This window comes from Mastigoproctus giganteus, chromosome 12, assembly GCF_048544385.1.
Source record: "Mastigoproctus giganteus isolate SK-2022 chromosome 12, ASM4854438v1, whole genome shotgun sequence".
NCBI classification, from domain to species: Eukaryota; Metazoa; Arthropoda; class Arachnida; order Uropygi; family Thelyphonidae; genus Mastigoproctus; species Mastigoproctus giganteus.
The window spans coordinates 104,248,595-104,536,952 of NC_143586.1; the positions used below are offsets into that span (position 1 = coordinate 104,248,595).

The following is a 288,358-nucleotide window of genomic DNA, read 5'->3' on the forward strand; positions in this document are numbered from 1 at the left end:
ATTTACAGTACTGCTGTTTATTAGTTCCACTATGGCACTAATATTTTACAACAGTTTTCTACATGTTACAAATTTCCATCAAAATGACATTACAAAAATCAAAGGATTTGCCTGAATTGTTTTGCTCAGCATGGTATGACAGAGGATGTTGGTTTTTGTGCTGCTGGGTGGTGCTAAATGCAGAGAATTGTGAGAGGCTCTTTATTAATTTCACATTGTGTCAGTAACAGTATACAAATCGTAAAATCACATGATACCAAATATGAATGCTGACAAAATTCAAGAATATGTCAGTGTGACACTAGGAAGTTCTGCCAGAAATATAAAAGGAAGGGAGTGGATGATAAACAATATGGAAAAACTATTAAAAGTGTGGATTAAAGATGACAGCCAGGATAGCAAGTGATTTAATTTCAGGACTGGATAGTTTCATATTTCTCAATGGAATTTTGTGCAAAGAAAAATTTTGGATAACAAAGCTGCACTCTCATTGTGAATAATGCATCTGGATATCCAGTTAACCAAGAGGATGTAGTTGCTAATATATGGGTTGTGTTTTTGCCACCAAACACAATTTCACTATTACAGCTAATGGACTATGGTGCTATGGACTATTCCATGCTCAGTTCTTACTACTACTATTACCACCACCTTAAGCTAGCTAAATACGGGCACAAACCATGGTACAACTATAATTGTCCATAGCAAAAATTTCACGGATGGACTGTCAGGATCATTTGAACACAGGGATGATATTTTACCATTCGCATCTCTCTATTACTACTCACCAGGCACAGATGTTGAGTAGTAATAGAGAAAATAAAATCAACAATATATCAAATTATGGATGAACAGAATCCTAGAGAAATGCAACCTCTGTTTATACCAATTACATATTTCAAAGTAAAAATAGCTGATTTAAGTCATGGTTTCAAAGAATGTATCCCTATTGTAAATAGAGGGCTACCTGTATTATGGCAAAGGTTACAAACAGTTTGTAACTGTAAACAATATATAATATATGAAAAATATCATAAAACTAACAAATTTCTTTATAACTAACAATGAGCACTAAAAACTAGAACTCACTTAAGTATAAAATAGCTGGGGTTCACCAGGTTATATAACATGTGCCAGAAGTTCTTGGCCACCCAAATATATTCCAAAGAATATAAAACAAAGAGTAACTTTTTAAACTAAAACAGATGTGGTGAATTCAGTGAATGTGCACAAAGGCCACACAATATTACTAAAATTGTGCATTTCCCAATTCTGAAAACATTTCAGTTAAGCAAACTGCTATGGCAGTTAGTTCATATTAAGCATTCTGTATAAAATAACAGATTTTACAATGCAGCCATCCCTATAGCCTGGATTAGGCACCACATGACTTACATTTGTTCAACTCAATGAAGAACAATAACCATGGATTATTTGATGACACACATGAAATAACACTGACACCAAAAATTGGAATTCGGCACTGGGTTGAATACTAGTGCAAACGTTCAGTGATGGGTATCTATTTTGAAGAACAGAGTACACACAAATAACAGTTATAATAAGTGCTTTAAAACTTTGTACTTATGCCTTTATATTTTATATAAAGGTGCAAGTTGTTCACTAAGTTATATACCAAGTGGTTTGAACTTTTGGTTTTACCTTTGGTTTGAACTTTGTACATGCAACAAACAAGCTACCCCATGACTATGGTCAGCCACAAAACCAGTATTAACATATCTATTTACAATCCCATACCTTTGCAGCCTGTATCAAACTAAAAAAAAAAAAAAAACTTACTGAGATTAATTCAGCATATGAAATAATTATCCATAAATCATAATTCCTACCAGTAATAAACACTGAAAATTAGTACCAGCAAGTTCAATTATTATAGTTTGCGAAAGTTCATGAAATGCATGCAAGCATTTATTACAAACCACTGTGCTTTGGGGAACTTTATGTTCATTGGAAAACTGCAACTAACTAATGAAAAATTTGAGAATTGTGCTCTGTATTTCTGACAATTTTCACTGATCTTATAGTCTGAAAAACTTTCCTCAAGCACACCAACTATACTTTTTTTACAAACTACACTTGTTGACAATGGCCCTTAATTCCTATTGAATTCAGCTTATGTCATCTTACTATTATTCTATTTTGTTTCTTATGGAATTTATTTGGGATGGACTCAGTTTCTTGACTTAATCCATATCAGGAATGAATTATAATTTGTATCATTTTAAACATTTAGACTTATTGAATATAATATACTTCTGAGACTCAGAGTTGCAAATTGTGTCCACTTTTTTAATTTTTTTTTTTTTTTTTTTGATTTGGTAGTTGTTGGCGCATCGGCTTCTGTGGCCATATTGCACCTCCCAAGGTTTTTGCAGTACTTTGATCCAAGCCCGAGGCGGGAATCGAACCCGCGACCTTTGGGTTGCCGGGCAGGTACTTTACCCACTCGGCTAGCCCGGTCGGCTACTTTTTTAATGTAATATCTCCCTCACACACATTCATGAATTTAATTACTTAATCAGATCACTCAATCAATTTTTGTTTTCTCAGTTCTTGGCAAAATTTCTGATAGATTTATATGAATAAGATTAAAGACAGGACATTACAATAATATTACCATATTGAAAATGCATTTAATTCTGTATAGTCAAGACCATTCAATAAATATGAGTAAAATATTATTACTACTACCATTATACCATAAACAAACAGTCTTAGAGACATTTAACAATAAGATCAAAACCATAACTTACTAATTACATTATTAAAAATAATTTTTTTTAATTATTTTATTTTTTGGCTGATGCTCTATAAGCTTGCTTTCTTGCATCATTTGCCACTACTAATACTAAAAACAAACTTTCTTCAGAATGAAAGGTAGATAGGATAACATAATAGCAACAAACTCATATACCCATCTAACTATTATTTTGTTGCTTATATAAGTAATATTAATACCAATACTTATTTATAATTCAGAATAGAATTAACTATTATTTGCTTATATACTTTGTTTTCAATACAAATTAAAAATAATTCTAAACTTTTGGAGAAGATGATTATTATGTTTCCTGCCAATGGCATAAATACTTAACAAACCATGAAATTAATAATGGCAATAAATTTTAATCATTAGGAATTACAAGGTGATCTACTGAAAGTTGAGAACTATGATCAGAGCTATAAACAGGTAAGGTATCCAAATACAAGGCACTCAAAATTCAATGTGGCATTAATAAAATATCACAATGCTCTATTGCAATTTCCATATTCTCTAGAATATATGTATCATTCTCTTCTTGAAGATACAGTTCCTCCACAATTAAAATTATTAGTGGTTTTATTACTTTATGCATTGTAAATTAAAGCCTATTTTAGTTGCCTCTCTATATAACACAAAGACAATAAATTACAACACTGAGTTAAATTGCTTGCTGCATTAATTACTCTTAAAAGTATCAAGTGGTTAGTCAAATGTAAATTTAAGATCATAGTTATACATACCATACAGAAACCTTAATGATAGTTCGCATCAATATCAAGTTAATAAGTTTCTTAACAGCAGATCACAGCATTGGAGATCCAGCAATAAGATTGGGAACCAAAATAAGTGGCCTGCTGATCTCCAATTACAAGAAAATCTGCTCAGTCCTGAAATAAGGCATACCTGAACTCTACAAAATTTGCCATGTTTTGAACTCAACAAAATCTTACATATTTGATATAATAAAATTTTGAACAAAACCATATATTTTCATATTTCACATGGATGTATGTGAAACTTTGTTTGATAAAAAAAATAAGGTACTTCTTTAATAACTGGTGACTACTAAATATTAAAAATATCTTCCAATTATTACTCTTAAATGAAAAAACTTAATTTTTGATGTACTGCTATTTGAATGAATTAGTATACATAATTAATATTTTAAATCAACTTCAGTACAAAATAAACATAGGATTAATGAATTTTTTTCTACGCCTTTCCAATTTCTTCCTGAAGGAGTTTCTTTGATATTACATAAAATTTCTTAATCATACCAAATTTTTTCTCACTTGGTGCAAAACTTCATCTATCACTTTCTAATAAATAAATAATTTTAATATCTGTTTTAAGAACAAACAGTGACATACACCAAAATGTGTTAAAAGAAGAAATTTCAATGCTATTTATAACACTAGTTATAAATGCAGTGACTTCATTATTAATTTATTAACTTTGTAATATCACTAAAATCATCTTTTCACAAAATCATATCTGACGTGTGTGTGTGTGTGTCCCTTGGTGTTAAGGCTACTTTACTGTTAAGAAAATTACTCAAATGATTTAATGCATATATACTTTTATATGCAGAAAAGTATAGCCATTTAAAGGGCTACTGAAAGATAAACATTTCCTGTAACATGTAATCTTAAGAATTTTCCATTTTGCCAAACTGCAATTTGTAAACATAGCACAATTGTGCAAGGAATGGCAATATATCTAAAACTAGTTGAGATTCTTGTGACAGTTTTACTAAGGTGATATAAAACAAATGCAGAAGCTGTACAAAGAGGAATGGTAATATTGGTCAGCAATTTCATATATCACTTATAAATCACTACATTTATTCAATTTCTACTGTCCATTTATGGGGAACTCTTCCAAACTGAAATAGAAAAAATAAATAAATAAATAAATAACTAAAAAATTGTAATTGCTCCTAAATTAAACCATCATCATTAAAGATTTAATTATAAAACTCAATTCATATAAAATAAATTAACACTAAGATCTTGAATCTTCACAAGTATATACTATTTAAATAACTGTTTAATTAATCATCTTTTAATAAACTATATTATTAGTGAAATTCCTTTCCTGCTTTTGAATTCAAGACTTTTTTTTATGACTTGGGTATCCTTGCTGATGACACGGGTTGGTGACCAACAGTCTCTTGAGAACACACCACTGTTCACAACATTCTCAAGAGAATTCAAAGCAAATACTAACCCTCATCCCTTTACAAATAAAGGGAGGATCACATTCCCAATGTTATAAAATATAAAAATTGTGTTCAGACTAAGAATTGGTAATGTACGTTATTCAAAATATTTTTATAAGTGTTTGTATCATTTAATCAAAGGATATTATGAATACCGTAAGCATGTAATTTGTAATGCAGGGAAACCACTACAAAATGAACACTTGCTTTAACTTTATCCCAGGCTTATTGATATAATAAATAGTTGATTATATACACTGCATCTCTAAGCAATTGCTATTTAATTTATTTAATAATATGGATTAATCATTATATATTAACATTTATATATATATTTAATTTTGGTTTTTTGGAACGAGACTATAAGTGTGAAGTTGTAGACTTTTTGAGCTCCTGCAAACATATAAGTTTTTTGGAAATTTTTATTCTCGATTAATTAACAGGTGGCAAATGAAGTTTAACATTGACAAATGCAAAGTATGGCATTTGGGTAGCAATAACCACAGAGTAATATACCAACTTTGCAGTACTAAACTCAGGGAAGAGGAGAATCAAAAAGATCTGGGTTAATTGTGCAGACAGCCAGCAAGAGTAGCTCATGGTGTCTTGTCAATGATATACAGGAATTTTGCTAGCATGGATAAAGAGGTGATTATCCCTTTGTATAAGGAAATGGTTAGGTCACACCTTGAGTACTGCATACAGGTCTTGAGGCCTCATTTTAGGAAGGATGTTGAGCTGCTGGAATGAGTACACAGGAAGGCAACAAAGATCGGTGAGTGGAACAAAGGGTTTCTCTTACCAAGAAACGCTTAAGTTCTGCAAATTGCAGTGTCAGGAGACAAGGCACCTCCAAGGTGATCTGATTGAGGTGTATAAGGCCTTGAATGGTTTGAGCAAGCTCAATGCTGATGAGATTCTTCCTCTTGCTCAGATCATGCACTTGAGGGGGCCATAAATTCACATCGAGGAAAGACAGTTGTAGAATTGTGCAGAAATATGCCTTTAGCCAGCAGGTGGTTGATTGCTAGAACAAGCTTTCCATCTGTCATTGTGGAAGTTGGCAGCTTAAATAAGTTCAAGGTAGAACTAGATAAACTTCTGAAGTGAATGGGTGGAAGATACGGGAAGGTTTTTTTTTTTTTTTTGGCTGATGCTGTATAAGCTTGCTTTCTTGCATCATATGCCTCTACTAATTCTAATTAATTATTATTATTAATTTATTTAATAATATTATTTTACTTTAATAAACATTTTATGCCAGAGGTCCCCAAACTTTCTCAGCACCCTTAGTGTCTCAGCAATTTTTTCAATGCGTCCCTAGGCCAAAAGAAATAAAAGAAAAGAATTCATAGTATCCAATCAAATTGGTCATACAAGACTTCCCCTTAAAAAAAACCCATGCTGTGTCCGAACTATTACTGCAGTCTTGTCTAGATGATCCTGTATCACCTCTTTAACCAGTGATGCCAGTATTTTCCCAGGAACAGAAGTTAAACTAACAGGTCTATAATTATTTGTGTCACTCTTTGAACTTCCTTTGTGAATTGGCGATACATTTGCACACCTCCAGTCCAGGGAAGCTCTCATAATTATGGCCAAGGGCTTACTTACTTCCTTTAATATAACTGGATAGATACCGTCCACACCAGGTGCCTTCCTTATGTTTAACTTCAACAATTTCTCCTCCACTTTGCTGTCAGTTATTACAAAATCACTTAGCTCCCTGTTAGCGTTTGATAAACTTCTAGCACTCCCCTCATTGAATAACTCCTCATGTGTGAATGCAGATGCAAAATACTCATTCAGTTTATCAGTTACCTCAGCATGATCATCAATAGTCAACACATCTATGTTAAGTGGTTCAATCTGATTCATCCCGTTCCTTCTAGAGTTTACATAAAGAAGTCCTTGCTGTTTTTCTTTGCATCCTTTGCCAAAGATTTCTCATAATCTGCCTAACCTTCTTTGTGACTTGATTACAGACTAGTTTATACCTGCCATAGGCTTCTGAGTCGCCCCATACTTTATATGCATCCCATACATTGTTCTTCTCTACCACTACCCTCATTAATTCATCTGACATCCATTTAGGCCTAAACCTTAAACAGTATTTCTTAGTTGGAATGAAAAGCCTAGTAGCCTCCAAAATTAGGTCACTGAAGGCTTCCCATTTAGAATTCACTGTTGGTAACATCATCAGTTGATCCCATTGTACAGAATTTAAAAACTGCCCGAGACCTCTGTAGTCAATTTTACGAAAGCAAAAGCCCCTCCCTTTAGCCTTGTGGTAGTTACATCTTTAAATAATTCCCACATCAATACATTGTGATCATCGTCACCCAGTGGTTCTTTTATCTGCAGATTCTTACTGCAGGAAGAATCACTACTGATAATTAGATCAAGAGTATTACTCCCTCTGGTTGCCTCTCGAACAATTTGCTGTAGAAAACAGTCATCCAATAAATCCACAAAAGTCTTGCTAGTGTGCGAGTGACCAACCCACAAGTTCCAGTCAATATCTGGAAAGTTATTATTTGTTATTTGGTTTTTTTAGGAGCATTAGCAACTAAGGCAATATTGCTCCGGGATATGCGGTGGTCATTCCCTGACCTTTCCGCATCCTCCGTATTTGATGGTGATGGGCTCGAACCCCGGTCTAATCAAGAAGCGTGTGCTACGCACTGCTGCTCCTTCCCACCTGGCTATGGAGGCGCCATCTGGAAAGTTAAAATCTCCCATTATAACACATTCTGATTTACTGGCCCACTATTTCTCTGCAGAATTGCTCATTATACTCATCAGATTCTTTAGGACTATAACACACGCACACACCTACTCTCATTTTTCCTTTCCAAGTGCTTATTTCACACCAAACAGACTCAACACTGCACTGTCCACCAGCATCAATCGGATGCACTTCCTTAGATTTTATGTGTTTCTTAACTAACAGCATAACCCCCTCCTCTCTTCCTATCCCGTCTATCCTTCCTATACACATTGTACTCCCCAAATTCCAACTCTGCACTGCCTATATCTTTGTGACACCACTTCTCTGATATCCCAACAATATCTGCCTTTGATGTCTTGACTAGCACTTCAAACTCATCAAATTTATTAACTATACTCTTAGCATTGGTGTACATGCAAGTATACAGGCACCTGTTCCTGCTCCTAGCCACCCTAACACAGCCCATGTATTTTCTTGTTCCACTATGACTCCCAGCAGTCCTGGAAATCTCCATTACCTTGCTTTCCTGTCTGCTGCCCATTTTAATAGAAGCAGTTCAAGAATCACTTTTGCCTCTGCCTGCGGCCACTATTAACGTTTTAGTCTGTGTATCCCCCCCACGCTAACAGTTTTCTGACCCACCTAACACTGCCTTGATAGCATCAGCAAATATTCTTGTACCTTTTCTAATTAAGTGTATCCCATCCCTGTAGAAGCAGTCTCTCCTGTCAACAAGCACAGACCAGGCTGAAAAAAATTCTACCCTTGGGCCTTGCACAATCTCTCCAGGGCCGAATTGCAGACACTTTCACATTTAACCCTAACTCGCCACTTTTTTTTCAACATTTACCTGTACTTGGTGAGTAAATCTGCAGATCTCTTACTCTTAATGTTATTAGTTCCAACGTATACAACAATATCAACTTTTGTGCCCTGAAAAGATGATATCTGCTCTACAATGTCATCAACTTTTGCCCCTGACAGACATATCCTTATCATGTTCCACCTATCCTTCTTGCATAGTATATTCTCCATCTCCCTGACAATAGTCACCAACAGTAACTAGTTCCTTTGGGACCAGCGCATTCTGCCTTGGAGATTGCCTCTGTGTTGCCTGATGCACAGGAGTGAGCTCTGTCGTTGAGCTAGGTAGCTGAGAGCCTGATGGGCCCCTCATATTAATTTCTTCGAGGGCATTTACCCTACACTTCAAGCTCTCATAGATGCCCATCAGAACACTGATTTTGCGCCTAATTTCTTGACACTCCAGACACCTAGCACACACACAAAGGCATCCTCCTTGGCTAGATCATGTCCTGTTTTAGAAAAGTCAGCAAACATTTCACATTTCGCACATTTTTTGAGATTGTGACGCGTGGAGAATCGCCCCCTTCGTTTCTCCCCCGAGCCACAGCACTCTCGCTAGTCTGTGATCTTTGCTTCACAGCTCTAGTCTGTGTCATGATTTCCATTTAAATTTCCATTTAAATACAATTTAATTAACCATGAAATTTAATAAGATTAATATTTTTGATTAATTGATAATACTATAATAAGCTAACAAATACAGTGCTTCGTATTATGTTATCTAGTTTTACTTTATACCTTCGCTATCAGTTTGAGATATATATATGTTAAGCTATTTCTTATTGACTGCAATATGACGGCTAGTTCAACAATATTGGGGCCAACACCGGGAGTCATAAATTCCAAAATCACTGGTCAAATTCAAAATAAGAAGCTAACGAACACTACTAAACCTATTTAATATTACCGTAAAACACAATGTACTATGTTAAATAACGAAGAATACGTTAAAAATTAAAAAATACTTATCCCTTTACAGCAGCCAAAAATCCACCGTCTGTACTGTTCTGCGATCCCAGCTGGTAGTTAATTTATATTAACTACCATCACACATTTTGTTTGTAGTTTGCAACACACTGTTTTATTTATTTCCTGCTAAGCCACATCAACCAGGAAATTTTTTCATCCATCAAATGTTTTTCTCTCTCTCTCTCTCTCTCTCTCTCTCTCTCTCTCTCTCTCTCACACACACACACACACACACACACACTTAGGTTTTTCTTATTTTGAGCTTAAACATTCCTAGATTCTTCTAATATATGCAGTAGGCCCTCAAATAATAGAAACCCATCTTCCATGACCAAATTTTATATGGTCTGGGATTCATTTATTACTGTACAGGAATACCTCACATAGCGCGGGTTTCGCTATAGTGTGGTTTACAAATTGAAAAAAAATTAACTGTGTTAACAATACATTTGTTATGTATGTATGTATTATAATGCCAGCATGCAGGCCAATGCGTTATGGATTCAAGACCATGCTGACTGTTGTCGCAACTCCCATTATATACGAACTCTGCTAGTTTTGATAAATTAGTAAACAATAGATTCCGAGTGGTGAGGTCGTTGATTGTGCGTAAGCTGTACAAATATTTTTCGCTGTGTATTTTTATTAAAGATTATTTTTTAAAAACGTTAGACCTTTATATGCAAATATGAGTGGAAAGAAGAAATGTAATGGCGCGAGTGTTCTTCTAGATCCAAACATTGAACGAGGTATGAAAGTAAGGCAGGCGTTGCAAAATGACATTCAATGTTATAAAGAGATGTATGCAGATAAAAAGAAGAAAAAACTGTGCAAACTAAGCTGATCAGTTATTTTTCAAAATAAAAATACAGTACATACTTTACTTGTATATACATACTGCAATAAAAATCATTTGTACTGTATTTACTAGTATTTTTTATTTTTATCATTTTAGTTTCTTTTTTGCAAGAATTTCGTGTGCATCAATTTATAGTAAACAAACACCTATATATCTTTGCAACTCGACCCATATAATCAAATTGTTGGAACGCATTACATTAAAATACATACTAATAATACCTCAATCAGTGCAGTTTCGCATAGCGTGGTATTTTTTTGGCACGAATTAACCATGCTATGCGAGGTATTCCTGTATAGTATTTATTACATGTAATAATTGCTATAAAAAGTATATAAGGCATCATTTCATTTAAAAAAATGTTTTTATTAAAAAATCAGTACAATAGTATATATAAAATGTGCATTGTATGGAACGTGTACTTTACTACAAAGTACCCAATCCAGCTGTCTCACTTTAAAAACAAAGTTCTAAATGCTTACTTTTAAATGGCTGAGAGGCTTACTTTTTTTAATATTAAGCATATAGGACTATTAAGCATGTAATATAACAGAAGAAGATTACGATGGTCATTGTCAGTGTGTAAAATTAGCAAAAAGGTATACTCTATGAATGTTACGAAAAGCAGAGAATATACTATGCATATCAGGCAGGCTTATTAACTGAAGGCGCCTCCGTAGCCAGGTGGGCAGGAGCAACAGTGCATAGCACACGCTACTTGATTAGACCGGGGTTCGAGCCCATGACCACCAAATACAGAGGATGCGGAAAGGTCAGGGAATTACCACCACATATCCCCAGAGCAATATGGCCTTAGTTGCTAATGCTCCTAAAAACCAAATAACAAGCTTATTAATTGAATTCACTTCGGTCGAATAGAAATCGCATAAACTATAAGTATTGCCTAAGAAATTTTTCTAATAAATTTATTTTTTTAATTTTCAGTAAATATATAATATTTGTTTTTTCTAGTCTTTCGAAAACCATAAGGTATATGCCATTCACCTAAAAAAAAATCCAGAGGGGTATACGGCATATACCCTCCACTTCAGCCCTAGTCATTGTTGATTACAAGTTTGAGCAGATACATATTTAATCTTGGAATTCGAATGTTTGAGTTCCCATTGAGCACTAGTTTAGAGTTCGCTGGCTACACAAATGAACATAGACAATTTGTTACAGGTATAGTTTTTGATTGCATCATAGTCTGGGTGCACCAAGTCCAATACACAAGTACTGGACTCCAATACACTAAATCTTCATGAATTAGAGAAGAGCAGTTGACTGCTGTTCTGGGGGCCTGAATCAGGGGTGCATCGCCTGGCAGGTCAGTAGATAATTGAGTTTCTTTTAGTGATTCAAGTTCAACTAATAATCAGGTTTTAATTTGAGATTGGTATACTCCTTATATTGGGAACAAAGAAAAGCATCACCAATTGAGCTGAGATCAACAACTAAATTGACATTTGAATACACGTCACAGGCTATGCAAGTGATGAACCCTTGACTCGAATGGTAATCACCCGTGGCTGTTTCTATTTGAATCTTGTAACAACCATTATTGAGGAAAGAATTAAACAAATATTACAGAATTTAAATCGACAAAATATTAAAGTAATAAAGCAGTTACCAAAATTTTATCTACTACCGAACTTAAAGATTTAAGTTTACATGATGTCGAAAAGATTGTAACTTAGTATAATTAGTTTTAGAAAGGGTGAGAATTAAATTTGCAAAATTTTTCTGGAAATCACTAGAATACACAAATTACCAAAATTAAATTTATAAATTTACAGAAATTTAATTTACAAAAGATTTAAACAAATTAAGGAAAAACAAAAATTTGTATACTGATCTTTTAATCCAATCTTCCTTTAGTGTTCTTAATTATAATCCTACAGAGCTAACACTCCCATGCACATGCGCACGCTCGCTCGCTCTCTCTCTCTCTCTCTCTCTCTCTCTCTCTGTGTGTGTGTGTGTGTGTGTGTGTGTGTGTTACTGTCAAATCTAATTAGGGGTGAGGGTAAATTCTCTCAAAACTTTTAATAAAGCGGTGAACATTGTGTCTATTTAGATATGCCGAAATTGTCATGCCAGACCATTCTTTAGATGATAATTTAATAAATCACCAGCAAGGTTATTGAATTATGAATTATTATTATTAATTGAATCTCTCCTGATTTAATGATGAAATGAATGAGGATGATGATGCTTTATAAACTGCTGCCTATTCTCGGCAATGCACAGGCATATGCACACATCAAGTCACTGTTAACTGATCCAGCTGGCCTGCCAGAGCAGAGAGAAAGAAGAAAAAGATATCACAGTACAAAGGGATTTGAGTATACATACAGTACAATGTATTGTAATAGATATGTGGCTGCCTGACAAATTTTTCTGAATTTAATTTCTTTATTGAAAACGTCATTCCCTGTATTTTGATGGTCACGGGCTCGAACCCCGGTCTAATCAAGAAGCATAATAAAAACTATACAGTTACATATTTCGAGGTGAAACTTGGTAATCAAGATACCCCATGGGACTTAGACAAAGTTTGTCACTTATTCTTCTAATGCTCCTAAAAACCAAATAAGAAACAAACAAACAAACAACAACATTATAATACTATGGTATGCATAATGTATTTAGGAAGGAAAGACAAGATAGAAGGGGAAAGAGTCATTTTTTTTTTATTTTTTATTTATTTATTTTTTTATCTTCTCTAATTCATGGATTTAGGATCAAAGCAAGCTTTGACACTAAATCCATGCATGACATATAATTGGAAGTATAAAGGGAGATAAATACCCAAAGCTTCATGGGGGCTTTTTGCTTATACCACCCTCAAAGGGGAAGCGAAACATTTTAAAGGGCATATTTATATGGCCCAGGCACAGTCCACTGTAGTATTTTAAAAGTATGTGTGTGTGTGTGTGTGTGTGTGGAGGGGTTAAGTAAGCAAAAGGAAGAGGATAGAAGGAAAATTCCCCCTCCCTTGTATCTGATTTGAAATAATAGTAGAGAACTTCTGTTTTGTGATTTGAGTAAAATAATAAAATAAGCTACAAGTGATTTGCTTCAAGGTATCTTTGGCTGTAAAAATACTGCTGCAATCCAGTGTTGGGCAAAATTTATTCTGTTAAGAAGAATAAATTATTAACTTAATCTTTATTCAAACAATTTTTTTTATTCATAGCTTACGAAAAGTTTTATTTATGGTATTATTAAAAATAATTGTTTACTGGTCACGACAAGTGCAAATTAAAAAAGGAAAAAAAAATATATGCCTAGTACAATTTGAGGAAATGCATTTTTTTAAAAATTTTGTTTTATTTATTTTTACAGCTTTGACAGCCAACCTACCTGACTGATGATACTGCCTTCATATTTTATTTATTTTTTTTTCTTTTTTGTACATCAATAACAAGTACATTGATACGTCTAATCCACATTATAAATTCACCTTCAGCACAATCCTTTTCTCAAAAATTTCATCAATAAATTTATATGGTTTAGGCAAATTGGTCATGATGGCAAAGGAGAAAAAGTCTTTCAACAACAGCAGAAGATGGTAATGGTGTATTACAATACACCATTACCATCTTCTGCTGTAGATATACTCAACAAAAAATTTTTGTTATTTCCAGATATTTTTCAAAGTTAGGTAATTCCTGACCTTCATTACAAAAAATAGGCAATGAAGAAAGAGAATAATATTGTACATTCTCTGTAATAAAAGAACATAGTAGACGATTAACTGAAGACCTCTGTTAAACAAAGCAGTATGTACCGAGTATTGCATGGAATACCATGTAATACACAGTACATACTACAGGAACTCCCTGACTTATGTAATACTCGGCTTACAGAATTTTGACTTTATGTAAGTTTTTGCCAGCCAGTGCAAACTTAAAAAAATTGTGGAAACGTATTTTACATCCCGTAGAAATAAATGGAGGTGTTGTGAACATATCGTAATGTAAATCCAATAACACACTGGTTTTTTTTTTTTTTTTTTGTAATTCATTCCAAGTCCTGGGAAGTTGAAAATTTGCTATATTACTAATTTATCTCTCTAAAAGGTCATATTTATAATGGAAATTGCACTACTCTTTCATTGTTATCATATATTCCATTACAAGAATTAATTTTGAACGGCTTTGTGATATTTTTTCTAAAGCACGTTTCTGGATGTCACGACCATAAAACAATAAAAACAATTTTAACTTTCCAGTTTATTGGGCTTTTCTGTTAGTGCATTTAATTATAAACGGGTAGAAAACTCAACGATTACATTTGCAATAATACCAATAACTGCAATTGTGTGAGTTTTTAAGTTATTATGGTGAAATGTGTTCCCTTCACTGAAATCTTCAATCATATAAAAAACAAATTTTCAGAAACTTCTCTTCATTCCTATTTACATATTACAATGATAAAGGGAAAGCAACCAATGAAAGTGCAAGTGGTGGTAGTGCCAGGAAACGAAACAAAATTGATTTAGAAATGAAGATGAAAATGATTAAGTACGAAAGAGGACAAAGTTTGTCATCTAATGCAAGAGAATTAGGTCTCACTGCTTCAATAGTGAATACTATTTTAAAGGACAGTGCAACATGTCAAAGGATCAACACACTTAAGTTCAACAGTGATGACACTAGAGTTCAGGTTCTATATCGAAGATGGAACAGCTGTTAATAATATGGAAGGAAAATCAGATTCAGAAGAGAGTGTCCCTGAGTCTAATGACCATTCAAGAAAAAGCAACAAGTATTTATAAAGGTATTAAGGATAAGTACTGCAAACCCCAACCCAAGTTAGTGGCAAGAAATGGGTGGTTTAAGAGGTTCAAGCATTGTGCTGATTTCCAAAACGTTAAAGTATGTGTGAAGTCGCCAGTGGCGATTCTGCAGCTGCAGAGAAATTTTGTGATGTATTGGAAAAAATTATTGATGAAAGCGGCTCAATGCAGAAAATTTTTAACGTTGATGAGACTGCTCTGTATTGGAAAAAAATGCCGGATCGAACATACATTGCCAAAGAGGAAAAGACAATGCCAGGTTTCAAGGCATCAAAAGATAGGGCCACGTTCTTGCTTAGGGCTAATGCAGGGGGATATTACAGATTAAATCCACTGCTTGTGTACCATTCTGGAAATCTTTGTGCATTTAAGAGCATCAATAAAGCCACCCTACCTGTGCATTTCCGATCGAAACAGAGAGCATCGATAACAATCTCTCTCTTTGAGGATTGGGTTAAATGCTGCTTCATTCCTGAGGTTGAAAAATATTGTAAAGACGATGTTCCTTTCAAGATTTTGCTTCTATCAGATAATGCTCCCAGACATCCTACGCATCTAGATTATTTCAATTTGAACTTGAGTCATTTCTATCACCAAACATGACTTCACTCATCCAACCTATGGATCAGGGTGTTATTTCAAATTTAAAAGTATACTATTTACGCACATTTGCTCAATCATTGTCTGCAGTAGACAGTGAGAAAAATTTTACGTTAAGAGACTTTTGGAAATCTTATAATATTTACCATGCCATCTTAAACAGTAATAAGGCCTATGTGGAAATCACTAAAAGTTTTTTAAATGGCGCATGGAAGAAAATATGCTCACAACACGTAAATGGCTTCGAAGGATTTGAAAAAGATGAATCATATGAAGCGGTTACAGATAAGATTGTAAAGGTTGCAGAGCTACTTCAGTTGGGGGTTGATGCCAAAGACGTGGAGGAGTTAATAGAGGAAGAAGAGAAGGAATTATCTAATGAAGAACTTATTGACTTGCAGGCAGCAATAGTGAAAGAAGAAAATGCTGATGAAGCTCAAGATGAACAAAACGAGGAGCCGAGATGTTCATCACCAGAGAGACGCAATGGCATTTCATGAAATTGCATTGGCAATGGCGAGGTTTGAGAAGATGGATCCTGACGGCGAACGAATCTTAAAAGTCAACAGAGGGGTGAACGATATGCTTGCTTGCTACAAATAAATCTATGATGAAAAGAAAAAAGCCACCGTCCAGTCATCCACTAATATGTTCCTTCGTAAGGTTGAGCAGTTTCTAAATCTACATAGCCCTCAACCTTCGCAGCGGCGTACTATCAGCTGAAGGCGTCAATTCTGGCAATTATGCCTGTCTCCTCTTTTTTGTAATTTTATAATTTTGAAATTTTTTTTAAATTGAACGCTTTTGCAATTTTTTCCTGCGCATGAAATAACAAATTGAATAAATACAATAAATAATTCTATTTACATGTTTGTCGAACATTTTTTTTGATTCAATCAATTCAGTGAGCACAGTTGCAAGTGCTGCACAAGCATGGGGAAATTCCCCGACTTACGTAAGTCGAGGAGTTCCTGAATTAGTAATGGTCACATGGTGCAAGGAAACCTATGATTTATTCTGCACCAGCAAAAAAAAAATAAAAAAATAATAAGAATAAAGGTATGGCCTAACCATTGCCTTATACAAGGGGATAATCACTTCCTTATCCCTGCTATCAAAATTCCTATATATCATTGACAAGACCCCACGAGCTATTCTTGAAGCCTGTCTGCACTGCTCAGAAAATTTCATATCTGACTTCACAATTACCCTGAGGTCGTTTTCATTCTCCACTACCCTGAGCGTAGTACTACACAGTTGGTATGTTATTCTGGAGTTAGTGCTACCCATATGCAGTACTTTGCATTTGTCAATGTTAAACTTCACTTGCCCTCTCAGCCCATCCGCTCAACTTTTCTAGATCTTGTTGCAGTAGCGTACTACTGTGCTTACTGTCATTAACAACCCTACCAACCTTCACACCATCTGCAAATTTGGACATTAAGCCTGGTATACCTTCATCAATATCACTGATAAATACAGAAAACAACAGTCGGCTTAACATGGACCCCTGGGGAACTCCACTATTAACATTAGTCCATGAAGAACAGTAGTCCATTGATTACCACTGCATCTTCTCCCACTCAACCATCCCTTTATCCATTGTAACAACTTGCTCCTTAATGCTATACTACTCCAACTTGTACAGTAGTCTTCTATGTGCAACAGTATCAAAAGCTTTCCTAAAATCCAAGTACAGTGGAGTCCAGTTATTTGGGTCTCCGGTTAATAGGGGCAGCCATTTATTTGGGACAAATCATAAAGAACAGAACCAAATTGAGAAAATACCCAGGGTTTACTTCATGTAATTGGGACAACATGCTATTTAATTGGGGCAGGAGAGCACAGCACTGGAGATTACCCTACGATTGTCTTTGACCAAACTCTCGTGGTTTGGTCAGATTTCTGGAGGTCACAACCATAAAAACAATTAGCAGTCACCTGTTTATTGGGCTTTTCTGTAAGTGCACTCTATCATAAACAGATAGTAAACTATTGAATTTGCAATAATACCGACAGCTGGAATTCTGTGGGTTATTATGGTGAAATGTGTTTACACTTCCATGGAATCTTCAATCATATAAAAAAATTACTTTTCAGAATCTTCTCTTCATTCCTATTTTTAAAGGTTCGTAACTTGTTACTCCATTCTCACTTGTGCGTTTCATGTTACTTTCAATTTGTGCGCCGTGTTCGTCGTTATTGATTGCTTATCTTTTTACTGTTTTAAATTTTAACCCCCACCCACAAATGTCAGTGAACAGAAAGTCAACTAGTCAGTATGTACAATTACAATTCGTATTAATTATTATTAATACGAATTATATCCAATTATCACGTATATTCTTCTGATTATCACATATCATTTAATTTTTTAATTGGTAAGGTAATAAAGGGTAAATTGTGCTTAATATATCTTTACTTTTACAGCCTGTGGATAATATTCCTCCTATTTTTGCTAATTAGAATCGCTGTTTAATAGAATTAAAATTCAATTCACAAACGTGATCACAATGACTGGCGCTTATTACACATCGTATAGTGAATGGTACTTTACTATGGTAAGCCATCAGCCATCAATAACGTGATTTGATTGTAGAGTGAACCAATTATAAAGCGAGGGTGCACTGTATTTTTAACTATTTACGTGAAACTTCTCATAATTGGGGCAGCCGCTTAATCGGGCCAAAATGCACTAGTCCCGATGTGTCCCAAATAACAGGAATCGATTGTGTATGATATAAAAATTAATTTTTGCATCCAGTTCCTTTGTGACCACATCACAATATCCAATCAAATTGGCCAGACAAGACTATCCCTTAACAAACTCATGCTGTGTCTGAACTGTAACTGCAGTCTTGTCTAGATGATCTTGCAGTGCTTCTTTAACCAGTGGCTCCATTATTTTCTCCCAGCAGAAGTTAAACTAACAGGTTTGTAATTACTCATGTCACCTTTTGATCACCCTTTATGAATTGGGGAAACAGCTCCACATCTCCAGTTCATGGGGACCTTCCCCGAGTACAAGGACCTCATAATCATGGCTATAGGCCTGCTTACTTCCTTTTCTGCCTCCTTTAATAACTGGATAGATTCCATCCACCCCAGGTGCCTTCCTTATGTTTAACTTCAGCAATTCCACTTTGCTCTCAGTTATTACAAAATCATTTAGCTTTCTGCCAGTTAGATAAACTTTTGGCATTCCCCTCTCCAAAAAACTCCTCATGTGTGAATGTAGATGCAAAATACTCATTCAGTTTGTCAGCTACCTATGAAGAATCAAACCATTGATTGTTGATGAAAAAATGGATGATGATGATCTTGGCCCAGCAGAGATTGGTTAAAAAATATAACGTAACTTGTAACGTAACGTAACGTAAACCCTGTAACTTGTATGCAGAGTATTAATGGTAAAAATTGCATTCCTCTATTACCAACACTTCCTCTATTTCCTGTAACTGAGTTTTAATTTTTTTCCAGACTTATGGAATGCCTTTATTTTTGGAAACTTGGAATATTGCTGGAATTGATTTCTTTTCTGTGAATACTGCTTTCTAAAAGTGTATCAGGTGTCAGCCACCACTGCAGAGGAGGTAATCCTTCCATATTCTAAGTGGAGCAAGTTTTATTTTTCATTCAAGGCATTCTTTGCCAGCTAATGCCCACCCTGAAAAGTGTTCATTAAATCATACATTATCAGATAATACTTTGTTTTTGGCAATGTTAACAGTTGCATTAACAATAATATTTAAACAGCAGTTGATTTTTGAATGCAAAACGTGACAGCCTGACATTCATTCTTGAAAACAAGAAGAATGTATGTAATTCATTCTAAAACTCAAAATTGTTTCTTTAAAATTCTATAACAGTCAAATTCAAAAATATATCACTTATAAGTCCTCCTTCCCCAAATACTACAGGCAAGCAGCAGTAGCAATTAAATCAATTATATATTACAGAAACCATTCTTGAATATATGTTTGCCTATGATCTCAGTCTTGTTTTGCATCTACAAAGTCAAATCATATATCATTCAAAAGAACGTAATGAGGAGCTGAAAATGATAATAACCAGAATTAAATTTAATTTTTGATGACAAAACTACGCAACTGAATGAGATATATAAATGCATTCAGAGCAGTTTTCATAAGCTAGCCACTTCATTAGTATGGCATGGCAGTAGACTGCAACCAATTTAATATCATTTTCATACAATAAATAGGTAGGTCAATCGGTTCAGAGTGCACATACAGCACTTGTTGAAAGATGGAAAGAAATCCATCTGTAGATTTGGGGGGGGGGGGGGGGAGAACTGAAGATATTATTAATGAATAGCTGATGAATGCTTATAACTGGCAATAAAGTTTAGAATTAAATAAATTAACCACTGAACAGTAAAAGGCAAAAACATTAAAACAAAAAAAATGCAAACAGTTTAAAATTTCAGACTGAGTTGGTCTGAAATATTTCTTATGTTCTAATAACCTGATACAAATGCCAATAAAGTGTGATCTACTTGTTCTGTCTACTTTCAAAATGTCCCTACTGATATAATTAATGCAATTTGACAATTATGCCTAACTTACATTAACACATATTTCACACCTCTCACTATAACATGCTTGTTATTTATTTGGTTTTTTTTTTTAGGAGCATTAGCAACTAAGGCCATATTGCTCTGGGGATATGCAGTGGTTTTTCCCTGACCCTTTCGCATCCTCCATATTTGGTGGTCACGGGCTTGAACCCCGGTCTAACCAAGTAGCGTGTGCTACGCACTGCTGCTCCTGCCCACCTGGCTACGGAGGCGGCACTATAACATGCATTGAGAAAGTATTTAGTGTTAGAAATTCCGATATGTATATATGAAACAGCAAGGCATTGAGAGAGAGAGAGAGAGACCTACCTGAATATCGGTTAACGCTTTTAGAAAACGCATGTTAAGAGGTTCTACATGTTGCATGGTAGGAATGTCAAGTTCTTGACCCAAATAATGTATATGGCTAACAGGACACACTACACAAGCAGTTCCAGAACCAAATATTTCCAGTAACTAATAATAATAATAATAAAAAAAGAATATGTAATTATCACAAAAGAAAGAAAAAACACACACACGCACACATATATATATATATATATAAACTTCATAAGAGCAAATAATAAAATACACACTATCCTGCATATTGGCAAGGGATACTATACTGGGATGATTGCAAATAACAGAATATGTGAATAAGGTCATGGACTTCTATATTTTTAATGAATTACATATGAACTATTAATAAAATTGTTTCAAAAATCAATTTCAAATTCAACTTCAAAGATGTGTTGCTTACAGATATAATTAGAATCCCTACTGATATTCAGGGCCCAAGATGATCCTTCATTAAGTATGAAATTCCACTTCTTGTCACTGCTGCAATCATTGCATTTGCTATTTGTGGGCAAAGTTAGCAACTGATTGATAATTAGTGATAGAAAACTTAAGTTTCTCAGCACTACACCATTATACGATAATATAGCCCTTTTTTTTTATAGCTAATGACAAAAATAATTTTTGTCATTAAGGTGCTATAAAAGCCTGGACACTTGACAGCTTTCATAGCAGACTACTGTTTGTAAACAACAGTAATACAGAAATTTTCATCTACTTCCATGCAGCCAGGAGGATTGCCTTGTCCTTTTGCATGTTTTTATATCTGCCTGGATTTAAACTGTCTAGTTAATGCAATAGTCATTGTAAACAGCAGAACAAACTTTGCTTTCATGAGTTGCCCTGGTACTGCACTATTCGGAAACAAAGGGTATTACCCCCATTTATTTAAAAGATTGTTGTTATTTGGTTTTTAGGAGCATTAGCAACTAAGGCCATATTGCTCCGAGGATATGCGGTGGTCATTCCCTGACCTTTCCGCATCCTCTGTATTTGGTGGCTCATGGGCTCGAACCCTGGTCTAATCAAGAAGTATGTGCTACGCACTGCTGCTCCTGCCCACCTGGCTACAGAGGCGCCATTTTTATTTAAAAGAGACCACTAATATCTGATGAGAGACAAAGGGGCTGCCACAGCAATCTCATCTTTTAAATAAATTGCAAATTAACCTTTTGATGAGACTTGTTTGAAATTGGTACAATCTGATATTGCAACTTGATGTCAAGACAAAATTTTTACTTTTCTGAGCAATAACACCATTGCATTAACTATGCAGTTTAAATCCTTCTGGCCACAAAAACACACAAAAAGGACAAGACAGTGCTCCTAATAAGGGAGAATGTCTTGTCCTTTAATAACACTTCCAAAATATCAAAAAGTAAAATTTATACAGTACTTTGAAAGTATATAGTAATTTGCCACTGCCAAAGCCACATGCTAACATGACAGTATGAGAGTGAGTTACTGCTCAACTGGAAGCTCACAACACCTACACAAATAAAATCTTCAGCAGGTACTGAAGAGTATTCTTTGTAGTAGTAGTAGTAGTGGCATGTGATGCAAGAAAGCAAATGAATGAGCTTATGCAGCATCAGCCAAAAAAAAAAAAAAAAAATCGCACCATTCCCTCCAAATGCCTGTCCAGTTCCTCCTTAAATTTATTTAACCCGTCAACTTCCACAACGACAGATGGAAGTTTGTTCCAGCAATTAACCACCCGATGCCTTAAGGCAAATTTCCGCACATCTATTCTACATCTGTCTTTTCTTAATTTGAATTTATGCCCCCTTAGGTTCGTAATCTGAACAAGTGGAAGGATCCCATCAGAATTCAGCGTTCTCAACCCATTCAAGGCCTTATACACCTCAATCAGATCACCGCGCAGGTGCCTAGTCTCCAGCCACTGCAATTTGCAGAACTTAAGCCTCTCTTGGTAAGAGGATCCCTTCATTCCCCTCACCAATCTTGTTGCCCTTCTCTGTACATGCTCAAGTAAATCTACATCCTTCCTAAAATGAGGCCTCCAGACCTGTACACAGTACTCAAGGCGTGGCCTGACCATTGCCTTATCCAGAGAGACAATCACCTCCTTCTCCCTGCTAGCAAAATTCCTATATATCATTGACAAAACCCCATGACCTGCCCTGGCAGCCTGTCTGCATTGCTAAGAAAACTTCATATCTGATTGCACAATTACTCCCAGGTCTTTTTCATTTTCTACCACCTTAAGTGTAGTACCACATAGTTGGTACGTTTCTCTGGGATTACTTCTACCCATATGCAGTACTTTGCATTTGTCAAGGTTAAACTTCAGTTGCCACTTCGTAGCCTATCTGCCCAAATTATCTAGATCCTGTTGCAGTAGCACACTGCAACAAGATCTAGATAAATATATCATTGATAAATATACAAAACAACAGTGGACCTAACACCGAACCCTGTGAGACTCCATGAATAACATTAGTCCACGAAGAGCAGTACCCATTGATTACCACCCTCTGTCTTCTCCCACTTAACCATCCTTTTATCCATTGTAGAAACTTACCTTTAATACCATTCTGCTCCAATTTGTACAATAATCTTCCATGCGCAACAGTGTAAAAAGCTTTCCTGAAATCCAAATATGATATCAAAATTATTTTTTGCATCCAGTTCCTTTGAAACCACACCATAATATCCTATCAAATCTGTCAGACAAGACTTTCCCTTAACAAACCCATGCTGTGTCTGAATTATTGCTGCAGTCTTGTCTAGATAATCTTGCAATGCATCTTTAACCAGTGACTCCATTATTTTACCCGGAACAGAAGTTAAACTAACTGGTCTGTAATTACTCGTGTCACCCTTCGATCCCCCTTTGTGAACTGGGGATACATTTGCACATCTTCAGTCCGTGGGAACCTCCCCTGAGTCCAAGGATGCTCTCATAATTATGGCTAAAGGTTTGCTTAGTTGCTTTGCCACCTCCTTTAATATAACTGGATAGATCCCATCCACCCCAGGTGCTTTTCTTATGTTTAACTTCAACAATTTCTCCTACACTTTGCTTTCAGTTATTACAAAATCATTAAGTATCCTGCTACAATTTAATAACCTTCTGCTATTTTCAAACCTTAATAATTCCTCAAGTGTGAATGTAGATGCAAAATACTCATTCAGTTTGTTTGCTATCTGAGCAGGATCATCAACAGTCGAACCATCGATGTCAAGTGGACTAATCAGATTCATTCCCTTCCTTTTAGAGTTTATATAAGTAAAGAAATCCTTGCTGTTTTTCTTAGCATCTTTTGCCAAGGATTTCTTGTAATCTGCCTTCGTCTGCCTAACCTCCTTTGTGACCTGATTACAGACTAGCTTATATCTGCCATAGGCTTCTGAGTCGCTTGATAATTTATATGCATCCCATGCATTTTTCTTCCCTGTTACGAGTCTCATTAGTTTATTAGATAACCATTTAGGCCTAAAGCTTGAACAATATTTCTTAATAGCTATGAAACTTTAGTAGCATCCACGATTAATTCCTTGAATGCTTCCCACTAAGAATTTACTGTTGGTAACATCGTCAGTTGATCCCACTGTACAGAATTTAAACTGTCGGAGACCACTGTACTCCCCCTTACGGAAGCAAAAACCCTTTCCTTTACACCTGATGGTAATTAAATCTTTAAGTAAATCCCACATCAGTACATTGTGATCACTGCCACCTAGTGGTTCCTTTATCTGCAAATTCTTAATACACGAATGATCACTGCTGATAACCAGATCTGCAGCAGCATGTTCTAGATGCAACCAGATCTGGTTGCCTCTCGAACATGCTGCTGCAGAAAACAATCATCCAATCAATCCACAAAAGTCTGACTAGTGTGTGAGTGACCAACCCACAAGTTCCAGTCAATATCTGGGAAGTTAAAATCCCCTATTATAAGACATTCCTATTTACTAGCCCACTCTATTTCTCTGTACAATTGTTCATTGTACTCATTCGAGTCATTAGGCCTATAACACACTCCTACTCTTATTTTTGCTTTCGCAGTGCTTATGTCACACCAAACTGACACAACAGTGCACTGTTCATCTATATCAACTGGATGCACTTCTTTTGATTTTATGTTTTTCTTAATTAACAGCATAACACCTCCTTCCTTTCTATCCTGTCTATCCTTTCTGTACACATTGTACTCCCCAAATTCCAGTTCAGCATTCCTTATATCTGTGTGACACCACGTCTCTGGTATCCCAACAATATCCGCCTTTGATGTCTTGACCAACACTTCAAATTCATCAAATTTATTTACTATACTTCTAGCATTGGTATACATGCAAGCATTCATGCTCCTACTCCTATTTCTAGTTTCCCTAACACATCCCATATACCCACCTATTTCAGGATGACTGCCATCCGTCCCTGAAACCCCCAACACCCCACACTCCAGGTCGCTACTTATTCTAATAGAAGTTGTGCAAGAATCACCTTCACCTCTGCCTACGGCTACTGTTAAACTATTAGTCCTTGTATCCCTCTAAGCATTCAGTTTTCCGACCCACCTAACACTGCCTCGATAGCATCAGCAAATATTCTTGCACCCTTTCTATTTAAGTGTATCCAATCCCTATAGAAGCAGTCTCTTCTGTTAACAAGTACAGTCCAGGCTGAAAAAAATTCTACCCCTCGAGCCTAGCACATTCTTTCCAGGGCCAGATTGATTGACAAGGCTCTCATCATATACTCCCTTTTATTGTGTCTGGGCAGAATTGCAGACACTTTCAAATTCAACCCTAACTCTCGGCTTTTGTGATGCGAGAAAGCATGTATATGAGCTTATGCAGCATCAGCCAAAAAAAAAAAAAATCACACCACTTCCTCCAAATGCCTATCCAGTTTCTCCTTAAATTTATTCAACCTGTCAACTTCCACAACGACAGATGGAAGTTTGTTCCAGCAATTAACCACCCGCTGGCTAAAGGCAAATTTCCGCACATCTATTCTACATCTTTCTTTTCTTAATTTGAATTTATGTCCCCTTAGGTTCATAATCTGAACAAGTGGAAGGATCCCATCAGAATTCAGCGTGCTCAACCTATTCAAGGCCTTATACACCTCAATCAGATCAAAGTGCAGGTGCCTGGTCTCCAGCCACTGCAATTTGCAGAACTTAAGCCTCTCTTGGTAAGAGGATCCCTTCATTCCCCTTACCAATCTTGTTGCCCTTCTCTGTACATGCTCAAGTAAATCTACATCCTTCCTAAAACGAGGCCTTGTGATCTGTATAGTATTTCAATCTGCCAAAAAAAAGCCACTTCCATTTGTTTATAACATTATCAACTATTTTACCTTACAAATTTCCATTATAAAAATGCATTAGTATTTGGATCCACAATGCTACCATTTCACTTGGATTATAACAAGACCAATTTCTCATTGCACGATGACCCAAGAAGTTCAAGAAAAAATAAAATAATAAAATTTCAGCAATTGAACTTATCAAATCTTTATTGGAAAATAAAGAAAGTAAAAGGGCTAAGAGACTTAAAAAAAATAGGTATGATGTGGAAATTTTTGGAAAATATTTGGGTGTTTTGTAAATCTGATATTTTTAACAAATATGTTGATTTACGAACAGGAAGAAAAAAAGTAAAGTAATCAATAATGGTAAAGATGACTTTCAAACAGAAAAGAATGATTTTTTGGACACAAAGTAAATACTTTGTTGAACTGCTAAATGAAATAGCTGAAAACATTACTGAAGTGGGAAAAAGTTGAAATGGCCAAAATTTTAGATGTTTTTCTCTGTTACTAAGGCAGAAAAAAAAAACCATGGAAAATATAAAGCATGGGGAAAGTAGACATCATTTACATGATGTGGTTACAAAGGAACTGGATGCAAAAAATAATTTGAAAGATAAATTAAAATGTTTACAGAGAGATTCTATTTCATTTTCTCCAAATCCAAGATCAATTTCAGATGGCCATTCGCTTGGTTCAAGAATTCGCAACTCTTTTATAATGTCTGAAGTTGAAATTCCTTCAGTAAATTCAGTAGAATCTGTACTAACGCTCAGCCTATGCTTTGTGTAATACTGTTTAGAAATTGATTTCTAAGCATTAATGTTACTGAAAATAATTGCATTTTTTCAATAGCATCTAAAACTTCTAACAACGTTTTTCCTTTTTGAGGATCTTTTAAAAATTCCAAGTAACGAATTGTATGACAAATCAATTTGTCTGCATATACTGGTGTTGTATCTCTTTGTTGCTATAACTCTGAAAGAATCAATAGCTCAAACAATACATTGTTAAATTTAGAAACTGTTTGGATGAAATTTGTTTATATAATCCATTGAACATGGATTTTTCAGTTTTGTTTCAGTTGTTATCTTTACTGGCATTTTCAAAATGATGGCATAAAGATGCAAAATTTTGTCAAACTACTGATATGGTCCTAAAGGACCACCCACCTTACAATCAAGTATCCAATCCTTTTAATTTCTTTGTCGATGCTGGTAGTGCATGCTTCTATTACTCTCTGGTTTTTTTGGAGATTGACTGTACAGCCTGTCCATAAATATTTGAAAATGGTTAATTCCATGAACTTCTGATATTGCATCTCTAACTGATAACTCAAGCCAATGGTTTAAACAATGCCATATGAACAAATTTGGATATTTTTCTAATAATTTATTTCGACCTCCGGATTTTCTGCCCAACATAACACTTGCCCCATCACTCGTAAAAGAAATTAAATAGTGTTTTAAATAATTGTCGTCAAATCCGTATTTTTCAAGACATTTTAAGAGACACTCTGTTACTGTGAAAGCTGTTTGATCTGGCAATTCGATTAAATCAAGAAATAAGTAATGTGGATCTTTCATTTTATTGGTTTCACATTTTAAATAAATAATCAGAGTAGTTTTCTTGCTTAGAGTGGTAGACTCATCAATGAGAATTGATAAGTTTCGACATATGTCCACAATTAGTTGGCACAATTTTAATTTCATTTGCCTTGCGACATACTCTTTTATATTAATAGCACTTAATCTTGAAAACAAACCATGAGCAATAACAGTGCCATTCAATTCTTGAAGTTGTAACAACTCAAAATGGTCAGAATATGATCGATCATGTTTCGCAATATAATATGCAGTTCTAAAAACCTTACAGGTGCAAGAAATTTCGGATGTAATTGATCATTCATTTGATCAATTACTGCTTCTAAATGTTGTTCATTTGCAGCTTGTAAGATTTTTTCAATCTGTGTATGTGAAGTACTTTTTGAATGTTTATAAATTTTCTTACGCAAAGATGTGAATTGTGCACTTTTATCTCTGCCATAAGATGATACCCCCCTACCAAACTCCATTCCTTTGAAATGCTAACTCCCTGCGTTTTAGACGGCCCTAATTTTTTTACAGCAGCACAAGTCAAACCTAATTTTCTGGCGTTGCATGTAAGCCAAGGATATGCTTTTTTTCGCCTTCTCAGTCCACATGGCAGCATTCCAAACATGGAGCCAATTAAATTTTAATTCTGTATCACTGTTTCTCTCATCTTTAGATCTTGATGGAAAAGAAGAGGTCATGTCGTTATCATTTCCACATGTTTGTACATTTTTTTTTAATCAAGAAATTTAATGTTGTTTGCTTGCATTTTTCGCTCATTTTGTATTTAATGAAAATCCCTTCTTTTAATTTTTAAATACCGAAATTATGTAAATTTAAATTTATATATTTAATCCCGTAAAAATCAATTACCTTAGAAGAAACAGTAATAAATAAATTCCAGTTCTAGCATTCAGCTCGTGGCGAATCAAAATGCAGCATTCGCATGCATCACAGTATATCTCATTCGTTGGACCTCTTTATCTAATACTTCATACTTTAGTAACAAACGTTCAAGTTTCATCGCAAAATTTATATTTTTGTTTTTAAATAAATTTTTAAAGAAATTATTAATTTTAAAGATTACTATTAATATATATTTTTAGTAGCAATGGGTAAAATAGATATTTTTCTTCCTCCCCTTTGATTATGTCATTGTTTCATAATATTAGGTGTATAAATTTAATGATTTTCTATTATGACATTTAGAAAAAAGTACCGGAACATTGTTCCAGTGCATTCTGGCCTACTGTTATCTCTTTCAAATTTCTACCTCCAATTTATAACGAAACAGGCACTCAAGATAAGCCTAGTGATTTACAGCACCTTTACAAAAATACAGCTCAATAGGATGCTGCTGCTGCCCAAATGATTACATGTGGATGCTCAACTTCCTTTTCAATACATATGAGGTATGGCAATAAAGTTCCAGGACTGGTTCAATAAAAAGAACACAAAGTGAAGGAGTTCAAAAATGGTTTTATTTTTATTTGAAGTAATTACCATCTGACTGAATGCACTTATTACAATGTTCTAAAAGTGTCCGAAAAGAGTCAGTGAAAGCATCCAAAGAGAGGATATTCACTTCAGTGGTTATGTTTTTCTTTATGACTTTAACATCCCGAAATCACTTTCCTTTGAGAACCTTAGGAAAGAGGAAGAAGTCCTCTGGGGGTAGATTGGGAGAGTAGTGTGGATGGTTGATCTTTACAATGCCACATTTCATTGTTATCGCACATTATTGTGCAACAAGAACCAGCTGCCTTTCTCTCCAAATTGTGGCGTTACCCAGGAAATTTAATTCGATAGTCTTTATAACACTTGTAAGCTGAATGAGGCACTGACTCTCTCCCCCTTTCAGGTACAAATTCCTTGTGAACCACAACCTGTTTGTTGAAAAACATGATCAGCATAGTCTTGATTTCTGCCCAAATGATGACATGTGGATGCTCATGATCAGCATCATCTGGACTTCTGTAAAAGAAACATTTTAAGTCTTGGTGATGATTTTGAAGTCCGTGCATGCTCTGATGCATCTTTTCTGGGCCATACTGAAACACCCAACACTCATCTCCACTGAAAATACAGAAAGGAAATTAGGATTGTCTTGACAAGTCTGGATGAATCTTTGCATGATGACACTCTTTGTCGCTTCTGTTCATCTGTGAGGCTGTGCAAAAAAGGCTGAGCACAAATTTTACACAGACCTTCCTTTTCTCTAAATCTTCATGCAGAATTTGACAAATCATTTCCTCTGAGGGTCAAACAAACCTCTTGCTACAATTTCCCCAAACTTTTGTAACTCTGTCCTCATTTTGAGAGGTTGGTAGATGTCCACTTCTTGGGTCATTGTGAACATTGTCATGTCCATTTTTGAATTGTTTATATCATTTATTTATTTTTTATTTCATTTTATTATTTTTATTTATTTATTAATTATTATTATTTATTTATTTATTTAATTTTTGTTTTTATCATTGTTTTGTTCGGATTTTTTTTTTTTTTTTTTTTTTTTGGCTGGTGCAGCATAAGCCATAGGCTTTCTTGCACCATACGGCCGTTACTAATACTAATACTAATTTATACACACTGGTATGACAATGTTTCATCGCCATAATAGTTTTTAAACATGTCATACATTTCTTTCAGGTTTTCCCAGTTAAAAGCAAAATTTAATATTAATTTGTTGCTCCATTGCAAAATTGTGACATGGAACGTTAATGCTACTAATGAAACTGGTTGTTATTTGCAACCTGTCAGCCTAACAGACAGTCTCTGTACCACGTCTGTTGGAGGAAGTTTAAACTAAAACATACAACTTATATGTTTATTTTCAGTCTCTGTGAACATGACTGCAACAGCAAGTTCAGGAACTTTATTGCCACATCTTGTATAGCAGTTTCTCTCATCCAGAAAGAATGATTTCTTCTCTAAAACTCAAAACTGCAAATACTAGAAAGCATGTTTCACTAAGAATGTCAATTGCAGTATCTTCATATCAGTGTTTCACACGATAATTTTTACCTATCCTGATTGCTGTTGGTCAGTCTGTTCACCAAAGACATATTTTTTTATTTTTTTTTTTATTTTGAAAAAGCACAAACACAGTGCCTCACACCTTATAATCAAATCACTGAAAACCTGATCTCTGCATATCCAAAACACTTCCCATTGGAAAAGTCTTCAAGATAATGCTTACAAATTTGGTAGATATTTATTAAAGTAATCTACAAAGTTTTCTCCTAGCCATAATTTCCCAGTTATTTTCCCTTTTCATATACTAATTAAAACACTTGTAACTAATCTCACTTCGATGCTAATCAAATGCATATTCATCTTCAAGCTACAAAAGTTTATTTCGGTCCCATTATTCTGAAGCTGACAAAATACAAATCAGCACAACAACAATAATTAAACAGAAATCAACATAATTAGGGATTTTAAGGCCATCTCAAATTTTTTTTTTCAAAATTGAATAAATTTTAAAATTTTTTTAAGTTGTAAATTTACCCCTTGACACGTTTTTCATATTTAAATGCATCTTGTTTTATCATATTTATGTTCAATTTAAATGATTTAATCTCTCTCATGTTTTTAGCTTTCCATTAGATATCATTCCATTAAGCTATTATATTTATAGTCCTTTAACCTGGCTTTTACATTTTATGTATTCATTATGCTAATATAGTACAGGTGTAACATCCAAAATAGAGCAACCTCAGGACCTGGAGATTACCAGCTTTTGGATAATAAATATATCCAAACATGAAATGAATATCAAAATTCAAACAAGGATAAAAGGGAAAATACATCAGAAGCACAGCCATCTACTTTTTGATAATTTTTTTGTATGATTAACTTATTTTTTATTTGATAAACTGTTGACTGAAACGAGAAACTTGACACCACAGAGTTATCGAAGCAATCACATATAAAACTGTTCCAATAATATTTCCTTTAAATAATAAAATAACAAGGTTAAAAACAAACAAAAACAAAATAATGTATGGGATATTTTTTACGACTTTCATACTTTTTTTTAGGAATAAAAAAATGTTTAGATCTTTCCCCACCTCGTGTGATTGAAACTGAACAACTTCCCACTTTTTTGATGGCAGGAAAGTTTTCTGAAACTAACAAGAACACCTGCAATTGTCTTGATTTCATTGGCTGAGGAAGGTCACTTCAAAGAAGGAACATTATGATATGTTTTATCAGCATACAGAGTCTGTATAATAATATTTGAGTGTAATACAGATACTTTATCCAGTAACCTTGATACAAGTGACAGGCTAGGTTTCAGATTTCATTTCAGTTTTCTGAACAATACACATACTGTATAGTACTGTATAGTCAGTCAACTATTCTTGAACATCGGATAAAGCAGAAATTGTGAACAAAATTCTCCATAGCCACATTCAGATGAATGCCTGTTTTACTTATTAAAATATTAAACAGCTATACAGTATGTAACTGGAGGGTAAGAAAAATAAATACAGCCATAAGAAACATCTGGAAAAAGCTTGAAGCTGGCTTCAAGTTTTGTTCTTCAGGGTTTCCCCACAAGGGCAATACAAATGATACAGCCCAGAGAATACTTTCTTTCACTATAGAAAGCAGTAAAGATTTATATCAAAATTATTAACAATTAATATTAATTGTTAATATCAATAAAGATTAATTTTCAAAGCAAATAAATGCTTGAAATGGCAGCTTACATTGCCAATAGTTGGAAATTCAAAAATATGAACCAAAACATTATTGCTATTGTTTTCAATAGCAATAATGTTTTGTCAATAGCAATTATTAAAGACCAAAGACTACTCATCCAAGGGATGAGTACAGAGATAAGTCACGAATGTCATAGATGTAGCCAGATGAACTGATTGTAGCACATTGCACAGCAAAATTTTAGCCAAAATATTTTTACTTACAGTGAAGGTACAGCTGTGTTTATATGCAATTTAAAAAATAATAATAATAAATAATTGTAGAAGAATAAGAGAAATTTACCTCAATATGACACATAGAACACTTCCTAATGGCACACTCCAGCAAATAAATGAAAATAAAATTAATTAAAAAATTAAAACAAGTTCAATGCAAATTTTGAAAAAAGAAGGGAAGGGAGGAAGGGAAATTTTTTACAAAATTTTCTTGAACTTGTTTTAATTTGTTAATTGTTTTTTAAATTAATTTTATTACTGTAATTAATTTGCATTAATTTTATTTTCATTTATTTGCTGGAGAGTATCATTAGGAAGGAATTGTTCTATGTACCATATTGAGGTAAATTCCTTATTCTTCTTCAAATATTGAAATACAACGTAGAACGCATTTAGCATCGTAGCTCTGTCTTATACTACTAATAATAAATAAATAAATAAATAAATACTAATAATAAATAAATACATAAATTTGATAAATTGTGGACTTTGTGTGGAGGATAGTACACTTTCAAGAGTAAGGCTATACTGGTTTATTTACAAATGGCAGAAGGTTATCAAATTGTAGCAGGATACTTAATGATTTTGTAATAACTGAAAGCAAAGTGGAGGAGAAATTGTTGAAGTTAAACGTAAGAAAAGCACCTGGGGTGGATAGGATCTATCCAGTTATATTAAAGGAGGCGGCAAAGCAACTAAGCAAACCCTTAGCCATAATTATGAGAGCATCCTTAGATTCAGGGGTGGTCCCCACGGACTGGAGATGTGCAAATGTATCCCCAATTCACAAAGGGGGATCAAAGGGTGACACGAGTAATTATAGACCAGTTAGTTTAACTTCTGTTCCGGGTAAAATAATGGAGTCACTGGTTAAAGATGCATTGCAGGATCATCTAGACAAGACTGCAGCAATAATTCAGACACAGCATGGGTTTGTTAAGGGAAAGTCTTGTCTGACAAATTTGATAGGATATTATGATGTGGTTACAAAGGAACTGGATGCAAAAAATAATTTTGATATCATATATTTGGATTTCAGGAAAGCTTTTGACACTGTTGCACATGGAAGACTATTGTACAAATTGGAGAAGAATGGTATTAAGGGTAAGTTGCTACAATGTATAAAAGGATGGTTAAGTGGGAGAAGACAGAGGGTGGTAATCAATGGGTGCTGCTCTTCGTGGACTAATGTTATTAGTGGAGTCCCACAGGGTTCGTTGTTAGGTCCACTGTTGTTTTGTATATTTATCAATGATATTGATGAAGGTATATCAGGCTTAATGTCGAAGTTTGCAGATGATACAAAGGTTGGCAGGGTTGTTAATAACAGTAATGGCAGTGTGCTACTGCAACAGGATCTAGATAATTTGGGCAGATGGGCTACGAAGTGGCAACTGAAGTTTAACCTTGACAAATGCAAAGTACTGCATATGGGTAGAAGTAACCCCCAGAGAAACGTACCAACTGTGTGGTACTACAGTTAAGGTGGTAGAAAATGAAAAAGACCTGGAGTAATTGTGCAGTCAGATATGAAGTTTTCTGAGCAATGCAGACAGGCTGCCAGGGCAGGTCATGGGGTTTTGTCAATGATATATAGGAATTGTGCTAGCAGGGAGAAGGAGGTGATTGTCCCTCTGTATAAGGCAATGGTCAGGCCACGCCTTGAATACTGCATACAGGTCTGGAGGCCTCATTTTAGGAAGGATGTAGATTTACTTGAGCGTGTACAGAGAAGGGCAACCAGATTGGTGAGGGGAATGAATCCTCTTACCAAGAGAGGCTTAAGTTCTGCAAATTGCAGTGGCTGGAGACCAGGCACCTGTGCGGTGATCTGATTGAGGTATATAAAGCCTTGAATGGGTTGAGCACGCTGAATTCTGATGGGATCCTTCACTTGTTCAGATTACGAATCTAAGGGGGCATAAATTCAAATAAGAAAAGACAGATGTAGAATAGATGTGTGGAAATTTGCCTTTAGCCAGCGGGTGGTTAATTGCTGAACAAACTTCCATCTGTCGTTGTGGAAGTTGACAGGTTAAATAAATTTAAGGAGGAACTGGACAGGCATTTGGAGGAATGGTGTGATTTTTTTATTTTATTTTTTATTTTATATTTTTTGGCTGATGCTGCATAAGCTCATACAGTTGCTTTCTTGCATTACATGCCACTACCACTACTACTACTACTACTACTACAAGAGTGGTCGCCACAAATAAACGCATAGTTACAAAGCAACCGATGAGTTTTCGAAAGTGTTAAGCTAAATATTTTTAACTTTAATATAACTGAATTTGGAGAACGAATTCGTCAGTACTATTCAGAGAACAACTTTTGCATTGAATTGAAATCGTCGACTATTCACCTGATTACTGCCAGCACTCATGGCTTGAAGCACTACACATAGCCACCAATAATAGTACTATGAATCTGATGAGGGGAGTACATTTACATCCTATTATAGAATGTACTGTATTGCAGTGCGATGAGCGCTGGCTATCATCACGTGTACGTAATTCTGCTTTACCGACACCAGACCCGTGATATATGATCATGCCCAGCTGACTTGTGCTATTGTAACCATCAATATATACTGAAGTACACCATTCACAGACTAGCTGATGAAGAGGCACTTTGCTTCGAAAGCTACTATATATTGTAATGCTTTTATTATATATATTTTAACTCTTTTATCTTATTGTATTTTAACGCTTTTATTTTATTTCTGTTTTATCTTATGTATATATTATATTTTTATTTTAATAAATTTATTTTAACCAGTTAGTCGGTCGTCACAAGAAACTTTGATGATATAATGCAACCTGACGCACAAGGCCTGTTTTCTAATGAAATAACCCAGTTTCACTCACTCACTCTCTCACATACACACAAAACCTTTAATATTGAGATATTGGACAACAAATTTTGGATGTTCTTCCTGTATTTTATTCTTTAATACTGTGTGCATATGCACCAATTTTATCTTAACAATATGTACAGAAAGGACACCTGAAAGAGGACCACCTACCTAATACAAATTGGGCTCTGTAGGATTACAGAAAGGCATGCACATATCAGACATGGATGTTACAATCTGTAACATCCATGGAATAACACACATGAGTATGTCTGGAGTTATGATTAATATGCAATCAATGTAGCATCCCATAATTGTTCCACACTGGAGGACAATGGATCTACATTGCTTGACAATCCCCTTTAATTTCAATCAACAGATATTCAATGAGTTTCTGGGGAACTGGGGGCTTCTGAAGATGGTCTTCAAAGTGTTCAGCAAACCATTTCTGCACATGCAGAAATGGTTTGAAATGTTTAAACAGAAATGTTCCACTGGGAATAACGTATTGTTCCCAGTGGAACAACACATTATCCTGATGGATGATGCTATCACTATAAAGGAACAGAAGGAACATCAAATGTGTACGTGATCAGCAATGGTGTGATATGCTGCTGCCATCAAACACTTGCCCACAAAACACTTCTCAGACCAGAACATTGCTGCTGCCAATCCACACTGTTCAAACCATGCATGTTATGTCCACTGCATCTTGCTGTCACCATCATGCACACACACATACATACTGTTTTGCCGGTTTGATACAAAAGGAAAGCTGATTCATCTGATTGCCACACTTTCTTCCCATCACCTGCTGTTTAACCAGTGTTCATAGAAACGAGACACTGATGTCTGTGATGTGCAGTCAATAATATAACAAAGATTTAAAATGAAGGGGAAACAGATACATATAGTAAATATAGTTAATACAATCTGAAAGATTATATTAGTAGCTGTCTAAGTATTACTTAAACATATGAATTAATAGTTATTTAATTATTATATTAGTAACACTAGAAAATATAAAAATATATTAATATTAAAAAAATTTATACCTCGGCTTTTTTTTTTTAAATGAATTCAACTATAATTAGTTGAACTCATTTTGTTGTAACAGATTGGATTTATAGAAATTAAGATATAATGCTATATATACAAAATATTGTTTATAATGTATATGCAAACCTATACATATAAAGGCCCACCAATCTTAGCTTTTATTAAGGTTGGAATAACACAAATGCATATTTTAGGTTTATTATTTGCTGGTTGCTTCACCATTAAAACCATTAAAAAATGGGGTATCTAGCAAATCACATCTACGCCACCCCCTCCCACACCTTTGGCATGTATATCAATGCACAATAATATTATAATATGAACATAGCCATAAAATGTGAAATGCTTTGTGACATTTTACAGCATTATTATTGGTCAGAGTTAAGTATCTGTATATGTAAACACACATATACAGACAGAATACAAAAATTTTTCCATGGGTTTAAGGTTTCTAGCAATACCTGTGCCAAAGACATGACAACAGAGAGCACATAATAATTTTCAGAATCTTGTTTAATCTTATTTTTTTGTCAATCATAATCAGACAAGATTAACTATGGAGTAAGGTTTACTACGAAGTAAGGTGGTGTTGCTAGAGGTAATTAGGGATAGAAGGGAACTCCAACATAATATTAAGTTTATATCCTATCCTAGTTAAATAACAGTGGTGCAGTTGAATTACGTTTAAGGTAATAAAAGAAAATGGAGGTGTTAGTTTTAGGCATCACTGAATTTAAGAAAGAAAGTTCTGATTAAAATAATTTCTCAAGGAAACAAATATTTTGTTTTACTTAATTAACCCTCTGATATCATATATAACAGATGATTTTTACTTGAGGTAAACAAGACCAAAAAATGAATGAAAATTAATGACCCTACAAATAGACTGGCTGAGTTAAGATATAAATAAGAGTAGCAAAGATAATACAGTAAAACCCCGCTATTCGCGGGGGTTACGTTCCTGAGAAATGTCGCGAATACCGAAAACGCGAATACTGAGTTATGGCTCCCATAGTAATAAAGGGGTTCTGTTCCAAAGTATGAAATATATAAGAAAAACTAGTCTAAAATTTTGTCTATGTATGTATTATATGTACCTTCATAATATGACTATGTACATAGACAGTACATAGTGAAATGCAAGCATATGGCATCGAAATGAAAATAAGAAACAATTTAATATTAAATGTAATATTTATTAGAAATTTCAAACAAATCTTTCAAACCAGCGCCTTTTCTAGCTAAAAAACGTATCCCGCCAGTGCTATCACCAGTTTCGCTAAAGTGTTGATAAAGGAGTTTTGCCTTTTCATGAATGATGAGTGAACTTAACGGAATATTATTTTGAGTTCGGTCTTCTAGCCACAGATTTAAAGCTTTTTCCATTTTTTCTAATTTAACATCACGAGTAACACAGCAAATTTTTGAAGCAATTAGCGCGTTTTCACGGACACTACGGCAGATGTTTTCTTCCGATTTCTTGATTGATCGTACCGTTGACTCACTGATTTTATAATTTTTTGCCACTAAGGAGACACTTTCACCATTAGAAATTTTATCTAATAACTCAATTTTATTCGCTAATGTCCATCACCTTCTTTGATATTTTCATATTTCTCTTGTTATTCGTAGCCATATTTTTGTAGGGGTTAGAAAGAACTTGTCCACAATAAAGTCACTTTCTTCCATTAACACACTCGAAAATGTCTGTTTTGCACTGCAGAACTGTAGATTTATCACTTTTGTAAGCATATAAATTGATAAATTTATTCAATTTATAAGCATATAAATTAAAAGGAAACGACGAAACCTTCCATGACAAGCGCATAACACATACTGAACAAGGATTAGCGAGAAACATCCACACTCGCGATTTTGTCACCCCTCTCCCCCCACCTACTGAGCGCTGTTTTGACCGGGAAAGATAATTTTAGACATGCCCATGTTTTGTTATGGGTGAAAATATTCACGGCGCTTTAAAATTCACATTTTTTTAGGTTTCATTTTATATTAAATCGGCGATCGTGAATAGTGGGGGTTTACTGTATAGCAAATACACATAAAATTGTACACAAAGCTAAGATTGCTAAAATGTACAATACAAACATATGGCATCTTCATATGGAAACAGTTACACTTTACTGTAAGAATTTGAGGTTGCACAACTGAAACTTACAAGTATGCATAATATAGTAGTAGTAGTGGCACTTGATGCAAGAAAGCAAGTGTAGGAGCTTATGCAGCATCAGCCAAAAAAAAAAAAAATCACACCATACCCTCCAAATGCCTGTCCAGTTCCTCCTTAAATTTATTCAAGCTATCAACTTCCACAACGACAGATGGAAGTTTGTTCCAGCAATTAACCACCCGCTGGCTAAGGGCAAATTTCCGCACATCTATTCTACATCTATGCTTTCTTAATTGGAACTTATGTCCCCGTAGGTTCGTATTCTGAACAAGTGGGAGGATCCCATCAGAATTCAGCGTGCTCAACCCATTCAAGGCCTTATAGACCTCAATAAGATCACCGCGCAGGTGCCTAGTCTCCAGCCACTGCAATTTGCAGAACTTAAGCCTCTCTTGGTAAGAGGATCCCTTCATTCCCCTCACCAATCGTGTTGCTCTTCTCTGTACACGCTCAAGCAAATCTACATCCTTCCTAAAATGAGGCCTCCAGACCTGTACGCAGTACTCAAGGCGTGGCCTGACCATTGCCTTATACAGAGGGACAATCACCTCCTTTTCCCTGCTAGCAAAATTCCTATATATCATTGACAAAACCCCATGACCTGCCCTAGCAGCCTGTCTACATTGCTCAGAAAACTTCATATCTGACTGCACAATTACTCCCAGGTCTTTTTCATTTTCTACCACCTTAACTGTAGTACCACACAGTTGGTACGTTTCTCTGGGGTTACTTCTACCCATATGCAGTACTTTGCATTTGTCAAGGTTAAACTTCAGTTGCCACTTCTTAGCCCATCTGCCCAAATTATCTAGATCCTGTTGCAGTAGCACACTGCCATTACTGTCATTAACAACCCTGCCAACCTTCGTGTCATCTGCAAACTTCGACATTAAGCCTGATATACCTTCATCAATATCATTGATAAATATACAAAACAACAGTGGACCCAACACCGAACCCTGTGGGACTCCACTAATAACATTAGTCCACGAAGAGCAGCACCCATTGATTACCACCCTCTGTCTTCTCCCACTTAACCATCCTTTTATCCATTGTAGCAACTTACCCTTAATACCATTCTGCTCCAATTTGTACAGTAGTCTTCCATGCGCAACAGTGTCAAAAGCTTTCCTGAAATCCAAGTATATGATATCAAAATTATTTTTTGCATCCAGTTCCTTTGTGACCACATCATAATAACCAATCAAATTTGTCAGACAAGACTTTCCCTTAACAAACCCATGCTGTGTCTGAATTATTGCTGCAGTCTTGTCTAGATGATCCTGCAATGCATCTTTAACCAGTGACTCCATTATTTTACCCGGAACAGAAGTTAAACTAACTGGTCTGTAATTACTCGTGTCACCCTTCGAACCTCCTTTGTGAATTGGGGATACATTTGCACATCTCCAGTCCGTGGGAACCTCCCCTGAATCCAAGGATGCTCTCATAATTATGGCTAAGGGTTTGCTCAGTTGCTTTGCCGCCTCCTTTAATATAACTGGATAGATCCCATCCACCCCAGGTGCCTTTCTCATGTTTAACTTCAACAATTTCTCCTCCACTTTGCTCTCAGTTATTACAAAATCATTAAGCACACTGCTACAATTTGATAACCTTCTTCCATTTTCAAACTGTAATAATTCCTCACGTGTGAATGTAGATGCAAAATACTCATTCAGTTTGTTTGCTATCTGAGCAGGATCATCAACAGTCGAACCATCGATGTCAAGTGGACCAATCATATTCAACCCCTTCCTTTTAGAGTTTATATAAGTAAAGAAATCCTTGCTGTTTTTCTTAGCATCTTTTGCCAAAGATTTCTCGTAATCCGCCTTTGCCTGCCGAACCTCCTTTGTGACCTGATTACAGACTAGCTTATATCTGCTACAGGCTTCTGCGTCGCCTGATAATTTATATGCATCCCATGCATTCTTCTTCTCTGTCACGAGTCTCATTAGTTCATTTGATAACCATTTAGGCCTAAACCTTGAACGATATTTCTTCATCGGTATGAAAAGTCTAGTAGCTTCCACGATTAATTCCTTGAATGCTTCCCACTTAGAATTTACTGTTTGTAACATCGTCAGTTGATCCCACTGTACAGAATTTAAAAACTGTCTGAGAACACTGTACTCCCCTTTACGGAAGCAAAAACCCTTTCCTTTACCCCTGACGGTAGTTACCTCTTTGAGTAAATCCCACTTCAGCACACTGTGATCACTGCCACCTAGTGGTTCCTTTATCTGCAAATTCTTAATACACGAATGATCACTGCTGATAACCAGATCAAGAGTATTACTTTCTCTGGTTGCCTCTCGAACATGCTGCTGCAGAAAACAATCATCCAATAAATCCACAAAAGTCTGACTAGTGTGTGAGTGACCAACCCACAAGTTCCAGTCAATATCTGGGAAGTTAAAATCTCCCATTATAAGACATTCTGATTTACTGACCCACTCTATTTCTCTGTACAATTGTTCATTGTACTCATTCGAGTCATTAGGCCTATAACACACTCCTACTCTTATTTTTGCTTTCGCAGTGCTTATGTCACACCAAACTGACTCAACAGTGCACTGTCCATCTATATCAACTGGACGCAACTTCTTTTGATTTTATGTTTTTCTTAATTAACAGCATAACACCTCCTCCCTTTCTGTCCTGTCTATCCTTTCTGTACAAATTGTACTCCCCAAATTCCAGTTCTGCATTCCTTATATCTTTGTGACACCACGTCTCTGCTATCCCAACAATATCCGCCTTTGATGTCTTGACCAACACTTCAAATTCATCAAATTTATTTACTATACTTCTAGCATTGGTATACATGCAAGCATACATGCTCCTATGCCTATTCCTTGTTACCCTAACACATCCAATTCCTTGTTACCCTAACACAACCAAGAAATATTGTTCAAGGTTCAGGCCTAAATGGTTGTCAGATGAACTAATGAGACATATGGCAGAGAAGAAAAATGCATGGGATACATACAAATTAATGGGTGACGTGGAAGCCTATGATAGATATAAGTTGGTCTGTAACCAAGTCACAAAGGAGATTAGGCAGGCAAAGGCAGATTATGAGAAATCCTTGGCAAAGGATGCAAAGAAAAACAGAAAAGAGTTCTTTACCTATTTAAACTCAAGAAGGAAAGGGATGAATCAGATTGGTCCACTGGATGTTGATGGTTCAACAGTTGAGGATCCAGCTCAGGTGGCTAACAATCTAAACGAGTATTTTGCATCTACATTCACACATGAGGAGTTATTCAGGAAGGGGAATGTCGTAGGTGAAGTAAACATTGGCAGTGAGCTAGATGATTTTCTAATAACTGAGAGGAAAGTGGAGGAGAAATTGTTGAGGATAAACATAAAAAAGGCACCCGGGGTGGATGGGATCTATCCAGTTATATTAAAGGAGGCAGCAAAGGAATTAAGCAAACCCCTAGCCATAATTATGAGAGCTTCTTTGGACTCAGGGGAGGTACCCATGGACTGGAGATGTGCAAATGTAACCCCAATTCACAAAGGAGGATCAAAGGCTGACACAAGTAATTATAGACCTGTTAGTTTAACTTCGGTTCCAGGAAAATTAATGGAGGCACTGGTTAAAGAAGCACTGCAGGATCATCTGGACAAGAATTCAGTTATAGCTCAGACACAGCATGGGTTTGTTAAGGGCAGGTCTTGTCTGACCAATTTGATTGGATACTATGATGTAGTCACAAAAGAACTGGATGCAGGGAATAACTTTGATATTATATATTTGGATCTTAGAAAGGCTTTTGATACTGTTGCGCATGGAAGACTGCTGCACAAATTGGAGAAGTGTGGCATTCGAGGCAAATTGCTGCTATGGATAAAGGGATGGTTGAGTGGCAGAAGACAGAGAGTGGTAATCAATGGACACTGCTCAACGTGGACTAATGTTATTAGTGGAGTTCCTCAGGGTACAGTGTTGGGTCCATTGTTGTTTTCTGTATTTATAAATGATATTGACGATGGTGTATCAGGCTTAATGTCCAAGTTTGCAGACGATACAAAGGTTGGCAGGGTTGTTAAGGACACTACTGATACTATGCTGCTGCAACAGGATCTGGAAAGGTTGAGCAGATGGGCTGAGAGGTGGCAAATGAAGTTTAACATTGACAAATGTAAAGTACTACATATGGGAAACAGTAACCCCAGATCAACGTATCAACTCTGAGGTACTACGCTGACAGTGGTAGAGAATGAAAAGGACCTGGGGGTAATTGTGCAGGCAGATATGAAGTTCTCTGAGCAGTGCAGACGAGCTGCAAGAGTAGCTCATGGTGTCTTGTCAATGATATACAGGAATTTTTCTAGCAGGGACAGGGATGTGATTATTCCCTTGTATAAGGCATTGGTCAGGCCACACCTTGAGTACTGTATACAGGTCTGGAGGCCTCATTTCAAGAAGGATGTAGAGCTGCTGGAACGAGTACAGAGAAGGGCAACAAGATTAGTGAATGGAACAAAGGGTTGCTCTTACGAAGAAGTATATATTAAAGTTATATTAAAGGAGGCAGCAAAGGAAGTAAGCAAACCCCTAGCCATAATTATGAGAGCTTCTTTGGACTCAGGGGAGGTACCCATGGACTGGAGATGTGCAAATGTAACCCCAATTCACAAAGGAGGATCAAAGGCTGACACAAGTAATTATAGACCTGTTAGTTTAACTTCGGTTCCAGGAAAATTAATGGAGGCACTGGTTAAAGAAGCACTGCAGGATCATCTGGACAAGAATTCAGTTATAGCTCAGACACAGCATGGGTTTGTTAAGGGCAGGTCTTGTCTGACCAATTTGATTGGATACTATGATGTAGTCACAAAAGAACTGGATGCAGGGAATAACTTTGATATTATATATTTGGATCTTAGAAAGGCTTTTGATACTGTTGCGCATGGAAGACTGCTGCACAAATTGGAGAAGTGTGGCATTCGAGGCAAATTGCTGCTATGGATAAAGGGATGGTTGAGTGGCAGAAGACAGAGAGTGGTAATCAATGGACACTGCTCAACGTGGACTAATGTTATTAGTGGAGTTCCTCAGGGTACAGTGTTGGGTCCATTGTTGTTTTCTGTATTTATAAATGATATTGACGATGGTGTATCAGGCTTAATGTCCAAGTTTGCAGACGATACAAAGGTTGGCAGGGTTGTTAAGGACACTACTGATACTATGCTGCTGCAACAGGATCTGGAAAGGTTGAGCAGATGGGCTGAGAGGTGGCAAATGAAGTTTAACATTGACAAATGTAAAGTACTACATATGGGAAACAGTAACCCCAGATCAACGTATCAACTCTGAGGTACTACGCTGACAGTGGTAGAGAATGAAAAGGACCTGGGGGTAATTGTGCAGGCAGATATGAAGTTCTCTGAGCAGTGCAGACGAGCTGCAAGAGTAGCTCATGGTGTCTTGTCAATGATATACAGGAATTTTTCTAGCAGGGACAGGGATGTGATTATTCCCTTGTATAAGGCATTGGTCAGGCCACACCTTGAGTACTGTATACAGGTCTGGAGGCCTCATTTCAAGAAGGATGTAGAGCTGCTGGAACGAGTACAGAGAAGGGCAACAAGATTAGTGAATGGAACAAAGGGTTGCTCTTACGAAGAAAGGCTTAAGTTTTGCAAATTACAGAGCCTGGAGACTAGGCATCGCCGAGGTGATCTGATAGAGGTGTACAAGGCTTTGAATGGCTTGAGCATGCTCAATGCCGATGGAATTCTTCCTCTTGCTCAGAATAATCACCTGAGAGGGCATAAATTCAAATTGAGGAAGGACGGATGTCGGATAGATGTGCGGAAATTCGCCTTTAGCCAGCGGGCAGTTGGTTTGTGGAATAGACTTCCATCGCTTGTTGTTGAAGTTGATAGCCTAAACAAATTTAAGGCTCAGCTGGACAGGTATTTCGAACGAATTGAGGGGTGAAATGGGAGTAGTGGCTGTTTTTTTTTTTTTTTCTTTTTTTTGGCTGATGCTGAATAAGCTTGCTTTCTTGCATCATATGCCTCTACTAATGCTAATGCTAACATCCCATATACCCAACTATTCCAGGATGACTGTCATCCGTCCCTGAAACCCCCAACACCCCTCGCTCCAGGTCGCTTCTTATTCTAATAGAAGTTGTGCAAGAATCACCTTCACCTCTGCCTGCGGTTACTGTTAAACTATTAGTCTTTGTATCCCCCCAAGCTAGCAGTTTTCCGACCCACCTAACACTGCCTCGATAGCATCAGCAAATATTCTTGCACCCTTTCTATTTAAGTGTATCCCATCCCTGTAGAAGCAGTCTCTCCTGTTAACAAGTACAGTCCAGGCTGAAAAAAATTCTACCCCTTGAGCCTTGCACAATCTTTCCAGGGCCGAATTGATCGACAAGGCTCTCATCATATACTCCCTCCTATCGTGTCTGGGCAGAATTGCAGACACTTTCAAATGCAACCCTAATTCTCGGCTTTTTTTCAACAGTGACCTGTACTTGTTGAGTAATTCTGCCGGTCTCCTACTCTTAATATCATTAGTGCCAACGTGTACAACTATATCACCTTTTGTGCCCTTGAAAGATGATATCCGCTCTACAACGTCATCAACCTTTGCCCCTGGCAGACATACCCTGGTCCTGTTCCACCTATCCTTTTTACATAGCATGTTCCCCGTTTCCCTGACAATAGAGTCACCAACAACTAATAGTTCCTGTGGGACCAGCGCATTCTGCCTTGGGGTTTGCCGCTGTGTTGCGCGATGACCAAGTGCATGCTCTGGCGTTGATGTGGGCAGCTGAGAGCTTGATGGGCCCCTCAATTTATTTCCTTCGAGGGCATCCACCCTGTCCTTCAAACTCTCATATAGGCCCATAACAACGCTGAGTTGTCGCCTGATTTCCTTACACTCCTTACATCGCGCACACACAAAGACATCCCCCATGGCAATATCATGTTCCGTTCCAGAGAGTTCGGCAAACATTTCACAAGCTGCACATTTTTTTAGGCTGTGACGCGTTGGAGAATCGCCCCCCTCAGTTCTCCCCCGAGTCACAACACTCCTGCCACTTTGTGCCCGTTGCTTTGCTGCTCTAGTTCGGGGCATGGTAGTTTAAATTAATAAAATCAATAAATTAAATGTCAGTAGTATTTGAATAGAAACTATGAAATAGAAACAGTGAAGCGTATTACTATATAATTATGCGTTAGAGCTACATAGCTACCTCAATTAAAAAATTTGAATTCCCTACAAAAACTTTGTATTCCCTATATACAAAAACAATGGCTACAAAAATCGAACAAAAATAACGGTTTTACCTATCGTAAGTAAAATCCACAAAAACTCTTTATCTAAATTAAAATAAAAAATAACCAGCGTAACTATAACTATATGACTACGTATTAAGTACAATATAAAACAACAATCATGTAAATAAAAGGCAAACACTTATCGTTTTTGCGGAGCTTGTAACTGACAGCTGTAACTTATATATGTAGAATACATACCTTATTTTCTTTGAGGAGTCTTATAACATCTTTCATTGTAATGTATTTTTCAGATACTTTAAACTCATTCTGAAAAAGAAGGAAAAAATTACTTGCCTCTCAAAATCTTACAAATTAAACTATTAATTTGTAATAGTTTAATCATTAATAGTATTCAGCATATTAATGACATTAATAATAAAGATGGACATTAGCATCTTGCCATTTGTAGAAGTTTTTTTGAAGATATCTGTGAATTGCAAATTGATGATGGCAGAGTTAAGGGCTTAAGGGACAGTTAGGTTAATATCTCAGCTTTCAAGATGTTTTTATAATAAAATATTATTTTATATATACACATTGACTGGTAATTTATTCTTCAAGGTGTGCACAGTGAATAGAATCCTGGAGGTTATTTGATTGCAGAGTATCTGGATAAGTTAACTTAATGCACCCATAAACTCCATGAGGAAGGAGGGGGGGGCCATCTTCATACCTGTGGTATAATGAAGTATATATTAAAGTTGCACTGTATACCCCCCACTGGGAATAAAATTTAAGCCAATTTTATTCTTATATTATTAACCATAGCATTGAAAAAGAATAAAGTAATTCACGTGGAGTTTGATGTCAGACTGCATAATTATCTCCAGGTCCTTTTACCTTGGGTATGGTGCCACCGTAATGATATGCTATTCTAAGACTGCTACCCAAAGGCAGTAATATTACAATGTTAAATCTGAATTGCCATATTTTAGCTCATCAGCCTAGTTTATCTATCTTCTAGTAGTGTGACCTGACTGTCACTAACCACTCAACCCATCTTTGAAACATCATTAAACTTAGAAAATTTGAAATAATTATCAGTATCTTTAATAAATATTAAAAACAGTATGAGGCCCAATACTGAACCATATGGGAGTCCATTAACAGCAGTATCCATTTAGAAGCACCGTCTCCAACCACTTAACCAAGCATGTATCCAGTGCCAGATTAAGGCCAAGTGATGCCCTAAACACAGCCCAACAATGGTGCCCCCTCGGCCTCAGCTTCTCCATTGCTTAACTTACAAGACATTAAGACTCAATAAGTGCTGAACATGAAATAAGAGTTTGAAAATTTATAACCCTTTTTTCAGTTTTCTTCCAGGCAAGACCTCACACAACTATATTAAATAAAAACTTTTGGTTTTTTAAAGTTTTTTTTTTTTTTCATTTAACAAAAACACTAAATAGCAAAAAAACATATAAGTAAGATTTACCTATAGGTTTATATTTATTTACTTTTTAAAACGTTTTCTTCTAGATTTTTTTAATTGCAAAGTCTTTGATCAAGTCCTCAAAACTAATTTGGCATAACAAATCTGCTTCTATACGTAGCAGCGACAAGGCTCCAATCTTGTTGCATAGCTGTTCTCTTGGGATTTTTGATGTGCATTAGTTGAGAAAATGAATGCTCAGCTGTGCAATTTGTAACCATTAATGTTAAAAAAAATATGCAAGGCAATATCTACATTTGGAAACAAAATAAATTTTGTCTTCTACAATTATTTTATAAAGTTTAGCATGACTGAATCTGGTTTTTACACTTTTTATTGCACTGAACTTATGGTGCACATACGTGTGAAACTGCTGAAACTCAGCAGAAAGATTATTGTTCAAGTCTTCTGGGTAAGGATCAATTAGTTTTTGAGAGCAGTGAGAGTACCTTTTAGTCTCAGCAGAATGAAGCGACATTATTTGGCAATCACTTAGAAAGGAAAATCTGTCTGCTATTTCTTTGTACACCTCTCCTCTTCTTCCCATCTCAATTTTTAGTTTGTCAATAATTGGGTATAAGGCAGTGATACGAAATTTATCTCTGGTATTCAGATCTACTTCTGGTGTATCTCCGTCATTGGGCATCTTCTTTCTGATACGTTTATGAGTTTGAACGTCCTTGTAATCAACATCTGGTAGTATTTCCTTTATAAGTGCTTCAGATCTTTCCAAGTTATCCTTAAAGAGCATAGTTGGTCAGCTAATGACTCATACAGATCTTCAGATGGTTTTAAGTTCACATCTTCACTTTGCAGAACTTGACTTGCTCAATGAAACTCTTGCAAAATCTCATCCCAACTCATCTCATCTCATCCCTTTTGGGACTGCAAGTGGCTCGAGAGCCTACGAATTAGTTCTATTGAGAATAATATAAATAGAGATAGGGGTACACGCATTCATCCCCTCTTTGAGGCGGTAATCCTTGGAGGGGATGAATGTTTTTGCCTGGAACGTTCCCGAGCCGCTTCCGGTTCCAACACGTACAGGAACAGTACACGTTTGCGTTAGATGCACTGCGAACCTGCTGGTATTTAATGAGGCACTGCAGAATAGAAGTGCACTGTTGAGGAAGAAGGCAGAAGCCTTTGAAAGCTTCAGTTATTTTAATCCAGTATATTTTATTGTATTTTAATCCAGTATATTTTATTGTATTTTAATTCAGTATTTTATTATCATTTTATTTGTACATTCACTGTAAACTACATTTGTTTTATCCTATCTTAATTCAGTATTTTATTATCAGTAATATTTGTATAATCACACTTATTTTGTTTTGTTTGATCTACTGTAAATTTATTGTAAATTTAAATATAAAGCTTTTTAAGATTTTGGTTTTCGTTTTTACTTCAGTGGTTGGTTAGAAACGCTAAAAATCATAGTATGAATATACCCAACCCCAGAGGCCTATTTGAAGATCTCATCCCACATGATCAACATGAAAACAAATTCTACCACTTGCATCTTATTTGAAATATTGTCTGCTTCTCTTCTAGTGTCTCCCTTTTATGACTGGTCTTCAGCTAAACACTCTAAAGCTTCCAATATCTTAAATAAATACTTCAAAATTGCTGCTGTTGTCATTACATATGCCTCCCATCTGGTGTTAGAGAGAGGGCTTTAATACAGGTTCATTTCCAAGACAAGCTTTAAGTATTTTTCACCGGCTGGTTGAGGTTAAAAAAAAAAATGTAGAGAGCAAATGCACTGTAAAGAAAAAGTTAACTGCCACTTGACAGCAGTCAGCAGTACTTTGGACTACCAGATTTAGTTAATGGGCTGCACAGGGCACATATATGGCAAAGTTATTTTCTTCTAAAATCTTTTGCTGCATCTCCCTGTAACGACCAGACATGTTAGCAGTGTTGTCGTAGGACTGACCCTTACATTTTGAAAAATTTAGTTTGCAAACTTCACCTAGGTACTGCACCTGTTTGCCGTTTCCTCGCTGGTATGGTTTTTCAGTTCCAAAAAGGTTAAAACCATTCAATAGGCTAGGCGGCCCATCTTTTAAGTTTTGAAGTACAATAACTGATCTTAACCGATCTATATGTGATAGATCTGGTGTTGAATCAACTGACATGGTAAAATAACCAGAAGAATTTACTTCATTAACAATGAACGTGTGGACCTTCTGAGCCATTAGTAACAATGAGCTCCTCACAGGTGGTTTTGGATAGATAAGAAGCATCTCCTTTTCCAGAATTTCCATATTTTGAAATACACTTGCTAAAAATGGATCAAACTTGACTTATGAGCTCAAGCAGCCCTAAAAAATTCCCATTCTGCAGCAAAGCAAAATTTTCATCTGTTCCTCGAAAAGCTAGGCCACATTCAGCTAACATATGAATAACAACTATTACACGCTCCAACATGTTCCCAGTAATTGCACTCTTTAATTTGTTTTTTCAACTCTTGTCACAAGCCCCAAACCTTGTCTGCAAGTTAAGTATGTTAGCAAAGTCTCGGTGAGTAGTGCCTCCTCGTGATGAGCAATTACACTAGTATTTCGCCAGTCAACCACTTTCTCTGGTATTGCTCACCATTGGCTTTTATCCCAAAGAAATGTTTTTGTGAAAGGCAAACCTTACTTTTCAGCAAGGTTTGTCGTGTGGCCCATTGTGGTGTTGAGTTACTGGGTCTGCAAGCAATCCAATAAGCCACATCATCAGCAGAAAAATCTTGCTGCAACCCTGGATCTTTTGCTTTTGCAGACTGAATCATTTCACCTTGATCCAGTAGATTTTCATTTTCAGCAATCTTTTAAACCTCAGACAGTCTTGTAGAGCAACTTGCCTCAACATTTATACTAAACATATCAAGAGAATTTACAGGCAAAGCGTGATCAGTAGTGAGACTTGTGCCAGTTAAGCCAGCATGTGGCACCTCAACATCATCATGATTTTCTGATCTTGAAGTTGACTGAGGAGTACTAATAGGTGTGGAGTTTTGTTCATCTTCAATCTTGTCATTGTCAGATACAGTACAAGTAGCTTCTCTGGTAGAGATCTGTTTTGATTTGGAAGATCAGGTTGTGTAACTTTTGTGAAGAAATTAGTCAGCTTTCCAGTCTTGGCCACTAAATCGAAAGCCTTTTGTTGATTCTTTTTAGCCAGTTTTCTCTTTTTTGTACCACTTAATTGAACGCATTTCATCTTGGGTCTGAAAATTACAGAAGAATAAATGTTAAAATATACACATGAAACTCGCGAAAGTTACTATTTTAAATTTGTAATAAATACACTAATTGAGAGTAGATTTTGTTCAACCTTCAGTATCATCATGACAAGAGTGATTTTTTTTTTTGGAAGAAAACTTTTTTTTAACAATGCGGAGAAAAGTCGAACATGGCAGGTAAGAACAATTACAAAAAATCAACTAAAGTAGTGTGTGGGAGTGAAAGAGTTAAGTTGGCATGATAGCTAGGGGGAAAAAATTTTAATGTCCCCTTTCTCTTGGTGCCCTAAGCACGTGCTTATTTTGCTTATTGATTAATCCAGCACTACATGTATCAGCGCCTCCATAGCCAGGTGGGCAGGAGCAGCAGCGAGTAGCACATGCTTCTTGATTAGACCGGGGTTCGAGCCCGTGACCACCAAATATGGAGCATGCGGAAAGGTCAGGGATTAACCACCGCATATCCTCGGAGCAATATGGCCTTAGTTGCTAATGCTCCTAAAAACTAAATAACAACAACTACATGTATCCATTGCAGTAATTTGCCCCAAATGCTACATTGCTGCAATTTATATACAATTGTTCATGTTGAGAGGTATCAAGACCATTCAAAACATAAAGGAACAGTGATAAAGAATCAGACTGTTGTAAAGTAAGTGATATGGCAAGCTTAGAGAAAGAATCAATAGGAAAAACTATTGAAACTGAGTGAAGGTTAATGCTTCAGGAGTGGACAGCATACATACAATTATGTTAAAAAGGATACATGTGAATGTGCTTTCTATTTGGATGTTATAATAAGATTATCATTAGATGATGGGACTACCTTCCCCGTAACTAGGAGTGCTAATGTCTCCCCAATCCACAAAGCAGGTATGAAAGATGATGGGCAACTGCAGATCACTGAGCTTGACTTCAGTGGTGGGTAAGATCATGGAGTTTGCAGTTAAAGATATGACACAAAACCATCCCAATAGGGATAGTATTCTTAGTGGATCACAGCATGAGTTCATGAAGAAGTCTTGCCTGACCAGCACAGTCAATTATTACAACAAAGTCATAAAAAAAGTTGGATGCAAGAAACAACTCTGACATTATTTACCTTGACTTCAGTAAAGCTTTAGAACAGTTCCCCATGATAGGCAACAGAGTTGTCATAAATGGACATTCCTTTGGATGGACCAATGTAGCAAGTGAAGTTCCTCAGGAATTAATATTGAGGTCATTTTTGTCTCTCATCTTCATTACTGACAATGATGAAATGTAGTGGAAATTTTCAAACTCTGCTGATGATTTAAAGAGGAATGGTTAATGACAAGGCCATTTTGCTTCAAAATGGCCTAGATCGGTTGCACAAATCATCTTAAAAATAGCAACTGAATTTTAATGCTTCTAAATGTAAAGTATAAACCTAGGCGAACAGAAATCCAGGAGTTACTTATAAGCTAGGGGGAGTGAAGTTAAAAGTGTTAAAAAAAGACTTGCGGGTTACAATTCAGTCAGATGTGAAAATTTCCAGTGTAAACTAGTGGTTAGTGAGGCACTTGGTGCCCTGTCTATGATAAATGATATACAGCATCTTCACAATAGGAAAAAAAAAAGATGTCATTATCTCCCTTTATATAAGACAACAGTGAGACTGCTTTCAGAATATTGTGTTCAGGTCTTGAGGCCAGATTTGATGAAAGACAAGAGCCGTTAAGAAAGTGATCAAAGGACAAGTAATCAATGTTCGTATAAAGAATGGCTTGGATGTGGACTTCAAAGCTTGGCAACTAAATATCTTGAGTCGGCTGATACAGGTGTATAGGGATCTGAAGGAAATCAATAAAATAAGTGGCAGCATATTTTCACTAGTAGAAGAGAGAAGACTCAAGGACGACAAATAAAATTTTAGGAAGTAACAGAAGGCTACATCTCATGACATTTACTTTCAGCCAGTATGTTAGAGAATTTCTGGAATGAACTGCCTACCAGAGTGGTCAAGGTGGAGAATTTAGTAATTGGATAGCCATGTTTCGGTGATGGAGAAGGTATAAGTGATCAGTTTTTTTTTTTTTTTTTTTTTAACAGAAAAAGCGCACTTCTCACATTATTTTAGTTATTTGTAATACCAATGATAATCCCAGAATAATATCTCCCACCTGGGAGGCACCAACTAAATGAAGCTGATAATGAAATAACTGTACAGCCTCACATGAAGGTCTCTAAGCAGTACAGAGAAGCTGCTAGGACAGCTCACAGGATTCTGACAGAGATATAAAGGAACTTGGATACCAGGGGAGAAAAGTGATTATTCCACTGTATAGATAATGATTAGGTCACATCTTGAATACTGCATACAGGCTTACAAACCTCATTTTAAGAAGGATGCAAATCTGTTGGGAAAGAGTGTAGAGCAACAAGATTAGTTGGGAGGGGCGGGGGTTATGAAAGAAGATGGATTGTGTAAATTGCACCACCTGAAAACTACACATCCGTGGATATCAAACTGAAATATTTGGAAAGGGTAGAGAGTAAACTAAGTGCTGATTCAATCTTTACTCTTCCTCATTAACAATGTAACAATTTTTTTTTTTGTCTGATACTGTACAAGCTCACTTCATTGGATCATTTTACAATAAAATTTGTCAGAAACAAATCTTCATACTCAACTGTTGTAAAATATAAAAGCATTTGCGAAACCAAGGTCACAAATTGGTTCTGACTCCTGTTCTTTTTGCCTGACCAAAGAAGGAAATATTTATGACAAATAAGTTGTCCAAATTACACTATTTTAACTTTAGAAAAATATTGCTTGATTGGTGAAGGCAGAACAAACATTGCTGACAGAACAAACAATGCACAAAGCAATTTTAAAGAAATTATACAATGTTATTTTCCTGTAATAACACGCTGCATTGAAGACACAGTTTTAAACAACAAACTTATTTCATTTATGTTACTGTGCCATCGAAATAGTTTCAATATCATAACATCAAAATATTGTCAAATCATCTGAAGAAATAGTTCCATTAAGCTCTATATACAAGTTGCACATGGTATAGCAGAGAAGTGTACGATTATAAAAACTCAAACACTCACTGGAATATTTTATCGAAGAAATGATAAACACACCAATTTAAAGTACAATAAAAAAGTTTTATTTTTTGAAGACTACATCTTCAAGGTGACCTTCATCTTGACACAATCTTTCCAACTGGTATTGTGATTTCTTCTTGAATTCTCAGTTTAAGCTTGGCAGATCTGTTGGAAAGGGTACAGAGAAGAGCAACAAGATTAGATGGGGGAAGGGGGCAAAGGGTATTCCCCCAACTAATCTGCATTTAATCAAAGGTGATCACACGCTGACTTTGCTTTTCAAATAGCTCCATAAAATCATATGCCATCAAATCAAGTGATATTGCTTGTCAAGGATTGTTTCCATTTCTGGACATGTTATGATAGGAAAATAGCCACTTTGAAGCATTTTTTAAAGATTGTGGCAATAAAAGAAGTTTCCCCACATTGTTGCCATGCGTCACCATTACCTTAAGGAAGCGGTTATAAACATCTCGATGATGTGAACACAGCAGGCAGATGTCTTAGTTGTCACGTTTTCATTGTTGATCTCAAAGAAGAGGACCAACAATGTCAAACAGTAATACTGCACGCACGCACACACACCATATAGTAACCTTGGCACTCTGTAAAGGTTTGTGATGCAGAAGATGAGGATTTTTGTCTGACCAATACCAAAAATTTTGCTTATTATCAAACCTAAAAAGATGAAAGTGTGCTTCACCAGTCATAAACAGATTATGAATAAAGTCTTTGTTATCATGGAGAAGAGCAAGGAATTGATAACAAAAATGTAAGCACTCAATGTAATCATGACCTTTCAAATGCACTACCTAATTCTGTATGGGTGGAAATTTAATCTTCATGCAAAATGCAGCATACTACTATTTGAAATGTTTAATGAAACTGCATAACAATATGCAGAATGCTGTAGGCCCTATTCAAGGATAGTCCTGATAGTTTGTTTTCTGGAGCATGTCCACTTCTTCCTTTACCCAGAGGTTCCTTCTTTAATGCTGAACCAGTTTTCTCAAAGTTCTTAATCCATCTTAATGGGTTGAGTGGATAGCACTGAATTATTATAGTTGATGGCAGTAAAATAAGCACTGAGCACACACAATACTATCATCATATTTACAATATGCTTTAATATTACCATAAGTTCTAGTTATCCAAGTGATAATAACAAAATGTTAGCGACTCCCTTATAAAGATGTCTTTATAATACAATAATGCATTATTGTACTATAATTTTAATGCATTACAGACTTTTTTATAATGCAATAAAACAAAATTTTTATAAAAATGTAGTTTTACTGCATTTTTGAGGTGAATTATCTTTAATAAAAAAAGTCTTAACATTTTGTAACAATATGCTTTAATAATGAATGCACACTGCTTGTTATTTCACTGTACCAAGGTTACTAAATGTTATGGTGTTGACAACAACACAGGTAGCCAAATTACTCCTATTCCAGTGGTGCATGGAAAAACCGGCTTTTTATAATCATCCATTTCTCCACCTCAAGTAAATAAATAAATATCTGTATACATTTAAATTTCAAATACATAAAAAAGAGAAAGGGGTACTAGTTACAAATTTTTCAACTAATAAGTGCTGACAATTTCAAATATCCTTTGAAAGCAGCTACACAGCATGAAGTAGTATGGGTTATTTTCTTACCCATTCACGAGAAAGATCTAATAGGCTCTGCCTTGTGATACCTGGTAATATTGTCCCATCTAAAGGTGGTGTTGCCAATTCTTTTTCTGGAATGTTACAAAGTTCTATCAGTAATTTGCGGCTACACTGTCAATGATTTTATCTATAGTGAAAAATAAATTGTTTGAAGAAAATATCACTTGGTTATTGTTAATAAATACATATTTATGTCATATTTCACTGTTAAGTGAGCTACCTGTATAATAAAGGTGGGCCAAAAATAATGCCTCTTAGTTCATAACCTCAGAGCTGGGTGGTGTAGCAATTTCCAACTAGCTCCTTCACACAGCTAATAGTCTAGCTAGTGCATGTGAAGTAGTTTCTGTGTGGTTCTTCATTTACAAGTTAACTCATTTAAATGTTAGCACTTTTGAACATGTGGTTCCAACCCTCCCTGGCTGTTTTTTGGGACTATGGGTTCTACCCACACTGCATTTTTGGGAAAAGAGACTCCAACCAATTCAGTTCAGTATAAGTACACTGGGACACTGCACAAGCTGAAAAAATTAATCAAATAAGTAAAGGGCTGGCAATACAGCAACACTGGAATTGAAGTTGTTCCTCATTCTCCCTTTAGTCTGAAATTAGTCCCAAATTTTTTTTTTTTTTTTTTGTTCATAAGAGCTTTCCTAGGGCAACAGATATAACTCCAATGAATAAGTTAAAGCAGCTGTGAAACAATGGTTGGCTTCTCAAACCAAAAGAATTTTACTTGCTAAGTGCTGGATGAAATTTATCAAGTTATATCAAATTAAATACAACCTTTTTATCTACAAGCATTTTTTCTTTTTTATTTAAATCTCCATTTATTCAGAAGCTATGAATAGGAAGCATTACTTTTCAATCCACCCTCATATAAATCCCACAACAGTCTTTAACCCTTATATAATGATAAAGGCTAGGCAGCAGCAGCCAGACATTGTATGTAATGGGTTATATTGTTTAGAAATGACCTTTGCCACATTTTTGAAACTAATGCTGTATGGTGTTGAAGTGCACAGATCATCAACTACTGTAGAAAGATTACACCATGTTTCAATACTGCAGCAAACTAGTGTTATCATTACAGCATATAATTTATTTCAGTAATCTTTCCTGGTAAACACATTTAAACACAAAAAAAAAAAAACCCTGATAATGGCAAATCCATTAGCAGAACTAATAATAATAATGTGATAGTGTGTATTTCCAAAGTAGTGTTTCCCAAATGATCAATAGCTAAGTATGCTAATCAAACTATACATCAAACTTTTAAAGTGAGCAGGTTTTTTTTTAAAATAAAAATTCTAAAAGTGCCCAATTCTTTTTAGAACTCCAGATTTATGTAGTTTTATTGCATTTTCATCAAATCCAAATGAACAATTGGTTAAAATCAAAATTATGTACTTATTTCCATACTTTTATTTATTGTACATTAATCAAGCAAACAAAATTAAAGGCAAATTCATATTCCTACTTTGCTCTGCATATATTTATTTGTCAATAATCCTATTTTATTTCTTTTATTACTGTCATTCCTTCCTTATACACACATTTATGTAGAGGCATATTAGTGAATGGGGAAAATAAAACCTATTTCATCAATAAATACACTGTAAAATGAGGCTGTTTGTTGATTATTTGGTGAAAGTAAAGAAAGCCTGCACGAGAAGCATGCAAAAGTTCGATGAAATTTGCCGTAACGGCATTTGTATTGTTGCTCACTCAGTAAACATACAGTGGGTGTTATTGGTCAGGAATAGTAATTGAATCCCATGGGAGATTGAAACCCTCCCAAAGTGGAGGGGGTAACCTGACCTTTTTTCTTTAGAATCACTGGTGGACTAGTGGATAAATTGTTTCTTAAGAAAAAAAAAAAAAAGGTAAAGGAGTAGGATTAAGGAACTGGGGGTGGATATTTGAGCAGTTGTACATGATTCTGCAGAGCCTGATTTGTCAACCTGCAAAGTGGAATGTAGTTATAAGATCAATGGCAAAAAGAAATTGGAAGGATTTTCACTCAACAGAAAATTATTAATACACAAGAGAATAATTTGTTTATATGATTAGTAAGCCCTTAGCCATAGTTATGAGAGCTTCCTTGGATCAGGGGAAGTACCCATGAACTGGAGATGTGCAAATGTGACCACAATTCACAAAGGAGGATCAAAGGGTGACACAAGTAATTACAGACCTGTTAGTTTAACCTCTGTTCCAGGGAAATTAATGGAGGCACTGGTTAAAGAAGCATTGCAGGATCATCTAGACAAGACTTCAGTTATAGCTCGGACACAGCATGGGTTTGTTAAGGGGAAGTCTTGTCTGACAAATTTGATTGGATACTATAATGTAGTCACAAAGGAACTGGATACAAAGAATAACTTTGATATCATATATTTGGATCTTAGAAAGGCCTTTGATACTGTTGCACATGGAAGACTGCTGCACAAATTGGAGCAGTGTGGCATTGGAGGCAAATTGCTGCTATGGATAAAGGGATGGTTGAGTGGGAGAAGACAGAGTGGTAATCAATGGACACTGCTCTTCATAGACTAATGTTATTAGCGGAGTCCACCAGGGTTCAGTGTTGGGTCCGTTGTTGTTTTCTGTATTTATTAATTATACTGATGAAGGTATATCAGGCTTAATGTCTAAGTTGCAGATGATAGAAAGGTTGGCACGGTTGTTAATGACACTAATGACAGTACACTACTGCAACAGGATCAGATGGGCTGAGAGGTGGCAACTGAAATTTAACATTGACAAATGTAAATTATTGCATATGGGCAGCAGTAACCCCAGAGTAACGTATCAACTGTGGGATACTACAGTCGAGGTGGTAGAGAATGAAAAGGACCTGGAGGTAATTGTGCAGTCAGATATGAAGTTTTCTGAGCAGTGCAGATGGTCGGCAAGAGTAGGTCATGGTGTCTTGTCAATGATATACAGGAATTTTTCTAGCAGGGATAAGGAGATGACTATCCCCTTATATAAGGCAATGGTCAGGCCCACCCTGAGTATACCATACTGTATGCAGGTCTGGAAGCCTCATTTTAGGAAAGATGTAGAGCTGCTGGAACGAGTACAGAGAAGGGCAACAAGATTAGTGAATGGAACAAAGGGTTACAGTGTCTGGAGATTAGGCAATAGCGAGGTGATCTGATTGAGGTGTATAAGGCCTTGAATAGTTTGAGCAAGCTCAATGCTGATGGGATTCTTCCTCTTGCCCAGATTAATCGCCTGAGGGGATATAAATTCAAATTGAGGAGAGACAATTGTAAAAGAGATGTGCGGAAACTTGCCTTTAGCCAGCAGGTAGTTGATTTCTGGAACAAACTTCCAACTGTCATTGTAGAGGTGGACAGTTTAAATAAATTCAAGGCAGAACTAGACAAACATTTGGAGCAAATGGATGGGTGAAATGGGAAGTTTTTTTTTTTTTTTGGCTGATGCTGTATAAGCTAGCTTTCTTGCATCATATGCCTCTACTAATGCTAATTGTATAGTTATACAACATGAATCAAAGGTAATGGTTCAACCAAAATTTTAGCAAATTAAGCTAAGCTATATCTACGATCCAGTGTATTTTTAGCTTAAAATATGCTAAAACAGCCACATCACGTGCGTCTGAAGTAGATGTTTGCATTCCTTCTTTCAGTTTCCTTTAATTGATATAAAATGGTTAAGAAATTCTTACTTGCAGTTACTATTGACTACCTTTTATTGTATTAGTTCTTAGGAGATTAGTTGTTTGATGGCAAGTCATTTTTGGAATATCATGTCCTAAGCTCTCTAAAATATCTTCTAATTCATCTCTGGACTGGTTTTGATGTTCCAGAACACCAAAGAAACAGAAAATGAAATGTGATATGCATGAAATGACACCTAGTTAATATTCTTTTGTTCAAAGATCAAAACAAGCTAAGAGGCTTACGTTAAGGAAAAGATTATACACCAATCTAAATTATTTTTATAAAGATTTCCATGTCTTCATAAAGTGTGTAAGATCACCTCTGTTTAGGTAGGAGGCAGGCATTTGTACTGCTTGGGGGGGGGGGGGAATTGCTTTGTTTTTCTTATTTTATTTTGAATATTGGGGTTATCTTAGGTAGCAGAATTTCTCCTTGATAAGTATAACCCTATATTCATCATCATCATCATCATCAGCCATTTTCAATCCACTGCAGGATGAAGGCCTCTCCAGCAACTTTCCAGTTCCTTCTGTTTTGAGCACTGGCCATCCATTTACTACTCGAAAACTCATGAATGTCATCTATCCATCTCCGCCTTTGTCTTCCAGGTTTTCTTCTAGCTCCTCTTGGGTACCATTCTGTTATTTTCTTAGTCCATCTGTCATCATGTCTTCGGGCTATGTGTCCTGCCCAAGACCATTTTAGTTCTTTAGTTTTGATAAGAATGTCCTTTACTTGAGTTTGCTGCCTAATCCATGTGTTTCTCTTCTTATCTAACAGTCTGATTCCCAATATGATTCGTTCCATTCTTCGCTGTGTAGTTCTCAGCTTCTCTTCTATTCTTTTGGTGAGTGCCCAAGTTTCACTTCCATAAGTCATGGTGGGGAGTATACATTGATTCATTATTTTACGTTTCAGACAAACTGGTATATTGCTCTTCAGTATGTGACTATATTTCCTGAATGCTATCCATCCAAAATTTATTCTTCTCTTGACTTCCAGCCATTTATCATTATTACAGCTAATAACTTGTCCCAGATAAGTATATGACTCCACCTTTTCAATTACTGCTCCTTCAATCATTATTTCCCTTTCCGTGGCATACTTGTTCATCATTACTTTTGTTTTAGCCATATTCATCTTTAGTCCAAAATCCTTACTAACTGTGCATAACTGATTAAGATTTTCCTCTAATTCTTTGGGATCGTGACTTATGACCACAATGTCATCTGCAAATCGTAAATGGTTTAGGTACTCTCCGTTCACATTGACTCCTTTCTGCGACCAGTCTAATCTTCTGAAAGCTTCCTCAAGGGCAGCAGTAAACAGCTTCGGAGATATTGTGTCTCCTTGTCGAACTCCTTTCTCGATTTTAAATTTCCTACTGTCTTTGTCTAGTCTAATAAAGGATGTTAGCACTCTCATATATTTTCTTCAAAATCATAATATATGGAGTATCTATGCCTTGTCTTTCCAGTGCCCCAAACATTGCCTTATGCTGTATGGAGTCAAATGCCTTTTCATAATCCACAAATGCCAGGCATAATGGTGTTTTATATTCATTTGCTTTCTCCATTAGCTGTGATATTACGTGAAGGTGATCCATAGTTGAGAATCCTGTCCTAAAGCCAGCTTGCTCTTTCGGTTGATTCTCATCAAGTATTCTTTCTAATCTGTTAGTAATGACCCTTGTGAACAACTTGTAGATATGGGATAACAAGCTAATTGGTCTATAATTTCCAATTTCTGATTTATCTCCTTTCTTATGCAGCAAAACTATGATTGCATTATTCCACTGCTTAGGCATCACACCTTTTCTAATGCACTTTGTGAAGAGCCTTGCCAGTTTTTGTGTTGTCTCTTCCTCCCAATTTTAACAACTCTACGGTAACTTCATCTTACCCCGGGGCTTTCCGATTCTTCATTTTCTTCAATGCATGTTCTACCTCATCAGGAAGAATATCGGGTATGTCGTATGTGTTACTACTTTGCAATCCATCTTCCCCACTGCTGGTATCATTCCCTCGCTCCTTGTATAATTCTCTATAGTAGTCTTCTGCTATTTGAATTATGCCTTCTCTGCTGTTTATAAGTACACCATCGCTATTCTTCAGTTTCAGTATCATTCGTCTTTCTGTATTACTGCTCATGGCTGCTGATTTCAAACCTTTGTTTTCCCTTAATGCTTGTTCTACTTTTCTTGTGTTAAATCTTCTTATGTCCTCTCTGAGTATCTTTCTAATGGCTTTGCATAACTCAGTATACTCAATTTTCTCCCTGTCAGTGTTTTTCTTGCTCTTCATTTGTCGTCTTTGGTTCATCATGACAAGTGTTTCTTGACTAATTTTTTCTTCTTTGGATTTCTGTTTCCCTATAGGTTTCTTGGGCTTTATCACTTTCAGAAAGTTGTAATATCCCTCGTCGATATCTTGGTCCTGAGCAGTCTGCAGAAGCTCAAACTTGTTCTTAAGTTCCAGTACATACTGCTTTTTCTCCTCCTCTGTTATTTCAAAGACCTTTGTATTATTTACTCGAGTCAGTTTTTTCCTTTCCTTTCCTACATCTATATCAAGTGTACATCTTACCATTCTATGATCACTTCCAACATTTACCTTATTCAGGACGGTAACATCATTCACAATATATCTTCTGTTAGTGAGGATGAAGTCGATTTCATTAGTTGTTAATCCATTTGGACTCTTCCATGTCCACTTTCTGTTCACCCTTTTCTTGAAAAAAGTGTTCATTACTGACATTCCTTGAGATTCTGCAAATTCCACAAGTCTTTCACCTCTTTTACTTCTTTCACCAATTCCAAAATTTCCTATAGTTCCTCTTTCTGCGCTGTTTTGCCTTTTTCCAACCTTAGCATTGAAGTCCCCCATAATAATAGTGTAGTGGGTTTTCTGCTCATCTAGAAGACTCTCAATTTCAGTGTACATTTCTTCAACCTCTTCATCATCATGGCTCGATGTTGGTGCATAAATCATTATAATCTTTAGCTTGTACCTCTTAGAAATCTTGAGTATTAGTCTTGACACCCTTGGTGATGTACTTTTGAATTCCAAAATGTTATTTTTAAAATCTTTATGGACCAGAAACCCAACTCCACCTTCACTCCTTTCACTGTTTCCATTGGTGTACAGCAGATTTCCACTTGATAAACTTATAAGTGATTCATTTCTTCTTCTTGTTTCAGCCAAACCGATGATATTCCAATTCACATTTTCTAATTCCTTTTCCAGTTCTAATATCCTGTCTTCACCGATGAGTGATCGTACGTTATAACAGGCCAAGTTCAATTTCCGTGCATGGCAGCCTGGTTGTACCCAGAGATTCTTAGCACCCTCTGCTTCCACTCTGATCCTCTCGCTGCCGTAAGAGGGAGAGTGAAAGCTGCTGGTGAAAGTGAAAACCCTATATTAACATAGCATTAATATACTACGTTATTTTTGTGGTATATTTAGTGTTTCTTTTTAAGCATTATAGCATATATGCATAAGTGCCTACTGTCTGTCCACATGTAACAGAATGACTTCCAGTGGATGATTTTCATGAAGTTTTTTTATATTTGGTTCATATAGAAAGATTTTTCAAGCCAACCCATTTTTCATTAAAATTGATAAAATAGAAATCCAGCAATTATTTTTTTCCCATATAATTTATGGAAAAAAGAAATTTACAGATTAAATGCAATTTTATTGCAGTATTGCTAACTTTAGACAGTCCACAAATGCTTTGCATGTATTGTTATGTAAGAGTTGTGAATGTGGTGTCATCGCTTGTGAACAGATACATATATACAGAGAGAAAACAGACTTAAAAGTATATGGGAAAGAGCAATATATATTATATAGTTATAGTTAAAATGAATCCGAGCCGGCTTAAGGCATGATCGAGCTGTTCCCCCGAACAGGACGGCAAAATACCCTGAAAATTCACTGATTTGCTGAAAATTTCAAGTAGAGAGGGTGCTTGTTGTTTTGTTTGTTTGTTATTTGGTTTTTAGGAGCATTAGCAACTAAGGCCATATTGCTCTGGGGATATGCGGTGGTCATTCCCTGACCTTTCCGCATCCTCTGTATTTGGTGGTCACGGGCTCGAACCCTGGTCTAACAAGAAGTGTGTGCTATGCACTGCTGCTCCTGCCCACCTGGCTACAGAGGCGGTGGAGAGGGTGCATCTAAAAATCTTGCACAGGGCCTGCTTCTGAACAAATGGCTCTATTCTGAGAATTCATTTATTTAAGTATTTTATTTATTTATGAATTTATTTCTTCAAATAAATAATGGCATTGAATCTGATGTAATATATAACTTTAAACCCATAAGCTATCCATTTGCTGCTTTTTGCAGGGCAAAAAGTTTACACTGACCAAGATAAAACATCAGTAAGAAGATGCCGTTTTTAATATAAGTTGTCTACATATTCAATAACTAATATTTGAAATTTCATTCCTGTAGGTGATCTTACACAAGAGGTGGAGCCCGGAATCTGAGGAAGGACACTACGGTTGAAAAAGTGGAGTATAGAGCAGTGATCAAGTTTGTATTTGCAGAGCAAGAATGCTCAGGAAACTGACGAAGAAATGAAAGCTGTGTATGGGCAGAACTGTCCATCAAGTGGAAATGGGAGTTCCAGTGCAGTCGTACAAGTGTCTTTGATGAGCCAAGTGAAGGAAGGCCATCAACATCCATAGACAGTGAGACAATTGCAAACGTTGAGCAGCTGGTGCTGAGTGACAGACGTGTGACAATTCATTTCATCGCAAATGCAGTGGGAATTAGTTATGGGTCTGCCCACAGCGTTTTATATGACCATCTGCACATGTCTAAAATCTCCGCCCAATGGGTTCCAAAACTGCCGATGCCTTTACAGGAAGCAATGTCGAATGCAATGTTCTCGCCAACTGTAGGATTTGTGTAATGCAGATGTTGAGAACTTTTTTGATCGGTTGGTGACAAATGACGAATGCTGGGTGTACCAGTATGATCCAGAGACTAAAGACATGTCAAAGCAGTGGAAGCACGCCTCCTCCCCCACCTCCCAAAAAAAGGCAAAGACCACTCCATTTGCAAAAAAGGTGATGTTGTCCTTGTTTTGGGACAAAAAAGGGGTTGTCCTGACAGATTACCTACCTCGTGGTTCCACACTTACAGGAGAATACTACAGAAATCTTTTGAAAAAGTTATGCGATGCTTTGAAGGTGAAATGCTCAGGAAATGGAATGGAAAGGCCTGGAATGTTAACCAAAGGTGTCCATCTTCTGTCAGACAATGCACCAGCTCACACGATCGTTGCCACCACCAATTTTGTTGCCCAGTGCAGCTTTGAACTACTGCAGCACCCACCCTATTCTCCTGACCTAGCACCGTCAGACTTTTTCTTGTTTCGAGAAATGAAGAAACCATTGCATGGACGCTGATTTGATTGGTCTCAGGAAGTGATCAATGAAGTGGAATAATGCTTTCGGGCAAAAAGTGCAGACTTCTATGATCAAGGCATTAAACAACTGATCCACAGATGGGAGAAATGTGTTACTATACATGGAGAGTACACAGAAAAGGATTAAAAGTTTCAGTGAAGTTTTGCCTTTCTAGAGCTATTATTTCTAGGTAAGGGTACAAACTTTTTTGATACCCCCGTAATTGGAAAACCTAACCCACCAATATATTTTCCTCTCAGTAAAACAACATTTAACGAAAGAGTTATTTCACTAAAAGATGAATGTGGAAGATAAATTAAATTAAATAGATTTTAATTATAATCAATTTAAGTTAATTAACATATATCATTAGCTGCTTTTACAACTGAACAATGTACTAATATCTTATCTACTCCATAAGTAATATTAGGTGTGTACTTACCTTCATTTATTCTATCTTTATATACTCTTTATTCAAACCATAACACAATATATATAACTTCCTTTCTGAAAAGCCAATGATCATTTTAATTTAAAATCATGTTATGTTGAAGTGTTAGGAACAAGATCCATATGAAGAATTTAGCATAAATTATGAAAATGAGTAGGTAAGATTATATACAAGTTCTTTAGCTGCAGGAATAAAGACGTATTGTGACGAAGGTTTAATTGATGATTATTTTCAGTTCAAAAACATATATCAAATAATGCATTTTGACATTAGCAAGAATTCTGATGTCAACATCAAATCTATTGAAGTTTTATTTAAGTGGAAATTAAAAAAATAATTAAAATTATTGAATATAAGGTTTAATTTTATCTGAAAGAAAAATAAAAGGAAGGAAATTTACAATTATTCAATAAAAATACAGTCATTGTTTAATTGAAAAAAATAGTTTATAATTAAATGAAAATTCCTGAAGACTATCCCTTTAAACCTAATACTGTCAAATGGGATGATGTGTATCAAGATCCCACTCTCTCTGATTGGTTAGCTAGACAATTTAAGAATTATCTCAATTGGAATATTATTCCTAAAGAACAAAAACTCAGTTTTATAGAACAATTTCATGAAAAGATTGACTGGAATCTAATATCTAAACATCAATCTATCTTTGAAGAGTTTATTAAAGAACATGCAGATAAGTTAAATGGGGAATTTATTTCAGAGTATATGAAGAGTATTCAGATTATATGAAGAATTTATTCAAGAATTTAACGAAAAATTAAATATGAAAAAAGTAACTCAATTTCAAACATTTAGTAGTACTTTTATTTTTAAATTCGCTGATGAACTAGATATGGAAATTATAACTAAATATCAAGTTATCAGAAGACGTCAAACTATTAGATAAATTAACTAGAAATAGTTAGCTAAATACAAATCTTTAAGTGGACTTTAACAATATACATAAAAAGAAAATAAACTGTGGTGTTGTTTTAAATCATTCATTAAGCAATGAATTCATAAATGAAAATTATAAAAGGTTAGTGTAATGTTATGTAATAAAACAGCTTGAAAAAACAATTATGACAATCAAATGGCAGATATTCTTAATACAAAGTCACTATTCTCTTTACTAAAAAAATAACTGATTTAAGAATGGACTTTGAATATGATGTAAATAAATTCAAAACTATTAAAAAGACACCAGCATTCATCTCATAGCAGAAGTGTTTATGATGAGAAAAGAAATTTATTTAAAATTTATATGCCAGAAAAGTTTAGTCAAACCTTATCTAATATCAAAATTAAAAATTAAAATTTAAAAGATGATTTAAAATTAATTTACTGTGGGTTAAAAAATAATACTGAACATGTATTTGAGTTTAATTATAGAAAATAGTTTTAAAAAAGTCTTTATTCTGATATGTTATTTATTGAAAGTCACATTAAAATTGGATAATTAGTTAGAGTTATAGCAGTTTAAAGTTTAAATGAAGATTCTAATTAATTATCTTGCATTAGCTTGATTAATGTTTCCTACTTAATACTTATCACCTTTATTTACTGATAACAGCATAGATGTATGAAGAGTTTCAAGTGTTTAAGTAGTGATAAGTGTGCTTACAGTTCTTTGGTGAGGCGCCTTCGTAGCCTGGTGGGAAGGAGCAGCAGTGCGTAGCACACGCTTCTTGATTAGACCGGGGTTCGAGCCCGTCACCACCAAATACGGAGGATGCGGAAAGGTCTAAGTGATGACCACCGCATATTCACGGAGCAATATGGCCTTAGTTGCTAATGCTCCTAAAAACCAAATAACAAACAAACAAACAAACAAACAGTTCTTTGGTGGTAAGAGGAGAAGTCTATTTTATCAGCTATATGTGCATGTGTGATGCACATATAGATACAGTTACTGTGTATTAGAGGATTGATCTTATAGCAAGGGACGTATAAAATTTGTGTACATGATTAGAATAGAGTTTTTCTTAATTAAAAATTGAGCTTAAAACGCATTATTTCATTAAAAATGTAAATAATTTTAATTTTTCAATTTTTGTAGTTTAATTTTAGGAAAATGAAAGATTTTAAAGAAAAAATGGCAGGGTGTTTTTAGAGAGTTTTTTTGTATTTGTGAAAGTGTAAAAATGTCCTAGAATCTCAATTTTCTATACTATTCCCAAATCTTCTTGCCTGTTTATCCATTTCTAATTAATCATTTTTGTACTTCCCTCCACTTGTCATTGTCATTTACTACGGACTTGCCTTCCTAGTAAAATGCAGCAAAAAACTCATTAAGAAATTCTGATGTCAGTTCTTTATTTTTCAACAGTTTAATTAGCTACAACTGCTATCTTTTGGGTATGACTCAATGTCCACTTCAGAAGTTAACATAAAACAACAACCTGCATTTTCTGAAATTCCAGGTCTAGTTCCAAAGCTCTATTGTTAAAAATTAAACTTCTTTTTTTCATATGATATCAGATTCGAGTTTAGGAATTTAAATTTTTCATTCGGCATGGAAAATTACACTGTTTTAATTTGTTAGTTGCCCACTAGCATATGCATTTTCAGTTTAAAATGCCTTAACGTGGCCAACATTTACTATTATTTTTTATATTAGTGAATATTACCCAAATTCATTTATCATTTAGGTGTTTTGACAAGTTGACTAAAAAGGCAAAATGTGAAACTCAAGCCCTCACTGACAAATTGTGGTAGATTTATCTTTCATTTCTATGAACAGTTGCATTAGTTTTAGTCATATATCCATTTCAGGACTCTTCTTTTACTTAAATATTGTATTAGTGATAGATCATGTTCCCAATAGTTTGCATCAATATCAATTAAAAGAGCATGAAACTGTTTGTGGCTAAGCACACCTTAATTAACCTTTATACATTGTTCTGTCCATCTGCTCAGAAAGTAAAGCAGTCAATCAGGCTTATTCCTGAGTCAGTTTTTCTTCCTTATCCCTGCAGTTGTGGCACCCCTAAGTGATACAAACACAGTGGTACTACACCTGATAGGTGTAAATTTTCTTTTTAATAGAAAATTTATGGGTTTTTTAAATTCTGCTTGGAATATACCAATATTTCATTTTTTTTAATGGATTGCAATACTTATATTATTCTTTTAGTTCTTAATAAAAAAAAATTAAATAATTAAAAATGCTGTGTTTTGTCTTTTTGAAAAAAAAAAAAATGAATCCAGTTGAAAATTAAAAAAAAAAAAAAAAAAAATTCTACAGGCATAAAATATAAAGATTAAGCTATTAGTCTCTTCCATTTTTCAGCTTAAAAACCATTAAACACAAAATTTAAATGAAATTCATATATTGGATGCTATTATTCACTTCCATTTTCAAATTCTTCCAAAATTTATTTCCAACTTGGCGTGCCATGAAGCATGAGAAATTTGGATATTATGTACGTTGCTATCCATCCCAAGTTCCATTGTTTTTTGCATTTCCACATTTATTATTCAAATATAATAACAAATATTCCAAATGACTCTTTTAAAAGGATAAAAGCCATTAATAACCATTATATCAGATGGGACAGTTTTATGAAAAAAAACTTTATCTGGAACAAACACACACATAATTCTAAGCTTTAGATTAGAATTATGTGTTTGTTTCTATCAGTATTAGTCAGTTTTCCAAGCTAACCTTACTATGAGTTAGAAGTAGAACAAAAGTGGTGAGACCGTATCTTCTTAGTGCACACATGCTACAACTCTGAGAAAACGATAAACAAAAATTCAGAACTCAAACCACGTAAAAACTGATCAGTATTCAGGAAGGTAAAAAAAAAATCAGATTTTTATCTTCAGCCAACAATTAATGTGGGCTTGTTATTTTGTGGTTAAATTTCAAAGATGTAGTGCCAATACTGCAGGGTTAACAAAACTGGAGCCCAATCTATCATGATTTTTTGTACTTTATCCATATTAATTTTTAGTAACTCTCATAGGATGTTCAAATAAATGTACTCTTGTTGCAGACAATTTCATACCTCATAAAAACATTATACCTAGTTATGTGTTTGCATGCTTGATAATTATATCTCACAGGGCTGCAGACTGATGTGCCAGATATATATATACACACGTGTTCAGAGAAAGTGCATCACCTCTTAAAATTGTAATTGTTGTCCGAATAACGTAAGTATATGGCAATATTTCTTGCAGATTGTATCAGATAAGATTGACATGCATAGGTTATGATGTAATATTGCATCACATCAGCTGTTACTTTCAGCTATATAAGCATGATCTGCAAGAGTTGCAGTCCTTCCTTGCTTGTGCCAGGATGGCGAGTTACCTGCAGTTGACATCACAAAGAAAGTGCTATTGTTGCTTTACATGAGGAAGGATGTTCTTCCCTTCATATTGCTTATAGAATGTCTTGTAATCAGTACAGCGAGTAGATTTCTTTCCAAACTCAAGAATACTGGTTCTGCTGAGAGGAAAAAAAAGGAACGGGATGCAAATGAGTCTCTATGCCAAAACAGGACGGCATTTTTAAGCACTCATGCCTTAAAAACGGTAAAGCTGCTTTGTCTGAGCTGAAAAGAGAATGGGAAGAATATACAGGAGTGGTAGCAAGTGAAGTAACAGTCAGAAGACACCTTTTCAAAAATGGACTTGTAGCCCATTGTCCTAAGAAGCCCCTCCTCACACCAATTAATTTGGTGTAAGGAGCATGTGTGAGGAGGGGCTTCTTACACCAATTAATTTGGTGTAAGGTGCATGTCAAGTGGACCCCCGAGCAGTGGAAGTCAGTTATTTTCTCGGATGAGAAGAAATTCAACCTGCATGGCTCTGATGGGAGACAAACAATTCGCTGTAGACATGGTGAAGAATAACATCCAGACTGAATGTTGTCTACAGTGAAATTCCCTACCAGCCAAATGATATGGGGGTGCATTTCGTATCACGGAGTAGGTCACCTGCAGTTTATAGAAGGTTCTGTAAATAGCAATGGATACCTGGCTATATTGGAAGGCAAACTGCTGCCAACCATTTCAACCTGCCAAGTAACTGCATCTTTCAGGACGATTCTGCTCCTTGTCATAAGGCAAAAAGTTACATTTGTTACAGGTGAAAAAATGGTTGGAAGAATGGTCCATTACAACCCTTAGCTGGCCAGGAAACGGCCCAGACCTGAATCCTATAGAGAACTGTTGGCATTGTGTGGAATCTGCAGTTGCCAGAAAGAAACCAAAGACCCTTTGTGAACTTCAGGAAGCCATAATTCGTGTTTGGACCCACGAACTATCAGTTGATTATCTTCTGAAATTAATCTTGTCAATGCCTTGAATGTGTGCTGCTGTCATCAGGGCCAGAGGCGGTTCAACTAAATATTTGTTTGCACCTGGTGAACGTTTCATTTTGTTTTCCATTTAAAATGATAAACTGAAGCAAACTGAGGGTTTCTGATAACATTTCAGCCATAATTGTCGGGTTTACCAAAACTGTTGTATAAAAGTTGCAAATGTTCATTTTGGAATATTTTGAAAGCACCTGTCAAATATTACTTAGCTTTGCCTTAACTATTAATAAATATCTTTTGTTTATATTTCTATTTGTGATGCTAGTCATTAATGTAACATACCATTGCGACAAAGGGTTAGAAATATGAAATTTCTAGGTGATGCACTTTCTTTGAACACCAGTGTATATATAAAAACTCTTTATACGCTGGCACAACCACCAGGTCAGAGGAGCAGGAGTTTACAATAAATCGCAAATACAACAACTGTTAAACATAGTTAACAGTCATGCAGGCCTGAAGGACGGCGTAGTATATAAAATGCTATTTTACACTGTTCTGTGTCAGTAACTAAAAATCACAAAGGGAAATTTTTTAAAATTTTTAAGTTTAAAAGTATGGTATCATCAGTTTAATAGTAATAGTAATTAAGGCACGTGATGCAAGAAAGCAAGCGTATGAGCTTATGTAGCATCAGCCAAAAAAAAAATTTACACGACCATTCCTTGAATTTATTTAAGCTATCAACTTCCACAACGACAGATAGAAGTTTGTTCCAACAATTTACCCCCTTTAGCCAACGAAATTTTTCATTGGCTAAAGGCAAATTTCCACACATCTATTCAACAACTCTCTTTCCTCAATTTTAATTTATGCCCCCCTTAGGTTCGTAATCTGAGTAAGTGGAAGAATCTCATCAGAATTCAACATGTTCAACCCATTCAAGGCCTTATACACATCAATCAGATCACCTTGCAGGTGCCTAGTCTCCAGCAGCTGCAATTTGCAGAACTTAAGCCTCTCTGGGTAAGAGGATCCCTTCATTCCCCTCACCAATCTTGTTGCCCTTCTCTGTAAACAGACTCAAGCAAATCTACATCCTTCCTAAAATGAGGTGCCAAACCTGTACGCAGTACAAGGCGTGGCTTGACCATTGCCTTATACAAAGGGATAATCACCTCCTTTTCCCTGCTAGCAAAACTGACAAAACCCCATGACCTGCTCTTGCAGCCTGTCTGCATCGTTCAGAAAACTTCATATCTGACTGCACAATTACTCCAAAGTCTTTTTCATTTTCTACCACCCTAAGTGTAGTACCACACAGTTGGTACATTCCTCTGGGGTTACATCTACCCATATGCAGTACTTTGCATTTGTCAATGTTAAACTTCAGTTGCCACTTCTCAGCCCACCTGTCCAAATTTTCTAGATCCTGTTGCAGTAGCACACTGCCATTACTGTCATAATAAAATGAAGGTTAAGTGTAAACTGAAGCAGACATTTACATTCACTACTTAATTTGGTTTAACTCATGGCTTAGTGTATTTAGTACTCACCAAAATTATACAGCATCAGTACTCAAATTGTATCAGTACAGCATCAGTACTCAAACTTAAATTGTCTATTTTTGTATAAATGCTTTATTTTGATAAGTGAATTATTATGATTCACTATAATGGTATAATATGTTTTTCTCTGTTTCACTCTTACTCCGCAATATACTCCGAATTAGAAACTAAGAACTGCCAATAGCGATTATCATATCTGATAGAGCAGTGATACTCTTTTTTTTTCAAATGCATTAGAGCGTCAGTTATCTGGAATAATTGATGTCAGACCTCTTCCAAATAACCAAATTTTCCAGATAATCGAAACAGAAAATTATTTGGATAATTTTTCCAGTAAGATTAAGTCAATTTAATCTTACGTTATGACAATTAGATAAGTTATAGAATTTCTTACGTTACAATTAAATAAAATAATTATGATTAATTAAATAAAAAAATTATAAACTAATCCCGGAAAATATAAACATCCATCCAGGCATTTTTATGATTTTTATACAAAACAGGAAAATTAGAAAAATTTAAATGTTCTCGGTTTTTTCAGCTTACCGATAACGAGCATGGATCATCTGTGTGTCCCAATGATATCTGCACACACACAGCAATTGTAACTCGCCTTTTCTCATCTTAAAACCTAGTGCAGGCATTTCTCTTTTAGTGGTCAGGGTTTTTCTCGGTAATGCATTCCATAATAAGCCCATCTAATCAACATTATAAACATTTTCTTTCTCAAAATTTGCTTAACTGAAGTGAACTTACTTTTAAAGGACAACTGCCGATTTGTTTGCATAAAGTTTCTCCCCTTGAATATCTAGTTCACATATACAGTGTCTCTGATAAAAGTTTTTTTTGCCAACCTGTGCTTGCTTTAAAATCTTCATTACCTCTTAATTTTCAATTAAAATCCAATGCTTTTCCACACAACATTGGGCCAGACACTGGTTCACCTAAACTTCACTTCTGAAGAAAACAAAAAAACAAAGTGCACTCTCTAAAGTGGCATTTTCAGGTTTCAACATAGCCTTTTTCCTGCTAGTTCCTCCTTCACTATCCATAATCGACACAAATTCTGTTACAGCATTGAAATTTTTCGTGATGTCATAAATTGTAAAAGTCCTCATATTAAATAAACTCTTTTGAGAGATTTCCTAAGTTTTCACCTTTTCTAATTCTATTAATAATTTCCGTTTTTTTTGTTGCAATATTAAAACTACGGTTTTCATTTTGTTCATATTTTACCATAAAAAATTGAGAAAAATAATAAATCACACAGTTTTGGGCCGATATTATTCTTACAGAATCAAACTAATCTTACTTACAGAGTTAAACTAAAACTTACAGAGTTAAACTAATCTGAAATTCAGTCATGGTTTCCGAGAAAACACAACAGTCTCTGTGATATTTTTCTAAAGCACACTTCTGAAGGTCACATAGAATTCTAGAGGTCAGAACCATAAAACAATAAAAACAATTTGCAGTTTTCAGTTTATTGGGCTTTTTGTTTGTACAATCTGTTATAAATGGGTAGTAAACCCAATCTTTCATTTATTATGATCAAAATTCAATTTGCAAACATGATCACTATAGCCAGTGCTTACTGTACTACTATTAACTTAATAATAAAAAAATAAATAAAAAAAAAAAAAGGAAGAAGAAGATCAGCTTTTCAAATTATTCCGGATAACTGACATTCCAGATAACCGACGTTCTACTGTAATACAAACCACTCTTATATTTGAGGTGGGAACCACGGACCACTTTACTATTTGTGGCAGAGGTCAGAGACATTTATATGAAAAGTTCAAAAAATATTGAATATGCATGTACAATATTTCTTGAGTTATTAAATATAAATAGTTTATTAATAACTATTTTTAAATACAATTATATGCACTCATAACTAACATACACTGAGTGATCACTGAATTATGAAAACTAAATGCGACCTTATGAAAACTAAATGCGACACGTTGACCACGTAAGGTACAAGAGTGCAAAGTTAGTTGACTTACGTAGCATAGATAAGGTGTCAGTGGTTCAGCAGGTAATAAAATTCCGAGGTGATGGGTAAAAGGAAGGATTTATTGGACTTTGATAAAGGACAGATTGTGGGTGCTTGACGAGCTGGTGCCTCGATTTCCCAAACGGCTGAACCGGTGGGGTGTTCGAGAGCCGCTGTAGTTAAAGTGTACCAGGACTGGCATTAAAATGTCAAACAATGACATTTTGCAGTTTTGCCCAATGGCAAAACTGCAAAGGTCAGCAAAATGTTGATGTTAGAGATGAGGGGCCGACAACTCGTACAGGCAAACAGGCGCAGCAATGTTGAAGAGTTGACTACCCAATACAACATGGGCCAACCCGGAACAATATCTGGCACGACCATGCATTGCACACATGGGCTATACCAGCAGACGACCCCTACAGCATCCTCTCCTGGTGCAAAGAGAATGCATGTTGGACGTGAGAAGACTGGAGGGTGTGCTGGTCGGATGAGTCATGTTATTTATTCCACACAATGGATGGTCATACACGGATTTGGCATCAACAACATGAGGCTCTTCATCAATCATGCATGGTATCAAAAGTGCAAGCCGGTGGAGGGTTGTATGGTGTGGGGCATGTTTCACTGGCAGGAACTTGGACCCCTGGTGCACTGGAACAACATATCAGTGGTCTCCGCTATTGTCAACTGCTTGCTGATGTGTACACCCCGCTATGTTACACCTTTTCCCGAATGGCGATGGTGTCTTCCAAGATGACAATGTGCTGAGCCATTGGGCACTTGTGCAGGAATGGTTTGAGGAACACAGTTCTAACATCTTCCAGCATATCGATTGGCTTCTGAACTCCCCCAGATATAAATCCCATAGAGCAATTGTGGAACACAATAATGGAAAAGCATATCAGGCATCTGGATACACTAATCACTTCCATACCTGCATTGCTGACCGCAATTATATTGTTGTTGTTATTATTTGGTTTTTAGGAGCATTAGCAACTAAGGCCATATTGCTCCAGGGATATGTGGTGGTCATTCCCTGACCTTTCCACATCCTCTGTATTTGGTGATCATGGGCTAGAACCCCAGTCTAATCAAGAAACATGTGCTACACACTGCTGCTCCTGCCCACCTGGCTACGGAGGTGCCGACCGCATTATACATAGCTTGGTTGGCCATACCTCCCAACATCTTTTTGAATCAATGCCACATCAGATAGCTGCTGTACTGAAGGCAAAAGGAGGACCTAGGAAGTATTAAGTAGGTGGTCATAATTCAGTGATCACTCAGTGTATGTGGTATACATTAGGTTGTTATAAGCATACCTCTATCTCCCATCACTGTTAATTTCCATTAACAGTGATGGCAGCAATTCCTTGCTGCCTACCATAAAAAAAAAAAATAAAAAATAAATGATATTTTATTCTCAAGTCCTGCAGACTTATATGTGGATCACAATTGGAACCACTGATTAGAACAATTTAAAACTCATTAAAAATTTTTTTTAAAATAATTTCTGGGCAATAATTTTAAATAAGTTTTATTAACCTTATGAATAAAAACCAATCAAATTATTTGCAAATTCAAAGCTACCTACCTCCTTTGTCATTAATAAAGTACACAAATATGTTCATTGTTCCTACTTCTGTTAATTTATGGTCACTCCCAAGAAGCCATAATACTTGTTGTAAGTTCATTCTTTCTGCATGTTTAAGGATATGAATTGTTGGTGCATAGTTTCTGGGAAGGAAAAAAAAAAATCATAAATTAAAAAAAAACAGAAGAGAATAACAGCAGAGCCAGTGGAAGCAGTAACTAAAACAAATTTAATTAGTTTTAATACAACGAGTAGTTTTCAGGGTAACAAACCCCTTCCTCAGCAAGAAAGGTACATACATACAGAAATGCAAACATAACAAAATGTTAAGAATGGAATAAATTATACTAAATATGTAGTGCGTGATCAACATGACTGGGAAAGTGCATACATGAGTGCGAAGGTGTTCAGTCACTCACTGGGCCAGATTAGGCGATTGTTGTTGGTGTGCAGTGTGCATATGGGATTGCTGCCAGCATTTGTCATGTTTCAAAACTACTGACTCCAAAATTGGGTGCCGCGGGGATCTTCCCTTGCGAAAGTGACAGTGTACCTACTGCTTAGATTCCGTATTACCCGGTTGTCTCAGACCAGATTTCTAAGATTCTACATACCGCACGAAATGCATACAACTTCCCGGAAGGAGTCTATGATCTCTGGTCTCGAAATTAAAAATATCCATCGCACCTCTATTATGCAGCGGTATTGTATACCGGATTACTTGCCACGATTGTGGTGCTGCTATGTAGGGAAAAGCTCCAGACATCTTCAGGACTGCCTCGTGGAACATGACAGGTCCATCTGCCCAAGCAACTTTGAGCGCTCTGCAATTGCAGAACATTTTTGGTCAACTCATCATAACCTCAACTCCAGATGCGATAATGAGGTGATCAACCAATCTCGACACTACTATCATCACCTATGGTTAGGGTCCCTAAATATATCCAGCTGTCACAAAGTTTTAAATCACAGTAGAGGTACAAGACTAAACCCAATTTTGGGGTCAGTAGTTTTGAAACACGACAAACACTGGCAGCAATCCCATATGCGTGTTGTGCACCAACAACAATTGCTTGATCTGGCTTAGTGAATGACTGAACACTCTCACGTTCATGTATGCGCACTCCCAGTCATCTGATCATGCACAGCATATTCAGTATAATTTATTCCATTCCTAAGGTTTTATGTTATGTTTGCATTTCTGTATGTATGTACCTTTCTTGCTGAGGAAGGAGTTCGTTACCCTGAAAGCTACTTGTCGTATTAAAACTTATTAAATTTATTTTAATTAAATTTTTCTGTTTATACTCCGGCACAACAACCAAGTCAGTAGAGTTTACAATAAATTATCAATACAAATATTTATCGTATTTAATAGTCACAGACTTGAACCCCGGTCACAAAGTGACCGGGGTTCAAGTCCGTGATAGCACATAGTGCATAGCACACAAGGAATGCGTGCTATGCACTCTCGCTCCTGACCACTCGGCTACGTCAGGCCTGATTACTGTTTCCACTGGCTCTGCTGTATTCTCTTCTTCTAAACCCATTTTTTTTCCAAAAAGAAAAAAAATATATATTTCTGCATAAAATTTCTACAAGTTAAAAAGTAATGCCATCTAATTTTTTCGTGAGAAACAAATCCACATAACAGCATCAACTAAAAGGCACTCGTTCAATTGGTACTTTCCACACATATCTGTGTGCGATTTCATAGTTATGCCACTAGAGGCTTCTACAATGCTTGATGCCAACAATACAGGTAGCACAATGCTTCATTAGAATGTAAACAGTTTTGTTTTGATATTCCATACATGACTCATATTGAATACTGCAATAATGAAATATAAAACTTTACCAAGAATCACGATTAGCTAAGCACAAGCAAACAATGTTTCAGAATGACTGGTATCTGTAGCTAATGAATGAGCACAAATGCAAAAAGAGGAACCAGAAGGAGCAACTGCTGGCATCTGAGATGGAGAGAAATATGAAAAGTACCCAATAACATTAATACTAAAAGAAGAAAGTAAATACAAGAAATTACTATAGCATTAGTAGACTGCTGTATGATATAACAGATGAAAGGTTCTGGAATATACATGAAAGTTAAGTGCTGTTTAAATTGCAGGAATTTTTTTTTTAATGCACTGTTGAAGAAATTGTTGAAGTTTAACATAAAAAAAGGTACCTGAGGTCAATGGAATCTATCCAATTCTATTAAGAGAGGCAGCAAAAGATGTAAGCAAACTCTTAGCCATAATTCTGAGAGCATATTTGGATTTAGGAGAGGTCTCTATGGACTGGAGATGTGCAAATGTATGCCCAGTTCACAAAGGGGGAGATCAATGAGTGATGCAAATAATTACAGAACTGTTAGTTCTGTTCCAGGAAAATAAAGGAATCTCTGGTTAAAGAAGTAATGCAGGATCATCTAGACAGGAAGGCAATTATGCTGCAATCACAGTATGGATTTGTTAAGAGACAATCATGTCTGAGCAATCTGATTGGATACTATGATGCAGTAACAGGAAATAGATGCAAAAAATAATTTTGATATTATATCAAAATTACTTGGATTTCAGAAAAGCTTTTTATACTGTTGTACAAACTGAAGCACAAGAGAATTAGGGACAAGTTACTGCTCTGGATTTAGAGGGGAGCAGGCATTCTGTGTGTTATCAGACACTGATGAATCCAATATCTATTTCAGAAGATTTAGGAGAAGTCCGGTTGACCTGCCTCCCTAAAATCCACTCGTGCAGACCTTCTCGATGGTAAGCCCTGTTACATCACTTAGTGGCAATGAACGTGTAGAGTGGTTCTCTTCAAGATGCCTGGTCACCTTGAAGAGGAAATGACCAAACCCTCCAGCACATGAAAGCACAACGAAACAAATGGCCCTCAGTCCCCAGCAGCTTTCACTCCCACTCTTACGGCAATGAGAGAATCAGAGTGGAAGCAGAGGGTGCTAAGAATCTCTGGGTACAACCAGGCTCCATGCACGGAAATGGAACTTGGCCTGTTACAACATAAGATCATTCATCAGTGAAGATAGGATATTAGAGCTGGAAAAGGAATTAGAAAATGTGAATTGGAATATCATCAGTTTGGCTGAAACAACATCAGTTTGGCTGAAACAACAAGAAGAAATGAATCAATTATAAGTTTATCAAGAGGTGAGAACGAGATTAGCTCGGTGATGGCGAAGTTTTTACGGCTCCAGCAAACAGAGAAGTTTTTCTTAAATTTTTACCATTTTATTGACTAAATTGGCATATTAATTTATTTTCTAGAAGTAGCTTTATATCCCTGGCTACAATACTTAGTTTATTTTGAACTTAGATAGAGATTTTGTGGGTTATTACTTAGTATGGGTAAAACTTGTACCGTTCGAAACCTGCTACCATTGTGTAGTATCAATACAGAATAGCATTACGCATATCTAAAACTTGATAGCGTAAGGCTAATGTAAAACTAGAGAGAATAATACGTAGCACTGTAGTAGGAATCTGTTAGCATAGTATATTATAGGCAATTAATCAATTAAATTTTTAAATCCTTTTAATTTTTACTGTCAACTAAATTGTATTTAAACAGAAATCATGCCCCAGACTAGAGCAGCGAGGCAACTTGCGCAAAGTAGTGGAAGTGCTGTGGTTCGTGGGAGAACTGTAGGGGATGATTCTACAGTGCATCATAGTCTAAAAAAATGTGCAAAATGCGACATGTTTGCGGATCTCTCTTGAACAGGACATGATTTAGCCATGGAGGATGTCTTTGTGTGTGTGCTAGGTGCAGAGAATGTGAAGAAATTAGGTGCCAACTCAGCGTTCTGATGGGTGTCTATGAGAGCTTGAAGAGTTGGGTGGATGCCCTCGAAGGAATTAAAATGGGGAGCTCATCAAGTTCTAAGCTGCCAAATTCAACGGCAGAGCACACTCTTATGAACCAGGCAACACAGCGGCAACCTTCAGGGCAGAATGCACTGGTCCCAGAGGAGCTAGTTATTGTTGGTGACTCAATTGTCAGGGAAACGGGAAATATATTGTGTGCAAAAAGATAGGTGGAATACGACCGGAGTACGTCTGCCAGGGACAAAAGTTGATGATGTAGAGCAGATATCATCTTTTAAGGGCACAAAAGGTGATATTTGTTGTACGTGTTGGCACTAATGACATTAAGTGTAGGAGATCTGCGGATTTACTAAACAAGTACAGGTAAATGCTGAAAAAAAGTTGCGAGTTAGTTAGGGTTAAATTTGAAAGTGTCTGCAATCCTGCCCAGACCCGATAGGAGATAGTATATGTGAAAGCCTTGTCAATCAATTCGGCCTTGAAGAGATTGTGCAGGGCTCATGGGGTAGAAATTTTCTCTGTGTGGTCAGTGCTTGTTAACAGGAGAGATTGCTTCTGCAGGGATGGGATACACTAAAATAGAAAGGGTGCAAGAATATTTGCTGATGCTATCGAGGCAATGTTAGGTGGGTTGGAAAACTGTTAGCTTCGGGGAATTCACAGACTAATAAGGTAACAGTAGCCACAGGCAGAGGTGGAAATGATTCTTGAACTGCTTCTATTGGAATCAGCAGCAGCCCAGAAAGCCAGTTGCTGGGGTCAGGAAACAAGTAAATACGTGGGCTGTGTTAGACTAAATAAAAGTAAGAACAGGTGCATGTATACTTGCATGTACACCAATGCTAGGAGTATAGTCAACAAATTTGATGAATTTTAAGTGCTGGTTAAGACATTCAGATATAAGGGATGCAGAATTGGAATTTGGGGAGTACAATGTGTATAGAAAGTATAGACAGGATTGGAAGGGAGAAGGGGTTATGCTGTTAGTTAAGAAATACAATCTAAGGAAGTGTATCCAGTTGACATAGATAGACAGTGCAACGTTGAGTCAGTTTGGTGTGACATAAGCACTGGGAAAGCAAAAATAATGAGGGTAGGAGTTTGTTATAGGCCTAATGACTCTGATGAGTACAATGAATACAGAGAAATAGAGTGGGCCAGAAAATCAGTGTCTTATAATGGGGGATTTTAACTTCCCAGATATAGATTGGAACTTGTAGTTGGTCACTTGCACATTAGCAAGGCTTTTCTGGATTAATTGGATGATTGTTTTCTACAGCAGCATGTTAGAGAAAGAGGCAACAAGAGGGAGTAACACTCTTGATCAGCAGTGATTATTCATGCATTAAGAATTTACAGATAAAGGAACCACTAGGTAGCAGTGATCACACTGTGCTGATGTGGGATTTACATAAAGATGTAACTACCATCAGGGATAAAGGGAAGGGTTTTTGCTTTCGTAAAGGCAACTACAATAATTTCATAGATTTTTTAGGTTCTATATGGTGGGACCAATTGATGATGACGTTACCAACAGGCTTTTTGTTCCAACTAAGAAATACTGCTCTAGGTTCAAGACCAAATGGATGTCAGATGAACTAATGAGACTTGTGGCACAGAAGAAAATGCATGGGATGCACATAAATTGTCAGGCAACACAGAAGCCTATGGTAGATACAAGCTAGTCTGTAATAAAGTCACAAAGGAGGCTAGGCAAGTGAAGGCAGATTATGAAAAATCTTTGGCAAAGGATGTAAAGAAAAACAAAGATTTTTTTTATTTATATACTCTAAAAGGAAGGAGATGAATCAGATTGGCCCACTTTATATCAATGGTTTGAGTGTAGATGATCATTCTCAGATAGCTGCCAAACTAAATGAGTATTTTGCATCTACATTCACACATGGAGTAATTCAAGGAGGAGAGGGCCAGATGTTTATCAAACTCTAACAGGGAGTTAAATGATTTTGTAATAACTGAGAGCAAAGTGGAGGAGAAATTGTTGAAGTTAAACATAAGAGAGGTATCTGGGGTGGATGGGATATATCCAGTTATATTAAAGGAGATAGCAAAGGAAGTAAGCAAACCCTTAGCAATAATTATGAGAGTATCCTTGGACTCGGGGGAAGTCCCCACGGATTGGAGATGTGCAAATGTATCTCCAATTCACAAAGGGGGATCAAAGGGTAACAAGTAATTACAGACCAATTAGTTTGACTTCTGTTGAAGGGAAAATAATGGAGTCACTATAAGAAGCACTGCAGGATCATTTAGACAAGTCTGCAGTAATAGAGAGGCTTAGAGGGGAACAGGTATTCTGTGTGTTATCAGATACTCAGTCTAAAACACTGATGGATCCAATATCTTTCTATTACAGAAGATTTAGGAGAAGTCTGGTTGACCTGCCTCCCTAAAATCCACTCATGCACACCTTTTCGATGGTAAGCCCTGTTACGTCACTTAGGTGGCAACGAATGGGGGATCAAATAGAGTGGTTCTCTTCAAGACGGCTGGTCAGCATGAAGAGGAAAAGACCAAACCCTCCAGCACATGACAGCATGTGCTGGAGTGAGAGCTCTCACTCTCCCTCTTACGGCATAGAGAATCAGAGTGAAAGCAGAAGGTGCTAAGAATCTCTGGGTATGAACAGGCTGCCATGCACGGAAATTGAACTTCGCCTATTACAACGTAAGATCGCTCATCGGTGAAGACAGATACTAGAGCTGAAAAAGGAATTAGAAAATATGAATTGAAATATCATCAGTTTGGCTGAAACAACAAGAAGAAATGAATCACTTATAAGTTTATCAAGTGGAAATCTGCTGTACACTAATGGAAACAGTGAAAGGAGCAAAGGTGGAGTTGGCTTTCTGGTCCATAAAGATATAAAAAACAACATTTTGGAATTCAAAAGTATATCACCAAGGGTGTCAAGACTAATACTCAGGATTTCTAAGAGTTACAAGCTAAAGTTTATAATGATTTATGCACCAACAGAGTCATGACGATGAAGAGGCTGAATAAATGTACACCGAAATTGAGAGCCTTCTAGATGAGCAGAAAACCCACTACACTATCTTTATGGGGAAAATCAATGCTAAGGTTGGAAAAAGACAAAACAGTGCAGAAAGGGGAACTATAGAAAATTTTGGAATTGGTGAAAGAAATGAAAGAGGTGAAAGACTTGTGGAATTGGCAGAATCTTGAGGATTGTCAGTAATGAACACTTTTTTCAAGAAAAGGGTGAACAGTAAGCGGACATGGCAGAGTGCAAATGGAATAACAACTAATGAAATTGACTTCATCCTCACTAACAGAAGATAGCATTAGCATTAGTAGAGGCATATGATGCAAGAAAGCAAGCTTATTCAGCATCAGCCAAAAAAAAAAAAAAAAAAAAAACCCCTCTCCCATTTCACCCCTCCGTTCGTTCGAAATACCTGTCCAGTTGAGCTTTAAATTTGTTTAGGCGATCAACTTCAACAAGTGATGAAAGTCGGTTCCACCAACCAACCACCCGCTGGCCAAAGGCAAATTTCCGCACATCTATCCGACATCCATCCTTCCTCAATTTGAATTTATGCCCTCTGAGGTGATTATTCTGAGAAAGATGAAGAATCCCATTGGCATTGAGCATGCTCAAACCATTCAAAGCCTTATACACCTCTATCAGATCACCTCGCCGGTGCCTAGTCTCCAGACTCTGTAATTTGCAAAACTTAAGCCTTTCTTCGTAAGAGCAACCCTTTGTTCCATTTACTAATCTTGTTGCCCTTCTCTGTACCCGTTCCAGCAGCTCTACATCCTTCTTGAAATGAGGCCTCCAGACCTGTACACAGTACTCAAGATGTGGCCTAACCATTGCCTTATACAAGGGAATAATCACCTCCTTATCCCTGCTAGAAAAATTCCTGTATATCATTGACAAGACACCATGAGCTACTCTTGCAGCTCGTCTGCACTGCTCAGAGAACTTCATATCTGCCTGCACAATTACCCCCAGGTCCTTTTCATTCTCCACCACTGTCAGTGTAGTACCGCAGAGTTGATACATTGCTCTGGGGTTACTGTTACCTATATGTAGTACTTTACATTTGTCAATGTTAAACTTCATTTGCCACCTCTCAGCCCATCTGTTCAACCTTTCCAGATCCTGTTGCAGCAGCATAGCGTCAGTAGTGTCCTTAACGACCCTGCCAACCTTTGTATCATCTGCAAACTTAGACATTAAACTTGATATCCCATCATCAATATCATTCATAAACACCGAAAACAACAATGGACCCAACACTGAACCTTGAGGAACTCCACTAATAACATTAGTCCACGTTGAGCAGTGTCCATTGATTACCACTCTCTGTCTTCTGCCACTCAACCATCCCCTTATCCATAGCAGCAATTTGCCTCCAATGCCACACTGTTCCAATTTGTGCAGCAGTCTTCCATGTGCAACAGTATCAAAAGCCTTTCTAAGATCCAAATATATAATATCAAAGTTATTCCCTGCATCCAGTTCTTTTGTGACTACATCATAGTATCCAATCAAATTGGTCAGGCAAGACCTGCCCTTAACAAAACCATGCTGCGTCTGAGCTGAATTCTTGTCTAGATGATCCTGCAGTGCTTCTTTAACCAGTGCCTCCATTAATTTACCTGGAACAGAAGTTAAACTAACAGGTCTATAATTACTTGTGTCAGCCTTTGATTCTCCTTTGTGAATTGGGGTTACATTTGCACATCTCCAGTCTATGGGTACCTCCCCTGAGTCCAAAGAAGCTCTCATAATTATGGCTAGGGGTTTGCATACTTCCTTTGCTGCCTCCTTTAATATAACTGGATAGATCCCATCCACCCCAGGTGCCTTTTTTATGTTTATCCTCAACAATCTCTCCTCCACTTTCCTCTCAGTTATTACAAAATCATCCAGCTCACTGCCAATGTTTACTTTACCTACATCATTCTCCTTCCTGAATAACTCCTCATGCGTGAATGTAGATGCAAAATACTCGTTTAGATTGTTAGCCACCTGAGCAGGATCCTCAACTGTTGAACCATCAATATCCAGTGGACCAATCTGATTCATCCCTTTCCTTCTCGAGTTCAAGTATGTAAAGAACTCCTTTCTGTTTTTCTTTGCATCCTTTGCCAAGGATTTTTCGTAGTCTGCCTTTGCCTGCCTAATCTCCTTTGTGACTTGGTTACAGACCAACTTATATCTATCATAGGCTTCCATGTCACTCATTAATTTGTATGTATCCCATGCATTTTTCTTCTCTGCCACATGTCTCATTAGTCCATCTGACAACCATTTAGGCCTAAACCTTGAACAATATTTCTTAGTTGGTATGTAAAGCCTGGTAGCCACCAAGATTAGTTCCTTGAATGCTTCCCATTTTGAGTTTGCTGTTGGTAACATCATCAGTTGGTCCCACTGTATAGAATTTAAATACTGTCTCAGACCATCATAGTCGCCTTTACGAAAACAAAAACCCTTCCCTTTACCTCTGATGGTAGTTACCTCCTTGAGTAAATCCCACTTCAACACATTGTGATCACTGCCACCTAGTGGTTCATTTATTTGCAGGTTCTTAATGCATGAAGAATCACTACTGATAATCAGATCAAGAGTATTGCTCCCTCTTGTTGCCTCACGAACATGCTGATGTAGAAAACAATCATCCAATAAATCCACAAAAGCCTTGCTAGTGTGCGAGTGACCAACCCACAAATTCCAGTCAGTATCTGTGAAATTAAAATCACCCATTATAAGACTCTCTGATTTACTGGCCCACTCTATTTCCCTGTACAATATATTATTATACTCATCAGAGTCATTAGGCCTATAGCACACTCCTACTCTCAATTTTGATTTCCCTATGCTTATGTCACACCAAACTGACTCGACACTGCCCTGTCCATCGATGTCAACTGGCTTCACTTCCTTTGACTTTGTGTTTCTTAATTAATAGCATAACCCCTCCTCCCCTCCTGTCCTGTCTATCCTTTCTATATACATTGTATTCCCCAAATTCCAGTTCCGCATTACTTATATCTGTGTGACACCACGTCTCTGATATCCCAACAATATCTGCCTTTGATGTTTTGAGCAATACCTCAAATTCATCAAATTTATTTACCAAACTCCTAGCATTGGTGTACACGCAGGTATACATGCACCTGTTTCTATTCTTAGCTACCCTAATACAACCCATGTGTTTACTTGTACCGCAATGACTACCAGCAGTCTCTGAAATATCCTGCATCTTGTTTTTCAGACTTCTGCTCATTTGAATAGAAGCAGTGCAAGAATCACTTCCACCTCTGCCAGTGGCTACTGTTAATCTATTAGTCCTTGTATTCCCCCCAACTAGCAGTTTTCCGACCCACCTAACACTGCCTCAACAGCATCAGCAAAAATTCTTGCACCCTTTCTATTTAAGTGTATCCCATCCCTGTAGAAGCAATCTCTCCTGTTAACAAGTACAGTCCAGGCTGAAAAAAATTCTACCCCTTGAGCCTTGCACAATCCCTCCAGGGCCGAATTGATCGACAAGGCTCTCATCATATACTCCCTCCTATCGTGTCTGGGCAGAATTGCAGACACTTTCAAGTTCAACCCTAATTCACGGCTTTTTTTCAACAGTGACCTGTACTTGCTAAGTAATTCCGCCAGTCTCCTACTCTTAATATCATTAGTGCCAACGTGTACAACTATATCACCTTTTGTGCCCTTAAAAGATGATATCCGCTCTACAACATCATCAACCTTTGCCCCTGGCAGACATACCCTGGTCCTATTCCACCTATCCTTTTTACAAAGCATGTTCCCCGTTTCCCTGACAATAGAGTCACCAACAACTACTAGTTCCTGTGGGACCAGCGCATTCTGCCTAGGGGGCTGCCCTTGTGTTGCCTGATGACCAAGTGCAAGCTCTGGCGTTGATGTGGGCAGCTGAGAGCTTGATGGGCCCCTCAATTTATTTCCTTCGAGGGCATCCACCCTGTCCTTCAAGCTCTCATAAAGGCCCATAACAACGCTGAGTTGTCGCCTGATTTCCTTGCACTCCTTACATCGTGCACACACAAAGACATCCCCCTTGGCAGTATCATGTCCCGTACCCGACTGCTCCGCAAACATCAAGCAAACAGTGCATTTTAATAGACTGTGATTCAGAGGGCAACTGCCCCCCTCAGTTCTCCCCTGAACCACAGCACTCCCATTAGCTTGAGCCTTTTGCTTTGCTGCTCTGGTCAGAGTCATGATTCCAATTTAATTCAATAAAATTTAAAACAAAAATTAAATCCTTAAGTTATATCCCAAAACAGTTATGTTATATATATATATATATATATTTTTTTTTTTTTTCGGTATCTAGTGTTCCCTTTATACAACTTCCGTATCACGTGTACCACTATAGTTATGTATTAATTATTTGTTACGATTAAGTCGTTATATATATTTATAGAGTTAAAAATACAATTCAATTGACAATAAAGTTTATCAAGATTAATAGATTTACTGATTAATTGACAATATTATATTATGCAGTATACTACACTAAGCTTATGCTATCGTGTAAAAATGGCGGGAATTCACGAACGGTATTTCTACGGACTCGTAAGTATTGATTAGCTTCGAAATCTCGCTATCTCAATTTAGAATAAACTAAGGATCCTGACTAGGTCTATAATCTACTTATAGAAGATAATTTGATATAACAATTGGTTAATAAATCGACTAAATTTGGTTAAAAGACCTCTCGTTCAATTTGTGACACGTGGATTTGATACCGTTACCGATACTAAGTAATATCTACGAAATCTCTGTCTAAGTTAAACTTTAAACTAAGTATCGTAACTAGGAATATAAAGCTACTCTAGAAAATAAGTTAATATGACAATTTAAACTAATAAAGCAGAAAATAAATCAGGAAAAACTTCTCTGTTTGAAGAGCTTTAAGGAGCAATGTCTGCACAGGCTAACCTCGCACCAGATATATCGTGAATGACGTTACTGTCCTGAACAAGGTAAATGTTGGAAGTGATCGGAGAATGGCAAGGTGCACACTTGATATACATGTAAGAAAAGAAAGGAAAAACTGACTCGAGTAAATATACAAAGGTCTTTGAGATAACAGAAGAGGAGAAAAAGCAGTATATACTGGAAATTAAGAACAAGTTTGAGCTTCTGCAGACTGCTCAGTACCAAGATATCGATGAGGAATATTACAACTTTCTGAAAGTGATAAAGCCCAAGAAACCTATAGGTAAAAAAAAAAATCCAAAGAAGAAAAAATTAGTCAAGAAACACTTGTCATGATGACATGAAGATGACAAATGAAGAGCAAGAAAAACACTGACAAGGAGAAAATTGAGTATATTGAGTTATCCAAAGCCACTAGAAAGAGACTCAGAGAGGACATAAGAAAATTTAACACAAGAAAATTAGAACAAGCATTAAGGGAAAACAAAGGATTCAAATCAGAAGCCATGAGCAGTAATACAGAAAGACAAATGATGCTGAAACGATGGTGTACTTATAAATAGCAGAACACTAATATAAAGAGTTATACAAGGAGCGAGGAAATAATGGCAGCAGTGGCATCATTTCCTCGCTCCTTGAAGACGGATTGCAAATTATTAACACATACAACATACTTGATATCCTTCCTTATGAGGTTGGTTGGTTGTTGGGTTTTATTGCCGCATTAGCAACTAAGGCTATAATGCGCCAACCTGATGAGGTACAACATGCGTTGAAAAAAAATAAAAATAAAATAAAGAACAAGAAAGCCCTGGGGGAAGATGAAGTTACTGTAGAGTTGTTAAAATTGGGAGGAAGAGACATGACACAAAAACTGGCAAGTCTCTTCACAAAATGCATTAGAAAAGGTGTGACGTCTAAGGAGTGGAATAATGCAATCATAGTTTTGCTGCATAAGAAAGGAGATAAATCAGAAATTGGAAATTATAGACCAATTAGCTTGTTAACCCACATCTACAAGTTGTTCACAAGGGTCATTACTAACAGATTAGAAAGAATACTTGATGAGAATTAACCGAAAGAGCAAGCTGGCTTTAGGACAGGATTCTAAACTATGGATCACCTTCACATAATCTCACAGCTAATGGAGAAAGCAAATGAATATAAAACACCATTACGCCTGGCATTTGTGGATTATGAAAAGGCATTTCACTCCAGCAAGCCTAAGGCAATGTTTTGGGCGCTGGAAAGACAAGGCACAGATTATTTACCCGATATATTATGATTTTGAAGAAAATATATGAGAATGCTATCTCCTTTATTAGACTTCACAAAGACAGCAGCAAATTCAAAATTGAGAAAGGGAGTTCGACAAGGAGACACAATATCTCCAAAGTTGTTTACTGCTGCCCTTGAGGAAGCTTTCAGAAGATTAGACTGGTCGCAGAAAGAAGTCAATGTGAATGGAGAGTACCTAAACCATTTACGATTTGCAGATGACATTGTGGTCATAAGCCACGATCCCAAAGAATTAGAGGAAAATCTTAATCAGTTATGCACAGTTAGTAAGGATTTTGGACTAAAGATGAATATGGCTAAAACAAAAGTAATGATGAACAAGTTAGGGACATAATGACTGAAGGAGCAGTAATTGAAAAGGTGGTCATATACTTATCTGGGACAAGTTATTAGCTATAATAATGATAAATGGCTGGAAGTCAAAAGAAGAATAAATTTTGGATAGATAGCATTCAGGAAATATAGTCGCATACTGAGGAGCAATATCCCAGTTTGTCTGAAACATAAAATAATGAACCAATGTGTACTCCCCACGATGACTTATGGAAGTGAAACGTGGGCATTCACACCAAAAGAATGGAAGAGAAGCTGAGAACTACACAGCAAAGAATGGAAAATTATATTGGGTTTGTTTGTTTGTTTCGGGATTTACTGGGCGCATCGGCAACTATGACCATAGTGCGCCATACATATGATAATTATGCATGCCATTTCTTCTCAATTACAGAAAATGGAAAAAAGAAACCAATTTTTTTTTTTTAACTAACTAAAGGAGGTGATATACTTTAATCATCTTGAAAAAGTTATATATGCTTGAGACATTTGTTTCATTGTTTAAAAGTGAGGTAAGTGTAGGATTTTTTGTTGTGGCTGAAGTGCAAAGAATCTGGCATTCTCTTGTATATTTTGTGCATTCAACCAGAATGTGTTTAGGAGGTTAGTAATGACATTGAGGGGGTATTTCTCCTCTTAAAAGATAACCATGAGTGATATTTGTGTGACCTATTCGCAGACGAGCCAATATTATCTCTTGATGTCGGATTGAACTAAAGCTGGAAGGCCATCGCTCAAGGTTTGGCTTAATACTTTGAAGTTTATTATTAGGTTGATTTTCCCATGATAACTGCCATTGGCACATGCATTTTTCCTGGATTATTGGTCGATAGTCTTGATGAGGCACTTTCCACTTTTTCTCGGGTGGTAGGTGAGCTGATTTGGCAGCATTGTCCGCTAGTTCATTTCCAGGAATTCCCATATGTCCTGGGACCCAGCAGAAATGTATGTTTTTTCCAAGTTCTGATAAGCTATGTAAAGAGCTGACTATTCTTTTCACGACTGGGTGGGTGATGTTCATGGTGTTTTTTAGTGCTTGAAGTGCACTTAAAGAATCTGTGAAAATTATACTGTTGTTACTATCAGAGGACTCAATATGATTCAGTGCAACCTGAATTGCTATTAGTTCGGCAGAAAATATACCGAACTCAGGTGATAACTGATAAGCTAATGTGATTAGCATTAGTAGAGGCATTTGATGCAAGAAAGCAAGCTTATGCAGCATCAGCCAAAAAAAAAAAAAAAAACCCACTTCCACTTCAACCCCTCTGTTCGTTCAAAATACCTGTCCAGCTGAGCCTTAAACTTATTTAGGCTATCAACCTCCACCACAAGGGATGGCAGTCTGTTCCACCAACCAACCACCCGCTGGCTAAAGGCAAATTTCCGCACGTCTATACTACATCTGTCTTTCCTCAATTTGAATTTATGCCCTCTCAGGTGATTTTTCTGAGCTAGAGGAAGAATCCCATTGAGCATGCTTAAACCATTCAAGGCTTTATACACCTCTATCAGATCACCTGGCTGGTGCCTAGTCTCCAGACACTGTAATTTGCAAAACTTAAGCCTTTCTTCGTAAGAGCACCCCTGCGGCGATTCCAACGTGGACATCATTCTTTGATCCATCAGTATGCACTATGGAAAAGCTGGGAAACTGGTCCACTACTGCATGGTATAGTTGCAAGAAGTTTTCTCTATGCAAAGTAGATTTATTCCATTCATGCAGATGTAAGTCACATGAGGGTGGAATGATATTCCAAGGAGCAAGAGAGGATGGGAGGCTATGTGCCACATTGTCTAAGGTTAAATTTAGTTCTTCTAAGAGGTGTTTTATTCTCATACCCAAAGGACGATTAGCATTAGGGCGGTTTTGGTATAACCTACTGTGCTGTGATGTGAAAAGTATGGGCCAGTTCGGGTGTTCTGGGGCCAGTTCGGGTGTTCTGGCATAGATCTAATTTTATAGGCGTATCGTAGTATCAGTTGTTGTCGCCTGATTGAGAGAGGGGGTTCGTGTGCTTCAGCATATAAGCTATGTGTTGGAGACGTGCGATATGCCCCTAAAGCAACGCGTATTCCACTATGATGGATAGGGTCAAGCCAGCGAAGGGCACTAGGTCTTGCTGAACTATAGACTAGTGCTCCGTAGTCAAGTTTCGATCTTATTAATGCTCTATATAACCGTAATAAAGTAAGGCGATCAGCTCCCCAATTGGTTGCAGAGAGAACCCGGATGATATTTAGTTTTTGTTGACATGATGTTCTTTGATATGCTCAACGAAAGTGAGTTTATGGTCTAAAGTGATTCCTAAGAACCGTATGCTGGGATGAACTGTTATTGGTTGGCGATTCAGTTGTAGCTCCGGATTGGGATGGAGTTTGCGTTGGCGGCAAAAATGGATGCAAGATGTTTTTTCCGGACAAAATTGAAATCCATTAGTCTGAGCCCATGAACAGATCTTATTTATTGCCACTTGCAACTGTCTCTGAATAGTATTCATATTTTTAGCATGACACCAAATACTAAGATCGTCTACAAACAGTGCTTTATCAATAGTGTTTGGAATTTGTCCGGCAATGGTGTTTATTGCAATTATAAAAAGTGACGCACTGAGTACAGAGCCTTGAGGAACTCCTTCTTCTTGTGAAAATACTTGGGACAGTGAGGTTTTGAATCGAACCTGGAATGTACGCTTGCATAGGAAATTCTGTATGAAAATCGGGAGGTGACCCCGAAGTCCATGGCGATGTAATTCAAGGAGTATTCCATACTTCCACGTGGAATCATAGGCTTTAGTGATATCAAAGCAGACTAACACATGGTGTTCCGATCTGAGGAATGCATTCCGAATGGAATTCTCTAGTCTGACACCGTATTGTGCAGAATGCGGCAGATTGAGATTTTCAAGGTACCAGATCAGTCGGTGGTTCACCATCTTTTCGAGAATTTTGCAAATGCAACTGGTCAAGGCGATTGGTCTATAATGAGTGGGATTTGTAGAATCTTTACCTGGTTTAGGGAAGGCAAGGACCGTAGCATGATGCCATTGATTAGGGAATTTATCTTCCAGGAAGAGTCTATTGAATAGATGAAGAAGTAACTGTAATGATTCGGTACTTAGTTTCTGTATCATGGAATAGTGAATATTATCTGGTCCTACAGCACTGCGTCTAGATGTTGACAAAGCTCTATGTAATTCGTGAATGGTAAAAGGTAAGTTGTATTGTTCATCTCCTTTTGAAGAGAAGTTTAACTTTTGTTTTTCTAAACATGTTTTTAATCTTCTGAAGGTCGGTGTATAACTTTCTATTGCTGATGTTTTTGCAAAGGTTTCACCTAGTATATTGGCAATTCCAACAGGATTATTTACATTCTACCCTCTCCATTCCATGATGGGTAGAGGTATCGTTTTATATTTGCCACTCATTTTTCTGATTGCTTTCCAAATTTTATGGTTAGGCGTTGCTTGATTAATAGTCGAAGTGAAGCGGATCCAAGTAGCCTTTTTATTGCAGTGTCTAACATATCTCGCTATTGCTCTAGCATGCTTATATTGAATGAGATTGGTTGTAGTTGGACTCCTGCGAAAAGAATTCCAAGCTTTGCTTTGCTCTTTTTTAGCCACAAGGCATTCATCACTCCACCAGGTTTTTAGATGAATCGGTAATTTTGATGAGGATTTCGGTACAGTTTGTTCTGCTGCATGTAATATCGTTTTGGTGACAAAGTCAACTGCTTCATCAGTTGTGGAATTTTGGATTATTTTGGGATCGAGCTTGGTTAAATTTTTATAGGACTGCCAATCTGCTTTATCAGTAAGCCAATGAGGAACTTTAGTAGGATGATGAGAGGGCTTATTAAGTAATTCAATTATTATGGGGAAATGATCGCTATGTAGCGGATCGTTGTTTATCGTCCACTTTAGAATAGGATATAAGGTTGCTGAACAGATAGATAAGTCTATTGCAATGCTTGTTCCTGAAGGAAGGTGAACGTATGTAGGTGAACCGTCATTTAGAAGAAGGGGGTTGTTATTGTCTAGACACTGTTCTATTAGTTTTCCTCTTTGGTCGATGCTGTTGTTACCCCATAGAGTGTGATGACCATTTAAGTCTCCCAGAATGAGGAAAGGTGTTGGGAGTTGAGCTATAAGATTGTTGAGATCATTTTGTTGGAAGGTATAGCTTGGTGGGATGTATGAGCAGATTGTCATATGGATGTCAGCAGCTACACGGACTGCTATTGCCTCGAGGGGAGAGTTCAGTGAGACCTGTTTGGTAGCAATATGTGGGTTTGTTAAAATAGCTACACCACCATGTGTAATATTCCCATTGGTTCTGTCTTTTCTAATAATGTTATAACGAGACAGTTTTGGTGTATTTTGGGGTTTTAAATAAGTTTCTTGAAGGCAGATACATATTGGTGAGTATTTACAGGAAAAATCATATAGGTCATCGATATTGGCATGGAATCCACGACAATTCCACTGTATTATTTCGTTCATTGTTTGTCTCTTATTAGACTTTCTGAGCGTTTTCGGGTTGCTGAGGTTTTCTGTTTTTCACTTTTATTTTTATCTTTTTTTGGGAAGGAAGGCCTTTCGGTGTCCATGTCTTCTTCAACAAAAATTTGAAGAACAGGGTCATCTGCTGATTTTTCTTTAGTGTCCATTTGTTGTTGGTGACTAGAAGTTAGGATATGTTTTTCTTTGAGTCCTTGATCTGGAGTGTGGATGTTTTCTTGTGGTAGGGTAATTGGTGTATTGACTGCTTGGGTTTGAGTTGCACTGTATACAAAGATTTTACGTAATTCGAAAAAGACTCTTTTGGGGGTTCTGTTAGTTCAGTTTGCATTCCGGTTGATTGGAATTTTTTGGTGGCTTGGGCATACATAGGTCTGTTTGCATGAGTTGGTGGTGAGATGATTCTTTTTGCTTCTTGGTAAGAAACATTATGCTCAGTTTTATATTTCTGGATAAGTTTCTCACTTTTCCAGCGCTCACATATTCTAGCATAAGCAGGATGATCTTTTTTGCAATTTGGACATACTGATTGAGGAGCATTACAGTTTTCGCAATCATGTTCGACTGAACCACACTTTGCGCAAGTAGGGGTTCCCCGGCAAGCTGTTTGGTAATGTCCATACTTCTGGCATCGGAAACACCGTAGCGGGTTTGGGACATAGGGTCTGACATTACATAGCAGATATCCGGCCTTAATGGATGATGGACGATTCGGGGTATTAAAGGTCAAGATCAGGTTGCGGGTATGGATCAGATTGCCATCTTTTCTGGTGGAGATTCTCTTGACATGAATAATTCCTTGTTCTTTCAGTTCTTCTAGCATTTCTTCTTCAGATACATCTAGTAAGTCCCAGTCTGAGATCACTCCTTTAGAGGTGTTTAGTGATCTGTGGGGCGTTACAGTTACTGGGAGTCCTGCAAAGAAATTAGTTTTCAGAAGTCGCTCAGAATGTTTGGCATTAGATGTCTCAATGAGAATATCTCCTGATCTGAGTCTTTTTACGGATTTCGGAGATCCTGCTCTACTTTCCAATTCCTTTTGAACTTTAAGTGGAGAAAGTTTGCCAACTGCATTCTCACCAGTTGAATGGATGATCAGATAGGTTGGAATTGGATAGGTCTCTGGCTCAGTTTTTTGGCGCTTTGCAGTTCCTGCTGTGGAACTGTCTTTCTTTTTTGATATCTGGGTTGCGTCTGGCAGCCCAGATAAGTCTGAGTTTGATTTACTCATGATATGCTCTTTTTGGCCCCGGGAGATTGTCTTTTTCTCCCAGGTTACCAGCCCCACCATGTGGAGGCAAGAGCGGTGCCACCTAGTGACCCAAGCGAAGAAAAGGGTTAGTATTAACTAAAAATAAAAAGAGGGATTAAAGAAAGGTGGCTTTCCTTTCTAGGTTATAGTATTTGATTATATCTATTTAATTATAATATTCAGGAGTTATCGGACTTTCGAAACTCAGGAGAAACGTATTTACAGTTAAGCGTACTAGATAATCACTCTGGAAAGGCGCTGTGGTCACTAATATCGCTTGGCACTCGGGGCCAATTATATTGGGAATCAGACTGTTAGATAAGAAGAGAAACACATGAATTAGGCAGCAAACTCAAGTAAAGGACATTCTTATCAAAACTAAAGAACTAAAATGGTATTGGGCAGGACACAGCTCGAAGACATGATGACAGATGGACTAAGAAAAGAACAGAATGGTACCCACCAAGAGGAGCAAGAAAGAAAGAAAAAGCTAGAAGAAAACCTGGAAGACAACAACGGAGATGGACAGATGAAATTCATGAGTTTGTGGGTAGTAAATGGATGGCCATTGCACAAAACAGAAGGAACTGGAAAGTTGCTGGAGAGGCCTTCATCCTGCAGTGGATTGAAACTGGCTGATGATGGAAACATTAATGGACTTCATATATATATATATATACTACCACACATACCTCAAATGTACCCCGAAGGTGAGGTATATGTAGGTTGCTATAGTGTAGACCCATTGTAGCCTGTTATACGCCATAACCCATCAAAACATGAAGACCCATGTATGCACCAATGGAAACTGGAAAAAATAATAATATATACACATGCAACATATAAAAATTATTAACATGTTAATTATAGGTATGTAGATACGCTGAAAGGGACTTTATCGAAGGCTAACCCTTTCAACATATCAACTATAATTAACAAGCTATCCGTTTCTGTTATCATCATCCACTCCAACAATTTCCAAATGATAGTAAAAAGTATACATAAGTGTGGTATACAAAAAAGAGAGTTCCAAAAAGTTGATACCCAAGTGGGCATGCCAGAAAATTTAAACTTTATTAGGATGTTAAGGTTATCAATGTATAATAAAGTATGATTAAATTTTGCCGTTGACTGGCATGATGACATTTAGCCCGATGGATAGCTAATTTACAAAATTAATAGTTAGTATTACTAAGAATGAGATCCATCCACTGTTATACTTGTGTGGTAAGAGTTTAGCTTTTTAATTATTAAATCAAAAAGATAGCATGCGCTAACAGAAGGTGAACGGTGGTAGAGTAGAGTATAGCTATAGTACCTCAATCCCCATCGAATTACTCTAATAGTTCATGAGGTATGAAAAGTAAGAGTTTTTTATAGCAAAAAGCAATGCATGAGGTTATTTAGGATTAAACCGGAAGCATAACTTCCCGTCCCTTATAGTAAGGGATCCTTGTTTTTGATTAGGTACGAAAAGCTAGCAAGCATAAGCAGTGTCTAAGATATCTAAAATGATATGAATTACCACGTGTAGTCAGACAGTTAGAAAGACCGAATAAAAGTGCGTATGTGGTATATATGCGGCAATAGCAGACTCAAGCGCCTACTGGTGTTTGTAGTTAAAATCATTAAAATTTCTAAAATGCCACTGTTTATTTCAATTAATTCATTAGTATGTGGTGCCCTCTGTAGTTTTGTTATGTAAACTGATAGATGGTTCTTGAAGTAAAAGTAGAGTATGCTAAGAATATTTTCCTGCCAATGGAGTAAATATAGGTACAGCATTTTCAATGAGTATAAGCTATATGTAACATACTCCATGGGTAGTACCTACTATATACATATGTATACATGCCCAGCCAATTGTAAGGATGTCATCATGATGAGACCACGAAATGTAACCACCAAATTTAAGTGGCATAGGAGTATATCGTGTGTGTGTGTGTGTATATATATATATATATATAGTAGAAAGGACAGAATTTCCCAAGTCTTGCTGGTATTGTCCTCTACCATCCAACTGCCAGCAGATCCTGTAATCATAGTCAAACCACACTGCAGTCACCCAGGAACGGATAAGGGACACTGATCAGATGTTTCCTTCCAATACAGTTGGAATGCTCCACACCTTTGACATGAATGATTTTGTAAGGCAAAGGCTTACCAGATTGAGATAATGTGTACACTACTGCCAGCACCTTTCAGGTAGACATTAGGCATAATAAAGGTGTTACCTATTAAGAAAATATATACATTTTTCTTTTTAATTATAATTAATGTTATTGCTTAATATTTATATTCATTGTTGTACATTATTGAACTGCTTTAAAAAAAAAAAAAAAGAGAATGATTTTGTTAATGTAGAAATAATGAATCAAGACAGCTTGGGGCCAATCATAATAGAGCAAGAGGTAATCACAGCGTTAAAGGCAGATGGTACTGACAGAATTCTGGTGGAGTTTAAGGTTACCAGGGGAAATAAATTAAGGGAACTGTTCAATTTTAAGACTACAGTAAGACACCACCAGAGGAGATAGGTTGTGCAGCAAAGTGTAAAGATTTTAGAACCATAAGTTTGGTACTACATGCAGCAAAGATAAGGCTAAGAATATTATGTAGAAAGATAATAAGAAAAAAGAAAATATGGGAGAACATGAATACTTTCGATTCAGGAGGGATAGGAGAAACTGCATGCAATAGGAATGATGAGGAAGTGACAGAAAGATATCCAATACTGAACAATATATTTTTGGAGAAGGGTTTTTGGTCAAGTAGATAGGGTTAAATAATTGAATATATCAGAAAGGATACGAGGATTGGAAGGACAGAAGAAGAATGATTAGTATATTATATCGGGGAAAAAAGTAGTAGTTGGGGTAAAGCAAGATAACACAGAGCATAGAAATAGGAAGGGTTGTAATGTCTGTGGCCAAATTTATGTAGAAGAAATGGTTAAATGCATTTGATAAAAGAAATTTATATAATAAAGAACAATGAGTGAAGATGAGGAGGTAGGGAGGGAATTATTGAGTGTGTTAGATTTGCAGAGGATATGATAAGGAGGGTTCTGAGGAAGGAGTGCAGAAATTGGTTCAGGATAAAAGGTAAGGTGTGACAGGTTTGTGATGAGAATAAATATTGAAATAGGAGGATAGGGAGAACAAAACAGGTGTGTGAGTATATGCATTTGGGAAGCCGAATGGTGAAAGAAGTAAAGAGTGGCAGAGAAATATGAATAAGAATAGCAATTTGGTAAAAAAAAGCTTTTGATAAGTAAAGAATATTATGTGGGTGATTAGGAATTGGTTTAACACAAAGATTGGAGGGTGTGGTACTTTATGGAGCAGAGACACAGGCATTGAGAATGGAAGATATTAGCATTAGTAGAGGCATACAATGCAAGAAAGCAAGCTTATACAGCATCAGCCCAAAAAAACAAAAAAAAAAAAAAAAAAACCCTCTCCCATTTCACCCCTCCGTTCATTCCAAATACCTGTCCAGATCAGCCTTAAATTTATTTAGGCTAACTTCCACAACAAAAGATGGAAGTCTGTCCCACCAATCAACTACCCGCTTGCTAAATGCAAACTTTGGAACATCTATCCTACAACTGTCTTTCCTCAATTAGAATTTATGCCTTCTCAGGTGATTATTCTGAGCAAGAGGAAAAATCCCATCAGCACTGAGCATGCTCAAACCATTCAAGGCTTTATAAACCTCTATCAGTTCACCTTGCAGTTGCTTAGCCTCCAGACACTGTAATCTGCAAAACTTAAGCCTTTCTCTTTCTTTGTAAGAGCAACCCTTTGTTCCATTCACTAATCTTGTTGCTCTTCTCGGTACTCGTTCCAACAGCTCTATATCCTCCAGATCCGTATACAGTACTCAAGGTGTGGCCTGACCATTGCCTTATACAAGGGGATAATCACTTCCTTATCCCTGCTAGAAAAATTCCTGTATATCATTTACAAGACACCATGAGCTACAATTGCAGACTGTCTGCACTGTTCAGAAAACTTCATATCTGCCTGCACAATTACCCCCAGGTCCTTTTCATTCTCAACCACTGTCAGTGTAGTACCACAGAGTTGATACATTACCCTGGAGTTACTGCTTCACATATGTAGCACTTTAACATTTGTCAAGGTTAAACTTCATTTGTCACCTCTCAGCCCATCTGCTCAACTTTTCTAGATTCTGTTGCAGCAGCATACTTTCATTAGTGTTCTTAACAACCCTGCCAACCTGTGTATCATCTGCAAACTTGTACATTAAGCCTAATATACCATCATCAATATCATTTATAAATACAGAAAACAACAATGGACCCAACATTGAACCCTGAGGGGCTCCACTAATAACATTAGTCCATGAAGTGCAGTGTCCATTGATAACCACTCTCTGTCTTCCCACCCAAACATCCTGTTATCCATTGTAGCAACTTGCCCTTAATCCCACACTGCTCGAATTTGTACAGCAGTCTTCCATGTGCCACAGTATCAAAAGCTTTCCAAAAATCCAAGTATATGATATCAAAATTATTCTTTGCATCCAGTTCCTTTGTGACCACATCATAGTATCCAATCAAATTGGTCAGACAAGACTTCCCCTTAACAAAACCATGCTGTGTCCGAGCTATAACTGAAGTCTTGTCTTGATGATCCTGCAGTGCTTCTTTAATCAGTGCCTCTATTAATTTCTCTGGAACATAAGTTAAACTAACAGGTCTATAATTACCTGTGTCGCCCTTTGATCCTCCTTTGTGAATTGGGGTCACAGTTGCACATCTCCAGTCCATGGGTACCTCCCCTGAGTCCAGGGAAGCTCTCATAATTATGGCTAAGGGTTTGCTTACTTCCTTTGCTGCCTCCTTTAATATAACTGGATAGATCCATCCACCCCAGGTGCCTTTTTTATATTCATCTTCAACAATTTCTCCTCCACTTTCCTCTCAGTTATTACAAAATCATCTAGCTCACTGCCAGAGTTTAATTCACCTCGGGCATTCCCCTCCCCGAATGCCAGAGGTGAATCAAACTCCTCATGTGTGAATGTAGATGCAAAATGCTCATTTTGTTTGTTAGCCAGCTGAGCAGGATCATCAAAAGTTGAACCATCAAAAGTGGACCAATCTGATTCATTCCTTTACTTCTAGAGTTTACACAGGTAAAGAACTCTTTGCTGTTTTTCTTTGCATCTCTTTGCCAAAGAATTCTCATAATCTGCCTTTGCCTGCCTAATCTTCTTTGTGACTTGGTTACAGACCAGCTTATATCTCTCATAGGCTTCCATGTCATCCATTAATTTATATGTATCCCATGCATTTTTCTTCTCTGCCATGTCTCATTAGTTCATCTGACATCCATATAGGCCTAAACCTTGAACAATATTTCTTAGTTGGTATGTAAAGCCTAGTAGTTTCCAAGATTAATTATTTGAATGCTTCCCATTTTGAATTTGCTGTTGGTAACATCATCAGTTGTCCCACCATATAGGATTTAAATATTGTCTCAGACCGTCATAATCACCTTTAAGAAAGCAAAAACCCTTCCCTTTACTCCTGATGGTAGTTACCTCTTTGAGTAAATCCAACTTGAGCACACTGTGATCACTGCCACCTAGTGGTTCCTTTATCTGCAGATTCTTAATGCATGAAGAATCACTACTGATAATCAGATCAAGAGTACTTGATAATCAGATTAGTCCCTCTAGTTGCCTCCCAAAAATGATGATGTAGAAAACAATCATTCAATAAATCCACAAAAGCCTTGCTAGTGTGTGAGTGACCAACCCACAAATTCCAGTCAATATCTGGGAAATTAAAATCCCCCATTATAAGACTCTCTCTGATTTACTGTCTCACTCTATTTCCCTGTAAAGTTTTATTATTATACTCATCAGAGTCATTAGGCCTATAATACACTCCTACTCTCAATTTTGATCTCCCAGTGCTTATGTCACACCAAACTGACTTGACACTGCACTGTCCACCCATATTAACGGCTGCACTTCCTTACATTTTATTTTTCTTTACTAATAGCATAACCCCTCCTCCCTTCTTATCCTATCTATCCTTTCTGTACACATTGTACTCCCCAAATTCCAGTTCTAAATTCCTTATATCTGTGTGACACCACATCTCTGATATCCCAACAATATCTGCTTTTGATGTTTTGACCAACACCTCAATTTCATTTACCAAACTCCTAGCATTGGTGTACATGCACCTGTTCCTATTCTTAGCTACCCTAACACAACCCATGTGTTTACTTGTACCGCAATGACTCTCAGCATCTCTGAAATACCCTGTGTCTTGTTTTCCAGGCTGCTGCTCATTCCAATATAAGAAGAGTGGAAAGTCTGAAATGTGGGTATGGAGGAGGATGGAAAAGATAAGATGAGTTGACAAAAATGAGAACATTTTAAGAAATATTTGAATGAAATAATCAGAAGGTGGAAGAGAAAGTGGATTCAATATAGATTGTGGGCTGATGGATTTATAGAGGGAAAAGTTGTGAGGAAGACGCCCAGAAGAAGACTGAGGAAAACTGATAGAAAAATTGAGAACAGAGGGTGGATATGGGGAGATGAAGAGGGCTAAGGATAGGGAGATATGGAGTAGTTGTTAAGTGCATGTGTGGACCTGCACTTGGCAGAACACTGATAATAACAATAATAACTGTTGACAAGGAAAACTGATAATTATACAGTTTACAAGTTTTAACAGATCTTTTAAATTTTACTTACGAGCCCAACTTCTTATCACCCACACCACCAGGCCAAGATCTAGTAAACTTGGGATCAGCCAAAAGAGACACGGGTTTTACACCAGTAGCAAAATATGGACCTACTGGGCCTGTTATGATGTACAGGATTGCCTTATTTGAACTAGATACACCCAGAGTTGCCTATTAAAATGGATGACAATTGAAAATCTGTAAATTAATTAAAACAAATGTAGTACAAATGTAATTTTAGAGAAACTAAAAGGTATCATTCAGTGTTTTAAAAAAAAAAACTACCAATTATACTAAACTCAAAAGTTTTCATAATTCCTATAAGTTTTGTTATGATGTTGCAATCTCACCTGAAAAGTTTAAAATCTGAGTCAGATAGCTATCTAGCTTCCCAATATCTTATTAGGAATGATACTCTATTTAATAATTTCACTTTGGTTTTTCATTGTTATAAGACCTGAGAGAGGCCTCTCATTTCTTCTTTTACAGTCCATTATCATATCGTATCATACAAAACAAATGGCTCTGTACCCAGCAGCTTTCACTTTCCCTCTTACGGCAGCAAGAGGATGAAAGTGGAAGCAGAGGGTGCTAAGAATCTCTGAGTACGACCAGGCTGACATGCATGGAAACTGAACTTGGCCTGTTATAACGTAAGATCACTCATCGGTGAAGACAGGATATTAGAGCTGGAAAAGGAATTAGAAAATGTGAATTGGAATATCATCGGTTTGGCTGAAACAAGAAGAAGAAATGAATCACTTATAAGTTTATCAAGTGGAAATCTGCTGTACACCAATGGAAACAGTGAAAGGTGTGAAAGTGAGTTGGGTTTCTGGTCCATAAAGATTTAAAAAACAACATTTTGGAATTCAAAAGTACATCACCAAGGGTGTCAAGATTAATACTCAAGATTTCTAAGAGGTACAAGCTAAAGGTTATAATGATTTATGCACCAACATAGAGTCATGATGATGAAGAGATTGAAAAAATGTACACCGAAATTGAGCCTTCTAGATGAGCAGAAAACCCACTACACTATTATTATGGGAGACTTCAATGCTAAGGTCGGAAAAAGACAAAACAGCACAGAAAGGGAAACTATAGGAAATTTTGGAATTGGTAAAAGAAATGAAAGAGGCGAAAGACTTGTAGAATTTGCAGAATCTCCAGGATTGTCAATAATGAACACTTTTTTCAAGAAAAGGGTGAACAGAAAGTGGACATGGAAGAGTGCAAATGGATTAACAACTAATGAAATCGACTTTATCCTCACTAACAGAAGATATATTGTGAATGATGTTACCGTCCTGAATAAGGTAAATGTTGGAAGTAATCACAGAATGGTATGATATACACTTGATATAGATGTAGGAAAGGAAAAAACTGACCTGAGTAAATAATACAAAGGTCTTTGAGATAACAGAAGAGGAGAAAAAGCAGTATGTATTGGAACTTAAGAACAAGTTTGAGCTTCTGCAGACTGCTCAGGACCAAGATATCGACGAGGAATATTACAACTTTCTGAAAGTGATAAAGCCCAAGAAACCTATAGGGAAAAAGAAATCCAAAGAAGAAAAAATTAGTCAAGAAACACTTGTTATGATGAACCGAAGGCGAAAAATGAAGAGCAAGATAAACACTGACAAGGAAAAAATTAAGTATACTGAGTTATGCAAAGCCATTAGAAAGAGATTCAGAGAGGACATAAGAAGATTTAACACAAGAAAAGTAGAACAAGTATTAACGGAAAACAAAGGATTTAAATCAGCAGCCACGAGCAGTAATACAGAAAGACAAAAATGATACTGAAACTGAAGAATAGCAATGGTGTACTTATAAACAGCAGAGAAGGCATAATTCAAATAGCAGAAGACTACTATAGAGAATTATACAAGGAGAGAGGGAATGATGCCAGCGGTGGGGAAGATGGATTGCAAAGTAGCAACACATATGACATACTCGATATTCTTCCTGATGGGGTAGAACATGCATTGAAGAAAATGAAGAATCAAAAAGCCCCGGGGGAAGATGAAGTTACTATAGAGTTGTTAAAATTGGGAGGAAGAGACATAACACAAAAACTGGCAAGGCTCTTAACAAAGTGCATTAGGAAAGGTGTGATGCCTAAGCAGTGGAATAATGCAATCATAGTTTTGCTGCATAAGAAAGGAGATAAATCAGAAATTGGAAATTATAGACCAATTAGCTTGTTATCCCACATCTACAAGTTGTTCACAAGGGTCATTACTAACAGATTAGAAAGAATGCTTGATGAGAATCAACCGAAAGAGCAAGCTGGCTTTAGGACAGGATTCTCAACTATGGATCACCTTCACGTAATATCACAGCTAATGGGGAAAGCAAATGAATATAAAACCCCATTATGCCTGGCATTGGTGGATTACGAAAAGGCATTTGACTCAAATACAGCATAAGGCAATGTTTCGGGCACTGGAAAGACAAGGCATAGATACCCCACATATTATGATTTTGAAGAAAATATATGAGAGTGCTACCTCCTTTACTAGACAGAGCAAATTTAAAATCGAGAAAGGAGTTCAACAAGGAGACACAACATCTCCGAAGCTGTTTACTGCTGCCTTGAGGAAGCTTTCAGAAGATTAGACTGGTCGCAGAAAGGAGTGAATGTGAATGGAGAGTACCTAAACCATTTACGATTTGCAGATGACATTGTGGTCATAAGCCACGATCCCAAAGAATTAGAGGAAAATCTTAATCAGTTATGCACAGTTAGTAAGGATTTTGGATTAAAGATGAATATGGCTAAAACAAAAGTAATGATGAACAAGTATGCCACAGAAAGGAAAATGATTGAAGGAGCAGTAATTGAAAAGGTGGAGTCATATATTTATCTGGGACAAGTTATTAGCTGTAATAATGATAAATTTCTGGAAGTCAAGAGAAGAATAAAATTTGGATGGATAGCATTCAGGAAATATAGTCACATACTGAAGAGCAATATTGCAGTTTGTCTGGAACGTAAAATAATGAACCAATGTATACTCCCCACCATGACTTATGGAGTGAAACTTGGGCACTCACCAAAAGAATGGAAGAGAAGCTGAGAACTACACAGCAAAGAATGGAACGAATTATATTTCGAATCAGACTGTTAGATAAGAAGAGAAACACATGGGTTAGGCAGCAAACTCAAGTAAAGGACATTTTTATCAAAACTAAAGAACTAAAATGGGCTTGGGCAGGACACAGCTCGAAGACATGACAGATAGACTAAGAAAATAACAGAATGGTACCCAAGAGGAGCTAGAAGAAAACCTGGAAGATAAAGGCGGAGATGGATAGATGAAATTCATGAGTTTGTGGGTAGTAAATGGATGGCCAGTGCTCAAAACAGAAGGAAATGGAAAGTTGCTGGAGAGGCCTTCATCCTGCAGTGGATTGAAAATGGCTGATGATGATCATATTAAAGCTCAACTGGACAGGTATTTCGAACGAACGGAGGGGTGAAATGGGAGAGGGTTTTTTTTTTTTTTTTTGGCTGATGCTGAATAAGCTTGCTTTCTTGCATCATATGCCTCTACTAATGCTAATATCATACACATTTTTAAAATTACACAAGGTACATTTTCAGGTTAAGATATCAGGATAAGGTTTCAGTTTCAGGTTACAGAGCTTTATTTAAATGCAGACATTAAAATAATGTAAAAACTGTATTTGTACATTCAGTTCCAGTTTTGGGGAAAAACTTTGGTTCCTCCAGTGACAGAGCATGAAATTTGTCCTTCAAGACTTGGGCTTATTTTAGAGGCTGTCTCAGATATATGAGTAAAACCTAAATTGTTAATATCACTTTAATATAAATATCATCATAAAAAAATTGTGTGTGTGCTGAGCACGCACAGTGGAAGTTAAGTTCTTTAGGTGAACATTTATCAATTGAACGAGGATCCTACATTGACGATATGAATGCTACACACAACGAAACTGCATGAATGGGAGTCTCATAGAAGAGACGATCCATTACCAAATCTAGTTTCGGCAACTGAAGTGGCATCAGATGATATTTAAAACCATTTGATTTCGATACATGGAATCACTTTGTTCTTGAGAGAGAGACAACAGCTGTTATGGGCCGACATTTGACTTATATCCTCATTTGGAAATGCTGTTTGAAGAAGAGAGTGATCTCGAGCTACTACAATCTTCACATCTTTCTTGAACCAAAGCCGACCACACGCGGAACAGACTGAACCGAAATCACTATCCACGAATGTACATTTAAATTATGCGCAGATGCTTCGGTGTTTCTTAAAATCCTGTTGCTGCTCTGGCTGTGTATTATGCCTGCTACGTGTTGAATGATTTGATGGAGTACTTCTGGCAGTCGGTTTTAGCTTTGCTTTTCGTTTACGACTGGGCTTCGAGGACTCCTCATTGTTTTTATTTGCAGTATCAACTTCCATGACTCCTTCCAAATTCACTTCTAACATTTCTGTTCTGAGGAGATGTAAGTCTCTGAAGATGTGGATGAACCATCCCTGGCTTCTTTGTTCAACTCCATCGCACACTGTAATTTCTTCCACTGTCAAAACAGCTTATATCTTTCCCCCTTGTACTCAGTAGAGATGGTTTCTGTGATCGCACTGCATGCATACGTGCTCCATACACCTTACAACGCTAACTATTAGTCTTTGACATGTTAAATTATAAATTTTTTTTCCGTCGAAATTTTTTAAAATATGGTGGAGAATGACAAAAGAAATAGCACGATGCAATCAGTAGGATTACTGATTGGGTCATGCGTCGCTTGTGCCTGGTACGAAGTGGTACAATGGTGGGGTGACTCATTTTGTGTCGCATTTTCTTGGAGATTTTTGTCAATCCATGGATGCATTGCACTATGTGCGCTATACATATGCCTTACAACGCTCACTACAGTGGACCCCCCCCGCTTTATGATTGGTTCACTGTACAATCAAATCACTTTATGATGCACACTCCATAACAAAATATCGTTCACTATACGATATGTAGCAAGTGCCAGTCATTGTGATCATGTTTATGAATTGAATTTTAATTCTATTAACAGCAATTCTAATAAGCAAAAATAGGAGGAATATTATCCACAGGCTATAAAAGTAAACATATAAAGCACCGATTTACACTTTATTACCTTATCAATTAACAAAATTAAATGATACATGAAAATCGGAAGAATATTTTCCACAGGTTAACAGTCTTTGATAATGCAACTGGTTCCCCAATACTGCTGTCCATCTTGAAAGAATGGTCACAGCAACTTTTCTATCTTTCTTGACTTATGCTAGGTATTCCTTGTTTTGTGTTTTCCATCAGGTGTGTCATATTTAGATCTCCTTGAATAATTTTATTTCGAATAAAATTTTTCAGTTGAGCCCATAATAATTCAATAGGGTTTAAATCACAATGTGGCAATCTTAAGGTAATGCGTATGTGCTCATGGAGTATTCTATTCACTGTGTGTTTTTGGAATGTTTAAATAGCTAATAATTTCTAATAATTCACATTTATGCATACTGGCCTAAAATAATACATTGTGTCTCCCCAACCACTCTATAATATCATTTTTTTTGCAAGGAAGTACTCAGAGGATTGTCTTGTTGAATGCAATGATGCGGTGCATTATTGAAAATTATAACAGAACCTGCCTGAATATTTTGCAGTAGTTGCTGTTTTAGCCAAGTTTAAAAATGATGTTGATTCATCTGGTCACGGTAGTCACCTGTTGTGTTTTCAGCTTTATATATAGTAGGGTTTGGAATAAAGCCATTTATATTTCCTGCATTTATTATAATAATTCTTTTACTAGCATGACCACAGTCCATCACCAGATAATCCATTGATCCTCCAACACTTTCAAAAAGTTAAATTACTGTCCACCCAGGTTTCATCTAAAAAAAACCAGGTTCTTCCCAGAATCGCAGTAATCCATAACTGCTGATAAATATTTTGTTCTCCATAGAACAATATCGTCCCTTTCCATTAAGTCTTTCGATTTGGGTTCTGTTTTCTTCCAGTTAAACCCCATTTGTTTCAAAGTTGCATGCAGTACTATTTTCCTGAAAATCACATTTCTGCCTTATAACTGGCAACAATTTATTTAAAGTACCTTTCTATTGACACTATAATATTCTTGACTAGTGCGACGTATAATGCATCTATCAAAATCGTCTACCCGATCAACTGTTTTCCTACTCACTGATTTTTTTTTTTTTTCTTCAGTGGAGATTTTAATCTTCTGGAAACATTTTCTAATCTTTTTAATTGTTATTTCTGACAAACCTGTAGCTAGAACAGCTCTTCTTGTAGGTTGATTTTTAGGTACAATTAATCTAAAACATCTTGCTTCATCTTCAAAAAACTTAAGCACATTATTCACTATATTTTTCCCTTCACAAGAAGTGAAGAACTTCTTGACCCTGCCAAACAGACATATTTGTCACTTATGCAGGTGTCTTGTGATAACTGCTTAGTTGGGTACCTCTTTACCTTACCCTTTTGCAAAATGATTTGGTCCAGTTTCCAAGGCACCAAAGTATCTTCCACTCACAATCAGACAGTACCTCTTCCCAAATATCAAAAAATATTTCATCATCATCAGCCATTTTCAATCCACTGCAGGATGAAGGCCTCTCCAGCAACTTTCCAGTTCCTTCTGTTTTGAGCACTGGCCATCCATTTACCACTCAAAAACTCATGAATTTCATCTATCCATCTCTGCCTTTGTCTTCCAGGTTTTCTTCTAGCTCCTCTTGGGTACCATTCTGTTATTTTCTTAGTCCATCTGTCATCATGTCTTCTAGCTATGTGTCCTGCCCAAGACCATTTTAGTTCTTTAGTTTTGATAAGAATGTCCTTTACTTGAGTTTGCTGCCTAATCCATGTGTTTCTCTTCTTATCTAACAGTCTGATTCCCAATATGATTCGTTCCATTCTTCGCTGTGTAGTTCTCAGCTTCTCTTCCATTCTTTTGGTGAGTGCCCAAGTTTCACTTCCATAAGTCATGGTGGGGAGTATACATTGATTCATTATTTTACGTTTCAGACAAACTGGGATATTGCTCTTCAGTATGTGACTATATTTCCTGAATGCTATCCATCCAAAATTTATTCTTCTCTTGACTTCCAGCCATTTATCATTATTACAGCTAATAACTTGTCCCAGATAAGTATATGACTCCACCTTTTCAATTACTGCTCCTTCAATCATTATTTCCCTTTCCGTGGCATACTTGTTCATCATTACTTTTGTTTTAGCCATATTCATCTTTAGTCCAAAATCCTTACTAACTGTGCATAACTGATTAAGATTTTCCTCTAATTCTTTGGGATCGTGGCTTATGACCACAATGTCATCTGCAAATCGTAAATGGTTTAGGTACTCTCCGTTCACATTGACTCCTTTCTGCGACCAGTCTAATCTTCTGAAAGCTTCCTCAAGGGCAGCAGTAAACAGCTTCGGAGATATTGTGTCTCCTTGTCGAACTCCTTTCTCGATTTTAAATTTCCTACTGTCTTTGTCTAGTCTAATAAAGGATGTTAGCACTCTCATATATTTTCTTCAAAATCATAATATATGGAGTATCTATGCCTTGTCTTTCCAGTGCCCGAAACATTGCCTTATGCTGTATGGAGTCAAATGCCTTTTCATAATCCACAAATGCCAGGCATAATGGTGTTTTATATTCATTTGCTTTCTCCATTAGCTGTGATATTACGTGAAGGTGATCCATAGTTGAGAATCCTGTCCTAAAGCCAGCTTGCTCTTTCGGTTGATTCTCATCAAGTATTCTTTCTAATCTGTTAGTAATGACCCTTGTGAACAACTTGTAGATATGGGATAACAAGCTAATTGGTCTATAATTTCCAATTTCTGATTTATCTCCTTTCTTATGCAGCAAAACTATGATTGCATTATTCCACTGCTTAGGCATCACACCTTTTCTAATGCACTTTGTGAAGAGCCTTGCCAGTTTTTGTGTTATGTCTCTTCCTCCCAATTTTAACAACTCTACAGTAACTTCATCTTCCCCCGGGGCTTTCCGATTCTTCATTTTCTTCAATGCATGTTCTACTTCATCAGGAAGAATATCGGGTATGTCGTGTGTGTTGCTACTTTGCAATCCATCTTCCCCACTGCTGGTATCATTCCCTCGCTCCTTGTATAATTCTCTATAGTAGTCTTCTGCTATTTGAATTATGCCTTCTCTGCTGTTTATAAGTACACCATCGCTATTCTTCAGTTTCAGTATCATTTGTCTTTCTGTATTACTGCTCATGGCTGCTGATTTAAATCCTTTGTTTTCCCTTAATGCTTGTTCTACTTTTCTTGTGTTAAATCTTCTTATGTCCTCTCTGAGTCTCTTTCTAATGGCTTTGCATAACTCAGTATACTCAATTTTCACCCTGTCAGTGTTTTTCTTGCTCTTCATTTGTCGTCTTTGGTTCATCATGACAAGTGTTTCTTGACTAATTTTTTCTTCTTTGGATTTCTGTTTCCCTATAGGTTTCTTGGGCTTTATCACTTTCAGAAAGTTGTAATATTCCTCGTCGATATCTTGGTCCTGAGCAGTCTGCAGAAGCTCAAACTTGTTCTTAAGTTCCAGTACATACTGCTTTTTCTCCTCCTCTGTTATCTCAAAGACCTTTGTATTATTTACTCGAGTCAGTTTTTTCCTTTCCTTTATCTATATCAAGTGTACATCTTACCATTCTGTGATCACTTCCAACATTTACCTTAATCAGGACGGTAACATCATTCACAAGATATCTTCTGTTAGTGAGGATGAAGTCGATTTCATTAGTTGTTAATCCATTTAGACTCTTCCATGTCCACTTTCTGTTCACCCTTTTCTTGAAAAAAGTGTTCATTACTGACATTCCTCGAGATTCTGCAAATTCCACAAGTCTTTCACCAATTCCAAAATTTCCTATAGTTCCTCTTTCTGTGCTGTTTTGCCTTTTTCCAACCTTAGCATTGAAGTCCCCCATAATAATAGTGTAGTGGGTTTTCTGCTCATCTAGAAGACTCTCAATTTCAGTGTACATTTCTTCAACCTCTTCATCATCATGGCTCAATGTTGGTGCATAAATCATTATAATCTTTAGCTTGTACCTCTTAGAAATCTTGAGTATTAGTCTTGACACCCTTGGTGATGTACTTTTGAATTCCAAAATGTTGTTTTTAAAATCTTTATGGACCAGAAACCCAACTCCACCTTCACTCCTTTCACTGTTTCCATTGGTGTACAGCAGATTTCCACTTGATAAACTTATAAGTGATTCATTTCTTCTTCTTGTTTCAGCCAAACCGATGATATTCCAATTCACATTTTCTAATTCCTTTTCCAGCTCTAATATCCTGTCTTCACCGATGAGTGATCGTACGTTATAACAGGCCAAGTTCAGTTTCCGTGCATGTCAGCCTGGTCATACCCAGAGATTCTTAGCACCCTCTGCTTCCACTCTGATCCTCTCGCTGCCGTAAGAGGGAGAGTGAAAGCTGCTGGGGACTGAGGGCCATTTGTATTGTTGTGCTCTCATTGCTGGAGGGTTTGGTCTTTTCCTCTTCACGCTGACCAGGCGTCTTGAAGAGAACCACTCTACACTTTCGTTGCCACCTAAGTGACGTAACAGGGCTTACCATCGAGAAGGTGTGCATGAGTGGATTTTAGGGAGGCAGGCCAACCGGACTTCTCCTAAATCTTCTGTAATAGAGAGATATTGGATCCATCAGTGTTTTAGGCTGAGTGTCTGATAACACACAGGATACCTGTTCCCCTCTAAGCCCAAAAAAAAAAAAAAAAAAAATATTTAAAGGTTATCAAATTTGCATCAAATGATGATATCATATGAGCAACAGAAGCTTGGTTTGGGGAGTTTGAGTTTGTTATTTGAGAGGTTTACATATGCTAGAACATTGTAGAAAGTGTGTGGGGTTGAAAGGTGAATATGTTGAATAATCGAATTATCTTGTTTTTTTTCTATTATAGTCTGAGAATTTCAGTACCCTGCCTCATACAACAAGTCCACAATGAAAGGTTGAAGAGCTGCATTAAGTTCCTCCTTTCTTCAATTTGTCCATAAAACCTGCCATTCAAGGGAATTAGCAGGCACCTCCGTAGCCAGGTGGGCAGGAGCAGCAGCGCGTAGCACACGCTCCTTGATTAGACCAGGGTTCGAACCCGTGACCACCAAATACAGAGGATGCGGAAAGGTCAGGGAATGACTACCACATATCCCCGGAGCAATGTGGCCTTAGTTGCTAATGCTCCTAAAAACCAAATAACAAACAAACAAACAAACAAGGGAATTAGCAGTGGCATCATGATGCAAATGAAGCAAAGTTATACATCATTAGAAAGAGGGGGGAGCCCACTTCTTGACAATCAATTACTCCCTTGCTGAAAACAAATTTCTGCACAACTTGCCTACAAACAACCTTTTCCAATTTAAATTTAAGTGCCCTTGTATGTATGTCATCTGATAAAGAGTAAGGATTGAAATCAGAATTTAGTTCACTCAACCTATTTAAAGCCCTAAACATTTCAATCAGGTCTCCTTACAAGTACCTACTTTCTGGATGATACACTGACAGAACAAGTCTTTTCTGGTAAGAGTGCCTTTTTGTGCCCTTAACTAATCTTGTTGCTCTTCACTGCACCTGTTCCAACCGATCTACGTTCTCCCTAAAACGAGGCTTCCAAACCTGTACGTAGTACTCAAAATGCATTTATGTAATATTTAATAAGATAACTTCCTTGCTCGTGCTGATAAAATTATCCATGTTTAAGTCAGATTTCTGTATGTATAATTCATCATTAAAGTTATAAAATCTAAACTAAATATAAAATGTATAATTCATTATTAAAGTTAAAATCTTTCTCCTAGGGACTCAATTCTAATAATCTGATGAGTTTCTTGTTAGACAATATCAGACTGGTTTTGGTACAGTTACTTCCAAAATTTTTAATGCATTCTTTAACAATGCTTATTGCTCCTTTAACTAGCATGTCAACGAACAGTCTACAACTATAGTGGCCAAAATAAGTTACCGGTTTTAGATGAAGCAGTTCCAACTTTCTCTAAGACCATAAGATACGAAGCATGGCAATAAAATTCTCGGACTGGTGCTGTTCAGTCATGTTTGATGAGTTTTAAAATAAACAGAAGTGATATGCTGTTGTTCACACTTGCTCCAACAGATGGTGGTATAAAGATTGTCCAGTAGGTTGACAAGTTGCAAGTAACAACCAGTTTTGTTAGTAGTGTTAATGTTCTGTGTCACGGTTTTGCAATGGAGCAACAAATGTATATCAAATTTTGCTTTAAACTAGGAAAATCTACAAAAGAAACATATATCAAATGTTAAAAACTGTTTATTACGATGAAACATTACGTTGTACCAGTTGAATATGGAGAGCATAATGTATACAGAAAAGATACAGGACAGGAGGAGTGGGGGTTATGCTCTTAGTTAAGAAGTATAATAAATTTAAGACAGTGCATCCATTCAACGTGGGCGACTAGTACAATGTTGAGTCAGTTTGGTGATATAAGCCTCAGGAAAACAAAACTGAGAGTAGGAGTGTGTTATAGGCCTAATGACTGTGATGAGCATACCAAACAGCTATACAGAGTGAGCCATAAAGCAGAATGTCTTATAATGGGGGATTTTAGCTTTCCAGATGTTGACTGGAATTCATGGGTTGGTCACACACACACACATGGTAGATTTATTGGATCATTGTTTTCTACAGCAGAAGTCAGAGGCAACAATACCCTTGATCTAGTTATCAGCAGTGATTCTTCATGCATTAAGAATCTGCAGGTAAAAAGACCCACTGGATGGCAGAAATCACAATGTACTAATGTGGAATTTAATAAAAGACATAACTACTACGATGGGTAAAGGGAAAAGCTTTTGTAAGAGTAACTACAGTGGGACCAACTGATGGTGTTACCAACAGTAAATTCTAAATGAGAAGCATTCGGGGAATTAATCATAGAAGATACTAGACTTCTCATACCAAGTAAAAAATACTGTTCACTTCTTAGACCTAAATGGATGTCAGATTAACTGTTCAGATATGTGGGAGAGAAGAAAAATGCAAAGGATGCATGTAAATTATCAGGTGCTACAGAAGCCTTTGGTAGATATAAACTAGTCTGCAATCAAGTCACAAAGGAGGTGATTATCCCCTTGTAAATAAAAGTAGCAAAGATTACTATGCTTATATTAACAGTAGAAGGAAGGAATTAATCACATTGGGCCACTTAATGTAAATGGGTTAACTGCTGATGACCCTGCCCAAATAGCTGACAAACTGAATAGGTATTTTGCATCCACATTTACACATGAAGAATTCTTTAGGGGAAGGGATGCCAGAAGTTCATCAAACTATAACAGGGAGCTGTGATAACCAAATGACTGTGATAACCAAAAGGAAAGTGGAATAGAAACGTAGACTTCTGTAGCTGCTGCAAACGGATAAGTCTTCCTTGAAGTTTTATCATTTTTTTTTTATTAGTTAACATATTAATTTGTGTTTTACAAATAGATTAAATAGGCTTAGTAGCGTTTCGTTAGCTTATTTTTAAAATTTAACTAGTGATTTTGTAAGTTACAACTCGCTACTCATACCACAATCAAGCCAGTATATCGTAGGGAATATCGTAGCGTAACCAGTAGCTCAGAAGAATAGTAGGGTTTAAATTGTAATAAATAAGTATTTTGAGGGTTTATCATCTTTTGGGCACATATCTTTTGTATTTTTGATTAGTTAACATATTTTTTAAATTTAGATAGTGACTCTGTAAGTTACAACTTGCTACTCTTACCACTATCGTATTGGTGTTTTGGCTGGAATATCGTAGCATAATCAGTAGCATAGAAGAATAGTGGGATTTTAATTGTAATAAATAAGTATTTTGAAGGTTTTAATCACTTTCTGGGCATATATCTTTTGTATTTAGCTAAGGATATAACTAATTTAGCATTGTGACTTAGCATAACTTGATAACATACATCTTGAACTTGATAGATAAGGTATAACGTAAAACTATATAGTGGAATATGTATTACTGCATTAGCTTAGTATAGTATTGTATAGCCAAGTATAGTATAGTAAATTAATCATTAAATTAATTTTCCTTCTTAATTAATTAAATAGTATTTAAATGGAATCATGCCCCAGACTAGAACAACAAAGCAACATGCACAAAGTAGCGGGAGTGCTGTGGCTAGAGGAAGAACCGAAGGGAGCAATTCTCCAATGCATCACAGCCTAAAGAAATGGGCAACTTGTGAAATGTTTGCAGCCCTTTCTGGGACAGGACATTATGTTGTCAAGGGGGATGTTTTTGTGTGTGCTCTATGTAAGCAGTGTGAAGAAGTTAGGTGCCAACTAGGCATTGTTCATGAGAGCTTGAAGAACAGGGTAGAAGCCCTCAAAGGACTTAAATTGGGGGACCCATCAAGCTCTCAACTGCCAACATCAATGCCAAGGCTTGCACTTGATCATTAGGCAACGCCGACCGGGCTAGCCGAGTGGGTAAAGTGCCTGCCCGGCAACCCAAAGGTCGCGGGTTCGATTCCCGCCTCGGGCTTGGATCAAAGTACCGCAAAAACCTTGGGAGGTATTAGGTATTAGGTATGTTCGGGGTCTGACGGCACCTGGGATTTCTCCCATCTCCGCGTATGTTCTCTGTATCGGACAAGCCAGAGATTTAAAAGTGTGAGGGATATGTACTGTGTAGTTTGTTGTGCCCATTGTTCGTCCGGCCTGTTAGCCGCCGGGCCCCTAGTGAGACCCGACGTTACCAATACCTGCCACAGGGAGGCCGGCCGGGTGTTACCAATATTTGTACTCTGGCTGGTCTTGCCACTTACTTTCCTGGGATTTTAGTGGCTAGGACAAAAAAAAAAAAAAAAAATCGAGGTTGATATTAGTGATACTTTACAAGTTAGTATTAATAGTGCGCGACGTGGGGCTGTGCGGTGAAAGTGAGTTTTAAAAACCAGATAGGTTCGGGCAAGAATTTTGATGTTCTCTTTTGATTTTGACATGTAGGGCTAAACGCTGTGCAAGACAAAAGTTTGGGGGGGATGAAGACTGGGGGGGAAGAAATTGGAAATAAGGGGCCGACAGAGTAGATGGCCCCTGCAGGTAGTGAGGCATGCCCGTGCCCCACCAGAGTGAAAAAATTGGGGAGGCAAGGAGAGGCAAGCCTCTCCTCCCCAGGAGTTTGGAAAGAAAGATCCGCTCAAGAGAGTGCGGATTTGGGTCGCCAATAGGCTGTTCCGGTGGGAGAGTGCCACCGTATGTCGTCTCCATCAGTTTGCAGGCCCTAAAAAACTGGCCGTTGAGTCTCATCTAGGTGGGACACTAATAGGGGGTTAAATCTGGATGTCATCCTTCCAGACTGCATGTGGTCTGGGGCTTATTTTCTGGTCATTATCTTGGGGTCATAATCAAGTCTACTGGCTGTCATTATGGGGTTTTATCCCTTCCGTGATGTTTGCTAGTCCTTACACTACCTTTTGCCATTATGTAGTGGGTCTATGCTGCAAGGTCTTGGGGCAGTGTCCCTTTGTTCTGATGTCACGACTATTTAAAGGTGTTTTTTCGCTTCTATTGGCGGTAATCATGACTCTTGTAGTTCGACAATCTATTGTCCCTTGTCTTTTCCTAGTGCATTTTGTAGTCAGTCCAAGGTCTGTATAGTCGGTTCCTCTGTGTCGTCTCGCTGCTATTTGCAGTTTTGTTTTGTCTCATTCCGTTAAGGTCTTCTGTATATGGCGGCTAGTGTTTGGCGCCTGCTAAATAATCCCTGGGCAAAATCAGTTAAGGCTAAATATTCTTCTTGTATATCTAGTAGATGTGACTCGAGATCCCTCGGTAAATAGTGAACTCTAGTTATTAGTCTGCATCTAAGGTCTTCGTATTGGACACACTCAAACATAATGTGCACCCAGCTTTCTTGTTCCCCGCAAGTACAACGCGGATCCTCCACTATTCCCAATGCTGTAAGCTTTGCATTGAAAGCCCTATGACCCGTAAGGAGGTAGGTCGTGTAAAGTCCGGGTTGCAGCCAGGTTGGAAGAATGGGGTATACTCTGTCTACGTCCGGGATGAACTTTTTGGTGATGTTCCCTTTTGTTGTGTTTGTCCAGCGGTATTGCCAGGTTTCTTTTAGGTATTTCTGCAGCCTGTTCTTTTCAGCCTTGTGGGTTGCATTGTTATCCACTGTGTAGTCTTGGTGGGTGCAAGGCATTCCTTTGGTTATATAATAGGCTATTCCAGTACGTATGATGTCCAGGTCAAGGGGAAGGGCTCCGGCCAAGACCTGTAGGGCAACAGTGCTAGTGGTGCTACAGGCTCTGGTAATGGTTAACAGGATAGTTCTATGGATTGAGTCGATTATGCGTCTATTTACGGCGGTTGATGCCTTGTGATACCAAACCGCAGAGGCGTATGTTATAGCTGGTAGGAATGTCGTTTTATAATATAAGGAGAGCACGCAACGTTTAAGTCCCCAGTCACGACGAACCACACGTGCTAACAGTGCAGAGTACTTCCTTATCTTTGTTCTTAAATGTGTGAGATGCTGCTTGAAGGAAAGATTACAATCTAATATCACCCCCAGGTACTTAAGCTGGCTTTGGAGTTTCACTGTGGTGTTGTTCACCTTTATTTGAGGTGGCCTGTGCAGGTCAAGGGAGCCTTTCAGTAAGATTGAGGATGTCTTAGTTGGTGAGATTTTTAGGCAGTGTAAGATGGTCCAGTCCTGTAGTATCTTGATGGCATGGTTTGCTTTTACCTCCAACTGGGTTCTATTGTCGGCAGCAATTTTCAAGATTAAGTCGTCGGCAAAAGCTTGGGTTTGGACGTCACCAAGGTCCATGGCCAGGAACTCATCCAAGACAATGTTCCACAGAGGTGCAATATGGCCACAGAAGCTGATGCGCCAACAACTACCAAATCAAAAATCAATCAATCATTAGGCAACCTTCAGGACAGAATTCGCTGGTCCCACTGGAGCTAGTTATTGTTAGTGGCTCTAATGTGATGGGATGAGGTTGTAGAGCAGATATCATCTTTTAAGGGTACAAAGGGTGATACTGTTGTATACACATTGGCGCTAATGACATTAAGAGTAGGAGATCTACAGACTTATTTAACAAGTAAAGGTCAATGTTCAAAAAGAGTTGTGAGTTAGGGTGCTCTTATGTAGAATGCAGGTGACATGCTTACCTGGGACCAGCAGCTACAGGTAGCCTAAATGAACGATGTCAATGAGAGTGCATACAATAACAGCGTGTGGACAGAGGCATCACCACCTCAGCTTACCTCAACAAATTAAGCTTGCTGATTCTCAGGGAAGTACAGATATCACTCAACTGGGTACGCGTTGCTGTAAAACGCAAGAATTCGTGGTAACGTAAAGAAAACCTGTAATCTAAAAGTTTTAAGCATGAATACTGAAATTTTGATTTCAGACATTTATGGATTTGTGTAAAATGAGCAATATGGAACAAAAGTGTCAACTGGGTACGCGTTGTATATAAAAAGGAATACCATGGAGAAATGTTATCAAGAAAAAAATATTAATACCATTTATTATTCGAATTTGAAACATAACGTTTCTTGATTTGTTCTGATATATTTAAAAATTCCCTTCTATAACTATCCAATTCGATATATAAATTATGATATTCAAAATTTTGTCTACTGTAATGTCTGGGGATTGGGTATACCCATCAGTTCTCTTGTTTTCAAATCTTGAAAAAAAAAAAAAAAAAAGAGCAAAAATTAATCAGTATGATAAGGAAGAAATGGTTTTGGAATAAGTAAAATTAACTTTTCATTACTTCAGTTTTTAGATTTCTACTAATTCTGTTTGTAAGAAAAATCACATTGAATGTTATTATCATTCATTTTTTACAAATAAATGCCTTTTTTTAAAAGTTTCTTACTGTTTTGCTTTGTACAACAAATTGAAGCCTGCACGGTGCGTAAAATATGCATTACATTTTAAATCATGGCCTAAAAAAAGACTAACTTCTAACACCCATTGGTTTTATATATCCTACCTCCTAATTAATCTAGGTTTGGACCTTGAAGTGGTCACAGACATTCTCTCGGATATGCCAGACAAGCTGTACTTGTTACCGGGAGTCTAAAACCTGATGGAACTTTTTGATATTTGGGTGACATTCAAGTCAAGTGGACCCAATTTTGGCAAAGTCCAGACGGCTGATGACAGCCAAATCCATCGGTCGAGGTGTTGCACCCACACCACATGGAGGAATGCCGCTCCTCTGTGTTACTAGGTGGTAGACGACTCTCATCAACTGGTGGTGGTAGACAACTCTCACCACTTTGCTTATTGGAGGCTTGACGTGGTGGAACCCATATTTAGTCTCCAGAGCTAAGTTCTGGTCAACCCTTCCCCATCTCTTCCATCATGCAGTATGACTGATGACGTTTGAGGTTATGATGAACATCATGGCGAGATCCAATCTTCCATACATTTCAAGGGTACAGATCTAAAACGATGTTGGCAGGCTGGCCGCTAGTTAGTACACTGGACCGAACTTATTGTTACCAATAGGTTCAGTCCTCTTTAGGAGACTTCTGGATCAGCTAGTGTATAATCTTGCTACCTCTACTCTGCCAGATAGTGACTGGAGGGAGTCCGAGTAGTGTCCATTTTTTTCACCTCTAACAAATGTAAACACATTACTGTCGAACTTCTAATGCAGAAATGAAGCTAAAGTAACTACAGAAGTGCCTAATTACATTTTTCACCCGATGAGGGTGAAAAGCGTAATTAGGAAGACACAAGGAGCAGAGGTGTCCTGAAAGATGCAGTTACTTGGCAGGTTGCAATGGTTGCTAATGGGGTAGCAGTTTGCCTTCCAATGTAGCCAGGTATCCACTGGCATTTACGGAACCCTTTATAAACTGCAAGTGACCTACTCCGCGATACGAAATGCACCCCCATATCATTTGGCTGGTAGCAAATTTCATTCTAGACACCATACAGTCTGGATGGTATTCTTCACCACGTCTGTGGCAAATTGTCTTCCATCAAAGCATTGCAGGTTGAATTTCTTCTCATCCAAGAAAATAACTGACTTCCACAACATAGGAGTCCACTTGACATGCTCCTTACACCAAATTAATTGGGCCTTTCATTTTTGTGTGAGGAGGGGCTTCTTCTTAGGACGATGGGCTACAAGTTCATTTTTGAAAAGGATCTTCTGACTATTACTGCACTTGCTACCACTCCTGTATGTTTTTCCCATTCTCTTTTCAGCTCAGACCGAGAAACTTTATACAGTTTTTAAGGCATAAGCACTTCAAAACACGGTCCTGTTTTGGTGTAGAGACTCGTTTGCATCCGGTTCCTTTTTTCCTATCATCTATTATTCCTGAGTTTGGAAAGACATCTACTCACTGTCGACTGATTACAAGACACTCTATAAGTAATATGATGGGAAGAACATCCTTCCTCATGTAAAGCAACAATAGCACTCTTTCTTCGTGGCATCAACTGCACATAACTCGTCATCCTGACACAAGCAAGGAATGACTGCAACCCTTGCAGGGCGTGCTTATATAGCTGAAAGTAACAGCTGATGCAATATTCATCACCATGTGTGTCGATCTTATCTGATGCAATCTGCAAGAAATACTGCCATATACTTACGTTATTCGGACCACAAAAATTACAATTTTAAGGGGTGATGGACTTTCTTTGAACACCAGTGTATATATATATATATTAAGCAATATATATATAAAAAAAGGGAAAATGAAAGCATGGTCATCTTATTCTTCCTTTCTTTTTGTCTTTAAACCATGTTATACATTACTAAGAAAAAGTACAAAATGGGGGAGTTATGTTCCAAAAGGTAACAAAATGTTAAAAAAAATATACCATTATAGATTTTTTTGTATCTTCCTGCTCTCTTCTTTAAAAAAATCAGTAATTTGGGTTTGTTTGCTTTTCTTTGATAAACCTTTGTGAATTTCACTGTATGGAACTAAGCATTTTGACAGCTCCCTTTTGAACTTTGGGCTCCTTTCATTCAAGAATCTGCATTCAAAAAAATAAGATTCTAATTGCTCGGCTAACTTTATGTGCCTTCCTGTATGGTTTTTAGTTAAGATTTGGAAAATTAGAATTTTCATCTGTGCTATCATCCTCTAAATTGATTTGGTTTTACCTCCGATGCCATTTCCATCAAATCCGCTTCGCCAGCAGCCTCTTTTTCTACCAGTAATTCTTGAACGGCTTCAGTAATCATATCTTTTACTTTTTATTTTTTTAGGATCATAGTCGACTAAGGCCATGTTATTCTGTTATATTGTCTATAAATTGCGTGTGTCCTGAGGTCGATTTTCTGTTTTGCTGGATGCGAGTTTGTGGGGGGGGAAAACCATGCTACCATTGCCTGAGCCTGGCCAACTCAGCCATGTTATGAAAAAGACCTATAAAAATTCCTCCCATCATCGACAGGATTCAAACTCAGATCTTTTACACTGGTTTGGGGAGGAGGGTGATTCTATCAACTGTGCTACCCATGAGTAGTCATATCATCAAAACCTGCCCCCCTCCCCTACTGACGTAGCAAGTTCTACAATCGCACCAATTCCATTTTCTGAATGAACTGACTCTGGCCATACAATTTTCCATACTCATTTAACATTGACAGTTTTACTTCTTTCAGCGATAAAGCTATGATTCTGATACAGTCCACAATTGAGAAATGTTTCCATGCCACCATTACACTTCAATAGATTCGGAATCACTTTTTTCCAAAATCCATCGCGTAACGATTTTCTGATGTAATGAGTTAAAGGTGGTTATAATGGCCTGGTCTAATGGCTGAATGAAAGAAGTTGTACTAACCTAGTACAACTGTGGTGGTAGGAACATAATTTTAACGTTTGGATGACTTAAATCTTTTGGATGGCCTGGTGTGCTATCCAATAGTAATAAAACTTTGAAATTTAGATTTTTCCACAAGTTCAATAGCACAGAACCTAACATGGGGATTTCCCAATAAAATACAGGGATTTCTCAATAATTTTTTTGACTAGCAAGTCAACCGCAGGATTCAAAAAGAGTGGAAACATTGAAAAATGACAAATATAACAGCACGGGTTTCCCCACACAAAAGCTCAAAAATACCTTGTTATGTGAGATTTACCGAAATTCTCTAACTGTGTTATATAAGTACTGTGTTGTGCGAGGATTGCCACAATTCATCAATCATGTTAGAATGAAACCATGTTGTAGAAGGACTGTGTTATACAGGTGTTGCCTGTGTGTGTGTGTGTGTGTGTGTACATTGAAACTTCCCTTTAACGGACAGCCATGGGGAACGAGAATTTGTCCGTTAGAGAGAAGTGTCCGCTAACAAGAAGTCTGAGGGAGAAAAAAAAAAGAAAGAAAGAAAGAAAAATCGTTAAACGTTTAATGTAAAATTAAATTATATACAGATTTTGCACAATATTTTTGTAAATAATATACATACAATTGTGCTATGCATATTATGACTTTATCTTAAGAAAAATACATACAGTAATCACTTATTTTCTTCTGCACCTTCTTCCGGCTGATAATTTTGTTTTCAACATTTGTTTGGAGTGAAGAAACCATCGAAAGTCCTTCAGTATCTTCTTCAGTGGCAAAAAACATTTTTAAACGATTGATTTGTATGAGCGCTTCTTCCATTTTCATCGGTGGTTCATTGTTAATATGTTCTTCGACAGAATGACCTCCTTCCATTTCTTCATCCTCATGAGGAACTTCTTGAACAATATCAATGATAATGTCGTTGGTATCTAGAGCACCATCTTCTGTAGTGAGGTTCAAGTCTATATCTTTGTAGCCAGGGTCACTTGTAGCTGAAGTATCGTACATTATCAATAGATGTTGAAGTTCTTGTTCTTCTTGTTGCTCCACATTGCTGTTCACAACTTCAATTTTTGTGTTTGAGAAGCCAGACTCTACAAAACAGTTCACGACAGTTTGTTTTCTAATTGCGTTTACTGAAAAGGAAATCCATTGAATCGCATCTAGGACGCTGATTTTCTTTGCAAGGTCACTCGCACATGTTACATCGTTCATGTTTGCAATGAGATGTCTTAAAACACGTTTTCTGTAGTGAAGTTTAAATTTTTTTATTATCCCTAGATCCAAGGGCTGACACTCTGCAGTTGTGTTTGGTGGCAGAAAAATGATTTGAATGTTGGACAATTCAATGTGCGGGTGAGATGCAGCATTATCCATGAAAAGAATAATTTTTCTGTTTTGACGAATCATGTTTTGGTTAAAGTGACTTATCCATTCGCTCATGATATCTCGTGTCATCCACGCTTTTTTATTAGACTTCCAGTCAACATTCAAAAGATTCAACTTTATGCCCTTGAAACAACGAGGATTTTGTGGTTTTACTATAACAAGAGGTTGTTCAAAGTCTCCCAGCATATTTGTACACAATAATACAGTCAAGCGTTCCTTAGAAATTTTTCCGCCCTGGCACTTTTCGTTTTTTAGACTCATTGTTTTTTCAGGAAGAACTTTAAAAAACAATCCTGTTTCGTCACAGTTGTAAATATCCTTAGCTTCAAAATCACTACATAAATCTTCCAATTTGACGGTCCACTCTGTTACAACCCCAGTATCAACAGATCCACCTTCACTTATGGTTTTCCAAGAAATTTTATGCCAAGTTTTGAACTTGTCTAGCCATCCAACACAAGCTTTGAACTCATTTACTCCCATAGATTTCACAACCTCCTAAGCCTTTTCCCTAATAATAGGCCCATTAATGGGAATTTTTTTAGCACGTGTGCAACAAAACATTCATATGTAACATTGTCAATTTGAAGTCCAACAGTTTTCAGGAATAATTTTTGAACCTGATCATTTCCGTGTTGCCAAAATTGTTTGAGCAGTTAATTTTTTTTCTTTAGGATGTCGCTTACCTGCGTCTTCCCGATTTTGAATTTTGCAGCGAGATTGCGAACACTATTTTTTTGCCGATCATACGCATTAATGAGTTCGACTTTATCTTTTAAAGTTAAATGTTTACGAGAAGACATTGTGCACTTCACACGACACTGAACAAAACTGAAAACTGAAACTCAAAAGACAAAAGGCCGACCAAATTCCACCCCCCCCGCACTCACCGAATTCATCAGAAGTTTTACACGTGCCTTAATTCTTCAAAAAGGGTTTAGAACTACGACATAAACCTTGATAAAATTCAGAGAATCGGAAGAGAATCGGAAGAAATAGAAAATAAACAGACGATTGAGGCAATACGTGGAAGAAAAGTTCCTAGAAAAAGGGCCGTGAGCTCGCCCGCTGTCCGTTATGGGGAGATCAAATTAAGTGCTAATCTAAACGAAACAGTGCAGATTGCCTGTCCGCATCCATTACAGAGAATGTCTGCTAGACAGAAGCTGAAAACACATTAAAACCAATAGAGGAGAGTTTGGTAATTTGAAAATGTCCCTTGTAGAGAGATGTCCGTTAGAAGTTTCACTGTACACACACACACACACACACACACACACACACACACACACACACACACACACACACACACACACACACACACGTTGGAATGGGCACTGAAATAAATAAAAGTGGAAGGGAAAAATGTTTACTGATGGTGAAAAACTCTTTGATATGAGGTACATAGAAGTATACAATGGAGTTAATATTTGTATTACGCTATTTTTTATTAATATTTGTGTATGGTGTTTATAGACTAGTGCCATTTGCTTTGGCAACATATACATTACGACCATAATGTAATATATTATTTGTTAGCATGTATATGATAGGGTTACCAGATTTAAATTTAAAATTTAGGACAAGGGAAAAACTAAGACATTTTAAGTTTTAAAAACGAGAACATTTTAAAAATTATATTTATTACTAAAAATTACAATACAGTATTTATTGTTACCCAAAATCATTTTCAGTAAGTAGTTATAAAATGTTGGGTTCGAGAGAGACGGCAGAGATTTTTGATCTTGTCTGAGTGTCAAGATCAAAAACCTCTAACTGAGTTCGAGAGAGACGTTGTAGCAAAGTCATAATTTTATTTGTGTAATTTTGAGATAATACAGTCCACTTAATGCAACCAGCGTATTGATTTTATTTATTCTTTTGTATTGACTGAAGGTGCAAAAGCACAGAATATTTAATGAAAGTTCATTTTACAATGAGATAGTTTTTTTTAATTTTATTTATAATAAACTAGGACACAAGTGTAAAATCTGCAGAACGTCCAACCACACCCTAAAAACTAGGACACGTCCTCAGAAATGAGGAAGTCTGGTAACCCTGTATACGGCGGAAATTGTTTTTAAAAAAAAGATTGCACAAAAAAATTATATTATCGTTTTTTTTGTGCAATTCTGGTGGTTAACACTGGAAGAGACGCCAGGATTTTTCAGCATGGGACAATATACTTAAGTATATAATTCTATCTTACATTTAAAATTATTATTTTTTTGTCTTTTATTATTATGCTTTTTACTTTTTCGATTTGCTGCTATGCTGCTACTTTTTCGATTTGCTGCTATGCTGCTACTTCTCATCTTTCCAGTTTATTTTCTTTTCCATTCTCCTCAACTGTTATCAATACATAACACTTATTTATATATAGCTTCAGAACACTTCGCAACTTTACCGGGTTTTTTTTTTACCCCTTTGATAAATTTTAAATTCTTCGCCTGCAAAAATATTATCCCCTTCCTCTTTCAATTATTTCAGTGATCATTCCAACTAATATTTTATCAAACTGTCCTGTGATGGCATTAATAAACCACCCGCTCCCTTCCCTCTGTTTTCCTCATAATTATCTTTTGACAAGTTTTCACCTGAAAATTATGGGACACCCGCTGAATTGCAAGAGGGGTTGATCGGTAATTTTACAGTACTAGTTTACTCAAGAGTTAAGGGATTAACATTCCGCAATACAGTGGCACCTGTAAAACCTACACTTTCGCATGGGGAGAAGTTGCACTGGTCACTGCTTTCTGTGTTCATACTCAGTGTGAAGCTTCAGCTGCATGTTGATGCTGCTTCCAAGCAAGCATGCCACCTGCATTCTACGTAAGACCACCCTTAGGGTTAAATTTGAAAGTGTCTGCAATTCGGCCAAGACATGATAGGAGGAAGTACATGCTGAGAGCCTTGTCAACTAATTTAGCCCTGGGGATATTGTGCAAGGCTCATGGGGTAGAATTTTTCTCAGTGTGGTTTGTGCTTGTTAACGGGAGAGATTGCTTCTACAGGGATGGGATACACTTAAATAGAAAGGGTGCAAGAATATTTGCTGATGATATCAAGGCAGTGTTAAGTGGGTTGGAAAACTGTTAACTTGGGGGGGGGATTCACAGAATAATAGATTGATGGTAGCCACAGGCAGAGATGAAAGTGATTCTTGCACTGCTTCTATTGGAATGAGCAGCAACCTGGAAAGCAAGTTACTGGGGATTTCAAGGGCTGCTGGGGGTCATCGTGGAACAAGCAAATACATGGGTTGTGTTAGGGTAACTAAGAGAAAGATTAAGTGTATGTATACTTGCATACACCTATTCTTATTCTTAGTTACCCTTGCTAGGATTACAGTAAATAAATTTGAAGTGCTGGTCAAGACATCAAAAGAGGAAATATTGTTGGGATATCAGCAACGTGGTGCCATGCGGATATAAGCAGTGCAGAATTGGAATTTGGGGAGTACAATGTGTACGGGAAGGATAAACAGGGTAGAAGGGGAGGAGTGGTGATGCTGTTAGCTAAGAAACACACAAAATCTAAGGAAGTACATCCAGTTGACATGGGTGGACAGTGCAGTGTTGAGTCGGGTTTGGTGTGACATAAGCAATGGGAAAATCAAGTTGAGAGTAGGAGTGTTATAGGCCTATTGACTCTGATGAGTACAATGAACAACTGTACAGGGAAATAGTGGGCCAGTAGATCAGACTGTCTTACAATGGGTGATTTTAACTTTTTCAAATATTGACTGGAGCTTGTGGGCTGGTCACTCGCACATTAGCAAGACTTTTGTGGATTTATTGGATGACTGTTTTTTTACAGCAGCATCATCAAGAGACAACCAGAGGGAGTAATACTGTTGATCTGATTATCAGCAGTGATTCTTCATATATTAAGAATCTACAAATAAAGGAATCACTAAGTGGCAGTAAACACAATGTACTGATGTGGGATTTATTTAAAGATGCAACTACCATCAGGAGTAAGGGGAAGGGTTTTTGCTTTTGTAAAGGTGACTACAGTGGTCTTAGGGAATTTTTAAATCTTATACAATGGGACCAAATGATAATGTTACCAACAGCAAATTCTAAATGGGAAGCATTCAAGGAATTAATCTTGGAAGCTTCTAGGCTTTTCACACCAACTAAGTACTGTTCAAGGTTTAGGCCTATATGGAGGTCAGATGAACTAATGAGACATACGGCAAAGAAGAAAAATGCATGGGATACATATAAATTAACAGGTGACACAGAAGCCTAGGGTAGATATAAGCTGGTCTGTAATCAAGTCACAAAGAAAGTTAGGCAGGCAAAGGCAGATTACGAGAAATCTTTGGCAAAGGATGCAAAGAAAAACCACAAAAAGTTCTTTGCTTTTTCATCGATAATCGATGGTTCGATTATCGATGAACCTGCTCAGGTAGCTGACAAACTGAATAAGTATTTTGCATCTACATTCATAAATGAGGAGGTCCATAGGGAAGTGGAGGCCAGAAGCTTATCAAACTCTGGCAGGGAGCTAAATGATTTTGTAATAACTGAGAGCAAAGTGGAGGAGAAATTGTTGAAATTGAACATAAGAAAGGCACCTGGGGTGGATGGGATCTATCCAGTTATATTAAAGGAAGCAGTAAAGGAAGTAAACCCTCAGCATTATTATGAAAGATTCCTTGGACACAGAAGAGGTCCCCATGGACTGGAAATGTGCAAACATGCCCACAATTCACAAAGGAAAATAAAAGAGTGACACAGGTAATTACAGACCTGTTAGTCTAACTTCCGTTCCAGGTAAAATAATGGAGCCACTGGTTAAGGAAGTGATGAAGGATGATCTAGACAAGACTGCAGTTATAGTTCAGGCACAGTATGGGTTTGTTAAGGGGATTCTTGATTGACAAATCTCAGTGATGTGATCACAAAGGAATTGGATGCAAAAAATAATTTTGACATCATACACTTGGATTTTAGGAAAGCTTTTGAAACTGTGGCTCATGGAAGATTACTGTACAAATTGGAAGCAGTATGGCATTAAGCTAATGGTATTCTTCCTCTGCTGAGACTACACGAGGGGGATAAATTAAAGTTGAAGAAAGCTGGTTGCAGGATAAATGTGGAAGTTTGTCTTGAGCCAGTGGGTGGTGGCTGTTGGAACAGGCTTCCTTCTGCTGTGGATGGTTTGAATAAGTTCAAGGAAGAACTAGACAAATTTTTGGAGGGTACTGTGTGTTTTTTTTTTTTTTTTTGCTGACTATACAAGCTTACAGGAAGATAGGCCCACGTGGCATGCCTTGTTGGTTGTGTTAATTAGTGCTCTTCAAAGTGTGTTTTTTAAAGTGGTGCCAATTTATCATTTTGAATTAAATTCAAGTCGAAGTGGATCTGTTTGGTTCGTGAGTCGACTGATGTTTATTTTATGCATAACTTCTATTGCGTTCTCCAGATATGAACGATTTTAAATCTTCAAAGCGATCGGCCATTGGTCCTCCCGAAGCCAGGAACTAAAGTTAGAACTTTTAATTAGGAACATTTATTTATTAATTATAATGTCAGTAGTAATTAATACTGATTGTCTATTGAGTTAATTAATATGTGGTTATTCATCTTGGAACATACTATTTACATAGCAGCTTTTGAAGGGGACTTTCTTTTACTGTGCATTGATACATCTGACTACTGACCCTCAGGTGACGTCAGCAGCCCTCTGTCACCCAAGAATACAATATGCAAATTTCTTGCCATCTCTTTCAGCGCCCTCTACTGACAACAGTTGGAATTCTTCTTTTCTGTTAATTATTAAGAATCTCTCAATAGCCATTTCTGGAGATTTGACTAAAATTCAGTAGAACCATTCATTCCCTGAACTTAAAAATTTCATCCCGGCACAGTAAGATGGTTGAAAATAATGAAAATGCTGAAAGTTCACCGGATGAGGGTAGCACATCTGGGAGAGACGAATCGAAGACTTCTAATTCTCTGCTTTTTAGAGTACCTGGCAAATCCTCCTCAAAGAAAAAGAAGTCCAAGAGGAGGTCCACAGTTCGTCCTCTTCTTCTGTTTCTCCTCTTCCCGCACAGACAAACAATAATTGTTCATCACCTTCCATAGACCATAATTACTCAGCTTCCACCTTGGACCAAAGCATCTCTATGGCAATAGCTGCCTCCATCCTCGAATCGATGGCAAACTCCACCTCAACTGCAGCTCCAAACACTCCTGTGGCTGCTGCTCCTGAGATGCGAGTCTCCTCAGGTGCTCACTAGATTCCATCAGCTCTGCCACCTCAACCTGCCCCAGCAAACTTCTTGGCTACACAACTACCATCTGCTCTGGACCAAGTGGTCTCATCTAGGATCCCACCATCCAGTATGCTTGCCATTCCGGCATCACCTGTTCTGGCTACCCCCTTTAATGAGGGAGACACCACCTCCCTCCATCAGACCATCTCAGTCTTGCACAGGAACTTGGTGGCCCTCCTCAACCAAGACTCCAAAAGATTCACCAAAGCCACTGGAAACTATGTCCAGGAACTTTGAACAAGCCTAGAAACAATCACAAAGGCTCTTCCAATCAAGAATGAGAAGCTAAAAGCTGTAAACGAAGAAATCAAGACAAGATCTACAATACTGGAAAAGGCCTTAGACGTTTGTGCTAAGCTTCCCCAGTCTTCACCTGAGTGGGAACTGGTCCTAACAACAGAACCTGAACCATCTGCAATACCTTCTTATGCCTGTGCTGTACTTAAGACCCTTCCACCTCTAAACTGGGTGCCTCCATCCAAGGGCAACAACCACAGACCAATCAACAGAACTCCCAGCATATAAGAAAGAGAACCTTCATAAAACAGCAGAATCTAGTGGTTATCATACCCATTAACTCCAAAGAATCGCATACAAGTGAACAAATCAAGACCAAAATAATGACAGAGTTGAAAGATGATCTCAAAACTACGAAAATAAAAGCAATAAGATAAACTAGAAATACAGGCATAGTGATTGAAACGGAAACTAAAAAAGAAGCTAACAAAATTATGACCAATGCAAAAATAACGACAATGGGTTTAAAGGTAGAGGCGCCAAAAAAGTTGGGACCCTCTATCATCCTTTTTGACCTCAGTGACAGCCTGACCCCACAGCAACTCACTGAGGAACTATACTGTAGGAACTTGCAGGAGTACTTCCCAGACTTAGAGGCAGATGCCTTAATCACACCTAAATACTCAAAAAAAGATAAAGGAGGAGGCAAAAACTGGATTGTTCAACTCAACCCAATCGCCTGGAAGGACCTAAACAATCAAGCAAGGGTATACATAAACTGCGGCAGCCACTGCTTTCGTGAACACGTGTGCCTAAATGCTTCAAGTATTGCAGGTTCGGCCACACCTCACACACACTTGTATCCAGACAGTGCCAACGTGCAGCCATTGTGCTGAAAAAGGCCACGAATTTAACGGGTGTCCTAACAAAACCAAAGATCCTATTTGTGTGAACTGTAAAAGTTTCAAAATGGACTCAGCACATTCCATCAGAGACAGAAAATGTCCAATATATATAAAAGCCAAGTGTCAGCACCAACAATGGATCAATTATGGGGAGACACCTTAAAAAAATTTAACTTCGAAGAGGTAAAAATAATGCAAATTAATGCACAACGGGCCCGGGGTGTGGTCGGTCAAATCAGGATTCGGGCAGATGAGGACAACACGGACGTAATTATCCTGCAAGAGCCGTATGCCCATAAGAACCAGGTCAGAGGCTATCCCTTGACCTAAAAAGTCATCCAGGTGGAAGGGGGAACGCCCCTGGGTAGCAATAGTTGTAAGAAACCCTGACATCACAGCCACAGATAACCCAACTTTGCACAACCTGGGCCGTATGTGCCCACATTATTACAGCACTTGGAAACGTTTACGTCGTCGCCCTATATTGCTGTCCAGGCGAAGATATTATCGGGGCTATATCTTCAAAGTGTACTAAACACTCTCCCAGAAGGGAGAATTATCGTCAGGGCAGATGTAAACTGCAGGTCTCCCACGTGGTACAGCACAACGCCAGACCATCCAGGAGCAACAAATGTCCAAAGACTGGAGGACTACCTGGGTAACTCCCCTTTCAGAATCCTCAATCAGCCAAACAACCTCCCCACTTTCAGCAGCACCCTTTGGGAAGCCACCATTGACATTTCTCTTGCTACAAGAAACACAGCCAACTATATCTCCGACTGGAAGGTCAAGATGATTGGACAACCTCGGACCACCGAGCCATTACATTCAGGATCACAAAAAAACATAATAGACAACTCATTTCCAGAGTAATGCAACATAGATATGCAATAGAAAAAACAAACTGGGATGTGCTCAGGGGTGCCCTGCTGGAAATGGTGGGACAACAGCAGCAGAAACTCAGGCAAACTCAAATTCCAAACCTTCTTCAAAAAGAGATCACCACCCTATTAACACAAGTCTGAAATGCCACGATTAAAACGAAAAAACCTTCTCCGGGGGCAGTGCCCTGGTGGGACAAGGAGCTTCGAAGGATGAGAAAGAAGGTACAAGCCAAGTGGAAAGCGTTTCAAACGGCGAAGAAGATCTTGGCCTGATGTGGAGGTCGAAGAACTTAAACAAGTATATCAAACAGCAAGAAACGACGTACAGAATAATGAAATCAAAGCAGCAATCCTGGGAGCGACTTGTCTCTTACACGGGAAATACAGATCCCTGGGGGTGGTGTACAAAATCACCACAAACAAACTCCACCGGGGGGGGAGTGAACACTGCTACGGAAACCCCACAGGGAAACCTTTTGGTTTTTAGGAGCATTAGCAACTAAGGCCATATTGCTCCGGGGATATGCAGTGGTGTCATTCCCTGACCATTCCGCATCCTCCATATTTGATGGTCACGGGCTCGAACCCCGGTCTAATCAAGAAGCGTGTGCTACGCACTGCTGCTCCTGGCTATGGAGGCGCCTATAGGGAAACCTAACCACCACCTGAAGGGACTCAGTCTCAAATATCTTAAACGTTTTTCATCCAAACATTAATCCAACAACAACCGACCAGCATGAGATCTGCAGAGAAAATGAAACCTATTGGACTGGACAAGTTGAACTGCAGTTCACACAGGAAGAACTCCTAGCCACGGCAGCTCTCATCAAAGGGAAAAAATGTCCGGAGCCCGACTCGTTCGAGCCTGAGATTGTGAAGAAGGCTGTGGAGCTTGCCCCGGAGCTGTGGCTGCACCTATTCAATCACTGCCTACACAATGGCACCTTCCCGGATGACTGGAAGGTTGCAAATATGAAACCGATCCTTAAAAGTCTGACAAAACCACCACATCTACCAAGTTCATACAGGCACATAGTCCTATTGTCCGTATGCAGCAAACTCCTAGAGCGTCTCCTCCATGTCCGGATCCAAAGCCACTATGAGAAAGCAAACCTAGTATTACCAAACCAATATGGCTTCAGACTGGGGCATTCCATGGTTGATGCTCTACAGGCACTATAGAGCATCAACTGCTCACTGAGGCCCGCCAAGCAGACAGGAAATACTTCCTGATGATTACAATTTATTTCGTGGGGGCGATCGACACCCTATGGTGGCCAAGCGTCCACCGCAGACTCAGGTAATCTGCTCAATATCACGAAAAGCTATCTCTCAAATAGGGTGATCGCAGTAAACGCTCCTTATCAGAAACTCACAAGATGGATACACCGTGGCTGCCCCCAGGGCTGGTCCTGGGGCCGACCTTATGGAACATGGTGATGGACTAATTTCTACACCTTGACCTCTAGGAGGTTCGTTTACAAGCCTTCACTGATGACCTCATCCTGATGGTGGCTGCAAATTCTAGGGCCCAGCTTGATACCTCGGCAAACCACACACTCCAAATCCTTCAGGACTGGGCAAAAATACACTGCCTGACCATATCACCAACAAAAACAAACACTGCTTCTTAAAGGAACTCTTTGTATTACAAGACTGCCACAGATTAAAATTGAAAACAAGACTGTAAAGTTGTTGGAGCAACTCAAATATCTTGGCATAGTACTAGACAGAAAACTCTCCTTCCAAGCTCATCTCAAATACATCAGAACCAAAGTAAGAAACTATACTGCCATGGTTGCTAGGATCTCTCGTCGGGACTGGGGTCTCAACAAGAGAACCCTCTCGTATTACAAGGCTATCTTCATTCCTGTGATTACGTATGCAGCCGGAGTTTGGTTTGGCAAGGCTACGACTGCAGTAAACAGACGAATCCTGGATTCCACTCAATGCACGGTCCTGCTCTACATCTCTCGTGCCTGCTGCACTGTGAGTACTCACAGCCCTCCAGGTCCTCGTGTGGGGCCTCCCCCCTCGACCTGGAGGTGGTGAGAACTGGAATGTATCATCTTTCTAAGAGCATGTTTAGGGGGAGACGACAGAGAGTGGTAATCAATGGACACTGCTCATTGTGGACTAATGTTATTAGTGGAGTCCCTAGAGTTCAGTATTGGGTCCATTATTGTTTTCTGTATTTATAAATGATACTCATGATGGTATATGCTGCTGCAACAGGATCTGGAAAGGTTAAGCAGATGGGCTGAGAGGTGGCAAATGAAGTTTAACATTGACAAATGTAAAGTACTACATATGGGAAACAGCAACCCCAGAGCAACATATCAACTCTGTGGTACTACACTGACAGTGGTAGAGAATGAAAGGGACCTGGGGGTGGTTGTGCAGGCAGATATGAAGTTCTCTGAGCAGTGCAGACGGGCTGCAAGAGTAGCTCATGGTGTATTGTCAATGATATATAGGAATTTTTCTAGCAGGGAAAGGAGGTGATTATTCCCTTGTGTAAGGCAATGGTCAGGCCACACCTAGAGTACTGTATACAGGCCTGGAGGCCTCATTTCAAGAAGGATGTAGAGATGCTGGAACGAGTACAGAGAAGGGCAACAAGATTAGTGAATGGAACAAAGGAGTGCTCTTATGAAGAATGGCTTAAGTTTTGCAAATTACAGTGTCTGGAGACTAGGCACCAGCGAGGTGATCTGATAGAAGTGTATAAAGCCTTGAATGGTTTGAGCATGCTCAATGCTGATGGGATTCTTCCTCTAGCTCAGAATAATCACCTGAGAGGGCATAAATTCAAACTGAGGAAAGACAGATGTAGGATAGACGTCTGGAAATTCTTCAAACAGGCCTCTGAGGTTGGGTATATTCATACTGTGGATTTTAGTGTTTTGCACCAACCTTACGTAAAAATAAAAACACAAAGGAAACTGGACTTTTAATAACTGTGTTTATAATAAATTATAATAACCTGTATTTACAATAAATTTAACTTTACGATAAACTATACATATAAAATATTAAAATCTGCTACATTAAGAACAATAAAATGCATTAAAATATACTAAGTTAAAAGCGATAAAAAACCATAGCTTTCAAAGGCTCCAGCCTTCTTCTTCAGCGGTATTTTCTTCTTCTGCAGTACATCTTTAAATATCAGCAGGTTCATGGTACTCATCACGTGTTTCATTCTCATGCGTTCCGTTCTCTTGCGTTGTGGAACCGGAAGTGGCTCGAGCGGGAGTCATACGGAACCGTTCATCCCTTCTGAGGATAGTGGCCTCAAAGAGGGGATGAATCCGCGTACCTCTATCTCTATTAATGTTGATTGTAGAACAGATCCGCAAACTCTCAAGCCACTTACGGTCCCAGAACTTATGCGCCCGATCGGTGATGATAGCATCGTCCGGGGAGATCTGGTGCTGCTTCTCCCAAAAATGTTCGGCCACGGCGGATTTGCCATACTCCGCATTTCTTATTGCCTTAGTGTGTTCCCCCAGACGATCTTTGAGACGGCGTTTTGTTTCCCCTACATAACATTCCCCACAATCCGGGCATCTAATGCTATATACGACCCCACTTGTGTTCTCTTTTTGAATGGGGTCCTTAACCTGAGACACGATTGTGTGCAGCCTCCGCCCCGGAAGCTGCACACAACGTGTCTGGTACTTTCTTAGTATTCTAGCTATATGATCAGTCAAACCCGGATAATAGGGAATGTATGCAGTGGATGTTGGTGTAAAAGACTCGCCTCTCTGATTTCCTTTAACATATTTATCTATAATCCTCTGGGGGTAACCACATTTTGCAAGATCCGTCGTGACCCGTTCATACTCTAACTTCCTATCATCGGAGGTACTGCAATGTGATTTTGCTCTATCAACTAATGTTCTTATCACACTGTTCCTATGATGGTTGGTCTGAGCTGAACTGTAGTGCGAATACTGCCCTTTTACACATGGATTTCCTGTATACCTTAGTCTTTAACTGTCGGTCTTCCCTACAGACCAACACATCTAGGAACGGCAAAACTCCTCCTTCTTCTGCCTCCGATGTAAATTGTATGAATGGGGAGAAGCCATTTAAGATGTTCAACACCTGATCTTCACTCCCCTTCCGAATGATAGAAAACGTATCATCTACGTACCTTTTCCAGGGGCGCATAGGGAGAACACTACCATTAAATATTCTGGCCTCGAGCTCCTCCATAGCTAAATTAGCTACAATTGCGCTAATGAGGGAGCCCATGGCTGTACCATTAACCTGCTTATAAATAGTATTGTCAAACACCATAGTGGTGCTTGAGAGGCATAACTCTATTCCTTTCCCAATATCCTCTAGCTTTAGTTGTGTTCTAGTATTTAGGGTGGTGTCCCAAAACGCCGTCTCAAAGATCGTCTGGGGGAACACACTAAGGCAATAAGAAATGCGGAGTATGGCAAATCCGCCGTGGCCGAACATTTTTGGGAGAAGCAGCACCAGATCTCCCCGGACGATGCTATCATCACCGATCGGGCGCATAAGTTCTGGGACCGTAAGTGGCTCGAGAGTTTGCGGATCTGTTCTACAATCAACATTAATAGAGATAGAGGTACGCGGATTCATCCCCTCTTTGAGGCCACTATCCTCAGAAGGGATGAACGGTTCCGTATGACTCCCGCTCGAGCCACTTCCGGTTCCACAACGCAAGAGAACGGAACGCGTGAGAATGAAACACGTGATGAGTACCATGAACCTGCTGATATTTAAAGATGTACTGCAGAAGAAGAAAATACCGCTGAAGAAAAAGGCTGGAGCCTTTGAAAGCTATGGTTTTTTATCGCTTTTAACTTAGTATATTTTAATGCATTTTATTGTTCTTAATGTAGCAGATTTTAATATTTTATATGTATAGTTTATCGTAAAGTTAAATTTATTGTAAATACAGGTTATTATAATTTATTATAAACACAGTTATTAAAAGTCCAGTTTCCTTTGTGTTTTTATTTTTACGTAAGGTTGGTGCAAAACACTAAAATCCACAGTATGTGTGGAAATTTGCCTTTAGCCAGCGGGTGGTTGGTTGGTGGAACAGTCTTCCATCCCTGTTCGTGGAAGTTGATAGCCTAAATAAGTTTAAGGCTCAGCTGGGCAGGTATTTCGAACGAACAGAGGGATGAAGTGGAAGTGGTTATTTTTTATTTATTTTATTATTTTTTTTTTTGGCTTATGCTGCATAAGCTTGCTTTCTTGCATCACATGCCTTTACTAATGCTAATGTCTCAGACCTGCTTGGGATTCGAGCTGAATCTTACCAACAACCAAAAAAATAGAGAAGAGGAGACTTACTTCAAGCACACATGTAGTGGGTGTGGCAGGACTGCTGGACAAATTCAACCAAGGGGGAAATCACCAGGAGATTCATCCCAGACATTAGAAGAGTCAATCCAAAATCCCCAACATGGTTTTTCTCCAGGCCTGTATGCCACGTATTTGCTTACTGGCCATGGTGCAATGAAGGCAAAACTAACAAACAACCTTTGGCCTAGAAGAGGACCCAACATGCTCCTGTGGAGGAAATGAGGACCGGGATCACCTCATGCATGAGTGTCCCATCTACGATGACCTCCGCTGCCAGCTTATCACAAAGTTGACTTATATACCAAATGGCAAAGAATCCCCTCCCTCCCTCTCCCTACCAGGGGGGGGTTAAAGTGAACCGAGTTAGGGTACTCGGTTCAGAATGCCAGTTGGCCAAGAAAAGCTGTTGACATCTAGTGGCACGCCGGTGGCATTTTCAGTCTTCATCTAGGAGATTGTCTTATTGGTCACATCCGTGAGAGTCAAGTCCAGTAGTATATGAACCTTTTGTCTTTCGTAGATTGCCTTAATTTGTGGGTTGTCTCTATTCAAAGGTTCTTCACATGGTAGTTACCTTTGGTGGGTGACATCTTTGGAGAATGTATGGTAGTTCACACCAATGATGGTAATGCTGGTCAAGTTTTGCTGCCTTGTTCCAGTACCATCAGGGTCCCTGGGTTCATTTAGTAGAGGGTTATCACATTGCTGCGATTAGTTGTCTTCTCCTCAAGAAAAGCTGCTGTGCATAGTTGATGAGAGCTTGATACTCTTCCTTAGTATCCAGTAGGTGGTTTTCTTTGCCATTTGGTATATAAGTCAACTTGATAGCCTAAATAAGTTTAAGGCTCAGCTGGGCAGGTATTTCGAACGAACAGAGGGATGAAGTGGAAGTGGTTATTTTTTATTTATTTTATTATTTTTTTTTTTGGCTTATGCTGCATAAGCTTGCTTTCTTGCATCACATGCCTTTACTAATGCTAATGTCTCAGACCTGCTTGGGATTCGAGCTGAATCTTACCAACAACCAAAAAAATAGAGAAGAGGAGACTTACTTCAAGCACACATGTAGTGGGTGTGGCAGGACTGCTGGACAAATTCAACCAAGGGGGAAATCACCAGGAGATTCATCCCAGACATTAGAAGAGTCAATCCAAAATCCCCAACATGGTTTTTCTCCAGGCCTGTATGCCACGTATTTGCTTACTGGCCATGGTGCAATGAAGGCAAAACTAACAAACAACCTTTGGCCTAGAAGAGGACCCAACATGCTCCTGTGGAGGAAATGAGGACCGGGATCACCTCATGCATGAGTGTCCCATCTACGATGACCTCCGCTGCCAGCTTATCACAAAGTTGACTTATATACCAAATGGCAAAGAAAACCACCTACTGGATACTAAGGAAGAGTATCAAGCTCTCATCAACTATGCACAGCAGCTTTTCTTGAGGAGAAGACAACTAATCGCAGCAATGTGATAACCCTCTACTAAATGAACCCAGGGACCCTGATGGTACTGGAACAAGGCAGCAAAACTTGACCAGCATTACCATCATTGGTGTGAACTACCATACATTCTCCAAAGATGTCACCCACCAAAGGTAACTACCATGTGAAGAACCTTTGAATAGAGACAACCCACAAATTAAGGCAATCTACGAAAGACAAAAGGTTCATATACTACTGGACTTGACTCTCACGGATGTGACCAATAAGACAATCTCCTAGATGAAGACTGAAAATGCCACCGGCGTGCCACTAGATGTCAACAGCTTTTCTTGGCCAACTGGCATTCTGAACCGAGTACCCTAACTCGGTTCACTTTAACCCCCCCCGGTAGGGAGAGGGAGGGAGGGGATGGGTTTCTGTCTCCTGCCACCCCCTTTTTCTCCTGGTGGGGCCAGTCCCCACTGACCTTTCTGCTGTTGCCTTCCCCGTCTTCCCCATATTTCTATCTGTCCCCCCCCTTCTTCAGTCTTCACCCCTGCTCTAACTGAATATGCACTTTTTTTTTTTTTTTTTTTTTTTAAGGCCCTTGCCATTGAAATCTTAGGAAATTAGGTGGCAGGGCCTGCCAGAGTACTTACTTCTAATGCGATCCCTCTATGACTGACCTGCCTCCTTGGGGCTAAGTGTGGGCAACAGGGGGTCCCACTAGCTAAAAGGTCAGAGGAACAACACAACATAAACATGTTGTGTAACATCAAGTTACACAATGTGAAAGCCGATGCTAACATCGGTGAAGGCAAGCATTTTTTGTTAATTTTTACATGCTGATTATGAATACAATGGTAAAAAGTTTCTATCACAACACATTTTTTAGAAAATGTGAATAACAGTTTTAAAAAACCTAAAATAGCTTCAAAATCAACGAAAGCGTCCAACATCGTACTCTGTACCGTTCCCGGTCGAATTTATTGTAACAAAAGAGACATATCCGTGTTGTTTAATGGTATACTATTCATGGCATTTTTTTACTATTAGGCATTTATATATTTATAAATGCCTAAGAGTATGAAAGAGTTTGTTTATGGATTCACAATATGAGATATAATTAAACAATGCATTCATACTACCTGGGTAGTAGAAATGATATATATGCAGTACCCATACATAAACTCTTTCATACTCTTAGGCATTTAGCCAAGAAATATTTTTAGATTAAACTATGCAAATCATCAAGCATCTCTCATATTGTGAAGTTATACTTCATAACTGGGTTGTCATTATTGCAACAACAGGGTACCTGCCCACCCACCAATGAGTAAGCCAATAAGCTCTGAAATGGTGCTGTCTGGGTGGTGGTGGTGGCATCTGCCAAGAACAAGTAACATTACATTACTCTTTTCTCATTGGTGAAGTGTTACTTATTCAAAGCAGTGCAATACCTTGGCACTCATTGTGAAGGTGGATTCACAATATGAGATATAATAAATAAATGATGCATTCATACTACCTAGGTAGTAGAAATGATGTATGTGCAGTCCCCATGCATAAACCAACTCTATCAACAGTTTCACTGTTGATGATCCTGCTCAGGTTGCCGACAAACTGAATAGGTATTTTGCATGTACATTCACACATGAGAAATATTTTATGGATGGATGTGCCAGAAGTGTGCCAATTTTTAAAAGGAAGCTGAATGCTTTTGTGATAACTGAGAGGAATGTGGAAGATAAATTGTTGAAGCAAGCACACCTTTAGCCATGATTATGATAGCAGCATCCTTGGACTCAGGGGAAGTCCCTGTGGACTGAAAGTGTGCAAATGCATCCTTAATTTGGAAATTAGGGCCAAGTGATGACATAAGTAATTACAGACCTATCAGCTTAACTTCTGTTCTGTCACTGCTTAAAGAAGGAATGTAGGACCATCTAGGCAGAAGTGCAGTTATATTGCAGTTTCTGCATGGATCTGTTATGGGGTGATCTGACTGGATACTGTGGTGACAGAGTAACAAAGGAATTAATTGGATGCAAAAAAAAAAAAAAAAAATTTCATATCGTATGCCAGGATTTCAGACAAGCTTTTGATACTGTTGCACATAAAAGAGGAGCATCAAGGGCAAGTTACTGCTATGGATAAGCACTATGATAACCACTCTATCTTGGGAGAAGACAGAGTGTGGTTATCAATGGGCACTTCTGTTTTTGGACTAATGTTATTTCCAGAGTCCCCCAGGATTCAGTACTGGGCGCGCACGCACGCACATGCACACCGTTGTTTTCTATAGTGATGATGGCAAAGGCAATCAGGCTTAATGTCCAAGTTTACAGATACTACTAAGTTTGGCAGGGCAGTTAATCACAGTAAGCAACAAGATCTAGACATATTAGGTAGATTTGGGCTGAGAAGTGACAACTGAAATTTCACACTGACAAATGCAAAAGTACTATATATGGGTAGCAATAATCCCAGATTAATCTACCAATTGTGATACTCTCAGGGTAGTGGAGAATGAAAAAGACCTAAGGATAATTGTGCATATTAATAGAACAGAGAACTTCATATATGAAGTTCTCTGTGCAGTGCAGAGGTTGCCAGAAGAGAACATGGGGCATATGATATACAGAAATTTTACTACCAGGGATAATGAGGTGATTATTCCACTGTATAAGGAAATCATCAGGCCACATCCTGCATGCAGGTTTCAAGGCCTCATTTTAGGAAGGATGTATGTGGATCTGTATGATTTTGGAGGAACGCTAAATTTTATATTTAGTGTTCCTCCAGCATGGTTTGGCCTTCAATTAACATCACTGCCTGTGTTAGAATTGAAGTATGACTCTAGTTTTATCAGAAAGTAAATATGCTCACTCTGCATCATGTAACTGATCATGCAAGTGACACTATATTATTTCATTTTAGGGCTGCGACACTGTTGATTATGGCTCTGATGAAGAGAATCTGCTGCTTCTAGTAATTCATGCTTGTTGTTTAATACAAAATGTCATTCTTTATTTTACTGTTCACATAATTTAGTGATTGACAAAAGCCAGTGCTATGAGTTCTAGTGGTGGCAAAAACCATTTTTCATATAATGTGTTGAAGAAACTAAATTTTCTACTTAGTGCACTGATCTCATATTGTGGAAGCACTTTAATCACATGCCTTGGTACTGAGCTACTCCAAATAAAATGCACTGCTCCAGTTGAGAGGTATATTGTTGTCTTATTTAAAGCATTTGCCACTGTACAGATTAGAAGTTACTCTGGCTAGAGACAGCAGTGAGCTGGTAGAAAATGTGAAGAGTATAGCAAGTCGGTGGTGAGACATATACATAACACCACAAGATGCAAGAGGATGCACAAAAATAAAACTAAGTACATTAAGTGACTGGTAAAAGCTGATGCTACAAGTGCTAAAAAACATTATTGTAAGTCGTAACCAAGGTCATTTTTCTTACACAGCTTTAAGCAAACTAAGTTTGCTACCTAGTGCACTGATCTCATATTGTGGAGACACCTTCACCATGAGTTGCTTTGGTAACTGCACTACACTATCATGATATAATATCATGAATACTTATCACTGAGTTGGTAAGGTCTTCACATTGCCTAACTGCTTACTGATGAGCCTCCAAACAGAGTTGAAACTTGAGTCTGGACAGTGGCAAACCCTTTAAATAAAATAGCAATATACTACTCTACTGGAGTAGTAGTGAAATACAAGGAAACACATAATGAATGTGTCTTCACAACATGAGATCAGTGCACTAAGCAGAAAAATTAGTTTGCTCAACACTAAGTAAGAAAAATGGCTTTGGCCACTATTTACAATAATGTCACTCTTTATTTTAATGTTATAAGTGCACAACTTGAAATGTTTATTTCCTTTTATTAAAAATATCGAAAGATGCACAAAATGTATCATTAGTTTGTTTTTTATTTTATTTTTTTATGAGAACCCCAAACACGAGAGGTATTAGAACCTATAGTACTTAGTACCATTCTTGGGTTGGAGGTTGAGAAGATGAAAGAAGATATTTGCTGACATTAGACTTCAACTTCTGTAGACTGCAATTTTCAGGAAATGTGTATGAAGGAAGGTTGTTCCAGAAAACAGCAGTTCAACGAATAAACGAGGAAGATGAAAAGTTGGTCCTGTGAGTTTGCAGTTGGACAGTAAATGGATGCTGGCTGGTGGCATGGCATGTGTTGGACTGTTTTGAAAGAGAGAGCAGGAATTATAGAAGCCAATTCAGAAGAACAGTGCCAATGGAAGTATCCGTAGAAAAGGCATGCAGCAGAAACAGTACATCTATGAGACAGCGAGTGGAGAGACTCTGTTAGAGATGAGTCATTAATTAACCTAACTGCCCTCTTCTGAATGGAATCTAAACGCCTGAGAGAGGTTTTGGTGTCACCGCCCCAGATGTAGGGACAACATTCCATGGTACGGCAGATTTGTAATTTGTACAGAGAGAACAGCTGTTTGGAAGAAAAGTAACGCCGAGACTGAAAGAGAAAACCAAGTGTTTTAGATGCAGAGAAAGCAATATTTGTAATGTGCTTGTGCCAAGAAAGATCAGAAGTCAGGGTAATCCCCAAAAGAGATATATCATCTACCTAGAAATCGGAGTGATTTCTAGGCAAGATCACCAAAGATAAGCATAGAAGCAGAAGAAACCTTTTTGTGAGATATAAGACAAGACTGAGTTTTAGAAGGATTGAAATTAACTAAGTTGTTTTTGCCCCACTGCAGAATTACCTGGAGATTGGCATTTAAGGATTTGACACAGCAGATATTCAAGAAGTTGAAGCTATTTGAGCAGGGCAAGGTTTCTTGAACTGGAAAGTGGAATGCAATGTGCTATCATCGGGAAAACTATGGATAGGATTTCCAGTCAATGGAAGAAGGTCATTAATATACAAGAGGAAAATAGTGGGGGAAAGAACTGAACTTAGGGGGACACCAGCATTAATGGAGAAGTTAGAAGACAGAGAGCCATCTACCATCCCCTCAGTGAGCAATCAGAGAGACAAACTGGATAACCAATTACAAAAAACAGTTGGCAAACCATAAGATGGAAGCTTGTTTAGAAGACCTTTATGCCAAACACGATTGAAAGCCTTTGAGATGTCAACAGCAACTGCTTGTGTTTCACTGAACTTTTCCATTGCATTTGTCCATAAATGTGTTACATAAGCCAGAATATCACCAGTGGATTGACACTGACGGAATACATACTGGCGATCGTTGATCAGACGAAAGGTTTCTAGGTAGTTTAAGAGTTGGCGGTTAATTGATTTCTCCATTACTTTTGAAAGAGTAGATGTAATTGCAATGGGACGATAACTGGATGGGAGGGACTTGTCGCCCTTTTTTAGGAACTGGCTGGATTTGAGCAAATTTCCAAGCCGAAGGAAAAACACCTTTGGAATAAGAAAGTGAAAAAAAAGGCGGCAAAGAACAAGAGTAAGTTCAGGAGCACAGGTTTTGAGAACAAGTGGAGTTGTTGTTGTTGATGGGGTTTTAAGTGCAATGGCTACTTAGGCCATATTGCACTTAGAAAGTGGTTCATACTGCCTGTGTTGGTTCATGTAGAAGCAGTTAGAAATGGCTATACAGTCCTATTCGTTTCAGGAAGGAGAAGAATTCTGCGAGATTTGATTTTTCGCCTATGATATGGCTCAGTGACAAAGGTTCTTTTAATCTTGCCAGAGAACTGTATGACACTAGTTGAGCATTATTATACAGAGTACATTTCAGAAGTATGTGTTTGACTGTGAGAAAAGTGGTTCATACTGCCTGTGTTGGTTCATGTAGAAGCAGTTAGACATGGCTATACAGTCCTATTCGTTTCAGGAAGGAGAAGAATTCTGCGAGATTCGATTTTTCGCCTATGATATGGCTCAGTGACAAAGGTTCTTTTAATCTTGCCAGAGAACTGTATGACACTAGTTGAGCATTATTATACAGAGTACATTTCAGAAGTATGTGTTTGACGGTGAGTGGTGTATGACAATGGTTACACTGAGGAGGGTCATTTCCTGACAGGAGGAATAAATGAGTTAAATGAGTATGGCCAATTCTGGCTCTGGCTAGAATTACTTCTTCTTGTCTGTTTGCAATGAGGCTGGAAGCCCATAATTTTGGTACAGGTTTAATTTGAAAAAGTTTATTATGGATTTGCGCTTGCCATTGAAGAGTCCATCGACCTTTACATATACTTCAGATCTTAATTTTATAATCTGTGGACGGTACTAAGGAATTTGTTGGGGCTGCTCTCGATGAATGTTTGGCAGCATCATCTGCAATTTCATTTCCTGGTATTCCAGTATGGCCAGATATCCAGCAGAAAATAACCTTTTGTTGATGCTCTCTCAGATGTATCAACTCTGTTCTAATGAACTTTAATAGAGGGTGAGTAGATGGAGAGTTGTTTTGCAAGGCTAATAAGGAACTCTGCGAGTCTGTGTATATTAAGCTCTTTTGAATTGACATATGGAAAATATTTTCTATAGCAAGCTTTATGGCATATAATTCAGTTGTGTAACTACTGCACTCTGTTGGGAGAGATAGAGAAATGATAGTATCAGGGAGTACTACTGCTGCGCCCGATCCACTCTCAGACTTCGATCCATCGGTATAAATTTTAGTGAAGTCAGGATAACGTTGAGTATGCACTATGTGTAGCTGTTGGATGTTAATATCTGATAGGGAGTGTTTACCCCACTGGTGGAAATAATTGTCACAAGATGGCATGACGATAGACTATGGAGGGTTGGGATCTATAGGATCTTGTAAGATTTTATTGAAGCGAATATCCCAATCTTCTGATAGTTGTTTTAGCCTAATACCAGCAGGCTGAAATAGAGAGAACAAGTGGAGAAATACCATCAGGTCCTGGAGCTTTCTTAGCATTAAAATTCGTCAAAATTCTTCTGACATCCTTTTGACGAAGGAAAGTGCCTGCTTTACAGGAGGCATTCAATGGAGTGCGTTGGGAATGGTTTGTTTGTTTGTTTGTTTCGGGATTTATTGGGCGCATCGGCAACTATGGCCATAGTGCGTCACGTTGGGAATGGTGGGAAGTGCTTTACTAAGAAAATTAATACACGAGTTGGAAGAAAAATAGGATGCTAGCAGGTCAGCTTTATCTTTGGCTGAGTTGACAAAAGAACCATCTGGTTTTGTCAGAGGTGGGAGGAGAGATGGGAAAAAGTTGTGGCCAACAGCTTTGACAATAAACCAGAATGCTCGGCTACCATTACAGCAAGGAGCTAGTTTTCTATTCTTAGCCTATTCAAAATCTAGTTTGGACTGATTAATAACTGCTTAACAATTGTTGTGAGCTTTGATGTAGGCAGAAAATGAAACTGAAGAATTTGAAACAAGCCAATTACGATATTAGCATTAGTAGAGACACATGATGCAAGAAAGCAAGCTTATGCGGCATCAGCCAAAAAAAAAAAAAAAAAAACCAGCTCCCATTTCACCCTTCCCTTTGTTCCAAATACCTGTCCAGTTCAGCCTTAAATTTATTTAGGCTATCAACTTGCACAACAAAAGATGGAAGTCTGTTCCACCGATCAATTATCCGCTGGCTAAAGACAAACTTCCGCACATCTATCCTACAACTGTCTTTCCTCAATTTGAATTTATGCCCTCTCAGGTGATTATTCTGGGCAAAAGGAAGAATCCCATCAGCATTAAGCATGCTCAAACCATTCAAGGCTTTATACACCTCAATCAGATCACCTCGCAGGTGCCTAGTCTCCAAACACTGTAATCTGCAAAACTTAAGCCTTTCTTCGTAAGAGCAACCCTTCGTTCCATTCACTAATCTTGTTACCCATCTATGTACTCATTCCAACAGCTCTAATCCTTCTTAAAATGAGGCCTCCAGACCTGTATACAGGTCTGGAGGCCTGTATACAGGTATACAGTACTCAAGGTGTGGCCTGACCATTGCCTTATACAATGGAATAATCACCTCCTTATCCCTGCTAGAAAAATTCCTGTATATCATTGACAAGACACCATGAGCTACTCTAGCAGACATTCTGCACTGTTCAGAAAACTTTGAATCTGCCTGCACAATTACCACCAGGTCCTTTTCATTCTCTAGAACTGTCAGTCTAGTGCCACAGAGTTGATACGTTACGTTACTCTGGGGTTGCTGCTTCCCATATGTAGTACTTTACATTTGTCAATGTAAAACTTCATTTGCCACCTCTCAGCACATCTGCTAAACTTTTATAGATCCTGTTGTAGCAGCGTACTGTCATTAGTGTCCTTAACAACCCTGCCAACCTTCGTATCATCTGCAAACTTGGACATTAAGCCTGATATATCATCATCAATATCATTTATAAATACAGAAAACAACAATGGATCCAACACTGAACCCTGAGGGGCTCCACTAATAATATTAGTCCATGAAGAGCAGTGTCCATTGATTACCACTCTGTCTTCTCCCAATCAACCATCCCTTTATCCATAGCAGCAATCTGCCTCCAATGCCACACTGCTCCAATTTGTGCAGCAGTCTTCCATGTGCAAAAGTATCAAAAGCCTTTCTAAGATCCAAATACAGTAAACCCCCGCTATTCGGAAGGGTTACGTTCCTGAGAAATCCCGTGAATACCGAAAACGCGAATACTGAGTTATGGCTCCCATAGTAATAAAGGGGTTCGTTCCAAAGTATGAAATATATAAGAAAAACTAGTCTAAAATTTTGTCTATGTATGTATTACATATGTACCTTCATAATATGACTATGTACATGGACAGTACACATAGTGAAATGCAAGCATAAGGCATCGAAATGAAAATAAGAAACAATTTAATATTAAATGTAATATTTATTAGAAATTTCAAACCAGCGCCTTTACTAGCTAAAAAACTTATCACGCCAGTGCTATCACCAGTTTCACTAAAGTGTTGATAAAGGTGTTTTGCCTTTTCACGAATGATGAGTGAACTTAAGGGAATTTTATTTTGAGTTCGGTCTTCTATCCACAGATTTAAAGCCTTTTCCATTTTTCCTAATTTAACATCACGAGTTACAGAGCAAATTTTTTAAGCAATTAGCGCGTTTTCACGGACACTACAACGGATTTTTTCTTCCGATTTCTTGATTGATTGTACCGTTGACTTATTGATTTCACAATGTTTTGCCACTGACGAGACACTTTCACCATAAGAAATTTTGTCATATAACTGAATTTTACTCGCTAATGTCATCACCTTTTTAGATCTTTTCACATTTCCCTTGTTATTCGTAGCCATATTTTTGTAAGGGTTAGAAAAGAATTTGTCCATAATAAAGTCACTTTCTTCTGTTAACACACTCGAAAGTCTGTTTACACTAACACACTACAAAACGGTAGATTTTTCACTTTTGAAAGCATATCAATTTATAAATTGATAAATTTATTCAATTTATAAGCATATAAATTAAAAGCAAACGATGACATCTTCCATGACAAGCACATACTGAACAAGGATTAGAGAGAAACATCCACGCTCATGATTTTGTCACTGCCCCCCACTGAGTGTTGTTTTGTCCGGGGGAAAGATGATTTTAGCCATGCCCATGTTTTTTTATGGCGGAAAATGTTCACAGCGATTTAAAATTCACATTTTTTTTAGGTTTCATTTTATATTACATCAGCGACCACGAATAGAAGGGGTTTACTGTATATAATATCAAAGTTATTCCCTGCATCCAGTTCTTTTTTGACTGCATCATAGTATCCAATCAAATTGGTCAGGCAAGATTTTCCCTTAACAAAACATTGCTGTGTCCGAGCTATAACTGAAGTCTTGTCTAGATCATCCCGCAGTGCTTCTTTAACCAGTGCCTCCATTAATTTCCCTGGAACAGAAGTTAAACTATCAGGTCTATAATTACTTGTGTCGCCCTTTGATCCTCCTTTGTCAATTGGGATGACATTTTCACATCTCCAGTCCATGGGTACCCCCTGAGTCCAAGGAAGCTCTCATAATTATGGCTAAGGGTTTGCTTCCTTTGCTGCCTCCTTTAATATAACTGGATAGATCCCATCCACCCTAGGTGCCTTTTTTATGTTTATCTTCAAGAATTTCTCCTCCACTTTCCTCTCAGTTATTACAAAATTATCTAGATCACTACCAGAGTTTACTTCACCTCTGGCAATCCCCTCCCTGAATAACTCCTATTGTGTGAATGCAGATGCAAAATACTCATTTAGTTTGTTAGCCAACTGAGCAGGATCATCAACTGTAGAACCATCAATATCCAGTGGACCAATCTGATTCATCCCTTTCCTTCTGGAGTTTACATAGGTAAAGAACTCTTTGCTGTTTTCATTTGCTTCCTTTGCCAAAGTTTTCTCATAACCTGCCTTTGTCTGCCTAATCTCCATTGTGTCTTGGTTACAGACCAGCTTATATCTATCATAGGCTTCCATGTCACCCTTTAATTTATATGTATCCCAGGCATTTTTCTTCTCTGTCACATGTCTCATTAGTTCATCTGACATCCATTTAGGCATAAACCTTGAACAATATTTCTTAGTTGATATGTAATGTAAAGCCTACTAGCTTCCAAGATTAATTCTTTGATTACTTCCCATTTTGAATTTGCTGTTGGTAACATCATCAGTTGGTCCCACTGTATAGGATTTAAATACTGTCTCAGTCCCCCATAATCACCTTTACGAAAGCAAAAACCCTTCCCTTTACTCTTGATGGTAGTTACCACTTTGAGTAAATCCAACTTGAGTACACTGTGATCACTGCCACCTAGTGGTTCCTTTATCTGCAGATTCTTAATGCATGAAGAATCACTACTGATAATCAAATAAAGAGTATTACTCCCTCTAGTTGCCTCCCAAACATGCTAAGGTAGAAAACAATCATTCAATAAATCCAAAAAAGCCTTGCTAATGTGTGAGTGACCAACTCACAAATTCCAGTCAATATCCAGGAAATTAATATCCCCCATTATAAGACTCTCTGATTTACTGGCCCACTATTTCCCTGTACAGTTTTTTTTTTTATTACTCATCAAAGTCATTGGGCCTATAACACATTCCTACTTTCAATTTTTAACTCCCAGTGCTTATGTCACACCAAACAGATTCGACTCTGCACTTTCCATCGATGTCGACTGACTGCACTACATTGGATTTTGTGTGTTTCTTAACTAATAGCATAACCCCTCCTCAATTCCTAGCAACACTATACTCCCCAAATTCCAGTTCTACATTCCTTATATCTGTATAACTCCACATCTCTGATATCCCAACAATATCTGCCTTTGATGTTTTGACCAACACCGCAAATTCATAAAATTTATTTACCAAACTCCTACCATTGGTGTACATGCATGTATACATGCACCTGTTCCTATTCTTAGCTACCCTAACAAAACCCATGTGTTTACTTGTACTGCAATGACCCCCAGAAGTCTCTGAAATACCCTGCAGCTTGTTTACCAGGCTGCTGCTCATTCCAATAGAAGCAGTGCAAGAATCACTTTCACCTCTGGCAGTGGCTACTGTTAATCTATTAGTCCGTGTATCCCCCAAGCTAGCAGTTTTCCGACCCACCTAACACTGCCTCGATAGCATCAGCAAATATTCTCGCACCCTTTCTATTTAAGTGTATCCCATTCCTGTAGAAACAGTCTCTCCAGTTAACAAGCAACATTCATAGATATGCAACATTCTTCTCTTGAACATTAGCAGTTATTAGAAAACCAAGGTTTAGATAAAGGATGAGATTTTAAAGTGGAGTGTGAGATATAAAGGTTTTCATTCCTACAAGAATAATTTCACTGACACAATTTCAGCAAATGTTGACATCAGAAGTTTTGAAACAGTAATCCGACCAAGGAAAAGAAGAAAAGAAATCTTGCAGGTCATCCCACATTTTGCATTCTTGTAATGCCAAATTACATGAGGTTGAGAATAGCTGTGAGATAAAGGCTCCATTGGAGAAGAGAAAATCATCAAGTTGTGATCTGAGGTGCCTACAGGACCAATCACTTCGACCGTGTACTTAGAAGGGTTGTTTGTGAGAAAACGATCGAGCGTGTTGGCTGTATGGTTAGGGTTGTCCGGTATACTGGTAGGTAAATGGACAATCTGCGCGAGATCATTAGTAATTGCGAAAGCCACAGAATCTCAACCAGCTGGGTCGGTGTGACTAGAAAACGCAAGCAGGCTGGAGTTATGAACGTTAAAATCACCAAGGAAAATTTTCCTCGCTGTTAGGAAAGTTGGTCTGGAGAAAGTCAAGTTGCAAAAAGAGGAAGTCAAAGAGCTCCAAGTGATTAGTGGAGTTGGGAGAACGGTAGAGACAACAGATGAATTTGACAGAACAAGGTTGAGAGATTTTAAGTCAGAGAAGGTTGAAGAGAGGAGATTCTAAATTACCAAGTATCTGACAGGGAATATTGGAACGGATATATGCACAAGTACCACCTTTGAGGTGAAAGGAATCATACAGCAAATAATTTGGGCAACTGAGATGAGCAGTAGTTGAATCAACAGATAACTGAAATTCTGTCAGAAAAAGTACATGCGAGTTTCGCAGACTGCAAGTGGAAATGGACATTGCTGAGATTAGAATTGAGACCACGTATATTTGTGAAATGAACCAGGACGTTTTTGGGAGGTTTAGATCTTTTCGGAGATAAGCTTAATCTATTAGTTTGAGAATTCATGGTGTATTCAATAGTAAGAAAAAGTGGGGGAGGGGGGGACAGACATGCTGTATGAAGTAATGAAATTTTTGGATATGACGTACACATGGTAAGAATATATCCAGATCCTTGACATAACGTGGCCTCAACAATGCCCCCCACATACACTCTACTCAGTCTCCCTCCAGTCACTATCTGACAGAGTAGAGGTAGTAAGATTATACACTAGCTGATCCGGAAGCCTCTTAGAGAGTTACCAATAGGTCGGTCCAGTGTACTAACTAGCGGCTGGCCTGTGAACACCGTTATAGTGCTGTACCCTTGAAATGTAAGAAAGATTGGATCTCGCCATGATGTTCATCATAACCTCAAAAGTCATCAGTCATACTGCATGTAGTAGTGGCATGTTATGCAAGAAAGCAAATGTATGAACTTATGCAGCATCAGCCAAAAAAAAAAAAAAAAAAAAAATCACACCATTCCCTACAAATGCCTGTCCAGTTCCTCCTTAAATTTATTCAACCTATCAACTTCCACAACGACAGATGGAAGTTTGTTCCAGCAATTAACCACCCGCTGGCTAAAGGCAAATTTCCGCACATCCGATCTACATCTCTCTTTTCTTAATTTGAATTTATGCCCCCTTAGGTTCGTAATCTGAACAAGTGGAAGGATCCCATCAGAATTCAGCGTGCTGAACACATTCAAAGCCTTATAAACCTCAATCAGATCACCGCGCAGGTGCCTAGTCTCCAGCCACTGCAATTTGCAGAACTTAAGCCTCTCTTGATAAGAGGATCCCTTCATTCCCCTCACTAATCTTGTTGCCCTTCTCTGTACACGCTCAAGTAATTGTTGTACACGCTCAAGTAGGAACTAGTAGTTGTTGGTGACTCTATTGTCAGGGAAATGGGGAACATGCTTTGTAAAAAGGATAGGTGGAATAGGACCAGGGTATGTCTGCCAGGGGCAAAGGTTGATGACGTTGTAGAGCGGATATCATCTTTTAAGGGCACAAAAGGTGATATAGTTGTACACGATGGCACTAATGATATTAAGAGTAGGAGACCGGCGGAATTACTTAGCAAGTACAGGTCACTGTTGAAAAAAAGCCGTGAATTAGGGTTGAATTTGAAAGTGTCTGCAATACTGCCCAGACACGATAGGAGAGAGTATATGATGAGAGCCTTGTCGATCAATTCGGCCCTGGAGGGACTGTGCAAGGCTCAAGGGGTAGAATTTTTTTCAGCCTGGTCTGTACTTGTTAACAGGAGAGACTGCTTCTACAGGGATGGGATACACTTAAATAGAAAGGGTGCAAGAATTTTTGCTGATGCTGTCGAGGCAGTGTTAGGTGGGTCGGAAAACTGCTAGTTGGGGGGGATACAAGGACTAATAGATTAACAGTAGCCACTGGCAGAGGTAGAAGTGATTCTTGCACTGCTTCTATTGAAATGAGCAGAAGCCTGAAAATCAAGATGCAGGATATTTCAGAGACTGCTGGGAGTCATTGCGGTACAAGTAAACACATGGGTTGTGTTAGGGTAGCTAAGAATAGAAACAGGTGCATGCATACTTGCGTGTACACCAATGCTAGGAGTTTGGTAAATAAATTTGATGAATTTGAGGTATTGCTCAAAACATCAAAGGCAGATATTGTTAGGATATCAGAGACGTGGTGTCACATAGATATAAGGAATGCGGAACTGGAATTTGGAGAATACAATGTGTATAGAAAGGATAGACAGGACAGGAGGGGAGGAGGGGTTATGCTATTAGTTAAGAAACACACAAAATCCAAGGAAGTGAAGCCAGTCAACATCGATGGACAGGGCAGTGACGAGTCAGTTTGGTGTGACATAAGCATAGGGATATCAAAATTGAGAGTAGGAGTGTGCTATAGGCCTAATGACTCTGATGAGTATAATAAGATATTGTACAGGGAAATGGAGTGGGCCAGTAAATCAGAGTCTTGTAATGGGGGAATTTTAATTTCCCAGATATTGACTGGAATTTGTGGGTTGGTCACTCACACACTAGTCAGGCTTTTGTGGATTTATTGGATGATTGTTTTCTACATCAGCATGTTCGTGAGGCAACAAGAGGGAGCAATACTCTTGATCTGATTATCAGTAGTGATTCTTCATGCATTAAGAATCTGCAGACAAATGAACCACTAGGTGGCAGTGATCACAGTGTGTTGAAGTGGGATTTACTCAAGAAGGTAACTACCATCAGAGGTAAAGGGAAGGGTTTTTGTTTTCATAAGAGCGACTATGATGGTCTGAGACAGTATTTAAATTCTATACAGTGGGACCAACTGATGATGTTACCAACAGCAAACTCAAAATGGGAAGCATTCAAGGAACTAATCTTGGAAGCTACCAGGCTTTACATACCAACTAAGAAATATTGTTCAAGGTTTAGGCCTAAATGGTTGTCAGATGAACTAATGAGACATGTGGCAGAGAAGAAAAATGCATGGAATACATACAAATTAATGGGCGACATGGAAGCCCATGATAGATATAAGTTGGTCTGTAACCAAGTCACAAAGGAGATTAGACAGGCAAAGGCAGACTACGAAAAATCTTTGGCAAAGGATGCAAAGAAAAACAGAAAAGAGTTCTTTACCTATTTAAACTCAAGAAGGAAAGGGATGAATCAGATTGGTCCACTGGATATTGATGGTTCAACAGTTGAGGATCGTGCTCAGGTGGCTAACAATCTAAACGAGTATTTTGCATCTACATTCACGCATGAGGAGTTATTCAGGAAGGAGAATGACGTAGGTAAAGTAGACATTGGCAGTGAGCTAGATGATTTTGTAATAACTGAGAGGAAAGTGGAGGAGAGATTGTTGAGGATAAACATAAAAAAGGCACCTGGGGTGGATAGGATCTATCCAGTTATATTAAAGGAGGCAGCAAAGGAAGTAAGCAAACCCCTAGCCATAATTAGTAGTAGTAGTAGTGGCATGTGACGCAAGAAAGCAAATGTATGAGCTTATGCAGCATCAGCCAAAAAAAAAAAAAAAAAAAAAAAATCACACCATTCCCTCCAAATGCCTGTCCAGTTCCTCCTTAAATTTATTCAACCTATCAACTTCCACAACGACAGATGGAAGTTTGTTCCAGCAATTAACCACCCGCTGGCTAAAGGCAAATTTCCGCACATCTATTCTACATCTGTCTTTTCTTAATTTGAATTTATGCCCCCTTAGGTTCGTAATCTGAACAAGTGGAAGGATCCCATCAGAATTCAGCGTGCTCAATCCATTCAAGGCCTTATATACCTCAATCAGATCACCGCGCAGGTGCCTAGTCTCCAGCCACTGCAATTTGCAGAACTTAAGCCTCTCTTTGTAAGAGGATCCCTTCATTCCCCTCACCAATCTTGTTGCCCTTCTCTGTACCCGCTCAAGTAAATCTACATCCTTCCTAAAATGAGGCCTCCAGACCTATATGCAGTACTCAAGGCGTGGCCTGACCATTGCCTTATACAGAGGGATAATCACCTCCTTTTCCCTGCTAGCAAAATTCCTATATATCATTGACAAAACCCCATGACCTGCCCTGGCAGCCTGTCTGCATTGCTCAGAAAACTTCATATCTGCCTGCACAATTACTCCCAGGTCTTTTTCATTTTCTACCACCTTAAGTGTAGTACCACACGGTACGTTTCTCTGGGGTTATTTCTACCCATATGCAGTACTTTGCATTTGTCAAGGTTAAACTTCAGTTGCCACTTCTTAGCCCATCAGCCTAAATTATCTAGATCCTGTTGCAGTAGCACACTGCCATTACTGTCATTAACAACCCTGCCAACCTTTGTATCATCTGCAAATTTCGACACTAATCCTGATATTCCTTCATCAATATCATTAATAAATATACAAAACAACAGTGGACCCAACACCGAACCCTGTGGGACTCCACTAATAACATTAGTCCAAGAAGAGCAGCACCCATTGATTACTACCCTCTGTCTTCTCCCACTTAACCATCCTTTTATCCATTGTAGCAACTTACCCTTAATACCATTCTGCTCCAATTTGTACAATAGTCTTCCATGCGCAAACAGTGTCAAAAGCTTTCCTGAAATCCAAATATATGATATCAAAATTATTTTTTGCATCCAGTTCCTTTGTAACCACATCATAATATCCTATCAAATTTGTCAGACAAGACTTTCCCTTAACATGTTGTGTCTGAATTATTGCTGCAGTCTTGTCTAGATGATCCTGCAATGCATCTTTAACCAGCAACTCCATTATTTTACCCGGAACAGAAGTTAAACTAACTGGTCTGTAATTACCCGTGTCACCCTTCGATCCCCCTTTGTGAATTGGGGATACATTTGCACATCTCCAGTCCGTGGGAACCTCCCCTGAGTCCAAGGATGCTCTCATAATTATGGCTAACGGTTTGCTTAGTTGGTTTGCCGTCTCCTTTAATATAACTGGATAGATCCTATCCACCCCAGATGCTTTTCTTACATTTAACTTCAACAATTTCTCTTCCACTTTGCTCTCAGTTATTACAAAATCATTAAGTATCCTGCTACAATTTGATAACCTTCTGCCATTTTCAAACCTTAATAATTCCTCATGTGTGAATGTAGATGCAAAATACTCATTCAGTTTGTTTGCTATCTGAGCAGGATCATCAACAGTCGAACCATCGATGTCAAGTGGACCAATCAGATTCATCCCCTTCCTTTTAGAGTTTATATAAGTAAAGAAATCATTGCTGTTTTTCTTAGCATCTTTTGCCAAGGATTTCTTGTAATCTGCTTTCGCCTGCCTAACCTCCTTTGTAACTTGGTTACAGATCAACTTGTAGCTATCAGAGGCTTCTGTGTCACGTGTTAATTTGTATGCATCCCATGCATTTTTGTTCTCTGTTACGAGTCTCATTAGTTCATTTGACAACCATTTAGGCCTAAACTTTGAACAATATTTCTTAATAGGTATGAAACTTTTAGTAGCATCCACGATTAATTCCTTGAATGCTTCCCACTTAGAATTTACTGTTGGTAACATCATCAGTTGATTCCACTGTACAGAATTTAAAAACTGTCGGAGACCACTGTACTCGCCTTTACGGAAGCAAAAACCCTTTCCTTTACCCCTGATGGTAATTAAATCTTTAAGTAAATCCCACGTCAGTACACTGTGATCATTGCCACCTAGTGGTTCTTTTATCTGCAAATTCCTAATACATGAATGTTGGAAGAGATATGGAAGGGTTGACTGGAACTTAGCTCTGGAGACTAAACATGGGTTCCACCTCTTCAAGCCTGCAATAAGCTGGTGGTATTGCACTGGCTGATGAGAGTCATCTACCACCTAGTATTGCCTGGTAACATAAAGGAATGGCATGTGGTGTGGGTGCCCCACCTCGACCTCTGCTTACGTTGGTTCACAACTGGGTGGTCATCCACAGTGGGCTTGCACATTGGGGTTATACTCAGGATTACTAACAGCCCCACAGTTGTGAAGGTGCAAGCAGAAGATTTTGCTGTCACAGACCATCCGGACTTCACTGAAATTGGATCCACTCGATTTGAGTATCACCCGAATATCAGTTCCATCAGTGTTTTAGACTCCCAGGTAGCAAGCACAGCTTGTTTAGCATATCTGAGAAAACGTCTGTGACAAACTCAAGGACCATGGTTCATTTCAAATAAAAATCAAGGTTTATTTCAAATAAACATCAAGGTTTATTTGGATGTGCCTGCTTGAGATTTAACTTTTAATCTTAAGTACTTCCTCCTAATATTATGTATTTCCCTTCCAATAATTATTTATTTTATACATAAAAGGAAAATTTAACAAAATCAAGTGGTATTTCACAGTAATTTCCAATTGTCCTTTGGTAGATACTAAGGGAAAGGAGAACTTTCTTGGGTATGTTATCAACTTTTACCACTATTAGTCATTGTTATTTTTTATAAAAAGGATTCAGTTCATTCTTTTCTTTAAACTATTATACTGAAATCAAATGATTTAAGTATAATAGGAATAAAGGAAGAATGACATCCAAGTGCAACAAACAATTTTTATTCTTACCTCAGTACCAATAAAAGCTGGTCGTATGTAAAGAGAACTGGAACTATGATATGGTACCCATTCTTTGTCTGTACTTATTAGTTTCTTAAGACACTTCAAAAATTCAGCACCATCACACAGCTGAAATACAAAAAAAAAAAAAAACAACAAACAATTCTCCTTTTTGACCTCCATTAAAGAAAAAAAAATAATTAGAGAATAAAATTTTAGTGATTCAGATTTCATTCAACTTACAGGTAAACTGATTCTCTCAGCAGATACAAGCAATCTTTTGACATTTAACTCTGGTCTGAAAAGTCTAATTTTATTGTCTACTCCTCGGTAGGCCTTTAATCCTTCAAATAACTAAAAAATAAGAGGGTAATATTACAAACTATATATATTCTTTCTTTAAAAATCTTTTGCTAATGTTATAAACGTTATATGACTATAAAGAATGAGATATAAAAAAGAAGTCTATGTTTTAAGAAGACATCATTATATCAGGACATTCAAAATGTAATTTGAGAGCACAACATGTGATTATCCATAAATTAAGTAATAAAACCCTCTTATAACCACATGAATAATTCTCAGCTATTTTATTAAATATTTATAACCTAAATATGACACAAAGGCAAGACCCTTGATAGATCCTATCATCAGCTGATAACAGCTCCTCGAACCTGGATGTCAAGCTATGTAGCAATCAGTTTGACAACCATGGAATGAGGAGCTCATGTATTGGTCTAACAGGGTCTTGAAATGATACCTTGGTATCAAATTCAGTGCAATTAAGTCATAAGTACTTAATAACCAAACTTTAAATTATTCACATAGTATAAGAATATTTTATTACATAATTAATCTATGGATATGCAAAGCATTCCAAAAAAAGGGTTCTGCAATTCTGCCTAGTCAATAATGAGAGACTATATGCTAAAAGTCTTGTGAATTAACTTAAGCTCTGCAAAGCTTTTGGGGAGTGGTTTTTCTTTTTTTTTTAAATCAGCATGGATAGCCCTAGTAGGTAAGAGGAATCTATTTTGAAGAGATGGAATGTCTTTGATCAAAGATGGCTCAAGCAACTTTGCCAACATCATTGAGGCCATAGAGGTACAGAGAAACTGCTAATGCGGAGTAACAGGGGCAGGGGTGGACTCCAGGTGGTCATGTAGGTCATGATCACAGTAGGTCATGTAGCAAACTTGGGCCATCGGCAAACAGTAATGATACGACATAAGTGATGGAAAATATGTCCAAAAATAACAGTACTGCCAGTCGCATTCACATATTGAGAGATATAGGGTTACTATCCCACTCTGTATCTCTGTGCATATCAAATAATCTTCAGACAGAGATGATTTGACAATAATGTGCCTGAAGTAATCATAAAATATTTCTATAATCAAAAAAACAAATTAAAAATCATCCCACAAAAAAAAAAAAAAAAAAATATTAAAATTTAAAAGTCCACAAAAATTGCATTGTATACTATGAATTTTTGCCAGCAAAGCTATTTAAAGATATGACCGAAACTGAAAAATTTATACTGGAATCAGGGCAATGTATTGTTCAATGACAGAGATAGTTTTGTTCATAGGCCTGCAAGGCACTGCTTATGGAATGGAGCAGCAAGAGATGTGTAGCAGATCTTACAAAAAAATCAAAATGAAAATTGCAGCAATTTCTTAGAATCAGTGAATCAGTGTTATTGATTTCTGAATACAATCAAATATTTAAAAATGATGAATAATGACATAAAATGTGGCCAGGTTGAAAAGAGAAAAATCAAACTTCAAAGCGCAGAGGCATCCTTTTGACATTCAAAATTCTTCATAAAAAAAAAAAAAAAAAAAAAAGTAAATATATAAATACACTATTTCCAAAAGGATTCAGAAAAAAGTGAACCATACGAGCCATCTGATCTTACTTCTAGCAAACATAGTTTGCTAGAAGTAAGATCAGATTGAGGCATGGATTGAGGCATTAGGCTGACATCTCATGGACTCATGAAGACGATGCCAAATTCCTGGCATATTTCGCATTGTCTCACGACCTGCCACAATTCCATTGCGTGGTGGACCTATCCACCGACCAGGAAACCTTCGATTCAGGTAATTGCGGGCTAGATGGCTGAAATGTGCAGGAGCGCCATCGTGCATGAAGTGTGCTTGTTGACGAATGATCAGTGACATGTCGTCCAAGAAATCAGGCATATTGTTTTCCAGAAAGTTTCTGTATGCCTGCCCTGTGAGGTTCCTTGGAAGTACATGGGGCCCAAATAACTTATCACCAAAAACACCTGCCCAGATGTTGAGGCTGAACTGCTGTTGGTGATGTGATGGAAGAATTGCATGTGGGTTTTCCTCAGCCCCATACATGCTGATTGTTAAAGTTTTGGATTCCAAATCGTGTGAACTGTGCTTCATCTGTGAATATCACTAAGGCAGGAAAGTGAGGAGCTGTACCACACTGCTGCAAGAACCACTGGCAGAACATTACTCGCGCAGGGTAATCTGCTGGTGACAAGGCCTGTACCGTTGCAGATGGTAAGGATACAGTTGGTGTTCTCGCAACACTCTCCAAATAGTCGAACGTTGAACAGCCAGTTGCATTGCTATTCTGCGTCGTGTGCTGATTCCAGGAGTGGCATGCACAATATCCAAAATCTCCTCCTCTACTTCAAGAGTTGTAGATCTTGGTTGTCCTCTGTTGGCAGCACGAGTTGTAAAGGTCCCACGTTCACAAAGGCGGCGATGGATACCTTCAAACGTTTTCCTGTCTGGACATCTTCGTTCCTGGAACCTTTCATGGTACAAAAACGAGTCTCCAGAGCATTGCTGTCCGCCAAACCATACATAAAGTGCATATCCACTTGCTCCTGATTTGAGTACATGGTCGGAATGGAAAACCACCAGATTCTGTCCATACCTTGTGATGTTAAAGTACAAAATTTAAGAGCTGTACTGGATAAGAAGATCATCCTTGAAGTAGAGTCAGAAAAGGACATAGATTTGCTCGTTGATTGTCCAAAGTTTAAAGAACTAAAATTGTGTGTGGAAAAGGTAAAGAAGCGAGATCCTAAGGTTCTGATTTATGACGTGGAACTAGATGTGAATAAAGACGAGTTGAAAGAACAATTATGGATTAAGAACTTGAAAGATTATGGAGTAAACCAAGATGTATTCCAAGAAAGTTTTAATGTGATATCTGTGAATAAAGCAAAGAACAAGAAACTGAATAACTGGATAGTGCAGATAGCAGGTTCCGTCCATAAGCAGTTGATTAGAAAAGGAAAAGTGTTTGTGAATTGGTTTGCCTGTCGGGTTCGCGACATTGTCACGGTGACCCAGTGTTACAGATGCATGGCTTTTGGCCACATTGCAAAGTTCTGTAAAATGAAAGCGTTTTGCGGATATTGTTCCATTGAAGGACATTCCTATAAAGATTGTGTTAACAAGGAAAGACTGCCTTGTTGTATAAATTGCAAACGCAGAAAAGTAACAGCAGAACATAATGCTGTAGACCATACTTGTCCCGAGTATGAAAAGGCAATGGCCCTAAGTCAGAGAAGAACAGATTACGATTGAAATTGTTAAGTGATGTTGTCTGTAGTTATGGGTCTGTGTCAGGAGGTGCCGTGGCTTGTCATTGGCCTGCTAGGAAAGGCTATTGAGATAGTGCTATGCTTGGAAAGAGACTCAGTGTGAGACTACAGTTTTAAGATTTTATAAAGTTAAGTTAAATAATTTTAACCTCCAAACGTGTAGAGGTCTTCCACCACGAGGAAGGGGCGGTAACTGTGGTCACACGGGATATTTACTTATCTCTGTGTGACCACAGGCTAAAGACCGATATAACGAGTCCTTTAATCAACAGAAATGTCTAGAATAATTTTGGCCTAATAACTAATGTAGTGATGATAAATCACATAAAATATAACTGTAGCAAAACAAAAGTTTAAGACTTTTGCGCAGATAGGCTATTGCCTGGGTGGCGCACTGAAGGTTCTGTTGCTTAAATGGAGTACCTTGTGATGAAGGAAATTACCTGCGGGAGATAAGACATTCTGGTTAATAACTTGGAAACCAAGCATTTCAGGAACTATGTTGATATAAAATATTTTTGTCTACATATGAGGAACTCATTTCTGAAGTTATGCCGTGTATTTTGAGACACCCTGTATATATATATATATGGACAATGTATAGGGAATTGCACTGCATTGAATTTTAAAGATGAACTGCATCACATACACCAAACATCACAGAATTCAATGCACAGTGTCAACCCATCATAACTGGTACCTGGAATGTTGGAAAATGGTGCTATGGATCGACGAATCACTGTGCACTATTATGGCCATGTTTGAGTGTGGTAGATGCTCAGAAAATGTAATTTTTGCAGAAGCAGTGAATTTCAGCAGAGGTACTGTCACTGTCTGAAGTTGTTTCTCATGGTTTAGGCTTGGACCACTGGTTGTTGTTTCTAGAATAATGAATACCATGTGGTAAACTGACTTTCTGGACAATTTTACTCTTCTTACACTGTGGCAGTAGTAAGGGGAGGACCCTATTGAGCTTCAGCATGACTTAAAGTCATGGGCATGCAAAAGCTTCATTGGTCAGCGTAGTGCCCCAACCTTAACCCCACTGCCATTGGGATGAATTGGAGCATGGGCTTCAAGGCCAGTACATTTACAATCAATGGCTGAACAGGCCACTGTGTTGAAGGAGGAATGGACCAAAATATTGTTATCAGATATGGGCACCGAGTGTACTGATTAGGGTGTGCGATTAAGGCTAAAGGAGGGCTGACAGATTATCTGTGGATAGCAGACTTACTACAAATTGAAAGGGCTTGGTCAAGCGTGAATTCAACCCCACAGAGAACAGCTGTACTCTAGACATATATGTACAGTAGAGGAGGGGAAAATTAAATATTTAAAAAAAAACATCTGTTAGTAGCTTACAGGCAGTAGAGCTACAGCTTCAACTACATTCATGCATGGCACAGGGGTGTGACCTTTACAATACTTGCAGGTAAAGGGTTGCAAACTGAATTAACTTCACTGTGTAGAGCAGGTGTCCCCAAACTACAGCCTATGGGCTGGATCAGGCCAGCAAAGGAATTTTATCCCACCCGTGGATATTTCAATTAGATTGTAAAAATTAATGTTTATATTAGATCACAATAAAATTTATGAAAAACACATTTTACAGATTATTTTAACATTTGCCAGTTGATTAATAGTGTTGATGCCTCTGTGTTGTCAGCTTCGTCTTCTTAGATATTAATTCTGTTATTTCCACTCAAAGTTATTCTTTGAAACATTGTTAAAATAATCTGTTAATCTTAACCCCTGTCATTAAATAGCAATAGGCATTAGAGACAGTAATTAGGGATTTACTAATCCTTTGCCAGGGTGCACACCAACCCTGATGTGCAGATGATGGGAGCAAAGGTCACCCTCACCTTCCACTACACAAGAATCCCAGATCCAGGATAAAACCTGGCACCAGCAATATGTCTGATGATTGGTATCAGTAAGATCTTGAACCAGCCTGCACATGAACCCTGATGTTCAGAGTATGGGAGAAAAGGTCACCTCTGGCTTCTATACAAGAACCCTGGATCCAGGATAAAAACATGACACTATCCTATTGGTTGATGGGCTTAATCTCTTCTGCTATAAATTAACTGCTGGCGGCCTGTATGCACATAAAGTTTCTGGTAACAGCGGCAAGAGGAGGCTTTCGGCAAACATGAATTTAATCCCTTCGTATTGCCTTAGATTTCCTGTTTACTATTGTAACAGTAATTCAAAACTTAATACTTTAGAATCGTAATTTGCAAACTGTAATATTGGTAATTTTAACTGTAATATCCTAAAATATTCAAATTTGTAACCCTATCTGTTCTCCCCACAAGATAGTTTGATGATAGGTATCGGTAAGATACCCGAAACATCGGCTTATTAAACTATATTATAATTAATAATATAGTTTTATATTATAATAACGTAGTTTATTAGGCAAACTGCCTAATAAACTATATTATTAATTTCAAGTGATATGAATATAATAATAACCTTTATGTTAAAATATTTCATAAAATGAAGACATGTCAATGCTTATTTCAATATTCATATATATATATTTTTTTTTTTATTCCAGTGACCCCATAAAAATCATGTTGAAGTTGATGTAGAAAAAAAGAAAAGTTGATGTGTCATGTTTTTAATGAGTGGTGGCCAATTAATTACTTTTTTGCACTACTCAATAATACTTGCACATGTCTCATTTGCAATGAAGCCTTGTTGGTGTTCAAGGAATATAATGTGCAACTCACTACACCACAAAACATGCCTCAAATTACGAAAAATTTCAAGGAGCTTTGCGGCAGAAAAAAACTCCAAGAACTAACCCAAACTCTTCAAAGTCAACAACAGAAGAGTAGAACTTGTACTCATCTAAATTTATCTGCAGTTAGAGATAGTTTTTAAGCCTCCCAAATCATTGCCGAAGAAGGAAGGGCCTTTATGGTTAGAGAATTTGTAAAATGAATTTTTTTGGCAATTGCAGAAGTATGTCCTGAGAAAGTAAAGAATTTTGCATCTGTAAGTTTATCTTCATCAACTGTAACAAGAAGAATTGAAAATTAGGAGCCGATGTTCAAAATCAACTCGCAGAAAAAGTTCGCGAATTCACATTTTTCAATAGCAATTGATGAGAGTGAAGATACAAGCCATACAGTTCAATTACTAATTTATATCTGAGGTGTATATCAAAATTTTGCAGTAACTGAAGAGCTAGTTGTATTACAAAGCTTGAAGGATACAACAGGTGAAAATATATTTTTGAGTGTGTCAGAAGCAACTGATAGCCTCAAATTGAATTGGGATTTGCTATCAGCAGTTACGACAGATGGCACTAAAAATATGGTTGGTACTAAAATTGGGTTCATGGGTCTGCTTCATAAATATCTTGAGAGTAAAAATATTAAAAAAATAAATGCAATTTCATTGTATAATTCACCAGCAGTCTTTGTGCAGAAAATTTTTGGCGTAGATTCAGTCATGTTAATTGTTAATATCAACAGTAAATTTTATTCGCAAGACTGGTCTGAATCATCAGCAATTCAAAAATTTTCTTGAAACAATCGAGGCGAATACGGTGATTTGTTGTATCACACTGAAGTACAATGGTTGAGTCACAGTAACATGTTGAAACAATTTTTTGAACTTAGGATCGAAATAGATCTATTTATGAACAAAAAATTTAAATCTGTTCTGGAACTGTCAGGTCTCAAATGGTTGTAGAACCTTGCCTTTTTAAGATCTATGTGAACACCTGAACTACAAGGACGAGACAAACGTGTCAATGAATTGTATTGTAATGCCAAAGCATTTGAAACAAAACTGGAGTTATTTAAAAGAACACTTTGGAATAATTTTTCACATTTTCCAAGTTGCAATAATTTATCTAATGCCTAGTTGTACTTTTTCCACTGAAAATTTTGTTCAAAACGTTAAGTTTGTTGCAGGAAAATTTGGCATTAGGTTTTCTGATTTTAAAAATAATTCAAAAGTGTTTGAACCTTTTCAAAATCCGCTTGATGTACCGGTCAACGATGTTGATGAAAATTTACAATTAGAGTTGGTTTGTAAAATAATAAGAGTTTACCTCAATATAGTACATAGAAATATATCAATATAATATACTGATAGATATAAAAATTTTGCAAGAAAGGTTACATCAATCAATTTGCGGAAGTACATGTATATGTGAGTTGACCTTTTCAAATATGAAATATGCAAAAACAAAAATACGATCACATCTAACTGACACGCATTTACATGATTTTTTAAGAAATGGTACTAGTACTTTAAAACCCGATCTTACGAAACTTAGTCACACTCTACAATCACATTCATCCTATTAATTATAATTTTGTTGTATTGCTAACTGTATTTTTGTGATTAGTACAATAAATAAGTAATAATTAATTTTGTTGTATTACTAGCTCTATTTTTGTGATTAGTACAATAAATAAGTAATAATTAATTTTGTTGTATTACTGACTGTATTTTTGTGATTAGTACGATAAATAAGTAATAATTAAAATTTCATATAAACAAACTGGTATATTTTGTATTATATATCCATCAATTTATTTTTGAATCTGTAGATATGCGTAGGTATAAAATTTGTTCCTCTACATAACATTAAAGCTATGCAGAGAATGTAAAAAGGTAAAGTGCAGCCATTATCAACCCACTGCAGGATGGAAGCCTCCTCAACAATTCATTCATCCTGACTGCTGAATACGGTCGATCATTCAGATCGACCGTATTCAGCAGTCAGGGGCTTGAACCCCTATCTACTCAAAGAGTGTGTGCTGCTGCACTCCCACTCCTGACCACTCGGCTATGGAGAATGTACTTTTCAGTAATTAGGAATCCTCTTCACAGCCCACCAAATATTCCAAAATTTCATGTGTCCCACTTCTCTAAAAGTTTGTCGATCCCGGCATAGAGTTGTGAGTGATTTCTACAGTGAGGAGGCACACGAAAAACTATTGGGTCACAATCTTTGGACTGATGAAACAGAAGTCACGAGAAATGGCATCTTTAGTTGCCAAAACAGCCACATATTGTTTGAAAATACCACTTATGTCACTCTGAACAACACCAGATTTTGGGCAGAGCAAACATCATATGAGAATACGTCGTTGGTCTGCATCTCCTACCTGATCATTTGACCTATAATGACTACACATCATTCTCAAATTAAGTATTACAGTTACTGATGGAAAACATGCCATCGATGGTTCATCGAGACTTCTGATTACAGCATAACAATGCATCTGCACACTTCAGTTCAGAGGTTGACTCTTGCTGTATATGACATTCCCAAAAACATGGACAGGATGTCATACTATGCCAAATTTTCCAAGCTGCCTATCTTAATTTGTTGTAATTTTTTTTTGTTTTTGAGGACATTTGAAGCAGCTAATAGGAAATTTGTTGTAACATCATCAGTGATCTTCATCATTTATAGACATATGATGTATTATGCTATGCAAAGTTCTCACTTTGAGCACTTACGTTTCATAGTGTGTTCCATCCACACAATCCTTTTTTGTTTGTAATAAAATGCATCGGTTTGATAATAATATCCAGCTCTTAAGTTACTATTACCCCCATACCCTACAATAAAACAAAATGATTTCAAGTCATTTTGAAATGTAATAATTATGAAATACTGTATATGGACATGTTGCAGATTCTGAGTGGATAAGCACATTGCATGGTGAATACTGATTAAAAATTATACTGGCTGATAGAAAGCTTTGTTTGAGAACAGAAATTGACATTACAAAACTTTTGCACAGTACAACTTAGAAACACTGCTCTTAATACAAAAATGCTGCAGAGTATTTGCCCTATGTTTTCCTGAGCATTCTGCCCATTATGTTTAATATACCATTTACACTCTGTACGCTCTGTAAAGAGCATTTATATGGGAGAGCTGGAAAAGAATGTAAGGTTGAAACTGAATACATAGCGAATCAGGATGAAATGAGTGGATTCCAATTATCGTGATCCCAAAGATAGAAAGAAAACATTAAAATCAAGCAATATAAAATATTTTAATTTGGTTCCCACTATTTCTATGAGAAAGTCAGCAATAAAAACAAAACTATCATAATGCTTCTGTAAATCACAGGAACTAGTAGTTGTTGGTGACTCTATTGTCAGGGAAATGGGGAATATGCTTTGTAAAAAGGATAGGTGAAACAGGACCAGGGTATGTCTGCCAGGGGCAAAGGTTGATGACATTGTAGAGCAGATATCATCTTTTAAGGGCACAAAAGGTGATATAATTGTACACGGTGGCACTAATGATATTAAGAGTAGCAGACCGGCAGAATTACTTAACAAGTAATTGTTAAGTAATTCTGTTAGGTCACTGTTGAAAAAGAGCCGTGAATTAGGTTTGAATTTGAAAGTGTCTGCAATTCTCCCCAGACACAATATGAGGGAGTATATGATGAGAGCCTTGATCAATTCGGCCCTGAAAAGACTGTGCAAGGCTCAAGGGGTAGAATTTTTTTCAGCCTGGGCTGTACTTGTTAACAGGAGAGACTGCTTCGAAAGGGATGGGATACACTTAAATAGAAAGGTTGCAAGAATATTTGCTGATGCTATCGAGGCAGTGTTAGGTGGGTCAGAAAGCTGCTAGCTTGGGGGGATACAAGGACTAATAGATTAACAGTAGCCAATGGCAGAGGTGAAAGTGATTCTTGCACTGCTTCTATTGGAATGAGCAGCAGCCCGGAAAACAAGATGCAGGATATTTCAGAGACTGCTGGGAGTCATTGTGGTGCAAGTAAACACATGGGTTGTGTTAGGGTAGCTAAGAATAGGAACAGGTGCATGTATACTTGCGTGTACACCAATGCTAGGAGTTTGGTAAATAAATTTGATGAATTTGAGGTATTGCTCAAAACATCACAGGCAGATATTGTCGGGATATCAGAGACATGGTGTCACACAGATATAAGGAAAACAGAACTGGAATTTGGGGAGTACAATGTGTACAGAAAGGATAGACAAGATAGGAAGGGAGAAAGGGTTATGCTATTAGTTAAGAAACACATAAAATCCAAGGAAGTGAAGTCAGTCAACATCGCTGAACAGTGCAGTGTCGAGTCAGTTTGGTGTGACATAAGCATTGGGAGATCAAAATTGAGAGTAGGAGTGTGTTATAGGCCTAATGACTCTGATGAGTATAATAAGAAACTGTACAGGGAAACAGAGTGGGCCAGTAAATCAGTCTTATAATGGGGGATTTTAATTTCCAAGATATTGACTGGAATTTGTGGGTTGGTCACTTACACACTAGCAAGGCTTTTATGGATTTATTGGATGATTGTTTTCTACATCAGCATGTTTTGGAGGCAACTAGAGGGAGTAATACTCTTGATATGATTATAAGTAGTGATTCTTCATGCATTAAGAATCTGCAGATAAAGGAACCACTAGGTGGCAGTAGTAGTAGTAGCGGCATGTGATGCAAGAAAGCAAGTGTATGAACATATGCAGCATAAGCCAAAAAAAATAAAAAATAAATAAATATCACACCATTCCCTCCAAATGCCTGTCCAGTTCCTCCTTAAATTTATTCAACCTATCAACTTCCACAACGACAGATGGAAGTTTGTTCCAGCAATTACCCACCCGCTGGCTAAAGGCAAATTTCCGCACATCTATTCTACATCTGTCTTTTCTTAATTTGAATTTATGCCCCCTTAGGTTCGTAATCTGAACAAGTGGAAGGATCCCATCAGAATTCAGCGTGCTCAACCCATTCAAGGCCTTATACACCTCAATCAGATCACCGCGCAGGTGCCTAGTCTCCAGCCACTGCAATTTGCAGAACTTAAGCCGCTCTTGGTAAGAGGATCTCTTCATTCCCCTCACCAATCTTGTTGCCCTTCTTTATACTCGTTCTAGCAACTCTACATCCTTCCTTGTTGCCCTTCTCTGTACACGGTCAAGCAAATCTACATCCTTCCTAAAATGAGGCCTCCAGAAGACCTGAACGCAGTACTCAAGGCGTGGCCTGACCATTGCCTTATATAGAGGGACAATCACCTCCTTTTCCCTGCTAGCAAAATTCCTAGATATCATTGACAAAACCCCATGACCTGCCCTGACAGCCTGTCTGCATTGCTCAGAAAACTTCATATCTGACTGCACAATTACTCCCATTTCTTTTTCATTTTCTACCACCTTAAGTGTAGTACCACACAGTTGGTTCGTTTCTCTGGGGTTACTTCTACCCATATGCAGTAGTGTGCATTTGTCAAGGTTAAACTACAGTTGCCACTTCTTAGCCCATCTGCCCAAATTATCTAGATCCTGTTGCACACTGCCATTGCTGTCATTAAGAACCCTGCCAACCTTTGTATCATCTACAAACTTCGACATTAAGCCTGATATACCTTCATCAATATCACTGATAAATATACAAAACAACGGTGGACCCAATACCGAACCCTGTGGGACTCCACTAATAACATTAGTCCATGAAGAGCGGCACCCATTGATTACCACCCTCTGTCTTCTCCCACTTAACCATCCTTTTATCCATTGTAGCAACTTACCCTTAATACCATTCTGCTCCAATTTCTACAATAGTCTTCCATGCGCAACAGTGTCAAAAGCTTTCCTGAAATCCAAATATATGATATCAAAATTATTTTTTGCATCTAGTTCCTTTGTAACCACATCATAATATCCTATCAAATTTGTCAGACAAGACTTACCCTTAACAAACCGTTGCTGTATCTGAATTATTGCTGCAGTCTTGCCTAGATGATCCTGCAATGCATCTTTAACCAGTGACTCCATTATTTTACCCGGAACAGAAGTTAAACTAACTGGTCTGTAATTACTCGTGTCACCCTTCAATCCCCCTTTCTGAATTGGGGATACATTTGCACTTCTCCAGTCCGTGGGAACCTCCCGAGTCCAAGGATGCTCTCATAATTATGGCTAAGGGTTTGCTTAGTTGCTTTGCCGCCTCCTTTAATATAACTGGATAGATCCCATCCACCCCAAGTGCTTTTCTTATGTTTAACTTCAACAATTTCACTTCAGTGTGCTGTAGTGGGATTTACTCAGAGGTAACTACCATCAGGGGTAAAGGAAAGGGTTTTTACTTTCGTAAAGGCGACTACGATGGTCTGAGACAGTATTTAAATTTTATATGGTGGGACCAACTGATGATGTTACCAACAGCAAATTCAAAATGGGAAGCATTCAAAGAACTTATCTTGGAAGCTACTAGATACATACCAACTAAGAAATATTGTTCAAGGTTCAGGCCTAAATGGATGTCAGATGAACTAATGAGACATATGGCAGAGAAGAAAAATGCATGGGATACATATAAATTAATGGGTGACATGGAAGCCTATGATAGATATAAGCTAGTCTGTAACCAAGTCACAAAGGAGATTAGGCAGGCAAAGGCAGATTATGAGAAATCATTGGCAAAGGATGCAAAGAAAAACAGAAAGAGTTCTTTACCAATGTAAACTCTAGAAGGAAATAGATGAATCAGATTTGTCCACTTGATATTGATGGTTCAACAGTTGAGGATCCTGCTCAGGTGGCTAACAAACTAAACGAGTATTTTGCATCTACATTCACAAATGAGGAGTTATTCAGGAAGGGGAATGCCAGAGGTGAAGTAAACTCTGGCAGTGAGCTAGATGATTTTGTAATAACTGAGAGGAAAGTGGAGGAGAAATTGTTGAGGATAAACATAAAAAAGGCACCCGGGGTGGATGGGATCTATCCAGTTCTATTAAAGGAGGCAGCAAAGGAAGTAAGCAAACCCTTAGCCATAATTATGAGAGCTTCTTTGGACTCAGGGGAGGTACCCACAGACTGAGATGTGCAAATGTCACCCCAATTCACAAAGGACGATCAAAGGCTGACACAAGTAATTATAGACCTGTGAGTTTAACTTCTGTTCCAGGAAAATTAATGGAGGCACTGGTTAAAGAAGCACTGCAGGATCATCTAGATAAGACTTCAGTTATAGCTCGGACACGGCATGGTTTTGTTAGGAGAAAGTCTTGCCTGACCAATTTGATTGGATACTATGATTCAGTCACAAAAGAACTGGATGCAGGGAATAATTCTGATATTATATATTTGGATCTTACAAAGGCTTTTGATAGTGTTGCACATGGAAGACTGCTGCACAAATTGGAGCAGTGTGGCATTGGAGGCAAATTGCTGCTATGGATAAAGGGATGATTGAGTGGGAGAAGACAGAGAGTGGTAATCAATGACACTGCTCATTGTGAACTAATGTTATTAGTGGAGTCCCTCAGGGTTCAGTGATGGGTCCAATATTGTTTTCTGTATTTATAAATGATATTGATGATGGTATATCAAGCTTAATGTCCAAGTTTGCAGACAATACAAAGGTTGGCAGGGTTGTTAAGGACACTACTGACGCTATGCTGCTGCAACAGGATCTGGAAAGGTTGAGCAGATGAGCTGAGAGGTGGCAAATGAAGTTTAACATTGACAAATGTAAAGTACTACATATGGGAAACAGTAACCCCATAGAAACGTATCAACTCTGTGGTACTACATTGACAGTGGTAGAGAATGAAAAGGACCTGGGGCGTAATCGTGGAGGCAGATATGAAGTTCAAGTTCTCTGAGCAGTGCAGATGGGCTGCAAGAGTAGCTCATGGTATCTTGTCAATGATATACAGGAATTTTTCTGGCAGGGATAAGGAGGTGATTATTCCCTTGTATAAGGCAATGGTCAGGCCACACCTTGAGTACTGTATACAGGTCTGGAGTCCTCATTTCAAGAAGGATGTAGAGCTGCTGGAACGAGTACAGAGAAGGGCAACAAGATCAGTGAATGGAACTGAGGGTTGTCTAATGAAGAAAGGCTTAAGTTTTGCAAATTACAGTGTCTGAAGACTAGGCACCGGCGAGGTGATCTGATAGAGGTGTATAAAGCCTTGAATGGTTTGAGCATGCTCAATGCGGATGGGATTCTTCCTCTTGCTCAGAATAATCACTTGAGATCGCATAAATTCAAATTCAGGAAAGACAGATGTGCGGAAATTTGCCTTTAGCCAGTGGGTAGTTGGTTGGTAGAACAGACTCCATCCCTTGTTGTGGAAGTTGATAGCCTAAATAAATTTAAGGCTCAGCTGGACACCTCTTAAGACAGGTATTTTGAATGAACGGAGGGGTGAAATGGGTGGTTTTTTTTTTTTTTTTTTGGCTGATGCTGCATAAGCTTGCTTTCTTGCATCATATGCCTCTAATAATGCTAATGCTAAATCCACACATTAAAAAAAAAAAAAAAAAAAAAATATTAAGGATTATAGAAAGATGAAGGATTGTAAAAGGGTTAATGCTCAACTACGAACCAGTCAGACTGGTATGAATACAGATATAGTATTTTCTTTCATGGAGTAGAGAAACCAACAAACCATACAAACTGTATGAAGCAAGAGCAGTAACTGGACATGCAATGTGTCGGAGTTCAAGAACAAACTGGGACGCTATGTAATCACTTTCACTGCATATGCATAAACTGCAATAAGGCAAAAAAGTGATAACATAAGCAAAAGTGCTGATTACAATAAGTATAATTTTTTCTAGTATAAGTCTGATCAGGACTTCATAAAAGTGATAAAATTATTCATAATCACAATAAGCAACATGCACAGTATTTGAAGTGATGAGAAATGCAGGGATAAGGAAAATAAAAATATGAGAAGAGAAAATGACCAGAGGATTTTGACTATTGTGATTCCAATTGAGAAGAAAAATAATGCAATCCAATTAAGTACTTCAGGACCATTAGCTGCTTACATGCAGAAAAGGTGATGAAGATAATGAACTGGTTGATTGAGGGAAAGAATGGAGGAAATGAACAGTATGAATTCCAGAAAGGAGAGGAATAAGGGATGCACTAAAAATGAGAATTTTGATGGAAAGAAGCAGAAATGAGTAAGAATATTTGTTTGTTCTCTGGATTTGTAGAAAGCACTCAATATGACAAATTGGGAAAAGCTGACGGAGATATTGAAGGATATGGGAATTGATAGGGTGAGAGAGAAAACTGACAGAGGAAGTATACTGGGGGTCAAAGGGTAATGCTGAGAATAGGTGTGAATACTATGAGGAAAGTAGTTAGGGGAGTGAGACAAAGGTGCTCTTCCTCCCACAACATTGTTCATTGGGAGTGCATGCAAGTGTGTATCTGTAGCAGTGATAGTCAGAGATGTAATGGAAGGAGAGATAGAAAAGGAGGGTGTAAAAGAAAAACTAGTATCAAATACAGAAGAAGGCATTATACATTTTGTTGGGAAGATTTAAGAAAAGTTGAAGAATATGGGTTGAGAATAAACAAGAAGGGATGAAAAAGAAAACTATTAAAATGGATTATAAGAGGATAAATGCTTGTTAGCAGACTTAAAATCTGCTAACAAGTAATGGGAGAAGTTGCCAGGAAAGTAGAACTAGAACTGCAATGGGCATTTGACAAGAGGAAACAAATATTTACAGGGGAAAATAGATAACCAGTTAAGGGAAAGATTAGTTTAAGTGTTTAGTATTCAGCATCATATTTATGGGGCTGAGACATTTTTGTTTGGTTTTTTTTAAGGAGCATTAGCAACTAAGGCCATATTGCTCCGAGCTGAGACATGGGCAATAAAGGAGAACTTAGAAGAATTGAAGCTTTTGAGATGTGGTTATGGAGATAGCTTGAACTGATGAAACTGACAGAAAATGTTATAAATGAGGAAGTATGTACTAAGGAAGATAAGAGAAAACTGAAGGTATGATAAAGGCTACAAGGAAAACAAAGGGAAGGAAAATTGAACATGTATTTAAGGAATAAAATTTAAGAGGTGTAATTGAAGAGAAAATGATGAAGGGTTATGACATTGTATAATTTGGACTTTTCACTAATTCGAACTACCCGCTCTCTCTATTAGCCTGACTGAGATCATTATAAGTTACACTGTCAGAATTAAATAATGATGAGGATTTCGTAGTCATCCAAGTGGGCAAATGAAACAGAGGCAATGTTTTCTCAATGAAATGCAAACTCCTACAACAGAAATTATCAAGAAAATGGCAAAAACAGCTTCCCGAACAGTTCAACAACGTTACAATTTTTAGAAAACCTGTGTTGCTGCTGCTCAAGAAGAAGATGTTAAATGTTAAAATATATTCATGGTCAATCATTTTCAAAAATCACTATCAACTTATTCAATGTGCAAAGGTCACTTCAGAAGATTCCTGTATGTGATTAATACAGTCCTACATACATAAGCTAACATTTCTCTTGACTAACTTTGCCTGTACATTCTTCAGGCACAAGCAAGCAACAGAAAGGATTGCCTAACAATCTGCATCTATCCTTTAATGTAACCATCACAACAGTATTTCAATCAATTGTTAGTAGGTATGAAAATTATTCATTTAAAGATGTAAAAATAATTAAGTTTAAATTGGTGCATACTTAGCTCATTATCATTTATGCACAAGTATAAAATGCACGCTTTTATATATAAATTTAAAATGTAATATGCTGTATGAAAATGGGATCGATAACATAAACAACATTGAATAGGTATGCCTATTCAATGAATAAACAACATTGAATAGGTACGCCACTTCTGCAATATTATTACTTATCCTCTCAGAACTTATTTTCTGATAAAGAAAATAATCAGTGCTAATCAAAATTTCCTTATTATTGATTTCTTCATCTAAATTGACATTTTGAAAAAACACAGAAACTGTCATTAAAATTTAAAACATCTACCTCTTGTGCATAATGAAACACTTTAGAAGCAGGATGAAGAACAAAATTATGTAAAGGACATATACGAGGAATTCCCCAACCTTTAGATGCTGTCCACTCTACTTCAAACATGTGGTCACTGAAATGCCTTCCAAATACTAAATGATTTGGATCAGGCTTTGGGCTCATCTCAGATGATTTGGCATGGATAATTTCCAGATCTGTAAACTAAAGAAAAAACAAGTTTATACAACAAATTAATTGAAACCAATATAAAACAATAATATGCACTGTTGCTTCACGCACGCAAAATAAAAAGTGCAGCCAGGGGTAAAGTGGGGGGAAGGAACAGGACTTCTTTTGTGATTTCCTTTAGTACAGCTTAATAATGAGATAATAAAGGTTTATAATTACTAATAAACTAACACTGTTAATTTGCATAATGCACAAGGAATTTTTCAAAAATAATTTCACTGTTGCACATAGAGAAAATGTACATTTAATATAATTATTCAATTCATCAACATTTTGATGAATTGAAGAATTATATTAAATATAGTATTCTTGGGATATCGCCTCCTCAAACTCGACCTATTGCTAAAACTTAAGTTGATCCTTCCAACTTAAAAACGTCATATCCGAGGAAAAACGAGTATGCAAAAACTCGTCTTTACCACAAAAATTGAAAAAAATACGTGCCCATAATATTCTGGATCCAGTGAAGAGGAAGAAGTGGTTGAATCTTCAGTGTTTCTCAAATTTTGGAAAGACATCTTTTGTAGGGATAATTTAGAAGAAGATGACTTGTATATTCCAGCAGGCTATGATGAAGATCCAGTGATAAGGGAAAATCTTTATATCCTATTACAAATGCTGAATTAAGATCTGCTTTTCCAGCGCTATCATCTAGTCCTGGTCCTGATGGAGTGACTCCGACACAATTACGATCCATTTTGGAAAAACTTTTGATTGACCTCATGCACATATATTTATGGGTCGATTTTATTCCCCAGTGTTTGTATGATGCATTACTATATTTATTCCAAAGAGGGTCAATTCAAAATTACCATCGGAATTCAGACCAATAACTGTGTCTTCTGTTATATTGAGAACATATTACAAGATCCTGCAAACAGACTGTAATCTATGATGAAGTTGGACAACAGACAGAAAGCCTTTCTTCCAATTGATGGAGCTGCAGACAATTATTTTACAATCATTAATCAAAATTGCAAGAAAGGAGCTCAAGACTCCCCATTTAGCCTCTACTGATTTATGTAAAGTGTTTGATAGTGTCTCTTTTCACGCTATTATTGAGGTGCTGCAGAGGGACATTTGCCTGTAACTTTTATTAATTATATTTTTAAATTGCACCGCTCCCGTGTTACCTCGATGAAGTTCAGAGGTGATTGCCTTACGCTATGTCCAACTAATGGGGTGTGATAAGGTGATTCTTTGTCACCTTTCATTTTTAATTTGGTTTTAGACCAATTATTTTGTAAAATTCTCTCATATATTGGTTTTAAACTTGGACAATATAATGTGAATGCTTTGGCCTTTGCTGATGACCTCATCCTGGCGGATTCTACACAATCTGGGTTGCAGCACTTGACTTTTAGATCAGGCAAATAATTTCTTCAGTGCTAGGGGTCTTAGAATCAATGTTATCCAACTGTCTCCCTGGGTGATCTGCTGGAACGGCTTCAAAAAGCCCCATTAAAACCCCAGCAGAGGCTGTTTATCCTCCAGGCATATTTGTTGTCTAAATTTTATCATTGTTTAGTGCTGGGGAGGGTAACTGCTTCCTGGCTTAATGCGTGGGACACCCAGGTTAGACTTGCTATTAAGAAATGACCTAGGCTGCTAAATGACATGATAAATGCACACTTTTATGCTGACATTGTGGATGTGGGGGGCTAGGTATCCCATTGCTATGATGGTTTATTCCCTTATTAATTATATAATAATTAATAAGAAAAAGATTAGAGAAGCAACTGGGCTCTGCTTCTGACCTACTACACTACTTGATTGAAAGGCCATCCATAAAGAAAGAACCAAGCTTGGCTAAGAATTTGTTAAAGGATGGAAATGTATTTATAGATTCTAAAGCATCCATAAAGAAGAGATGGAGGGATCTCCTGCACAGCTCCTATGATGGCTGTTGTTTCAAAAATTCGAACCAGGTTCGCTCACAACACTGGTGGGTGGGTGATGAACCAAATTGCTATCTGGCCACGCTTTTGTTCACCTAGTGAAAACCAGGATCAATGCCATCCTACCCTCTCTAGAACATCAAGAGGATGTGGTATGGATAGGCAATACAGAGCTGGATGCAATGCGGCTGAGTCACTTGCCCACATAGCACAAAAGTGTCACAGAATGCACGGTGTTAGAGTTAAAAACATGATGCTATAGCAAACCTGTACCAGGACTATACTAGTAGTGTGGTCTATGAGATTAAGTGCCCGGATTGTGAGGAATGTTATGTGGGGGGAAGATGGGGCGACATTTAAAAGACCGTCTTGGGGAGCACATGACTGCTATTAAGACTGCTAATTATGCGAGGTCTGCTGTGGCAGAGCATTTCTGGGAGAAGCAGCATCGGATCTTCCCTGAAGACGCGGCCGTTACGGACCGTGCTCAGGGATTTCGGGAACGCAAGTGGCTCGAGATCTTGCGAATCGGTTCATCCAGTCGTAATACTATTAACAGGGACAGGGGGACATGTTTACACCCCCTGTTTGAGGCGGTTGTCCTCAGACGGAATGACCGGTTCTGTTTGACATGCTCCCGAGCCACTTCCGTTTCCGATGCGCGCGTGGGGAATGCCAACAATGTGTCTGATGGACCACGTGCATGAGTGCCATGGGTCTGCTACTTAAGGATGTGTCATTGCAGTAATAGTATACTGTTGAAGAAGGAGACAGCAGTCTCCGAAAGCTTCAGGTTTTATCGCTTTTAATCCAGTTTATTTTAGATAATTTTATTGCTTCGGTATATTTTTAATGTTTTATCGTAGTTTATTTTATCGTAATTTATTGTAATATTTTAGTCTTCCGATAGTGTATCACATTATTTTATTATTTTTATAGCAAAAATTTTTACTCCTTGGCTGGTGTTTGTCTTTAATTATTGCAGTAACAAGACTGAGTTACGTTCTAAGAATTTTTCTTGATATAGTACTATTAAAATGATGAAAGGAAGCAAACTTACATCATATCCTAAAATAAACTTTTACTCCTTCATTTGACTATGCCTTCAAATAATAAATTGTCCAATCCTTTTATTAAGCACATTTGCACATGTACACATACGCACACTTCAACTAGAATTTTTGTAACTTTATTATATTTGCTATTTTAATTAATTGGCATTTTTTTAAAATTATTTTAGGAGCATTTTCTTTCTGCAATACCTTTTATTTTGATTTATCCCCCCCCCCCCCAATCCACCTTTTCTTTGTTTGTTGCCTTGCTACATATTGGTTAACTTTCCATTTTTCACTAATTTGGCCTGCTATATGACTGGCATATTTTTCATTTATATTTAAGTTACACACACGAGTTGGTTATGAATTAGCAACACCTACCTACTACCTCATGGAGCCATCTTCTGCCCATGATATAGCTTGAATATGCCTTGGCATGGAATCCACAAGGTTACAGGTTGTCTTTTGATAGTGCTGCATATGCATTGCACAGTGTCCAGTAATGTCCACATAATGTAAGCATCAATGTCCCTTTCCAGTAGGTCCCAAACATATTCAAATTGTAGTAGTAATGGAAAATGATTCAAGAAAGCAAGCTTATACTTTGTATAGTATCAGCAAAAAAAAAAAAAAAAACAGTTGACCCATCCATGCCCTCCAAGAATTTTTCTAGTTCTCCCTTGAATTTATTCAACCTATCCACTTCCACAACAACAGATGGGAGCCTGTTCCAACAATCAACCACCTGCTGACTGAAGGAAAACTTCCACACATCTATCTTGCAACCATCCTTCCTCAGCTTGAATTTATGCCCTTTTGTGTTTAGTATCAGCAAGTGGAAGAATACTATAACATTCAGCTTACTCAAATCAAATTCAAGGCTTTAAACACCTCAATCAGATCTCCCTGCAGGTGCCTAGTCTCGAGGCACTGCAATTTGCCAAACTGAAGCCTTTCTAAGTAAGACCATCCTTTTGTTCTCTTCACCAATCTGGTTACTCTTCTCTGGACCCATTCCAGTAGATCTACAACCTTCCTAAAGCTAGGCCTCCAGACATGTATATGGCTGGATGTGGCCTAACCATGGCCTTATACAAGGGGATAATCAGCTTCTTATCCCTGGTAGCAAAGTTTCTGTATATCACTAACAAAACACCATGAGCTGTCCTGGCAGCATGTCTACACTTCTCAGAGAATTTCTGACTGCACAATTATCCCTAGGTCTCTTTTTCATTATCCACTACCCTAAGTGTAGAACCACACAGTTGTTAAGTTACTCTGGGGTTACTGCTACTCATTCGCAGTACCTTGCATTTATCAATGCTAAACTTCAACTGCCATTTCTCAGCCTGATGACTGTCGTAAACCATCATACCATTTGTATCATCTGCAAACTTAGACATTAAGCGTGATATATTTTCATCAATATCATTGATAAATTTTGAAAAGAACAATGGACCCAGCATTGAAATCTGGGGAACTCTACTAATAACATTAGTCCACGAAGAGCAGTGCCTATTGATAACCACTCTGTCTTCTTCTACTTAACCATCCCTTTATCGAAAGCAGTAACTTGTCCTTAATGCCACATTTGTACAGCAGGCTTTTGTGTGCAACAGTATCAAAATCCTTCCTGAAATCCAAGTACAGTCATCCCTCGATTCATGCGGGGGTTATGTTCCGGGAAAACACGGCACAATCCAAATCCAAATCCACGCAATGCAAAACATAGGTTACATGACATAACGAGGGTTCCGTACCTGTAAATAAAAAATAAAAAAAAGTCTTCATTCGGTAAGAAAAAAAGAAAAAAATTGCAAATATGTACATAAAATTAAGCTTGCTAATATATAGCCCTAGATTTTTAATCTAAATTCACTGCTTCTTCGTTGTTGTTTTCCTGTGATAAACTTGCAACAGTATCTGGCAATTTTTGGAAAAAATTAGTTAAAATTGTTTCCTTAGAAGCACACAGTTTTTCTCTATAAATTTCTTCATAAGGACCTAAAGCTAATGATAAAGCTCTGCAAAAATTTAAACTTCTCTCCAAATTAGGATCCATATCTAGAGCTTCTTGGCTAAACTGATTTGCAAGCCTTAAAAACTCAGCTAATCTCTTCGCAGTCCAGTCAAATTTTTGCATGCATCTCTTCGTTTTTATCATTTTTGTTATCTTCTTTACATTGTGAAAAAATATCTTCCACTAATAATTATTCTCTATGAGATTCAAAGACTTTGTGATATCTGCTGGTTCCAGTTTTTCAAATCCCTCTCTGCTAATCATTTTGACCATGGCTTCTTTAGTGCAGGTTCGTGGCCACAGCTTTTTCCACACTGCATTCATTGTTGAATTCTTAACTTCACCCCACATGAACTCAATATTTTTTACAGCATCAAGAATGTTATAATTCCACCAATAATCTCGAATTGAAACACTGCCTATTCCATCAGTAGCTTCTACCAATTGTAAATTATTAAGATATTCTTAGGCAATAAAGTTTAAAGGAAGCTATAACACCTTGGTCCATCAGCTGAATTAATGAACTTGAATTTGCTGGGTGCAGATCAGACAAATGTGCAGGATGATTGGGTGCACTCTCAAGAATGAGCAAGATTTTGAATGCTACATTCTTCTTCAGGCAATATCTTTTTGTTTTGACATAAAAGCAATTTAAAAACCAATCCTTGAAGATTTTAACTTTCATCCAGGCTTTTTTTTGCTTGATTTCCAATGAACCAGTAAGGAGCTTTTTGATATTCCTTTAAAAGCACAAGGATTTTCTGAAGTATATAAATTAGAAACGGTTTACACTTAAAGTCAGCCTCTGCATTGCCACATCACAAAAGTGTTTACCTATCTTTTGCAGCCTTGAAACCTGGTTTGGTTTTCTCTTCTTTTGAAATGAATGTTCGGTTCGGCATACGCTTCCAAAATAAGCCAGTCTCAATAACATCCTTTAAAGTTTTCGCATAAAAAGAAGCAGCTTCCATATCTGCACTGGCTGCTCTGCCCATTAATTTTAGAATTTGAAGACTGACATTTTTAAAATTTTCAAACCAACCCTTACTGGCTTGAAAGACATCTGCATTGGATGGACTGGCTGCTGCTTCTTAAGTGATTAAAAATTTGCAGAGCTTTGGCACGAATAATATCTGAACTAGGAGGCATTCTTCTTTGATTAAGATCTTCCATCCAGAAAGAAAGCAATTTTTCAGTTTTCTCTATTAAAGGATTTCTCACATTTGTAGTACTTTTTGCGGCCAATGATGTGGAATAGGTAACTGGTGAACTTTTAATTTTCTCAGCATTTTCCCTAATTTGTCAAATGCTAGATTCATTTATGCTGTATTTCTTGGCCAATGTCACAACCTTTTTGCCATTTTCTAACACCTTTATGATTTTTAATGTTTTAATGTTTTTTCCTCTAAATCAAAAAAAAAATTTTTTTGTTGTAGCTTTCTTCATTTTAGCTACTAATTAAACACACTTCATATAGACAAGAAATAATAAATCAGCAGCAATGCTTACCGATTAAAACACTTTATGTTGCACAAACCAGAAAACAATTCTGTCTGAACAGCTAACTTAGGATAACCGATGAACGGGGTTCCTGAATTAGGAAGTTTCAAAAATAAGCGGACAAACACACCACCGTTTATTGATATGTTTAGCTATAAGAATCAGTTTTGAATGCCTTTGTGATATTTTTCTAACACACATTTCTGGAGGTAATGACCATAAAACAATAAAAACAATTTGCACTTTCCAGTTTATTGGGCTTTTCTGTTAGTGCAATCTATTATAAACAGGTAGTAAACTCGATTGTACTGCATTTGCAAGAATACTGATAGCTGGGATTCTGTGGGATTTTATGTTATTATGGTGAAACGTGTTTCCCCTTCAATGAAATCTTCAATCATGTGAAAAACAAATTTTCAAAATCTGCCAATTCCTATTTTTGAAGCTTCGTAAACAAAAATCGCACAGTTAGCGAAACTCACCGCGCAATTTAAAATTTTGGTAGTAAATACCTGACCATGCAATAGCAAAACTGCACAATAAAAAACCGTGTAAATCGAGGGATGACTGTATATGATGTAAAAATTATTTTTTGCATCCAATTCCTTGGTCACTGCATTATAGTAACCTATCAGACTGGTTAACCAAGACAAATCCATGCTGTGATTGCAGTACTCAGGATGGCAAGTCATGTCATTTAGATAATTTTTTAAGATGGAAGGGTGTTGAATGACTTGAAGCTGGGCAGTCGTAGGTGGCATGTTGGCTTAATGCAGTGGTTTTCAACCGGGATGCCGCAACAACATTCCAGGGGTGCCATGTAATTTGGGTTTAAGTTACTTAAACTTATTTTTTTTAATTTATATGTTTATTTCATTATAAAACAGTGTACAGTATCTTTATAATTTTGTGGTGATCTATAATTCATGTTTACTCAGTACCTATATATAAGGAATAAAATTATTATATACTGCATATATATATATTTATAATTTGTATTATGAAATGTAATTTTTATAATTATATCATTGTAATAACTATCATATAACATATTTTTAATATTATATATAATCGGATCTAACAGGCAGAAAATTGTGTAGATTGAGTAGGGGTGCCACAAAATAAAATAAATTACTTAGGGGTGCCGTTATTAAAAAAAGGTTGAAAACCACTAGCTTAATGTGTCACACAGTGTCATCTCAGCACTATGGAAGCAGTTTCAAGAGACAGGAACCATTACAAAAAGATCAGGCCCAAGTTTGCCTGAGGACTACATCAACCAGAACAGACTCCTATCTGGCTCTAACAACAAAACGGAACGCTACAATGTCCTGTCAACAACTGTCTCTTGTGGTTGCTGCAGCCACAAGTGAAAACATCCAACTGGACTGTGTTAAGAAGGCTCAATACAAGTGTCTCAATGCAACAAAACCGGGGTTTGCATTCCATTAACCCTAAACCACTTCAGAGCCCATAAAAACTGGTGCCATAAACATGTGACTTGGAGTCCTGACTCTGACAAGTCCCGTTTTAGCCTACAAACAGATTCTAGACATTTTTTCTGGAGACAACTAGGAATGCGGTACCATCCCTCCAACACCAGAGAAAAAAACACTTACGGTGGAGACAGTGTTCTCTTGTGGGGGCAGAATAATGATTATCAGCCACACCCACTCAATGTTTTTGATAGGGGGTACAGTATCTGCACAGAGGTACCAAGAACAGATGCTTGAACCCTATGTGTGATATTTTAGGGGTGCAGCTGGCCGAGTTTTCTTTTCGTGCATGACGCGAAAAGAAAACTGGGCCAACACTGCACATAGAGCTCAAGTTGTGGAGAAATATCTTGAAATCGAAGATATCCAATGACTGCCATGGCCAGCACAATCACCAGACTTAACTTCAACTGAAAATGTGTGTCACATTGCAAACCGAAAGCCAACTCCTCGGTCATTTGGTAAGCTAAGGTCTGCACTGGTGGAAGAATGGGATTTTTGCCACAGAAACTTATAGACACCCTGATATCGAGCATAGGTTCACCACCATCAGGCCTCTTTAGCCATTGGAGGAGATCATATTCCATACTTATGTCTTGTGACCATATTTTCAAGCATCATCATCATCAACCATTTTCAATCCACTGCAGGATGAAGTTTCTTCTGTTTTGTGCAATGGTCATCCATTTACTACCCATAAACTCATGAATTTAATCTGTCCATCTCCGTTGTCTTCCAGGTTTTCTTTTAGCTCTTCTTGGGTACTATTCTATTATTTTCTTAGTCCATCTGTCATCATGTCTTTCAGCTGTGTCCTGCCCAAGTCCATTTCAGTTCTTTAGTTTTGATAAGAATGTCCTTTATTTCTGTCTGCTGCCTAACCACCATGCTTCTCTTCTTATCTAACAGTTTCATTCCTAATATAATTCGTTTCATTCTTCGCTGTGAAGTTTTCAGCTTCTCTTCCATCCAACAATGAACATTGGTTCACTGTTTTATGTTTCAAATTGGGACAGACAAATTGGGATATTGCTCCTTGGTATGTGACTATTTCCTGAATGCTATCCATCTGAAATTTATTCTTCTCGTGACTTCCAGCTATTTATCATTATTACAGCTAATGACCCAGGTAAGTATATGAATCCACCTTTTCAATTACTGCTCCTTCAATGATTATATCCCTTTCTGTGACATACCTGTAGATCATTACTTTTGTTTTATCCATATTCATCTTTAGTCAAAAATCCTTACTAATTCTGCATAACTTATTAAGATTTCCCCCTAACTCTTTGGGATTGTGGCTTATGATCACAATTTCATCTGCAAATCGTAAATGATTTAGGTACTCTCCATTCATACTGACTCCTTTCTGCAACCATTCCAATCTTCTGAAAGCTCCCTCAAGGGCAGCAGTAAACAACTTCGGAAATGTGTTTCCTTGTTGAACTCCTTTCTCAATTTTAAATTTGCTATTGTATTTGTCTAGTTTAATAAAGGAGGTAGCATTCTCATATATTTTCTTCAAAATCATAATGCATGGGGTGTCATGCCTTGTCTTTCCAGTGCCCGAAACATTTCTTTATGCTGTATAGGGTCAAATGCCTTTTCATAATCCACAAATGCCAAGCATAATGGTATTTCATATTTATTTGCTTTCTCCATTAGCTGCAGTGGCATAGCCAAGACAGGTTTAGCAGGTACACCACCGAAATCTGGTACTGTGGCACTTGTTTAGAAAGCAAAAGGCACCTTTTTTGTGAATGTATCTGACAAAAAATCCTGGCCACACCACTGATTAGCTGTGATATTATGTGAAGGTGATCCATAGTTGAAAATCCTGTCCTAAAACCAGCTTGCTCTTTCGGTTGATTCTCACCAAGTATTCTTTCTAATCTGTTAGTAATGACCCTTATGAACAACTTATAGATGTGGGACAACAAGCTAATTGGTTTATAATTTACAATTTTGGATTTATCTCCTTTCTTAGGCAACAAAATTATGATTGCATTATTCCACTCCTTAGGAATCACACCTTTCCTAAAGCATTTTGTGAAGGGTCTTGCCAGTTTCTGTGCCATGTCTCTTCCTCCCAATTTTAACAACTCTACAGTAACTTCGTCTTCACTGGGGGTTTTCTGATTCTTAATTTTCTTCAATGCATGTTCTACCTCATCAGGGAGGATATTCCCCACTGCTGGCATCATTTCTTTGCTCCTTATATAATTCTCTATAGAAGTCTTCTGCTATTTCAATTATTCTTCTTTACTATTTATAAGTACACTATTATTCTTCAGTTCAGTAACATTTGTATTTCTGTATTACTGCTGATTTCAGTCCTTTGTTTTCCCTTAATGCTTGTTCTAATTTTCTTGTGTTAGATCTTATTTCGTCTCTCTGGGTCTCTTTCTAATGGCTCTGTGTAACTCAGTATACTCAATTTTATTTTTTACTCTTTGATTCATCGTGACATGTTTCTTGACTAATTTTTTCTTTTTTGGATTTCTTTTTACCTATAGGGTTCTATCACTTTCAGAAAGTTGTATTCCTCATCGATGTCCTGAAAGATCTTCAGAAGCTCAAACTTATTTTTAAGTTCCAGTACATACCGCCCGCTTTTTCTCCTCTTTTGTTATGTCAAAGACCTTCATATTATTTGTGATTGTGCAGTCAGATATGAAGTTTTCTGAGCAGAGCAGACAGTCTGCAAAAGTAGCTGATGGTGTCTTGTCAATGATATACAGGAATTTTTCTTGAAGGGATAAGGAGGTGATTATACCCTTGTATAACACAATGGTCAGACCACACCTTGAGTACAGTATACAGGTCTGGAGGCCTCATTTTAGGAAGGATGTAGAGCTGCTGGAATGAACAAAGGGATGCTCTTACGAAGAAAGATTTAAGCTCTGCAAATTGCAGTGTTTGGAGACTAGGCTCCATTTAGTTCTTGAGGAAAGACAGTTGTAGAACAGATGTACGGAAATTAGCCTTTAGCCAGCGAGTGGTTGATTGCTGGAACGAACTTTCATCTGTCATTTTGGAAGTTCGCAGCTTAAATAAATTCAAGGCAGAACTAGACAAACTTTTGAATGAATGGATGAAATGGGAAGGATGTTTTTTTTTTTTTTTTTTGGCTGGTGATGAATAAGCTTGCTTTCTTGCATCATATGTCTCAACTAATGCTAATTTAATTTTACTTGCATCAGTTTTTCCCTTTCTTTTCTTACATCAATATCAAGTGTGCATTTTACCATTCTGTGGTAACTTCCAACATTTACCTTGTTTGGGATGGCAACATCATTCACAATATATCTTTTGCTAGTGAGGACGAAGTAGATTTCCTTAGTTGTTAATCCATTTGGGCTCTTCCACATCCACTTTCTGTTCACCCTTTTCTTGAAAAAAAGTGTTCATTACTGACATTCCTCGAGATTCTGCAAATTCCACAAGTCTTTCACCAATTCCAAAATTTCCTATAGTTTCCCTCTCTGTGCTGTTTTGTCTCTTTCCAACATTAGCATTGCGATCTCCCATAATGGTGTAGTGAGTTTTCTGTTCATCAAGAAGTCTCAATTTCTGTGTACATTTCTTCAATCTCTTCATCAGCATGGCTCGATGTTGGTGCATATATCATTACAACCTTTAGTTTTTACCTCTTAGAAATCCTTAGTAGTAGTCTTGACACCCTTGATGATGTACTTTTGAATTCCAAAATGTTTTTTATATCTTTATGGACCAGAAAGTCAACCCCACTTTGCTCTTTGATAAATTTATAAGTGATTCATTTCCTCTTCTTATTTCAGCCAAGCCGATGATATCCCAATTCACATTTTCTAATTCCTTCTCCAGCTCAAATATCATATCTTCATTGATTAGCGATCTTACATTGTAACAGGCCAAATTAATTTTCTGTGCATGGTAGCCTGGTCATACTCAGAGATACTTAGCACCCTCTGCTTCCACTCTGATCCTCTCACTGCTGTAAGAAGGAGAGTGAAAGCTGCTGGGGACTGAGGGCCAATTGTTGGCAGGGTTGTTAATGACAGTAATGGTAGTGTGCTACTGCAACAGGATCTAGATAATTTGGGCAGATGGGCTAAGAAGTGGCAACTGAAGTTTAACCTTGACAAATGCAAAGTACTGCATATGGGTAGAAGTAACCCCAGAGAAACGTACCAACTGTGTGGTACTACACTTAAGGTGGTAGAAAATGAAAAAGACCTGGGAGTAATTGTGCAGTCAGATATGAAGTTTTCTGAGCAATGCAGACAGGCTGCCAGGACAGGTCATTGGGTTTTGTCAATGATATATAGGAATTTTGCTAGCAGGGAAAAGGAGGTGATTATCCCTCTGTATAAGGCAATGGTCAGGCCACACCTTGAATACTGTGTACAGGTCTGGAGGCCTCATTTTAGGAAGGATGTAGATTTACTTGAGCGTGTACAGAGAAGGGCAACAAGATTGGTGAGGGGAATGAAGGGATCCTCTTACCAAGAGAGGCTTAAGTTCTGCAAATTGCAGTGGCTGGAGACTAGGCACCTGCGCAGTGATCTGATTGAGGTATATAAGGCCTTGAATGGGTTGAGCACGCTGAATTCTGATGGGATCCTTCCACTTGTTCAGATTACGAACCTAAGGGGGCATAAATTCAAATTAAGAAAAGACAGATGTAGATTAGATGTGCGGAAATTTGCCTTTAGCCAGCGGGTGGTTAATTGCTGGAACAAACTTCCATCTGTCATTGTGGAAGTTGATAGGTTGAATAAATTTAAGGAGGAACTGGACAGGCATTGGAAGGGAATGGCGTGATGTTTTTTTTTTTTTTTTTTGGCTGATGCTGCATAAGCTCATACACTTGCTTTCTTGCATCAAATGCCACTGCTACTACTACTACTCGTTGGCTAAAATAAAACTTCCTGCAGTCCAATCTAAATACTTCTCCCCCATAACTTGAATTTATGTCCCCTAGTTCTAGCATCATTTATAACCTTGAAAATTCTGTCCTCCATGATTTTACTGATGCCTCTCACAGCCTTAAACACCTCAAACAAATTTCCTCTAAGGTGTCTAGTTTCCAAACTCTGCAACCCACATATTCGAAGTCTTTCTTCATATGGGCACCCTTTTGCTGATCTCACCAGGCGAGTTTACTCGTCTTTGCACCCTTTCAAGAAGCTGGATATCTTTCTTTAGGTGCGGTCTCCATACTTGAACACAGTATTCCAAGTGTGGTCTAACAAAAGCCTTATATAATGGGATATCACGTCCCTATCTCTACTTGCAAAAGTTCGATAGATCATAGATAGGACACCATGGGCATTCCTTGCAACCTGTTTACAATGCTGAGATGTTTCTTTGTTTTTTTGTTTTTAGAAGCATTAGCAACTAAGGCCATATTGCTCCGGGATATGCGGTGGTCATTCCCTGACCTTTCCGCATCCTCCGTATTTGGTACAATGCTCAGAGAATTTCATGTCTGACCGGTAACACCCAAGTCCCTTTCCTCCAGTACTGGGTTTAGTTGAACTCCACCAAGTGAATAAGTTATTTTGGGATTACTGTTTTCCAGGTGTAATACCTTACACTTTGTTGGATTAAAGCATAGCTGCCATTTTTCTGACCATTCCTGAAGTCTATCTAGGTCTCTCTGAAGAAGCTCAGCTTGACAGTGATCATTAACTACTCTACCAATTTTAACATCATCTGCAAATTTAGACATCATGCCCTCTATCCCTTCATCAATGTCGTTTATGAAAATTAAAAATGACAGTGGTCCTAATACTGATCCTTGGGGAACCCCACTTCTTACATCAACCCAATCTGAGGAATAGCCATTTATCACAACCCTCTGCCTCCTGCCCCGAAGCCATCCTGCTATCCATCTACGGATTTTCCCAGTGATTCCAACCTGTTCCAGCTTGTAAAGTAGAAGGAAAAAAATATTCTAACAAAGTACTTTGAGACCCAAAAAATTACTATAGCAATGAAAGCTGCTAAATTCAAAGGGTGTATTATTGAACTTGTTGTAAAGAATGGACTACCACTTAGTGTATTCTCTTCTCCAGGTTTTATTGGATTGAGTGGTGAAATGGCAGCCAAACTGAGAGTATCTTTGGAACTACATAATATTAGGAAAATAATATTAGAGGAAGCTAACAATCAAAAAAAATTTGTTGAAGGAGATGCTAAAGGGAAAGTATATTCATCTGAAGATGGATGCATGCAACCGTCAACGGGTAAATTATTTTGGAATAAATGTCCAGTTTGTGAATGAAAATAAAGAGATGATAATACGTACTTTAGCACTTAAAGATACCAAAGCGCAACATACAAGCGAACAGGTTTGCAAATTGATTGAAAATGTGCTCAATATTTTGGAATTAAGAAGGAAAATATCTTGACAATAGTTACAGACAATGCATCGAACATGATAAAAACTGTTGAGAAGCTTAATGAGGAAAAAGACAGATTTTGAATCAGGAGAAAGCTGTGTGTACAGTGATTTAGATGAAGATGAGTACTTAGACAAGACCTTGGATGCTATTGCAAACAATTTCATTGGTTTCACTTTCCCCAGTGTCAACATACAACATATGAAAGTGTGGTGTGCATACTTTACAGCTCACAATCTGTGATGGTCTGCAAGGAGCTCATGCAGCTAATCTCATAAGTAAGTTGCACCAGGTTGCTGTAGCTGCTCGATCCCCCAAGATTGATGCTATTCGGAAGAGGTGCTGCGGAAAAGGAGCTCTAATTGATCAAGCTACTAGATGGGGCAGTGTTTATTTAATGATCGAACGTCTTTTGGAATTAAAGCCTCTATTTATTGATATGGCAAATCCTGAAATAACTTTATCTGATCATGAATGGGAAGAAGTTCAGCAGCTTGAAAGATTACTTCACCACCCATATAATGAGACTTTAAAATTCCAAGTGCCTTACTTATCACCTGGATCATTCTACAAAGAATGGAAAAGTCTAATCTTCAAGTTTTCCCAAATAGGTGGTCTCATTGCTGATGGAATCAAACAGTCTATGGAGCGCAGAGAAACTAATTTAATAGAAAATGATATCTTATTAGCAGCAATTTATGTTGATCCAAATTACAGAATTTTGCTATCAGAGGATCAGGTAGTCAGAGAAAAAGCTGCACTACTTGATTTAAGTGAAAAAATAACAGGATTAAAGCAAGAAGATTATGTGACCTCCCCTGAGCTTGACACATCACCTTCTTCTTCTTCTAGTTCAGAATTTGATGAATGCGATTTTGAAAAACAGCTTGATCACCAAGAAAAAATATAAAAGAGATGCATTCAAGCTAGTAATACAAATACCAACAAAGGAGAAGCTGCAGCGCTGGAAGCAAAGGGTGTATTACCAGTTACGAGAAGTTCCGCTTTGATTTATATCAAACTTTAACTTTAGTGGAGAAAGTAGGTCGTACATCAAACTTACAGATGATAGATGCAATAAAAACATATCCACGAATAGTTCAAGATGCAGCCTTTTGCATTACTGCTCTACCAACTACCCAAGTCAGTGTTGAAAGGCTGTTTTCAGCACTCAAAATAATAAAATCTGATTTCTGTGCTTTGATGAAAGAAGATTTGATTGAGTCCATACTGTTTTTGAGCACTAACTCGAACTAAAAGACAATGTATAGTTTAGTTTTAGTTTTTACTAGTTTTTTGCTCTTTTTGTATTAAATAAAATTAAAAGTTAGCGTATTAGTGCATTGTATTGAATAAATAATGTTTGTATCAATTTTTTTTGTGTAATTTCAAATTTGCATTAAATAAAAAAAATATAGCTACAGCCATTTGAATTCTGAATAGTGATTACCATATAATCATAATGTAATCAGAATTCCAAAAAGTAGCCTGATGAGTCATGCAGCAATGACGAAATATTTTTTATTGAGTATAATATTGTTGTTTGTTTGGTTTTTAGGAGCATTAGCAACTAAGGCCATATTGCTCAGGGTATATGCGGTGGTCATCCCCTGACCTTTCCGCATCCTCTGTATTTGGCGGTGACGGGCTCGAACCCCGGTCTAATCAAGAAGTGTGCTATGCACTGCTGCTCCTCCCCATCTGGCTACGGAGGAGCCAGGAGTATAATAGGAGTAGGAGTAACATTAAGAAAAAAAATATCTCCCTCTGGAGTAGGACAAGGAGTAACCCCAAAATCACCACTACTCCCCAGCCCTGCTAAAAACCAAATAACAACTCTATATATGTATTTTCGAGAATCTTGTATCAACTTCTGCAATATGATCTTTGTGGTAATTCTTATACATCCCCTATAAATTTCTTATACCCATCTGAAGTTTCTTGCTGTCTCCTCATTTCATCTTTACTCTATGGTACACCACCACCACCATACCAAATTTTATCCAGCTTCATCACAAGCTGCACAAGTTACCATGTTTTCTATGTGTTCTGTTAATTTTGTTGAGTAGTGTATAATCAAGATGCAATGAAAATTGATAAAGACTTCACATATCTCATTATATTTATTTCTTAAGAATAGTTCTTTTTTACTTCCGATATGAAACTTTTTTAATCTGAAGCACGTTTTAACGTTCTCTTTTATGTACTATACTTGCATTCAGAAGTGACATCACAGTATATGACATTTGTTTACATTTATTATATTTCACCAATTTGTCATTTGCTAATATTTATTACATTTCACAAGTTGAACTACTATTTCTATTTTATCACTAGTACTACTGTCAAGTCATTATAAATGTTAACAGATGTAAATAATTTCATTTGTCAGTGCTTAAAATCATCAAAATGTGCTTCTTGAAAACTGCTCAATCATTAGGTATAACTCACTGAAACCCTCTCAATTTCCCAGGGTGCTGGATTTTAAAAAGTTTGCTATATATCTTTCAATTTTTATTTTAACATTGCCTAGATTATTTGTATCAGTGATCATATGCGTATCAATCCACACGATCCAAACTTATTTGGATCGTGTGGATTGATACAAAAATCACAACGAGTAGCTATAAACTACTTTGCTTTGAAGTAAAGTTCTACCATGAAATACAAGCTCCTAGGTGAATCCCACATTCAGTTACTGCTTGCATTGAGCATGCATATTCATAGTTTACATGAACAGAGTAAAGAATATTACTATAAATTTCATGTTTTAGCACTCTTTCACTTGAATTTATATGCATTTTCACAGGTTATCATTTAAAATTATCACAGTCATGTATAGCAATGCAATATTGATAAATAATGCAGTGTGCACTGCATTATTTATATTGACATTAATACAGTAATTAGACTGACATTAATACAGTAATTAGACTGACATTAATACAGTCAAATACAGTTTTTACATCTAAACAAATAATATCAAGTTATGGTGTAGTGAAAAAGTTTAATTTCAAGTACAAAAATATTAACAAGTTCTTCTGGTCTCCTAACCATTAAATCCATCCATGCTATTAGAATACTGTAAGTTTCAGCAACTTTTATGTTGGGATTATTACAAAAACTGTACAGTGTAGATAACAGGTTCAATGATTAATTCTTAGTTAAAAGATCAATTATCCTTACATGTCCATTTATAAAATGTGCCAAAGCATGGTTTAGTATAGGTAAATGATGATAAATAAGCAAGTAAAAGAGAAAATAATTTAAATTATGTTATATAAGAGTACACAAGATAATCTGAAAAGCAATTGAAAAACATATTTTTAAATAAAAAAATAGTGTGGATACATTACTGAAAAACTCAGTAATATATAAGTCTGCTATACAGAAACAGAAAATATAAAGCTAAGTTGTAAATAATACACTGTATATGTAAACAACAAATACTATTAACAGAACACTGTCTTACTTCTCTTATGAAATCAAATGATTTGCTATTACTTTTTTTGCACTGTTTTGTTACAAGATTTCAAATTCTATCAAATAAATACATTTTGGTACAAAATATTTTGCTAATATCAACATCCAATGCACAATATAAAAGATGTTTACCTTAAAAGATTCTGTAGACACAGGACACCACTTTGTGATAGGCTTTATTATTCCAAAAGGCTGTAAAAGGAAAAGAAATCATAGCTGTTATCACCTTGAAAAGTATAAAGTAAAGCTCTCTCCCTCTCACTCTAACCTTCTATTATCAAAGAGTCAACATCTTCTATTTACAAACACTAGTAAGCTCTGATAACAGAAATAGGACAAAATATGGAATATAACAAGCATTACTGAATAAGTGAAAATTCTTTTATTTAATTCAAATTCAAAATCTGAAAATACAATCAATATCTCAAAATTCTGCTTTACTGCATTTCAACAACTGTGTATCTATGATAAATACTAATAAGTGAATTACAGAAATTAGGTTAATCATTTCTCTGTGAATATCCATCACATTTTTCTAAATATCAAGTATTCATATAACCATTATTTTTTTTCTGACATATGTATATCAGAAAAAATTTATATATATATATTAATTTTTATGTTTATATTTATTTTTATATATATAAATATATATAAAAATTAATTAATGTCAGGTATGCCAAGCGGGGGCTTGCTACCTAGAGTTTAAAATGCTGATGGAACTGATATTCGGGTGACTCTTAAGTCAAGTGGACCTAATTTCGGCAGAGTTTGGTTGGTCTTGACAACCAAATCCTCTGCTTGCACCCTCATGATGTTTTGACTATTAGTAACAGTGGGTATAACCCCCATATGCAAGTCCTGAAATACGGCACCTAGCATACTGGAGGTGACCACCAAGGTGCGAACCAACATAAGCAGGGGTCAAGGTGTGGCACCCACACCACACAGAGGGACATTGCCCCTCTGTGTTACCAGGCAATACTAGGTGGTAGATGACTCTCATCATCTGGTGGTATACCACATTTTGCTTTTGCTTAGTGGAGGCTTGTAAGTGGTGGAACTAGTGTTTAGTCTCCAGAGCAAAGTTCTGGCAACCTCCAATTTCTTGCATCATGCAGTGTGACTGATGTCTTTTGGGGTTATGATGGACATCAATGGTGAGATCCAATCTTCCTTACATTTCAAGGGTACAGCTCTAAAACTGTATGGAGGCCAGCTGCTAGATAGTCCACTAAACCGAACCCATTGGAAACTCTTTAGGAGGCTTCAAAACCAGCTAGTGTATAATCTTGATGCCTCTACTCTGCCAGATATTAAATGGAGGGAGTCAAAGTAGTGTGTAGGGTGCATTGTTGAGGGCATATTATGTCAAGGAACTTGGTATATTCTTGTCATGTGTATGCAATATCCAAAAATTTAATTACTTCATACAGCATGCATACATCATGAATTGTCAGATTAATAGAACAAATGAATCTAAACCTCCCAAACACTTCTCTGCTCATTTCACAAATATGTGGTTTCAGTCCTAATCTGAAACAAACTTCCACCAGGACCCATGTACTTTTTCTGACAGAATACCAGTTATCGGTTGATTCAATGGACATATACACAGTACTTGTGTATATGTTCGTTCTGATATACCCTGTCAGAGACAGTAATTTGGAATCTCCTCTTTTCGATCATCTCTGGCTTGTTTGTTTGTTGCTTGGTTTTTAGGAGCATTAGCAACTAAGGCCATATTGCTCCCATCTCTGGCTTAAAATCTGTCTACCATAGAGATGCTGAGGCTTTTGCAATTACTAATGACTTCACACAGCTTGTTCATTTACCTAGCAGAATACCAGACAATCCTAATGCAGCCAACAAACAACCCTTTAAGTACATAGTTCAAGGGGAGTGGTCCTTTAGGTGCCTCAGATTGCAAGTTGGTGAAGGACTCTTCTCCAATGGAGCCTTTCTCTTGTGTCCATTCTCAACCTCGTGTTGTTTGGCATTACAAGAATGCAAAATGGAATGAACTATGAGTTACTGTTTCAATTACTGTTTCAAATCTTGTGATGTTAACATTTGCTCAGATCATGTCAGTGAAATTATTCTTGTAGGGATGAAATCCTTTATTCCACATTCCACCTAAAAATCTAGTCCTTTATCTAAACATTGGTTTTCCAATAAATGTGTTAAAGCTGTTCAAGATAAGAATGTTACATATCGCAATTGGCTTGTATCAAAATCTCCAGGTTCATTTTTTGCTATACCAAAGCTTGCAAGAATTGTAAAGCAGTCATTCATCAATCCAAACTAGATTTTGAATACGATAAGGGTAGAGAACTTGCTCCTTGTCCAAATGGCAGTCAAGCATTCTGGTCCATTGCAAAGCTTTTGGCTGAAACTTTGGCCCATCTCTACTCCCACCTCTGTCAAATCTAGATGGTTCTATTGCCACTTTGCCAAAGATAAAGCTGACCTGCTAGCATCCTAATTTTCCTCCAGCTAATGTACTGATGATCTTGGTAATCCACCTACTACAATTCCTAGCACACTTCATTCAATGCCTCCTATGGTCTTCCATCAAAAAGGATGTCAGAAGGATTTTGAACGATCTTGATGATAAGAAAGCTCCAAGTCCTTATGGTATTTTTCCACTTGTTTTCCAAACCTGTGCTCCTGAATTTAATCCTGTTCTGTGTTGTCTTTTTTCTCTTTCTTATTCCAAAGGTGTTTTCCCTTCTGCTTGCTCATATCCAGCCAGTTCCTAAAAAGGGTGACAAATCCCTTCCATCCATCGAATTATCGATTCATTGCACTCACTTCTACTCTTTCAAAAGTAATGGAGAAATCAATTAACCACCAACTCAAACTATCTAGAAACCTTCCATCTGATCAACAATCGCCAGTATGGATTCCTTCAGTGTCACTCCACTGGTGATATTCTGGCTTATGTTACCCATCTGTGAAAAAATTCAATGGAAAAGTTTGGTGAAACTCAAGCAGTTGTTCTTGACATTTTAAAGGCTTTTCATCATGTTTAGCATAAAGGTCTTCTAAATAAGTTTCCATCTTATGGTTTTCCAACTTTTTTTTGTAATTGGGTATCTAGTTCTCTCTGACCACTCACTTTGGTTATATGTTTGTTATTTGGTTTTTAGGAGCATTAGCAACTAAGGCCATATTGCTCCGGGATATGCAGTGGTCATTCCCTGACTTTTCTGCATCCTCCGTATTTGGTGGTGACAGGCTCGAACCCCGGTATAATCAAGAAGCGTGTGCTACGCACTGCTACTCCTTCCCACCTGGCTACGGAGGCGCCTCACTCACTTTGGGTGATGGTAGATAGTTCTCTGTCTTCTAACTTCTCCACAAATGCTGGTATTTTCCAAGGTTCAGTTGTTTGTTTTCAAAATCCTATCCATAGTTTTGCTCATTATAGCATATTGCATTCATCTTCTAGTTTGAGATACCTTACCCTGCATCTTCAACTTGTTGAATATCCAATAATAATTCCTTAAATGCTGATCTATAAGTAATTCTCCAGTGGGGCAAAGATAACTTAGTTGATTTCAATACTTCTAAAACTCAGTCCTGTTTTATATCTAGCAAGGAGGATTCTGTTCCTAAGCTTATCTTCGACGACACTCTGATTTATAAGCAAGATCATATATCTATAATGGGGATTACTCTTGGCATAAGCATATTACAAATATTGCTTCCTCTGAATCTAACAAAACTGGGTTTTCTCTTTTGCTCTCGCAGTTACTTTTCTTCCAAACAGCTGTTCAATCTGCAGAAACTGCAAATCCGTCCTACCATAAAATATTGTTCACAAATCTGGGGTGGTGCTCCCAAAACATCTCGGGCTTCTAGATTCCATTCAAATGAGGACAATTAGGCTAATTATTGACCTAACTCAAAGAGAGTCTCTCCACTCATGCATGCAGCAGAAATGGAATGTCTCATAGACATTCTGTTTTTGTTGCATGCCTTTTCTATAGATATTTCCATGGGCACTATTCTTCTGCATTGGTTTCTATAATTCCTGCTCTCTCTTCCAAAGCAGTCTGAACACATGCCGCAAGCATTCAATGTCCTTTTACTGTCCAACTTCAAACTCACAGAACCAACTATTCTTCTTCCTTATTTATTTATTCAACTTCTGTTTTCTGGACCTTCCTTCATATGTATTTCCTGAAAATTACAATCTAAAGAAATCCAAGTCTAATGTCAACAAGTATCATCTTTCATTTTCTGAACCTTAAACCCATGCACAGTACTAAGTACTATAGGTGCTAATACCTCTCGTGTTTGGGATTTTCATTAAAAAAATTATTTATATATATATACATATATATAAATTAATTATATACAGGCATTGTTATAATTAAACTATATCATTTAGTGCCTTAAGAGAAAAACAATTAATGGAAACAAGACAAAATTTGGAATGGGTTATCAAGCACTACATTGAAATGGAGAGGTGTGGGGAAAACTCCAAAACTGTCAATGTGTATATGGCTTATTGCAAATTAACCTCTCATTAAACGAATGTCACTAACACTACTGAGAGGATTTGAAAACAGAGAAAGCAAGTAAAGTGAAGAGATCTCAAAAAAGTACCACAAAAGAAGGATCATACTTTGCTGATTAAAGCTTTTTTTCAAAGTAATAATTCCATAGCTGCACTCAGAAGATATTGGCATTTGAAAAGATAAAGAGGATCACTTCTAAAAATCAGGCTACACAACATGAGAAAATTAAAACAAAAGAATAACTTGGTGCTTTTCAACCGGGGTGCCACGTAATTTGGGTTTAAGTTACTTAAATTTATTATTTTTTTAATTTATATTTTATTTCATTATAAAAAGGTGTACAGTATCTTTTTAATTTTGTGGTCATCTATAATTGATGTTTACTTAGTACCTCTATATAAAGAATAAAATTATATACTGTATACAGGGTGTCTCAAAAATATTGGTACAAACATTTAGGGGAGATAGGTAACATCTAAAGGAATGTGAATCGCATAGGAACCCATAACCGGAAACATCACCGTAAGTCAGTAGATGGCGCTGTTCATCAGTTTGCGAGAGGGAAAATTTCTGGTTTACGCATTCAAGCAGTAGTCGCCGCATGAAGAGCATGCATCGATATACGAACTGTGAGCTGGCAGACATGCACCTAGTGTATGGATTAGCAGAGGGCAATGGACGAGCCGCTCAATGAATGCATCATGAGCCGCATCATGTGCATCAAAATTTGTGTGATTATGGGTCATTTAGAGGTAACAGAAGTAGTGCGGGCAGATCACGTTCGATGCGAACTCCCGCCACGGAAGAAAGTGTGTTGAATGCCGTCCAGAATAATCCTACTGCCAGCACACGTGCCGTTGCCTCTGCCTTAGGAGTGTCTCGCTGCAGTGCACAGCGTGTCTGGCACGACGATTCCTTATGCCTCTTTCATCTCCAAAGTGTTCAGTTACTGCTCACCCAAGATCATCCTGCACGTGTGGCTTTTGCGTAGTGGTTTCTCCAAGAAAGTGTTCGAGACTTGAATTTTCCAGCCTATGTTTTGTTAACCGATGAGGCTTATTTCACTCGGGAAGGCCTATTCAATCAGCACAATGCTCAAGTGTGGGCTCACGACAACCCACACGGTGTGCGCCCCCATGCACAACATCGCTTTGCAATAAATGTGTGGGCAGGTATGGTAGGTGACTGCTTAGTCAGCCCATACCTGTTACCATTCCGCATGAACTCTGCTAAATATCGGATCTTTCTTGAACAAGTTCTACCAAGGTTACTTGACGATGTTCCAGCAAATGTGAGATGCAACATTTGGTTTCAACATGACGGGGTGCCTGCCCATTATGGAAGGTGTGTTCATGACCATTTGAACAGGCGTTTTGGCCATCGATGGATCGGCTGTGGTGGACCTGTTGCCTGGCCCCCATGCTTACCCGATTTATCGAGCCTCGATTTCTTTCTGTGAGGGGCCCTCAAGTCTATCGTGTATGAATTGCATGTGGAGACAGAAATGGATCTCGTGGCGAGACTCGTCTGCGCTGCTGCTACTGTCAAAGAAACTCCAGGTGTGTTCGACCGTGTCCGCCAACCCATGCTGCATCGGTGTCATGCATGCATCGCGTCTCATGGTGGAACCTTCGAGCATCTGTTGTGACATCATGAAATGCATCCATCTTGTATTCCATTGTTAATATTATGTCAAATAAATGTTTACACTAATTACTGTCTTGTGTCATTTCTGCTTCTTGTGCCTCTGCTACTACTTTCCCATGACATTTCCGGTTATGGGTTCCTATGCAATTCACATTCCTTTAGATGTTACCCACTCCCCCTAAACGTTTGTACCAATATTTTTGAGACACCCTGTATATATAATTTGTATTATGAAATGTAATTTTTATAATTATATTATTGTAATAAATATCATATAACATTTATATTTTTAATATTATATATATTATATATATATATATATATATAGAGTGAGAGAGAGAGAGAGTAAATTGAGTAGGGGTGCCGCCAAATAAAATAAATTACTTAGGGGTGCTGTTATTAAAAAAAGGTTGAAAACCACTGGAATAACTTATCAATAGCTCATAGCTGAGGATGTCTCCCAGTAATGGTTGCTGCTGTAAAAAGATCTGTCATGTGGTTGATAGTGCAGCATGACAGGGCATCACAACAGCTTAACACTCCATAGTCAACCAACTGTCGAGCTAAATCGTGCATTCATTGTTACCCATACAAGGTCCATGTAGTTATACAGCTAACACAAAATGATCCACATTAGCATTAGCAGGCTTATGCTAATGTGGATGCAAGAAAGCAAGCTTATACAGCATCAGCCAAAAAACTTCCCATTTCACCCATCTGATCACACAAAATGTTTGTCTAGTTCAGCCTTAAATTTATTTAAGCTATCAACTTCCACAACAACAGATGGAAGTCTGTTCAGCAATCAACTACCCGCTGGCCAAAGGCAAACTTCCGCACATCTATTCAAAACTGTCTTTCCTCAGTTTGAAACTATGTCCCCTCAGGTTTTTAGTCTGAACAAGGGGAAGTATCCCATCAGCACTGAGCCTGCTCAAACCATTCAAGGCCTTATACACTTCAATCAGATCACCTCACAGGAGCTTATTCTCCAGATGCTGCAACTTGCAGAACTTATCCTTTCTTTTTACACGCACCCCTTTGTTCTTCTCACGAATCTTGTTGCCCTTCTCTGTACTCATTCTAGCAACTCTACATCCTTCCTAAAATGAGGCCTCCACACTGTACGCAGTACTCAAGGTGTGGCCTGAGTGTTGCCTTATACAAAGGGATAATCACCTCCTTGTCTCTGCTAGCAAAATTCCTATACAGGTGAACCCCGCTTAATGCTGATAATTCGTTCCCAAAAAACAGAGCGCTAAGTGAGTGCCGTAATCCCGTAATCTAACATATATATTTGTGAGTCGCAGTCTATGCCATAGGATATTTCCTAATCAATAATAAACGGTAGCTAAAAGACGCACAAATGTCGGTCAAAATTTTTAATATTAAAAATTTGTACATATAAAATATTCTCCATTACATAGGTATATAATTATGTGGTAAGTAAACTACATTACATATCAAAATTAAACTTAAAATTATGAATTTATTAATCTGATGGCCCTGGGCTGTAGAGTTTTCATAACTTTGGTCGATTTTGGGTTGTACTTTGGCCATCTTCCTAGTAAACTAAAAGGGGTTTTACTTTAAAATCCCCACAGCATTACCACCCAACAATAAAGTCAACCGATTCTTTGCCGCTTTGAAGCCTGGCATGTTTTTTTTCTTCTTTTGATATGAAACTTCTTTTAGGCATTCATTTCCAAAAAAGTTCTGTTTCATCTATTTTAAAAACTTGTTGAGAAGTTTAACACCACTCTTCAATAATTTTTAGAAGTTCTTTTTTGAAAGTTTTGGATCCTCCTTGATCTGCACTTGCAACTTCTCCCTGGATTTTAAATCTATCTTATCAGCCCTTACTAGCTTTCAATGGTTCCACATTTTATTATTTTTTTTAAAGGTGAGCTTTCTTCAGATCATCATCATATAGGCTAATCACTTTTTCTTTAATAATATTTAACTTAATGAAATTGTGCATTGGCTATTACCTTCAAAAAAATTATTTAGAAGTCTCTCCATTTCAATTATAATATCTGGCCTAGTTGCTTGCAGTGGAACAACTGTCTTTCCCACTGCTAAAATTAATTCTTTATTTTCCATAATTGTTCTTACAGTTGAACCTGCCAGTCCTAAATTGTTGCATACATCCACTTGTCTTTGAACAGAATCGATTCGCTTCAAAACGTACAATTTAATTTTCAAATTCAGTATTTTTCTTACCTTAGTAGGCTTCGTAGCACGTCCAAACGTTCCTTTTTAATTCTTATCCACCATTATTAATATTCAAAAATGTAATGGACTTGCATTAATTATAATACAATGTTCAAGAAAACTGTTTGTTATGGACGATGTCTAACACGATACTGAATGATGACTAGACTTCGGATAAATGCATGTAATGCAACTATTACATGCAATATACTCTATCATTTTTTTAAAACGCTGATCTCGGAACTACATAACAAGTCACTGTACTGCAATTAAATTAGTGTGCGAGAAAATTTCACTGAGCGTGGGAAACTTTGCTATTCATTTTCAAGCTATCAACTACATCAGATGAAACGTTTTCATAAACCCTACTTTTATCTCATCAATCTATAAGCTGGCAAAAGGGCGTTATAGTGAGTTGTGACAGTGTTAGAGTGAGATATGGGTTATAATATAAAAAGAACACTATAGTGAATCGGTGTACAGCGAACCACATTATAACGAGGGCCTGCTGTATATCATCGACAAAACTCCATGACCTGCTCTGGCAACCAGTCTGCACTGCTCAGGGAACTTCATATCTGACTGCACAATTACCCCCCCATGTCTTTTTCATTCTCCACCTCCCTGAGTGTAGTACCACACAACTGGTACATTTCTCTTGGGTTACTGCTACCCATATGCAGTACTTTGCATTTGTCAATATTAAACTTCAGTTGCCACCGCTCAGCCCATCTGCCTAGCTTTTCTAGATCCTGTTGCAGTAACATATTGTCTTTAGTGTCTTTAACAACCCTGCCACCTTTGTATCTTCTGCAAACTTGGACATTAAGCCTGATATACCTTCATTAATATTGTTGATAAATACACAAAACAACAATAGACCCAGCACCAGACCGCAGGGTACTCCACTAATAACTTTAGTCCATGTGGAGCAGTGTCCATTTATTACAACTCTTTGCCACCTCCCACTCAATCATCCCTTTATCCATTGCAGCAACTTGCCCTTAATGTCAATTTGTACAGCAGTTTTCCATGTGCAACAGTATCAAAAGCTTTCCTCCAAGTATATGATATCAAAATTATTTTTTGCATCCAGTTCCTTTGTGACCACATCATAGTATCCAATCAAATTGGTCAGACAAGACTCCCACTTAAAAAAAACCCATGCTGTGTCCGAACTATTACTGCAGTCTTGTCTAGATGATCCTGTATCACCTCTTTAACCAGTGATGCCATTATTTTCCCAGGAACAAAAGTTAAACTAACAGGTCTATAATTATTTGTGTCACTCTTTGAACCCCCCTGGTGAATTGGGGATACATTTGCACATCTCCAGTCCATGGGGACCTCCCCTGAATCTAAGGATGTTCTCATAATTATGACTAAGGGTTTGCTAACTTCCCTCACAGCCTCCTTCAATATAACTGGATAGATTCCATCTGCCGCAGGTGTTTATGTTTTTTTATGTTTAACTTCAATAATTTCTCCTCCACTTTGCTCTCAGTTATTACAAAATCACTTAGCTCCCTGTTAGAGTTTGATAAACTTCTGGTATTCCCCCCTCCTTGAATAGCTCCTCATGTGTGAATGTAGATGAATCAATGTAAGTACTTTGCTTCATGGTTTCTGGTAAGTGCTGAAGATGAGAAGTATTGGTATTAGTAGTGGCAAATGATGCAAGAAAGCAAGCTTATACAGCATAAGTCAAAAAAATAAAAATAAAAAATAAAAGATAAAAAGTATACTTCCACAACAACAACAGATGGAAGTTTGTTCCAACATCAACCATCCAATGGTTAAAGACCAACCTCTACACATCTATTCTGCAACCATCCTTCCTCAATTTTAATTCATGCCTCCTCATGTGTGTCATGTGAGCAAGAGGAAGAATGCCATCAGCCTTGAGCTTGCTCAATCCATTCAAAACCTTAAACACCTCAATGAGACACCTTAATCTCCAGACACTGCAATTTGCAAAACTAAGGCCTTCCTTGGCAAAAGCATCTCACTTTTCTCATAATCAAACTTGTTGATATTCTCTGTACCCAATTTCAGCAGCTTTACATCCTTCATAAAATGAGGCCTGGAAACAGCATTAGCAGAGGTATATGATGCAAAAAAGCAAGCTTATACAGCAGCAGCCAAAAAAAAAAAACAACCCTTCCCATCTCGCCCATCCATTGCACCAAATTTTTGTCTGGTTCTGCCTTGAATTTATTTAAGTGGTCCACTTCTACGACAGATGGAAGTTTGTTCCAGAAATCAACCACCCACTAGTTAAAGGCAAATTTCCACACATCTATTCTACAACTGTTTTTCCTCAATTATGTCCCTTCAGGCAATTAATCTGGGCAACAGGAAGAATCCCATCAGCATTGAGCTTGCTCAAACCATTCAAGGCCTTATACACCTCAATCAGATTACCCCGCAGATGCCTAGTCTCCAGACACTGTAATTTGCAAAACTTAAGCCTTTATTCGTAAGAGCAACCTTTTGTTTCATTCACTAATCTTGTTGCCCTTCTCTGTACTTGTTCCAGCAATTCTACATCTTTCCTAAAATGAGGCCTCCAGACCTGTATACAGTACTCAAGGTGTGGCCTGACCATTGCCTTATACAAAGGGATAATCACCTCCTTATCTCTGCTAGGAAAAATTCCTGTATATCATTGACAAAACAACCTGAGCTACTCTTGCAGATCATCTGCCCTGCTCAGAAAACTTCGTATCTGACTGAACAATTACCCCTAGGTCCTTTTCATTCTCTACCACCCTGAGTGTAGTACCACACAGTTGATAAGTTACTCTGAGGTTACTGCTACCCATATACAGTACTTTACATGTGTTAATGTTAAACTTCAGTTGCCACCTCCCTGCCCATCTGCTCAACTTTTCTAGATCCTCTTGCAGTAGCGTACTGTCATTAACAACCCTGCCAACCTTCGTATCATCCGCAAACCTAGACATTAAGCCTGATATACCTTCATCAATATCATTTAATCCCAGGGGCTCACATCTGGTAAGTATGGGCTTGGCACACCCACGGTCCTGAGCTGGATATCATCATTCTTCTCTTTCTTGGTGATTCCTTTCTCTCTCTCAGGGTAACTCAGGAATTTTTTTTGTTTTGGCTGGTGCAGCATAAGCCTCAGGCTTCCTTGCCCCATATGGCTAATAACAATAATTAATATACACAAAAAACAACAATGGGCAGAACGCTGAACCCTGGCAGATTCCACTAATAACATTAGTCCATGAAGAGCAGTGTCCACTGATTACCACTCTGTCTTCTCCCACTCAACCATCCACTTATCCATAGCAGCAATTTGCCCCTAATGCCACACTGCTCCAATTTGTACACCAGTCTTCCATGTGCAACAATATCAAACACCTTCCTAACATACTAATATATGACATCAAAATTATTCTTTGCATCCAGTTCCTTTGTGACCACATCATAGTATCCAATCAAACTGGTCAGACAAGACTTCCCCTTAACAAATCCATGCTATGTCTGAACTATAACTGAAGTCTTGTCTAGATGATCCTGCAGTGCTTCTTTGCCTGTGCCTCCATTAATTTTCCTGGAACAGAAGTTAAACTAACAGGTCTGTAATTATTTGTCACCTTTTGTTCCTCCTTTGTTAATTGGGGGTTACATTTGCACATATCCAGTCCATGGGTATCTCCCCTGTGTCAAGGAAGCTCTCATAATTATGGCTAAGTGTTTGCTTACTACCTTTGCTGCCTCCTTTAATATAAGTGGACAGATTTCATCCACCCCAGGTGCCTATTTTATTTTTATCTTCAACAGTTTTTCCTTAATTTGCTCTCAGTTATTACAAAATCATTTAACTCCCTGTCAGAGTTTGATAAACTTCTTGAATTCTCCTCCCTGAATAACTCCTCTTGTGCAAATGTAGGTGCAAAATACTCATTCAGTTTGTCAGCTACCTCAGCAGAATCATCAGCAGTCGAACCATTGATATCGAGTGGACCAACCTGATAATTTATATTCATCCCATTGCATTTTATTCTCCTCCACGAATCTCATCAGTTTATATGACATCCATGTAGGCCTAAACCTTGAATAATATTTCTTAGTTGGTATGAAAAGCCTAGTAGCTTCCAAGGTTAATTCTTTGAATGCTTCACATTTAAAATTTTCTGTTGGTAGCATTATCAGTTGGTCCCACTGTACAGAATTTAAAAACCTTCTCAGACCACCATAGTCACCTTTACAAATGCAAAAACCCTTACCTCTGATGGTAGTTACCTCTGAGTAAATCGCACATCAGGACACAGTCATCACTGCCACCGAGTGGTTCCTTTATCTGCAGATTATTAATGCATGAAGAATCAGTACTGATAATCAGATCAACAGTATTACTCCCTCTAGTTACCTCCCGAACATGCTGCTGTAGAAAACAATCATCCACTAAATCCGTAAAAGCATTGCTTGTGCGCGGGTGACTAACCCATAAGTTCCAGTCCCTATCTGTAAAATTAAAATGCCAGCCCCACTATAAGATAATCTGGTTTACTGGCCCACTATTTCTCTGTACAGATGTTCATTATACTCATCTCAGTCATTAGGCCCACACTCCTACTCTCAATTTTTCTCTGCCAATGTTTATGTCACACCAAACTGACTCAACACTGTAATGTCCACCAATATCAACTGGCTGCACTTCCTTTGATTTTATGTTTCTTAACTAATAGCATAACTCCTCTTCTCTTCCTATCTTGTCTATCCTTTCTGTATACATTGTTTTTTTTTGTTTGTTTTATTTAGTTGTTGGCGCATCGGCTTCTGTGGCCATAATGCACCTCCCAAGGTTTTTGCAGTACTGTGATCCAAGCCCGAGGCGGGATTCGAACCCGCGACCTTTGGGTTGCCAGGTAGGCACCTTACCCACCCAATTAGCCCGGTCGGCTTCTGTATACATTGTACTCCCCAAATTTCAATTCTGCATTCCTTATATCTGTGTAACACCATGTCTCTGATATAACAACAATATCTGCCTTTGGTGTTTTGACCAACACCTCAAATTCATCAAATTTATTTACGAAACTCTTAGCATTGTGTACACACAAGCATACATTCACTTGTTCTTATTCTTAGCTACCCTAACACAGCTCATATATTTACTTGTCCTGCAATGACTCCCAGCAGCCCTTGAAATTCCCCACACCTTGTTTTACAGGCTGCTGCTCATTTCAATAGAAGCAGTGCAAGAATCACTTTCACCTCTGCCAGCAGCTACTGTTAATCTATTATTTTATGTATCCCCCCCCCCAAAGCTAGCAGTTTTCCAACGCACTTAACACTGCCTCGATATATCATCAGCAAATATTCTTGCACCCTTTCTATTTAAGTGTATCCCATCCCTGTAGAAGCAGTCTCTCCTGTTAACAAACACAGATCAGGCTGAAAAAATTTTTATCCCATGAGCCTTGCATAATCTCTCCGGGACCAAATTGATTGACAGGGCTCTCATCATATACTCCCTCCTATTTTTGCACAATATATTCCCCGTTTCCCTGACAACAGAGTCACCAACTAGTTCCTGTGGGATCAGCGCTAAGGATTGCTGCTGTGTTGACTGACGTTCAAGTGCAAGCTCCGGCACTGATGTCGGTAGCTGAGAGTTTGATGAGCCCATCAATTTAAATGCTTTGAGGGCATCTACCCTGTTCTTCAAGCTCTCATAAAGGCCCATAATAAGGCTGAGTAGGCACCTGATTTCCTCACATGCCTTATATCAAGCACACACATAATGACATTCCCCTTAGCAATACATGTCCCATTCCTGATACATCCACAAACATCAAACAAGCAGTACATTTCAAAATGCTGTGATTCAGAGGACAACCACCCCCTCTCAGTTTTCCCCTGAGCTACAGCACTCTCACTATCTTGAGCCTTTTGCTTTGCTGCTCTGGTCTGATTCAATTTTGCTTTGCTACTCATGATTTCGATTCAATTTCAATACAATTAAAAATATAACACAAACGTATATCCCTTATGTTTGAAAAATCTTAGTAGTTATAATAGATAATAAATTTAACCATCTATTTCCACCCACATGGTTCGAACTCTCTAGCTATCTATGCCAAATCATTGATTCTAAAAGCTCTACGAATATTATTGTTGTACGTTACAATCTACGTGACAAATTAAATTATTAAAACACGTAAGTAGTGCTATAATTTATAATCCTCTGCTGATACTGATTACACTGCTACAAGTTATGTAGAAACTTTCAGTATCTGCTATATCGATATGTAAACAATGGCCGCAGATTTGAATGCTGCTGTCGATTCGATGCTAGCAGAAATCGACTGTGATTTTCTAAGTTATTACAAGGCAGAGTAAAGAATAAATGCATCAAATTAATCAGAAAATCACAAAAAAATACTATACTACTAAATTTAAATCAAAAGTTCTACAAAAACAATAATTTCACATCAATAAATAAAAAAGTCAACTTAGCAGCTTTGAATGAATCCCAGAAAAAATATCCCATTTTCTTCTTATTATTATAATACTTCAGATATTTAAATATTATTATTATAATTATTTAAGGTAAAACTCCAGATTAGGGTAACCCCTCCAACATGGTGGCTAGCTAGCAAAACAGTAGGAAGCCAGTGATTGACAAGTTGACTCTGCCCTCCCTGTCTTCCTAGGTTGATATGCCTAGGGTCTTTCCCCCTCAACTTCAACTTTCTGCTGTTTTTAGATTGCAAACTCATTTTCCGATTCAAAAACAGCCGGATGGGGGATAAAAACCCTACCTAAGCTAAGCACCCCACTTGTCGACGACATGAAACAATCAGAAAGAAAATGCCTCCACAATAATCACTCTATCACAGAACTCGATCGTACAATCAGAGCACTGAGTGGGAGGTGCCTTCACCTGTCAATCACTTCTTTCCTTGCCATGTTGGATGGGTTACCCTAATCTGGAGTTTAGCCATTATTTAAGTACATTAATATTATTATAAATATTTCTAATAATAAGAAGAAAATGGGATATTTTTTTCCTGTTACCACTTTGAACACTTCTGGCTCCCACTAGCCTCTTCTAAGGCATTGTATGCAGTACTCAAGATGTGTCCTGACCATTACCCTTATACAATGAGATAATCATCTCCTTATTCCTGCTAGAAAAATTATTGCATATTATTGACAAAACCTCGTGAGCTGTCCTGACAGCCTGTCTGCACTGCTTGGCGAACTTCATATCTAACTACACAATTACCCCTAGATTTTTTTCCATTTTCCACTGTTCCTGAGTGTACCACCACACAGTTCATAAATTACTTAGGAATTACTACTACCCCTATGTGCTACTTCATATTTGTCACGTAAGCTTCAATTCCCATTTCTCAGCCGATCTGGCCTAATTTATCAAGAAATTGTTGCAGTAACATGCCAGCATTACTCTCATTAACCACCATCCCAACCTTTGTATCATCTGCAAACTTAGATGATAAAAAAAGAACTATGGGCCAAGCACTGGACCCTGTAAACTTCTCTAATAATATTAGTCCATGAAGAGCAACAACCATTGATAGCCATTCTATCTTCTTCTAGTTAACCAACCCTTTATCCATAGCAGTAACTTGCATTTAATACAAAACTGCTCTAATTTATATAGTTTATATAGCAGTCTTATGTATAATTATCAAAAGCTGTCCAGAAATCCAAGTATATGATATCAAAATTATTTTTTGCATCCAGTTCTTTTTGTGACTGCATCACAGTATCTAATTAATCTGTCAGACAAGATTTCCCCATAACAAGCCCATGCTGTGTTTGAAGTATAACTGCACTCCTGTCTAGATGGTCCTGCATTACTTCTTTAACCAGTGACTCCATTATTTTCCTTGAACAGTAGTCATTTAACAGGTCTATAATTATTCATGTCACTCTTTGATCCCTTTTTTGAGAACTGGAATACATTTGCACATCCCCAATCCATGGGGACTTCCCCTGAATCCAAGAATGCTCTCATAATTATGGCTACAGGTTTGCTTAGCTCCATTGCTGCCTCCCTTAATATAATTGGATATATTCCATATATTGCAGGTGCCTTAAAGTTCAACGATTTATCCTCCACTTTCTTCTCAATTATTACAAATTTATTCAGCTATTTGTTAGAATTTGATAAACTACTGGCATCCACTTCCCTAAAGGATTCCTCATGTATATAGGTGCAAAATATTTATTCAGTTTGTCAGCAACCCGAGCAGGACAAAGTGTAAAGTGTGTTTAGGGTCTAACGGCACCAGGGGTTTCCCCCATCTCCGTGTAGTCTACATTGTCGTGTGTTACAGAACACTGTAAAGGCCAGAGATTTAAAAGTATATGGATATTGTTGGATGTAGTGTCGTGTACCGTTGTTCATCTGGCCATTTAGCCGCTGGACCCCTACTGAGGCCCAACGTTGCCCACACTTAGCCCCGTGGAGGCAAGCCAGGTACACCAGTATTTTTAAATAAGTACTCTGGCAGGTCCTGCCACCTAATTTCCTGGGATTTCAGTGGCTAGGACCCGAAAAAAAAAAAAAAAGGGGGGGGGGTGCACTAGAGTTTGGGTCAGGCCAAAGGAGTTTTAAGTTATATAGTGTTGGAATTAAGAATTTTGGGTGTAGGGCTAGGATAATTTTGACATGGGATGAACGCTAGTTGGAAAGCTAGAGGGGGAGGGGAGACTAAAGGCTGGGGGGTGAGAGACAGAAGTATAGGGTCGATAGAGTAGATGACCCCAAAATCAGTGAGGCAGGCCCATGCCACACCAGAAGGAAAGAGGGGGCGGCGGGGAGGAGACAAGGGAACCTTCACCTCCTCCCTGCCAGGACAGGGGAGAAACAGGGCCGTGCAAGGGAGCACGGGTTCAGGATCGAGCAGGACAGTTGAACATTGATATCAAGTGGACCAATATGATTCATCCTCTTCCTTCTAGTGTTTGCCTAAGTAAAGAAGTCTTTATATCCTTTGCCAGAGATTCCCATAATCTGCCTTTGCTTAACTAACCTCCTTTGCGACTTGATTACAGACTTATTTATATCTACCACAGAGTTCTATATTATCTGATAATTTATTTACATCCCATGTACTTTTCTTCTCTGCCACAAGTCTCATTAGTTCATCTAACATCCTTATAGCTTTTAACAATATTTCTAAGTTGATATGAAGAGCTTAGTGGCATCTATGATTATTCCCTTGGGTGCTTCCTTACACCCTTTCAGTAGAAAGGATGCAAGAGTATCCCATCTCTGTAAATGCAGTCTCTCCTTTTAAGAGGCACAGGCCATGTGGGGAAAATTTCACCTCATGAGCCTTGCTCAAGGCTGAATTGGTTCTCATCATATACTTCCTCTTATGTCTGAACAGAATTGCAGACACTTTCGTATTTAACCCTAACTCCTGACTTTTTTTTAACAATGCCTTGTACTTGTTAAGTAAGTCTGTTGATCTACTCAATGTCATCAGTTCCAACGTGCACAACAATATCCCATTTTGTGGACTTAAAACATGATACCTGCATGTCATCTAAATTTTTCCTCAGCAGACATACTTGTGCAAATGGAACTGGCCATGATGGAGCCAAGCAGAATGTCTTTGTATGTTTGGTACAAACAGTAGGAGGAAATTAGGCATGAATTCAGCATTCTGATGGACTTTTATGAAAGCTTGAAGAATGATAGGTCATGATAGGTCCCCATTTTAATTGCTGTCAGGGCATCCGCCCTGACATCAATTAAAATGGGGACCTATCATGTTCTCAGCTACCCAACTCAAGGGCAGAGTCCTCACTTTTGCAACAGAGCACAACATCAGACAACACAGTAACAATCCCTAAGGCAGAATTGGGATGGTCCCATTGGAGGTAATAATTGTTGGTGACTCTATTGTCAGGGAAATGGAAAATATGCTGTGCAAAAAGAATAGGTGGAACAGGACCAGGGTATATCTGCAGAGGGGGAAAATGTGGATGGGCACTAATGATATTAAGAGTAGGATATCAGAGGATTTAATTAACAAGTACACTGTAAGGTTGGGGAAAAGTTGCGAGATAAGATTAAATTTGAAAGTTCCTGCAATCCTGCCAGACATAATAGCAGGGACTACACATGTTGACAGTCTTGTCAATCAATCTGGCTTGGGGAGACCACGCAAGGCTCATGAACTGGCATTTTTAACAGGAGAGAGTTTGTACAGGGATGGGATACACTTAATTAGAAGGGGTGCAAGAATATTCACTGATGCATTGATGCAGGGCTATGTTCATCTAAAAATTGACAGCCTGGAGGTATACACAGACTAATACATTAACAATAGCTGCAGACAGAGGTGAAAGTGATTCTTGCACTGCTTCTATTGGAGCACGCAGCAGCCTGGAAAGCAAGGTGTCACGGATTTCAGGTCCTGTTGTGAGTCATCATGAAAAAAGCACACACACACACACACACACACACATGCTGTGTTAGGGTAACTAAGAGTAAGAACAGGTGCATGCATACTTGCATGTACACTAATGCTAGGAGCATAGTAAATAATTTCACGAATTTGAAGTACTGATTAAGTCATCAAATGCAGACTTTGTGGTCATATCAGAGATGTGTTGTCATTCAGATATAATGGATGCAGAATTTGAATATAGGGAGTACAGTAAGTAAATAAAGGATAGTGTTTAATCTCACATTGCTTTAGGGAGAAACCCCCTGGTGCCGCTTCCTCATATTAAATCTAAGGCAGCACATCAGTCAACATGGGTGGCTAGTGCAATGTTGACGCAGTTTGGTGTAACATAAGCACTAGGAAAACAAAAATACCAGTAGAAGTGCATTATAGGCCTAATGACAGCAATTAGTATAACATACAACTATATAAAGAAATAGTGGGCTAGTAAATCAGAATGTCTTATAATGGTAGATTTTAACTTTCCAGATATTGACTGGACCTTGTAGATTGATCACTCACACACCAACAAGGCTTTTGTGGATTTATTGGATGACTATTTTCTACAGCAGCTTGTTGGAGAAGCAATAAGAGGAAGCAATATTCTTGATCTGATTATCAGCAGTGACTCTTCATGCATTAAGATGACACAGGTGAGATTATCTGGGTGGCAGTAATCACGGTGTGCTGAAGTGGGACTTACTTAAAGAAATAACTACTGTCATGGGTAAAGAGAGGGGCTTTTGTTATCTAAAGGGTAACTATAGTGGTCTCAGACAATTTTGAAATTCTATATAGTGGGACCAGGGACCATCTGATTAAGTCAGCTGAAAATGCTAAATGGGAAGCATTCATGGAACTAATTATTGAAGCTACTAGGCTTTTTGTTCCAACTAAGAAATACTGTTCAGGGCTTATGCCTAAGTGGATGTCAGATGAATTACTGAGACAAGTGGCAGAGAAGAAAGTGCATGGGATACATTTAAATTATCAGGTGACGAAGGAGACTATGGTGTATATATAAATTATTCTGTAATCAATCACAAAGGAGGCTAGCCAAGCTAAGAGGGATTACAAGATATTTCTGGCAAAGGATGCCAAGAAATGCAGCAAAGACTTCTTTACTTATATCAAAATTAGAAGGGGTTGAATCACATTGGTCCATTTGATGATGACTGTTTAACTGTTAACAAACATACCCAGGTTGCTGACAAACCGAATACGTATTTTGCATCTACATTCACGTACAAGGAATTCTTTATTGGGGGATTTGCAGAAGTTCATCATTATCTAACGGGCAGCTAAATGATTTTGTGATAATTGAAGGTGGAAGAGGAATTGTTGAAGCTCAACATAAAATAGGCACCTGAGGTGGATGGGTTCTGTCCCATTATATTAAGGGAAGAAGCAAAGGAGATAAGCAAACCCTTAGCCATAATTATGAGAGCATCTTTTGATTTAGGAGAGGTTCCTGTGGACTGGGATAGTACAAGTAAGAAATTGATTGGAAAAGTAGAGAGTATCCTCAAGAAAGAAACGGCATCCAGAAGACAAAAAAATCAGAGAATATGAGAATACTTGATGACACTAAAGCAGAACCTCCTCACACTCAGCAAGAGACTACACCGATACAAAGAGAGCTGCCAGAGGAAAACAAACAACTGAATCTTCGATGAAGATCTTGTAGAAGATGGAAACAGATCACCCGAGCAGAAGACGATCAAGGATTTCTGGGGCACATATGGAGCAGTGAAGACAACAGCTGAACCCCTGGATAGAACTAGAATGGAAGAAAACTAAGAACATACAAGAGTGGGAGATTCAGAAGGGAACTCCCACAACTGGTGAAACCCAGGAGTAGTAACATCCACAACTACTGATACAAGAAGCTCACTTGCACAGACAAGTATAAAAATGTAAGAAGAAAAGAATTTTTGTACGAAGCAAAGAATCATCCCTAAGGATATCTGCATCTTTTATTTGTGTTATCTCCATGTAATATCAACATTTCACAAGCTTGCACAATAGTAAAGAACACAACCACGACTTGCTCCGAACTTAATGCAGGCAAAAATCACTTAATCAACCCTAAAATATCCAGATATTAATTGTGAACATATTCAGAAATTATGCAATAACATTAAATTCTACTAGAAATATGCATTATTTATTGTCACATTAGATACTGTTCGGCGTTTTCAATGGTATTAAGTGATTCAGCAATTAAATGGATTCCTTTTTTTATGTCACCTGGACTGCATTTTCATGAAAGGCTGGCTGCAATCTGACCCACCTTTTGGCAACATCAGGTGGTTCAGAGTCTCGTATCGAGACAGCACGTGCTCCATTGGGACTGGCCCACCTTCCCGTGGTGTGGACGAGTACCCAGAATCATCTGTCCAGGTGACTGATGCTTCTGGGTAGCCAAGAGGCCAGAACAGAACAAACACATAATACACACAAACCGACGCCACACACATCTGGCCCATTTGTAGTGATACTGTTCTTCACAGAGATACGAGGCGGAGTTGAACTCACGTTCTAGGAGCCGCCCTTTACAAAAACACATGTCCACATGCTCAAGATGCACTTCAAACACAACTAGATAAGCAAATATAATATACTAATACGAAACCCCAATACGCATATCTTATAGCTTAGTGTTTATAGAGAAGAAAAAAATAAACAAATAAAAAGCTTCTGTCTGGCACTTTACGAATATTACTAGTACAAAATAAAAGAAAAGAACTACATTTCGCAAAAGTTCCCCACCTTTAACGCCCTCATAGTATCGGAACATAACGGTAATATACGCTTCATGAGGAAACCAAAATACAGAAGGAAAACAGACCACGTTACTGTTCTGCGTTTCAATGTAAAAGAAAACGCGATTAATTTCATGCGGCACCTAACGGCATTTATCCTGAGGTGGCACTTCCGTATTGCCAATCCTACTTCATCCCGAGCGCTTAGTATAATTATTGTCCTCACTTCAAAAAGTGGAACGAATCCCATCAGTGATGCGAGGAATTTTAAAGGGTATTTTTCACAGCGTAGCTAAGTTAGTCAGTCTCAGGTAAGGGTAGCATGGTTCTTTCTCGTGGAAACTCGGGTTTATCGTCAAACAAACAGCAAATCGACCACAAAACACGCACGATTTAAAGACATATTATTACGTACTGCGCAACATAGCCTAAGTTGCTGACATGCCTAAAAACTCAATAACATAACATAAGGCCACCGCAAGTGGGTAGACAAGGTAGGCGTCCCTACGGTCGGCAGTTCAGGAGAGCGCCAATTTTTTTTTTTTTTTTTTTTAAGTGAAACTTCTTTAGGCGCTCCAGGCTGTTTTCGGATGGTAGTGACTTGCGTTCGTGGATTGACAAACTCGAAACGAAAATGCGACACAGCAAACTTAGCCATAAATAAACGAATTATAGGTGCTCTAAACATCCAAGTATCATACTAGGCTAAATGCAGCGGTTCTCATCCGATTACCGAAGTTAATCCCGGTTAGTACTTGGGAGGGTCTGGACCGTATGGGAATAACAGGTGTAGTTGGCTTTTTACTAAGTTAGTACTATTAATAAAATTTTAAAGATGTCATGTTTTCTCTAAAAAAATTTGCCTTTTCACAAATGTCTTGTGGATAGTACTTTTTCTATTTTATGGAAAACAGCTTTATTAAAATTCTTCGAAAACCAGATAAACCCGCCACAGAACCAAAGGCATATCACCCTATTGCGTTCCTCTCAAGTTTAGGAAAGCTTTTAGAACGACTTAAGGCGTTTAGATTTGTTGCAATCCTTGCAGTCAGCGTCTCCTTCCAGCAAATCAATACGGTTTTAGCTCGGGTAAATCACACAGTGATGCACTAGGAGATTTCATATTTAATATTGAGAACTCTCTTTCAAAATAAGTCTTGGTCATTTTTCTAGATTTCGAGAGCGCTTTCGACTCATTTTGATGAGAGAGCGCGCCCTTGAAAATTTTCGTTTTAACTTTTCCACAATTTCTCCGTCTTATAAATTATTTCTCTGAAAGATGTTATTATTAAGCCCAAGTACAACCAAGTAACTAGGATGGTGATACGAGGGTGTACTCAGGAATCTATTTTGGGGTCCCCTTTTGTGGAATGTTGCCTTGCAAGATTGGATTTACAGATCGTTCGAAAATAATAAGATTATTGTGAACTTGACTATTCTTATCAGTGGAAAATCTAGAGCTGCGCTAGAAAACTCTGCCAACGTTGTTCTCTGATTTTCATAACTAGACCTTCACCAACAAATTCAAGATCAGTCTTTTAAAAAACTAAAATGCTTGTCTTTAAAACTAAATTGGATATTCATCGTTCTTCGCAAATAAAAATCCACAACGAACATCTTCCTATAGTAACAGCGATTAAATATAGGGGTGTAACTATTGACAGTAAACTAAACTAATTTTCCAATCGTAATAATATTTCTAAAAAAAATCATGAAATTTACTGGAGTAATTGTGAGAGTTATCAAATCAGAGTGGGGTCTGTCCAGAAGTAAAATTTATGTGGCCACTTATGCTTCTGGGGCATGGTTTCATAGGGTGCTAGTATCGCACCCTATGGCTCCACAGGGTGTGATACTAGCGATATTAACTTCAAGCTAAATTAGTATAGCTTTCTTCGAGTTTTCCAAACTGTCTTAACCTCTTTTCTGCAGGTTTTAGCTGGAGTTCTTACTTTCGATATTTTTCTTGCCCACACAGGCTTAGGCTGACGTATTATTAGCATTGGCATTAGTAGAGGCATGTGGTGAAAGAAAACAAGCCTATACAGCATCAGCCAAAAAAAAAAAAAAAAAAATCTTCCCATCCATTCTGATTGAAATTTATTTCAGCAATCAACCAACCTCTGGCTAAAGGAAAGCTACCGTACATCTATTCTGCAACCGTCCTTTCTCAATTTGAATTCGTGACCCCTCATGTGCATAGTCTGAGAAAGAGGAAGAATCCTATCAACATTGAGTTTGCTCAATCCATTCAAAGCCTTAAACACCTTAATCAGTCACCTCACAGGTGTCTAGTTTACAGACGCTGCAATATGCAGAACTGAAGCTTTTTTTTTTTTTGGTAAGAGCACCCCTTTGTTCCACCCATCAATCTCGTTGCCCTTCTCTGTACTCGTTCCAGCAACCCTACATCCTTACTTACCCCAGGGGCTCACATCTGGTGAGTATGGGCTTGGCACACCCAGTGTCCTTAGCTGGATATCATCATTCTTCTCTATCTTGGTGATTCCTCTCTCTCTCTCTCAGGGGTAACTAGGGAATTTTTTTGGCTGGTGCAGCATAAGCCTCAGGCTTCCTTGCACCATATGGCTAATAATAATAATAAATAATAATAATAAAAAAATGAGGCCTTCACACCAGTGTGCTCAAGATTTGGCCTAACTATTGCCTTATACAATGGGATAATCACTTCCTTATCACTGCTATAAAAATTTCTGAGTAGAATTGACGAAAATTCCATGAGTTGTCCTGGCAGCCTGTTTGCACTGATCGGAGAATTTCATATCTCACTGCACAATTACTTCCTAACCTTTTTCATTTCCCACTATCCTCAGTGTAGTACTACATAGTTAGTACTTTAGTCTGGGGCTATGGCTACCCAGCCCTTGTGGGTAGCACAGTCGGTGGGATCGCCGTCCTCCCCCGCACCGGGTGAAAATTACTTGAGTTCGAGTCCCGTCGATGACGTGAGGAATTTTATGGGCCTTTTTCACAACGTGGCTGATTTAGTCGGTCTCAGGAGAGGGTAGTATTAAACTCGGGTTTTTTGTGCAGCACACAGAAAATACTACCTCAGAACGCACGTAATTCACAGACAATATACACGGAGCAATATGGCGTTAGTCGCTAATGCTCCTAATATCCTACTACAACAGCAACAATACTGCTACCAATATGCAGTATTTTGCATTTTTCAATGTTAAACTTCAATTGCCATTTCGCAGCCCATCTACCTAACTTTTCTAGATCCTATTGCAGTAGCTCCGTCATTAGTGATATAACCACCTTTAAGCCTGATATTCCTTCATCAATATCATTGATAAATATACAAAACAACAATGGGCCCAACACCGAACCCTTGGGGACTCCACTAATAACATTAGTCCACGAAGAGCGGTGTCAATTGATTACCACTCTCTGTCTTCTCCCACTCAACCATCCCTTTATACATAGTAATATACTGCCCTTAATGCCACACTATTGCAATTTATACAGTAGTCTTTTACTTTCAACGGTATCAAAAGCTTTCCTGAAATCCAAATATATGATATTAAAATTATTTTTTGCATCCAGTTCCTTTGTGACTACATCGTAGTATCCAGTGAAATTGGTCTGACAAGATTTCCCCTTAACAGAACCATGCTGTGTCTGAAGTAATGGTAGCCTTGTCCGGATGATCATGAATTACTTCTTCAACCAGTGACTCCATTATTTTCCCCAGAACAGAAGTTAAACTAACAGGTCTGTAATTACTCGTGAAACCCTTTGATCCCCCCCCCCCTCGTTGTGGATATTATTAGCTCATTCTAATAGATGGCTAGGCAATATGCATCTTGATTATGAGATGCTTGAGTAACGCTGCTCTAGGAGCGATTACTATACTTATTAAAGTGGTATATCATATGCTGAAGAAATATAGTTCTCCATTATAACGGGGTGTTGCATCAATTTTTTTAAGTCTGAGATGTGTGTGTGTGTGTGTGTGTGTGTGAGCGCGCGCGCGTGCGTCCGAACGCACTTTTTTTCGCTTCATCTTTCAAATAAATGTCAAGCATGTCGAGGAAATGAAACGCGAAGTTTCAGTGTTTTCATTTTAACTCTCACCCACCACAATTCTGTGATTTAAAATTATAAATCAGCTGAATGCAAAACCAAGAATTAAAAGTACTGGTTTCAGCAGCCAACGCCAATCGTCCTAAACGGTGATACGTCAAACTGATAAGAACTGTTACTGGAGATTAATCTTAAAACATGGGCGATAAATGTCACTCACAACGACAGAAGACTTTTTGCCGTTTAATCTCAACATAAGCAATGCGATATGTTAAGATGGTTTGGGTTTATGTTAACGATATCAGCTTTTTTTACCTTAAGGTTAATTTGTAGCTATTTTATTTGAAATAGATCAATTGTTAACTCAAATGAATTACTTTAAATTTATACATTTCGATTAACAACATGAGTGACCTTGACTGAAATTTGATCTAGCCAGGAAGAGAATACTGTAAGCGGATTTCTCAGATGCAGTTGTATTCACACTGATTGTCTTACTGTTGCTTATTCGTTGGTTATATATAGTTAGCTAAAACATGACATATATATATATATATATATTAAAATTATTATTATTATTATATGAGAAATTATAGAGTTCTTAAAATACCGCGATTGTTAGACTAAATTCCAAATAGCAAATGCTTAATGTACGGTACTCACCTTATACAATCTGCAATAGTTATTAGGGTGAATTGATAGCTAAATTTTAGGTTGAATAATTTAAATTAAAAAGCGAGATAAAAAATAAATTAATTTGACGGAATTTAAAATAAGCGCAAGGAGGCAGAAGTGCACAACTCCGTCCCTGGTTGTCATGAAGGACAATTAATTAAAAACTCTGAGCAATATAAAACTGATCCTTCATGACAACCAAGGACGGAGTTGTGCAATTCTGCCTCCTTGCGCTTATTTTAAATTCCGTCAAATTAATTTATTTTTTATCTCGCTTTTTAATTTAAATTATTCAATCTAAAATTTGGCCATCAATTCACCCTAATAACTATTGCAGATTGTATAAAGTGAGTACCGTACATTAAGCATTTGCTATTTATTATTATTATATTAAATAGTAAAATTTATAATAGTAAAAACGACAAAAACCATCGTAAAATAATAGTAAAAACGCCGAAACCATCGTAATTGCAACACTAAGTACTTTTCACATAACATAATTCATAATAAAAATGCAAGTAAGTACCTTTACAGGTACTTACTTGCATTTTTACTATGGTTTCGACAGATGGTTCCTTAGCCTATACTTTACCCTATACTCATGGTCTATATTACTATCCACATTACTTATAGTTGTTGGGTTATTACAAATTTGTATTATTATTATTGTTGCTCTTATATTATTTCTCCCTGATTGGGGGATTCCACTCCGTGACGGGTACTGCTACCAAGTACACAGGGTGGCTGTAATGTCTGGTGTTACTGTTGGTCGAGGAACTCTCTGACTCTCCTACAGGTGTTCAGGATTGTGATTTTCTGGAGTTCCTTGTAGGTGTTCTCTGGGAGACCTGTTGCTGCTAGCCTGCTATGTAGGGTCTTTGGCACCATAATAGGGATGTTCGTGGTCGACACCATGATAGGGATGTTCGTAACTTCTTGCATATGCCACATCACCTTGACTTCATGTCTCAGGTTCGTGTACTTTCTAATTTTTTCCTCATGGGTTTTCTGGATATTGCTAGTGTTGGGCACTGCTATGTCAATCAGGTAGGTAACCTTTTCCATCTTGTCCACAAGGGTTATGTCTGGTCTGTTGTGCAGAATGGTCTTATCCGTTATTATGGCGCAGTCCCAGTACAGCTTGTGGATTCGGGTCTCTAGTACTGCCTAGGGTTCGTACTTGTAGTATGGTACACTTTCTTTTGTCAACTGGTATTTCCTCGCTCGCTTCTGATGTATTATCCTGACTACCTGGTCGTGTCTACGAGTGTACGCAGTCTGTGTGATCACCTTGCGGTGATGTGTTGGATCGTTTCTGAGACCAGATGGCATTGTCGACATGTGTCATCTGACATTCCGGGCTACTTTTCGATGTATTTTCTAGAGTGATGCTAATGATTTTGTGGAGTTCACCGGTGACTAGGCTAGTGCTCGGGTGTGTGGCAAAAAGTTCTCCCCGACTGCAGAGGTTGCTACTGTTTTCTTGTGTTGTAACATTAATTCTTGATAGATTTATTTATTGACGTTGTAGTTTTTGGCGTAGTTAACTAATCTTCAGTTAATAATATTTTTGTGTCTCAGTTAATAATAGTCGGTTGCTTTGAACCGACTATTATAGTTAATGGAAGGCAGAATTCATAGCAAGAAGCTTGGTAAAGGAGGGGGGAAGGAAGAGAAGATTGGACCTTCCCCCCCCCTTCCTTCCAAAGTTCCCACGTTGTACAATACTGATTCTGTAAAGAAGGCTTCTGAGAAATCGTCTAAAGTTAAAAATATTAAAGCAAGTAGCGTTTTAAGTAGTGGAGGTAGTGGTGCAATGAGTACTGTTAGTGTTAATACTAAAGCTGGGACGTCTGGCAATGCTGGTTCTCATATCCAGGTAGGTGGTGTGGAAAACGTAGTTAAAGTTGGCTGAATGGTTGAACAGGGGGTGCAGTTAGAAGATGATGCCGGAACATTTCACAAATGATTTGTCAAATGTTAAGATAACTGATTTTCCGGATATTCAGCCTGATAATATGGTTTCTGATGTAAATAGTTTTCATTCGGAATCGGGGAGAAGTACAGGCAAAAATGTGCGTGAGAGTGAAATAATTGTTGCTAACATACAGGATCAAAGGCAGAGGTACTCTGACGTGTCTACTATTTTTGAGCTTGTAACAAAGTTGAAGAAAAAGTCATTGACTACATGACTAGTGAAAATAATAAAGTGACTAAAGCTGCAACTAATTTCTTACTTGACGTATGGATTGACATGGAGACTATATCAACAGCATTAGTCATTGACAATGAACGTCTTAAAACAAGGGTAGAGGAGATGGAGGTGCGTGCCAGTTTATTAGATGACATTATAAGACGGCAGCCTTTTCTATCTAATGTTACAGAACAAAAGGGGACTTATGCTGACAAGGTTAGGGCTGGATTCAGCCAGCCTCAATTAGGTGAACAGGTAATATTAAATGATATCTGTATGGTGGATAATAACAGGAAGCTGAGCAAAGTGGTAAGATTAAATAATAAGGTCATTTTCAGGGCTGAGGAGTCCTCAGAATAGTATAAGTCAAGCCAGGAAGTTAGAGGTTATTGTTAACACATTAAAGGAAAAGTTTCAAGAAATAAAAATTAGAAATCTAAGAGCTATACGAAATAAGTCTTAGTTGAGACATAAGGATTTGGATAAACTCAGAAAGGCAGAGGTGTTTTTTCAAAAGGGTATTAATCTGGATAAAATTAAGTTACAGAACCCTACCATCTTAGCGTATGATGTACTAAGGAATTAACTCAGGAGGATATTATTAGGGATTTATATAAGAAAAATCTTCAAAATTATGGATATGAGGAGCAAGAGGTCAGAGGGCATTGTTTTTAGATTTAGTAAAAGTTCCAGGCAAGGTTTAATAATTGAGTGATTGGGGTAGCTCCTCACATGTTGGAAAATTTGATGTGTAATGACAGGTTGTATTTTGGATATACGTCACACAAATTCAGGCGTTTTACAGTTGTGACTAAATGTTTTAAGTGTTTTGGATATGGCCACTCAATACAACACTGCACACACAAGACTGTCGTGTGGTCATTGTGCTCAGGATGGCCATCTTTTTGTTGATTGCCCAAATAAAACTAAAGATCCATGCTGTGTGAACTGCAAGCGCAGAGGTAGAGCTTATGATCACTCATTAAGGAGTAGTAGTTGTCCTGAGTATAAAAAGGCTCTAGAGTTTGCCAGTAAGCGTACTTGTGATGGATAACTGTAGAACTTTTAATGTGAATGGTAGTTTTCAACATAAAGATGAAGGTAGTGTGCTTAAGTTGGTTCAACTCAACGCCCAAAGATGTCGTGCGGTTACTGATGAAATTAGAATGGTGGCCGTGCAAGAAAGTTTTGACATTTTGTGTATGCAGGAGCCGTATGTTGGTTCCTTTGCACATGGACATAAAATTGTTGGTTTTCCTGCTGATGTCAGTTATAAGTGTAGTTGATGTGAAACCTAAAACAGCAATTGTGGTCTTTAATTATGCAGATAATATTGCAGATAACTGTCCTCTCTGGGCTGTGTTGTGTAGTCAGAACTCAACATGTGTGAACATTAGTACTCTTAGGCTGTTAATTTCATATCTTTTTATTGCCCTCCAAGTCACGAAATTGTTAATTCTATCCATTATATGGAAACAGTTTTCAGTAAAATTGTTTGAGTAATTTAATTATTGCATTGGATTCCAATGCAAAGTCTAACTTATGGTTTAGCAGCATGACTTATCGGAGAGGTCGCTTAATGGAGGACTCTATATTTTAATGAATAAATTGTGTGTAGTCAATATATCGGGTCAGCCTTATACTTTTAATAATGTTCATGGCAGGTCGAACATTGATTTGACTTTAGTTACTCAGGGGTTATCCAGACGAATCTGTCATTGGCTTGTGAAAACAGACTATACGAATAGTGATCATAGATCTTTGGTTTTTCATATTAATTTGGCTGGTTTAAATACTACTTTAGATTTTGATAATTTTGAATTAACTAGATTTACTAATAAGAAGATTAACTGGTCTAGTTTTGCACGGTCAGTGGCTTTAGATTTTTTAGGAGACAACATGGTTAATTTGAATTTTTTAAATGCTTGTGAGTATGCTGCTTTCGTTCAGTCTTCATTGCTTAGAGTCCTCAGTTGTGCCTCAAGAAGACAACGAGTTAAGAAGCGAGTTGTTAATTGGTGGAATGCGGAATTATCCAGGTTAAGGAAAGAAGTATTTTTATGTAGGAAGGCATATCAGAGGTATAGGCGGTGGGGGCTGAATGAGGCTCAACTTTATCACGCATGTTATAGGAATAAAAAAAATTTATTATAGCTATTTATGAGAGTAAATTAAAGGCTTGGAGAAATCTAGTTACTAGTGTGGGCAATACAGATCCTTGGGGATTAATTTATAAACTAAGTAAGACCTGGAGAGATAATGAATACCGTAATCGGCAATGGTGTGGAAACAACTGATTGGATTACAACAGTGCAGTCAATAACATCGGAGTTGTTTCCTCATGAGGAAGAAGGGGGGGGGGGAGACAACAGAGCAAGAAGGTATCAAGGACTCTAATGTAACATACCTTGGGTCTGTTGATATTAGCTTATTTACTTTAGAGGAACTGAGAACCGCTTCTAAGAAAATTATCATTTCCAAAGCTCCGGGGATCGATTTAGTAGAGAATATCGCTGTTCTTAAAGTGATTGAGCTTTATCCTAACATCTTGTTAAACTTATATAATAAATGCTTACTTCAAGGTACCTTTCCTGGGATCTGGAAAGTTGGTTTGATCAAGCTGTTAGTTAAGCCGGGTAAAAAACCAAATGACCCAAGAGGGTATAGACCAATTTCGTTATTGGCCAATTTTGGCAAAGTTTTTGAAAGATTTATTTTTAAGACAGGGTCAAACCATGGATAAAAATGGTTTAACCCTGCCTTATCAGTATGGTTTCAAGAGAGGGCATTCTACGGAGGATGCCATTAATGATCTCATGAATTTCACCAACCAGATAGAGGATAAGTATGTGTTAGCCATCTTTATAGATTTTACTGGAGCTTTTGACATGGTGTGGCATGAGTATTCTGTCTGCGTTAAGGGGTATGCAATGTCCAGACTTATTGTATAGGACGATACAGAGTTATTTGTATGGTAGGAAAATTATACTGAAAGCTAAGCATCTACAGTTTAATAGGAATCTTTCGAGATAGTGTCCTCAGGGGTCTGTATTGGGCCCACTTTTTTGAAACTTAGTACTTAATTTATGGCTAGAACAATCAGTTGAAAATCTGCATAAGATTGCTTATGCGGATAATTTGGTTTTATGTGTTACTGGTAAATCCAGGTCTGTGCTTGAAATAAGAGTGGCTCAGGTATTAGAAAGTCTAGTGTCGTGGGCTGATCTGCATAAACTATTGATATCTACAACTAAAACTGTTATGCTTCTTAAGGGGAAACTAAATTATGCGCGACCGCCAAAAGCTTTAATTAAGGGGAGGCAGATTCCCCTAGTATCTGAGGTGAAATATCTGGGTATAAGAATTGATGATAGATTATCGTTTTTCCCCACATTTAAATTACTTACATGAAAAAATTAAAAAAATTAGTGCAGCAATAATTTGATTAACTAGGTCAGATTGGGGGTTGAAAAGGAAAGTTTTAAATTTATACTACAAGGCAGTCTTCTTACCCATAGTTGCGTACGGAGCATCAGCATGGTACTTCAGCGTTACTAACGTTAAATTTAAACAGAAATTGTTATCGATTCAGCCCTCAATGCTTTATGTTATTTCTAGTTTGTGCAGAACAGTCTCAACGAATGCTATGCAGGTTTTGGCAGGGCATGTGCCTCTAGACCTGTACATTGTGTATCGGGGCCTTTGTTATTACTTAAAAAAAGGCATAGTTGTTTCTTTCATGAACATTACATCTGATGTCACTATAGAGACAGGTAGAGCTAAGAAAAATGTTCTAACAGTTGATTGGTATGTGGCAACAGAGATGGATCTTAGTGTAACTGGGAAGGTGACTAGATTGTTCATTCCAACATTTACTTATGATAGTAACAACAAATGTTTTTTTCCTTCTTTGGTAACATCGTTTATTTTAACTGGCCATGGGTCATTAAATTTTAAACTACATTACTTTGGTCTACTCAGCTCTCCTTTATGTACTTGCTGTCAACCTGAGACTTGGAGTCATTTATTATATGATTGTAGTTTGTTCAACTTAGAGAAAGGCTAAAAGTGAAGATTGGTAATTTAGTTAGAGGCTGTGAAAGTGACCTTTTGCTAATCAGGATAAATTTCAAGCACTGCACGAGTTCTGTGTAACTGGATTTTTCTTATTTATTGGTTTGAAATTATTGTTTTTCTAAAACTTTTGATTTAAATTTAGTAGTATAACATTATTTTCTGATTAATTTGGTGTATTTATTCTTTACTCGGCCTTGTAATTGCATAAATGTATCGGTAAGGGTATCCACGTGTTTGCAACTCCGCTGAACGAGAAGTTCTTTAGCCATATTTAGCCGCTTGATTGAATATTTTTTTACATCGAATTATTTCTGTAAGTAGCTTATAGACGTAGTAAGGATCGTTAGTTTATTCTGAATTGAGACAGCGAGATTTGAAGGTTAATTAATACTTAAGTGTCCGTAGATTACCGTTCGTAACTTTCCCGCCTTTGTGATACGATAGTTATATACCGTACTAGATAGCGTTAGTTAAACTTCGTTAGCAGTTAAATTGTACTTTTAAATAAATACATATAACGACTTAGATTACAAACGTAATATAATTAATTATATTTAACATAATTAATAACATAATTAATTATAATTAATTAATAGAATCATGACTCAGACAAGAGCAGCAAAGTAAAAGGCTCAAGCTAATGGAAGTGCTGTGGCTCAGAGTAGAACTGAGGGGGGCAGTTGTCCCCTGACTCACAGCCTTATAAAATGCACTGTTTGCTTGATGTTTGCAGAGCAATCGGGTACGGGACGTGATACTGCCATGGGGGATATCTTTGTGTGTGCGCGATGCAAGGAGTGTATCGATATCAGCCAACAACTCAGCGTTCTTGTGGGCCTGTATGAGAGCTTGAAGGACAGGGTGGATGCCCTCGAAGAAACTAAATTGAGGGGCCCATCAAGCTCTCAGCTGCCCACATCAACGCCAGAGCTTGCACTTGGGCATCACGTGACACAGAGGCAACCCCCAAGGCAGAATGCGCTGGTCCCGAAGGAACTAGTAGTTGTTGGTGACTCTATTGTCAGGGAAACGGGGAACATGCTTTGTAAAAAGGATAGGTGGAACAGGACCAGGGTATGTCTGCCAGGGGCAAAGGTTGATTACGTTGTACAGCGAATATCATCTTTTAAGGGCACAAAAGGTGATATAGTTGTACACGTTGGCACTAATGATATTAAGAGTAGGAGACCGGCAGAATTACTTAACAAGTACAGGTCACTGTTGAACAAAAGCCGGGATAAGGGTTGAATTTGAAAGTGTCTGCAATTCTGCCCAGACACGATAGGAGGGAGCATATGATGAGAGCCTTGTCGATCAATTCGGCCCTGGAAAGATTGTGCAAGGCTCAAGGGGTAGAATTTTTTTTCAGCCTGGACTGTACTTGTTAACAGGAGAGATTGCTTCTACAGGGATGGGATTCACTTAAATAGAAAGGGTGCAAGAATATTTGCTGATGCTATCGAGGCAGTGTTAGGTGGGTCGGAAAACTGCTAGCTTGGGGGGAGACAAAACCAATAGATTGACAGTAGCCACTGGCAGAGGTGAAAGAGATTCTTCCACTGCTTCTATTAGAATGAGTAGAAGCCTGAAAAACAAGATGCATGATATTTCAGAGACTGCTGGGAGCCATTGCGGTACAAGTAAACACATGGGTTGTGTTAGGGTAGCTAAGAATAGAAACAGGTGCAGGTATACTTGCGTGTACACCAATGCTAGGGGTTTAGTAAATAAATTTGATGAATTTGAGGTATTGCTCAAAACATCAAAGGCAGATATTGTTGGGATATCAGAGACGTGGTGTCACACAGATATAAGGGATGCAGAATTGTAATTTGGAGAGTACAACGTCTACAGAAAGGATAGGAAGGGGGGGAGGTATGCTAAATGTTAAGAAACACAAAAACCAAGGAAGTGAAGCCAGTTGACATCGCTGGACAGTGCAGTGTTGAGTCAGTTTGGTGTGACATAAGCATTGGGAGATCAAAATTGAGAGTAGGAGTGTGCTCTAGGCCTACTGACTCTGATGAGTATAATAAGAAACTGTACAGGGAAATAGAGTGGACCAGTAAATCAGAGTCTTATAATGGGAGATTTTAATTTCCCAGATATTGACTGGAATTTGGGGGCTGGTCACTCACACACTAGCAAGGCTTTTGTGGATTTATTGGATGATTGTTTTCTACATCAGCATGTTCGGGAGGCAACTAGAGGGAATAATACTCTTGATTTGATTATCAGCAGTGATTCTTCATGCATTAAGAATCTGCAGATAAATGAACCACTAGGTGGCAGTGATCACAGTGTGCTGAAGTGGGATTTACTCAAAGAGGTAACTACCATTAGGGGTAAAGGGAAGGGTTATTGCTTCCGTAAAGGCGACTACTATGGACTGAGACAGTATTTAAATTCTATACAGTGGGACCAACTGATGTTACCAACAGAAAATTCAAAATGAGAAGCATTCAAAGAATTAATCTTAGAAGATACTAGGCTTTACATACCAACTAAGAAATATTGTTCAAGGTTTAGGCCAAAATGGATGTCAGATGAACTAATGTGGCATATGGCAGAGAAGAAAAATCCATGGGATACTTACAAATTAACACATGACACAGAAGCCTATGATAGATAAAAGTTGATATGCAACCAAGTTACAAAGGAGGTTAGGCAGGCGAAGGCAGATTACGAGAAATCCTTGGCAAGGGATGCAAAGAAAAACAGCAAAGTGTTCTTTACTTATGTAAACTGTAGAAGGAAGGGGATGAATCAGATTGGTCCACGTGATATTGATGGGTCAACTGTTGATGATCCTGCTCAGGTAGCTAACAAACTAAATGAATATTTTGCATCGACATTCACACATGAGGAGTTATTCAGCGAGGGAAATGCCAGAGGTGTATTCAACTCTAGCAGTAAGCTACAGAATCTTGAAATAACTGGGAGTAAAGTGGAGGAGAAACTGTTGAAGATAAACACAAGAAAGGCACCCGGGGTGGTGGATGGGATCTATACAGTTATATTAAAGGAGGCAGCAAAGGAAGTAAGCAAACCCTTAGCCATAATTATGAGAGCTTCCTTGGACTCAGGGAAGGTACCCATAGACTGGTAATGTGCAAATGTGACCCCAATTCACAAAGGAGGATCAAAGGTTGACACAAGTAATTATAGACCTGTGAGCTTAACTTCTGTTCCAGGAAAATTAATGGAGGCACTGGTTAAAGAAGCACTGCAGGATCATTTAGACAAGACTTCAGTTATAGCTCGGACACAGCATGGTTTTGTTAAGGGGAAGTCTTGCCTGACCAATTTGATTGGATATTATGATGTAGTCACAAAAGAACTGGATGCAGGGAATAGCTTTGATATTATATACTTGGATCTTAGAAAGGCTTTTGATACTGTTGCACATGGAAGACTGCTACACAAATTGGAGCAGTGTGACATTGGAGGCAAATTGCTGCTATGGATAAAGGGGTGGTTGAGGGGGAGAAGACAGAGTGGTAATCAATGGACACTGCTCATCGTGGACTAATGTTATTAGTGGAGTCCCTCAGGGCTCAGTGTTGGGTCCATTATTGTTTTCTGTATTTATAAATGATATTTATGATGGTATATCAAGCTTAATGTTCAAGTTTGCAGGGTTGTCAAGGACACTACTCAGACTATGCTGCTGCAACAGGATCTGGAAAGGTTGAGCAGATGGGCTGAGAGGTGTCAAATGAAGTTTAACATTGACAAATGTAAAGTACTACACATGGGAAACAGCACCCCAGAGCAACGTATCAACTCTGTGGTACTACACTGACAGTGGTAGAGAATGAAAGGGACTTGGGGGTGGTTGTGCAGGCAGATATGAAGTTCTCTGAGCAGTGCAGACGGGCTGCAAGAGTAGCTCATGGAGTATTGTCAATGATATACAGGAATGTTTCCAGCAGGGATAAGGAGGTGATTATTCCCTTGTATAAGGGAATGGTCAGGCCACACCTAGAGTACTATATACAGGTCTGGAGGCCTCATTTCAAGGAGGATGTAGAGCTGCTGGAACGAGTACAGAGAAGGGCAACAAGATTAGTGAATGGAACAAAGGGGTGCTCTTACGAAGAAAGGCTTAAGTTTTGCAAATTACAGTGTCTGGGGACTAGGCACCAGCGAGGTGATCTGATAGAGGTGTATAAAGCCTTGAATGGTTTGAGCATGCTCAATGCTGACGGGATTCTTCCTCTAGCTCAGAATAATCACCTGAGAGGGCATAAATTCAAATTGAGGAAAGACAGATATAGGATAGACGTGCGGAAATTTGCTTTTAGCCAGCGGGTGGTTGGTTGGTGGAACAGACTTCCATCCCTTGTAGTGGAAGTTGATAGCCTAAATAAGTTTAAGGCTCAGCTGGACATGTATTTTGAACGAACAGAGGGGTGAAGTGGAAGTGGGTTTTTTTTTTTTTTTTGGCTGATGCTGCATAAGCTTGCTTTCTTGCATCAAATGCCTCTACTAATGCTAACTGTTTTTCAACGGAGAAGACATTGGAATAATCTAATGATTACTAATTAAGATTTGGTTATATACATTTCGATTGTGTGTGTGTGTATATATATTTTATTTTTCTATTTATTTTTATTTTTATTTATTTTATTTTTTTAATTATTATTTTATTTTATTTATTTTTTATTTTATTTTTTTTTTACTGGCTCTCAGGTGTGGGCAGCCTGGGAGCGGGATTGCTGGCACCCACCGGTATAGCACTACTTCCGGTGGATGCGGGATTTTTGTGCATGAGGCACTTAAAATAGAATACCGGGCCCAGTACCAAGTGACTATGGGTGGCCATTAGGGTCTCTTCGCCACCAGGGAGCGGCTGTGCAGGTCCAGCTGCTCCCTGGTAGCGAAAAGACCTGCCATACAGATCTGTTTTGCAGAGGTTCTGCACAAAGTCAGTTTATCAGGTGGAGATATACGGAAGTCTAGGTGCCACCTTAGACATAATAAAATAAAAAAATATATAGTTTCTAGTGTTCATTACCTGGGGTAGAGCGTCCCGCTTGTGAGCCATGCATTGGAAGCAATGTTATCGATGTGATCTTGATGGAGATTATTGTAGAGTTTGCCATGGAGTGTCTTCTTTGCCCATCTTTCTAACTTCGTTTCTTGTGCCGTCTGGGCGGGGGGGGGGGTTCTTCGCTTAGGTTGAGTGGGGTATACCACTTATCTATCTTCCTGGTGGAGTGGTGCTGTGTTCTCGAAGTAATCATTCAGGTTAACTATCGCTGTTTTCTGTTGCTATATCAGCCCCCTTCTCCCTCTTTCCGAGCTATTGTTAGTCTCTCCACTGCTGACTTCAGGTGGTGTCGGCGGCTCTTGGTCATCCTTTTCTTTCGCATGATATCTTCTAGTTCGGTGTTAGTCCAATCTATGACCCCGAAGATCTATGTTAGTACTGCATAGGTGTTTATGGCTTTAACTGTGTTCCCTTCGGTTCAATTTTGCTTTCAGCAGATTTCTGTGTCTCTGTTGATATTTTCGGTCAGGCACTTCTTGATTTTCTTGTGCTCTAACTGCTGAGCCTGCATCATCCCTAGGTATTTGCAGGTCTCTCCTGTCATATCTTCGATCTCATTACCAGTCAGCAGCTGATAGTTTCGGCCAACTAATTTTCCCTCATGCAGTGTGTGGGCCTTGCATTTGTTTAGACCAAATTCCATCCTGACGTCTTTGCTGAATTCTTCGGTGATCCGGAGTAGTTGCTGGAGTTGCTTCTCGGTTGCCGCGTAGAGCGTGATGTCATCTATGTATATCAGGTGGGTGAGGGTGTACAGGTTCTTTCTTCCTTCTTTGAGGTTATATCTATACTTGCTGCCGTTAAGCATGGTGGATAGCGGGTTGAGTGCTAGACAGAACCACAGTGGGCTCAGGGCATCTCCCTGAAAGATTCCTCTTCTAACGGGGACTGGCCTGGTTGTGATGTTCTCGACCTTAATAGTGGTACTCCATTTCGCCCTTGTTGCTCCTAGGAAGTTTGTCACTATCTGATTGACTTTGTAGATCTTCAGGGTCTCTATTAGCCAGCTATGAGGTACGGAGTCGAAGTCCTTGCGCTAATCGATGTAGGCCGTGTATATGTTGCGGTGCTTCTTGTAGGCTTGCTCCATAACTGCGGCATCTATGGTTGCAAAGGATGCAAGGAGCAATTGCTCCTTGCATCCTTTGCTCCTCCGCTTGCATCCTTTCTGCTGTTCGGCCATTATGTTCAGGCGCCTTCGTAGCCAGGTGGGAAGGAGCAGCAATGCGTAGCACACGCTTCTTGATTAGACCGGGGTTCGAGCCCGTCACCACCAAATACGGAGGATGCGGGAAGGTCAGGGAATGACCACCGCATATTTCCGGAGCAATATGGCCTTAGTTGCTAATGCTCCTAAAAAACCACATAACCTAACAGCCATTATGTTCTGACTCTTTAAGTGGTCAGATATCTTCTTGGTTATGCAGCTGGTCAGGATCTTGTACATCGTTGGGAGGCAGGTGATTGGTCTGTATTTCGCAGGGTTTCTTGTATCTTCGTCTTTAGGCTTCAGATATGTGACTCCTTCAGTGAAAAACTTCGGGATTGTCTCCGGGTGCCTTATCATTCGGGTGAACTGCTCTGCTAAGGTGCTTGTGTGTGCAGGTGAGCTTCTTGTACCAGTAGTTGTGGATGTTATCAATTCCTGGGATTCGCCAGTTGTGGGTGTTCCTGATCGACTGTTTTACTTCTATACTGCTGCTGCTGCTGCTAATAATAATAATAATAATTATTATTATTAGCCATATGGCGCAAGGAAGCCTGAGGCTGATGGTGTATCAGCCAAAAAAAAAAAAATTTCTGAATTACCGAGAGAGAGAGAGAGAGAGAGAGAGAGAGAGAGAGAGAGAGAGAGAGAGAGAGAGAGAGAGAGAGAGAGAGGAATCACCAAGAAAGAAAAGAATGATGATATTCAGCTGAGGACCCTGGGTGTGCAAAGCCTACTCACAAGGTGTAAGCCCCTTCTTTCTACTATTAATGTAGTAATCTAGAGCTATAATCCTTTATATATTTAATTCTCTTTACCACTTCTTCAATTAACATTATATATATATATATATACACAGGGTGTTTCAAAAATTATGGTCAATAATTTGAAGGTGAACAGTACAAAAAAAAAAAAACTAACTAACCAAACTACTATTTTTAGGCCACCCGAATAATTAAATTCATCAGCCGTGCTGTGTGTCTTGTGTCTGTTAATTGCGTGGGTTCTATGGTCGATTTGTCTGTTTTGCTGGACGAAGAACCTCAGTTTTTTTTTCGGGGTAAAAACCTTGCTAGCTACGCCTGAGACCGACTAACTCAGTCACGGAGTGAAAAAAGCCCATTAAAGTCATCCGCGGGATTTGAACTAGACTAAAGTGACCAGATGTCCCGGATAGATAAGTTAGTGGCAAAGCCGGGAAAACCAACGGTACTACAGAAAGAGTTTTTTTTTTTTTTTTTTTCAGTAGTAAATAAGTGATGACCGTCATCAAAAACACAACTGACGTACTCGTAGAAACGCTGAAAACAACTACAAGTTAAGTGCAATTTTGCTAATTCTTGTGAAGAATTTTACGAAGAAATAGCAAATATTGAAGAATTGTTAAGAAAAATTCACTCCACGGAAAAATATATTTAATTATATTATTTAATTTCTCTTGTTTTCATTGATAAAAGTATGTATTTTTATTATTAGTGTTATTTCCAGGAAAAAAACCTAACCGTTTTCACTAAACAAAAATGAAAGCCGATTAAAAACATAACCTCTAATAAGTATTTTTTTTTCTTCTTCTAATTATAACTGTTTTTCTAAATTCATGTCCGTCACGCACTGGGCCGTTTTAACGCAGGGGCGCAACCGGCGGACGCCAGGGGCCTCGGCCTACTGGGGGCCTCACTTGTTGATCTTAAATAATTTTTTAAAAGACCCTCTGTCCCATATGTTACGTTGCGGTCGAAAGCACCGCAAACATGGAACATAATGATGTACGAATAATGTTTTTGGCTTTCTTTAAATGTAGTTTAAAGTGCCGAAAATAATTAACAAATTAAGAAAAATAATTAACAAATTTAATTAACAAATTAAGAAAAATAATTAACAAATTTAATTAACAAATTAAGAAAAATAATTAACAAATTTAATTCTCGCTTATGATTATAAATTAATAATATATATTATATAATTATAATTTTTAAGTGTCCGCTACTTTGCGTGCAAAGCTTCTCACATGCAAAGTGACGTCACGGATGCCTTATAGGTCCGCTGCTGGTCGACAAATTTATTGCTTGGCGAATTGTATTATGGTGATTCGCGGCATCATCGTCAGTGTTATTGCAGTTAGCCACCGTACTGGTTCTATTATTTGTCATATAATAACCCGTCAGTCTTCATCAATATAGTATTTAACTTTGTATTTTACATCCTGTTGGTCAAAAAATAAAAACAAGGAAAAGAATTTAAAAAAGAAAAAAATAAATAATAAATAAATTCCATTGATGGTTTCCACCTTGACGTGGTGATGGGATGGAGCATAGTTTCCAATAGCTTTTAATACATAGGGTTAGGAATGCAACTGAAAGAGACCCAGAAAAAAAATTAAAACAAAATTTAAACTGAATAGGGGCCACATTTGGAAATTCGCCGGGGGACCCGAGAGTCCTTAAAACGGCCCTGGTCACGCAACCTTTTGTTCGTCACGTAGCGTAACACTTGGAGCACCATTACAGAATTTGAGCCTTTCTGTGAAAAAAAAAGATTAATATAGGCTATATTTGTTTTTTTTTTATTTTAATATTCAATTAATCGAACTCAAACCGTCCCCTCGATGAGCCGCCCGTGTGCGGGGCACATTCTGAACATCTGCACGCGGCGAGCTTGACGTAGCCGAGTGGTCAGGTGCGAGAGTGCATAGCACGCGTTCCTTGAGCGGATCGGGTTCAAGCCCGTGACTACTAAATACGATAAATATTTGTATTGACGATTTATTGTAAACTCTACTGACTTGGTTGTCGTGCCGGAGTATAAACAGAAAATTTTATATATATTTATGTATATATATTTTAATGACATTAAAAATAAAATAGACAAATAATAAAATAAATATGAAGCAGTCATTAGAGGCAGTAAAATACACATCCTCCACATGATATTACTGAAATTACGCATAAAAATTAATACAAATGCCAGCAATATGGCAAAACTGTAGAGCGAAATTTTAACATAAACCTAACAATTAATCATAATAGGGAAGGAAGAGAAGGGGTAACAAGACAGAAACTGTAGCCGAAAGCCTCCAAATAATTTAGAATATAATTTAAACCCAATTCAAATAAATCCCAAGATTTATTTCAATTGTATTTATTAATAACAAGACGTTTTCTGTCTTGTTACACCTTCTCTCCCCTCCCTATTATGATTAATTGTTAGGTTTATGTTAAATTTTCGCTCTACAGTTTTGCCATACTGCTGGCATTTGTATTAATTTTTATACGTAATTTCAGTAATATATATAATATAATTATACATATATTTGAATAACGGTTGAAATAGTTGGAAACTGAATCTTTCATAATAAAATAAAAAGGTAAAGCAAACATCAGAGGCAGCAAAAAGCATATTCCTCTACATGATGCTTGAAATATAAAATTTAAAAAATAAAAATAATGCCAGCTTGTTATTGTTAGTTTGTTATTTGGATTTTAGGAGCATTAGCAACTAAGGCCATATTGCTCCGGGATATGTGGTGATCATTCTCTGACCTTTCCACATCCTCCGTATTTGGTGGAATAATGCCAGCAGCATGGCAAGACAGAAGAGCGAAAATAGTCAAAATCAAACATAATGATGAAACCAACAGTGAGGGAAGAGAGGGGTAACAAGAATTAAATTATTGCAGCAGAAACTCTAAGATAATTTAGAACATCTAAATGTAAAGATAATAAAATAATAATCCATTAAATTTCGAATGCTAATTAAATAGAAATTTAATGGCGCCCCCCTCTGACAGGCACCAGGTCCAAATTTTTTTGAAATATCACCAACAGAGATGTAAACCACTACAATAAAATAAACCAAAAATAGACTGACCATTAAGCCCCATCTCAACAGAGGACCACAAAGCCAATAATGGTCAGGGAATCGCTGCATTTCGATCGCTAGACAAATGGCCACAAGGCGAGTCGATCGAAAGATCAGGCCGCCACCCGATCCCCAGATCGAACCGCTAATGCAGAGGACCTGAATAGCGATGGTCTAAATTATCTTAGTTTCTGCTGCAATATTTTTACTCTTGTTACCCCTCTCTTCCCTCCCTGTTGGTTTGATCGTTATGTTTAATTTTGACTATTTTCGCTCTTCTGTCTTGCCATGCTGCTGGCATTATTTTTATTTTTTAATTCCTATTCTAATTTTTATATTTATATATATTATATAACACCTGCACGCGGCGGTTTATATATATATATATATATATATATATATATATATATATATATATATATATATATATAACTACTATTGTAAGAGTATAATTTGTACTAATAGGTATTTAAACATTGGCATAAAAGTAATCAGAAGACCCTAAGGCTAAAAGAGCCTATAAAGACTAGGATAGCTGTATTGGTTTACATTGCTATAGCCTAGAAATAAACATATAATTAGCAATAAAATAAAAATATAAAATGAAATAATGATCATGCAGCTAATTATTGATAATCGGATACATTGAATGGCACTTTTTCGATGCTATATATATATATATATATATATCCAGAAGGTATACAGCCCTGTCTGCTGATATGTAATTTGCCTTAAATGATATTTTACCCTTAATAGCCAATTGAAGTGACTCACGAATCACTTTCGTTAACCCCCCAAAACCCTCCCCTCTGCAAGTCTGTGGCGTGGAGTTTCAGGATAGGTGACAGATTTCTGCCCATGGAAATGCTTCACAACGTCCAGGAGATGGTTATCGACTACAAAAAGTTCATAGAAAACAAATCCTACAGAAGACGCATCATGAGGGAACAGCTTTCGTCTTCAGCTGAGTGACTGCCATCGTTTTTTCATCGTGTTGTGTGTAGTATGAAAAAAGTTCTTTCACTTCCCGTGTTAATAATTTGTTTTATGTAATTTTTTCTGTGTTGATTAATTTTATGTTAAACCCCTAGCATTGCCGCTGTTATGGATATTGCATCAGGCATCCATGCAGTCACTGATTGCAATAAAGATATTAATAATTATAGCCAAAGTGATTATAATTATTTTATTATTATTATTAGCTATATGGTGCAAGGAAGTCTGAGGCTTATGCTGCACTAGCCCCTAGCAAAAAAAAAAAAAAAAAAAAAAATCTAAATTACTCTGAGAGAGACAGAGACAAAAGTAGAAGGGAATCACCAAAAAAGAGGAGAATTATGATATCCAGCTAAGCCCATATTCACCAAAAGTGAGCCCCTGGGGTTATAAAAGAGGAGAAACAAATTCAGGCACCGCTGTTTATTAGTACGTTCTTCTGATATTTTTATGAATATAACATAACTATACGATCCTTATTCAGATACTTAGAAAAAAAAAAAATCTTCTTGCTAAGGTGAATTGTGGAGGCTTATCGCAAATGGAGTATCATCATAATAGTACAACAGGCTAAAACATAAATTGTGGAATGGGTTTGAAATACTGCAGATCAAATTAATTTTAAAGAAATTAGGAATTATTAGTAAATAAATAAGAGGAGTTTACCTCAATATAGTACGTGGAACACTTCCGTATGATACCCTCCAGAAATTAAATTTCTGAATTTAATTTCTCCAGAAATTAAATTTAATTTCTGGAGGGTATCATACGGAAGTGTTCCACGTACTATATTGAGGTAAACTCCTTATTTATTTACTAATATTATTATCAACGTAGAACATATTGAGTATTACAGCTCTGATTCATACTATCTATAGAAATTAGGAATATAGGAAAATCACGTGCACACACACATGCACAGTCAAAAGTTGAATAACTTATTAACTCTTTTAAAATCAGTTCTAATATGCATGCAAAGGCTGTTGAAACACGCTGGTTAAATTGGTAATTAAATATGATACTGCGCTGCTTACGGGCGTGCTATTTAACTTATCAGATGAAATCAAAGTTACGCTGTGTGGTAACCTTCTCCGGGTCTGCTTCATAGCATATACAGTACTTGAAAAGTAAATAAACCAGTTAAGAAGGAATATTATACAGTACTGGTAAACATATATTAACTTTAAATTAAATCTGAATAAATAAAAAAATAAATATATATACACTTAAGCGAATGGAATGAAACAATGGAAACTCACGGCTTTCTAATACTTAAAGTAAACTGAGAACAGTTACACTAACAAGTATAATTGGCCAATCTAAGAACATCCCGAGTCGTAACCTTTGCTCAGGACAAAGACTTAACGTTCACTTCGAAAAACCAAATTAAACTTTCTGTAAATCATTAGAGATTATAGTGTATTTTGAACAGGATATTATGAAGAAGATATTATGAAGCCTACTTAATTAAGAATAAAGTTATGCAATTGCCTCAGCTAACCGCCAAGCCCTGATATTGCCATCTTTTCCACCGTAATTTAGGTATCACTGTGTTACGATACTAATAAAATTATGTACTTGGCAAAATTGTGTAAAATCATTTGACAAAACGACTGTCAAATCGTTTGCGTCAGAGTATATTATTATTAAAAAAAATTAAATATGTCCCCATTTTCATGAATCATTATCATGAGTGACTATCACACTGTTCAAAATAGAAGAGCCAGTTCTGCATAATTCAGACGTTTAATTGGGAGTATGATTATTTTTGATAGCCGAAGAACTATCACAACGAGCATTCAGGTTGTTTACAAAAGATTACCATAAAGCCTTGTGGAAATGAATTCCATTCCTTGCACAACAGCAGACCTTAGAGCAGGGGCAGCAGTTGGCCAATAAGACGTACCGGGGAAACCCAGGTGTAGCGGCGCGTCATACCTTCATGAGGCCCAAAGCAAAAATGGAATTTGGGGGGAGCATCAATATTAAATATTAAGTGACAGAAGAACACGGAGAGCTGAACTTAGTTCCATGATCTTCTGTCACTCAATATTTAATGTTTTTACACTCGTTTTTTGTTTCTTACACTCGTTCATTTAGGTTTCTTACACTCATTAAAATCAAAAACTGCCGAATTATTCCGCTGCACCTCAGTTCTGCTTGGACATTCACTCAAGACTCGTTGATAAGATTGTAGCTGTACTGCCTTAAAGTACTGCTTTACGGCTGTACTGCCTTAAAGCATAAGAACGCCAGCGGCGCCGGTTACATTCAAGGCAGTTTGTATTTTTTAATATAGCTCAACTACAGTATTTAATGGAAAACTAAATGTAAAATTTCATCAAAATCGGTAAATGCATTTTTGAAAAAAAAAAACGTAATTTTAAAATAAAGTTCATTGACCTTGGCAGGTAGAAATTTCAGTTTCTTATAAAAATCACTTAGAAATATTAGTAAAAAACAGCAATGCGTTTTTGAAACAGCGATTTTGGGGGCCCTAGGCGATTGTCATTTTTGTCTATAGGATAACGCGCCACTGCCCACGTGGCCGGAGGCCGGTATGATTTTCAATATTACACTCTGACCTCCAATACATTCTCTTTATTTTCCCCGATAAGAATTTTTGACCCAGCTCACCCCTGCCTTAGAGCATGGACGGTTTTGACAGGAGATCGACATGCTCCAATTCGTGTCGCTACAAATCGCAAACGTATTCAATTGGATTCAGGTCTGCAGATCAGTTATGTTGTTACGTTGAAAGAATTATTAAAACTGTTATTTTGAAAGAATAAATAAATCTCTTATGTTGAAAGAATTCGTCTACCAGCTGAGTCCGATGCTCTGAAAACGAATTCAGGGAGTGTCATAAACACCTCTAAAAACCTCATATACACAGGGTGATTTACTACCAGTGCGACAAACTTGCAGGAGGTGTAGGGGGTACAAAGACGAATCGGAATCATATAGCATTGCAGGGTCCGAAATGCCTTCGTCATGCGGTAGAGGACGTTGAACGGGAGGTCGCGTGAACAGCGATCCCGCTGGAAGTCAGCATTTGCGAACCGTTTCTGTTGAAGAAACGGTTCGCAAGTAGCAAAAGTCCTCCGGAGAGGATAATCCGCAGGCTCCAATGATTGGACGCGTTGCAGATGGTATGAACTCATTTGGTTTGTTGACAGTATCCTCCATACAGTGGATTGGGAAATACCCAATCGTTGGCCTATCGCTCGAGTACTCGTACTCGGATTGCCTTCTGCAAGACGTAGGACATTCTCCTCATTGTCTGGCGTCCTCGTCGTTCGCTCTCGATTCATGGTACCTCTCGTGAAACAACCAGTCGCACGTAACCATCTGTGCACACGTGCGAAAATCGTATGATGAGGAGGACGACCGTGCAGGAAACGTACCTGGTACAAGCCCAGAGCGGCGCGCCCGTTACAGTCCGCAGTTCCATACGCGAGGTGCATGTCGGCCAGTTCAACGTTTGAATACTCGTCCATCCTACTGCCTTGGAAACCGGTTCGCAAATGCTGAGTTCCAGCGGGATCGCTGTTCACGCGACCTCCCGTTCAACGTCCTCTACCGCATGACGAAGGCATTTCGGACCCTGCAATGCTATGTGATTCCGATTCGTCTTTGTGCCCCCTACACCTCCTGCAAGTTTGTCGCACTGGTAATGAATCACCCTGTATATATATATATATATATATATATACATATACTGTATATATATATACTGTATATAATTTGTTCCAGTAACGTGGCAAACCAGTAGAGTGAAGATGAATTAACAGGTAAAGTAGCACAAAAAACAAGAAAATGAGGGGGTGATATAAAGAAGAATAGGGTATTGCTGGAGAAACGCTACAAAATAATTTAGAAAATGAAGTCCACATTCAATGAAATTTAGTGGCGCCCCTTTGATAACACCAGTTTCCTAATTGCGTGAAAAATCACTAATGTGGAAACGTATTCTACCAACAATACAAGACCAATAAACAAAAATAATAAAACGTAAAATTACATAGAATAGAATTGACTAACCATTATGCCCCATCTCGTCGGAGGACCACGAGGCTATAATAGCCAGAGAATCCCTGCATTTATTATTATTATTATCAGTCATATCGTGCAAGGAAGCCTGAGGCTTTTGCTGCACCAGTCAAAAAAAAAAAAAAAAAAAAAAAATTGAGTTACCCCTGAGAGAGAGAGAGAGAGAGTCAGAAATAGTAGGGAATCACCAAGAAAGAGAAGAATGATGATATCCAGCTCAGGACCCTGGATGTGCCACACCCATACTCACCAGATGTAAGCCGCATTTCGAACGCTAAATAAATCCATGCCATGACAGAATGATACTTTGATCAAACTGCCGATACAGTAGATTTGCATTACACACAACATGTTGTAGTTTTGCATTTTTGCTCCCACTGATGTCAGCTTTACTACCTTTATTTTTTTGTTTTTATTTAATTTTGCATTTATTTTTGCTGTTTATTCTTCGATTAAACTGGATTTAATCTGAATTATATTCACAGGGTAGTAGCGTGATGAATTGCTAACGCTGCCTCCGTACTGCCCTCTATAGCTCAATTTAATTCTAGATATACATGAGTTTAGTTGTTGCTTTGTTCGGTGGTGTGGCTTTTTCCAAGTGCAAGTACTAGGCTTTCTGTTTAATTTTAACACTGCATAAGGACTACCGTTATACAAATCTACTGCATCGGCAGTTTGATCAAGTATCGTTTTGTCGTGGCGTGGATTTGTTTAGCGTTCGAAAGGCAGAGATTCCCTGTCTATTATGGCCTCGTGGTCCTCCGACGAGATGGGGCATAATAGTCAGTCTATTCTATGTAATTTTATGTTATTTTACGTTTTATTATTTTTATTTATTTGTCTTGTATTGTTGGTAGAATACGTTTTCACATTAGTGATTTTTCACGCAATTCGGAAACGGGGGCTATCAAAGGGGCGCCACAAAATTTCGTTGAATGTGGACTTTATTTTCTAAATTATTTTGGAGCGTTTCTCCAGCAATACCCTATTCTTCTTTATATTTCTTCCTTCCACTCTATTTCTGTATGACATAGAGTAAAAAAATATGTGGAGGTCCTAAAGTCTCGAAACTTTATTAGACAGACAACTTGAGTAGCCGAGACCCGCTAATTTCGAGGGTCTCGACTACTCAAGTTGTCTGTCCAACTCCGCCCCCCTTCCTCTTTTTCTTGTGTTTTGTGCTACTTTTACCTGTTAATTTCATCTTCACTCTACCGGTTTGCCACGCTACTTGCACACATTTTATTTAATTTTACTTTACCTCTTATTTAATTTAATTACACGCAACGTGTTATGGTTTTGGCATTTTTGCTGCCACTGATATCTGCTTTATTATTTTTATTTAATTTTGCATTTATTTTTGCTCTTTATTCTTCGATTAAACTGTATTTAATTTGAATTATATGTACATGTGTGTGTTATAAAGGGCAACCCCTAAACGTTAGTTCAACTCTGACATGGTTTTCTGTGATAACGTACAAAACTCTGTAAAATGCCCAGAAATTGGTGTAGTACTATGTCTGTGCAGTGTTTGTTTATTTGTTTCTAGCCACTTTGCTACTGGGAAGCAGGGCCTACCAGGAAGGCTACTTCCTAGTACCCGTCCATGCCACGACGAGGCAGGCCACAACTATACTAATTGTATTATATTCAGCACCCATAGGAAGAAGTCAAGTCGTATGGGTGCAATAGTCTCTTATTTTCACGCACGGTGGTCAAGATCACAAAGAATCGTGCATCCACTGGAGACAGTGCGCAACACCAGTGGATGTTAGCAGTTCCAGTCCTAGGAAGCCCACATCTGGGTAGAGTAGGTGAGAATCCCGCCTGTAGTAAACTGGTAACTAACGAATCCTCCCCCGAAGGGGCTAACATAAGAAAAAAATCCTATCTTCAAAGGGACTAGCAATTAACAATTAATATTAAATCAAAAATTAAATAGATAAAATAATAATTAAATTAAGCTTCAAAAATAATAATAATAAAAACAAATAATTAAAATAATAATTGTTATTTAAAAAAAATAAATAAAAGTAATTAAGAGAAAGGAAAGAAAAAAAGATAATAATAAGGATTTACACTACCCTAAGGAAATAGTGAAGCCCGAGTAAATAAAACTGAATTTCAAAATGGCGGTTTCAATTCAAATTGTAAAAGTAGCCTTATTGAGCACGGAAGTCAATTTAGTAATCCGCGTTTATGTTAAAAACCTGTGTAGCAAATTCCTGTAGAGCTGAGAAGGCGTTTTGATTTGTAATAAGACTCATTTCCACGAGAAAAATTATGTACCGTACTACGTACTGTTTGTCTTAAATCTTGGTAAATTGTTCAAGAGAATAAGACATGACTCCAATCTTCAGAGGCGATGCAGACACAGGTATTTGACATTGTTATATTGAATTTAAGAAAAAAAGCCTTCAAATAACCATGGTCAGTTAAAATGTGTAGTGTAAGAAGGCTTAGGTTAAACTAAAGCTGATTACTTTTGAGGTAGTGAGTTTAATATTAAGTATAAAACATTTGGTCACTGCTCCTTTAGTCGAGGAATTCCATTTAGCTATCTTTTATGTGGCTCAGCCCAACACTTCGCTTTTTCATTCTTTCGATCGGCAGTGGGATCATAATTCAAATCAGAAAAAGTTAGATTATCCTTTACGAATATTGTAAGCAAAACCTTTCTATGTGAGACACAGAGATAATAAGCCTGCAATAACTTGTAAATATGCAGTTGAAACTGTTCTGCAAGTTCCCAGAAGAGCTAGCAAAAAGGCCCATGGAATACTGTCTAGTTTGGTTTAAATTTTGGTAAGTTTGGTTCTGTGAAACCGTATGCTGGCTACATATGTGATGATCGGAATAAAAACTGTGTAACGTAGAATTCTGAGAGTTCCCTTTTTTTTAAACCTCAATCCTGCTGAGAGATTCTAAACATCATGGCAAGGGCAGTGCAAAGGTACTTAGGGACCCGGATGCAAAAGAGGTTAAGGGGCCTCGTTTATTTATGTTGACACTTTGATGGCTGACATTTATGTTGACACTCGATCTAAGGGGGGACCTGGTGCGCCGCATCCAATGCACCTCCCTCCCATTTGCACGTCCCTAATCATGGCTGTAAAAGTTTTAACTTTTTTTGGAAAGGTTCTGGATGTGTGGTGATAATGACAATTTTTTTTCGAAATAATCTCAAGATGCTTATAAGTGATAACAAGTGGCAAAGATACTTCATAAAACTTGACAACTGGAGGTCTATTATGGTCTAATTTTCCGTGAAATATGATAATCTTAGTTTTAGATGGTGAGAGCCTTAATTTATTTTTCAGAATCCAATCCAGCAAGTTATCGATACCGAGTTAGCCCGTTTTCCAATTGGAATTTGGAGTTGCTATGTACTGAGATGAAGAGATCGTCTGTAAATGCGACCATTTATACATCAACCATGTAGAAAACAGTCAATCGTAGAGGAAGAGGTTCCACATCAGGTAGGGGCCAAGAATTGAACTCTGGGGGCACCCGCGAGAAACAGTTTTAGATACCGGCTGATGTTGGTTTGGATAAAGACAGTCCGTTCAGCAAAATAACTCTCGGACAGAAGGAAGAGGTGCCTAGAACAACTAGCGATTCTAAGGCGCGGTAGGATACTCACTCTCCCACCAAACATTGTCGAAATCAGTAAAAATTGCCAGTGTATATTTGTGAGTGGAGCAATTAACTAGCTTTTTCAATTAAAAAAAACGCATCTTCACAGCTACAACTGAGCTTAAAGCCATATTGAACAGAGGAGGATAGATTATTTTCCAAAAGAAGTTGATTACATCTGTCTGCCATGAGTTTTTCTAATAACTTGCCTAAATGGAATAATAAGGCGATAAGTTTGTATGATTTAGGATCCTTTGGGAGTTTACTTGGTTTTGGAATTATTTTAATGAGGGCAGACTCCCAAATAACAGGGAAACTGCCAGCCTCGAGAAACTTGTTGAAGAGTTTCAAAAGATGGCTAGGCCTAATAGAGAAGAATCATTTTATGAAAATGTTTTCCATATCAGTATTTGGGCATTTGTTATTACTCACAGAAGAAAACATTTTTAAGTAAGTTCTTCCATAGAACTTAACCCCTATGGCCATGTGGTAGATTGCAACATAACCTATATTTTGTACATATTATTATTATTATTGTTGCAATAAAGATTCTCTTCTAAAACAAAGAAATAGAAATGGACGATTATCTTTCCTAACCAGAATCAGGGCCGTGCAAATGGGGGAGGAGTACATTGGGTGCGCTGCACCAGGGCCCCGATCTAGGAGGACCAATCGAGGAAGCCGTCAAAGCCTCTCTGTAAATAAACTGGGCTCCATTAACCCATTTTGCATCCGGGCCCTCAAGTACCTTTGCACGGTCTTGGACAGAATCAAGAGTTATACCATCATTGGGAAAAAATATTTCAAGTATTTAATTGGCAGTTTGTGTCCACTTCAGACTTTCGGTATTATTTGAGGTTACTGTATTAAGGATATCAATCATCAGGAGTTAATTTATTTGTACTGAATTTATATATAAGACCCCACGGATCTTGATTTACAGTTGTGAGTACAAAATTTTGCGCCAGGTGGGCAGGAGCAGCAGTGCGTGCACACGCTTCTTGATTAGACTGGGGTTCGAGCCCGTGACCACCAAATACGGAGGATGCGGAAAGGTCAGGGAATGACCACCATATCCCCCGAGCAATATGGCCTTAGTTGCTAATGCTCCTAAAAACCAAAAGAACAACAACAAAATTTTGCCAGAATTTGACCTTATTAATATATGTTTCTTTAGCATATTTCCTCTTCTCGTTTTTATAATTTAAATGTAACCTATTGACCACGAATAAAGGCTGTCTATTACATTTTGCTTTTTGATAAAGGCGACTAGAGTGATGACATGCACAATGAACTCAACTGTGGCTTGAGTATAGGAGTTCTGTTCTGCAGGTTCATGTAACTGTTCTTGGTGTTAAAGGGAAGAGAGCACAGTCAATGTTCTCCAAATAAGGACAAGTTGAGAATTGGCACATCTATAAAAAGAATATTAACCATTAGTTTTTGGCTACACGGTCTCCTGTTGGGTTGGGGACAGAGATATATAAACCATTCACTGTCTCACAGAGGCGGCCGCAAACTTTGCGGGGCCCTGTGCAAGGTTCTCGTAGATCCCAACGAGATGTCGATGATGAAAATAAAGTATATATTCGTTGTATTGTCTTGAAAAATTTTACTCCAAGTTCGGAGGATTTGGCAATATCACCCAAAACAAGGTTTATATTGTGACATGCGCAGGGAGTATATACCATTTTAGGACAGTGGTTTTCAACCGGGGTGCCGCAACAACATTTCAGGGGTGCCACGTAATTTAGGTTTAAGTTACTTAAACTTATTTTTTTTATTTCTATATTTATTTCTTTATAAAAAAAAAGTGTACGGTATCTTTTTAATTTTGTAGTGATCTGTAATTGATTAACCCAGAACTGATTAATGCCATCTATATAAGATTAAACATTACATTCGTCTGTATATTATTTAATATAGTCTAAGTATTATATCTGTTTAAGTTGTTAGTAATGGAGGCTAAAGTTGTAGAATACAGAATCTACTTTGAGGTATAGTTATTGCGGGATTTGGTGCAGACCGAGAACGACCTGTGCGACGCAACAACCCAGGAAACATACAATGGCCTATGCAAGCGCCAATGGTGTACTGGAAAAAAAATATATATATATGCAATACAATAAAAGTAAGACCTTACATTTAACATTAAAATTAAAATACTAAAATTATGTTAATTATAGGTATATAGATACATTGAAAGGGACTTTTTCAAGGGCTAACCCTCTCAATGTATCAACAATAATTAACGCAGCTATCCGTTTCTGTTGTCATCTTCCAGCATAACCATTTCCAAATGATAGTTAAGATATATATGAAAACATTATATTATATTATATTAATTAGGCTGCACATTGCACCAAAGTAAATCACAATTTAGAAAGCAAATCACCATGTAGAAAGAGATCCATTCACTGTTATTCATATAAGTATGTGGTATAGTTTTTAATTTATCATATTGGTATCAAAAGTAGCATAAGGTGAACGGAAGCAAGGTAAAGTATAGCAATAGTACCTCAATCTCTCTCGAATTGCTCTAATAGTTTATGAGGTATGAAAAGTAGGGTATAGTAGAAAGTAAAAAGTACAGAAAAAGACTAAGCATAATATTACATGGGATAAAACCGGGAGCGTAACATCCCTTATAGTAAGGGATCCTGGTTTTTTTAAAGAATAAATAAATATATATATATATATATATATATATATACACACACAGAGAATCAGATCTAACAGGCCGAAAATTGAGTGGGGTGCCACAAAATAAAATAAATTACTTAGGGGTGCCGTTATTAAAAAAAGATCTAAAGCCACTGCTTTAGGGTTTTCCTTCAAAAATCGCGCCTGAACTCCTGTATTGATAATTTTCATGTTTGACCAATTATCGTTTCCTTGTCCTGGACAGTTTTCAATTGGTATGCATAATTCTTTTTTTAATAATGCTTTCAATCTGTCGAATAAACCCTTTCCAGTTGTATCGTTAACAGTTAAAAATGTGACAAAATTTTCACGAATCTCAACTTTAGCAGTAGCTAATGCGCCAATAAAACCAAAACCAAAAACCAACTTTAGCATTTTTGATATACACAGACCTGAATACAACCGATAACTGTTTTTGTTGACTTACGTCCGGAGTACAGTCAAGTAAAACAGAATACTGTTGTACTGTGTTTAGATGATCATGTCTACAATAGTTTGCTTTATTTTTGAACCAATTAGCTCAATTAATTCATCTTCTATTCTATGGGAAAAATATGTAATATTTTTTTTGCAACCAGTGCTTTTTTTTTCTAAGTAATTATTTACGTGGTTTTTTAAAACTGGATGAAATTTGGAAATCAGTTCCATAAGGCCAAGGAAATATCCATTACTGGGGTTGAAAAGTTTGTCACTTGTTCCTCTTAATGCTAAATTGTGCTTTGCCAAGTAGATAATTCCTCCAGTAATCCTGGCAAATACTTGACGTAATTTTTCCATCTTTTCTTTTATAAGTTCTTCACTTCTCGCATCTAGTGATGTTCCCTTAATTAAATTTAGTTCCCTTTCGATTAAACTATTCATACATTTGCGATGAACTGGTGACCGTTCATGTTCTGGAATTCTTAGATTTAGGTGAGACCAATTATTAAATCCTTCGCTACAAAAAGCGATTTCTGAATAGAAAGAGTTTACAGGCAAAGCACCATATGTTGTCCGAACATATTGACCACACTCGTTGTTGAATTTCACCATTTGGTAACTGTTTTATATAATAGTACTTGGAAAAGCATCTTCCATTGCTATTTTGTGGAAAATTATCAGATTTTATTTGAAGTGGTCCTTTTTTAATAATTAATGTTCTCATTTGGTCGGATAATAATATAGAACATTGCTCTACAGCGGAACACTTGGGGAGGAAAGCAAACGGAATAGGAATGTGTTATAAAACGTGGGTGGGAAAGCAGTGTAATAAGAAGATTGTGGCGATTTAGAGAGTTGTATGTCAAGGAATTGGAAGAAATTTGACACAATAAATTGATTGTGTAAGATACTATTAGAAGTAACGATATATTTCCAAGAATTTTTATAAAACTTAGGCTAACGCATTCAGCAGAATCAATAATTTGACTCTAAAAGTTTACTGAAAATATTCTTGGCATCCCTCCTCTATTTGATTTTGGGCCCAGTGCATTGTCATCTGTGACGCCTACATGGAGGCCAAATGCCTCGTCATCTAATACGTGACGCCTGTGAATGGGCCAAATGTCTCGTCATCTAATAGGTGACGCCTAAATAGGTGACGCTCGTGTATAGGCCAAATGTGACGCCTGAGTATAGGCCAAATGTCTCGTCATCTAAAAGGTGACGCCTGTGTATAGAACAAATGTCTCGTCATCTAACAGGTGACGCCTGTACACGGACCAAATGTCTCGTCATCTAATAGGTGACACCTACAAATGTGACACTCGTGTATAGGCCAAATGCCTCGTCATCTAATAGGTGACGCCTGCGTATAGGCCAAATGTCTCGTCATCTAATAGGTGACGCCTAAAGATTTGACGCCTGTATATAGTCAAATGCCTCGTCATCTGATAGGTGACGCCTGTGTATATGCCAAATATCTCGTCATCTAATAGGTGACACCTACATAGGTGACGCTCGTATATAGGCCAAATGCCTCGTCATCTAATCGGTGACGCCTACATATGGACCCAGTGCCTCGTCATCTAATAGGTGCCGCCTACATCGGTGCCAAGCAGCATTGTCTGCAGGGCTCATGTTCTCTTCCTTCTGTTTCCAGCCTCCCCATCTTACACAACGTTTTTTTTTTTCATGCCTTTTTTTTGATGTATTTAGATTTATACCCATGGGTATAAATCTAAATACATCAAAATTATTGCCCCAGAACAACTGATCAGCGAACAACCTCTTCTAAAATTACAAAAATTATGATATTAGGGTCCCCTGTTACATCTACCAATATAATCTACGAATATAATATAATTTTGTCTGTAAATTGCGTGTGTTCTCTGGTCGATTTGCCTGTTTCTGGACGAAAAAACCCCAGGTCTGTGGGCAAAAAACCTTGCTATCGCCTGACACCGACTAACTGTTAAAATTACAACCGTTGCTCAAATCTGCATCTCAAATCTGGTCTTAGCCACTGAAATCCGAGGAGATGGCAGGACCCAGTCAGCCTCCCCGTGGCATGGTGTGGTAACGTCGGGTCCCACTAGGGTCTTCGCTGCTAATAGACCGGAAGAACAAAGGGTTTGGTTGGTTTGGTTTGTATTGAGGTTTAATGGCGCATGGACTACGCGGGTCATATGCGCCAAGAACAAAGGGCACAACACAATATACTGCACATGACCAACACACCTTCAAATCTCTGACCCCATACAGAACCACCTGCTAAAATTATGGCAGAGAAGATGGACGGAGACCACCAAGGGTGAGATAACCAGAAGATATCTGCCTGACCTCCAGAAAATCTTCCCAGGGTACCATTTGACATCTCTAATAACAGGACACGGACCCTACAATGAGAAGCTGCACGGATTCGGACTCACAGAGGACCCAAACTGTACGTGCGGGGAGACAGAAAGCTGGAATCACATAGTGTACGAGTGCCCACAATATGAAGACCTCAGAGGGGTACTTATAACAAAAATAAGATACCTACCAAAAGGATTGGAATCCCATTTCATAGATACTGAGGATGAATATAGAGCATTATCCCAGTTCGCACAAGACCTCTTCATCAGGAGAAGGACATTAATCACCATCTACAATGACTGACATCAAGTACTACTATTGAGACACCAGCCAGCACAATGTAAAGGCTGGAACTAAAGATGAGTGACACAAGCACAAGGACGGAGCTTGCCCCATGAGTAAAGAAACTTGAAACAATAGCTGCCAATAGCCATATGGCGATCTGAAGAGGGCACTCTAGCCCCCTTCACCTTTAAACCTACTTCCTTGGGGGGAGGGGGGACATTTTCGTCCTCCTCTCCTCTCCACCCTATATCTTCTACTCTGGTGGGACATGGGCATGTCCCACTGAAAACTGGGGCTACCTACTCTATTGGCCCCATATTTCTGTCTTTCTCCCCCCAGCCTTCTGCCTCCCCCCTCTCTATCTATACGCTAGCGAAAGCCCTACCCAAAAACTTAACATATCTAAATTACCTTACGCCCATAACTTGGCCTAGCAAAACTAAGCGATTGTAGAATCGATTGTAGAATCGCTTTCTGTCTTTCTTTTTTTATTTTTTTTTTTTATTTATTTATTTTTATTTATTTATTTTTTAAGGTCCTAGCCGCCGAAATCTCAGGAAATTAAGTGGCAGGACCTGCCAGAGTGAAACAGACTACTGGGTTCCTGGTCTGCCTCCACGGGGCGTAAGTGGGGCAACGTTGGGCCTCAATAGGGGCCCAGCGGCTAAATGACCAGATGAACAACGGTACAAGGCATCACACATATACAAAGTCCATACACTTTTAAATCTCTGGCTTTTCCAGTCAACTGGTTCACCCACAATGTAAACTACGCGGAGATGGGGGGAACCCCTTGTGCCGTTTGACCCTAAACACACTTACACTTACTTACCCGATACAACGCACACCCGCAGAGATGGGAGAAATCCCAGAAGCCGTTGGACAACCAGAGGCGAATTTAACGGTGGGCGCACCGGGCCCCGACTTCTGAAGGGCCCCCAAAACCCCAACTTTACACTTTTTTCTAATGACACCAAGTTTGGTTTCATATGTGCAATTTTAATTACGTACAAGTTTACAATTGGCGGTAAAACCTGATAGTATGTTTATATTCGCTTATTTTCATTATTTCATTACTACGCTGCATACTAGGCTGCATACTATGCTGCATAGGCCCCGCGCGGCTGCGCTACCGCTCATCAGAGGAATAGAATCGTATTTGCTCCTTTGTACTTACTTTGCAGTGCAGACTTGCGATATACGCGTATTTGCCTATATCGTTGAAATTATATTAAGATAAAATTAATTCCTGTTGTTACATCAGCGGCTGGATTTTCGTAGTTTATGAATAATCTTTGAATTTTAATTAATCATTAATTTATTGCACTATAACGAAAAATCTCTTCTCTAGTATTCTAATCATTCAGACTATTAAATTTTATATTTTTCTTTTCATTGGTAGGCTACCAATGGTAGCTATAAAAATGAAACGACATCTATGAGGGGATGAAAAAAGACAAATTAAAAAAAGACGCGAATATAAATTAATACATATATTATATTCAATTTTTATTGGAAATAATGCGCCCGGGGCCTCAGCCGACCTTAATCCGCTTCTGCTACTACTACTACTAGCGGACAAGTGTGCAGTTTGCGGCTCCATCGCCAATAATAACTTTGTCAACATCGGCTGTTGCAATTGAGCAGAATCCTCTTCTGGAAATTAAGAATAGAACCCCTTGAGAATGGAGTCCACTTAAGTTTTTTAAACCGTAGTACTCCCAATGAGTAGCTAAGCTGTTCCTGTTGCCTTGGTAAAAGACCTTTACCAACAAAAAGCTTCATCTTTAATTTTAGTACTCAGAGGCAGACTGGCCATAAGACTTACCGCGGAAACTCCGGGGGGCTGGAGACCGATGGAGGCCGGTGTTATTTTGGTTATAAACAACATGGCCATAAACACTAGTATGAGGTCGCTACAATTTTTCCCCGGTAAGAATTTTTGATCCAGTCTCCTTCTGTAATAGTACTATGCTGTCTTTTGCATGCTACCGTGGTCACATCGGATAAAATATTTATCGCTATCATGTAAAGCGAATTACTTGGCATATTTGTTGCAAGTCGCATCAAGCGCCGCCTGGTATCCCTTTCTGGAACTTTTTTTTTTTTTTTTTTTACTTTCGATTTTACAGTACAGACATACCAATTGCAGATTTCATCGCTGGTTGATTCACGCCTTTCTGCCTACAGGCTATAAAAGTGGCGCGCTGTAATTATAACCACTTTGCATTTTAACAAAATCTTTAGTGTTAATGCTGTTTTGAAATTCTCATTTTGATAGCTATGTAATCATGTTTAATCATGTGCAGATAACGATTCGGCGCATGTTAAAAAACAGAACAAGAATTTCGAACTGTCCGCCCGCTAGATGGCAGAACCTATGCTTTCTCTTTATAAGCAAGAAAGAAACAAGCCGGATATCTCAAAAAATATACTATAGTAATTCAATTAGACGATGTAATTAGATAAATATGTTTCTAATTAATGGAAATATCAACAAAGTCTATATTTGTTTTGGTTTTCTGTTTATTAGCTTTTATATATTCATAATTAACAATAGCAACTTCCATCAACTTCCTTGTTTTGTCCTTCTTGCTGCACATATTTGCATCCTCGCACTTAAGTTACTGATATCGTGTTGGTTATTAGCTGTCTTGAATAATGCTGTGATAACCATTCTCATATCTGCCCGTATATGTTTATGTTTAGTTAATCTTCTCTTTTAGTTTCCACTTCTCGTCGTTTCTGTTACTTTTCAATTGTCCCTATTTTTTCGTCTCTTCTTCATTATAGAGTTCCAATCTCCGCATCACACATAACTAATTTATATAGTCCAATTAATGACCCGCTTATCTCAGTTCACAGGTCCATTTTATAGTTGACTAGGTATTTAGCTTTCGTTCAATCTTACTTTTCTCACTTTACAGCTTGAAATTTGTCATTCGGGAATCTCTTTAGCTCATCCACGATTAGTGCGTAGGCATATGTAACTAAGCCTTTCTAATAGCATTTTTAAGGTCATTTTATTGAATCCATTATTAAACATTAATTTCATTTAAAACATTAACAACGATTGTTCTTTAGGTTCAATAATATCCCTCAGGTCCGATTATGGCAACCCACAGTTGCGGGTATGAGGAGAGGAGAGGAGAGGAGAGGAATGTTATTCATAGCTCCAAGTCATTTTACTGGCCCCATATATCTGGAACAGGTGTTGCGCCAGATATATCAGGTGCAACAGAACTATAGTTGGCGGTCAGTTTCAGAAATGTATACTCCTCACCCGAGAAATATGCAAGCTGAGCTTTGCATAATTTGACAGACATATATATATATATATATTTTTTTTTTTTCTAGAAAAAGATTTCTATGAATTAAATAAATAATGAAGTTTTGGATAAATTATACACCGATGAGCCAAAACATTATGACCAGCGAGTCGTTATGCAAATAGAAGCAACTGCAGGTGAACTACGGCGCGTGCGCGGGACACAAGAAAAAAAAACACCTGATACTGAGCTCCGTAATTCAGTGTTACTCTTGTTCTTCAGATGGGAAAGGCAACGGACTTAAACGAGTTTGACAAAGGCCAAATTGTAATGGCCAAACGACTGAGTCAGAGCATATCCCAAACGGCACGGCTGGCGGGATGCTCATGGTCAGCCGTGGTTAGTACCTACCGAAAGTGGTTCGAGGAGGGAAAACCCACGAATCGCCAGCAAGGTGTTGGACGACCACAAGTCAATCGATGCTCGAGGTGAGTGAAGGCTTTCCCGAATGGTACGTGGCAACTGTATCATCTCGCAGGTAATTGGAATGCTGGTGACGGGAGTGATGTGTCACAACACACATATTACATCGAACCCTGCTGAAAATGGGGCTGCGTAGCCGCAGGCAGCTCCAAGTGCCCATGCTAACCACGGTTCACCGGCGACAACACGTATAATGGGCACGCGAATATCGAAACTGGACTTTGAATGATTGGAAGAAGGTCGTCTGGTTCGGTGAATCACGTTTCCTGTTGCACCATGTGGACGGCCAGGTACGTGTGCGTCGTTTACCTGGGGAAGTTATGGCACCTGGATGCACTGTGGGACGAAAACAAGCCAGTGGCGGTGGTGTCATGCTTTGGGCGATGTTCTGCTGGGATACCCTGGGTCCAATCATCCATGTGCTATGCACTCTGACGTCTACCACCTACTTCTCTGGTTTTTTTTTTTTTTTTATGTTCTTGAGTCAGGGTGGCACCTAGGCAAATGCCCATCTCCACCTTGAACACCTGCGACAGCACAAAACCTCTGTGAAACGGTCTGAAACAAGTGTGTCAGGCCTCTTCGAACTAGCGAGCTGCCAACATCTGGGCAGCTGCTGCCTAATGCCCGTCCTAAGCTCGAGGAGCCAGGTCTGGGTCCATTATTCGATGTCAGTGCTCAGCACACTAAAATTCTACTAGCCTCCACGGGCTCCATATTTCTGTCTATCTCCCCCCAGTCTTCAGCCTTCATCCCACTCTATCTGACAGCAACGTGAACACGCCCCACACAATCTAAAATCACCAATCGAAATTAATTTTGCCCAACATTTTGGACTTCTCCTAGCGCTTCCCGCGACGCGTACGCGATTTTTTTTTTCTTTTTTTTAGGTCCTAGTCACTGAAATCTCAGGAAATTAGGTGGCAGGACCTGCCAGAGTGAACTATATACTAGTGAGTACCTGGTCTGCCTCCACGGGTCGAAAGTGGGACAACGTTGGGCCTCAGTAGGGGTCCAGCGGCTAAATGACCAGATGAGCAACGGTACACGACACTACACATGTACAATATCATACACTATTGAATCTCTGGTATCTCCAGTAAACTGGCACACTCATCACAATGCAACCAACACGGAGATGGGGGGAAACCCCTGGTGCCGCTTGACACTAAACACACTTTACACTTTACATCCGGCAGGTGCGGGATTTTAGTGCGCTGAGCACTGACAGTGAATAATCGACCCGGACCTGGCTCGTCGAGCTTGGGACGGGCATTATGGGGCAGCTGCCCAGGTGTTGGCAGCTCGCTAGTTCGAAGAGGCCTGACACACTTGTTACTGGCCGTTTCACAGAGGTTTTGTGCTGTCGCAGGTGTTAAAGGTGGAGATGGGCATTTGCCTAGGTGCCACCCTGACTCAAGAACAAAAAAAAAAAAAACTTCTCTGGTGGAGGAGTGCGCTTAAAGTCGTGCTTGGCCAGGCATGCAATTCCTGTGCTCCTCAGAATATTGTGTCAAATAGTGTTCCAAAGTGTTTGAATTGATTTTATTCTGTGTTTTCAGTGTTCCACTCGTCTATCTGCAGACATCTATATCGTCAAGATCGGCAAAGGTAACCAAAAGATATGACTATTTCAAAATTTTGATTTCACCGTATGGCAACGCTTTATACGCTGTTAATTGGTTAATATTGCAGAATTTAAAATGCTTTTGGATGTGTTCCTTTAGTATATTAGGCCTGATGTAGCCCAGTGGTCAGGAGCGAGAGTGTATAGCACACGTTCGTTGAGTGAACCAGGATTCAAGTCCGTGACTACTAAATACGATAAATATTTGTATTGACGATTTATTGTAAACTCTTCTGACTTGGTTGTCGTGCTGGAGTATAAACAGAAATTTTATTTATTTATAATTAATTTTAATCGAGTTCAGATATCAAGACAAACTTCCGATTTCTGAAAATATGATTTTTATAAAGATTGATACTATAGCTTGTTTTTATTGTCGGTTTTATCTGTATATGTGTGAAATAATTATGTCACTTGGAGGCTGCCATATCGTCTTCCTCGAGTGCTAAGAACAAAGGGCCTTCACTGCTGTTGCTTTCTGACTCTTGATGTCATATCACGTGACCTGAAACTGACCACCTTATTGGCTGAGATCTACCACAAACTACAACTACAGTGAAAATTAGGTAAACCAGGTAATAACGATTAAATTTGATATTCAACGTAATATGCAAATAAGTACGGAATATTTAAGATAACTGGTTATGCCTCCGGGACACATAATAATAATATAGTAGCATATACAATATATAGATAATTTTGCAGCTATAAATAATAATCACTGGTCTAACTTAATACCATTATAATGACCATGGGGCTGACATCCCAGGGCAATAGCACGTGACTTCTATTGCAAATCCCATTGGTGGTAGCTATTCTTGTGTAGCACTTCAACTACTAGTTTATTCAACTACTAACTTGCAGTGGGTATCATCTACCCTCATTTTCTGATCTCCTTCCTGAGACTGTCTCGCCACTCGCTCTTCCGCAGTGAACTCGCCAATCCGTATCCGCTCAAAATGGAGGGTAAATCATCGAGGAAATCGGCTGCAAACACAACCCTGCCAGTGACCGACAACCCTGAAATAGCAAAGCAACATGAAGAGCATGAGAGATCTCAAACTGAACTCCCCATTAAGAGGAACAAAAAACCAATCGGTACCAAATTTGATCGGGAAACAAGGTCAAAATCTCAAAACAGAGGGGACGATGGAACCCCCCTCTCCCAAACCGAATACACAGACAAGAGACAACCTGACCTCATCCTGGACCCCAACATGCCCGAGGGGAAAGTTATCCAACAATCGCTACAAATCAAAGTAGGACTGGAGAACTTGCTCAAAGAGCCAACTAACAGAGTTACAACTCTTCTTAGGGCAGAAATCGTCACCCATACGGTGACGATTTCTGCCCTAAGAAGGCAACCGCAAAATTGGAAGCATACACTGACTGTGGAGTAAAACAAGTGCGACAGCGCGACTCCACATAGGCCAAAGCGATGAGGAACCCGCCACAGGACTTTATTCCTGGATCTCAGGAGCTGGGCTACCTGACAAACAACCCGGGTACCAACCTACGGACTACCCTGAAGAAAACACTATCACCCAGACCTAACCTAGTGGTACTTAAACCCCTCACCAATGAAGGTCGTATGACCAGTGAGGAGGTCAAGAAGACCGTCATGGACTCATTGACAGATGACTTAAAGAACACTAAAATCAAGTCAATTCGCAAAACGCGAAATACAGGAGTAATTATAGAGACAGCCACAAAAGAGGATGCTGAACTGATTGTTAAGAACCCTAAAATACCATCTCTGGGACTCCTGGCCGAGCCCCCCAGAAAAAAATGGCCCTTGTATACTGATACTAGATGTGGACAAGGATCTCCCTCCAGAGGACCTGCAAAACGAAAATTTCCACAGAAACTTAAAACAGGAACTCCCAGATGAAGAACCCACATTTCACATAATCTCTAACTTCCAAACAAAAACCAGAGCTGGGCGCGCCACTAACTGGGTCCTTGAGCTATCACCCAAGGCCTGGAAGATCCTCTCTCAGCAAACAAGAATTTACATCAACTGGGGCAGTCATCCCTTTTGGTGAACATGTGGCTGTCCCCAAATGTTTCAGGTGCTGCCATTTTGACCACACCATGCACACGTGCAGGCAAAATCAGTCCACCTGTGGCCATTGTGCTGAAATGAGTACGCTACATGCCAAAAAAAGTCTCAACCTCCCACATGTGCCAATTGCAAAGCCCTAAAGGTGCCAGCCAACCATTCACTCCGTGACAGCAGTTGCCCAGTTTATCTCAAAGCCAGAAGCGCTCAACAATCAAGAATAGAATATGGGGAGTAACAGACCAAACCTAAATATCCACACCATTAAAATAGCACAACATAACGCTCAGAGGTCCAAATAGCACAACATAACGCTCAGAGGCTGTTGCTGCGCAACTGGTCAAAAAGGCAGATGAAGAGAAACTAGATGTGTGGCTCCTTCAGGAAAGTAGTAGAAAGTAGAGAAAGTCTCAAGAAAGTAGGTGGCAGGACCTGCCAGAGCAAACTTTAAGGGAACACCTGCCTGGCCTCCACGTGGCGGAGTACGTAAACGTCAGGTCCCATCAGGGGCCTGGCGGCTAACAAGCCAGATGAACAAGGGGCACAACATATTACACAACACATGACCCACACACTTTTAAATCTCTGGCCTTGACAGCGTACTGTTCTCGATACAAAGAACATACGCGGAGATGGGGTAAATCCCTGGTGCCGTTAGACCGAAAAAATACTCTGTACTCTGTACCTAAATATCATGAGGGCTCCTGTCCTTTGGTATTGCACCCCTTCCACTGCACGAAAAATTGGTGCAGCAGCACTAGATAATAGAACTAGGAACAACTCCTCATGCTTAGGAATGGGCAGTGATTGACCGGGTGTTGATCGCTGTAGAGTGTAGACACAGTTACTTTTTTAACACAAATTTTCCAAGGTGGAGTTCGACTAAACGTCTAGGTGCTACCCAAAACAAGTACATACACATAATATATGTATATGTACCTAAACATCAGTCTGCGCGGGTAGAACAGTGGTATCGTCACCGTCCTTCCCACACCGGTGGAAAAGGCACAGTTTCGAATCCCGTCGATGACGCGAGGAACTTTAATCGACTTTTTTCACTCCGTGGCTGAGTTAGTCGGCCTCAGGCGTAGATAGCAAGGTTTCCCCCCAGAAACTGGGTTTTTCGTCCAGCAAACAGACAAATCGACCATAGAACACACGCAATTAACAGACATAAGACACAGCACGGCAGATGAATAATTATTCGGGTGACCTAAATATAATAGTTTGGTTTGGTTTTTTTTTACCTAAACATCAGAATCGCCAATATGGCTGCCGTTACGATCGGACACGTTATTTCGCGCCCCAGAATTTGTGTGGAAATTAAGTGTTTAAATGTCTAATCAGTTTAATAAAGTGTTCCACCTGAAAGAGCTTATCTGGGGGAGTCTGTAGGTGAGATCAGTTTTATTATCTACTGCGAATTTAGTAAATTACCAACGTTTCTATATGTGTCCTTTGTTGTCAGACTACAATGGTGACCATGTAGCTGATAGTAGGGCTATAGAGAGGCATTGATATAAAGTAGAAGCCACGTTGGTAGTTTACACTTGACTGTGGGAGTGCCCAAAGTGTGTTTAAAACTGAGCTGAAAGACCGCTCTACCAAACTGTGCCATAAACCGCCGAATTGAGTAAAATCGTGTGCTATCTGAACTAGAAACAATGACTGATGTGCTTTCCCCCATCATAGACTTAACATGGTGATGTGCTATTTTCATCCCTATGCGCCTACCAACGTTTTCAATGCTACCACGTCTTTGCGGCCTTCAGATACCTCCGTAAGGAATTGATCCCGCTCGTCTAGGGGCATTTTAATAACAGGCTGTTTCACTTCCCCCAAACGACTGTGGAACCACCCAAAAACTTTTTTGGGCTGGTCCCCCGGTTTGGCACTGCATTTTCCAGGATTGACCTGTAAAATGACCTGGAAAATGCAGCCGCCAAACTACGGAACAAGAAAACACCAGACATGGATATCCTAGAGCCCGAAATCGTAAAAAAGGCTGCAGAGGCCATTCCCGAACAAATACTAAACTTTTTCGACAGATGCTTAAAAGAAGGATACTTCCCCTTCGCATGGAGGGCGGCTGCGCTCCGCCTTGTCTTAAATAAATCTACAAAGCGACAGGACCTCCCGTGGTCCTATCGACCCATAGTACTATTGATAGTGTTAAGCAAGCTCCTGGAACACCTGTTGCGGAGCAGAATTGAAAATCACTACACTAACTCAGGACTCCAATCGCCAAACCAGTACAGTTTCCGGAGAGGACACTCAACTGTTGATGCCCCGGAGAGCATCATCAAAGCAGCCACAACAACAAACAGAAAATACGTTCTTGTCATAGCAATGGATTTTTCCGGGACATTTGATACCCTCTGGTGGCCAAGCGTCCTCGGCAGGCTCCGAGAGGCTAACCTGCTAACCAAGCTTTATAAGTCCATTGCTACCTACCTGTCAAATAGATCCCTTACTATCACAGCCGTACTGCTCAGTCTCAAGATCAGTACATAGAGGATGCCCACAAGGCTCTGTCCTAGGCCCACTTCTCTGGAATGTGGTCCTGGACGGCTTCTTAAACCTCGATATTGGGAATGCTAATACACAGGCCTATGCGGACGACCTTGTGCTGATGCTCGCCAAAGACTAGAGCTCAACTAGAAATCACAGCAAACCAGGTCTTTGCGGTCCTGCAACATTGGACCAGCAAATTAATCTGACAATATCCCCAACAAAGACAAGTTCAATACTACTTCGGGGTACACTGGACATCAGGAGACTCCCCAAATAAAAATCCAAGGGATCACAATTAAATTAACAACAGAGTTAAAGTATCTTGGCGTCATCCTGGACAAGAACTTATCTTTTACCCCCCACATTAACTACATCCAGAACAAAGTTAAAAGATATTCCTTTCTCTTCGCGAGAATAACTCGCAAAGACCGGGGCCTGAGAAAGAAGACCCTCGCCCTCTACCACAAAACAGTCATCCTATATGCAATCGGTAGTCTAGTATCCAAAAGCAACAACTGCAACAAACAGAAGAAAGTTAGAAACTACGCAACGATAAATTCTGCTTACTATATCCAGAGCATGCAATACAGTCAGCACCCATGCACCCCAGGAACTCATGGGCGCCCTCCCTCTGGACTTGGAAGTCGTTCGTTGCGGACTCCTTTACCATCTCTCCAAAGGACAAACTGCCACTTGCCTGAACTTTACGATAGACCTCACAAATGACACCAAAACAGAAAAAAGGAGAATTACCCTGCACCTTCAACAAACCTGGCAAACGCAGTGGGTAAATTCACCAAAGGGTGCAATCACCAGAAAATTCATGCCAAAAGTACACTCTGTACATCCAATTTATCCACACTGGCTCTCACTAGGACTATTAACTACTTATTTGCTCACTGGCCATAGTGCAATCAGACAGAAACTAGCAAACTTTGGGCTAAGTGATACACCCCTATGCCACTATGGACAAACAGAAACGTGGGAGCATCTGATGCACTACTGTGATCTATATGACGACCTATGCTGCCGTCTAATTGCAGAAACCCAGTACATGCTACTAAATCAGGAGGACCGTGTACTGGAAGAAGAACACAGCTATAAAGCCTTGACCAATTTTGCGCAAGACCTCTTCAGCAGAAGAAGGACCTTCCCTGTGCCACAACCAAGGCAACAGCAAACAACGTAACCCTCGTTTCCTCATCCAACCTAGAGAGCATTTTGCTCACACGGATTTAAGACTCAACGACTGGAACTGACAACACGCCAAGAAACTAGAACACTGAAGAGACAAGGTCAAGGTCAATGTGTGTTTGTTTCAATTGCGGATTTAATTGTACAGCGAGTAAACCAGGTGATCAATAACATTAAAAGTCCGCAGCTACCCAAATTAAGTAGGTATGAGAGTACGGCTTTACATGACCTTCGAAAAAACAAGGATATTGTACATGTAATACAAAAAGCCGATGGGGGGGGGGATACGGTAGTAATACTGAATAAATTAGATTATATTAGCAAGCTAAATTCGATCGTATCAGACACATCCATTTATCTGGAGGTGAACCCTACTTTGTTTACCAATTTAATCAGTCAATACAACAGAACATTTAACTACTTATTGAAGATACGATTTAATTACTATTGTCCAATTAGAAGAACTGAAAGCCAGAACTTTTAACATTCCTACTCTTTTCGATCGTGTCAAACTTCACAAAACGGGATTGAATTCTGGAGTGCGTTGTGTTGAAGTATTCTACAAAAAAGGATTCACGTAAATTCCTCTTTATTTTTATATATTAAAATGTACAACTGTAGAACTCATTGAGCATCATAGCTTTTGCTGAGTCTAAAGTTACGTCTGCCACCATAGAATCTTTGTGGTGTGAGTGAATTGGAAGCAAAGGAACAAAGATAATGGGAGTAATCTACAGACTCGAATATTGTGAACAATATGGCGAGAGTCTTTACATGCAAATGGAATGGGCAAGCAAGCATGAATATCCTATTATGGGTAACATTAATCTGTCCCAGATTCATTGGAATAAGTGGGAGGTAATCTCACGATGGGAAAAAAAAAATTTAACATAAACTAGGTGATTATTATTTGTACCAGCAAAAGATAATACAAGGAGTGAGAATATTTTTCACTTAATATTATTCACGCATCAGATGACATCACAGGGCTTAAAATATAGGAACCATTGGCAGATAGTGATCACTTAGTTGTCAGTTGGAAGATGAAGAAAGATATTGCAGTAGTTAAAGGTAAAGACACTGGTTTTAATTTCAGAAGAGGGAACTTTGACAGTTTAAGTCGCTATATGGCATCTCTTAATTGGGTGGAGTGCAAAGTGAGGGCGTATGCACTTGAATACTTTTAAAGCAAAAATCACAGAATACATACCTTTAAGAAAATACTGCAGGAGGATGATGCTGAAATGGAGGACTACGGAGCTGGCTGGTCAAATAGAGCAGAAAAAGATAGCATGGGACAGTTACAGAGCGATGAAAAGTACAGCTACAAGTTGATCTGTAATAGTACCACAAATAAGGTCAGGGAGGCCAAGGCTGCGTATTAAAAAGACACTGGTTAAGAGGGAACAAAGAATGGGGACAAGAAAGTTTTCATGTATATGAATACCAGAAAGAAAAAAGCGAATCAGATTGGACTCTTGTTCACGGGGTGTGAGAAAGTCTTAGACAACCCAGCTGACGTTGGAGATGAATTGAATGGTTACTTTGCAAAATTTTTTAATTGAATGGAGGCTGTGCAAGTGAGGCTGAGCGATATGAAATTAGTTATGTCGTAATTACAGCTGATTGTTTATTAGAAAAACCTTTGAGCATTGAGGCAAGTAAGCCTCCCGGAGCCATCAGCTCGGCACCAGGGGTTTCCCCCATCTCCGCGTGGTTTTCTTTGTGGGTGTAACAGATCACTGTTAAGGCCAGAGATTTAAAAGTGTATGGGATTTGGAAGTATTGTGTTGTGTATCGTTGTTCCTCTGGCCATTTAGCCGCTAGACCCCTGCTGGGGCCCAACGTTGCCCACACTCAGCCCCGTGGAGGCAGACCAGGTACACCCAGCATAATTATTTACTCTGGCAGGCCCTGCCACCTAATTTCCTGAGATTTCAGTGGCTAGGGCCTAAAAAAAAATAATAATAAAATAAAATAAATAAAAAAAAAAAAAAAACGCGATTTTAAGGGGTGGTTCGCTAATGAGGTTAAATTTCGGAATTGATGCACGATTTGGCTGTTATAATTTGGAAGTTTAAGTTTTTGTCGTGTTGGGCGTACACTGTGATGTATAGAGAGAGTAGGGGGAAAGATTGAAGACCGGAGGGGAAAGACAGAAGTATGGGGCAATTAGGGAAGATGACCCCAGATATCAGTGCGGCATGCCCGTTCCGTCTTCTCTATTGGCCCCATACTCGCTGTTGCCTAGCCTTTTGGACACCTAGTCATGCCCATGCCGCACCAGGAAAAGTAAACGGGGGGACGCCGGAGAGGGGACGGTCCCGTTCCCTCCCCCCGCCAGGATATGGAGAGAAAGTGGGCCAGATAGGTGTCCAACCCAGATCGCCAAAAGGCGAGGCAACAGCGTAGCTGCTGTCACAGTCATGGTTTTTAATTGCCAGTTCAGAATCACTTCAGGTGGGTTACTGCAGTCACAGTCATGGTTTTTGGATGTTCAGTTCAGTGTCACTTCAGGTAGGTCACAGTCTTGGTTCAGTGTCTCACTAGTCTCGTGTTCGTCTTATGGGGTCAGGAAGAGGAGTGATGACTCTGGTCAGTTTGTAGTAATGATTTGATGTCAATTCAGGTAGTCATATTCGTTGAGAGCATCAGTCCTGGCCATTTGCACCAGGCCATGAATGGAGAGGTATCTTTGTTGGTAATTTCTTCTGATCGGTTGTAGTCATGCGGTATGTTCATGCTGTAGTCTTGAATGTCTCCTCCTTTTTTATTATTATTATTAAAATCAGTTTATTTCCCAAGAAACCTTGGGTCACCCCGGGACGGCTCTGTGCCAGAAGGGTGTGAATATTTACAGACTAAGGTGCGAGGAACACAATGTACAATAAACAAGAGTACATGCGTGCTCGACCCGAGACTTTTACAGGATTAAATATACAATAATGTACAAAATATACAGTAATATACAAAATGTATGATTGCATGGAGACAAAAAGTCTTTGTCATATACAAATAAGCAAGTAAAAAAAAAAAGAAAACAGTCTGTCCAGGAGCAGGTGAGTATTATAAGTTCATAATCTGGAAGCAGTTCTTGAGGATTTCCTTCCTGTAGGGCTTGTCTTCACAGAACCTATCAGGGTGGATCCTAAATTTATTGAGGATCCGAAGACAGTTGGTTGGAAACATGTTCCTCAGGGAATCAATGCTTGACAGCGTAAGACGTATGGGGAGGTAGAAGTCGGGGTGCTCCCCTCTTGCCCTCCTAGAGCCAGAGATTAATGTGGATACCGATGGAGCATCAATTCTCATAACATCCGTGGGGAACGAGATCATCCGCGAAAGCTTGTGCGTTGACATCACCCAAGTCGAGTGCCAGGAATGCATCAAAAACAATGTTCCACAGGAACGGCCCCAGGACAGATCCCTGCGGGCAGCCCCTGCGGGCAGCCCTTGCGGACCGATCTTGTCAGGCTCCGGAACGGTGCCATTACCCTGATTTTTCTATCTGAGAGGTAGGATCTAATGCAATTATATAAATTCATGGGGATTTTTGCCTTGAGGAGTCTGCCCAGGACGCTCGGCCACCAGAGGGTGTCGAACGCCCAGGCGAAGTCGACCGCAATTACCAGGAAGTACTTTTCGTTACATTGTGCTGTGCTTTCTAGGAGGTTCCGAATTGCTTCAATGGTGGAGAGTCCGGGTTTGAACCCATATTGTCTGGGTGACTCCATGTTAGCTTCTTTGTAGTGGCTGAGTATTCTTCGATGTATTATTCTCTCCAGGAGTTTACTTAGCGTTGATAGCAGTGCTATGGGACGGTAAGAGTTTGGTTGTTCAGGTGGTTTAGTTGGGTTTTTCAGGATGAGCTTGAGATGTGCTGTTTTCCAGCTGGTTGGGAAATGGCCCACTCTGAGGCAGCAGTTGAAGAGGTGCAGCAGCTGTTCCGGTATGTGCTCCACCGCCCTCTTAACGAGTTCTGGGTCCAGGAGGTCAGGGCCAGGGCATTTCTTGTTGCGCATTTGTGTCGCGGCTTCTTGTAGCTCATCCATGGTAATTGGCGGCTCCATTTGTTGGGTGTTATAGGTCTCGTTTGCCTGTATGATAGCTTGTTGGTCTTCCGTGAGTATATTCGGTGGGTCTTTTATAATGGTGTTCAAAATGTTGGCCACCGAGTCGTCTCATGTTGTGGTGAGGGTGCGTTGCGGCGTTATAGTTGCTGTGTTTATTTCGCCCCCTGGGGAGTTTATTTGTTGTGATCTTGTAGACCACTCCCCAGGGATTCTCATTAATTTTAGTTGAGACCAGTAGTTCCCAGGAGGACTTTTTTACTTTTCTTTATACTCTCGGTATAAGTATTTCTCAGTACTGTATATTGGCGGTGCAGGTAAGTGACCTCAGCAGGCGGCCACGACCTCAGTGCTCTCTGATATTCCTTCCTTTTTTGTTGAACTAATCTCCTTTGTCGTTGCAGCTCTGGGGTCCACCAGGGATCCCAGAGCTGCTTTTTTTTTTGAAAGTGGGGCCGGCTTTTGTTCCTCGGTGTCGTCCCTATTGCCATCAATCAGGATGGATTCAGGTTCTTTCCCGATGTTTTCCTCGGTTTGGTTGGGCTCTTCCGAAGGCCCAACCAAAGAGAAGTATATTGAACCATTGAGGTTAATTATAAGGGCATCTTTGGACTCGACGAGAGGGTTCCTTTGGATTGGAAAAGCGCCAACGTATTGCCAATACATAAAAGCGATTCTAAGAGTGAAAACTACAGACTGGTTAGGCTGACATCGGTGGTAGAAAAAATCTTAGGGGCAGTGGTTGTAGTGCAATCCAGGATCATCCAGATAGATATAGCATTGCTGTGATAAGAGTAAATCATGCTTAACTGACATAGTAGGCTATTTTGGCACAGTTACTCATGAGCTGGATTTAGGGAATCATTTTGACATAGTTTATTTGGATATTAAGCATTTGACTCGGTCCCCCATGAGAGGTTGCTATATAAGCTTGAACAGGTTGGGATTACTGGTGAGATTCTAAGATGGATTGCTGGGTGGTTGCAGGGCAGAAGACAGAGGGTTGTGATTAATGGATATTCTTCAGATGGTGCAGCGTCAAGAGATGGTGTAACCTTGGGGTCCCTCCAGGATCTTTGATTCTTGAACCACTGTTGTTTCTCACTTTCATAAATGACATCGACGAAGGGATAGAAGGCGTGATGTCAAAATTTGCAGATGACGTAAAGATTGGCAAAGTCGTTAATGATCAGTGCCAAGCAGCGCTCCTTCAGGATGACTTGAACAGACTTCAAAGATGGTCAGAGAAGTGGCAGCTATGTTTTAATGCTGCTAAATGCAAGGTCTTAGACTTGAGGAATGGCAATTCACAAATAAATTATGCACTTGTTGGGGTTGAATTAAAAACAGTGGAGGAGGAAAGGGATCTGGGAGTTTCAATATGGCACATAGGAAGTTTTCTGAACAGTGTAAACAGGCAGCCATGAAAGCCCATGGTGCCCTATCAATGAATTATCGAACGCTATCCTGTAGAGATAGGGATTTCATAATCCCACTGCATAAAGCAATTGTAAGACCACATTTGGAATACGTGTTCAAGTACGGAGACCTTACTTGAAAAACGACATCGAGCTTCTTGAAAGGGTTCAAAGACGGCAACTCGAATGATGAGAATGGTAGAAGGACGACCATATGAGGAAAGACTAATTATGTGGCCTACATAGTTTGGCAACCAGGCACCTCATAGATGACCAGATAGACGTTAAGAAGGCTCTGAGAGGGATTAGTAAAATTAATGAAGGCGGAATTCTCACTGGTCTAAACAATTCCAGAACTAAGGGTCATAAATTCAAATTACACGGTTTGAGGTTTCATTAGATTGTAGGACATTTTTCTTTTAGCCAGGGAGCCGTTGATTGCTAGAACAAGTCGCCCTCGCAGGTAGTTGAGGCTGACGGTTTGAATAAATTCAAAGGTCAACTGAATACTTACCTGTGTGAGAAGGGAAAGGAAGCATACAATTTATGTTTTTTTTATGTACTTGTGGTTTTTTTTTTGCCAGTGCAGCAAAAGCCTGTGGCTTCCTTGCACTGTATGGCGAAAACTATTGCTATATCCCTGTCTACTTACTGTTTTTTTTTCTTTCTATTTTTTTCCTTTTTTGCTTTTTTTTATTGTAGAATTGCTATTGCTGGTTTCTGATGTTCTAGGTAAGCGGAATTTTTAAAGACGTTAGAAAGAAGATAGTGATTATTGAATACCAAAAAATAACCATTTTCTCTATTTGTAAATCTGTTCCCTTTAAAAAAATCCATATACCAGTATTAGAAACCTGTAAGGAAAAAGAAATCTTTATATTTACGAATAAAAAATAATGGCAAAATAGTGGCGTTACTTTATTATTATTTAATGCAGTCTATCGTAGACAAATTTTTAAATAGTGCACAAAAGGCTATTAATATACAAAAATCAAAATGTGTTAGTTTTGAATATGAAGCATGTCATATTCAAAACACGTCTTTATCTGAAGAATATCATATTCAAAATATATTTTTATCATAAAATGGTCAAATAACAAAATTCCGGTATTTTTATTTATTATTATTTTTTTTTTTTGCAAGTTATTTTTTTATCTTTTTTAGTAAGTAATATTCGAATTCAAGCTAGAGTTTTTAAAATTTCAAGCTAGAGTTTTTAAAAATGTGGTATGGGAAATTATTCTTAATTCTTATTAAGACAAAACACTTGATTCCTGTGCTTCACATAGGAATCAATTTTATATACCCGTATGTTAAATTTAAAAAAAAAATTCAGATTCGATCGTAAAAACTAATCAGTGGTCGACTACACGAAAATCTTTTAACTCTCCTTCCCAGAAATCAGTGCACTCGTCTCGAACACGTCTGTTATAAAATGTTTTTCTTCTGCCCCCTATCTACTTGGCCTAATCACTCCCCGTTGAACTTCACGATCTAGTCTACGTAAGATTTCCGCTCACAGAATTGCCATCTAATCTAAAGATGACCTCGCTTCTTAAACTGCTTCGCTTAAATGAGCCTGGAATATTTTCTTCGCAGTTCATTTTAAGGCCCATCACAAGAATGGTTTATGAGCATTGTATAGGAATGTAGAAATCAAGATCTTGATAGCTTGCCAAGCCAACACCGGCAATTCGGTAAGTAGATCAGTATGGTTGAGATGTCACGTGCAGTCACGTGATAATTTGCTTTATAAAGTACGGTACCTTCCCTAACGCCTGGCACAGTGATTATAATCGTTATCCTTGAACTAAGCGTTCTGTGGAAAAGGCCTGGGTCTGAAACCGGTCTCGATGAGTGGAACGTTTGTGGGTTTCCACTCCCCCGCCACACCGTGGCCGAGTTAGTCGGTTTCGACAAAGGGTTGTTTGGTCTGTTTTTCTCACTGAAACGCAGATTTTTAATCCAACAGGCGAACCGACTGTAGAATACACTCGATTTACAGACGTGATATGCCGACACCTCATTTCCTTAGTTGCCTTGATGTAGATTTGAAGCAATCAACAAAGTATCTAATCCGCCGAATGAAAAGGTCTGCGCTAATTAAAGTATATACCGTGCATTTTAATATGCTCCTTCCATTTTAAAACTTTTAACTCGATATAATTTAATAAATGTAATTATTATATTTTATATTCTAATATAACTTATTTTGTTATTCATAACAAATTACATTAGAATTATAAAATATAATACTTACATTTATTAATATATATCAAGTTGAAATCTATTGCTTTAAAATGAAACGAGCATATCAAAATGCGCTACATATTTTAAGTTCCAGTAATTAACAGACTTTTCCATACCACTTAAAAGATACATTCCTGGAGAGCTAATTGGTATTTCATAGCGCGATAGCTATTCGCGACCTAAACGAAAGTTATTATCTTTCTTCGAAAGAGTTCCACTAGCCTTACAGCTAGTGACCTGCCTCATTCGTACATTAAGAATTTGCAGATAAAGGAACCACTAGGTAGCAGTGATCACAGTGTACTCATGTGGGATTTACATAAAGACTTAACTACCATGAGGAGGTAAAGGGAAGGGTTTTTGCTTTCGTAATGGTGACTACAGTGGTCTCAGAGAGCTTTTAAATTCTATACAGTGGGACCAACCGATGTTGTTTCCAATGTTGAATTCTAAATGGGAAGCAATCAAGGAATTAATCTTGGAAGCTACTAAACTTTTCATACCAATTAAGAAATACTGTTCAAGGTTTAGGCCTAAATGGGTGTCAGATGAACTAATGACACTCGTGGCAGAGAAAATATATGTATGGGATGCATATAAATTATCTGGCGACACAGAAACCTATGGTAGATATAAGGTAGTCTGTAATCAATCATAAAGGAGGTTAGGCAAGCGAAGGCAGATTATTTGGAAGAAAGGGGATGAATCAGATTGGTCCACTTGATATCGATGGTTCTTCTGTTGATGATCCTGCTCAGGTAGCTGACAAACTGAATGTGTATTTTGCATCTACATTCACACATGAGGAACTCTGTGGGGAAGGGGAAGACAAAAGCATATCTAACTCTAGCAAGGAGTTTAATGAATTTGTAATAACTGAAAGCAAAGTGGAGGAGATATTGTTGAAGTTAAGCGTAAGAAAGGCATTGGGGTGGATGTGATCTATCCAGTTATATTAAAGGAGACGGCAATGAAAGTAAGCAAACCCTTAGCCATAATTATGAGAGCATCCTTGGATTCAGGGGAGGTCCCCAAGCACTGGAAATGTGCAAATCTATCCTCAATTCACGAAGGGAGATCAAAAGGTAACACGAGTAGTTACAGACTTGTCAGTTTAACTTCTATTCAGGGAAAACAATGGAGTCACTGGTTACAGAAACATCGCAGAATAATCTAAACAATACTGTAGTAATAATTCAGACACCGTATGGATTTATTAAGGGGAAGTCTTGTCTGGCCAATTTGATTGGATACTATGATTTGGTTACAAAGGAGCTGGATGCAAAAAATAATTTTGATATCATATACTTGGATTTCAGGAAAGTTTTTGATGCTGTTGCAGATGGAAGACTGATGTACAAATTGGAGCAGAATGGTATTAAGGGCAAGTTTGAACAATACATAAAATGGTGGTTGAGTGGGAAAAGACAGAGGGTGGCACTGCTCTTTGTGGATTAATGTTTTTAGTAGAGTTCCCCTGGGCTCGGTGTTGGGCCCATTGTTGTTTGTATATTTATTAATGATATTGATGAAGGTATATCAGGCTTAATAGCGAAGTTTTTAGATGATACAAAGGTTGATAGGGTTGTTAATGGTAGTAATGACGGTATGCTTCTGCAACAGTATCTAGAAAAGTTGGGCAGATGGGCTGAGAAATGGCAACTGAAGTTTAACATTGACAAACGCAAAGTACTACATATGGTAGAAGTAATCCCAGAGAAAAATATCAATTGTGAGATACTATACTCAGGGTGGTAGAGGATGAAAAGGACCTGGGGGTAATTGTGCAGTCAGATATGAAGTTTTCTGAGCAGTGCAGACAGGCTGCCAGAGCTGGTCATGGGGTATTGTCAACGATACACAGGAATTTTGTTAGTAAGGATAAGGAGGTGATTATCCCTTTGTATAAGGCCACGCCTTTAGTAATGCGTGCAGGTCTGGAGGCCTCATTTTAGGAGGGATGAAGAGTTGCTAAACGAGTACAGAGAAGGGCAACAAGATTGGTGAGGAGAAAGAAGGTGTGCTCTTTCCAAGGAAGGCATAATTTCTGCAAATTGCAGCTAGGTTAAATAAATTCATGGAAGAACTGGGCAAATCTTTAGAGCGAATGGATGTGCGAAATGGGATTTTTTTTTTTTTTTTTTTTTGGCTGATGCAGTATAAGCTTGCTTTTTTCATCATATGTCTATGCTAATGCTAATGCCTCTATGAGCTTTTCAGAACAAATAGATTCCAATGGTGTTTAATATGAACTTACAGCCCCAATTTCTAGTTGATAAAAATCAACTAGAAATTGGGGCTTTTCATGCAATTGTGTAATTTTAGCTGTGTTTAGCTTGTCAATAATATAAGAAATCCAGATTTACTCATAGGAAATGAGTAAGAACTGCCTAAAGACAAAAAATTTGAGTTTAGTGTTGTCTATTATCTGTGGTTTGAAAGTAACGCGTAAACGATAGTAATCAAACAAAAATGTGAACGAATGACCGTTTATGAGTGTGCAATGCCTCTTACATACGTAAGATACCGTTACGTACAGCTGATGGACTTTTAAAGGTGTCAGATCATCGGGTTGCAAGAAGCTGGATGTTAGAACGGGGTTTTAATAACGGCAAATCGCCGTCTGTGTAGGTCTTAACTCCCGAATGGCTGGACGCTGTTAGCAACGGCGGGTACAGGAAGGTATTCAGACAGTGTCTCCAGAGCTCTGGTGGCATCAGAAGAACGTCAGAATGAATGGATCGACGGATTCGATGACTAGTCGCATCCCGCTAGATTTACAATGTTTTGACGCCTCCCCTGTCTGTGCCTATGTCAAGGAGCATGATTAGCAGACGACTGCAAGAAGTGGAGCAGAAGTCTTGCTGTCCGTTGTCTCGTCGACCTCTGACGCATCCTATTGTCGTCAACGCCTGCAATTTAGTGATGAATCTGTCTTTGTTTGGGATCCAGTAATGGCCTTATGTGAGGCTAGACACGTCTAGAGACAGCCTGCATCAGAGAGCGGCATAGCAGACCAAACTCAGAATAATGGTACGAGGGGCAAATCAGTTACAACAGCTGTTCACCTAGTCGAAGCCATTCTAAGACAGGTGCTGAGAATGCAAATGCTTGTGCCCTTTCTATGCTCCATTCCAAATACTATTTCTAGCAGGACAAAGTCCGCCGTTTGCATGTGTTTTTCATTTGCATGGTGTGAACATGCTTCCTTTGCCTGCATGTTCACCAGATCTGTCTGCCATTGAATACATTTGGGATGTGACGGGACATTCCCTGACTTCCACCTCTCTCTCAGCCCCTACCGTTGCCCAATTAACAGCACAAGTCCAAGTAGCATAGTCAGTATTCACTAAGACGACATTAGCCACCTTTTCGATTCCCTACCGCGACGTTTGGCCGCTTGTATCTCGGGTCATGGAAGCCATACTTCATTTTCATAAGTAAATACTGCTGAAGTGATTTCTCTTCTACATTGACATCTGTCGCTGCAATTATTTTGAACTCAAAGCATGCACTCCTTTTAGGTGGAGCAGTTTCAGTGATGAATAGTGTATATACCAGAGAAGATCTTTTAAACATTTCACCAGAAGGATTACAATTACGTCATTAAAAACACAAAAACACTTATATACATCGGAAATGTTCGGGTAGCCTCTTGAAGTAGCTGAGCATCGAAATGAAGCGAACATTCCTGTCAGAAAATCTTGACACCTGTTGCTCAACCTTACAGAAGCAATAAACTGCCGAAATGAAACTTGTTTACTTTGGGGATAAGTTGTGTCATAAGAAAGCACCTAGTGAAACGGTGGAGGTTGATCATCAGTTGTATTTACAAGGGTGACTAGATTTAGAAATAACATTGATAAATTACGCGTTTAGCTTCTGTTAGAAAAACAAAATTTATTGCGATCTTTTTATCTTATGCAGTCATCAGCTATTCATAATTTTGTTAGTACCTGTTTGCCCAAGGTTAGGTATACTGGTCTCGCTTAAAAATGAGAATTTTTATTGCTGGCACTAGAACTAGGAAATGCGCGAGTTTATAGAATAGCCTCGTTAATTGTCGTATGAGCTACATACAATTAATTCCGTCACGGCATGGTGGTATGCCAGGGGTTTACAATACATATTTACATCCACATCCATACAGACATAAGAGATACACACATAAGAAATACATACATATTTGAACACAGATACATAACTAATTAAATCATTAAATTAACCGTAACTACATAAATTAGCAATGAGATATTTTTTAGGGGCCGAGTGGCGAGCTGGACAAGCGTGGTCGACCGGGGTCACATGTACAGGCGGCGTTTACTATATCGAAGTTATATCTGTGGTGGTCACGGGTGTCACTATTGGAAGGCAACAAAAAACCAAATTATCATAACCCGTAAATGATTACATCTACCCATGTGTATTTTGTCTATAAATTGGGTGTGTTCTCTGGTCGATTTGCCTGTTTTGCTGGACGAAACCCCCCTCTTTCTGCGGGGGAAACCTTGCTATCTACGCCTGAGACCGACAAATTCAGCCACGGAGTGAAAAAAGTCCATTAAACTTCCTCGCGTCATCGATGGGATTCGAACCCGGGCCTTTTTCACTCGGTGTGGGGAGGACGGTGACGATACCACTGTCCTACTGTAGGCTATTGGAAGGCAACAGTCCAGTTCTAAATTTTTAGTGTAGCGAGGTCTCCCTGTCTGTATATTTTGTTGTTTATCACTTCTTGGAGGTCACCGTCGATCGCATTGAGTGTAGCATTTGCTTTGGCAGGAATCTGTCGGTAAGTTACTAGCTGTGCTGAAGACTGGAGATAAGGGAGAGGAATGAGCCAAGAGCAGTGATCCCAGAAATTCGGTTCTGCAATTTTACTCGTGGCCATCTTGATTGCGAATAACAGAATTATCCAATATAGGATCGGAGCCTGCGCAATTGAAGGGCATCTGCTAACCGTGTTGCTCTGAGAGCTGGGTGAAAGTGGAGTTTGGTATTGGCCCACTTGTACATCCAGAATTTGGCAGAAAATCTCCTGTTAAGGTTGGATTCGGCGCGTATAGTACTGTCGGGTATACAGTGAAAGGACATGGGATACCTGGTTCTTGGCCAACACGACGCTGTCACTCCTCTCGAATTTCATTGAGTCTTTTATTGTAACTTGTTCGTAAGAACTGTTGTTGAAAATTAAATCTTGTGTATATGAGAGGTTAATGGCTCTGCAGGAAAATAAGTCCTGTTAATGATATTCATTATAGGTATTGAATTTTAATGACTATTTGACTTATCAAATTTTTGATAATTCAAAAAATCAATCCTCCAATAAAAGGTATGCACAAATGCCCATCAGCAACAACATGCCGTACGGACAAATGGTGATCCTATTGATCATCCTCATTTGTGTTTACTTTCTTAAAATGTGTTATTGCGGTAAGTCTTTACCGCAATAAAAACATTTTATAAAAAGGTAAACATGTTTACAACATAGCAATAATTTTCATTTTATTTGTACTGTATTTCTTGTTTTGTGCAGTAATTCCGCTTTTTTTTTCCCAACAGTTAGAGGCGAATAGGATTTCATTGAATAAAAGGTTTTCGATGTTTAGAAGAGGACGAATAAATGAATGTTGAAACCTTTCCACGTTGTCGAGGAGGGTGGCATTTTCTTTTCTTGCATCCAAGCGCTTAAAATTCTCGACACGATTGGGGGTAAGAAAAAGATTGCAATTTGCACATTGATTTACATTCCAAAATGCCTCGAGCGTTAATGGTTTCTTTTAAAATTAAAACTCGATATCAGATTAGTTTCATAAATTACGCGTACAGGTTGCGCTATATTTTATCTTCTGAAAGACTATAACTTTACGTTAAATTCAGTGCACAACAGAATTAAGCAGGCAACGTGTAAGAAACCATTTTATATCAGCTCATGTGGACTTCAATTTCATTCAGCTTTAATAAAACTTTTAGAGCCTTCCCCGCCTAGAAGGTTGTTTTTTTTTATTACTTTGTGTTTACTTTCTTATTAATATGAATAATACAGAAGGAATGCGAATGAATAATTTGTCTTATAGTTTAACCCCCCCCCCCACCACCGCCATTGTTTTATTGTGGAAACATTTCTGCCAATTTAATTCCACGTTGGTAACGACGTCTTATCGGGTATTCATCGTAACCGGTTTACTTAACGTCAAGTCACAAATCACCGTTCTTTCCCCATAGAGGAACTCTCTTCTGCATGCGCTTGACGTGCATCCTATTATTATTATCACGCCTGATATCTGGTTTTTATTTTTATTAGTCTCAAATAATTAGTTTCTTTTGTTATGGGGAAAAAAATGTGAACGAGGATAAACAATATTTAAATGCGACTATATTATCTCTGCCTGTGATGTGATAAAGCTTCGAACAAGAGAATGAATGTTTGGATGTTGCTTTCATTACAAAGACCGGGGTATTCATAATACCCCGCGTATATCTGAGCGCGTGTGCCTCGGGTTGCTTAGCCTAGAAGGCAAAAAGTCATAAGTTTAGAACGAAAGTTGATAACTAGGCTAATCCAATACTGCTTGAACCCGGATACTATGTCAGCGAATCAAAAAAGGCTTAAAAGAAGTTCTTCGTGTTTTGGGGGAGATGGTTAAAAAGGGGAGGGGGGGACTTGTGAGTATGGCAAGCGTTGTTGGCCACGTGGCATCTCACGTAAAAGTCAAGGTAACAATAGAGGGGAGGGGTTTCAATGCCGTTAAATGACCGCGTGTTTTTCATACAAATGAAAACTGTGAGCATTCATATATTTCAACTAGCTTAGAGTAGTCCAGTAAACACAGGTTGTCAATGTAATGAACAAGCTAGAGTATGATATTAAGGCGCACTAACTTTTAATCAAAATTTCTATATTCGCTCGCTTCCTATAGAGGTTTGCTTTAAAGGCAGAATGTTACGATGCACTATGAATAAATGAAATCGCCAGTCGAGATTGGAATGTTAAAGAGAAGCAACAAGTACACTGTACGTTTCTATAGTTAGTTGAATGCTTTTGATTTTGTGCCGCGCCAGTTAAGGGCATGAGACGTCATTATACTGTGCCTGTAGACTTAGTATTTATTCGATGGTCCGTTTGACTATTGTGCAGGATGAGAAGTCTAACAAAAAAATAGCAGCAGCCACCTCGACTTAGGCCAGATAACTCAGTTAGGGAGTGAAACACATCTTTGAAAGTGCATCCCATATGGATCCTAAGCCTTTCTACACGATGCAGATGACAGTAATCACAACCATTATGCTAACCACAATGGCTGTGGCGTGTTTGTACAGAACACGGAATCAAAAGTGCCTCCAATAAGCGAACTTCGCTAATATTAAAAGCTCTGTTTTTAATTCAGTGTTCTAAGTGTGAAACGTTAGTAAAACTGTGGCATGCAGTCATTTCTATTCACGTGATTATTTTCTACAACAGTGTTTTTGAACACGTAGTCGTTTGAAAATTTAAAGGTAGGTCCCCAAAACCACTCAGCACTGAAAAACATTTGAATATATTTTTATAATTATTGATATATCTATACGCATGTAAACAATCCTTTATTGATGTTTTTTGACCTTTTTTTTTTAACTTAACAAAATTAGTATTGGTATTTGTAGGGTGCTAATAATAATAATAATAATTTTTGGCTAGCGAAAAAAGGTTATGTTAGTTTACGCCAGTAATTCGGGACGGATTCAAGCAAAAGAAGTCACTTCCTCCAGAAGTGTACCCATAATGTGGAGAATAACCGAAAAACTTCCCACACATCACCGGACCATCTCCTCCCAATAATTTATCTAGTTCTTCCTTGAATTTATTCAAACTACCCACTTCCACAACAAATGCAGATTTGTTTCCAGAATCAACCATCCTCTGGCTGAAGGCAACCTTCCTCAGATCTATTCTGCAACCATCCTTCCTCACTTCAAATTTATGCCCCTCATGTGAGTAGTCAGATCAGGAGGAAGAATGCCACTAGCATTTAGCTTGCTCAATCCCTTCAAAGCCTTAAACACTTCAGTCAGATCACCTTGCAGGTGCCTAATCTCCAGACGCTGTAATTTGTAGAACTGAAGCCTTTCTTCGAAAGGCTAATCTCGTTGCCCTTCCATCAGTTCTACATCCTTCCTAAAATGAGGGCTCCCGATTTGTATGCACCATTTATTTATTTTATTATTCAAGGTGTAGCCTAAACATTTCCTTGTACAATGGGATAATCACCTCTTTATCTCTGCTAAAAAAAGTTCCTATATACCATTGACAAAAACCTATGAACTGTCCTGGAGCCTGTCTACATTGCTCAGAGAACTTCTATTCTGATTGCACAATTATCCCCAGGTCTCTTTCATTTACCAATACCTCTGAGTGTACCACACAGTTCGTAAATTATTCAGGGATTACAACTACCCTATGTACCCTCCACATTTGTCACTGTCAAACTTCAATTGCCATTTCTCAGCTAAATTATGTTGTTAAATGAAGTAATCAAGGTAAGCAGTAGCTTACCTCGATTAACCACCCTCATTTTCGATAGAGGTTCGTTAACTTCCATTTGATTTCATCTGCTTCACAATCCAGAGATTTGACCATAAAATGGTAGAGGAAATATGCATTTTTTTAATAATAATAGCTGTTTTCTAAATATATAATAATATTAGTAGTTACTGAAGATCTGAAAGTAATCGGACTGTACCCACACCAGGTCAAGTTCAGATGGACATTGAGTCTGTATCAATTTCAATTTATGAAATTGACACATATCATAGATCGCAAGCTGAGGACGGCGCCTCCGTAGCCAGGTGGGAAGGAGCAGCAGTGCGTAGCACACGCATCTTGATTAGACCGGGATTCAAGCCCGTCACCACCAAATACGGAGGATGCGGAAAGGTCAGGGAATGACCACCGCATATTCCCGGAGCAATATGGCCTTAGTTGCTAATGCTCCTAAAAACCAAATAACGAGACAACAAGCTGAGAACGGGGGGGGGGGGTAAGTTATTAGGTATCAGTCACATTCCACAACTCAATCCTCTGGTGTGATGTGAATTGTAGAGCGCTGTTTCCAAGAGCCGTCTGGTCGTTTTTCTGCTTTTAAGTGATTTCTTTGTTAGAAGTGAAGATGGGGGAAAATCTCTGATATTACTCCTAGGAAGGCTACTAAAATTATTAAGACTCTGAAGGAATGTGGAAACAGGAACGCTGAAATTGTTGGTGCACACAAAGCAACAGCTGGATGGAATTAAAGAAAGTTGCGGAATGGGAGAAGCTTGCCGTGGAAGAGTAGGCAAATGTGGAAAGAAAAGCTCATCAAGAACAGATAATAACTTTCGCCGTATCTGCACTCAAGACAGATTTGTTTGTTCTCGAAATAATGGAAACAAATAGCTGCAATAGAAAAAAATGGTGGAACTGTAAGGGAAGGTGTTGCAGGAAACGGGTCTGAATTCAGTTGTCTACTTAAGAAGCCACTGCTCGCTGAACAACAGTGGACTAAAGAATAGCAGAATATACTACTCTGTGGCGCATTTTAGCCGAAACAGTTCATGCGCCATCGAACTCTCATAACAACGACAACAGTATATATTACTCTGAAGAAGAGTGGTAGATAGTTCCGTTTAATGATGAAACAAAAATGAATTTGAGTGGCAGCAACTGCTGTAAAGCTTTTCGCAGTTGCAGTGAATCTCTTCATTGCACGATAAAGACCTTGACTTTTCCCACCAGTGCGGATCAGCGGATGTTTTCCAGCTATCGGCGCTGGAAGATTGAAGTCTTTTGACAGCACGATGTGATACACAAAGACGTTCTTTCGTAACAAATGGCACCCTCAATGAGTCTGAGCGAGTAGCACAGTGGTATCGTCACCGTCCTCCCCACACCGGGTGGAAAATGCCCGAGTTCGAATTCTGTCAATGACGCGAGCAACTTTTATGGGCTTTTATGTGGCTGAGTTATTCGGTCTCAAGCGTAGACAGCAAGAAAAACTGGGGTTTTTCGTCCAGCAAATCGACCAGAGAACACGCCTAATTTACAGACACAATACACACGGGTAGTTGAAGTATGTTCTAGGTGACCCTAACATACTAGTTTCGGTACTCTCAATGAGAGGGCTGTTCAATAACGGAGAATTCATTTTTCAAGATGACATGCTGTACCATTCTACCTTATGCATAAACGAATTTCTGAAATTCGTTGCTGGATTATATTAAATTCTTACAAAAATAAAGCAAAGTGCCTTTTGTAGTAAAGCAAAATGTAAGAAACCACGAGAATGAAAATTTGTGACTCCTTGATTTATATTTTATACATGCTTGTCGGCATTTGTGAAGTAAGCAAATATTCAGAGAAGTAATGACATTGTCTGCATCTCTAACAAGTCTGGAACTCTCAACAGGCCCCGTCAATCAACGAGAAACATTTCCAGTTGTTGAATCGTTTGCCCATCAGAATTTTATTAGCGTTATCGCTCTGTTCTGTTGGCGGTTAAGTTCACGTGGCCGACACGATTTACGTGACATGTAAGGTGTGCTTTATATTCGCGACAAACCTACCTCCATCCTTCGTCATTCCTTTACTCGTTCTTGGCATGTAGATGACACTTGACCCTTCACGTTGCAGATTATAGCGTAGGCGCCATTCATTGTTTCAGCTTGCCGGAGATGGTATTCGGGCGGTGAATCGTTTTACTATCCTTCTTACACGACATTCACGGCATCTCTTGTGTCTCTCACAATAGTTGGTTTTATGTTCTTGAGAATGGATGGACGGCTAAAACACCTGGTTCTTTATATGATTATAATTTATTTCATGTGCCTTCTGGCAGGTGGAATTGCACTCCCTTCTGTCGCTGAAGGGGAGGAGGACGAGGAGGAGGAGAGGAAGCCAATGGAACTGAACTGAATGAGTACAACACTAAAGAGGGAACTGTATTTTGTAATGGGATCGTTTCTCTTCTCCTTCCAACCCACAGTTGTCTTCTAATACTAATCAAGAGCCTCAATGCTACTCACATATAGCAGACATAGCTTCAAAAGAGGATCACAACAGCAAGTTCATAGCATATTACAACGTTTGAAAATGTGGGCCACTTTCGGTGCTCCTCCTTTTTACTAAGAAGCGCTTTTCCTCTCAAAATTAGATCTATTTGTGCAAGATCCCGATTTTGATCGTGTCTGAGTTCTCTTACAGAGTCGGCTCTTAATCTAAAACAAACAAACTGAACTCGCCGTGCTTAGTTTTTTTTTTAAATTATATTTTTATGATACAATCGAAATTACATATTAATGACATATACAATAAAAATAACAATTAATTAACAATTGGTAATATATCGCCTTGAATGGTTTCTATTCAGGAATTGTCCTAGATCGAAGCAATGAATAAATTTGTTTATTTTATTATTATTCGTGACTGGTTTGAGTTGAGGGGAGGGTCGGAGGAGATCTCTGTTGCCCCCGCTGCGTACTCATCGTGTATGTTATGTGACTGCATTTTATATATGACTGTTCTACGTTGTTTTGTCTCTTTAAGGGATGAAACACCGAATTTCTGGGAGACACAATCATGTAACCACCTCGCCCGGAAATGACCCAATCATGGAATGGAGAAAGTTCATACCAGTTCATCCAGTCCGATGGGATGTATCCTATCAGCTTCGGATGGCGACAGATTTCAAAATATGAACTAGCGAACTCGATATGAACATTTTTCATTGTCTTCTGTATTAATTTATGCGTTATTGATAAAAATGTGTGGGTTGTTGTGTTTTAGGCGCATCAGCGACCTAGACTAAATTCTGACGTATATATTATATCTGTAAATTGAGCTCGATTTGTCTGGAGGAAAAATACCGAGTCTCCAGGAGAAAAAAAGCATGGAACCCTAGCTTGCCATCAACTAACAGTCTCGTTGTGAAAAAAAAAAAAAAAAAAAAGAGAAAAAGAAAAGCCCATAAAGGTTCCTGGCTATAGTCATTGACGAATTCGAACCCTGGCCTTTTCCAGCTGGTGTGGGCAAGATGATTCTTATCAGCACTGTGTATTAATATTAGTAGTGGAAAATTATCCAAGATTGCAAGGTTATGAAGCATCATCCTCCCCCAAAACATAACATCACTTCCTATATTATCTGTCCATCTTCTCTAATAGTTTGTCTAGTTTTTCCTTGCATTTTTATTCAAAGTACTCACTTGCACGACACCACTGAAAACCTGTTCCAACACTCAACAACCCCGCGGCTGAAAGCAAACCTCCGCACATCTATCTTGCAACCTCCCTTCTTCGATTTCAGTTTATGCTCCATTATGTTTATAGTCTGAGCAAGAGGAAGAATTCCATCAGCATTGAGCATGCTCAATGCATTCAAAGCCTTAAACGCCTCATTTTGATCACCTCGCAGTTGTCCAGTCTCCACTTCTCAGCCCATCTGCCTAATTTTTTAGATTTTGTTGCACTAGCAGACCCTGATTACTGTCATTAATGCCATGCCAACGTTATCTGAATGAAAAATTCTGATTTATCAGGAGAAAAAAACCTGTAACCCTATCCTGATATCGACTAACAGTCTCGTGAATGGAGCGGCCGATAATCTGCAGACTTGAGCATTAAGCTTTCATCAATATCATTAATAAATACATAAAATAACCTTGGGGAACGCTACTAATAATAGTAGTCCAACAAAATCTGTGACCATCGATAACCACTCTTTTTGTCTTGTCTCGTCAACGATCTTTATCCACAGCAAAAATCCCCTTAAAGACACACGGCTCCGATTTGCCCAGCACATTTATGTGGAACAGTATCAAAAGCTTTTCTAAAATCTAAGTATATGATGTCAAAATTGTTTTTGCGTCCAGTTTCTTTGTTACCGCATCATACACTGGTGTGCAAAACTTAAGGACCAACAGTATTTCTAAAGGTTACAACCAAAAAATCTTTACTTAAGGTATCATTACCGATGAGGGTAGATTCAGTCTCAGCAGCGATTCTGGACGTCAGCTAATCTGGCGAGAGGTTGGCACACGGTATCACCCCGCAAACATCACTGAAAGGGATCGATATGACGGTCGAGGTGTTCTCGTCTGGGGGAGGCGTTATATTGGATGGACGTACACAACTCCAGATACTGGAATGCGGTACCATAACCGGTGCATGCTACTGCACTGAGGTAATCCTTCTCCATATGCGTGTGAGGTGAAATTGGCCCCGAGTTCGCGTTTATAGATGATAATGCCACACCCCATCGCATTGCAGCTGTTGATATGCTTTTGGAAAGTGAGGACATTGTTCGTATGGATTGACCAGCCCATTTCCTTCAATCTAAATTCCATCGAACACATATGGGGCACTCTGGAGAGATGCCTAGCGGCACGTCCACACCCACCAGAAAAAGTTCGCCAGCTGAAGATCTGAAGATGGCGCTGACAAAGGAATGGACGATGTTACCGCAAGATCTCATCAACAACATTGTTCTAAGCATGGACAGGTGGTGCAAAGCCTGCATCGACATTAGAGGTGGCCATTCTCCTATTGAGGACCACCTCTTCTCTTTGTTCCATCTTTGGCAGTGATGCATCTGTATCATGGTAGCCAGTGCTATGTTGCCATTTTTTTGAATAAAGTCCCTCTGTACCGTTTTGTTTCCGTTGTTGTGTCGGTGTTGTTTCCTTTGTCATTTCTGTACCTCACAAGGTTCCTTTGGTATGCTTTTACCAATCCAGGCCACTCCTATGAGAAGCTACAGTGGAAAACCTGACTGGTCCTTAAGTTTTGCACACCAGTATAGTATCCAATCAGATTACCAGACAAGATTGTCCCTTACAAATTAATGTCGTGCCTGCAGTATAACTGCATTCCTTTCTAGATGGTTTGGTTTTGTACTTTCATGCTGTTAATATTATTGGTGTCATCATTCTAAAAGTATTGTTATACACCGATGAGCCAAAACATTATGACCACCAACCTAATATGATGTTGGTCCTCCACATGCAGCCAAAACAGCTCGTACCCGGGGAGGCATGGACGCTATACGATTTCTAAGTGTGTCTTGTGGTATCTGGTGCCAACACGTAACCCAGCAGATCCTTTAACTCCTGTAAGGTCCGTGGTTGCGACGCCGCAGATTGAAGTTGCTGTTCCAACACAAACCACAGATGCTCGATGGGATTGATGTAGTGGGAATTTGAAGGCCACGGCAATACTGGAAGTCTTCCTCATGTTCCGCGAACCAGTCTCGAACAATCCGGGCTGTGAGGCATGGCGCATTATCCTGCTGAAAGATGGCACTGCCGGAGGGGAAGACTGTTGCCACGAAAGGGTGTACTTGATCAGTAATAATGTTTAGGTAAAGTGTGAAGTGTATTTAGGGTCAGAAAGCACCAGGGGTTTCCCCATCTCCACGTAGTTTACATTATGTGGTGATACAGTTGACTGTAAAGGCCAGAGATTTAAAAGTGTATGGATCTTGAGATGTGTGGTGTCGTGTACCGTTGTTCTTCTGGCCATTTAGCCGCCAGACCCCTGCTGAGATCCGACGTTGTCCCACTTTCGCCTCGTGGAGGCAGACCAGGTACCTAGTAGTTTGCATTTACTCTGGCAGATCCTGCCACCTAATTTCCTGAGATTTCAGTGGCGAGGACCTATTTAAAAAAAATGTATATATCGTGCCAGTGGTATGTTGAACACATACATATTGTATTTTTCCCATTAGATGGCGGTGCATTGGAGATTTGGTGGCCGAGGAGTTGGCAAAAATAGTGTAGAGAAGTTAGGAGGGGGGGGGGGAAAGACTGAAGACTCCGGGGAGAAAGGTAGGAAGAACTGGTGCCAATAGAGAAGACGACCCAGGTAAATGTCGCCAGTAAGGTTTTGCAGCAGTTTATCTGCTGTTTGTCTTGTCATTGGTGTTGCTGTCCCTGCAGATTCTGGCATTAAAGTTGTTGGCTTGGTGCGCATGCATTAGCCGGATGATGTCTCTCGATAGTGATTTGCTTGACTGCGTTGCCAGCAGTGTCTAGTTTCCACTCTTTGTCTGGCAGGTGAGCTGTCACACGAGATTTCTGCGGGTCAGCGCGTCAGTGATTTCTACCTAGCAGCACTGTCTTTGGTGCTTGTGCTTCCAGGTCCATATGGAGAGTATCCCTGTGTATTGCACTCGATGGATTTGTGTAGTCCAGGTGAGAGGCTTCTTCCTCAGGAGTTTGAATAATTTGAGTTAGGGGCCTCTGGGCCCCTAATGGGACCCAACGTTGTCTACACTCTGCCCCGTGGAGGCAGAGCAGGTACAAGAGTATTATAGTTATTTACTCTGGCAGGTCCTGCCACCTAATTTTCTGAAATTTTAGTGGCTAGGACCTAAAAAAAAAAAAAAAAAAAAAGTTAGGGGTCAGCGCCAAAAGGAGTACTATTTATGCTATTAAGTTTTTGAGTAGGGCTCAAGCAATTTAACAATGACTCGGACACTAGTAATTGTAAGTTATAGAGAGGGGTGGGAAGACTGAAGGCCACCAGGAGTCACCTCCCCTTCTGCCCGGGGAGTGGCGGCAAAGAACCACGCAAGAGAGCGTTGCTAGGAAGGCCTAATGGCAGAATCTGAGCTGTGCTGGTGGTTGTGTCTCTCCTGAGATGAATCAAGGAAGGAGTTGTATGGCACTATTCCCGCGGAGATTTACGGTTGAAGTAAAGTTCGTTGCCTGGCAAAAAGTGGCAAAGAGGTATAGGTATATTGAGGGTTAGATGGCTCTGGGGATTTCTCCCATCTCCGCGTATGTTCTATGTATCGAGGGACAGTACCCTGTCTATACCAGAGGTTTAAAAATAATGTATGGGTCATGTGATATGTAGAGTGTTATGCCCATTGTTCATCTGGCCTGTTGACCGCCGGGCCCCTAATGGTACCCATACCATACCTAGCGACAGGGACGTCGGCCAGGTGCACCAAGAGACTAATTATACTCTGGCAGGTCCTGCCACTTACTTTCCTGAGATTTCGGTGACTAGGACCTAAAATAAAGGTTGGAGCTATCGCGGTTGATTTGAGTAAAACTGCATTTAGAAAGCGCTGCGTGGGGTTTTACGCTGAAAGAACTATTTCTAGAGAGCCTAAAAGGTCCGGCAAAATTTGATGTGATTTAAATTTGGACATGTGGGGCAGTCACTATACAAGAGAAAGTGTTGCGAGGGGGTGGGGGGACGAAGACTGGGGGGTAAAATAGGAAGAAGAGGGGTCGGAATGGAACGTAACCCCCTTTTTCAGTGGGGCATGCCCATGTCCCACCAAAAAATATGGGGAGGCGAGGAGGGAAGAAGAGCAAATCCTCTCCTCTCCCCCTTCCCCGGGAAGTAGGAAAAACACAGGTCCGCACAAGGGAGTGCGGTGTTAGGTCGCTAGTAGGCCATCCAAATCACCCTAAAGTCTTGTCTTTCTGTCGTATGGTGAGTTTTTTTATGTCACGTACTTGTTTGACTTTCTGCAGTCTTTCTAGTCGGGTTGCCTTTGTTTTGGTGTATTGCTATCATTGTTTTCCTTCTGAAAAATAGATCCTGGGCATATTGACAGTGCCTTGTAGTCTTGAGTTTCTAATAGTCTGGGTTCTTGGTTGTGTGGTATACAAATGTATATTGGATTGTCTTTATTAGGCGTAGTCGTACGTCGTCATACAGATCGCAGTCACACATTAAGTGTCTCCAGGACTCCGGGTTGCCACAGGAACAGTCCGCGTTATCTATGATGCCAAGTTGGTAAAGCTTAGCTTTAAACGGGCATGTCCTGTAACGAGGAAGGTGGTATTCCGACCGGGGTGAAACCACGCTGGCGCCTTAGGGTATAGCTTGGTGACAGTGGGGAGGCATTTTCTGTGTCGCTCCATCTCCTCTGCCAAATCTGGACGAGGTGGTCGGTGATTCTTCTCTTCTCACAGTTGCGGTCATTAGTGATGTCAGTGGTGAGGTCATACATTATGGCCGATGTGTTTCTAGCAAGATGGTAGAGCAGACCGCAGCGGGTAGCCTCGAGGTCCAGGGGAAGAAACCCTGGCAGGACTTGAAGGGCAGCCATGCTGATCGTTCTAGTTGCTCTCGTCATGGTAAGGAGGATGGTCCTCTGAATGGTTTCGAGGATCCGTTTATTCACTTCTAGTCCCGCACTCTACCACCTACCTGCTCTATTGGCAGGTGGGTGGTAGAGGCGCCATTACTTCCCCAGGTAAACGACGCACACGTACCCGGCTGCCCACATGATGCAACAGGAAACGTGATTCATCGGACCAGACGACATTCTTCCAATCACTCTAGGTCCAGTTTCGATGCTCGTGTGTCCATTGAAGGCGCTGTCGCCGGTGAACCGTGGTTAGCATGGGCACTCGGAGCGGCCTGCGGCTACGCAACCCCATTTTCAGCAGCGTTCGATGTACCGTGTGTTGTGACATATTACTCCCATTACTAGCATTCCAATTACCGGCTAGTTGCGCCACAGTCGCCCTTCTGTTGCCACGTACCATCCGGGAAGCTTTTGCTCACCTCTAGCATCGATGAACTGAGGTCGTCCAACACCTTGCTGGCGATTCGTGGGTTTCCCCTCCTCAGTCCACTTTCGGTAGGTACTAACCACGGCTGACCGTGAGCATCCCACCAGCCGTACCGTTTCGGATATGCGGTGTTTTTTATACCGTGTCCCGATCCGCGCACGCGCCGTAGTTCACCTGCAATTGCTTCGATTTGTATAACGACTCGCTGGTCATAATGTTTTAGCTCATCGGTGTATGTTAATAGTTGTAACTTATTCTCTGTTATTATTAATATAGCGTATCAGCATCTTTGGCGATATTGTGTCCATGCATTATGGCGGTAGAAATGTGCATTCACTGGCTGATTTCAGTGTTGTATGGGATGAAAAACCGAAACTGGGGGAACTCTACTTCTGAGGGGGCTAAATACTGCTCTGATGAAAAATGCCATTAAGAATTGCATCAGTTTCTGACGGAATTCCACAAAAATCATCACTTGGCTTTCCACTATGGAAAAAAAAAAGGTCCAGTGAATGACCTGGAAGTACTTGTTTTTTTTTTTTTTTTTGTTTTCTCTCTGCTATGGCGTTCAAAGAGAAAGAATGTATTCAGAGCTAATCGGCCGCCAAGTGGGCAGCATGCGAAGAAATAAATATAAACTTTACTTGTAGTTTAATCTATCAATCACTTCAACATATGTAGTGAAAGAAAAGCAGAGCGAAGACAATGTTAATATGTTGGCAGAATTTGGCGTCACCCTTAGGGACGCGACGTGACACCCGCGTTGTGCCCTTTGCAACCGCGGAGAACACTGTTAGTACTCTCAACACGATCTTGACCAACGCCGGGATATCGAAATCATCGACCACTCGCAAAGTTACCATCAGCGAGTATGGCTCGAATCATTCCACATATCCGGTTACCATGGTAATTTAACCGCAATAAAGGCATACGTATACATCCTATCATGGAGGCGGTTATCCTACAATGTGATAAACGTTGGCACACACCCCATGTGCAACCATCTAGTTTTAACCAGCGATTATCCCTATGTTGCTTACACTCGTGTTGCCTTCCCGGGTATTCTTTGTTTCATAATAACGTTTGTATTCAGCTGATGAAGAGTTTCCTAAACTCGCAAGCTACTGTTTTACTTCATTTTTATTTAATTTAGTCTAACTCAATTTGTACCTGTTTTGTTTTGTTAAAGAGTTGTTCCTATAATTTTTTCTTATTTCGTTCCTCCGGAGGTGACAATATATAATTTATACTTTATAGAAGTTAAATGTTTCTTCTGCAGTAATATATGAATGTTGGAGTTCTGAAGAGGGGGGAAAACCCAACATCCAAGCCACAACTAGGCCCATTGTGTAACCCCTGAAAATGTATTTGCTTGTACGCAGTGTATTCTATGGTTCGGTTTTCTTGTTGTTGTTGGACAAAAACCTCGAGTTTCTGAGGGAAAATTCATGAAAAACAGACTGAGCACAAATAACTAATCATGGAAGATATGGTATACGAAAAAAATTAAATTTGATATTTATGATATCTATTCAAAAGAAACACGAGTCTTTTCACCTAAGCTACTTGGTAAAAAAAAAAAAAAAAAAAAAAAATAATAATCATTCAATACTTATCTCTTAACAATAACTAAAACTAATCTGGTGAGATCAAGTTATGCGATTGCACGTTGATTAATACCAACGTCTCTTTGCAGGTATAATTATTGTCTCGGTGTAGTTACATCGCTCATGTTCTGAAAAATGGAGAACGTCAGTTATATTCGTGAAAGAAAATACGATGATAATGACGAAGCAGATATTCATGGAAGGACATTTTGGAGGTAACTCGTTTTCTAAATGATCACCGGGGACCGATAGGCGCGGATCCAGGGCCGAAATAGAACACTAATTAATTAAAAAATCTCTTTTTTTGAAGTGTGTACGTGATATTAGCAGTGTGTGTCACGAATCGGAATGGCGTTCCAGTGCGTTTCAATCCATTCCGAGTACCTCACTGACCTTGCAATTTCATCGCATTATCCAACAAAATACAACATAATAATTCTTGTTTAAACTTGTTTGCTGGGTTTCATTTGCTTTGCAAATGCAGTACACAGCGTTTGTTTAATTTGTTCAAATAGTAACTGTATTGGTTACTAGATGGCGTGCCCTCGGATCTGATTTGCAACGGTTTCCTGTTCTTTCTTCTGATGACAATGGGAATACTACGTCAAACAGAGGAGATGGCGGTATAAAAGTACCATTTCGGTATAAAAGTTGAGTTATCATTGTATTACGTGAAGTATTTATTGTTATCATCTTTTTGTGTAGTAGTCGTATGCGTGCCACACTCTGTGCACTCTATTGAGTGACTGACTTCGTTTGTTAAGCATATTTTCCTGTTTCCGGGTAACCTTTTTGTGTTGTGTTCTTCCTCTAATTGTTTATACATATGGTTGTCGTGCTAGTCAAGCCACATTTTGTCCCACTTTCCTCAAAAGGTATTGTTAAGTTGTTCGTTGGGTAGACATATTACCCGAAATATTCATCACCTAAGGGACTTTTAGTGGATTATTAGAAAGCTGTCAACACCATTTCTGAATTGGTCTAATCGTAACTTAAA

General features: G+C 38.3%; 2 protein-coding genes across 3 annotated transcripts; both read right to left on the minus strand.

The window, feature by feature from the left end:
• Positions 1 to 4,219: 4,219 nt before the first annotated feature.
• Bcat (Branched chain amino acid transaminase) lies at positions 4,220 to 213,863 on the minus strand. 2 transcript variants are annotated; one of them, XM_090386841.1, is made up of 11 exons: positions 213,755 to 213,863; positions 192,253 to 192,312; positions 174,046 to 174,252; positions 156,899 to 157,009; positions 156,665 to 156,784; positions 101,447 to 101,607; positions 75,452 to 75,594; positions 55,433 to 55,518; positions 46,217 to 46,285; positions 20,743 to 20,889; positions 4,220 to 4,670 (listed from the first exon to the last, which is right to left on the minus strand). In XM_090386841.1, exons 1-11 carry the CDS (start codon positions 213,800 to 213,802, stop codon positions 4,629 to 4,631), a joined length of 1,194 nt encoding a protein of 397 aa, XP_090242967.1. In that variant the 5' UTR covers positions 213,803 to 213,863; the 3' UTR covers positions 4,220 to 4,628. The 2 variants fall into 2 exon arrangements, with proteins under 2 accessions (XP_090242967.1, XP_090242968.1); XM_090386842.1 differs by lacking the exon at positions 46,217 to 46,285.
• A 32,866-nt stretch (positions 213,864 to 246,729) lies between these two features.
• On the minus strand, positions 246,730 to 247,290 carry LOC150077315 (zinc finger MYM-type protein 1-like). The gene has a single exon (XM_090385855.1). It carries the CDS (start codon positions 247,288 to 247,290, stop codon positions 246,730 to 246,732), a length of 561 nt encoding a protein of 186 aa, XP_090241981.1.
• Positions 247,291 to 288,358: the final 41,068 nt, after the last annotated feature.

Excerpts from the sequence above, each read along its gene's own strand:
- Bcat (XM_090386841.1), bottom strand. The coding sequence starts at position 213,802 with ATGAAGCGTATATTACCGTTATGTTCCGATACTATGAGGGCGTTAAAG. Across the intron at positions 101,608-156,664 it reads CAGCTTTTATTGGTACTGAG|GCAACTCTGGGTGTATCTAG; the intron begins GTAAGAATAAAA and ends CCATTTTAATAG. Across the intron at positions 75,595-101,446 it reads GGTGATAAGAAGTTGGGCTC|AAACTATGCACCAACAATTC; the intron begins GTAAGTAAAATT and ends TTTCCTTCCCAG.
- LOC150077315 (XM_090385855.1), bottom strand. The coding sequence starts at position 247,290 with ATGGTGAAATTCAACAACGAGTGTGGTCAATATGTTCGGACAACATAT.